This window comes from Puntigrus tetrazona, chromosome 21, assembly GCF_018831695.1.
Source record: "Puntigrus tetrazona isolate hp1 chromosome 21, ASM1883169v1, whole genome shotgun sequence".
NCBI lineage: Eukaryota > Metazoa > Chordata > Actinopteri > Cypriniformes > Cyprinidae > Puntigrus > Puntigrus tetrazona.
Window position 1 is genome coordinate 13,803,173 of NC_056719.1, and position 283,500 is coordinate 14,086,672.

The 283,500-nt window shown below is 36.9% G+C and overlaps 25 protein-coding genes and 1 non-coding gene across 43 annotated transcripts in view; 13 read left to right on the forward strand and 13 right to left on the reverse strand.

Annotated features, from left to right (window-relative positions):
- Positions 1-8,324: 8,324 nt before the first annotated feature.
- ripply1 (ripply transcriptional repressor 1) lies at positions 8,325-10,637 on the forward strand. The gene is made up of 4 exons (XM_043221799.1): positions 8,325-8,911; positions 9,031-9,109; positions 9,766-9,839; positions 10,004-10,637. The coding sequence occupies exons 1-4, from the start codon at positions 8,844-8,846 to the stop codon at positions 10,203-10,205; spliced, it is 423 nt and encodes a 140-aa protein (XP_043077734.1). The 5' UTR covers positions 8,325-8,843; the 3' UTR covers positions 10,206-10,637.
- Positions 10,638-12,614: 1,977 nt separating this feature from the next.
- On the forward strand, positions 12,615-18,284 carry LOC122326322 (transmembrane gamma-carboxyglutamic acid protein 3). Its single transcript, XM_043221125.1, has 4 exons — positions 12,615-12,685; positions 13,522-13,567; positions 14,076-14,236; positions 15,923-18,284. The coding sequence occupies exons 2-4, from the start codon at positions 13,558-13,560 to the stop codon at positions 16,472-16,474; spliced, it is 723 nt and encodes a 240-aa protein (XP_043077060.1). The 5' UTR covers positions 12,615-12,685; positions 13,522-13,557; the 3' UTR covers positions 16,475-18,284.
- A 1,997-nt stretch (positions 18,285-20,281) lies between these two features.
- Positions 20,282-25,828, forward strand: LOC122326321 (mitochondrial fission factor homolog B). 5 transcript variants are annotated; one of them, XM_043221121.1, is made up of 8 exons: positions 20,282-20,327; positions 20,867-21,078; positions 21,562-21,671; positions 21,779-21,873; positions 23,198-23,377; positions 23,732-23,803; positions 24,036-24,111; positions 25,198-25,826. In XM_043221121.1, the coding sequence occupies exons 2-8, from the start codon at positions 20,874-20,876 to the stop codon at positions 25,327-25,329; spliced, it is 870 nt and encodes a 289-aa protein (XP_043077056.1). In that variant the 5' UTR covers positions 20,282-20,327; positions 20,867-20,873; the 3' UTR covers positions 25,330-25,826. The 5 variants fall into 5 exon arrangements, with proteins under 5 accessions (XP_043077056.1, XP_043077057.1, XP_043077058.1 ...); XM_043221122.1 differs by lacking the exon at positions 20,282-20,327 and adding an exon at positions 20,334-20,488; XM_043221120.1 differs by lacking the exon at positions 20,282-20,327 and having other exon boundaries at positions 20,497-21,078.
- Positions 25,829-26,036: 208 nt separating this feature from the next.
- On the reverse strand, positions 26,037-53,633 carry amot (angiomotin). Of its 4 annotated transcripts, XM_043221115.1 has the most exons (14): positions 53,534-53,633; positions 53,087-53,212; positions 52,742-52,792; positions 41,477-41,620; positions 38,897-39,890; positions 37,819-38,326; positions 37,247-37,391; positions 34,026-34,118; positions 33,750-33,895; positions 32,277-32,426; positions 30,694-30,884; positions 29,865-30,244; positions 29,410-29,661; positions 26,037-28,842 (listed from the first exon to the last, which is right to left on the reverse strand). In XM_043221115.1, exons 2-14 carry the CDS (start codon positions 53,172-53,174, stop codon positions 28,712-28,714), a joined length of 3,273 nt encoding a protein of 1,090 aa, XP_043077050.1. In that variant the 5' UTR covers positions 53,175-53,212; positions 53,534-53,633; the 3' UTR covers positions 26,037-28,711. The 4 variants fall into 4 exon arrangements, with proteins under 4 accessions (XP_043077050.1, XP_043077051.1, XP_043077053.1 ...); XM_043221116.1 differs by lacking the exons at positions 52,742-52,792; positions 53,087-53,212; positions 53,534-53,633 and adding exons at positions 40,690-40,750; positions 51,308-51,649; XM_043221118.1 differs by lacking the exons at positions 52,742-52,792; positions 53,087-53,212; positions 53,534-53,633 and adding exons at positions 40,690-40,750; positions 42,992-43,247.
- A 691-nt stretch (positions 53,634-54,324) lies between these two features.
- pgk1 (phosphoglycerate kinase 1) lies at positions 54,325-61,751 on the reverse strand. Its single transcript, XM_043221887.1, has 10 exons — positions 61,595-61,751; positions 60,157-60,207; positions 59,634-59,789; positions 59,260-59,404; positions 57,624-57,727; positions 57,414-57,533; positions 56,426-56,540; positions 55,799-55,978; positions 55,539-55,716; positions 54,325-55,064 (listed from the first exon to the last, which is right to left on the reverse strand). The coding sequence occupies exons 1-10, from the start codon at positions 61,657-61,659 to the stop codon at positions 54,925-54,927; spliced, it is 1,254 nt and encodes a 417-aa protein (XP_043077822.1). The 5' UTR covers positions 61,660-61,751; the 3' UTR covers positions 54,325-54,924.
- A 1,626-nt stretch (positions 61,752-63,377) lies between these two features.
- Positions 63,378-64,471, reverse strand: LOC122326201 (cytochrome c oxidase subunit 7B, mitochondrial). Its single transcript, XM_043220924.1, has 3 exons — positions 64,323-64,471; positions 63,688-63,809; positions 63,378-63,604 (listed from the first exon to the last, which is right to left on the reverse strand). Exons 1-3 carry the CDS (start codon positions 64,357-64,359, stop codon positions 63,527-63,529), a joined length of 237 nt encoding a protein of 78 aa, XP_043076859.1. The 5' UTR covers positions 64,360-64,471; the 3' UTR covers positions 63,378-63,526.
- Positions 64,472-64,785: 314 nt separating this feature from the next.
- On the forward strand, positions 64,786-64,896 carry trnal-caa. The gene is made up of 2 exons: positions 64,786-64,823; positions 64,851-64,896. It is a non-coding gene; the product is annotated as a tRNA-Leu (tRNA).
- A 971-nt stretch (positions 64,897-65,867) lies between these two features.
- On the reverse strand, positions 65,868-67,799 carry pgrmc1 (progesterone receptor membrane component 1). The gene is made up of 3 exons (XM_043222087.1): positions 67,478-67,799; positions 66,752-66,907; positions 65,868-66,635 (listed from the first exon to the last, which is right to left on the reverse strand). Exons 1-3 carry the CDS (start codon positions 67,764-67,766, stop codon positions 66,541-66,543), a joined length of 540 nt encoding a protein of 179 aa, XP_043078022.1. The 5' UTR covers positions 67,767-67,799; the 3' UTR covers positions 65,868-66,540.
- A 688-nt stretch (positions 67,800-68,487) lies between these two features.
- On the forward strand, positions 68,488-73,023 carry fam114a2 (family with sequence similarity 114 member A2). 2 transcript variants are annotated; one of them, XM_043222045.1, is made up of 14 exons: positions 68,488-68,607; positions 69,048-69,294; positions 69,798-69,897; positions 69,987-70,085; positions 70,163-70,293; positions 70,652-70,786; positions 70,903-71,061; positions 71,150-71,273; positions 71,382-71,467; positions 71,551-71,679; positions 71,779-71,918; positions 71,998-72,070; positions 72,174-72,227; positions 72,343-73,023. In XM_043222045.1, the coding sequence occupies exons 2-14, from the start codon at positions 69,067-69,069 to the stop codon at positions 72,439-72,441; spliced, it is 1,557 nt and encodes a 518-aa protein (XP_043077980.1). In that variant the 5' UTR covers positions 68,488-68,607; positions 69,048-69,066; the 3' UTR covers positions 72,442-73,023. The 2 variants fall into 2 exon arrangements, with proteins under 2 accessions (XP_043077980.1, XP_043077981.1); XM_043222046.1 differs by having other exon boundaries at positions 70,166-70,293.
- A 236-nt stretch (positions 73,024-73,259) lies between these two features.
- mrps17 (mitochondrial ribosomal protein S17) lies at positions 73,260-74,237 on the reverse strand. Its single transcript, XM_043222047.1, has 3 exons — positions 74,135-74,237; positions 73,817-73,961; positions 73,260-73,622 (listed from the first exon to the last, which is right to left on the reverse strand). Exons 2-3 carry the CDS (start codon positions 73,937-73,939, stop codon positions 73,329-73,331), a joined length of 417 nt encoding a protein of 138 aa, XP_043077982.1. The 5' UTR covers positions 73,940-73,961; positions 74,135-74,237; the 3' UTR covers positions 73,260-73,328.
- Positions 74,238-96,548: 22,311 nt separating this feature from the next.
- On the forward strand, positions 96,549-119,845 carry elnb (elastin b). Its single transcript, XM_043220696.1, has 58 exons — positions 96,549-96,734; positions 97,892-98,083; positions 98,285-98,326; positions 98,403-98,600; positions 98,752-98,778; positions 98,879-99,139; positions 99,320-99,350; positions 99,760-99,896; positions 99,978-100,040; positions 100,151-100,177; positions 100,272-100,610; positions 100,884-100,910; positions 101,084-101,197; positions 101,361-101,423; positions 101,533-101,739; positions 101,827-101,913; positions 102,016-102,063; positions 102,852-102,902; positions 102,995-103,027; positions 103,116-103,190; positions 103,389-103,430; positions 103,526-103,777; positions 103,873-103,899; positions 104,142-104,462; positions 104,547-104,576; positions 105,174-105,413; positions 105,518-105,547; positions 105,640-105,846; positions 106,868-106,897; positions 107,003-107,251; positions 107,338-107,370; positions 107,456-107,650; positions 107,761-107,793; positions 108,098-108,175; positions 108,329-108,367; positions 108,478-108,510; positions 108,595-108,684; positions 108,770-108,826; positions 109,388-109,474; positions 109,579-109,626; positions 109,720-109,743; positions 109,927-109,953; positions 110,038-110,121; positions 110,627-110,647; positions 112,535-112,585; positions 112,675-113,145; positions 113,230-113,361; positions 113,448-113,498; positions 113,599-113,646; positions 114,890-115,030; positions 115,169-115,207; positions 115,307-115,645; positions 115,878-115,940; positions 116,702-116,773; positions 116,868-116,909; positions 117,860-117,916; positions 118,028-118,084; positions 118,796-119,845. Exons 1-58 carry the CDS (start codon positions 96,659-96,661, stop codon positions 118,840-118,842), a joined length of 5,985 nt encoding a protein of 1,994 aa, XP_043076631.1. The 5' UTR covers positions 96,549-96,658; the 3' UTR covers positions 118,843-119,845.
- Positions 119,846-121,303: 1,458 nt separating this feature from the next.
- limk1b (LIM domain kinase 1b) lies at positions 121,304-127,750 on the forward strand. 2 transcript variants are annotated; one of them, XM_043221322.1, is made up of 15 exons: positions 121,304-121,559; positions 122,907-123,045; positions 124,029-124,138; positions 124,231-124,398; positions 124,507-124,612; positions 124,695-124,879; positions 125,291-125,480; positions 125,560-125,646; positions 125,725-125,856; positions 125,966-126,019; positions 126,140-126,205; positions 126,290-126,449; positions 126,540-126,595; positions 126,675-126,832; positions 126,917-127,750. In XM_043221322.1, exons 1-15 carry the CDS (start codon positions 121,510-121,512, stop codon positions 127,098-127,100), a joined length of 1,845 nt encoding a protein of 614 aa, XP_043077257.1. In that variant the 5' UTR covers positions 121,304-121,509; the 3' UTR covers positions 127,101-127,750. The 2 variants fall into 2 exon arrangements, with proteins under 2 accessions (XP_043077257.1, XP_043077256.1); XM_043221321.1 differs by having other exon boundaries at positions 121,308-121,559; positions 124,683-124,879.
- A 241-nt stretch (positions 127,751-127,991) lies between these two features.
- On the forward strand, positions 127,992-134,264 carry zgc:162239 (uncharacterized protein LOC558037 homolog). Its single transcript, XM_043220697.1, has 12 exons — positions 127,992-128,004; positions 128,576-128,583; positions 128,682-128,909; positions 129,094-129,178; positions 129,399-129,485; positions 129,587-129,710; positions 130,569-130,703; positions 130,995-131,112; positions 131,253-131,354; positions 132,067-132,163; positions 133,764-133,903; positions 133,981-134,264. Exons 1-12 carry the CDS (start codon positions 127,992-127,994, stop codon positions 133,990-133,992), a joined length of 1,149 nt encoding a protein of 382 aa, XP_043076632.1. The 3' UTR covers positions 133,993-134,264.
- Positions 134,265-135,349: 1,085 nt separating this feature from the next.
- sept4a (septin 4a) lies at positions 135,350-141,494 on the forward strand. Of its 2 annotated transcripts, XM_043221324.1 has the most exons (13): positions 135,350-135,638; positions 135,790-135,797; positions 137,038-137,352; positions 137,469-137,565; positions 137,648-137,734; positions 138,492-138,615; positions 138,698-138,832; positions 139,083-139,200; positions 139,292-139,393; positions 139,470-139,566; positions 140,554-140,716; positions 140,839-140,938; positions 141,191-141,494. In XM_043221324.1, exons 1-13 carry the CDS (start codon positions 135,581-135,583, stop codon positions 141,248-141,250), a joined length of 1,464 nt encoding a protein of 487 aa, XP_043077259.1. In that variant the 5' UTR covers positions 135,350-135,580; the 3' UTR covers positions 141,251-141,494. The 2 variants fall into 2 exon arrangements, with proteins under 2 accessions (XP_043077259.1, XP_043077260.1); XM_043221325.1 differs by lacking the exon at positions 135,790-135,797.
- Positions 141,491-158,500, reverse strand: mntb (MAX network transcriptional repressor b). The gene is made up of 6 exons (XM_043221323.1): positions 158,237-158,500; positions 153,498-154,176; positions 151,422-151,463; positions 150,588-150,699; positions 145,209-145,401; positions 141,491-144,205 (listed from the first exon to the last, which is right to left on the reverse strand). Exons 1-6 carry the CDS (start codon positions 158,307-158,309, stop codon positions 143,529-143,531), a joined length of 1,776 nt encoding a protein of 591 aa, XP_043077258.1. The 5' UTR covers positions 158,310-158,500; the 3' UTR covers positions 141,491-143,528.
- Positions 158,501-164,623: 6,123 nt separating this feature from the next.
- pafah1b1b (platelet-activating factor acetylhydrolase 1b, regulatory subunit 1b) lies at positions 164,624-178,625 on the reverse strand. 2 transcript variants are annotated; one of them, XM_043221477.1, is made up of 11 exons: positions 178,465-178,625; positions 174,144-174,389; positions 171,634-171,718; positions 171,480-171,554; positions 171,170-171,376; positions 169,630-169,798; positions 169,082-169,184; positions 168,632-168,860; positions 168,425-168,526; positions 166,684-166,840; positions 164,624-166,594 (listed from the first exon to the last, which is right to left on the reverse strand). In XM_043221477.1, the coding sequence occupies exons 2-11, from the start codon at positions 174,173-174,175 to the stop codon at positions 166,521-166,523; spliced, it is 1,233 nt and encodes a 410-aa protein (XP_043077412.1). In that variant the 5' UTR covers positions 174,176-174,389; positions 178,465-178,625; the 3' UTR covers positions 164,624-166,520. The 2 variants fall into 2 exon arrangements, with proteins under 2 accessions (XP_043077412.1, XP_043077413.1); XM_043221478.1 differs by lacking the exons at positions 174,144-174,389; positions 178,465-178,625 and having other exon boundaries at positions 171,170-171,378; positions 171,481-171,554; positions 171,634-171,668.
- Positions 178,626-179,267: 642 nt separating this feature from the next.
- Positions 179,268-193,532, reverse strand: LOC122326272 (clustered mitochondria protein homolog). 3 transcript variants are annotated; one of them, XM_043221015.1, is made up of 26 exons: positions 193,394-193,532; positions 190,356-190,540; positions 190,077-190,248; positions 188,784-188,927; positions 188,508-188,635; positions 188,251-188,405; positions 188,042-188,167; positions 187,409-187,556; positions 187,236-187,328; positions 186,060-186,454; positions 185,672-185,971; positions 184,613-184,884; positions 184,419-184,519; positions 184,161-184,313; positions 183,276-183,338; positions 182,928-183,172; positions 182,764-182,848; positions 182,529-182,682; positions 182,092-182,231; positions 181,933-182,013; positions 181,685-181,810; positions 180,544-180,665; positions 180,363-180,456; positions 180,152-180,286; positions 179,980-180,053; positions 179,268-179,866 (listed from the first exon to the last, which is right to left on the reverse strand). In XM_043221015.1, the coding sequence occupies exons 1-26, from the start codon at positions 193,407-193,409 to the stop codon at positions 179,728-179,730; spliced, it is 3,846 nt and encodes a 1,281-aa protein (XP_043076950.1). In that variant the 5' UTR covers positions 193,410-193,532; the 3' UTR covers positions 179,268-179,727. The 3 variants fall into 3 exon arrangements, with proteins under 3 accessions (XP_043076950.1, XP_043076948.1, XP_043076951.1); XM_043221013.1 differs by lacking the exon at positions 193,394-193,532 and adding an exon at positions 191,626-192,920; XM_043221016.1 differs by lacking the exon at positions 193,394-193,532 and adding an exon at positions 191,708-191,838.
- A 375-nt stretch (positions 193,533-193,907) lies between these two features.
- aifm5 (apoptosis inducing factor mitochondria associated 5) lies at positions 193,908-215,195 on the forward strand. Of its 3 annotated transcripts, XM_043221018.1 has the most exons (21): positions 193,915-193,958; positions 197,389-197,479; positions 197,805-197,971; positions 204,553-204,628; positions 205,622-205,731; positions 205,855-205,964; positions 206,784-206,828; positions 206,938-207,019; positions 207,106-207,218; positions 208,519-208,605; positions 208,692-208,783; positions 208,903-209,033; positions 209,649-209,764; positions 209,860-209,931; positions 210,591-210,654; positions 210,743-210,819; positions 210,894-211,011; positions 211,740-211,838; positions 211,934-212,009; positions 212,098-212,202; positions 213,631-215,195. In XM_043221018.1, the coding sequence occupies exons 5-21, from the start codon at positions 205,623-205,625 to the stop codon at positions 213,668-213,670; spliced, it is 1,536 nt and encodes a 511-aa protein (XP_043076953.1). In that variant the 5' UTR covers positions 193,915-193,958; positions 197,389-197,479; positions 197,805-197,971; positions 204,553-204,628; position 205,622; the 3' UTR covers positions 213,671-215,195. The 3 variants fall into 3 exon arrangements, with proteins under 3 accessions (XP_043076954.1, XP_043076953.1, XP_043076952.1); XM_043221019.1 differs by lacking the exon at positions 197,805-197,971 and having other exon boundaries at positions 193,908-193,958; XM_043221017.1 differs by lacking the exons at positions 193,915-193,958; positions 197,389-197,479; positions 197,805-197,971 and adding an exon at positions 202,914-203,767.
- Positions 194,743-202,466, reverse strand: ccdc92bb (coiled-coil domain containing 92Bb). 2 transcript variants are annotated; one of them, XM_043221021.1, is made up of 5 exons: positions 199,275-202,465; positions 197,370-197,531; positions 196,653-196,700; positions 196,240-196,586; positions 194,743-196,172 (listed from the first exon to the last, which is right to left on the reverse strand). In XM_043221021.1, the coding sequence occupies exons 1-5, from the start codon at positions 199,321-199,323 to the stop codon at positions 195,843-195,845; spliced, it is 936 nt and encodes a 311-aa protein (XP_043076956.1). In that variant the 5' UTR covers positions 199,324-202,465; the 3' UTR covers positions 194,743-195,842. The 2 variants fall into 2 exon arrangements, with proteins under 2 accessions (XP_043076956.1, XP_043076955.1); XM_043221020.1 differs by having other exon boundaries at positions 196,240-196,700; positions 199,275-202,466.
- Positions 215,196-215,340: 145 nt separating the features above from the next.
- c21h17orf97 (chromosome 21 C17orf97 homolog) lies at positions 215,341-221,418 on the reverse strand. 2 transcript variants are annotated; one of them, XM_043221023.1, is made up of 3 exons: positions 221,030-221,418; positions 220,764-220,868; positions 215,341-216,170 (listed from the first exon to the last, which is right to left on the reverse strand). In XM_043221023.1, the coding sequence occupies exons 1-3, from the start codon at positions 221,067-221,069 to the stop codon at positions 215,809-215,811; spliced, it is 507 nt and encodes a 168-aa protein (XP_043076958.1). In that variant the 5' UTR covers positions 221,070-221,418; the 3' UTR covers positions 215,341-215,808. The 2 variants fall into 2 exon arrangements, with proteins under 2 accessions (XP_043076958.1, XP_043076957.1); XM_043221022.1 differs by lacking the exons at positions 220,764-220,868; positions 221,030-221,418 and adding an exon at positions 216,772-220,755.
- A 2,993-nt stretch (positions 221,419-224,411) lies between these two features.
- Positions 224,412-226,779, forward strand: trarg1b (trafficking regulator of GLUT4 (SLC2A4) 1b). The gene is made up of 3 exons (XM_043221798.1): positions 224,412-225,188; positions 225,376-225,499; positions 225,781-226,779. The coding sequence occupies exons 1-3, from the start codon at positions 224,823-224,825 to the stop codon at positions 225,786-225,788; spliced, it is 498 nt and encodes a 165-aa protein (XP_043077733.1). The 5' UTR covers positions 224,412-224,822; the 3' UTR covers positions 225,789-226,779.
- An 8,461-nt stretch (positions 226,780-235,240) lies between these two features.
- Positions 235,241-243,624, reverse strand: cpdb (carboxypeptidase D, b). The gene is made up of 21 exons (XM_043220716.1): positions 242,862-243,624; positions 241,992-242,194; positions 241,757-241,899; positions 241,524-241,690; positions 241,096-241,439; positions 240,817-241,008; positions 240,564-240,746; positions 240,403-240,485; positions 240,143-240,233; positions 239,522-239,667; positions 239,258-239,427; positions 238,905-239,180; positions 238,571-238,766; positions 238,050-238,188; positions 237,825-237,956; positions 237,340-237,435; positions 237,168-237,229; positions 236,888-237,019; positions 236,461-236,646; positions 235,581-235,677; positions 235,241-235,495 (listed from the first exon to the last, which is right to left on the reverse strand). The coding sequence occupies exons 1-21, from the start codon at positions 243,452-243,454 to the stop codon at positions 235,284-235,286; spliced, it is 3,843 nt and encodes a 1,280-aa protein (XP_043076651.1). The 5' UTR covers positions 243,455-243,624; the 3' UTR covers positions 235,241-235,283.
- A 1,255-nt stretch (positions 243,625-244,879) lies between these two features.
- Positions 244,880-248,286, reverse strand: cryba1b (crystallin, beta A1b). Its single transcript, XM_043220699.1, has 6 exons — positions 248,222-248,286; positions 247,559-247,631; positions 246,911-247,029; positions 246,677-246,818; positions 245,628-245,770; positions 244,880-245,500 (listed from the first exon to the last, which is right to left on the reverse strand). Exons 1-6 carry the CDS (start codon positions 248,284-248,286, stop codon positions 245,353-245,355), a joined length of 690 nt encoding a protein of 229 aa, XP_043076634.1. The 3' UTR covers positions 244,880-245,352.
- Positions 248,287-250,520: 2,234 nt separating this feature from the next.
- On the forward strand, positions 250,521-269,125 carry unc119b (unc-119 homolog b (C. elegans)). The gene is made up of 5 exons (XM_043221635.1): positions 250,521-250,949; positions 263,567-263,680; positions 264,968-265,067; positions 266,078-266,250; positions 267,628-269,125. Exons 1-5 carry the CDS (start codon positions 250,652-250,654, stop codon positions 267,738-267,740), a joined length of 798 nt encoding a protein of 265 aa, XP_043077570.1. The 5' UTR covers positions 250,521-250,651; the 3' UTR covers positions 267,741-269,125.
- A 334-nt stretch (positions 269,126-269,459) lies between these two features.
- On the reverse strand, positions 269,460-276,227 carry slc13a2 (solute carrier family 13 member 2). The gene is made up of 12 exons (XM_043221634.1): positions 276,053-276,227; positions 274,591-274,719; positions 273,537-273,673; positions 273,212-273,444; positions 272,527-272,710; positions 272,297-272,419; positions 272,001-272,210; positions 271,775-271,905; positions 271,544-271,683; positions 270,559-270,720; positions 270,300-270,437; positions 269,460-270,156 (listed from the first exon to the last, which is right to left on the reverse strand). The coding sequence occupies exons 1-12, from the start codon at positions 276,152-276,154 to the stop codon at positions 270,019-270,021; spliced, it is 1,827 nt and encodes a 608-aa protein (XP_043077569.1). The 5' UTR covers positions 276,155-276,227; the 3' UTR covers positions 269,460-270,018.
- Positions 276,228-281,080: 4,853 nt separating this feature from the next.
- The window catches only part of vtnb (vitronectin b), a 6,277-nt gene continuing 3,857 nt past the window's right edge, over positions 281,081-283,500 (forward strand). The window contains exons 1-3 of the mRNA XM_043221355.1: positions 281,081-281,241; positions 281,334-281,453; positions 283,315-283,500. The exon at positions 283,315-283,500 is cut by the window's right edge and continues 39 nt beyond it. Coding sequence (XP_043077290.1) covers positions 281,103-281,241; positions 281,334-281,453; positions 283,315-283,500 — 445 coding nt within the window. The 5' untranslated portion in view covers positions 281,081-281,102. The remainder of the gene's footprint in view (positions 281,242-281,333; positions 281,454-283,314) is intronic.

The window sequence follows — 283,500 nt, forward strand, 5'->3', positions numbered from 1 at the left end:
TATTTTTTCATCAAAATATGTTCTAAAATAAGCCTATGCTAGAATAAGCCTATGCACTGTCGCTTAATCAAACAAATTCGGAAGGATTCGACTGGATCGTAATACACGAAAACAAAATAAATTACTTATCGACTTGCCACATTCTGGCGCCCAGAGCCGTTATAAAGACCTGTTTTTCAACGGCTCTGCTGATGACTAATCAAATCCAGTGACCGGCTAGCCTGCATAAAATACATAACATTTAACTGAAGGAAAAAAATACACAAACATACTTTATAAGCAAAACAGTTCACAGTAAAAAAATAAAAAACTATCATGTGGGTATATATATATATATATATATATATATATATATATATATATATATATATATATATATATATATATATATAGAGAGAGAGAGAGAGAGAGAGAGAGAGAGAGAGAGAGAGAAAAAGTGTATTAATATTAAAAGAAAAATTATTCTTTCATAGACCAATTATGGCAGGACGCTGCTATAAACCAGGGTTTGATTCATTTTTCAGGTTAATTTGCTCTAAAAAATATTAGCATTTAATAGACAACAAACAATGACATAATTACACATAAATATGCAAAAACTGCATTGTAACATACCTACTTACCCGGGTAGCTTTTTGGATATATTAAGTCAACAGAAAGTGTGTCCTTTTGAAGAAATATCTCATCACAGAATTGTATGTGTTGGTGTGTGTAGATACAGTTTGAGCCGGTTTCAGCCGAACCTTTGACTCAACCTCAGTTAAATCACCTCACTGTAATGAGATTATACCAATAATCCAGCCACTTACTGGAAGGGTCAACCATGAACCAGCTAAAACAATAGATTCATGTGACAAAGACACGTTTGTCCTCTTATGCCACCAAAAATATTTTGCACATTATGACTTTGTAGCTTTAAATTATATTTTTTGGTTGTGGGTACAATGCACTTCAAGTAAAATAAATGTATAGATATACTAATTTTATAGTTATTCTAAATATATATATATATATATATATATATATATATATATATATATATATATATATATATATATATATATATATATATATATATACAATGCAATATTATAATTATTATTCAAATTTGCTAAATGTTATTAAAATGATTAATGATCAGTGAAGATATTTACAAAGGCATCTACGCTGGGTCAGTGTGAGGTCTCTCAGGTCATGGGTGAGATGTGTAGGTGCTGTAGTGGGAACGGTGATACTGTGTTTGGACTCGGAGGTTGAGGTGCCAGTCCAGAGGGACAGCAGAGGAACAGAGGGGGTGAGAGGAGTGTGTCTACTGAGGTGCCATCCACACACGCCTCCACAAATGAGCTCAGAGGTGTGGAGATACACACAATGGATAGCCTGAATGTTTATTCCCAAATCAACACCTATGAACTTTGACTCATACGACCTGTAGCTAGAGATAAATGCACTGAAAAATGAGTTACAGTATGCAATTTTATAAAATTCAATAGTAGGAGAAAACTAGATATATTGGGGGGAATCTATCAAAAATTACCTACGACTTAATATGACTTTTTTTCAAAAATTGCACAGGAAATGGAAATATTTACAAGATATTAAATTACGTCATACAACATATTAGCATATGTCTCATACCAGCACCTTGTTCCCACCACGTCACTGATGAGCTCATTTGTGGACGCGTGTGTGGATGACACCAGTCCTCACACCTTTATAGACACACTTCTCTCAACCTCGCTTCTCTTCTGTTTTTTCTGTTCTGACATTAACTGACATGTACCAGGTTCCCACAACAGCACCTGAACTAGACACACATTGATATCTGATTACCACAAAACTATCACTCACACTGCGCAAACCATCAAATGAGTAATTCAACTCTTTCGGTTTGTGATATTGACACTGAATCATTTTTTAGAAATATCACCAAACACCAAATTTATAGATAGATAGATTGTTTTGTTTTTTTCATCTGACCTTTGACCTTTTTTTACTAATTGACGCTGTCCCATTGGGGTAAATTATTTTTGGCAAATTGTCTGAAACACACAATCAAACACACTATCTGAATGAAGTGCAAAGATCTTACTCTTTCAATAATCTTTATGAGCATTACTTTTTTTTTCCTTGTGCTGCTATATTTAATTTGGGACTCGGGACGATGTCTAAAAGTTGACCAAATTTGGATGCAGTTTCACTGCCTGAAAACCGTGTCTTTAAAACAACTTTGTGTTCCATCTTGGAATTTCACATCAATTATCGTAGCACGTGTGAAAGTCATCAAGACTCAAACAGAAGTAGATGTTGGAACATCGCTGCCTATCTGTATCTTAATGTCAATAGTCAATGGCATCTTTCCTGATCTCCGGTAGTTGCATGAATCACATCTTTCAAACTTCTACAAGAACCTATTTTTCATCACTACCCTGACAGTAATTGCTTCTATCCTCCTTGGTCCTCAACAACTTGTTTTATTACTGTACAACCTGATTTTATGATACTCTTATATCTCTATCAACAGTACTTTCTGAAATAAGTACAGAGTTGTCTCTCTTTTTTCCAAATATCTTAAAAAAATGAACCTAAAACATATGCATAAAGGCTATGCCACTGCTGCCAGATACACAAAATATGCATCACATAATAAGATATGATAGAATTTTCCCATGACGCTCAGATTTATTGGTCTCTGAGTTGTTGTTTTCGTGCATTAAAAATGACAAAAACATTAGAAAACACATTTAGATGTACAATCATATCTTTTTTACTGGTTTAAAATGGCAAATAATGCATTAATAGCATAATTTATAAATGATGGATAAGCACAATGTATTGCACCTGTATATATTTTAAATGTATTTAAAACATACAATTTTTCTCCTTAGAATAGACCTGTAACCTTCAATTTGAGAACCACAAATTGCCCATTGTATCAATTAATTGCACTCTAAACACTAATTAATCAACATTTTGTTCCTTATCTAGGCATTTGCCAGGTCTTAGCACCCTATTACTCAAGAACACTGAAAACTCAGTTGATTGTGTTCTTTATCTAAACTCTATCTCTTTGACCTCAAATAATGACCACGAAAAACTTTCCTGGCTATGTGTATAACAGAAAGAACTGTTGAAACAAAGGCTGCTGGAATGCGTACATCTGAGGTCAGCGTCCAGGTCAAGAGTATGTAGGTGCTGATGTGGGAATGGCCGCCCCGGCTCCGTGTCTTGACCTGGGCACGTGTGTTGGAGCAGAAAGTGAGCAGAATGACCGTGATCTGTAGTGTGAAGGCTGGTGTCACCTCAACACCTCTTTAGATAAGATGAGAGGTGTGAGAAGCGCATGAGTCAGCAGGGTCACTAGATGGTCGTTGCTTAAAGCAAACGGTTTGCACAGTGATAGAAATCATAAATATTAATACAATCGTGATAGCACACTTAAGCTACAAAGATCAGTAAGTTTAACTTACTCTACACCATATACCGCATATTTTGTTTTGCAGAATTTGTGTTTTTTGTGTAAAAATACAATGGAAATATATCCTATGTGGCAAACCATGTGCTTATTATAATTTTAAAACAAGTAGTTTCAACCTTCATACTTATTATTATTTCTTAGTTGTGACAGAAGCATCAATTGATTCAAATTACCATTTTTTTTAACACCACGTTTCTACTGGAAAGCAATGTATTAATAATATTACACTCAACAATAAAGGGTCCAAAAGAAGCCCCCAAAGAACCTTCATGTAAATAGTACTAGAATACTAGTAATAGAACCATTTTATTTCCTAGTATGAAGAAAATGTACTTTTTTTGTGAAGAACCTTTTCCATAATAAAGACCAGTTCTGAACTATTAGCTTGAACATTCAGACTATTTATTAGTATTTCTAAAGCACATGCACAACCATATTTTACATCCCTCTTACCCCATAATTAACAACTACCTTACTATAAATAAGCAGCACTTTAAGATATTATTGGTCCCCAATTATACTTGCTTTATGCTTTATATTCTATACAATAAATTCAGTCTGAGATAGTCTGCCATGCTTCTACAGTGCTCTGGGTTAAAGCAGGGTCAGCGTTTGTTTTTGTGTAGGTGCGGATATGGGAACAGTGATGCAGGTTCTGGTTAGCAGCAAAGAGGGTGAGAGAAGTGTGCTCATGAGGTGTCATCCACACACACCGCCTCAGATGAGAGCAGAGGTGTGATGCTTGCGTAGACGTGAGAACGACTGGGTCACAGGAACGAACATCGCTGGACACTCTGACCCTGATCAAAGGTCAGCCTTATAGTGGAAGTTAACATAACAAAAACATTTTTCATTTTTCAATGACTACCTGTCATGATAGTAATGTGATTAACTGTTGTTAACGAGTGAAAAAAAGTATAGTGTATTCAGTGGATTTGTAGTGTAGTTCATCAACATGCCAATTGTTTAGCTGAGCAGCAGACAAACATTGATAAATGAAACAGTTGTGAACATGATGTGATGTAACTTTACACAGTATGTACCTTTGTGAAGACTTTAGTCTATCCCTCAAAGCCTGAGTTTCATCTGCCCTGGCTAAAGTCGTCCATGTTCTGAAATATTTCAATTTCTCTGAGGTGTTTTATTTATAATATCTTTTTGCACACAAAAGAAGAAATGGCTCAAAATTTAAAGTTCATTCATTGTTTATTCATCAGTTGTATGTTTATGTTTATATATATATATGTTCAGTTAGTATGTAGCACCATGGTGCTGTAAGTAAGATTTCATTCCACCATATGTCCAGCCATGTAGCAAAAATGACAATAAGGCTTGACTTGACATAAAAATGAAGGTTTTATTAAAGTATTATTTCTACGTCTGTTACGACACACTTAAAAACATCTTTGATGTCATTGACGGCACCATGTATGAATATCTCTAGTCCAATTTTATGAGTGAACCATTCCTTTCCTTGCCTCAGCGCCGATGGCTAAAAACATAAACAAAAACTATAAAACATACAAATGTTATCTGACAAAAAACAAAATAATAAAACAGGATCCGGAAAAACACAAAGGATTACAACAGTCTCAGTCAATCATTTTGAGCAAACGGACTGCCCCCTATTGGAGGTTTTTCTAATTAATTTACCTTTATTCACTACATTGGCTTTCTTTTAGCTTCAGGGCTCTGTCATTCCGTTACTAAATCAATGATGAATGTCCATCAGCGAGGATCAGAGCGCTGGTGCTGATGTGGGAACACTGATGCCGGGCCTGGAACATGGACGGACAGAAGAGAGGGTGAGAGAAGTGTGCCCTAGAGGTGTGAGCGCTGGTGTCAATCACACACCGCCTCAGATGAGAGCGGAGGTGTGATGCTTGTGTAGACGTTAGAATGACTGGGTCACTGGAATGAACATCCCCAGACGCACTGACCCTGAGAAAAGGTCAGCTCTACCATGAGATATTTAATTGCATTGGTTTGAAATGCTATAGTTTTACTGTGCATTTTCTGAATTAGTGGTGCAGTTTTTAAAATAGATACATGTTTGCATCTATGTTGATTCAATTGAACAGAACCATTTAAATGTTTAAGAGTGAAAAGGTAATTCACATAATTTGATTCACAGGATGTTGGTAACATTAAACATTCTAAATTGCACTTTCTCACTTAACTAGTCAGACAGGAGATATGCATCTGTAGTTAAGGAAACAGCTCTGGTTTATTTGGTAGGTTCAAGAGCCTATAGGGCTACTCATAGGGCAAATTATTATATGCTTGTAGCACTAAAATGTAGCTTTACTGTAGCTTGACAATGCCTCTTAAGTATATTCTGTAATAATAATGCTATTATCTCTGGACTGGTGATATATGTTGGCCCGTTAGAGGTCTGTAGCTTTAAGAAAAGCAATCAGCACTAATTGCTTAAACACTGTATTTAATGGAATAGTTTAAGGTTTGTTTGAAATGAACAATGTTGTGAGTAATAGGCCCACTGCTTCAGTCTAGTAACTAATTAAATATAGAAGGCAAGTGGAATATTTGTAAAAGAAGGCATTATTTGATTTCTAAAATTTTGTACATAAAATTAATTTTTTGTTCTTTTAAGTCAAAATAGTAAAAGGAACCCTAACGTATACATAAGCAAACAAACATATTATTTCCTCATAGTTTAAATTCACACAATGGTCTATTCACATAGTCACCGGTATTCAATTCAAATAATGGATAAAGGCAAATGAAACGTTTCAAAAGGAGGCATTCCAACAGCAATGTGTTTTTAGTAAATCTGAGATGTGAGAAATCGGTTAACATTCAAATAAGCCATGGAATTTCCTCTGAAATAATCCATTACGTGTATTTTGGTATTTACCAGTGCTGTGATCTAAATGATTAAGTCAATCTTGGCTTGAGGGAAAGGTTATGTGCCGGCCACTGCATTATTAAAATATTTTTAAAACATATAACTTCATCAGACCGATCAATCAATCAGAACATTAAAAGAAATACTTTTTAAATCCAGTTAAAAACCCACTTTAAAATAAACAGTTTAAACTGACTAGTGTCGTGTTGGCTATTAATCCCATATCAGTTCATATCTTTCATAAAAAAAGAAAGACCAAAGAAATGTACTTGACTCTGCAGTACTTAATTATAAGTACAAGACAAAACAACAAATCACATATCTTCACTTTTGTTGAATTCTTGGGGAGAACTGATATATACTGCGTGCTCTAACTAATCCATTTCTTGTTATTTTAAATTAAAGATTCGTGTTGACTTGCTTAAAAAAAACACACTGGTCAGGCTTGGGGAGCAGCGGGCTGGTGATTACTGACATTCCTGACCATGGGGGAGAAGATTTTTTAAGAGCTGTTAGTGGCAGGGGGTTTCCAAGACTCTGAGATCAGCAAATGTTAAAACAGACTGGGACTAGACAGACACCCATAAGCCAGAACACTCCCAAATGAACAGAATAAACAACATACCTATCTCTTATTGCCACCCTCACTGTCTGCTGCTGTGTTTCTATCTATCTATCTATCTATCTATCTATCTATCTATCTATGCTTTGATCCTTCAAATTACTTTAATTGGTGTAATCTGCGGACTATAGATTGGACTCGTTTATTTTACAGGCCTATCTCATGACCTTGAGGGGTTACACTTTAATTTTTTTTGTATTCCACTTTAGACATTCTACTAACTATAAGTAACTACGTGTCTAAAAACTCTGAGAGCAGACTTAAATTAGGTTTAGGGTTATTTGAATAAGCTGAAGTAAACTCAGTATGATGTAGCCTATGTTGTGGACCCATCAAAATAAAGCGTTAGATATAAAGCAATGAGGCTGCTAATACTCTAATGACTGCTAGTAAACGTAGTTGCAAAGTTACTATATGTGGACTATAGAAATAAAGTGTTACGCTTATGTGACAATTAACTTTTTACCATCCTACGTTTGTTCGTCACAATTTTCTAATTAGATTAAAGTGAACGAAAACACAAACGTTAATTGATTCATTGCATTATCTGTTATCTCAACTGTATGTTTAAGCAATTGCTCGCCGCTATCTTGAGTCGTCCATTTGTGCCTTTTGCCTGACGCGGGTCAGTTTGCTGGCCCTACGGGAGGTCGGAGTGACGCAGTCTAGCAAATTTGCTCCTCCAAATGGAGCGTCGAAGTCCATCAAGCCCCTATTAGGACCTCATTAAATTCCCTTAGTGATATATTTTGCACCCTTCTTAACGGGCTGAAGTGTGAACGCGTGCTTTTAGACAAACAGCGAGAGACGCGCTCGAACTGACCGCGGATCGGCTTTAGTTCTTAAGATTTTGGTGAGTCCTGCCTGTGTTTAAGTGTTTACAGCTGCTTTCAGATCAGTTTTTAAAGACAGGCGCTACAGACGGCGGAGACGGGTCCTCACAAAAATCTAAATAAAAGCACGGGTATAGCCAACGTCATTCAAAGAAAATTCAGTTTTTTATAAAAAAAGTAGTTTTATAATCTTAAGCTAAATAAAAAAAAAATACTATAGGTCTGTGGGAAGTGACAAGTTAACTTTTCAAGTTATGAAAAGGGTTTACAGTTAGCCCGTACTACATGAGTTTAGCCTAATAAAAAAGCGGTTTTTGTTTAATAAAAAAAAAATTTTGCTGTATAAAAACGGGTAAAAGTGATATAATTTAATACGACGATGTCAGTGGTGTTTTTATTGATTCATTTTATTCAGCTACATAATTTAATTTGAACAAGAACCCAGAGGACAGAATTTTAAATCCAGAAAAATAATAATATATAAGCCTACAGAGATTAAACAATAACGTTGTATTTCCCTTTAACAGCCTATCAATAGGGCACAGTTTTGTGGGTTTGTATTCGGTTTGATTACGCCTACGTATTCATAATTAATGATGTAGCCTCGAAATATAACTAACTATATTATATATGGCTCCACTCCTGTGTCGCCCCCCCCGTCGACTTTCTCGCAGATGGTGTGTAAGTTTGCCCCTCTGTGTTGTTGCAATAACCTCACGGTACCAGATTTCTCACCCTCACGCTGGGGCGTACTGTTTATACAACTGGAGAAGTCTTCACACCAAAATGTCCATAGCAGTCTTTATCCCAATCATTTGGTAAACAGCACCAAACCCCCTCTTAAAACAACCTCGGATCATTTGGCATCGGCACCGTCGTCCAGCCCCGCCCCTGCCGCTCCAGCTCCATAAAAACCCCGAGAGCGACTCTCCTTCATTCATTCGCTTTCCTCGGGAGGACAACGGCTCATCCAAGGCGTCCATCTCTCTGAGATCTTCCAAAATAGGACTATTTGGGACTATCGCCCAACAAAAAGGAGAAATGAATTCTGTGTTCGTTGCAGCTCCTCTTTCCAATACAATGAATACTGATACCCAGCAGTCTATCAGGTGAGCATTCTATTCTATTCTATTCTATTCTATTCTATTCTATTCTATTCTATTCTATTCTATTCTATTCTATACCTGTTTGATGCAATTCTAAAATATTATTCTCTTTCAATCCACAGTCCAGCTTCCCTGTGGAGACCATGGCTCATGACAAGAAAAGATGCCAAAACTGAATGCCGAAGAACCAAGTTGGCTTGTGTAAGTTTTTACCTCCAATGCAATTCTAATATTTCAATAGAACTTCCATCATTTATAGGCTATAGGAATGTTATTAAGCTCAGAATACACATAGCACCGTAATGAAGTCCTGTGCGATTTATTAGAGTGCACGTTAATTCAACCTAACAACACAGAAAATGTCAATCTGTTGTGCGGCATGTAGTTTTTTTAGAGCAGCAGGTAGCTTTAAGGTGACAGACAGGCATGTGGTGAGCATTAGGCAGCAGATTGTGTGTCTGTGGAGGTGTTTCATTGACACCAAGCCATTCAGTGACGCAAAGGCTAACTGAGCAGCTCTAGCACTGAGACACTTAGCCATATGGCACCACTGTCTGAGTGTGAACACTGAGTCTGTGCCCAGAGACGAGGTGTAGGGGAAAACAGCTCCCAGAGAACAAGCGATCACTTGCCAAGATTTAAGCAGACACCTCTAGGTTTGGGAAAGGGAGTTGGAGCCAGGTTCCCACAAACACTTTAGCCTGACACCCTCCATGTCACAGCTTTTGCATCCTGCCCAGGGTGTTTTACACCCACGAAGCTGGCAGTGATATCACCTCATAAACACTGGACAGGAAGCATTGTTTGAGTTGTGTTTCGTGCATGTGGTCTTACACGTCTTTTCTCACTCTTTCCAGCCTTACTCCAGGCCAGAAGTGCCCGGTAACACTACAACAGATGGCAAAATGCAGTCTTTCCAGCACCCTGTCAGGTCAGTGAGCATTTAATTTTGCTCGAGCGATGGTTTTGTTTTATAACACGCTTTTATTTGGGCTCTAAAACCCCAATCCATTCCAAATAAGGTTTATTTTACCTTGCTAAAAATGCACTTCCATGCTCTGTTTGTATTTACCTATTTATTTCTTCATACTTCAGGCTGTATTGGCCCAGATCGAAATCCTACGACTACCTCTTCAGTGATGGTGAGGCCCTGCTCAGAAATTTCCCAGTGCAGGCCACCATAAACTTCTATGATGAGTCAGACAGCGAGGAAGAGGAGGACAGCTGTGATGAAGACGAAGACAGCGACGCTGAGGAGTGTCTCAAACGTAACAGTCACTTCACCAGTTACAACTGAAGGTTCAACCTCACCCGTCTTTGCAACAGTGACTTTACGCTGAAGGAGAGATCATAAATTTAACATCAACACTGGATAATGCCACATCGTGCTCTATTAGAGAAGTCATGCCATCAATAATTCAGTGCATGGACATGGTGTTTCTTATGAGCATCTAGAGCACAACCAAAGTGATTTTACTGATTGTTTTTTTATGCAGGAAACACCATTTAGATGAGTGCAGATTCAAGTTTGCCTGGCTAAAAAGTAATTCCTGTTAAAAACAGTGAAAATGCAATCCCACATTGGGAAATGTTGTTTCAGAGCGATCTCAGGGTTCTTACCTATTTGTATATAAAATTCTATTCGTATTCTATTACCCATCTGTAATTTAATAATATGATTTATGTACATTTTATGTGTATATATATATATATATGTATTTATGGCATATTTTTTTACTTTTGTACTTTTGATTTAAAATAAAAATCTATATTTAAATAAGTTCAAACTGTCTGTTTGGGATTTGTGCTTCTGATAAGTTTCTTTTTTGAACTCACTTCAGTCCTTTGATGTTCTCCGAGCCTATCTGTTGACTAGAGGGGGCTCTGCTGTTTGTCCAGGTTTCAAACAAAAGAGCTTTGATAAAGGACACTGTCTACTATGACAATGTCCCCTTAAGAATGCTGGGTTTTTAAGATTGGACTTGATATCTTTGCTACTTCTGTATAGGAGAAAAGCCAGTTTCTTGTTGGAGGACACTAAAGCAGTTGTACCTACCAAAACAAATTTAAAATCAGAACATTTTGACTATGGAAAGCCTCTAACACTTGTAATATGCTTATTCAGTATATAAAATCCATAAAAGTGTATAGTACACCGTGAGAAAAATTACATGGTGAATTTGTATGTCATGTATTTAAATATATTTGTTTACACATTTAACTTCATTACACATTTAATGATTTTAGTAATTTAGTTCTTCTAAAATGTATTCACTTTTAGTTAACTTTTTTTTTACTGTAAGTATTTTAGTTTGTAAGTGCTTTAGTTTTTTAGTTAACGTAAAAATAAAAACCTGAAAAAAGTTAAAAGAAAAAAAAAGGGCATGACAAAAGATTATTAAAAGTTTATTAAATAATTCTCACTTTCTAAGTGTACAAGATTATATTTTAAGTTGTCCCTGTTACAGTGTAATTATACATTTAAGTACTGAGCAATATTAATGAACTGCATGTACTTATAGGATTATGGTTACTTGCATGTAATTATGTATCATTTATTCTTATTATAATAGTACATACATGTGTAACAAGGATACCTTAAAATCATTTGTTACCAAATTACTAATGAGAGTTTCCTCTCTCTAGATGCATATCAAGGTTGTATAGTTTTCATATAGTTTTACTATATTTTATGTACACAAGTGAACATTCAATACACTTATGTGCACTTATTTTTCACAAGGGAAAGGGTGGCTTTAAAACAGAAATATTACAGCGTAACAGGAGTCACATGAGGGTTTTCAGCAGGGGGTCTGTGACCCCTAGAGGGCTAATAGCGGTACTGCATAGTGTTATTTTTTTGACCCCAAACTGATTTTGTCAATTTTTTTTAAGTATTAATTAAAACCTATGCAAGAAAATAAATAAAGAAATACATTTTTTTTAGCTAAATAAGCTAAATTCAGCTATATATGACTCTTGATATTGATATTGTGCAAGATATGGTTCCAATGGAATCCTTAATTTCTATAATATGCAGCAGGGGTTACCTCTGCTCTGAAAGCCTATTTATTAGCCCATTCCTCCATTACAGTAATACATTAATAATAATAATAATAATAATAATAAATGTGTTAATGTCTAATATGTTAGTAGAATTTAATCTAACATGTTTTATTTACTAGAAATTTCTGTTAATGTGAGCCAATATTAAGACAGGAAGGCTACAGATTAATTTGGTTGTTACATTTAAATGTGAGTTTAAAGGCCGTTTTGCAACCTTGTGGCTTATATTACAAAAACCACACAGCTCCATAACAAGCGGCAAGACGGCGTTAAAAAGGAGAGGTTCAGCATTGTGGGTAATGCTGTCTTTTACCTCAAGGCGTGGCATCGAGAGAGACCCCTGACTCTGCTCAGTCTATTATCCTCTTTCTCAAATAAAAATGACATTTGATGGCACTCCGCGTCCATAACGATAGGAATAAAACAATAATGTCTGGGCATAAACATGCGAGAGTTTCTAGAAACTGTTCCGGAGAAGTGTATACGTGTGCACAGACAGACTACACTACCCAGTATATTTTTCCCCATTCCCCAAGAAGTATGACTTTGCGTGTACGAAATCAACAGTAAAATTTAATTGGACAATCATGGGGAATCCGTAACTCCTATTGGTCCATCCGCATGTCAATCAAACGGCATCCGTGACTCATGTGGGTGCTCCCTAGATGGAAACAGGGATGGAATGGACTAGCAATTTCAACAGCCTGGAAGGTAGGCTTTATTATTATTTCGCATCTTTCTCCAGTTCCAGTTGTGCACGTTATTATGTTTTGTTTCATGGCGACTAAGAATTTCGCTGCGCTTGTAAACATACATCTTTAATCACACTGAGAGTCCCTCTAAGGAGTCTTGTCAGCTGCTATAGTCAGACTGAATATGTGTCTCTTATTAATATTTTATTCGCTTTTAAGAAAGCTAGCTGTTATTTGCTTCTAACAATGGCCGTGAGAAATGTAACTACATGAAATTGTTTTGTCAATATTTTCTAAAAATACTTGCTCGTAGAAAAAAAAATCTGTTTTGAATCTATCATTACAAGTATGCATTGTATGTCTTATTTTTCTTATTCGTGTTATCTCAGTTATTTTTAATTCGTTGCTGTTTCTAGACATTATTAACGTGAAACTGCGTTGGGATGATATTTTTCGTGTGCGATAAAGCAATAGTAACTCGCGAAATAAATTAATTCGTTAAAGAGTGAGCTCCAGCTAGAGTGATATAAATTTAGCTCGCGCATCTCTCTATCTACCCTCTCCGTTACTATGGGAACCTCCTCCCCCGCCCCTCCTCCTTCTTCCATCAGCATATCTTAGAAGGGCAAGACGTTATATAGATTTATAATAGAGATATCAGCTTCGTGATTGCACTCTTTTTAGAATATTTAAAGAAGGCCAATGGCCTGGAGTCCATATTTGAATCTAACAGTTAATTGGTTGTTTGTTTGTCATTTGTTAATAACAAATGACCGTAATTATGATAAATAACAACAAGTGTGCACGTAAGAAAACTTTTTCCAACCCGTTAAATGTATCTTTTCTTATCACCAGGTCAAGATACTTCAGATTGAGTTCTCTTGAGGTAGTATGGCAGCAGGTAAGGACCAGTTTTAACAACTTTATCTTAAAATGTTAAAGTTGAAAGAGGGTCCATTCATATTTCTGTCTAAATCTAAAAATAGTGCAGGAGTTCAGTAGTAACACGCTTTGTTAAATGACATAAAACCTTAGATGATCTGTCAAAGCTGGGGTTCCTCGAGCCCTTCTTGAGATGTGCTGCACTCACTTCAGCATTTATATTGGTCCCTATTACGAAATAGACTTTATAGTCTGTATTAAATGAACATTGGCTTTAATGAAATGAACATTGGTAATGTGATAAATGGATGGAAAATGATTATCAAATTATTATAAAAAATGTTATTTGTAATTTTGTGGGAATAACAACAAAAAAACATATTGAGTATATGACAGGCCTAATGCATTGGAAAACTGAACTGCATGAACTGGCAAACGCAAGCATACTAAGTATACTACTCACAGGAACAAAGAGACCTTTGCCCCCAGTAAAATATAAAACATACAGATATCTTCCGATCTCTCAGCGTTCCTAGATGGCAAGGATGCAAACTCTCTCCTCAAACGTTTTCCACGGGCTAATGGCTTCCTGGAGGAGTTCCGGCCGGGCAACATTGAGAGGGAGTGTGCAGAGGAGAGCTGCAGCTTTGAGGAGGCCAATGAAGTGTTTGAAAATAAGGAGCGAACGGTAAATCCTGTCTTCATCAGCCAAAGATGTAAACAAATTCTATTTCCTGTGTTTGTTTGTTTGTTTTTTTGTTCTTTGGATTTGCAATTTAATATTAAAGGGGTCAAGATGTGGGGTATTTTATTATATTAATATGCTCCTTGATCTTTACTTACAATGTTAATGAAGGTTTTTTGCACAAAAAAATTATTATTTTCAACCCTCATTCTGAACCAACCTGTTTTTAAGGGGCATGTCCTTTAAGGCATCTCAGTAATCTGCCACTGGTACGATTAGCCATGGCATTTTCAGATGAAGTATTATGGAATAATTTACTTATAGTTTGAGAAGCAGCTGCAGTCAGATCTAGTACCGCTTCATCTTTTAACAGATATTTCATTGTGAACTATCCACTTGTTTCTTACTCTGAGATACTTCTGATATCTGTACAAAGATACAACATGCTATTGAACCTGAAAGTAAGTGTCAAGTGTCAACAAGCGACTGAACTCCAGTGGGCTTATGGTGAGAAGATGACTATTCATCAATGCCTTGCTCTGAAGGCTGTATTTATGCGAACGACTGTGCCCAGCTGACTTCACTATGCCCCTTCGATCCAAAACAGGCAGTTTTTGGAGCTTAATTAAATAAATGCTTTGTTTATAGCGCAGAGGACATTTTAAGCGATGGAGCTTGGAGGATGTTTTAATGGTTCAAATACTTCTTATATTCTAAATGATGAAGGCAAATTAGATTTTCATGTCACGACCCCTTTAATGCAAGTCTACTGATTTGGACATAAAGATTGTTCCGTTTAGAGAAGCAGTCAGCGTGCCAGCAAATCAGTTTCAGCAATTTGCTGAAACAGTGCGGTATTAGGCCGAGCAATATGCGTGAACAAGGGCTTGCTGATGCATTTTGGATGCATTTACGTAAGAAATCTGCTGTCACAGAATTTAAGCCAGTCACAAAGTTCTTATGAACTAAAGCAGTTACTCCAGGCACTTTACCTAAAGGCAAACACGACATACAGATCTACAATCCATAAGTGGGTGTTTCTATTAGGTGTTACTTTTGGCCCTGTAAACTGTTAGAAAATTAAGTCTATTAAATTTTTATCTCAGTTCCATTTCCATCACATCATAAATGACATATGTTTAATGGCATTCTGTGATGGAAATAAAAAAAGTAACATATATCACATTTTACACTTTTTTGGAATAAAATGAGCTAGCATTTGTGTATCCTGAATAAACTCAATGAAAGCATATTTTCACTTTTTGTTTGTTATTTTACTAAATTGCAGATTTAGTGATATCTTTGTTTTTATCATACATCACATTTTTATTGACTATTTTACTGTTAAACAAGTATAGCCTACTAACTTAAAATGCTTAAGGCCAAAATATAGTGAAGTTTGGTTCTAATTTCTTCTATTTACCTTAAAAACCTTTAAAGAGAGACAGATTGTGATTTTCAAGATTGTTAATTGATGGTATATGCTTTTGATGAAGCCGTCAGCCAGTATTATTTTAACCCTATTTTAATAAGATTTAACAACTTTTTTTTAATAAGATTTAAAAAAATGGCAAAACTGTGGAATGTAGTTCTGGTGGTGGTGTGAGAATGCTAATATGAAACCCAGAAGGCCACTGCGACAGTTTCATGTGTGCAAGTGGCTTATATCATTTATCACTTCATTCATAGATGGAGTTCTGGAAAAATCGCAGCATCTACACAGTGAACAGTAATGCCGATTCCCGCTCGGAGCGCCCGGACACTGTGTACATGGTGGTGCCCCTGCTGGGCGTGGCTCTTCTCATCATCATTGCGCTCTTCCTCATCTGGCGCTGTCAGCTGCAGAAGGCCACTCGCCGGCGTCCGGCCTACACCCAGAACCGATATCTGGCAAACCGGAACGCCCGCAGCCTCCCGCGCATCCTGGTGCACCGCGACCCTCCCTCGCATTCAGAGAACTCTCACGCCAATGACAGGCCCAGTGTGGTGGTCAGCAGCGGAGAGAGGGGCGGGGCTTCGGTCACACCTCAAGACGCCCATCATCACACCAGCCACTCTCAGAACAATCGCTCCTTGTACGTACAAGATTCATCTTTGTCTGTGGCTTCCCACCTGTCCGGGGCGACGCCACCGCCATCCTACGAGGAAGTTACCGGCCACTTAGAGAGCAGCAGCGACGAGACGACAGCACCCTACAGTGATCCTCCGCCAAAATATGAGGAGATAGTGGTAGAAAAGTGAGCGCTTTCAGAAAAGAAGACATGTATAGTGGTAACCAAATGTTAGGGATGCACTGGTTCCCAAGCACTTATCCTAATGTGGCTCTCACTCCGAACAGAGTGTGCAGGCTATGTGTGTGTAGTTGATCGGTTCGTGGATTGCACTGGTGTTTTTCAAGTCGCAAAGGGTCCTCCTGCCTTCACACTCCATGCAGCCTTCTCACCATTTCAGTGTACCTTTTCACTCCTCCTTCGACCTCTCTCACCACTACCCACGGCTGCAGTGGCTGCCCTTCAGAAAGAAAAATGTATAGAAGTCAGCGAAGAAGAGATATATCCCTTACCGAGAGTTGAGCCGAGTTGTGCGCTGCATGGTAATGGCATCAGGCATCAAGCTTTAGAGCCTGCTAGGAATCGAAAGGAGTGTTCAAGCGGGAAAACAAGATGATGTGCCAAATCTAATTGGTGTATCGTAGAAACGTTCAGACGCACTGAATATTTATAGTGTGTGTGCGTGCTGTCCTTGTGTTCATAAAGTCATGATTTGACAATTCCCTTACACCACGTATACTAATTCCTGTGAAATCTTATACCAGCAGTATCTGATCCATGCCAACGTCCTTAGAATTAGTAATACACTCTTACTTGTAACACTGATGGGAACAAATCAGTGCAAAACACAACATCCAAATCGCACATCTGTAAAACTAAAGACCGCCGTGTGGAAAATGCACTCATAGGTATGCACACAATTCGATTGTTTACATACACATACACTGAAATTTACATAGAATGTAATGCGTTCGTTTTGTGTGGAGCTAGGCCTTAGAAACGTGTAAGAATAGTCAATCAAATCGTCTGCTCGGTTTCGCTGTTGATTTTATGGTTATTGAGAGATTTTACCTCAAACGCTGTGCTCACACAATCACTCTCTCCCATGACACAAATGCACAAAATCTCTCTCACACACACAGGCACACACAAAACTGTGTTTGGGGCCCAATCATTGGATAACACAACATTCCAGGCCCTGGATTTTCTTGTTTTGTTGTTCTCCCCGTTGTTCTCAGACTGTTTACAATGTGTTTTATTACCCTTTTTTTATAACAGCGTAAAAACTGTGTGAATTTGTACAAAGCTTTCTGTGGCTTTTGACATCACCAGGTGCTATACTGTACTATAATGCTGCTTGTTCTCACCTTGTTTCCCTCCTCATCACTATCTCTCTGTGTGTACTCTTGTGCTCTAACTAGTCAACCAAACTGCCCATCTATTACATGCAGCTGAGTCATGTTTTCCAGCTCAGGTTTAAGCCAATGAACTGCTGCCATTGTAGTAAATGTGTAAATAATCTCTCACACTGCCAAATTTTGAGTGACTGGGATATTCGTCACATTTACGGAAGTTTTGCATGCAAAAAATGCATAAGGGCGTTAGATTGGCCTAGGCAGATTCACTCAAACTAGCCGCTCTGACCACAAAATTTAGCGAATGTGACCAGATGTTAGCATTGTGATGAAACATCACTGTATCAATCCAACATAAAGGTAAAAGTGAGATTGCAAGGCATCAGTGGGTTGTTGGGCAAAGCACTAAAACTAATGAAGCCTTAATATAATTGTGCTGAAATCACTGTATTATAAAATGCTAATGCAAAAAGGGTTAGAACTTTAACATGACCAAACGCTTTCATCCAAACAGTAGATCGAACAGATTTAATATGTATATACACACACACGCGCACATACAAGCACAGTATTTGAAAGATGCACTGGGGTTTGACCTTGCTTCTATTCATTGAAAATGGAGGAATTGCAAACTGCTTACTTGGCTTGGAGCTCTGCTCAAGTCTCTTGGGCCTCTTACTCAAGCCGCAACAATCAATCCCACAATGTCCTGACAGGCTGTCTTTTGCGCTGATGGAGCACCCAGCTCAGCATTGATAACAGCTGGCACGGACTGCAGATCAGTTTCAGGCTTGGTTGGCGGTGAAAGACTGATAAGAAGATAGCATTGACAACTCACTATAGCAGATGATGAGCGTTAAGAGATGAGCTGGAATGCTGGCAACTTCAGTGGGTTGTAGGATATGGCTGAACGTCACAATCTCATGTAAAGCAACAGGTTATTTTTTGTAACAACATTATGTCAGAGGTAGCAAGAACTGAAGATAATTTCAAGTGTGGTTTATCTTTGTGTTTATTTTAGACCAAGAGAGAACTGTATGCGTGAAGAAATGTGTCAGAGAATATGTGGAGTATATATGTGTTCGTATCTATGCCTGTAGCCAGCACTCATGTTCCTGTCTAGCATTTGCGCTAGTGAGAATGTGCCACAGAAGCCACAGGCTTTGGTTTATATGCGAAATATATGTGTTATATTCTAAACCAAAACATGATACATCATTGTTGTTCTTCAAGCCAAATTGCATGATTTTTTTCATCATTCATGATTTTTTTTTCATATATATATATATATATATATATATATATATATATATATATATATATATATATATATATATATATATATATATATATATATATATATATTCAGTGTGGTTCTAATTATCTTAGATCTGTTTGTGCTGGTTACAACAATTTTGCATTTAAATGTAAACACATTTTATGAACATAAGCACTGGTATTGAAATTCATAATTACAGAATTGTACATTCGTGTATGTCTTATATAAATTTTTCTTTATTTTAGGGATCATGACAATTTCTATACCAAATGGATATAATATACTCAAATATCCATTTAGTGTGAATATACCTTACATATAATCAGTCACACATGAAAGTCAGTTGCGTAAATATTAAACTGATGCATGAATCTAGTTTAATTTTTTTTTGTTGCTTCATATTTGCGTCATATTTAAACTTGAATAAAATTAGAAAAAAATGTATTAATACAGCTCTGTGAGCTGTTTTATTCATGTTGAGTGTTTTGTGTTTTGCCACACAGACTTAAAAGCATTTACTATCAGTGAAGTATCTCACCTGAAGAAAATTATTGTTATTTGCTCTTTAGTACTTTTAATTAGGCTTTAATTGTGTTTAATATACCAGAAGTCTTTAGGGTCTTCCATAACAAATCTATATAGCTTTCATTTAAAGATTTGTCTCACATGGATCTTAACAGAGCTTCCAATGAGATTGATATGTTCTGAAAAATTATGCTGTTCCTGTTCTGTCACAAATGTCTTATATGAATAATTTCATTAAACTTAAACTTACATTACATATCATATCTGCTAAATGGATGATTTGTGATCAGAGAACTTATTTTAGCATCGCTGAGGTACTACTATAATTTGTGTTGACATTTTAAATTAGTTTTCACATTTTTTGCATAGATTTATAGTACATTCTATATAGGTTTTAGTTTTGTTTATTTCAGTTTTTAGTGCATTAAGTTAACAATTTGAAAGGGTTTTTTGTTTAATAAATCTGTTAGAAGTTTACATTTTCCTCAGAAATGTGGATTTATGGACACAGTTGATAGCCAAAACATCTGTATTTGTTAAATAAAGGGAGATATGTATGTTATGTTACTTATGAGAAATGTTTTCCTTTCCCTGAGATCACACTGTTAATTGAATGTTCCAAGTGCCAATTTCCTTTTTTGTGAAAGCACTGATGTTCTTGGATATTAGTCTATTAAAGAACGAAAATGCTCTATACACGTCTTGTTTTGTTTTTTTTTTTTTTCAAAGAATATGTATTCCTGTATGTTTATGTATTATTTGGCCGCCCTCAAATTTACTTATAATATAGAAATGTATTTTCTTTCTTTTAAACGTAAGCGCCGCCTACTTTTGCTCTCAGTCATATGACGTCACGTACGTCAGTCGACGTGAGCTGCATGAAGGTGGGTTGAACAGCTTGTTGGAAGTTTAAACAAGTATTTTTATTAAGCCAAAACACTTAAACGGGTTGTTTACTGTTTGCTATTGTATCGCTAGTAGATATTCATAGGTCTGAGTGGAAAACGAAACCAAACCGCTTAGTCCAAGCCGTGGACATTATCTCGTGAGTTGACATATTTAGCCCCGCGAGCTGTAATCAACAGGTGTCCGTTCAAAAGTGTGTTGCTGTAGAAATGTTAAACTGCTTAACGTCTCTCTAGAATCGACGTCTATTCAGGAGACTGTTAAGTCATAAAGGAACAATTTTGATGGCTGACCTCTATCAGAACACACGGGTCACTTACGGCTCACTTTGAATATATTACAACCAGCAAGCAGCAGCAGCTACCTTGAGTATATGCTACGTCATTATGGTTTAAAAAATACTTACCATGACTTTTTGTAATCTGTTTCAGTCCGTGTGTTTGTTTAGCTCACGTAACGCAGCTTAACATTTGATGTTGTGCCATGCGGTCAGTCTAATTCCCTGTACTGGCATTAGGTTAGTTATGGCATCTCCAGGGTATTTTGGTGATGGTCCTCCGATGCGCGAGCGTGACCCGTACTTCACTGAGGTCATCAGCCAGAGGATGCGCGTGCCCGAGCGGCTGAGGGTCAGTCCATCGACTCACGCGCACGAGACTGCAGAGCAAAAACATGAAGAGCTGCCTGCTGCTTACAGCATGCACATCCCAGACAGACTGGCTTTAACAGGTAGACTGCATATTGCTCATAGTTTAGACTATCTGTATTTAGTAATGAGTTACAGGTCAGATACGTGACAAAACCAGTCATAAGTAGAACGGGGAACTTTTTTTTAATGCAAAAACTTATTAGGGTTTCAAGTAAGGATCTAGTTGCATGAAGATATTTTGTACATTTCCTACTATATATATATACACACACACACACACACACACACACACACATACATACATACATACATACATTTGATTAGTAATATATAGATATATATAATCTTATTTATTCAGTTTATTCAAAAGCTTATTTTTTTTATTTACTAAATTTAGTGAAGTGAAAGATATTTATAATGTTAAAAAAGATTTCTATAAGAAATAAATGTTGTTTGTTGAATTGTGTATTCTTTATAGTAATAAGAAGAACCATTATTAATAATTATAATAAAATATTTTTACAAAGTGTGTTCTCTTAAACCTTTTATATTTTTTTTAACAGATGCTCCTGATCTGAGTCCGCGACCTCTCTTCACTAAACAAACTTCATCAATGTGGGACCTGCAGCAAGGATCCTGGGACAGGGAGGCATTCTTGAGAGAGCCCGTCCAGGTAATCTCACATAGCAACACCTTTGACTAATTAGAAAAAAGGAACATAATTGGGGCGTGAAGTGTCCAATCCAAAATGTTTATGATATTGATTGTAATGTGCCACAGAGTCCACTACGAAGGTCTTACAGTGACCAGGCCTTTGGTCGAACCCCACCTGGAACCCCCACACACTCCAGACAAACACTTCATTCCCAGTCTCCGTAAGTCCACATAGTTATAATGGTCTGTCATATATAAATGTACATGTAAGCAAATATTATTTTTTTATATGTTATTATATGACAATTAAGGGTGTAACAATTTGCATATCTAGTATCATAGATTCATGGTCATTTTCCAAATCATCAAAGCTATCATCCTTATCCCCTTGTTAGTGGTGACTTTGGCGTGTCATTATTTAGTCGCTTGGAATGCACTTGGTAAAGGGAGCGATGTCATTTCCTCATTATCTTCAGCTGGGATGTTCCTGTGACAACGAACACAGCATGATGTGCGTCAGCAGATTTGTTAAGGGACAGATGAGTTGCATAAAATGAAATGTATATTCATATATAATATATAATTTAAAAACATAAAAATTTGTGTAAAATGTATATTTATTTGCAACAGTTGTGCAAACAAGAATAAAAATACAGTTATGACATTAAAACAGAGACACACCGTGCTGCGTTTGTTGTCACAGGAACATCCCGGCTGAAGATAATTGGGAAATGACATCGCTTCCTTTGGCAAGGAATTGTTTTTATATTTATTTACTGTAATGGCAAAGCTGAATTCTCAGCAGTAATTAGTGTAGAACCTATAGAAATCATTCTGAAAAGTGTTCTATTTTTATTTTTACATTTATTTTTAGTTAGTGCTGTGAAATGATTAATCACATCCAAAGTAAAGGTTTTATATTTATATATTTTATATACATATACTCTATATATAAAGTACATATACGTGTGTGTATAATGTATATGTATTATGTATATGTATTATGTGTATGTGTATATATATATATATATATATATATATATATATATATATATATATATATATATATGCGTGTGTGTACATGTATACATAAATTCAAAATATATACATAATACACAGCACACATACATAAATTACAGAAACAAAAATTCGTTCGACAGCACTATTTTTAGTTATTAATAATGGTTCAGTATTGCCAGTGTTGACAACAATTTTTTAAAATATTTTTTCCAGAATTCTTTTCTTTTAAAAGTGTAAAAGAACTGACAAATGTTGCTGTAAATTTATATGTAAATTTCTTATTCTCACAGAAATACAATCAGTATGTGTCCATTTCATGTACAGCCTCTAGAGGGCAGGATAGATCACCTGACATTCTGTGATAAACGAAAGACTCCTTTGTCTGATGAGACATTTACTTAAACAAACTCGTTCACGTGAAACATGTCAGGTTTGTGCGATAGAGCTAGTGTTAGTCTTAGTATCAGCCTTTAAATAACAGCGATGCTCCTCTATGTCCGTATTCTCCCGCCCTGTCCGCACTAGCCGCAGTATTGGACGTCCACCTGTCGTGCATACAGACCCATCCCCACCAAAGCCCCCAGGACTCCCCTCCATCCCACCTAACCTGCTGTCCCCGCAGAACATGCTGCAGGCCGCCAAGGAGCTGGGCCAGCAGGCGTCTCAGAAACTCCTCCAGACTGTCACCAAAAAATGCTCCTCCAGGTGACACGGATCCTCGTCCTTCACTCCCTGCCTGTCCCCTTCCTCTAACTAACCTGGGATATTCAGCTGTTTGCTCTGACCTTTTAAATCCCTGTTGTTTGGTTGTTTCTGATGGAACTGCCTCAGACTAGGCTTCCTGTCAAGCTTTTAGAGCTGGTGCACCTTTCATACCTGCACATTCACATCAGAGCTTTGGGCTTTGGTTGAATTCACTGCTATTGCTTTACCCGAGCAACTAACAAGCATTCTAAAACTTTGGAGTTTTGAGCTTTAAGCCCCCCCTTTTTCTCATTTTTTCATGAAATCGTGTTCATTGTGGACTGCTGTGGTTTGTGGTGTCTCTTGTGTTTTAAGGTTTGGTTACCCTGAAAACCATCCCTCTCCTTCTCAGGCTGTGGAGGTTCAACCTGATCAAAGCAGGACAAGGTGACAGTGGCTCATGCAATGTCCATGTATACAATAATGGGATGCTGCTGTATGTTGATCTGAGAGCAAGCACACTTCCTGTTTAGTTGTTAATGTAGGATTTTTATCATAACAGAATGTGTTGGAAGCTCGTTGAATGAAGTTAAGCAGTCAGTGATGTAAGGGAGGGCGTTATTTACGTTTCAGTGAAAAAGATATAGAAGTGTTTGTTAACATTCATTTTGTCCCACAGTGCCTCGCAGGAGTTCTGGCTCAGTCCTGAGGAGGACACGGGTACCGCTGTCGAGTTCATGGTGCTCCGCAGACAGGTGAGAGCTGGAGCTTCACAACGACAAGCTCAGATTTTACTGACAAACGTGCATGTCATGCAAATAGAAGTTTATATATACACAATATACACAGTGTTTTTACATGTAGTTTGTATGAATACAATGTGCATAATACAGTAGTCTACATATCTGTAGATTACATTATATGGACTAATTGTTATACAGTTGATACAGTATAATTAAAGTAAAAGGAAATGTATGTATGTGTGTGTGTGTGTACAGATAAATATGTATGTGTGTGTGTGTGTGTGTGTATATATATATATATATATATATATATATATATATATATATATATATATATATATATATATATATATATATATATATATATATATAATTTCTGTCTTTTAACTTTTGGTAAACTGATTTTTTTAATGGGGAGTTTTATAATAATATGGCAACATTATAGAATTATAATGTATTATGTATGTATGTATGTATGTATGTGTATATATTATATACTTAGGTGTGAAGTCTTCTAAATATTTAAAAAGATTTACAGCTGAATAAATAAGCTTTCCAGTGGTGCATGAATTGATAGGATATGACAACATTTGCCCAAGATACAACTACTTGAAAATCTGGTGTGCAAAAAATTATTAAATTGAAAAAATTAAAAATTAAAAAATTTGTCCAGCTAAAATCCCAAGTCCTAAAAATTCATACTTTTTATAGCAGGGACACATTCAATTGATCAAAAAGTGTAAAAAAAAAAAAGATTCTGTTGAATAACAAAGAATCCTAAAAAATGTATGACCATTGAACCATTGTTCATAATTGAGTAAAATATGTTGATTTGCTATAATATTGCTGATCTTACTATATGTTTGATCAACAAAAAGCATTAGTTTTCTTACAAACTCCAAACTTTTATACATGATACCATAAAAATGATACCAAATGATACAAAATGAATCAAAACTTCATCAATTTTAAACCATAAATATTTTTATGCTTTAGTATCACGATACTACCGCAATACCGGTATTCGGTGCAACCCTAGTAGACGGTATGCAGAGTGTGGATGACACCGATTGCGTTGCTTTGCTTTGACTGGTGCAGGTGGTGAAGATGAGCAGGAGAATAGCAGGGCTGGAGAGACAGAACGTCGAGCACAGACAGACTGAGCTGCTGCTCTTCTCTCTGTTACTGTCTGCCTGTCTCATCAACGGCTGGCTGTGGATGCGCAGATGACCCTACACCACACAGACGGCACTAGCAAGAGCGCCTGCGCTGTTTACTGGGAAGTACACGACTGCACATATTTCTAGAGATTTTCTAATTGTATTTTAAATATTTTCATCAAAATAATGGTAATTGGAAGGTCTAGAAACCACTCGTATAGAAGACTGTGAACACTCGGATGTGTCACGTGATCAGCGTAGTGGCATGGGCCACTTTGCATTACAAGTGATTTGAGGAACTCAACTCGTGAGAGTTTGATGTCGTCATTCAGTAATGCAGTGTCTTTTGATCAGGCTAGTAGCTAGTTTTTTTTGTATTTGATTTATTCTGCAAATTAATGAAATGCTGAGATTTTCTGCATGCTTTACAAGTATTTATGAAAGTATAAATATGAATGTTTGTATTTATATTAGCTTTTTTTTTTAGGCCTTTTAAATAGCCTTTATCCATTTTAACAATTTTTCCCAGTCTGGTTGGTGTGATGAATTTTTAAAATAATAAAAATTGTAATTAGTCCCAGATGTCTCTTTCTCTCAACGTCAACATTAAATTAGCATTTCATTCACATGATTCCTTACAAAGAACAACTAAACGCTGCAAATGGATCAGTTTATTAAAAAATTAAATTAACCAAGAAAAAAAAAAAAAGTTACCGGAAGGCTTTAGACTATAAACCAAACGAAAAATGCAAAGCCTGCATGAGATAAGATGGGAAATGATGAACAGGAATACAATTTAATTCAAATTAATCATCGTTGTACAGTAATAACATTGTCAAGCAGCAACTAGAGTGACATTTTGCAATGAAACAAATACTAGTGAAATGAACGTAATTAACATTCCTTGTGAGGGGAAAAAGTAAAATGCCCATTGATTGGGACACAAGGATACATACTATACAAAATAATACAAAAACACATTCTCATAATTGGTCCTGAGATGGACCAGAACATTCTTCTTTAGAAACTATGAAGTATCAAATGTAGCAAGACCGTGAAGATTAGTTTAGATAAGACTGAGGCGTCATGTGGAACAAACTGATAAACGTGGTAATGAAATCTTCACCAGATTAGCCTCACAATCACTTACCAGTATGGTTGAACTCTTGAAGGTTTTTTTTTCCCGTATGTAGACCATTTTAAAGCATAATAGGGACACGTTATCAGTTTGCATTCAGGGAACTGCATTTGAAATGCAATGAGCTTGTTTATCAGTATTTTGTTCCACCTTTGTCTCAGTCCACTCTTTGGTCCATTGTCTTAGATTGTGCCCAAATTAGATTAGTGCTGAAACTGTCCTAAGTACACAGCTGTTGAGCATTGACAATGGGTGATCTAACAATGCTGGAAATGGTTCTCTTTCAGAGTTTGTCTAAAAAAAGACACGAAAAGGAAAAAAAAATACTAGTTTCTATCTCAAGCGATGGAGGAAAGGCTGATTGTGTACGAAAAATGTCAAGTACCGATGCATACAATGTGCTGAACTGAGACTGGCTGTGCTCAAATACTTGATTACTTGTAAATGGATTTGGTCCATGTTTTCAAAAACAAAGGCAATAAAATGCTATAAAAATCAAATACTTAGGGAATAAAAAAAAAAAAAAAATTATATATATATATATATATATATATATATATATATATATATATATATATATATATATATATATATATATAATCAGGTTTGATTCAATTTGAATTGTATGTGGTTGCTAAGTTGGATATTTCTTTAGCCCTGCATTTTTGAAATCATCCTATAATGGCTCAACATTGGTCACGTGGGATTTAGGGGCTCAGATGATTGGCTCAAAACAAGACATTTCCTGCACCAGCTGACCCCTTAAGAGGAATGGGTTGACTGCAATGATTTGTGTGTCCCACAGGGGGCAAAACTTGCTCAGTAACAAGTTTAGCCATTCAAAAGTTTAGGGTTAGTAAGATTTTCATTTTTACTTTTATCTAGCAGAAAATGTAGGAATCACGGTAGTGAACTCTTTAAATGGTATTGTAAATATGAATACAACATACTAAAATTTGAGCTCTATGACATGACGACCTGCTTTAAAACTTGCATTTGAATGTTTATTTAATTCGGAAATGACAAAAACCCCAGTTAAGAGACTATTTATCATATTTGTGTATAAGCACCTGAGAAACACGAGCGAGTTCAACAAATAAATCAGCTAAATGTTGTTGTAACATCTGCCAGGGAAAGTTTTGTGGTTCAGATGCAAATACTCAAAATGTGACAAGTTCCAGATGAAAACGGACACATCGAACGGACGTCACATTTACGTGCATAAGAGTCAGGGACTGAGCATCAAGCAGAAAATCACTTACAATTTAGATTCAAAGGTCATTCTAAAGAAATTCTGAAACCTTTAAAGCACATGACAAAATAATAAAAGCACTGAAATCAGATGGTTTCATAGATATTTGCTGATTTCATGGAAGAATGTCATTTACACATCCATGTAATCTTAAATTACGTTAGACTCTCTAAATAATATGAGGATCGTTGCTTGGCACTGCTTTATTTGTGTAGAATTTGTCTTTTTTTTTTTTTTACGGATTCCTTTGGTCAAGAGCTAAATGTCTGTCTTGCAACCACGAGACTGGAAAAAAAGCTAATTTGTTATCTACAAAATAAAGAGAGGAATTAGGAGTAACCACATTGAAAAGACAGGTTTGGTGGTTTTCCAAATTGTGAAAGGACATACTGGGAAATCCGGGACCCATGGCTACCCCATGGACACCTCTCACTCAAGGCACGTTGTGGCTGCTGTAGCTCTACTGGAACGGTGGACCTCAGTTGATCGAAAAACTACAGATTCTCACACAGACGAACCCAAAACCAGTTGGGTCACACACTTTCACATACGAATACATGAGCTTGTGGACACCGGTAAACGCTTGTTGGTCCATTGCTCTTAAACAGTGCGCGGTGAACCGTACAGTACGTGCTGTACAGACAATGCGTCCAAGAATACAAAAGGCTCTACCACATTCAGTTTTACAGTATTGTGATTCATATTTACACGTAACAACTGTTCGGCTAGTCACCATATCGCTTGATACTCAAGTGCCACATTTGTATTATTAGTACATATACACAACGAAACAATTGCATACCCAAAAAACTGAATGTAAAAACAAACGCAAAGTAGTGCAATAAATGTAAAAAATATATTTGGTCCGAGGGTCTGGAGGGGACCGCCAGACAATACTGTACAAAAAAAGCGTTGATTGTAAATGGCCTTGTATTGTTGTTTGCAGATTTGAATGCATTCCTAAGCATCCTGGTAATGTTGATCTGAGAGTAACGGAGAGAAGAGAAGTGCACGTAGTCCTTCACCTGCTTTAGAGTTGTTTCTTTATTACTGTGTGTGTGATCAGATGAGTATCTCCACCATCTCGCTGTCCACGTCCTGTGCTGGGAGTGGAGGCGGCGGCAGGCTCTGCTGCGGGAGCGACTGCACTGGTGCTCTCCTCTCTAATGTACTGCTGTGAAACACTGGCACATCTGTACAAAGAAACATCCACATGTTCTAAGAAATGTACATTTGAATTCAAGTTGGTTCAATATGGTTTGAAAAAAAAAATAATGATTACAAAAAAGTCATACAATTTATTTTCCTCAAATACGTGTACACAAACACACACAAAAGATAATTTTTTATAATAAATAAAATAATACATAGAAAAATTACACACACAGGAATCAAATATATATAGATTTATAATTAAATATATTTTAAATATTAAATATATTAAATATATATTACAAACTAACCTGAAAAAAAAATTATATCTCCAGTATACATTTTAAAAATATTATGAAGTTGCACTTTTGCACTGACTTTTCCAACCAACCAGTCATGCCTTGTTCTAAAAAGTAAAGTTATCAACATTTTAAGATTTAATATTTGTATCATAATAGTATTTCCTGTTTTCCCTTGCATGTTGATGCAAAAAGTATTTAATTAAAATGGATCAAATAGTTTTTCTTCAAGTTGTTTTGTTACTAATGACTAGTCGATGATGCTAATTGGTTATCTGTAACACGTGATATTTAGTGTGTGTGCTGTACCGGCGATGCGGTCGGGTATGTAGACTGGGCTTGGGCTGCTGATCCGGTTGGGTCCGGATACGCTCTGAAGGGCAGGTGTGCTCGGCTTGCTGGCCTCCTGACCCTTTTCCGTCTGGGTACAGCTGTCTCTGCTGCCGGTCTTTGAGTGTGTGGCCGCTGGCATCGGGGTGGAAGGCAGGACTGGAGATGGAGAGGAGGAGATGGACTCTGTTCTCAGAGAGTCACCTCTGAACTCTGGGCCGAGCAGAACACCTGGAGCATGGAAAGAGTCAACAATTCAGATGTGAATTGTAACTTTTATCAACATTCAACTATATGAAATATAACTATATTATCATAACTAATTAGTTAGTAAGTTAATGACAGCCCTATTGATTTGATTACTTCTTTCAATAATTTACAACGGGGGCCCTTTCTGAGGGTTAAACAGTCCCACCAGTAACACATGCACCTACCCAGACTGCCCTTCCAGCTGCGGTCTTCCCTGCGCTCCTCCGTGATAGGGCTGCTTCCGCTTAGACCTAGAGAGTGTGACAGCAGCCCGGAGCCGCTGGAGTTGCCGGTGCCTGTAGCTATGGACATGAGGGACTTGGAAGGCCTCATGGCAGGGGCGTCTAATTTGCTGGCTGGTTCTTTCCTTGAGCGCTGATGCAGTACCTTTATCATGGCATCCTTCTCTATGATCTGAGCGTGCAGGTTCTTGATCCTGCTCTCCATGTCCAGACAACGGCGATTAGCCATGAGGATCTCCTCTTCTTCTTTCTGGATACGTGCCTCCACTGAAGTGTCGTAGCTGCTGCTGGGAGAATGGCTGATGATGGCAGAGGACGTGTCTCTGGATAGGTTAAAAAATAAACGAATAGTAAAATAATAAATAAAAATTAAGAACTGAGTACATTTTCACTAGTTACTTTTATTTTGTAGTTTGCTTTCAAATCAAGTTTCTATTAATGGTTACTTCGGTTTTTATCTAATATTAATTTTAAGTAATAATTTACAATATAATAAGTTTTGCAGTGCACTATAGTTTAAGTTTAGTGTTATTGTTATGCATACTAATAATTTTATATGTGAATTTATTTATTTATTTGGATTAAATAGGATTATCATCTCATTTTCAAGGCTTTCCCATATGTTCATTAGCGCATTTGGGTCAAATAATGTCCATTATATCCATTTTAGTTAAAAACATATTTTCATTGTTAGTTTTCAGCATGACAAATCTCCAATAACTTTCAATATTCCTACTTTGTAGGCCTAATGTATAGAAGTGAACATGTGTACCTCTGTGTGGCCACAGAAGCAGCAGCGTCCAGCGCAAACTGTCTCATGACGCTCTCCTCCAGGTATTTCTGCTCCCATTTGGTCATGTCGGCCTCCAGGGCCAAAATTCTCTCCTCTTTTTCTCTCAGATGCTCCATCAGAGCCGCTGTGCTGAACTCAGGACTAACTGGGTTCTGAGAACCACCCTGCCTCTGTGAGAATGGCAAAAACATTTAAACTAGTTAAAATAAGCCAACTGTCTTAAGGTCTTTGCACACAGTCTTTTTGTATTCATTTTGCTTGCTACAGATATGATAGCACAGATACTCTAACCTGGTCATATTTATTTTTTAACATGAAACCTTGGAAAACAATTTTAGATTCAGTGTGCAAAGACCTAATTTGGCCTAAATCAACTTTAGGTTTAAAAATAAATGCAAACAGATACTGAACTGAAGTACCTATTGAGCACCAAGCCATGCCACGCATAGCTTAGCAACATGCTAACATAAAACTTAATCAGAATCAATCTGATGTGTTGACACTCTAATATAGAATGTAATGTAAAAAAAAACAAAACAAAACAGACTATATGTAATTAAAATTAACAATTTAACAAAATACTTGCATATGCTGTCTACTTTTAGACTTTGACTTCCACAACAGTAGCTTAGCAGCAGGCTAACATTAAACTAAATGCAATATTTATTTTCCAAAACCAGCAAAGTACAACCCTGCCTACAGAGCCGCTTCTAAAGATAGCATTAGTCATGTCATTCACAGTGCTAATTGCCTGCACAACACAAATAATAAACCTTAACCTTAGGTTGGCAGCTCATTCTGATAGTGTTACCCGGCCACATAAACAATATTTCTAAGCTATAAATCCATGAAGTCTGAACTTTTCTTGACAGATGACTGAGTTGATTGAGTTTATAAAGCAGAATTTGCAAATTTGAGTTTTGAGTGAGGAAAAGTCTAATGTTTTGTTAGAGCTGCATCTTTTATGCTTATTAGAGTACTGTGCTGTTAGTTTAGCAACATGCTAACATTCAACTCTATTGTAATCTTTGTAGTGTATTCTCAGTGTGGAATGTAAGATTTTCATATTTAAATCAGTCTCGAAAGCTTTTCAGAGGGTATTTACACATGGTCTTTTCATGATCGGATAGCTATGCAATCAGAGAAAATGCCTGAGGTGACAAGCAGCAAACAGCCTCTGAGTACTGCTGATCTTAAGTATTTTAATCTCATCAAGGTTGTTTCAGGTGTCCTGGTTGAAGGAACACCACAGAGGAAGGACGTCCAGTATCTGGGCCCCTAATGAAGAATACAGCTGTCTGCTACTCCTCCTCTTTGCTAAAGACACACATTTACTTAGGAGGGTGAGCTGCAACCTTTCCTCCAGATTAGGAGTCAGTAAATGTACTTTTACTCATCCATGTAAATCTGTTGTGTATGTAGAAAGAGTAACTGGTTGCACTTTTTGCAGTTTAAAGGGTTTTCAAACTGGAGTCCAGGGATAACAAACAGTTCTGTGCCCTTTTTGCTGTCAAATTTCAATTAAAAGTCAAGTTTAAGTAAAAATAGAAGGCATCTCTTACCTGTTGCATTCGCAGGGATTCAAGCTCTCTCTCCAGACGAGTGCGTAGCCGATGCTCAAGCTGTTCTCGCTTCTCACAAGCTGCCTGAAGCTGTGCTAGAGCCTGCTGCATCCTCTCCACCTTCTCCACATATACCTGCTTTTTCTTCAGCTATACAAACACAGAGAATGCGGGTCAGACGCTGCTGCTCACGCTGCAATCAGAAGACCCCATCCACCTTACAATGCCTCCTTGTATACTTCAACCTCTCTTTCTCTTCTCTCAAATTCACCAGTGGTTGTAATTGCAGCCAAAATGAATGCCCCAATTTAACTCAGGGGGGGACAACATAGTGAGAGAGAGAGAGAGAGAGAGAGCACAGAAGTATTTGGCTCCCGTTTGGAAGCAGTGGGTGTAGAGGGCAAGAATTCAGCCATCTTCAAGTCCTTTCATGGCAGACAACTCAAGAGGCTTTGTTAGGGGAACAAGCGGGCGTTTGTGACAGGGCAGAACAAAAGTGGAACGGCCCGGTGCATTTTGGGACGCAAGGGTGCGTGCCCCGTTCAGTGATGGCCAAAAGGCCAACTGGGAGAACGCCAAAAGAGCTCAACCACAGACTCCAACTGTTACAAACACTCAAGAGCGGACTTCAGAAACGTCAATTCTACTTCGGTTAGAAGGCTTTTTTCTCACTTTCTCTCCCTATTGAAGCTTTTTTTGGCCTCAGTTAAGGTTGTGTGGTTTCAGAGAAAGTTGCAGCCAACGGTTCATTTGAGCTTGAAGATCTTAACTGCAGCAATGAGGAGCTGACGGGAACAACTTCAAAGAACTTAAGAAGGTTGAGCTTAAACATTGTGGTGGAGTACCACAGGGATGTGTTTGAGGGTAAGTGGGTTGTGACTCAATGAAATTTAATGCTGGTTTTGATAAAATACACCCACAATTTTGTTTATCAACAATAAGACACTCATAAGCAAAAATATTTGCAGATGTTCATTTACTTCACAAAAAAATCGATTTGTTCTGCTATATTGTTCAATGGTCAGAGTATTCTTAAAGCAATTTGTGAAGTATCTGGAGCAGATCAAGCACTTTCTAAAATCTGCCAAAATCAGGCAAACTGCCCCAGCCTTTCATTTAGATGGCAGTATGATTCAGCAACTCCCTTACCAAAACAAAAAAGAAAAGAAGTCATCCTTCTAGATTTCCTTAGCTCTGAAAGAGTAACATACAATGTGGCCAAAAGGGGGAAGGGAATACATATACATACATAAACATAAATATGGTCACAGAAAACGTAAATTAATTTTCTTGACATGCATATAATTAAATGAACCTGAATCTTGAATGTCTGTTTTGTTCTGTCCCAGTTTAAAATGTATACTTTATTTTTTTAAGTAGTTATTAAAAAGTTCATATATCTATGCAAATTGAAAAACACCAAGGAGTGAATAAAAGCATGTAAAACCAATTCCTAAAATGAATGAGTTTTACCTCTTCCTCCAGTTTGACCACTTTGGCTTGGGCGTTATTCAAGGCCTGGTCACGGATCTCTATGTGTCTGCGCTGGTCCTCGTTGGTTGAGCGAAGTGAATTCATTTCGATATCTTGCTTTTCTTTCTCTCTTTGAATCTCTTTAACTGATAAATGAGTAAAACGATATGAGTCAAGTGAAATGATATTTGAAAACAAATCTATAGTTAATTTAAGGGATTACACTGGCTTTAAGGAAGTTCCAGTCAGATTTTTCTAGATTAGAGATCCACTCACTCTGAGCCAGAAGCTGTGAGATGGTTTTACGATTGTCCTCGGTGCCTTCACACTCTTTTGCAGCAAGTTGCTTGTTGGCCGTTTCCATTCGCTCTATTGAAAAAGAGACAATGCAATCATAGTTTGCCCTAATTTTATGGTAAACAAATATCACAATGCTTCATAAAGTTTAGTCATGTGCAAGAGATTAAATCAGTGTCAGAAAACAGGATACCAAAACCAGACCATCTTTTATATGCGGATGTATTCATGTTTAAGATTATATGACCTCTCATTACTAAATTTGGTTTTGTAACATCAAAGCCTTTTTGAAATGCTAATACCAAAATAAAAATATAGAATTTTCTTCATGCATTCAATAAATGCAACAAACAGCTGTAACTGTTTTAACAGAGGCTTTGTGCTACATTCTCCATCCTACAAAAACACCCTAGAATATGAAGCTCATATTCCAGGCCTCTTCTCACAAATGATATACCACTGGGACTGGTTGCTCAGCAAATTGGAAAACAAGAATCTAACAAACATTTTATATGTGCCCAGTTCCCAAAGAGTGGTCTTGACATAAGCATGATGTGCTGTTAAAACTGGCCCAAATAAAAAGGCCATTATATAGTAGGGGTTGCTAGTTTTTTGCAATGGCAAACCATTCATCAGGGAAGCAGGCCAAACGTTAAAACAATATTTCCCCCTGTGTTAAGTCAACCAGACTGTGAGATGAGCATTCCAGAATAAAATGCCTTTCCCCCACTGTGCCTTGGTGCCTTTCAAAAGAATTAAGATTCTAATATAGATTTAAAATATAGTTGAGAAATAACATTTCGTTAGAAAATGTATGCTACAAATTGACGCCAAGTAGTTGAAAAAAAATTTAATTTTCATTTTGTTCACACCACAAACATGTTATGAAAAAGTATAAACCGAAGTTTAACAGTTAGGATCGAAGGTTTGTTGAAATCCCTAACCCTCAAAATGAGCAAGAGTAATAATGATGGAAGCTTTACAATCAATAATTAGTGTTGTTTGCTAAGAAATCTACTTTGATAAAATCTAGACCTGAACAATAGCAAAAGTAGTACATCAAGCTACAGAAAATATGAGAAACATGGAGTGAAAGAGAGAGAAGAAAAATTTGCTGTAAAACTCTGGGAGCTCCCTGTGGACTTAAAGTCTGGGCATGCTGCCATAAATCAGGGTTTCTCTGTTCTCTGCTGGACTAAAGAACACAGTGAGGCATGATCGTAGAGGTGGTCACACTCAGGCAGAGTGGGCCTGCTGACAGCAGCAGAGGAATGAGAGCGAGAAACTGTTGCTTTGGTTTGGATCCCAAAAAATACTATACAGAGCCATGAGATATCGCAAACTAAGAAGAAAACAAACTAAATGAGAATTAAAATGCTTTGAACTTGGATAAGAATAAGGACCATCTTTGAATGAAAGGACAGAATATTGCAGCCAGGTGGGACCACAACAACATTCTCGCATACAGACAAACATAATATTTGTATTCACATCCAAAACTTTGTCTAACACTGATTGTAACTGAATCTGACTTAATGACATCATTATTCACATGGCGCAACATTCTGTCCTTTCATTAAAAGATGGTCCTTATTCTTTTCCAAGTTCAAAGCATTTTAATTCTCATTTAGTTTGTTTTCTTCTGTGCAATATTTCATGGCTCTGTATAGTATCTTTTGGAATCCAAACCAAAGCAACAGTTTCTCGCTCTCATTCCTCTGCTGCTGTCAGCAGGCCCACTCTGCCTGAGTGTGACCACCTCTATGATCATGCCTCACTGTGTTCTTTATTGGTTTCTTTTTTCCATATCAGCAGCCAATGAGTTAACTTTATTCAACATTCAAATATTTAGCTATTGCTTGCTGTAGTAGTTGCAGTGACCTTTAGAAACCCTTTAACTTCCCCTATCCTACAGTGTGAAAGAATGTATGTTATATATGTAGGGTTAACAAAACCCCAATCCATTACACCTTCTCCAAGCAATATCTCCTACACACTTACCAGCACTCACACACATCCTCAACACATCTCTCCTCACAGGCACTTTCCCCACTGCATTCAAACAGCCTCAGTAACCCCACTGCTCAACCAACCGACATTAGACACTTCTCTTATAGAAAACTACAGACCTATCTCTCTCTTTCCATTCATAGTGAAAATACTTCAATGATTGGTGTTCAACCAGGCATCATTGTTTCTTTCACAGAACAACAAACCTCATGGTAACCAGTCAGCTTTCAGGAGTGGCTACTCGACAGAGACTACTCTAGCCTTGCAGATTGCTAAAGCTGACTCCAAATCATCAGTTCTCATTCTACTGTATCTATTTGCTGCCTTTGACACTGTCAATCATCAAATCCTCCTGTCTACCCTCTCATCGATCAGCATCATGGGTATTCCACTCCGGTTTGAATCCTATCTCACTGATAGATCTTTCATGGTGGCCTGGGGAGGAAAGATATCCAAAACACATCAACTGGTCACTGGGGTTCCTCAGGAATCAGTTCTTGGTCCCCTCCTCTTGTCCATATACACTACATCACTGGGTCACATCATACAGGCACACGGTTTCTCCTACCACTGCAATGACACACATCTCTACCTTTCTTTTCAACCAGATGATCCAATGGTAGCTACCCAGATCTTCGGCTGCCTATCAGACATCTCTGCCTGAATGAAAAATCATCACCTGCAGCTCAATCTGGCCAGCTGACCTTCCTGTTTGCAGCTTGCATCAAATTCAAGGCACTGATGCTTGCTTATAGAACAGCCACAGTCTCAACATCTACCTACTTCTATTCACTATTACATAGCTCCAGCCGCTCCAGAAGTCTGAGATCTGTGAGTGATCTAGCTGGTGGAATGATCTGATTAAGACTTGAATCTCTACTCTGCTCTGCTTTACTGCAACCTGGCTATCTGATCTGATTATAATCCAGTAACCAATTTCACTCTACCAGCCATAAACAGATCGCCTCTTATATCTCCCAAGTATATAAAACTGTCGTAGGCCAGCGAGTGCTGTTGCATGTAAACCTCACTTCCCTGATCTCAAGAGGCCCACTAGCAATTGATGCCAGAGGACTAGTTACACATATTACAAAAGTCATTGCTTATTCATAAGATCGTGATACAATGGCAAGGTATAATTCATTCTCTCTTAAACCCTTTTTTATTGAATTTTCCTGCTTTATTCTTACCTCTTAGATCCCTGTTGAAGTCGTGCATCCTGCGCACTTCCATCTCCAGCTTATTTCTCATGGTCTTCTCGAGAGCTTCCCTCTTTGTGGATGATTTGGCCAGGTTTTCATAGGCTTCAGACACCATCTGGATCTCAGTCTCCAGCTGCAGAGTTAAGAGAGCTTTAACACTACTGAGGTCTTACAGAAAAAATATAATGTATATGTGTTTGGAATTCTAAAGGATATAGTATGAAAAGTTGCCTTGCATGAAAAAACTTGAATCTTCTACACTTTTATACCAAAGTAGGGTTGGTTCTTATGCCCGAGTTGGTGCTGGGCCATCTGGGAACCTATTACAGTGTTTCCTAACCCTGTTCCTGAAGGCACACCAATATTACACACTTTCAAACTCTTCCTAATTAAACACACCTGATTCAACTCATCAGCTTATTAGTACAGACTCTAAGCCCAGAAATAGATAGGTCAGATAAGTGAGACATTCAAAATGTTTACTGTTGTTATGCTTCCAGGAACAAGATTGGGAAACACTGGCGAATTGAAGTTTCCACTGACTTGAACAACAAAATTACCTTTTGTAGTTTGGACACCTTCTCCCCACACACTTCCAACTCTTGCTTAAGCAAGCGGTTTTCTTCAGACAGCATATCCACCATCTGCTGGGCACGGGCTAGCATGGCATAGGGATCTCCCTGCATGGAGTGTGGATGTGGGTAGTGTTGTCCTTGACTCTGTTGCTGCTGCTGGGGGCCCTGTTGGTGGTACTGGTGCTGATGCATATGGAGGCCCCTAGGAGCTGACCCATAAGGATCATGAGGAAACACGTGGCTCCGCTGATGGGGAGGGTGACCTGGACCGTACAGATCCCCCTGGTGGGAACCAGGCCCCTGTGGGCTACGAGCGCCAGTGGGGAAGGGCTCTCCCTGGTGACCCATAGGTAGAGGAGGGTGGGAAGAAGCCAAAATGCTGCTGAGAGTGGAGGACTGAGCACGGGAGAGTGAGCCCCCTGACGTAACAGAAGATGAAGGGCTGTGGTGATGGACAGACCTTTGAGAGTGACTTGAACTTTCCTTATTTGACCTAATGAGAGGAGAGCAATAAATAATAATCATATTTTGATTGATTACAAAAGACTAAACATATAAAATAACACTAAAGAGAACTTCGGTTGACCTACAAATAAATTAAGCTGATTTACACTTGCATAATCAACGGTTTCTTGTAAGAGATTAAATTACAGTTGGAAAACAATGACTTGTCCAAAGTGGAAACTATGCAACGCATTCCAACGGTTCATAAAATAATTTTTTCACAGGTCAACATTCCTGGTTCTCTGAAACATAATGGAGAAACTGTCATGTTGTGACATGTTGTAGATGATTATTTGAATTTGATATGCATTCTTTTGCTATATGCCACACACTGGCTCTGAGGTAAATGAATTAAGGGAAACAGGCAAAACTGGCTTTTCCCATAACTGGTTTCCTGACAACATGTCCCAGCATCTAAGGGAAGGGCTGTTTTTTAATCATTTGGAATTTTTTTAACCGAAGAGTCAAGGAATTCAATTTGCGTTTCACGGTTTATCGCTCTATTTCCTACAAAAAATCTCAAACTTAGCCCAGACTGGAGCTTTTGAGGTACACTCACCGGAAAGAGCCATATTCAGGTGGTGGCTGGTATCGGACATGAGGAATGTCTGCCCTGGTTGGCTGGCTTGTGCCACGATGATCAGGGTAGAAGTGTCCAGGCTCCTGGTGCTGAGGCTGATGGTGCTGCTGCTGTTTGGGTGGAGAGTGCATTCCTTTAAAAGGATAGTCTGGAGGTGGGCCTCTGTGTGGTGGCCCAGTGGGTTTATAGTAGTCTCCAGGAAGTCCAGGTGGAGGCAGCTGGGGAGAAAGTGGTGAACTGGTAACAGGAGCATGGGCCTTGACCCCACTGGTAGCCAGTGAGAGCTGCATTAGTCTTTCGCTGAGCGAACGTACATGGCCTTGTTTAAGATCCTTGAGCCCGTCGTCTTGGTGCACTTTGCCTCCATTCACTCTTTGCACCGTGGGCCTACCCTCTGGGGGTCGCACCTTAGGATTACTGACACCAGTCACATAAAATGCAGCACCTACTGATGGGGGTATCTGTGGTTGAGGCTGCTGGGGCTGATGGCCACGAAAATACTGCGACTGCACCTTGGCTTGATCATAGGTGGGCAAGTCTTCGGGATTCTGCCCTTGTCCACTCACACAGCTTCCACCACCTGATCCCGTGCCTCCACTGCCACCACCTCCTCCTCCAGTGCGTGTGCTAAGCTTCTCCATGCCGCTGTCGACCTGCAGCTCCTGGCCCTGAGGCTCCTGCCTTGCAATGTGAGGGACCATCGAGTGCTCATCCCCTGGGCTGCCAGGGCCCTGGTATGCACTTACTGGACCTTGTTGCTGCTGCTGCTGTTGTTGTTGCTGCAAGGCAAGATAATTTCGGCCCTCGCCATAGCGCATTTGCTCCTGTAAGAGCCGTTGCAGAACCGTATGGCCACTACCGCTACTGCTGCTAGCCGATGTGTCCTCGGAAACTGAGGCTGCCGCCCTCATTTCCAGCTCCCGTGACCTGCCTACCTCATGGAAGGAGGAGCTTCGGGCACGGTCCACACTCCCTGCACAAAACACCAATGAATGATAAGTGACAAGTTCAGCCCCTACTTTTTTAATCACAGTCTGAACCACAAGCATATCAAGCTGAAAATAAATGAAAACAGACTGAAAGGGCCTGATGAATCTCCTGCATGTTTTTAGAGAAATGTCTGAAATCTCTGAACCCAACTGTCCCAGACTCTTCACACATTGACATCTGGGCACCGCAGTCATTAAGGCATTAAGTCATTAAGTAATTAAAATTTAAGACACCAGTTCCTAGTTTAAATGGGACAAAGATAGAATTTTTATTATTTTTAATGTCTCCTAATTACCATTAAAGTGAGGGATTTCTGCATTGTAAAGAACAGGAGCCCAGGGTCAAGGTGTTGAAAGTCCACCAATGATGCAAATCATGTTTCCAGTACCATATATACACCACAACTTTGTATAACAGCTCCATTTCTTACATGCATTGCAGTTGAGTCATCTGATTATCCAAAGCTTATGTCTTAGTTCAAAGCTTAAACCCCAATATCCCTACAGTAGGCTTGAGCTGTAGACACTTAAATCACACAGAGCAATTTAAAACAAAAGTGAGCTGTTAAAGCATACAAAGCCATTAGGTGAAAACCATTCCATAACATTAGCACCAAAGTAATGTGTAGTACCTCTATATTGCTATTGCAAGGTTACTGTCATATACATTCTGTTTCTCTAAATGGTGTTAATCTGGAATGGTTGCCACTACTGGCCTTGAACAGAGTTTGTAGTTTAGTGGTTATTATACCATCTAAAAAGTAATGAAGGGGAACTTATTACGTCTATTGTTTTCTGATATTCCTCGCATTCTCAAGGAGGATGAGGCTTTTTTCCGAAACATCTGTGGTGAATAAATAAATAAACGTAAAGTGAGTCAGAAACAGAGCCATCTGTGTACAACTGCTTTCCAACCTGGAAAGCCAGAGAAAGTGGAGACAGAGAGAGTGAAAGAAAAAAATACAGTTCATAGTGGCCCACCCCCAACCCCCCATACTTTTAACTTCCACTTCCTGTCATTCTCCAATCTTTTGCTTGCTGAGACCTCCTCAGAGCCAATGACAGGGATGGTCACAAACAAAAGCAGGATGAGAATGTGAAATGCCGAGGTCACAAAAAACTCATGGTTAAATCCAAATGAAATAATGACTGATTGTAACTTTAGGTGGAGAACTAAAACTGTCCCTAAAAGATACTCGCCTGCGGATTTATTTTACATGTGTTTAAACATATCAGTTTTTACTGAGATCTTTATCCAGAATAATTAAATAAAAATTGCTGTACAAATCTTAAGCTCTTGAATTCCTTCAAAAACCTTTACTTGAAAAAAAGTCTTTGCTTTTATTAAAATGTATAAATCACAGGACAAGTGATAAACTTATATCCAAAAAGTTTCTACATTTTGGTAAGCTGGAATCACAAAGTATGATAGAGCCAAGCCAAACTGGAACCTAAAACATTTAGAATATAATTTTGTCCCATCGATGTCCACTCCACATATCTAGGCTCTGATGTTCTCTAATCACTTTGTAATGCATTACTCCACTGTGTATTCAACAAGGTCACCTACCTGTGTGGCTGCTGTAGACACTGTCGTGTGTCACTACTGGCTGCTCATGGTGCTGACAATCGCTAGGGTCACTGGACTGAAGAAGCTCCTCAAGTTGCTCCAAAACACACAGCCGGTCCGCAAGGTCCCAAACACCAAGCCACTCTAGAACAGGAAGGCACTCTGGCGAGTTAGAACAATAGGGGTGGGGTCCAAAGGCAACCAGGGGCGCTTTTTTTGGATTGTAGAAAGAAATATATTTCATGTGAAAGATAGGGGATGTGAGGTATGTTTGTTTCCTGATTGAGACAAAAAAAGAAATCCCCTTGTTTTTTTACCCCCATTTTCACAGCCATTAGGGACCATACCACAGCTGTGTAGCTAGGTGATATAAAAATACAATGTTCAGCTACTGGACTGAGACTAACAAGAAATTCTGACACACAGATGAAATTGTTTAAGGGAAAGAAGCTGGTTCCAGCTCAGCTGGAATTGATGGCAGTGGTTCAAATCAGACTGTATGTAAGTATATGCTTAGTTTTAGGGTACTTGCATTATCTACATAATACCAAAAAAACTTACAGTAACAGTAAACAATAATGTCTCAAATTTAAGTAAATGTTTTAGGGCCTTATTTAAGATAATTTCTTCCCAAAAAGGATATACTGAAAACAGTTCAGCGATAATTTGCACACATTTTTCTTGTAACATAGAATGTTTTACTTTTAGTTACTGTCTGTATTACATTAAGGTTATGGCTGTCAAATTTTGTCTCATGTGTGTCTCATTTTCTTTAAGCAAAATATAATTATCTAGAACATTTCCAGGTCAGAGTGAATATATTATTGACGAGTTTTGTGTTTCACTTATATTTGTCTGTTGAAACTCCCTCTTTCAGACAACACATTTTTGAAAGAAAACTCACTACAAAACCTCTTGAATCACTTGCATTCAAAACTTCACATTGCTATGAAACAGTCTGAATCATGCAATAAACCAGACCCCTCTCTAATACGCCCCAACCTCTGCAAAAACAGAAATAGACTACAGATACCTCCTCCCCCTCACACCCCTGCTGACGCTTGAACTTCAAGTTCCTTGACTGTTTCAGATAAACTGTTTATTGCCAGAGTGCCCAGAAGTGACTTTGGGGAATCTGACATGCCTAAAAGTCCACTGAGAGGTCTTCTAATGAAAGTTTTCTCTGACCTCAAAGTGCCACCATGATTGTGTCAGTGACACTATCTGTACAGTTTAAGTCCTGACCAAGGTATGAAGCACGTCAAGTATGATTCACAGAGCTGCAAAACTGGGGAAATGTTTATCTATCTCTCAACTTTATGAACAAACTCCCATTAAATTTACTGCATACAACATCCATAGAGCAAATGCCTCTTTTGTCTACACTTTGAATAAAGTTGAAACATTATCATACTATGCGACTTTGAAGACTTTGGCAACATTGGCATCCCTTTTATCAAGACAAAAAAAGGCTAAAATATCCATCCAACACAAATTCAACTCACGGATTTCTACCTCCTTTCCACCAAAGATGTCTCAGTTGAAAAAACTCCACTGAAATCTTCTAACCGTTGACCATTTATCTTGAATGGTACTCCTTTGTTCGCACGCTTAACGATACTGCTGCAGTAAGCTCGTACACTGAACTAACTAATGCATTCCATCAGGTGTGGCTGTAAGGATAGGTGAGCTGGATCACTGCCAGTTATCAACACACCTTCAAACCTGCCTGCTGCTGTTAACACTCCAACTTGCATCAAAATGAGTATAGCTAATTATCAAGAGACTTGGGTGTGCGATACATATCTAAAATCTGACTAATATAACAGTTGAAAAACGTAATTGTGGTTTATACTGAATATGTCTCTATGATGCTTTCCCAAAACCTCAAAAGTGTCCAGTTTTATTTAACCCAGATTGTCTGAGTTTACTGGAATGTCAAAATAGTTTATTAACCATTTAGAATTTTCACTTTCACAAGCGGCTTCTGATTTTGTTTAGAGTGCTAAGAAATTGTACCCATTACTCTTCAATTTATGTATGCTACAATAATCCAAATATGAATTATTGGTTAAGATGTGAAAAAAAGAAAATTAAAAAGACATGGGATGAATGTACATGGTACTTACTGCATGCAAAACGTGCTGGACAGAGCGTTAGTGACTACATAACATTTACATAACTACATTTGATTACATTTATGCATTTGATCACTTTTTCACAATGGGGGGAGAGCTCAAAAAGATTTTCATATTAGGGGGTATTTGTGCAACTGGACTAGTCAGTTGTTGGAGGACTAGTTGAATAGTTGACCATCGTCAGCCATCAATAACCCTAACAGACAATTCCAGTTCAAACTGAGCAAACGATCCACCTGCTAAGAAAAGTTAAGTAATGTAGAAGCAGGTGGCAAACCGCAAGTCCTCTGATAAGAAACTAAAACACCTGGCTTGCCCCAACACAGACAGCAATTACTCCTTCCTCATATTTCTAACCGCTGCCATCCATGTCTCTTTCAAAAGCAAATAAACAGAGCCAAGAGCAACATAGGGACTGGGCCATAGCTGCAGATGAAGTTGAGCAAACATTCTTAATTACAATCTCATTTCTTTAACGATACATTTTTTTGGTTAAATACAGAGAACAATCCTCAAAAATGTTTGATTTTAAATTGCAGTGATAGCTGTACTGAGAAAAATCTGATTATTCAAAATATTCCACTAACTGTAACCTGGTTTCTGATTGTCCAGAACATTCTAAATGGACGCCGACATTGTCTAAATATTTACGTTTCATGCGCAAGTTTCCCAGGGCCCCCATGCAGACAGTGTTTACTCGGGTAATACATCAGGAATGTGGTCCAGGGTAGGTTTGAGTAAAGGCCCGATGCTGGCAGTCTATCAAACAGCCTCTGACAGTATAGTCCATTCCTGCCCTCATTATACTGAGACACTCCAGGTTCTCAGTACAGCACTGACAGATGTTCAGGTTAATATCTGATCCAGGACTGATGTTAATGCTTAACTTGTTAAAACATTTTGAAATTGAAAACAAAAGCGTTTTCCTAACTATTACTTTAGGACATGCTTGCTAAACTTCAAAACTATTTCCAAAAATACCCTGAAGTTTGGTTTACAGGGTGACTAATTCCATCACATCTAGTCTTTCAACATATGTCTCATTTTACATTTAAAGTCTTTTTAGTCATATGACCAAAAGCTGACACTAGAATTAATCATCAAATGGATTTGATGTGAACAGATTTGAGCTTCTGGAAGTCTAAAGAGAACAATATCTACTGGTGTTGTTGTTAGCTAATTAGTCAAAAAATGTCCATAAAAAAATAAAAATCTAGTTTAAAGCACTCTTAGAAACCTATTAGAGTTCTTAGAAACATATTATTTGTGTGTTTAAAATGAATGACAGAAATTGTGTGACCACCAAGCAAAACAAACATATCGGCCTATATAGTTTGATTGTGTTTATTAGAATTCTAGTAAAAAATGTTTTTCATAAATATAAGAAACTTTTTCTTGTCATAAAAGTTCCCTTTTTAAGACAATTTCCTTGTAAAATTTTGTTTTTAGATTGTTTTGAATGGTGGTTGCACAACTTGACTTATTCAAATATTTATATATTACTAATGATTACAAATTGCTTGATTATTAATCTTTTACTTTTTTTCCCTTAATGATAATATCAGAAGGACAGCTGTACCACCTTGATATTAGTGAACTTACGCAGACCAAAGAAACATGGAAATATAAAATATGCTCATCATCCAAGTCACTGTATGAATTGCATTTTTAACATTTTTTAAATATAATGACAAATGTGATGAGCGTTGTGTCACTGAACCATATGCATGTTAGGAAAGAACTTTACCACTTTTCAGAGAACTGTGACAGGAGAAAAGCAGAAGAAAGAAAGATTTTCCATTGCATTTTCTTACTTCCCGACCTCTGATGAATATTGCCGCCGGCAACAACGGTAAACCGTCTAACGCTGACAAGTGGAAGGGCAGCATTCCAGAAGGGCTAGAGTTTCACCAGGACAACCTTCTGACATCAAAACTTAAAAGCGGGAAATATCAGGAAGGTGACCTTAGAAAATGTCTGTTAAGGAAGAGTGAGCAACCCTCTAATAGTTAAAAAAAATGCCACCCCCTACTTTCACAGGCACTGTTTACATAACAGGAGAGCATTAGTGGAACGTTTCCAGGGGTTTAATGAACTCCAGAGGGCTCGTCCATGTTAAAAGTTCTTTTATGCTTTATGTAGGACATGATAACACTGACAACACTGTTTTGCGTGAAGGAGGAGCTAATACAGAATAAAGTTTGTGTGTGTTTGAAGAGATACTAAAGAGAACAAGATGCCACAAGAATGGCATAAAGGCAGAAGATGACAAGTTTATGAGGAATTAAGATGACTGAAAAATCTCTGAGAATCTAAGAAAGATTGTGTATTTTTATTAACAGTTAACGAACTAGGGCTATTAGTTGGTGGGCTGCCTGAACGAAGAGTCAAATAATTTATCATCAGTCAAATAAAGTATCAAACGTGATACCTGAGAGCAGTTTTCTTTTCAGGTTTTAAAGCCATTAGGTATTTGATATAAGCAGTTATGACCCACAAATTTGCTAAATGCTATTGCTAGTCAGCTGCAGGTGCTATATAGGGGGAGGGACAATCTTATTCTAGAGATTTGATATAACTGGATAACAATAATGTAATTTCATAGATATGTCAAAAGTAAAAGACCTTTCATTTTTGATTTCATTTTTCGTTTCAAAAAACCGATTAATCGTTTAGCTTGCATCCAGTGGGTGGCTCAGACAGTGACAAAGGAACAGTACGAGAACAAAGACAGACAGAGAGATTAAGGCAGAAGGGGGAATTGAGAAACACATGGCAGGAACTGAGCAGGAAACGCAACATTCCATTCTGGAAAGGTCTGGCGCTGCAACCGTGAAGAAAGCGCGAAGCTCAGCCTCCCCCTGTGTCCATTACTCCCAGCTCGAAGAGATTCTCACACTGCAGGACTGGAAAAGAAGTAGGCCAAGAAACTCTGACACATCTGGTCCTTCTCTCTACCTCTGTTTCCATGTTCGTCGCAATATGTCTTCGCCGCATTAATTCACCTCCTCCCTCAATTGTGCTGCTTTCTTGGAACACAACCGTGATTCATTTCAAGGGATTACGTTCTTTTAAACATGTGAGGGGCCTGATGGGAAGTCAGCGCTGAGAGAAACCAGAGGACAGCACTTGGGGCTACACTTCAGTGCACTGTGGACTGTTTTAGGGCAGAATATACTTCCAAAATACCACGGTTTATTGGATACAGTCGTACGGCAATACCATGTTGAATTGGTGACTACCATTATACCATGGTACTCTATGAAGTATAACTGAATACCATGTGAAACCATACATGTATGCAATACACTTCCATAGGCGAATCTGTGCATCTAATAAAAAAAATGTCTAGGCAAAATAGAAAAGAAAATTAATCTAGGGCTGCGATAATCGATAAGTTGAGATAAAGATACACCTTTAGGGGGTTATCTGAAGCAGATTTTATATTGCAAATTTTTAAATTATAACATACATAACTGACTGACTGAGTGGTGCTGGCTTCTTTTTCTGACTCAACGTATGACGTAAGTTGCGTCATGTGTTGAGTCATAGATCAGCCAAAAAGCCGGAAATCAGCATTCTCGCTGAAAATAACATGGGTCAATTATTTATGTTAAAATTTTAAAACTAGAAATATTTTTGTTACGAAAAACCCATTGATCTGCTTCAGAGGTGATAACGTATAGGTTAATTTTACATTGCAGCTTTAAAATAATGGCCACTTTATACAAGCATTACCAAGCATGGAAGAACCAGGATAAAGTTTTTTTAAAACTCCAACCGTGTTCATCTGAAAAAAGTAGTTACACCTAAGATGGCTTTAGGGTGAGTAAAATATGGAGTATTTTTTAATTTTACATGAATGTGTAAAAATAATGCCATATATATATATATATATATATATATATATATATATATATATATATATATATATATATATATATATATATATATATATTCCATTTATATATATGAATTGCTACCAAGTTATATTGCTGGTATGTTTGGTAAGATTTATCTATATATCAAATTAGTATCAGCATAGAACTCTTCTCCAAAACCATCACTGTAACATGGTACCACCATAGCACATTTTGTAGAATTAAAAGTAATTATACTATATTGATTCATCAGAGATAAGCCACACAAATAAGCTTGAGGAAATATTCTTATCCTAAAGGTCACTTTTTATCTTTATTCGTCTATAAAAGTAAAGGAAAGAGTTGCAAAGCGGCTCTGCAAACCTGTGTGCCATTATGGCAGAAAAAAAATCCAACATGAGTCACAGAATAACTCCCTCTATTTCTTCTCTTCCTCCATACTCCAACTGCAACAAGGTCTCTATAATGTGGTTTTTTTCCCCCCACAAGTTCCTGATGAAGGCCCAAGTATTTGGAAACACAGCGCAGCTCCCCTCGACTCCAGATCAACCCCCACCCACTCTTCCATCCAAAGCCTTAATCAAAAGCATGTGCTAGAGATGCTTCATCTTTGCCACTGAAGCTCTGCACCAGTTTCATTCCCTCAGTAGGGGGAAAAAAAAGACATATTGAACCGCCCCCATTCCCATTTTGTGACAGAAAAAAATTAAATCTATAAAATATGAAATTTATGACCAAAGTGACAATTAACAGAGTTTCGGTCATGTACGACAGATGTGGGGGATGCAAGCAGCAAGATATTGGTCAAACACATCCAGTGTCTATACAATTTTAATATCTTTGTAGTGTCTTTGCTAATAAACTGAAAGGTTCAAAAAGTATTTAAGACAACATATCACTTTCAGTTTGATTTTTACATTTAATTGTACCATTCCATTTTTTAATGTTTAAAATGTATATAATAAGGTTGTCATTTGGATTGCTCATCACAGTATGATATCAATTGTCATACCCAGAGATACAATACTTGCCAATACCTAAACAATTATTCTATGATACAATTCACTACATTGATGGATTTGTCACCATTATTTGTCACCCATATTTCTTAAGTTTGGTCAACACAATATAATTCCTATATCGATATGAACTGTATTTTAACATTATAAATGCCATTTCACTTTCAATCAATTTTAATAATAATAGTGAATGTTAAAAAATTTATAATTTCTTATCTTTGAATCTTTCTATTCATAAAAGAATCCTAAAAAAGGTAAATCAATTAAATAATGATAATCAGTATATTCAGTAGATTTCTGAAGGATCATCACACTGAAGTCTGCAGTAATGATGCTAAAAAAATTAATCTTTGATCACAGAAATAAATTCAGATTAAAATCTATTCAAATAGAAAGCAATTTTAAATACTTTTAAATATTTAAAATTCTTATTGTTTTTACTGTACTTTGGATCAAATAAATGCAGCCTTGGTGAGCAGAAGAGAATAAAAAAGGTGCTGCAGAAAGCAAAATTTTGACAACAAAAGCTGAAAAATGTTGCCGGAGACGGGCTTATCATTCTGAGCCAGCAGGAGGCTGAGTGTTAAAACTAGCAGTTTCTCAAACAATGGCTGTAATCAAATCAGCTCCGCTTCAAAACTTTTCTGAACGCAGTCGGTTCCCTTTAGAGGTACATTCACAAATATATATATATATATATATATATATATATATAGATAGATAGATAGATAGATAGATATCGCACACCCACCCATATAATCCAATATTTCTGCAACCAACACCACTGACCACTAATGAATCGGTTTCTTCAGTCAGATATACAAAAAATCTATTGGGGTTTGACAGAGGTCGAAACGGAAAGCAATATATACTCAATTTGACCATCTGGAGTCGAATCACCGTCTGACTTGTGGTTGCTTCCCCCGGTTTCTGACATTTTATGACACATCCGGCTTAAGCAATTAACAGATATGAATGAATGGCGAGACAATGTACCTCACCCATGTGACTACGTCTGAAATTTAGTGACACATTCCACCACAGGGGTGTCTGACTTTACTGCCCTGAGGTAAGCAGGTACACATCATGCTGGGGTGATTTGGTTAAACAAGACACTGTCAATGATAAAACCAAGTTAGCACTAAAAAAGATCCAACTCAGTTTGAAAAGTGTTGCTTATGAATATTACTTAACATCCACCAACCGGAGGACCTTGATCATCAATCACTGTTTTACACATTCAGTTATTTTTACTTTTGCTCTGCATCCAGCCAAACAAAATTAGCATCTTAAAAGTTCAGCACGGACCCAACTAACAAACAACGGAATTTGTTGTCAAATTCTCAATATCAGTTTCATCAGCATTCTTTAGTTAGCATCATGTCCTTTTACCCATGTCTTTTCATCGGTTGTTTTTGTATTATATGGACAAAGCAGATTCCCTCTAGGGGGACGGGGGGGGATGCAGGGTTCTCAGTTGGACACAACATAATTGTAAAACTTTAGGACTTCAGGCTTTTTGGACTTCCAAAAAGCTCAGTGGAAAAGGCAATTGGGTGATTTGGAGGCTGAGTCAGCAAGCAGAACTTTGGCCTCTATGTAAAAAAAAAAAAAAAAAAAAAGAGGAGGGAGGCAGGGGGCAAAGGAAGTGAGGGATGGAAAGAGATGGAGAGAGGAGGGAAAAGCGAAAGAGAGTTGACATTCCTGCACTGTGAGTCAACGCCGCTAGGCACTTTTCTGGCAATAGTTCACTACCTTTACTACAAAAAGCACTGGCTTTCCATGGCACTGTTCGGATAACAGGAAGAGAGAGGAGGCCATCTGAATGCTGACCATCCAGCTAATAAAGCTGTGGGTTCGTTCTGGAAGTGCAACGGACATTTCTTGGAATGCCGTCCATGGCTACCCCAGTAACCCTTTTGGGAAATCTGAGTAAACAAGACCTCCCTACATTCAGAGGGAGCACTTAAATGCAAAGCACTCAATGAAAGCATTATGAGGCAGAGCCTGTACAACTGCTAGCAATGGTTAAGTAGTAAAGGGCAATTAGTTTCACCTAATAAAGTCTGAGCGTTCCTCATAACTCGGCCTCTTGCTTTGATTTCCAATAACATGACTGCATTCCTGCCCTATGTAGTGTGCATATCTGTGTCCTGCTCCCCCTCTGCCCTGGGCGGCATTCCTCTGAGGAGTGGGGTGACATCCGTCAGCAGGGCCTCTAATGATCCCGTGCAGCCTAATTCATTACTTAACATAAATTACAATAGAAAACTAAGTACAATTGAAAAGTAAATAGGGTTGACAGCTATAACTAAGAAAACGTGTTTGCGAAAAAAGTTGCCTTTTCAACAATCAGTTAGCATTTAGGCCTAGACTAAATAATGTTTTTTTCAGAACAAATATACATTTTAGCAGCTTATATTCATATATTATAAACGCATGCCTTAAGCCAAGGCCATATGGAGCAGGTTGACTTGTAGCAAATATGCCAGCACTGCGCATGTCATTACAGTCCCATCAAAAAAGTAACAGCAACGCAGATTTCTCATGAGCATTCTCATTCACTGCAAGAAGATGCAAACCACGGAAAGTCTGCATTTTCAAAAACTAAATAATATGCATATTTAAGTAAACGCCTCTAAGCAAGACAATAAATAATTTCACGCAAGAGTATTTAAAGTCGCATAAATGCGTGTTGGTAAACTTTTGCAGGCTAAATATAACTCGCTCTCTTCCACAACGACCCTCGTATTGGAATTACATGATGTTTGTTATCTGTTAAAAGTTATTTACCTTCATAAGTTTTCGCCAAGTCCCGCTTTATTTCTTTCCGCCGCCGGTTTCGTGCGTCCTACGTTTTAAGTCCGTTACAAGTTTTCTGTTGATCCCAAAGCTTCGCACGCGCTTCACAGATCGCCAATCCGAGAGCACTTTCCGACAACCTTAGCACTTTTCTTCACATAAAACGCGTTCCGCCTTCCCCGTGTCATTTTTTGAGCTGCTGAAAATGTGTTTTCCACTAGAAGTGTGCTGTGAGGGGAAGGACTAGGACTGCCCTCCTCTTCATACGGACTGCAGCGAAATTACTCGAGAGAGAGTTGTGAGGAGAAAAAAACAGTTCCCCTTTGCTAAGGGAATCAAAGGGACTTTTTTTTTTTTTAAAGCCAGGAGAGCCCTCCTTCGGAGAGTTTGTCGATTGTTCCTGTTCTTTAGTTGGCCTTAAGGAACGTCGCTCAAGCAAGAAAATGACAAAAAGCTTTTGTGTGTCTTTAAGATCAGGAGCCTGTCAAAGACTCTTGTGTGTAGCACGGCCCACAGCAGTGACTTCAGATGAAAATGATTAAAGAGATTTCAAATTCTTGCTTTAAATAATAACCAACTTTAACTTGGCACACGTGCGGCAAACAACCTTACCAACAAAAGGAGCTGCATTTAAAATTTTTGGAAAATTGCCAAATATATTTTAAAAGAAAATGACGTTTTGCAAACAAACAAACAAAAAAGTATAAATTCTGCATTAAGTCTACTGGAGCTGCTGGACAGTCAGATTTCGCCTGTTCATTGTACCACAATATTATTAATACATATTTAAAATAACAAACTGATTTGAATAGCTTAAATAGGTTCGTATATTAATGTTGCATGATTTAATTGCTAGTTAGGAGCTGTAAAATATAAAGACAAAGTATCATCTCTTACATCCACAACAGTGAATTAAACATGTGTATTATTATTAATATTTCTTTGTAGTAACAGAACAGCTGCCGAACAATATCCAGTGGCTGCATTTGCAAAAGCTTAATGATAATGGCATGACATCAGGCGGTGCTTAAAAGATGCCTTTCTACTAAATAAACATAGCACACCCTATAATGCCGCTATCCTTTCTTGCATTCTAGGATGAATAGCTCCACATTCGTTTGAAGTAATGGTAAATGTTCAATAGAAGTGTTTACTTTGGGGTTTTTGAATACAACAAAGGATTGTTACTAACAGGCTAAAACCTGTACAATAAATATATTACCGGTACCCACCTTATCGAGAAACAGACTACTGTGCAACAGAAACATTTAGTTATTTTTGCCTGTGGTTGCAGCAATTACTCATGTAAATTAATTTACGCACACGCAGCAACATTATGTCAAGGCAGGTATAAAAAAAAAAAAGTTTAAATTATAGCTGAAAGTGTTTTTTAGTTTTAAAATGTAGGGCAAAAAAAAGTCTTACCTAAAACTGAACCAGTGACTTCCAAAAGATCTAATCCAGAAACTCCATTTTCTGTAAAGACATAAATATGTAAAACTATGTTTATGTACTCTATAAATCTTTTGAGGAGTAACATGGGCCCAAAAAACATACTGATGAATGTAAAACAATTATTTTGAGGTACAAAATGTTATCACGACACAAGTTGAACAAGTTTGAAAACTATGATTCAGCGCCCTCTTGTGTTTGCGCCAAGTTTAACAATGAAAAAAAAAAAAAGATTAAGCTACTTATATTAGGCTAGAATACAACAAAATCGAATGCAACAACTTATAGTCTTTGATCGATGAAAACGAATCCCCTCACCCACAAAACTGTGCGCATATTGAGGGAATCCAATATGCGTTATCCATGTGGACACCTGGTCTGGACTCCAGTCCTCGACTGAAATCATGCTTGCGTTTACAGTCTCTCCTTTTGCATCGTTTTCTTCTTTAGAAAAATAAATACACGAATAATGGTTATAACATACAAACAATAAACGATTCACCAACATAAAGATTTCGGCTTCATGGTGTTTGCCAAAGTTACGAGTGTAATATAAAATCGTATTAAATCAATTTCGTTGAATTAATGCACATGTACAGTAAACTTCATCTGATCTCCATCTTCCACTGCTGCATGTCGCAAGAAAGAGACGCTCTCAGTCTTTACTGACTCGTTGTTCAATGAAGTCTTTACTAGTTCATAGTTGACGTGTGCGCTGTCCATATAAAACAGGTCACTGCGGTTAAAAAGAACAGAACATATTACCTTAATCCAAAAAAAGACCCTGCACTTTTCGCTCACAGCTGTTGTTCAATGACGCGTACACACCTCGGCAGGTAAGGGCGGAGCTAAGACAGTGCCGTGCATTATGGGAAATAGAGTCTACTAACTGCAACAATAGCTTAATCACACGACCGTAAAGTAATAGATTCATTTCAAAGGGTCAAAGAAAGTTTGGTAGAGTATTTATATGCAACTCAATGCTAACATCAAAAATAATCATTAATATTTAGGATAATGTTGGATATGGCTTATTTATATTGCATATAGAGTGATTTTAGGTTAGTTTAATTTAGATATCCATGTTTTTTGTTTTGATTTGTCTTTTATTTCTTTATTACCTTTCTTAAATTTAAAGGTCCAGCTGTAATAGCTCTTATAGAATTCAGGTAATAGTGCATTATTTGGAAGGAATATATCAATAAACAATTTCAAATTATACAGGTCTGGTAAAATCGACAACCTCAGACTTTGGTATATACACCATACACCAAATACACTATATATTTAAGTTCAACTTTTTGAAATAAGTTGGAAAAAAAAAAAAAATTCTAAAGCTTTTCCACAATATGAAGATTTTTTTTTTTTTTTTAATGTGCATGTGTGTTCATATTCATAATTCAACATGCACCAATGTCGCAGTTATTTGTTAATCTGCTCATGCATTTTTGCGAACCTTACTAGCTCTCATAATACTACACCATATTGGATGCAGACATAAAAGCAAAGACCCAAAGCAAAGCAAAAAAAAAAAAAAAAAAAAAAAAAGGTTTGGATTATTTTTCAGTTTTTATTATCATTTTCATTCTTACTCCACAACAGGTCACCTGGGTCTAATAGTAGCCCAACATCATAATTCCAGTGCGGAACATCTATCTCATAAGCTGCAGGTCTAGGATAAGTGCAATATGGGGAGGAAAGTGTCTACAGTATTACAGGTACTCAACATCTGTGGGGAGGCCACAAATATCAAATATAAACTCTAGAATTACAACACACAATTACACTATGCACACATTCAGACTACAATGGGACACATTAACATTTAAGCAGGTAAAACAAATGAACCATTCCTCGAATATAACAATAACAACAAGAACAGCCAATACTGCTCATGCCAACATTTTGCTCATAACGGATGAAAATATCTTTAATGAGAAATGCTTTAAGTTATTTGATAGAAGAAAAGCAAATGGATGATCTGAATGAGTCAACAGGTCAGAGAGTCTAATACAGCATACAGTTAGCCGTCCATAGAGTGGAGTAGTTGTTTGCATCCTGACAGGTGATAGAACGCTGAACAACGCTGAGTGAGTAAAGATGACAGCTTCTTGGGAGTTGAGCACCAAACCTCTGGCAGAAGAGGCTCAGAGCAATTAAACACTGCTGAGGGCATCAACACCAGGTAACACTTTACCCTCCAGCAGCTCCAGACTGGCTCCGCCTCCTGTGCTCACATGACTGACCTTATCTTCTGTGTCCCACTTTGCACAGCAGGTTGCGGTGTCTCCCCCTCCTGAATAAAATAAATAAATAAATAAATAAATAAATAAATAAATAAACAAACAACAATTAGTTTAGTTTAATTAAAGTGTTCAACTGACATGACCTTTTCGTAATGGCCGATACCGTTATCTTGACTGAAATATTTACCAAAATGGTTTAAAACTTAATTTGAAAATGGATCACATTTAAAATATGATCTGAATGTCTGAAGACCCAAAAGTTACATTTGCCAAGACTTGTCAATAAATATTTTTTAGCAATCCAAAAGACAAAAAGACCGTAAACTAATAAAGACAGAATGTGAGCTCTTGTGAGTCTGCTCTCACAAGCTGAATAAAAGTCCCATTCAAATGACAATTTTTGAAAAATGCTGATAAATAAAAACACTGGATCATAATATTGGTCCTGACGATTTATCGGTCAACCACTGGTCTATTAGATTTGTGTCATTACATCTATTTCAGGCAAGAACTTTAAACTTTACCAATAATGGTGATGCAGCCATTTTTGGTGGCTTCCACTACTTTGTCCATCATGTTCTTGGTTCCACGAGAGAAGTTGTCCCACTCGAACACACCAACAGGCCCATTCCACACGATCTGCTTGGCTCTGGCTATAGCCTCTGCATAGAGCTTTGAGCTCTCAGAACCACAGTCTAGACCCTGGACAGGAGAACCATTTTTAGTTCACTTCAGGAGGAAGAGATCACAGAGCTCTAAACAATAGAACATTTATCTGCCTTACCATCCAGCCAGCTGGAATACCATCGGCTACTGATGCAGACCCTGTCACAGCCTTCTCATCAAACTTGTCTGCAGTGATGAAGTCAACGGGAAGTGTGATCTTCACACCGTTCTTCTCTGCCTTATCCATGAGGTCTTTCACAATTTTGGCACCCTCTTCATCAAACAGGGAAGTGCCGATCTGAGAACAACAAGTGAACTCAATGGGGGTACTTAAGAAAACTCTTTATATACACTTGTGTAAGATTGGGTGTGTGTAAAATTTATATAAAAAAACAAAACTGATTTGTCATTGCATTATTTTACATTCTATAAAAGTTACATATTTTGTTAATTATAAAGCAATGTTATAACAATAATTAATTTATTTTATTATCTTTTTTGGTAATGGGACACTTCATAAATGTACCTTTCTATAATACACAGATTAATTAAAAAAACAATCAAACAAAAAAAAACTCATGGAGTATTTTTTTTATTAAATCAGTGAACTAACAAAATATGTCACTATATAGATTGTAATGTAATGAGAAATTTTATAAATACATAATCTTACCCAAGTATATAAAAAGTGTTCTGAAGTTGGAGACTTTATTTTGCAGTTTGACTGAACTTTCAAGTCACTCACCTCCATGTTCTTGAGAACTTTAAGGAAGGTAAAGGCCATTCCTCCACCAATGATCATCTCATTGACCTTGTCCAACATGTTGTTGATCAGCTGAATCTTATCTTTGACCTTGGCCCTGTATGATCAAAAGCAACAATCAAACAAAATATTTTTAATGAAATTCTCGTTTGAAAAACTAAATCTTTTTTGGATAAAACTGAGAAACGTCCGCCTGTGAGAAACTACAGGAGGTCCCCTAGAACTGTTTATTTATGAGACAAACGTTTAAGGACTGCCGTTACTGCAGTACAGCTTATCAGTGGGTCAGTTGCCACATTGAACTTTGTTACTGGGACAAACCTCAGACACAGACGGTTTCAGTCAGAACTGCAAATGAGGCCAATGAATATGTAGGGGTGGATGTTTCCAGGAGGGAAAAAAAAAAAAAAAAAAAAAAGATATAGTACGTGTGCAAGTTGTGCAATGGCCTGGACTCTGACTTCTGTATGCCAGTTACATCATTGTATCCTGCATAGTTACATTACAAAAAGGTTTTAACGTTTCACCAACAAGGACAGGAAACTATGAAAAGGAAGACATCTACAAATATTTAAAATGAATATAATTCATTTTAAGCCACATATGGGAGGTGAGGTTTGAAGAACAGTACAGCAAAAAGGATATTGTCACACATCCTACTGTTGCACAAGAGGATAAACCGATTGATCTATTCTTGCACTGTTGCTTTCTGAAGGTTTTCAATACTCATGCATTTTAGATAAGCATATCTCATTATCTGGTGAGCATTTTTTAGTTGTTTACAAGTTCACTAGCAGTATGTTCAGAATACAGAGATGAACTCTGTAAAGCCTTTTCTTTGATCATGGACAAGATCTTGCAAGACCATGCAAGTTTTGGGTGTTTTTAATAACTAAACCTGGTTAAAACTTATCCTTATGGCAGCAGAACTAAAATTAAACTGTCAAAGAACTCCATCATCAATACTCACCCTCCGAGAATGGCCAAGAAAGGCCTCTGTGGTTTTTCAAGGGCCATGGCAAAGTAGTCCAACTCCTTCTTCATCAGAAAGCCAGCTGCCTTCTGAGGGAGATTCACTCCAACCATGGAGCTAGAGTGAGAAACATTAGACATTTAAAAAAAAAATAAATAAATAAAAATATATAAAATTTTTCTATCTGCGTTTCATGTAATAGAACACCTGTGAGCTCTATGGGCTGTTCCAAAGGCATCGTTGATGTAGACGTCACCCAGCTTGGACAGGGAGGCCCGGAAAGCATCAATTTCCTCTTGACTTGCTTTGGTCTAAAACAAGGAATCAAAATCATTCATAGGTCACACACACCATTATTTTCGTAGGGTTGCATCATTCAAATCTGACTTGAGAATATGCAATCATGCGTTACAAAGTCAGAACTGGACTACAACTCACAATACTTCACACATAAGAAGAAAAAAAAAAAATTTTAAAAAAAAAAATAGCGTCAATAGTATGCAATTATGTCTGAAAAACCCATTAACAAATTCTCACTGTCTTGACGTGTACTGGACTCCCGCCCTAAACTCACACAATTGGTCGAACCAATGTTGCTATACACTGTGCACATAATGTATTAACTAACAAATGGCTTGCTTATGGCTGCGTTTGCATAGTAAACTGGAGAAAGTATTTTAAACAGTTACAGTAGAACCCCAGGATCAAGACCAACCTACATATAGGTACGATCAAATTACTGCAGTTCACATGCACTCAAAGTTCATGACTTCTGAACTACTGTGAATGAAAGGTTACACATGTGCCTAGGAAATGCCAAGCACAAGATCACTGCAGTCACCTGCCACAAAAGAACATAGCAGTTTCTCGTCTCTTTCTACGGTCCCTAACTCATCTCTCTCCTTCTCTTCTCTCCTTCCCAGTATGCATTCCAGCCAGGGCTCCGAGGACCAGAAAAGCCACATGATCACATATGACCTTCCTACAAATGTCAATAGGTCAGCTGTGTACAGTATCTCTGCATGCACGCAAATCCACCAGCTGCCTTTAACAGTAGCAGCTTGAGTTTTGTAGACAAGCTTTGACTCAATGATAAAAGCCAATGATCATCTTGTGCCAAAACAGAATGATTTAGGAAAATTTGTGAAACTAGACTAATTTTAGAAGGCTTCCTTTACTGATTAGTTGATTACATATCTTTAGTTGTAAAAATTCCTATAACAAACACTCAATAGATCATAAATCATAGACTCTACGGTGTACATCATGCTATCACAGGACAACAACAATAATAAAGTCATACAATTAACAAGAAGCTAAGTGTGATATTAAAGGTTAATACTAGGAAAAAAAAATGCATTCGGGTCATACTTTGAATTATTTTATGTGGTCTTACATTTGTAGAGGTTAAAACAGCACTGTAACACATTATACAGTCTAAGTTTAGTTTCTTTTGCAATGTTTATTTTATGGTGTTTAGATTTTATTGTGATGTAGTCATTTATCTGCCCCCTTTTTGAATAAGCAGATGAAAGTAGCAAAAAATAGACCCTTCAGAATAAGAGTCTTATAGTATTTTAGACTAGTTTATAATTAAGAGTTGCATTATGCATGAATTATTTTATTTCTGAATATCTGTGGTAATTTTTGCAGTATTCAACATGGCATATGACATGTAATAAACTACTATGATATGATATTTCTATGATAGATGGGCTACATGATAAATAAAATATACACGATTTATCCAGAGATTGTGGAATCTGTTCTGTATGGACCATATTGATTTTATTTGTGCAGGTCTTAAAAGACTTAAAGAGCCACTGTTGTACACCGCACTGACCTTGTTACCCGATGCGTCTTTGCCTTTGCCCTCTTCGGCCACATGAAACCGCAGGTTCTCCAGGAGAATGACAGAACCTGCAGGTGGGTCTGCACAGGCTTTCTCCACATCTGCACCCACACAGTCCTTCAGGAACTGAATGTCTCTACATAAGAAAAAAGCAGTAAGGTTGGTGACGAAGCAATAAGTTGAATTATGCATGCATTGCTATTAAGATGTCACCTGGAGAATGATTTTCTACCATACAGTTCTAGTGTTTATGCAGTAAAGCTATATAACATCACTGCTTTCAAACAGATGTAGCTTTAAGGTTTATATTATTTCTAATGAATGGTGTAATACGTGTGGGTTAAGTCTATATTGAACTCTCTTACTTTCCCAGCAGGTTCTTGAGTTCTGCAGCCACAGGCTCCAGAGAGTACTTGTCTGGCATTGGGACTCCATCAGGCCGGCCCAAATGGCTCATCAGGACTACAGCTTTGGCCCCATTATCTAAACAATGCTGAATTGATGGGACTGCAGCCTTGATTCTGATGAGAGCACATATAATATTAGCTACAAATTTTGTATCAAATGGCCAACTTGTCTTTTTTCCAGTCATATAGTCAGTCATATATAAAAAGGTTTACAAAAAAAAAAAATAATATATATATACTAATCAAATTAGTACTTTTGCTTCAAACTGAATTTCAAACCAAGTAAACTTAAAAAAGCTCAAACATCTAGAATGTACATTTTTAATATTTTGCAATAATACGAATAAATGAATGAATAAATAATGAGCAATTTATAAACAACAAAGCTCTGGATCTATTGCAATGATAAAAACATTGCAAGGATGTGAAAGAACCATTATTGGCAGGGGGAAAAAGGAAATATTAGCAATATCCTTCTCACCTCTGGTTATTTGTTATGGTCTTATCCTTCATAGGGACGTTGAAATCAACCCTATTGGAGAGAGAGAAAAGCAAATCAATCAAATCTACTACAGAATTTGCCACGATTTTGTATAATAAATCGTTATTTGGAAAATAAAACATTTTGGAAAATACATTTAGAATTCTAGGTTAAAATATCCCCAGCTCTACGCCAATTAAAAGTCTAAACAAAATCTTTAATATCGATTTATCAGTTTATTCTTAACATCTAAGAAAAATACCACTAAATTGATAAAAACATACTAATATACTAGCTTTTTAAATAAAATAAAAAAACACTGTAAAATGACATTAATAAATAACTAAATCTGTATGAACTACACTGCTAGCTACATGCATTTTATAAGAGTACACACTCTGCTGCACGTTCACAGTCTCCATGACTACAGTGACTTACGTAATACTGTAAAGCCCTCTAAAGCATTCAATTGTATTCAGGAAAGTCATTGCTACAGATGCTGTCGCATCGGCAACCGTATTATTATTAATAATACATTATTAATAATACATTATTAGACAATGTTATAGCAGTTCGGAACCTGACACTGGTTGTTGTAAGACCACGGGCCATTAAAACTGTAGGAATATAGACGGACTCATCGTGAAAGATACTAATTGCTCATTTAACATTACACATCGTTTAGGCATTTATATAAGGCTGCAAAAATGTTAAATAAAGCAACAGACTGTGGGCGAGGCAGGACGGTCTCTCAGTGTGAACTTGTAGCCAAAGGCCATTTGCTGGCAGGCCTTTTGAATGCGTTCAGAATACCAAAAATAATTCATTCCAATAGCTGCTGAGAAGATGTGGTTGCCGTTTAGCGGATTATATTATAAACAATTTTCATTTAGGTGCACGAAAAGAAATACCCGGCATGCTTGAGTGACATGAGTAAAACATGTAGAAACACGGCATTAAACAAACGTGCATACTGATATAAACCCGCCGGAACGCGTACAATTGACTGCATAAACAGTATGCGATGTAAAAACGTACTGGTTGTCAGTATAATACTAAAATAAAGTCTCCCTGACCATTTGACATTTGTAGCTGGGTGGTGTCATTTCACCGAGACGTTTTTTCAGCGCCTACAGAATGTAATTGTGTGACAAGTTTAAAGATCTGCTTTCATTTTAATACATGACAGAAACTAGACTAGTCGCACGTGCTTCTGGTGCATCTGCCACCCTGCACGTATCTGGAATCCCTAAAACGTGACGTGACAGATACACTTCCGGTTATCAATGATTGAACTCGCTCGGCGTTTTATCGCACAACCTTGAGAGATGCTCAAAAATTAAAGCTGAATTTAGATATTTCTACAATAAGCCAGGCAGCAAAAAAGTATGCTACTATATAGTCAGCGAGTACTACAACGGTGACAATTCAGACTCACCTCATGATCACGCGCTTCCCTTTTACATCCACCTTGTCCAAAGTGAGTTTGTTTGACAGAGACATTTTAGCTGTGGATTTGCAACAAATCTCTCCTTAGGTGGTGTAGCGTGGTGCAGTCCTGGGTAAGTTCCCGAATGAGAGTGACCTTAGCTTGATGCTGATGTACACAGTGTGGGCGGGTCTAATCGAGGTATGTGGTTCTAAATGTAGCGCTCATTGGATATACTTGCTGTCAATCAATAAACCTAACTGGGTGCAAAAGGATGTTGGACAACGTTGAGTAAATGTGTTGCAATGTTGCTGCCCCCTATCTAGAGATCCTATGATCCCAAATTAACATTCAATAACTTTTTTTCGGTATCATTTTTGCACTTATGGTTTAGTTTTAATAATTTAGTGTGTACGATGGGGTTTAGGATGTTGGTGTTTGGAGCGTATTTAACATTTAATAACCAGAATAACCCATCATAAAATTCACATTACATTTTAGTCCCATGAAATTATCGTTTTGTCTGTGTCAGAATTTACGATTTTTATTCAGACTTGTTCCGTTACATTTTTAAATACCCATACAAACAATATTAGGAATAAATTTTTTTCAGGCAAAATACTTGCCACATTCAACTTTGTTAGTCATACATTATTTTTCTATTTCATCATATTGAATTATCTTAGTTAATACTGGCATTTTGACACACAGAATAAAGAATTAACACACGTTAGTCTTTCATTTATGTACATAACATTGAAATTATTTATGAATAGTGCGGTGCCTGCTTCATCCGGCGGAACTTCTTCCACAGACTTTTGGCTGCTTTATTTTATTTTATTATTTTTTTTTACAAACCTCCAGGTGGCGCCAGTTTCGGTCTCAAACTCAATTCCTGGAGGGCAAAAGCAGTAGCTGCAGATGGAACCTCACTGGGGTTATATAGGTCCACAAAATCTTTGAAATTCCATCTTGCTTTGGAGTTATTCATGGAGCTGACCATCTCCAAGGCTTTCCCAAAATATATGTGGATATGCTTATTCTCATAAAGGCTGTTTGTATGTGTTGCACTCACACCAAGTTACTGCCTGAAAGAACTACACATGACCCATCCAAAAAAAAAAAAATCTCCAACCGCTGGTTCCAACTGCACCCAAACTGTTTTTATGGTCCCAAAAGGAACAAGAAATCAGAAATTATTATGAGCTGGATTAATGATTAAAAGCAGCACACAGTAACATCACACAGTTGTATCAGTGTTCTGCATGTAATTAAATAGTGAAGACTAAGGCTGGGTATACACAATGAATTTAAAATCTGATAAAATCTTTAAAATGTGCAAGACCACAAACGTGAGAAAAATATCCTACATTTAGCCATTATATGTGGGTTCCCCCTACACACATCGCGAGGTTGCAAATGTGCGACTCACAATGGAGGCACTCAACAGAAAAACTTGATAACATAATCTTTAGAACCACAAAGATAATTGTGACATTACCTAGGACTGTTACCCAAAATCAGCATGATTATTTTGGGGTGTATACCCAGCCTAAAAAGGAAACAACACCTGTGATGGAGCCTGATGCATGTATAAAACTACCCAAACCTCCTTCAAAGGAGGAAATGAACATTAACACACAGAGAAATATATATAGACCTTCAAAATGGACATGAGCATCAAAATAGACAATTAATTTGAATATATCAAGCTAAAGTGACATGTCAAATGTGCAACTGATATAGGATCAAATCAACACATTTCAGAGTAAAGTAAACAAGAGGACTAATGTTAAGGTTTATATTTAATTTATTACATTTTTACAGACATGCCAAGACAGCAACGCAATTGGATAAGGTGAAAAGTCTCCATTTGCAAAATGGAAAAGTTCAAAATCACTCAGAAACCTCCAACGTTCGGTGCACAATGAGGAAATGCATTCATTCCTCCTGCCATGGCTTGGGCTGCACCTTGCCTACAGGAGACAGGTTCCATGTAATGCCTGTTGACGTGATCACCTGCAAAGACAAAGCGCAAAATCTCCATATAGCACATTAAAATGAGATAAATAATTACTAGGTTGCTATTTGCAGTCACTTACATATGCCCAAACAGCTGTGCAAAATGTGGCCCCAGCAATCATCAGTGGAGGTCCATACTTTGCATGAAATTCACGGGACAGGTCACTCTTCTGTCGCACTGCCAGCTGACGGGTACTCTGACCTAAAAAAAAAAAAATTATATTCCAAGTTTACATATGCTTCAACACATTATTCTTTGCCTTGAAGAATTGTCAAAACCCACTAAATATCTGAAAGACATTCCTAAATGGAAACCACTGACCTTTTTAATAGTCATACACACGACATACATTTATGACATATACATACTATACTTTAAACATTTTAGAACATAAGACCTTTTTTAACTCAGCGGGAGTAACGTTAGGCTAATATTTACATTTTAAGAGCATTTATATGAGCAATGTGATGTCAGACAGGCTTTAAGCGCACGTATAGCAAATAAATAAAATATAAACATGTCTTTATAGCTTTACGTGCATTTATAGCTGCTGAATCGTAAATTACACACCAGCGAACTACGGTTGCATTATATTAAACTAGCGTTAGCATACAGGTAACTAACAGCCATATTCCTGGCCAATATCGGCAGATACGGTTAACAAAAAAAAAGTCAGATAAAATGGTCAGTCCTTGAATTGGATATTCAACTCACCGCTGAGGTTCAGGGCAGCCTTGGCGAAACGATACATAGTTATGTCTCTGTGTAGCTGAACGTTCGTGCTAATACCCTTGAACTGAATGGCAGAAACAAAATGGCAGCGCGGAAATAAGCGTGCGAGGCGTGCGCGCGTGCACGCGAGGGGAGCGTAGAAACCATCGGCGGTAGATTCAACATAACGCGAATTGAAAATGTTAAACTAAAACAAACTGATAGTTTAAGGGTATGTGGTCTATGATTAACATATACGGGAGAAACGTATACTAAGTCGTCTAAACGCTTTAAAATGTTTACATTTCTTTTGGCAAATATAAAGGAAGCATTTCTGCTGTTTTACGCGTGTTAAGTGTTAAAGTTTGTTTAGCTGGCTGTTAGATATAACGGTTTAGTCGAATATGTGCATGTATATATTGTTATATCTAATAAATTGGAATTTTCCCAAGCATGTTTTTGACGTGTCAGGATGGCCGAGTGGTCTAAGGCGCCAGACTCAAGGGCTGTTCCCTTCCGAAGATTCGGGTATTCTGGTCTCCGAATGGAGGCGTGGGTTCGAATCCCACTTCTGACACATACCTTTTTTTTTTATGAACTACAAAAAACGCGAGGGTTATCAGATGTTTTAAGAGCAAGCCAATCCTTTTCGTTAAACATATCCACAAAAAATAGAGGGTTATGTCTTCCCTTCTTTATAATTGTAAAGCCTGCGTATAAAATAGCCACGGAACTGTAAATAAACAGATAATTTACAAAAAAATGTTTTAAAATCTTTTTTCCCTATGGAAACCTACTAAGGTTTAGGCGTTTAGCTAAATATAGTGTAATGCAGAGCAATGAATCACACATAAACGCTTCTCATTAGCCTGTTGCATCACATTTGATACATTTTGACATAAAAAAGTAGCTTCTGTCTAGCATATTTATCTTGAAATGTTAATAATAATAATAATACATTTTTTTACATTAACATCAAAAATCATTAGATTTCAAAAACCCACAAGGACCTGACCTGAGGTAATTTCTAGAAATATACTTGCTAAAAAAAAGATGACAGAAATCTTGTTGTAGAATATGTAAAACATGTTTTTCAGCAAAGTTTTGATCATGCTCGAAATCTAGAGGCCTTCTGAAATGCGTGTACCAAATATCATACAGTAGACTTTATAGGCCCGGTTTCATAAATAGGACTTGGCTTTAACCAGGATTAGGCCATAGTTCAATTAAGTAATTTAAGTCACTTTTATAAACTTGCCTTAAAAAATCACTGATGTGCATCTTAAAACAAAACAAAGGCACTGGCATGTTTTAAGACCGGCAAGGTTTCTTTTAGTTGAAACAGCTCAAATTTACATTTTAGTCTATGGCTAGGCTTAAGCCTTGTATATGAAACCGGTGGATAGAGTTAACTTGCTACAGGAACAGTTCAGCTTTAACAAATGCTTTGTTAAAAGGATTCATGGTTAAATGGATACACCACCGGCAATCAGCAATATTTACTTTCAACCAACACAGGAGCTTTAAAACAAATTCAGTAACTCACAATGGTAATAAATCATATTCTTTAATAATGAACATTATGAACAGAAAAAGTGTTTTGCAAATACTTTTCTTGGTAACAAAAGCTGAAAACATACTCTCAACATAATGGAATGTAATGTGTATCTAATCTACGAATTTCCTGAGGAGATGTTAAGACTAGTATGTGATAAGTTTGCTCAAAACCGTCTTTAGTATGGGCCTTGTCTTACTCTGTATCAGGAAAACTGGTCTGACAAGCACCCCTGAATGAGAACTTTTACTATAACGCTCATTGAAAAGCATTCTAGTGTACTGTTTTGTATATATGTATTTGGTTTAAATGCTCTCTGGTTAGATAAAAATCAGGAGTCAGCCTTCAAAATAAAAAGAGTGAGAATTATGTCCCATATTTATAGCAAGCCATATATTCCTGAAGAACATTTTTACCCAAGGATTCTTCAAATGACATGATTATGAGTCACAGTTGCTGTAGATATAACATGCACTACATTAGGTTTATGAATACAGTCATATGAGATTCTGTTTCTGAACACATGATGTGCTAATTAAAATCACAGTGATGTGTATGAAGTGACTTGGAGGTTCAGACAAAACAGTCTAAATGAGCTATCAGCAAATGTGACTGCAACAAAACTAACATGAATGGAAGAGCTAGGTTTGTTGTGATCTCCATGTTCTAATCCTTCTTTTTGTCCTTGACTTCCTCATCATCGGTGTACTCGGTCGGTTCTTCTCCAGGTTTAAGAAGCTTCCCAACATAATCATATTTCTCTGTGGAGACAAATACAACCCATTACTCAACATTTAGCAATGCAACCCCATGCATCAATCCTGAAGGCCGAAACTGTAAGATTGGAGGCTGGAACAAAAAGTGTCCTTCAACTCACGGGTAAACTGGGTCTCCCACTCGCTCAGGCTCTCCTGCTGCATAGCGTTGAGATCTGAAAGATCATCATGAGTGTCTTTCAAGGCCTCCTTATCCAAACAAAACGTGGCCAGTCCTCTGGATGCATCTCTGCCTGCAAAGACCCCATAAGGGCCCTCTAAAAGTGAACAAAGTGGCTATTAGCAAAAATAACATATAATCTCAACGGGAATGCAAAACAAGTGTTATCCATTTCCTTGATTGAAGCACCATTCTGTGCTCAGTGGACATCTTCATAATCTAGTAATCAACCTTTATCCGAGTTTAGTTAATCATTCACTGATGACCAGCAGTTTTGTCATTGCAAAAGTGTGCACAAAAGTTATAAACGCACAAAATACTGCGATGACGTCTCAGTATCAGACGAAAAATAATGTAAATATAGATGCACTTTGACAGGGTTGCGTGGCATTTCCATTATTCTAAATGTTGGGTAGCTTAGGGGTTACGACTTGGCATTTGTACGTTGTTTAAAAGGTGCGACACGAAGGGGCGTGTCTGAATTGAAATAACGTTGAATGCATTTTCATGGTATTTTTTTTAATTAACAACTCGCACATATGATAACGTAGATCAAGAAATGACGCAATCCTTTGAAAAGATAAGTCAATAACCTTACATAAGAAAAATCGCCCGCGATAAGTTTGAAACAAGAACAGCGATTGAATCTGAGATATTTGCGTGTTACCTGGTCCGTAGAACTTCTTTCCTCTTGTAACATCAAACACTTTCCCATTTACAGCCATCAGGATTCTTGGGTTTTTTAGTCCATCGTACTCTTGCAGGTCTGCTAAAGTGAAATCTCTTTTCTTTAGTTTAGGCAGCGGCTCTTCTACTGGGCCAAAGTCTGCTGGCTTGTCTCCGCGGACGATTTTGTACAAGAGGAATAAACAGAGACATAGTAAGCTAATGTTCAGAGGCGAAGTGAAAATTTCCTGAAGAATTCCAGAACTTTGCTCGACCTCCTCTTCAGCCATTTCGCTTCTGATGTTGTGCGTGAGAACAGCGAGACTCATCGACGACCACAGCAGTGAACCAATCACAGAAGCCAAAAACACACAATAGTGTGACTCCAACCAATCAGTTTCGAGGTGTATTTCTGGGGCGTGTAGTTTTTGCGATGGCATAGGAAGTTAACTGTAATCTGGATACCTTGCGTGATTTTTTTGTTTTGTAACAGTGAAACAAATATTTATTTAACTGTGTTATAATAAAAAAAACTAGATTAGAAAGCATAATTAATGTGCCATGGATTTATATTTTGAAAATCTTTAAAAAGTATAAGTATCTGAACAGCTATTACATAACACAGGAAAGTGTTATATATGGATACACTTCGACATATTTTAACATATTTTATATAATGTTTTAAAGTTATGTACGAATGTAAATGTCATAAAAAACGTAAAACAGAAAAATGCCATATACAGCGGGGAAAAACACCAAAACAAGTCCGTTTTTATGAACTGTGTTTATAACTGTGGATATAATTAACATAACAGATTGTTACATGTGACAAACATAACTGTAAATTTAATATTATTTGTAACATCGTCATTTTTTACAGTTCTGGCTATAGCAGCTTCAACTTCCTTACAGTGAATTTAACCAACGTCGAAATGTAACAAAATGAACCCTAAATACATTTATACAGTGCACGTGCATTAAGTACTTCCTCCAAACAGTAGGTGGCGGAATAAAATGATAGAATCTGTGCTTCATTTCTAAAAGAACGAGTGTAACGGGAAAAACAAAACACAACAGGGCTAAGTCCAGTGACGTGGCCCCACGATAGAGAAGAGAAACAGGAGGCAATAGGTTGGATATGTTATTATGTTTATCGCTTATTTATTTGAATATTAACATCTTCCTTATAATTACATTTAAAGTGTTCAGCTTACTGGATAGTGTAGTGACTAACTATTGCTTATGAAAGTTAGCTTAGCTTTAAATACAGTACAGTACAGTATGCCAGACAGTATTACAGACAAATGTAATGTGACTTATTTTCATGTGCAGCATCTGCTATAACGGCTTTTCATTTCTATAGTCTGAATCTTTTGTTTGTTTGTTTGAGTAACGTATATGAATCTTTGGCATCAGCAATTTGTGATGTACTTTGAAAGATGTTAACTTTACACCCAGAGATGTAACAATTTTAAAATATATTGCTTTTCAGTTTGCTCATAACCTACACTGTTATGTACACAACTACAGATTATATAGCTAGTAATTACATATTTATATGTCCATTTCAGGAGACTGGTATGTGCTAAGATGTCTGACAACGAAAGCTCCACGAGTGACCAAACAGAGAAATCAATGGACCAAGAGCCCAAAAATCCTTCATCGCCCACCCGAGATGAGCCCTCCCCTGAAACTCAGAGTGACAGCTCTACTGATGTAGCACCAACCCGAAAGACCAGGAGAAGACCAGAACATAAACCTCCACCAGAAGAACAGAAGAACCCAGAGACACAAAAACTAGCAGAAAGAGCTTCAGATGTAAGCTTTTATTACTTCTACTGATGTGTATTAGGTTTTGCACATAAATATTTATTTCAAATAATGTATTTAAGTATTTTGCAGATTGCACCTAATATTTTTCATACTTTATTATTCATAATGGTCATTTTTTACTTAAGAACATGTGTATGATTTTTTTTTTAAAGTGCGCATATTATCATTATTTATTGTTGTCATTTTCAAATTAAATTTTTGGGGTCTGTTAGAATGCATTTAAGTGATTATTATTTTCTTTACACTGTACAATGTTTCAGTGCCTCTTTACATCCTAAATGCAATACAAAATTTTAGTTCCTGTCTCTTTAAAGCCCATCTTTTTGCTTTTTTTTTTCTCCGATTGGTTAGCTGGCCCAGTCTGGTGTGATTGGCCAAACACTTAGCCTTTTTGCACTCATGTCCAAAGTATAAATTCATAACATGAAAATGTTTTTGGTATAAAAATACCATCATGAGGTTAATAATATAACTTTTTTTTCCATCAGCCGTCCCCAGAGACGACTGTTTCCCAGGGAGGTTGGGGTTATTGGGGTAGCTGGGGTAAATCTATTCTCTCTACAGCTACTGCCACTGTAGCTACTGTGGGTAAGTGGCTCAATATTTTCACTTTTTTTTTTATTAAACAGCTCATTTCTTATAGCATTATAACTTATACTGTTTGTTCATTGTTTAAGGCCAAGGGTTGACGCAGGTCATTGAGAAAGCTGAGACATCTCTAGGAATCCCAAGTCCTGAGGAGCTTTCAGCTGAAACGGAAAAAGAAACAACTGATGGTAATAATGTGCTCTTTTTGATTGACATTGAATACATGAGACCAAGCACACCAGTTAACAAAGATGGATGCTTTCAGCAGATCCAGCCAGTAGCAAGGAAAATAAAGATGAAGAGGAGAAGACGTACAGAATGGGTGGTGCTATGGGAATGATCTCCTCCAGTAGCATGGGAATGCTGTCATCTTTAACCACTGTAGTTCAGAGTACGGTAAGGGCAAGCTAAATGTATGCTGATGGTAATAAAGCTAATTATTTTTATTCAAAATAGTAAAGATACTTGTTTTTATTACTTTTTTCTTTATTGTTTTTATTATATGTATGTTTTTGTATATTTGTGCTTATTTACTTCATTTGTTGATTGATTGATTGATTGATTGATTGATTGATTGAAGAACCAGAGTTCCCTTGGTCTTGGAAAACCTATTTTTAACATTTCTTACAGGCCATTAAAATATTAATAGGAATAAGGTGGACTGGAAAGTAAAGTAAAAGCATCATTAGTAAAACAATGTTCCATTTTTTTATTGTAAATTTATTTACTCTGTCTTTCTATGCTTATTGGCTAGAGTAAAACAGTAATAAGTGGTGGCCTGGACGCATTGGAGTTTATTGGGAAGAAGACCATGGATGTAATAGCTGAGGGAGACCCTGGCTTTAAGAAAACAAAGGGACTGATGAACAGAAACTCCACCCTGTCACAGGTGCACAATCTCTCATACAGGAATACCTAACCTTTACTTGAACACATCCTGACGGATTCATAATTTGATTCTGTTTATGAATTAAACTCACCTGTTTTTTTTTTTATCTCTCAAAGGTCTTGAGGGAAGCAAAAGAACGTGAGGAGCAGCAGAAAGCTGAAAGCGTCACTTCAGAAACAGACAAGAAGGCTCATTATGGGATGTTGTTCGATGAATTTCAAGGCCTGTCCCATCTGGAGGCTTTGGAGATCCTCTCTAGAGAGAGTGAAGCCAAGGTCAGTAGAATTTTTTTTACAATTATAAAACGATGCTAGAATTTAAAACGGTGAAGGATTTGAATGCCGGTGTTGTGTTTGTGTGCAGGTGAAATCTGTGCTGACCACTCTGTCCGGTGAGGAGTTAGCTAAACTAAAAGAAGAACTACAGGCCATTAAAGAACCTTTTTCACTTATGGAGTTTGATGACGAGGTGGATGATGATACAAAAGGTAAAAGCTTACAATGAACGCAAAGCTAAAGTCAAAGAAATATAATTGTTTGACCATTTTTGAAACCGGGCAACACATTAAGAACATAAACTAAATGTTTATTCTCAGGTGATGATGGCGAGGATTTTGTGAAGGAACTGACAGATGTACTTGAAAGATTACAAATCTCCACATCAGCAGACAAGCTTAGCAAGGTATCACATGAGCATCTCTTCATAACTGTAATCTTCAAGTGTTTTCTGAGTCCGATTGTTTACGCTTACTCCTATCCACTCAGGCAAGAAAAAATGCATTCAGCCGTATCACAAACATGAAGCAAGAAAGTGAAAACCCACAGCAAGAAGAAGAAGAAGACAAAGAAGAGGAGAAGGAACAGAAAATGGCAGTGTCTAAATGCAGTGTTGAGGTCTGCAATTCTTGCTATTTAGTTTGAAATGACTTTTAAGGTATGCAAACATGTATAATATTAGTGTTTGTTCTGACAATTGAGTTTTCGTTTTCATAGGAGGTCCATTTGTCTGCCATTACAAGCCTGGCCGAGTTCACAGCTAGGTCCATAGAGCAGTTCCACAAAACTGCTGAAATGCTGCTCCACTGTGGCCATGAGGGGGTGACTGCCACAGAACAAGCCAAAGTCCTATCACAGTGAGTTATTTTGTTGCGAAAAAATTATGCAAAATATAGATTTGGAGAAACTAAATCCATAATACTGTTTCAATTTCAGAGTTACTATTGTTATTTGCAAGGAGGTATCGCTACTATCTAAAAAGTTCACATCGTGTTTGACTACCATTGGGGTAAGATGCTTCACTTTTTATTGCATAGCTTAGACATATATATTAGGTATATATTATAAAATGAGTTTTGTATTACATCAGGTTACAATGTTTGTTATTTCAGGCAAATGAAAGGGGAGAAGTTCTCAATCCACTTATTACCAGCATTTTTCTGGAGGTTTGTCTTTAAGTCTCTTCTTTTACGTATTCAAACAAATGCAAATAAAAAAAGAGATCATTTAGAGATCTATAATTTCTATGTTGCTTAATGTTTTTCACTTTTCATTTTGAAGGCATCAAACAGTGCATCATATATCCAGGACGCGTTCCAGCTTCTCATGCCAGTGCTGGAAGTGTCTCATATTCAGAGGACGGTGGAGTCGGCACAGTGATAACCACATTTTCAGATTTAATAACATCATGCAACATCATAGGATGGAAATAAAATAATGTGTGATTTACATTCAAGTAGATACGGGAAGCACATGCCGTACTGTATGGTGTGCACAGCTCTTGCACATCCATTGTTGGCTTTTTTCCTATCTTGGTATATTTTTGAACAGACTCTGTGTCAGAACTCTTCCTATAACTGACTGTATCCGAATGAATACAGCAATTTAAATAATATATTTTATGTCTAAATGTATGATATGAATATAAATCATTTTAATATCTTTCTAAATAATTTCAAGTTACATCAGTATTAATGTTCAGTTATCTTTTAAATAAATGATTGTTATATGTCTTCTGGATTGTAACACTTTAACCTTTTTGAAATTGCAATACACTATAAAGAATGCTTGGTAACATGCTATGTATGCAAATGTGGTATAAAACAAACGAGTACTTGGGACTTTCGAGAATATTTAAGATATAATCTTTAATATTGTTAGCTATAGATGATGTTTTATTTATTTGGTTGAATACCTAACCTGGTCTGACTATTGACAATCGGTGACAAAAAAAAACCTGTTCAAAATAGATGGTTGATTACCTCCACTAGAGGGCACAGGCACATTAAACTTTTTAATGACAATATCTAAAAATGACTGGAAAGTTTATTTAGAAATGGCCATTTAAATCTATAGTAATAATAATAATGGTATAGGACAGACCTGCACTACAAAATTATATTTATTTTCTCGACTGTGAAAAAGGACAGACTGTAGAAGCATTTTTATGTAAGATTAATGACCACACAAACACTAGACACTGTGACTATATTTTATGTGAAAATCAGGACATGAGTTATGTACATTCATTAAGGACAAACACAATACTATGAGGTTGAAGGAGGTGTGGAGGCAGTAATGTTTAGTTGCTCCAGTTTTTCTGTTAAAGATACTTCTGTGTCTTCTGTGCTTTCTGTAAGAGGCTCCAGATACCGCGTTCCAGCAACCTTCTTCCCGGTGAGCGGGTCCACCACCTGCCCAACTTTATACACAATCTCTGCGAGTTCATGGTTGACATGTCTGGCTCTTTTTTCGGGCAAAGCCTTCAATAAAACAATATCCCCAACAGTGCACTGCTCCAAAGCATCATGGGCAAAGTAGGTCTTCCTCTTGTTGTAGTACTTGGAAAAAAAAAACAAATACGGGATAAGCAAAATTCTGTCTACAAACCAAATAATGTGGGACTATTTTATTTGTATTATTTTACTTTATACAAACAAAATCACCATAACGCTTACGGTCACAAATATTTAAATGCAATACGAGAAAAACAATAAAAAAAAAAGATCTAAGAAAACACTTCAGAATATCTTACCTTGAGCAGGTACGGATCAAGCACAAGTCTGGTAACTCGAACCTTGGCCGTCTTCTTCATCTTGGTTCCGATCACCTGCCCGATTATCCATTTCGCATGGACAGATAATAGACGTCCGGACATGCCCTTTATGTTTTGCAGCTCCCTAAAATGTAATAAATGCTAACGTTAGGTGAAGTCAAATAATCAGCTGCTAGCTAAGCTAACCGGTTTCTACAAGTCTGCTTTACTCACTGATGCCAAATTATATAATTGTCATAACCCACCAACGGGCTTTTCTGTGTGTATGTAAAGAAAAATTGTTAATAATGTACTTACCGGGTTCACTTTAAAGGTCAGAAACACACGAAAACATAGAGCACGCGTTTGAATGTCAAGACTCGTGGCTCGTGTTGATGACGTAATACGGATGGTGAAACAGTACAAAGGCAGCTTTAAAATATGTCAAATATTTAAGCATACAAATATTTGCGTATGATTTTTTTTTTGTTATTTTAAGAAACTGGGAAATTAGGTAATATTATTTAAATATATAGTAAAATATTTTTTTGTATTTACAATATTTTAAATAGAACTATGCATAGTGTATTATTATTATTATTATTATTATTATTATTATTATTATTATTATTTTTTTCACATTAAGTAGCATGTTTTTGAAAGTGTTTTCCCCAAATTCTGTTTTTCTAATGAATCATTTTCTGTTTGACAGGTGTTGTAAGAATTATTTTATATATTATTGTATGCGATAATATACAAAAAAACAATTAATAAAGAAAAAAAAAAAAAACCATATCCATTTTTTATGATTTTATTTGGACAGTTTCCCCCCAAATGCATTTTTTATAGTCTATTATAGAAAATGTATTTGTCAAGTGTTGTTATATTAATGTAAATTTATATAACAAACAAAAAATGGATCACATGAAATGTAATGGTTGTTGTTTTTAATAATAGTAGAATACAATAATGTGTAATTTATACAATGTGTGTGTGTGTTTGTGTGCACCTGGTATTTATCAATGTCCCCACAAGGATAGGAATACCAGTAAATTTTGACCTTGTGGGGACATTTTTATGTCCCCATGAGGAAACAAGCTTATAAAACACACACGATAACATTTAAAAAAAAATCTAAAAATAGCAGTAGTTTCCTGTAAAGGGTAGGTTGACCATTACACCTAATGGAATGTCCCCATAAAATTTGGAAACACAATATGTGTGTGTGTCTGTATCTTTTTGATAAACAATTATTATTTCTCAAATGAACATTTTTTATAGTTTATATTCTATTGCACAAAATGACTTTCTCAGACTTTAACTTTCAAGCTCACGCCTTCCACCAGTCTGATTTGTGTATGGTAGTATAACGTCACTTTTTACAAACTAAACAATGCATTTTGTGAACTTCCCCATAAAGTTTGCCTTGCACAGAGCAAAGTTTATAGCAGCAAAGCTCTTTGCATATAGTGGTCCAACTCCCATTTGAACTATTTGGCCTGTTGTTCCAACTGGCACAGAGTCAAGACTCAAAGGCAAAAGGCATTTATAAAAGAAGAAAGATGTGTCTAAAATAGGGGAACAGATCATGGCATACTCTAATGTGTGTTCAACAGAAAAAGAAATCGGCCTGTCCCTGGGTGGGAACTGGATGAGAGCCAGGGCAGTCCAATCTGGTATTAATCAGAACCACACAGAAAACATGGCTTGTTTCTATGTGATTCCCATTTAAGGCAGTGCAATGGGAGTTTTAGTGCAAGGCTTGCACACCATCCGTCTGCAATGTTCTTGTGCATTCAGAAACATGTAATATATCAGTCATTATTACCGACTTACCAGCCTGTTCCATTTCAGCCCTTATAGATTTAAATGAATGTACTCTGCAGACGCAACACTTTTATTTAATGTCTGGCAGATGAAAGCTTATGGTACATCTGTGAGTGGTAACAGTGCCAGCTCAGAACAGGGTTTCCCAAAAAGTCACATTCTGTAAATTCTGCAATCTTTATGATCTCTCCATCATCTCTGCTCCTGCTCAATGTTTTCTCTATCTGAGTCACTGCCCTTCGTTATAGTCTTTAGTTCAGTGTTGTTCTGACAGCATTATTAAGGCTGACTGGAGAGCAGATAAGAATGCAGCAACAGGACAGGAGGAAGGGAGAGGTCAGCTTTCAGGAAACAGCCCGTACCATTAACATACATGCTAGTGTGAAAGAGGCAATGACTCACGCGGCCCAGTTTATTTTCTCTGGAGATTCGAATGTGACTTATGAATATTTTCCCTGCAGAAATGAAAAGCAAATTTAAACACGCTTGAGTGATGAACGAGAATGCTGTCACCGTATTCCTGTTTTGAGCTCTGTTTGTTTAATGTTATTGTATGAGGCTGGCGTCAGAGAGCTTACATAGAACATGGCTGGGTGAAAAAGACAGCAGTTCATTATATTTGTGTTTATAAAGCTATAAAGACCACACAGCTGTGAATTACTGTGGCACTTTGTGCAAGTGTGAGTTTTTGATAATTGGGTCAAAGACATGATGCTCAGTTTCGATCAATTTATTTCTATTCTGTTGAATTCACCATGAAACCAAAGCTTTTTCAGAATATTGCAGTATTTTCTATGATGAATTCACAACAACAGAGAACAGAAACAACAATGATCCAAACATCCAATTAATTCCTGACGGACAGATTCAGCTCCCACCCTACATTTTTCTCTCATTTGAGAAGTTAAACAGGACATATGATCCAGAAAAGAAAGACAGTCATAAAATATTAGACCTTTTTTACTTATAGTTATTTTACATTGCAGAATGTCATGTGGTGTGGCCAAAGATGATTCACCAATACTATGAATAAGTGCAGTACACAATATGGTGTATTGAATCTCTAATTAAAAGAACCATTTACAATTTGTAAAATCGTCTTGTCAATGCAGCTACTGTTAGAATCTCTGGTTCTGACAAAAATGGAGACATGCACTTAGGAAGCCATTTGACTGAATCCATCTGAGGGGGAAAAAATGAATTAGTCACACTTTTTTTAAGATTGAGGTTTCACTATTAACTATTAAAATGATTCAAAGTGTCAATAAACTGCAAATTTGCTATTTGTTAATAGTTAGTAAGATAGTTGTTAAGTTTAGGAATGTGATAGGATAAATAGTTCTAAAATATTGTCAAGACATTAATATGTGATTTATAAGCATAGTGAGGAGTCACTATGCTAGTAATATTCATTAGTTAATAGTGATATTGTCCTTTGTCCTTCAAACAATGTATTACCAAAAATGGATGCTATCTGAGCATATGAAATAACATTTATGTGACTATTCACGTTAGATTTTATTTATTACTGGCAAATATGCATAGTAAACTCTAGTAGTTAGAGTAAATAAATTGAGTGCTGTCTTTAAAAAATTACATAGAAGTTTTTCAAAACCAATATGAATACAAAGAGTATGTGCTTAATGAGAAGTAAAATGCTAGTCAATGCTAGTGTAAAAAACACTTTACCCTGTCAAAATTAGCTCTGTTTTCATCAAGCCATTCAAGTCCATGTTGCTTTAAATGCTAATGAGCTATGCCTTGTCAATCAACTATTGTGGGAGGGGTCTGTACAGAACTACATCATTCTGACAGGAATTTCAGAACAGCCTGATTTCAGAAAAGGGATTTTAAAATAAAGGTTTACAAAAAAAACACTGGGTGGATTTTTATCATTAAAGGATAAATGTGTACACACACTTCCACCACAAATTTATGCTCAAACAACTTGTAAAATGAATGACCCTTTTAAAATAGATCATGAAATGATTTGTCATCTTCTTTATCGTGGGCACTATACATGCACTATACATTATTAAATTTGTCTGTAGGGATTTGAAGAGATCCCTTCTTTTGAGATGCTTGTATACTATCCGGAACACCCTAGCAACGGCTTGGCAACCAGCCATAACTCATCTAGAATTTTCTTCAAAATTCATAGTGATTTATAAAGCTACAGCTGAAAGACTATTCAAATAATTCATCTTCTTTAATTGTTCAGACTTCCTGTATTTACAACCATGTTGCTACAAAACTGTTCACACATTTGTATTTCTAACGGCGTTTCCTCATTGCTTCAATGATTCGGCTTTTCATTATGCTGATTAATGGCTTGTGTATTTTTATGGCAGATTCTCCAGCGTAATGTCTGTTGCAAGCTGATGTCAGTGTCCCTTGAAAACAAACATGAGATCACTATGGAAATACCAGCAGACTAGCAGAAGAAAGTCCTTTATTAATTACTGCAATAATATTTTTGCCCACTCGAATCACAGACGCAGGTCACGGCCCATAAAGTTGTATTCGTGTGCCACACCTGTGCCAAAAACACCTGCTATTTTCATGCCACATGCACAATGTGCAGAACACCTCATATACATTTCAAGAATGCACAGCACTTAAAAACATATAAATAATGCGCAGTTTGTTGTCGCATGAGGCCAAACTCTGCCAAGAATGAAGCCCAGTCTCAGTATCCTCGGAGGGAAGGGAAAAGCACTAGAGCAAAATACACACACTGACACACAAGACAAACAGTGTCAACTAGCTGGGCAGCAGTGAGGCGTATTGTGAGGACATATCCCAGAAAACCCGGCAACAGCAGACGTACAGTCCGGTCCAACTCTTGTCATGCTGTTTACGTAAACACAACGTTTCAATTCAGTCATTCACAGTGCTTTCTGCAAACAGAGCTTGTCAAGCTGTAAACATAGAACATGGTGTAAGCACTTCACGGAGAGAACAAAAGTGTAGTTGAAGATGGGGGTGTCCATTCTGACGCACACCAGTTCATGAGTCCCAGTATGCAACGTGGTATTCTTTTAGTTTATCCTATGTAAATTGAAAACATATTAGGCTTTTGTTTAACTGAAACTTCGCTTGGCAGTGGTTTTATTCTCCCGCACTGAATAACCAGATTTGACCTTGTCTTATTCTTTCTCTAAACATTAAGTCATGGCCTGCTTAGCTTGTGTACCTTGGCCATGTCATTATCATGCAAACTGATGTCATTGCTACTATAGATGACATCGATGAATTGTTTGAGCATCCAATCTAGCCTGACGCAGCAACTGACTCAACCAGTGGTTTGCGTCGGGGCCGGGACTATGCGTTTGATTGACCAATGAGACATGGAAATGTTCAGAAAAATGTCAGCTGTATGGCCTGTATTACTATTGCTATCCACTTTGTACACGAATGATACCTCAAACTGTGCAGCTTGTTTAGAAGAAATGTGTTATTGTAAGTGATGAGTCTTTTCCTGAAAGTTGTTTTTTTTTTCCACCTGGCAGAAAAAAAATCCCATTGACCTACATTGAATGAGTCGTATCAAGACCAGAATATCTTGGGGGTGAGTTCTTTTGACTGGGGGCCTGTATGCAACCACTCCGAACACCCTAGCAATGATTCTGTGTATTGGTAAAATACTGGTTCTTGGCTGATATTAGAGTTTTGGAATTGCTTTATTTCACAGTTTACATAAGTAATAATACTGAATGATGCATAATTACAATCAAGCAATCCTAGACTTGACTCTATAGTAAGTAGGATACATGTTGTTAAATAATATTCCTCAGTATCTGTTTGTGAAATTACACAGTAATGTCTTATTTTGGTCCCCAAGTATCTTTAAATGCTATGTACTAACATTAAAATTAATAGCATTTCACACAATATCTTATTCTATACATACATAACATTGGATCTATATGTAATATTCTAATTACGTCTAATCATTTCTTTGTATTTTACCATTTATTTCTGTCACCAGTGGAGTTTGGGTTATTTACCCCTGTCACATCTGGCTTGCTTAGTTGGAGGCTCTTAATATTCAGCGATATTATTGAAATGACTGTATTCTGACACTATTGGATGAGAAATGAACTGAGCTGGATGATGACATCACTGTATTCTGCAAGACTGCTTTACAAATCAGTTGAACTCAATTTATGATCTTTTATACTGTCACAGAATGGAGCTGAATCAACACTGACCCCAGCTGAACAATGACACAATTATTTTTAATTTTTTTTGCTTCCAAAAGAATTGATCTCTGTTTGCCTCATTGCCTCTCAGAAAAAAGCTACAAAACAAAAGCTGTTACTGTGGTGATGCTCTTTTAAAAGGTACTCATATTTTGATATTAATATATACCATTTAAAGGTTAATAATGTAATAAGGTAATAATTTGTGCAGTGACCGTGACCATTTTATGCCTGTAAAGCTGCTTTGAAACTTTATTAAGCATTTTACAAATAAATGTGACTGTAATTACATTGTTGACCCAACCCACCCTCAAACCTAACCATGCAACAATAACTTGCCCATAACTTTGTAATACATGTTACTAACTGTAGTAATAAAAGTAAATTATGCATAATTACAGTCAACTCATTCTAAACTAAATCATAACTCTATAGTAAGTATAAAGTAAATACATCATACCAAACTAATTTTTCTATTTTAAATTTACTGATTAATTTATTGATTTTCTTTGCTTCATTATATAGGAGGGGGCTTTGTCACCAAGCCAGCAGAGGAGCCCTGACCTCTGGGTGATCTGCATCCACTCCTCTGCGTTAACTTCCTGTTCCTGGACTATAAAGACTGCAGCAAGCCACTCACCTGCAGGTTGCATTGTTTCGCCTGTCTCATAGTTAGATCGTTCGTGGATTATAGTTTCTGGTTTTGACCCTGTCTGTTCTCTGATTCTCTGATCGTTTGCCGCCTGACCTGACCTTCTGCCTGTCTCTGGATTTCATTATTGCCTCGCCTCCTATATATCTGTTAGCCCTGTTTGACACCTGCCTGTTATGACCATGCCTTTGTTTAATAAAAGCCTGCACATGGATCCGCACGCGAATAAGCCATTTAATAATGATCTGCTTATTGGAATCAGCCAGAACTGTAATATCTGTGAGTAACTATAAGAAGCTAATAATCTAATACTGTGCAGAGGCAAAGAGCACTCACATTATCTAAACAAAAATAATTTGGTGCCTCTTTAGTTAAGTTAATTTAGCAGTTATAAAGCATATAATACTTTCATATTTCTAAATATGGTCTTGAAAATGTCAATAATTTCTGTTTTAAATTTTCCTCTTGTCATTTGTTATGATATATCTGAAGTAATTAAAAATGTGTTACTTCAGATTGTAAGTGCTGATTTCAAATTCCCTTCATATATATACCAGAGCTTCCCACGGGAACCTTGATTATCAGACATGCCTTAATAGTCATGCTTTTCTTCCTCTTATAGTTTTTAACATTCATTTTAAAATGCTCTGAGTTGCAGTAAGTGAAAGAGACAAGGTGTATAAGGTGATAAGGTGTATTGAATAAACCAACAAGGTGCCAGATTGCAGCTTAATTATTTGACATGGATGTGATTGCAGCCATCTATTAAGATACCCTTGAACATGGATGACTTCAACTTGCATTGCCATACTTAATAAAGCGTCATGCAGGCTTCAAGGAGGTTTTGTAAATTTTACTTTTTCTACAATTATAACTTTTGTATATACAAACTATCAATTTCTGACCTATAAAATTAAAACCTTATTAACTGCATAACTGTCAAATGTACTGATATGCATTTGTGGTAAAATAAAAAATACATTTTAATGTAATTTCTATTGAGACTTCACATATTTAAATATATTTAAAGTCAGTGTAAAGTCAATATTCAAGTCCAACTCATCTCTTATAGGATTGGCAATACTTTGCAGTGAGCAATAGAGACTCCATGGTTAAAATATATGACCAAGCAGGAAGTGACCAAAACAAAGAAACAACCAGCTAAGATTCAGGAAGGGATTTCCTCTGGTGGTTGAATGGCTAGATATCAGCCCCATTCATTACAGAATCCCCCCACCTCCAGGTGTTCTTGACCCCTGGGATGTGGTCAGGGTATTGCTAGTAAAACTCGGTCCAGTATATCCATTGATGCCATCCAAGATCTCTCCTTCCTATAAAAATACACCTGATTCAAATTTTTCATAACCATGGGCATACCTTTGAGTAGTATTAGCCTGTAAACAATCTATGATAACCAGGATAATAGTATAGCCATTAGAGTTGGATAGGTAAATGGTAAAGTCAATCGACCAATGTGACCAAGGACAATGAAGGAAGTAGACTGGCAAGTAGTTCACAAGGAGTTTTAGACTGTGCACAACAGAGCACGTTTTGACATAGTTAATGATATCCTGGTTTATGTTTTGCCACCAGAATGCATTGTGTACCAAAGTCAAAGTTTGGTGAACCCCAGGGTGTCCAGATCTTAGCAAAGTGTGGACTCACTGTAAAGTTTGACTGTGAAGGGCTTGAGGAACATATTGTTGATTAGGTGGACATTCTGGTGGAAGTCTGTCATCCTCAACCCGTGGTTTTATGGCTTTAGATTTACTGAATACGTCAAAGTAGGTGACATAAACAGCTGGTAGTGCAGCTTGGGTCTTAACCTCTGTATATTGCCAGCCAGTCTGGTTAGAGACAAGGTGTTAATAAATCATTGGGAATGACAATATGCTGACGATTGGGTGACTTCTCCCTGTTTCCAGGAGATAACAGAATCGTGGATGGCATGCCAAAGGTTACTAAGAATGAGATTGTATTTACGTGATAGAACCATCTAGAAGGTTATGCTATATTAATGAAAGAGTTCAAAATAAAGAGTAGTGGGTTGAGTTGTGGCTTTAATTCCAGAGCCAACAGGTCCGTTGTCAATGGTTGTTATGTTCATGGCAGGAACACAGGGTAACATTACAGACCTGATGTCAATTAACTTAATTAGTTGTTAAATGTTCTCTCAGCTGACTTTTAAAAAAGTCTTTCTTTTTCAGCCCTTTTTTTCCCTGTGCCACTATTTTAAGACATGTAGCAGGCATCAAAGATGAGATAATTGAATAGATAAAAGAGTAAAAGAAAAATTAAATATTGGCTAATCCCAGAAATCATTGGAGTACTTTCGCCGTCTTTGGGAGAGGACTTTTGAATCAATCTCCACTCCTTAATAGCTGAGGATATAACCCAGAAATTACATTTTGGAACTCATTTCTGATATGATATATTCAGATATGGAACTCACATTTCTCTAACTTGGCATAGGGTTGGTGTTGTAGCCATGACAGGACTGTCTTGACATCAACAATGGGAAGTTGATCCAGATAAGGATGTAGGCAATAACGCACTTGTTCAGTAGATCGCGGAAGATCTCATTGATAAAGGACTGAAAGACAACAGATACTGCTACTTGACCATTACATTATTCAGTTCCCGATATTATATGCAAAGAACCGGAAGGGCAAATGTAGCCGAGGCAGGAGCTGACTCTACATAAGTTTTCATGGCTATGAGTCTTTGGGCATGACATTGAATAAATGTTGCTATATATATATATATTGTGACAAGTGGAGATCTCACGCAAGTGGATCACCAATCTGCATGGCCCAGTGCTTCCACGATTGAAGTTGTCATCAGGCTGCAGTCCTACCAAATCTCTGAGGCTTGTCAGCAGGCAATTGAGACTGAGATCCAACAAATGCTGAAGTTAGGGGTACAGCCCCATTTTCCTGGTTCGTAAACCCGATGGCACCCTTCACTTTTGCAATGGCTTCAGACGCTTAAACAAAGTCTCATAGTTTGATGGCTACCCGATGTTCAGTGTTGACGAGCTCCTCAACTGCCTGGGAAGTGTCCGATACATTCCAACTCTCAACCTTACCAAAGGCTATTGGCAGGTGCCGTTGTCCAAAGAGGTCAAGCTGAAGACAGCATTCTCAAGTTGGCACTGGCAGTACAGGACCCTTCCCTTCGGCCTACACAGGGCTCCAGCTACTTTCTAGCACTTGATGAACATCCTGCTCTGGCCTCGCCGCTGCTTACCTGGATGATCTGGAGCCTAACAAGTGTCATCTTGTGCTCTTTTAGGCAAAGTACCTGGGTTTCCAGGTGGGTCTAACTAACTGCTCTCTCCCTCTTATTGCAGGCAGCAGCCTGTGACCGTTCAGCATGATTTTCCCATGAGCACTACATGGATGCAATACTACTTTGTAATAAATCCACCCTCCGGGGATTTATTTTGATTTTCAAGATCATTGAGTGTGTCTGGGATTACATGAAGAGGCAGAAGGATGTGAGAAAACCTATATCCACAGAAGATCTGCGGTTAGTTCTCCAAGATGTGTACCTAGAAGAATTGCTGATGTTTTGAAGGCAAAGGGTGGTCACACCAAATATTGATTTGATTTAGATGTCTCTTTTGTTAATTCACTGCATTTTATGAAAATGTTTAAAACTTTTGAAAGCATTCTTTGTTTACATAATTTTTTCACACCTGCTTAAAAAATGTGCATAGTGCTGTATATAATATTGCTTTTATGATTTTATATAGATCAATTGGTCAGTCTCAAGGTTGATGGGGGGTGGTTGTGTGGTTTATATTATATATATGTCAAAGTAGGTGACATAGATAGCTGGTAGTGCAGCTTGGGCCTTAACCTCAGGGCTGTGTATGCTGGTGGCCAGTGTGGGTAGAGACAAGGTTAATGAATCACTGGGAATGATAATATGCTGACCATTGGATGAGTGATCCCTGGTTCCAGGAGATAACAGGATTGTGGATAGCATGCCAAAGGTTACCCAGAATGACATTGTATTTACATGATGGGCCAGGTTATGTTCAATCTACAGAGTAAGAGGTGGAGTTGTGGCTGTAATACCAGAGCCAACAGGAGCATTGTCAATGGTTATGTTGGCAGGAACACAGGGTAACATGAGGATGTTAAGTTTGTGTATTAAGTCTTGTTTGATGATATTCACGGCGGACCCAAATCCAAGCAGAATTAAAACCAAGCTTACAACTCAGTATGAAACTACATCTGGAATGGTTAGAAATGGTACTCACACTGCGTGGGTTCATGGAAGGTTTCTTGGCCTTATGTAGGCAGGTTGCATTATGACAATTTTCTTCTCCGCAGTAATAGCACATCTCCCATTGATGGCACTCTCTTTTGATGGAGAAGAGGTGAGTTGAATGGCCTCAAGTGAAGGCCAGATATAGATCTATAAGAACATGGACTGTTGTGCATCAGCTTGACAATCTTGATAGCCAGACTGTTGAAATTATTTTCAGTAGTTGGTCAGAAATATCCTAACTCCGCAATATTTAAAATGTAAAAAATGTAAATTAAATGTAACTATTTAATTTTTTACTGTTACAAAGTGCACTTTTAAAAATTCATAAGTGTGTTAAGAAATATTGTGGTGGTACATGAGATGGTAGTGAATATCTCTAAAAAAGTCTCTTTTGGGTCTCTTTAGACTCTTTTACTATGTTTTCTATTAATGTTATACTGGTTGTTTTCCCTTGAAATATAGTGAGTTCAACCTCTTTTCCTTTTGAAGGCCCTGTTTCTTCTCTGTTTTTCCAATTCTGGTGACTCCTTCACAGATGTAGGTCATTACAAATTTAATGATAACTGAACAATCGAACAATAAATTCTTACATGTTTATTGCAGGGAGTCACCCTTGTTCTAGTGTTTTTACTCTACTGGGAGAATTAGATTGAATTATTATTATTGTGTTTTATTTCTCTTATTCTATCTACTGAGCAATACATCTGTTCTACAACAGAAAAGATAATTGTTGGGATGCTAAAAACTGCAATTTAGATTACAGATAAAAAATATGATATATTTCTTCTAGTCTTAGCAGAAAAAAACACAAATCTCAAACACACATACACATACAATCTGTTTCTCTTTCTCATACCCCCCACCCCCGAACCCCATTATTGTTGGACATATTCCAGACCCGACCACCAATGCTCCACCAACCATAATGCAAGTGCCTGAGTAAACCTTGTCCAGCACCTCCATTCTTATCTTCATCTTTCACATTATGTTGGGAAAATATTGCTCTGTCTTTCTAAAATCATGTTTTGTCAAAACAAATCAAACCTTGTGACTCTGATATTGCATGCAGTGGCCTCATACAGGGGAATGTCATTAGATAACAAAAGTAAAAAAAAATTTAAAGGGAGGTAGAACAAGCACACTTTTCAACATTGTTTATGAGGTTTATGTTAGGTTTTAAATGATAAAACAATACTGTTCAAATTTTACACTTACTTACTTTCTGCTGCCTATAGGCAGTTGCCTTCTATGGCAGCATCCCGAACCCCATTAGGGACCAGTTTGGAACACTCTACATGGGCAGCAACTCCTAAAATGAGCCAAAAGTGGCTTGATTTCAATATAGCTTGACAGTAGCAAAATGCTAAGCTAATGACGCAATACACTAATACTGGATCCAGCAGTTCATGTTTAATTAGACTGGGGTATTTTTAATCATTGCTATACATAATAATAAGTGCATTTCTCACTTCTTACTCCATTTTGAATTAATGTTTTGTTTTTGACAGTGCAATTTGGGATTGCTTTCTACTTCCCGTAAGAAAGCCAGTTTTTCATTAATTATCAAACAATTAATACAAGGTTTTTATGACTTCTTATCTCACAATCGTGAATTTTTATCAACACAAGTTGATTTTATTATTTACTCTTAATGAAAAGTCTATCACATACTTTGGTTAAAAAAATAGTAGTAGTGTAAAAAAAATTTTTTTACGAAATCATCAAGCCATCTGTGTAGCTTTAAAAAGCTAATGCTAACATATTAAAGTGCACTCTTTCAAAAGGGTAAATTTGGCCAAGGTGGGTATTTTGGTGTCTGACAGGCTCAGTATAGTGGTTAGGTTAGGTTTAGGGTCTGTCAGGGACAAAGTTGATGCCTTAAAGCGCTGTACAGGCAGCTCACTAAGTTTTGGACCAGAGCCATGGTCTCAGGATGGTGTATCACAGACTGCAGACACAATCAGCAGCACACTGAAATAAGCCCAGTGTGTGAAACATTATCACACTGGCAGCGATGACAGATTGACTGTGATGTCACAATTAAAACAATGTTCCCGTTCAAATACCATGAACATTTTCAAGTTCAGGCAGTGAAGTCATCCGAACGATTCAACCCAGACTGCAGATAACATAGTTGAGGTTCACTTCTATCTTGAATGAGCATGGGAAGGATGTTTAGACATTAGAGTGAATTACTATCACTGGGGCAAGCTGCATATTTCAGAGACATATGAGTAATTGGTTCTCTACTGACTTTTAGAATGACTATAATTCATAATTAAGTACAAAGCAGCTGCAGGGACTCAAATGCAATATGGCTATCTCAAAGTTATCACAATTAACCATTATTTGGCACAAACGCTTCACTGAAGACTTCAAATCTCATTACAGTTTACAGAACAAATACAATGCAAACTTTTATTGTATCTTAAACAAGGCTTTATCTTATTTTATGTCTAATACTGAGTGTATTTCCTGAGTTCTGGCTTTGCTTAGTATAAAAGAACTATTTAAAAAAAAACATTTCCTTTCAATGAAAGTTAGTGTCGATTTGGTTAACCCCACTTTTGATGTGTGAACAAAAACACTTAAAATATGTTTCAAAATGTCTTCTATTGTGTTTTGCTAAAGAAACAAGGCCATACAAGTCTTGAAAGACAACAATGTCAACATTTGTGGGTGAAGTATTCCTTTAAGCTCACACAATAGCACAATACAAGAACTTCTCCCATTACAGTTTAATTGGCATTTCTTAAATCCACATATAAAACGTCTCGCTTTTGTTCTTGAGACTGTCAAAAAAGTACAACCATCAAGCTCTGCCAGATGATTAATTGCATGTTTGCTTTATGCCTTTATGAATTAACGTATGCATCATATTTTAGATGTCAAAATCTGGTGTTTTTTCAACTATGGACACTTTTGGCAATGTGGACTTAAGAAAATAAACTCTCTTAAAAGTTAGTTTTCACCCTCCCGCTAGTTTATTTAATTTGTCTAACAATTTATATACATAAATTACAGAAGAATTCTGACATTTTTGCCATTTTTTTCTGAATGTCATGAACATTTAACCACAGCAATGTTTCCATTGCATCTCATGTATTACGTTTGATTACATAACCTTCTGTTTCATTTCACAGATTTCAATTGCAAAATGCACACACACACACGAATGAATGAATGAATGAATTAATACATAAAAAAAAACTACAAGTGGTATTTATCTCTCCTTTTCACATATTACGTATTTCATTGTTATTTTCTTGGTAATTAACCAGGTAAGTTCACATCTGAACTTTTTTTTTCTTTGTCATATTTTATTTGATCTATAACAGTTAACTTGACAAAAAGCCAAAATAAACACTGATGGCTTGGTAAAAATATAGACAGTTACCTAGATTAGACATAATGTAACCTTCATATAACAATGTCTACATCATTCATGCTTTTATCCAAAGTGACTTACATTACATTTAAGGTATATAATTCATTAGCTCATGCATTCCCTGTGAGTTGAAACAGTGACCTTGCTAGCACCGTGACCTACAGAAATCTGTTAAAATCTGTTTTAATAAAAATCATTCCCTGGTACATAAAAGTGACTACAATTAAAGAAACACCCATTTCCGTCTGTATTCTTGCAGCATTATTTGCCTGCTAATGAAATCTAAGGACAGTTTGGGTTTTGAAGTTGAGTCCAAACCTAGTTCCACATTCTTAGTCACATCTCTTAGTACAAAGTGAGCTTACAGTAAAAAGTCTGTTTTAATGGCTAGTAAACCACATTAACGATCAAAAGGACGACTCTCATCCTAACGACATGTTTTACAAACAAACTCCCTTTATCCTCTCATTTTACAGCACTGCGAACGAGAAGAACGTGTACAAGGACAGCTAATAAAGGGATTTCTATTCATAGTCGCAGCATTAACTTCTTGGCTTCCTTAAGAGCCAGACGCTCTAAATTCAATATTTATATCCCTCTTCTGTGATAAGTACTGATTCTATGTATGGTAACAGCTCACAGGTATGTGCCCAAAAGAAAGCCTTCGTCTTAGCCAGAACGTTGATGGACAGCTAACCCCCCCTGTTTCTTTGCTCCGTTTCGCTCTGATTAAATTCCCCAGCATTGTTTGTTCAGTGATTCACACTGTAAGCTCTAATGTTGTATATATAATGTGCTCACGACTATGGCATGTAACATATTTGGCACACTCTCGTTTTACAGCAATATGTGTGCGTGATTTATGTAATGACTTGCTGGGGGGGCTTAATTTTTTTTTCTTTTTTTCATTATCTGACAGGGTGTTTGCCAAAAAGGCGACGTAAGTCAGGTGTCTCGATTACCGCACGACTGCCTGAAGCCAAAAGTGTGTTGTGCATGTGCTGTTTTCATTTAGGCTAGAGATATACACCATTTTCTTTTTCACCAAAAATCATAATTTAGTAAAGCAAGAGCTAACAAATAATATGGAAATTTCAATGCTTTTGATACCTCTGAAATTAATATGTGCATGTACTCGTGCACGGGAGAAGCCGAGCAACCGCATGTTACATAATTATTTTAATTAAACTCAACTGCCTGCTTGTGTTTTATCAGGGAGCACTTGCAGACATAATTGAGCTTATCTGACTGGCAACAATCCGCGCCATGAATCATTCTGCAGAGCTTTGATGGGAAGCCAGAAACTGCTGTTATAAAAGGATGTTGTTAATTAATAATTATTATGTGATTAGCTTTTAAAACATACTTTGACTCTATAGATGTGGTTCATTGGGTCTGTATTTCCAGTGGATCGCTGAACATTGAGTGATTCACAACTGAAGCAAGTGACACCACGTTTAAATGTTGACCTATACATTATTTGGAGAAGTTTGGTGTCGCTGTAAAATCATAGTGATTGACATATTGTTACAGTATACAACTGCATCGTTATTGAAGGTTTAAAAGTTCAGTTTACCTAACATCTCTCTTATCTTCGATACTAGATAAAGCTAAGTAGTCTTTTGCTCTGTTGGAAATAGTTCAATGCTCAAAAATGCTAACAAATGTACAACAGTAAAAGATGTTTTGTTTTTTTTAATTGAAAATATGGATGGGAACATTACATTACAATGACGTCAGAAGGGAAACTTCCACAAATCTGATTTAAAGTGCTTCCAGCTGGATAATTTTGATTTGACGTTAATGATACGGATCGTGTCTATTTTTGTTGGGTCAACTACAATGATCGGAAGATGACTTCAGAATGGGATGGGGTAAATATGACATTTGAAACACTGAAACTCTACTACACTTGACATAGTGTGTGGTTATATATGCAAATATTAATGACAATGAGGGTGAAAAGTTCAGCACATTAATTAACATGACCTGAAGAAAGATCTGATCTACATTACCATATCAAATCTGTTTTTATAAACATTATGCAATCTGTTTCATATCCTCCAGAGAGGATAAACTACATGTTATAGGTTTTTTATGTTCCAGTGCAAACACTGAAAATATATAGTAAAGTGGTTTCTCTTGAGCTCTTCTATCAGTGTGGGAAAAATAGATTTTGTCAGGTATATTATTAATTTGTGATATCATTTGTCAATAATTATATTTCATTTTTAAACAGTTCAAACTGTTATGGACAGAAATGATACCTCAAATCATGTTTGCATGTTTTTTTTTTCTTTCTGAATGATTGTAGATGTTGTCTGTAGTCTCTCGGCAAATGTTGTTCCTATTTTTGGTTGCCACTTCAGATCCTGGTAGGATCACACTATGCTTAAGTCACCCTGCCATATTTCCTGTCTCTGGCTCAGTCACTTTCTGCTCAAAGTGGAGCTTCATTTGCAGCAGACCTGAAATCATTTTCTTACCTCAGCCTTCTTAAGGGATGTGGAATGTAAAGCATCTGCAATCCGATGAGGTGAAGAAATGTTCCTAAATTAAGCCAGAACGTTGGCACATTTCGTTACCTACTGTTACAGAGCCGATCCATTTGTTTATGTTGGGGGTCAGCGTTCCTGCTTAACCCTAAAATTAGTTCTGGATTTAATTACTTACAGAACTCAAACAATTCAGCAGTTATGTGTTTACATGAATCATTGTCCTTGTCAGGCTGTGAAAAGGAGCTGTTTGAGAGACACCGGATCACCCCCCTTGTTAAGCATCATGGTCAACCAAAACATTTAGGATCAGAATGGAATAAAATCCTCTTAAGATATTCAGGAAAATCAAACTGAAGAACACTTTTGTCGTAATTAAAACTAGGGTAACGTTATATTTTAAAGGAATCAGGCTCATTTGCCATTTTTGAATCCATTCAGCCAATTTCCAGGTCTGGTGATAGCACTTTTAGTTGTAGCTTAGCATAGATCATTGAATCTAATTAGACCATTAGCATCACACTCAAAAATGACCAAAGAGTTTGATATAGTTACATTGTGTACCAACACCGGTTTAAATTGAAATGTAGCAATTTTCAAGACTGATATAACTGCAGCAGGTGCAGCAGGTGCAGTTATATCACACAGTGCCTGAAAATAGTCCCCAGCACTTTCAGATGCTGAGCAATATCACTGTGCCTGCTGCACCCTAACCATAACCATATCGTAAGTACATGCAGTTAATTAATATCACTCAGTACTTAAATGTATAATTACACTATAACAAGGGCACCTAAATAAAGTGTAGCCCAAACCAGTTTCCTGAGAAAACCAATAGGAACATGAAGATTTCAGGGTAAGCCTTGCTTTCCCACAATCCTTTTTGGTCCGACTCCTTGACTTTTGATTAATGAAGCCCTTGCACTGCACTCTTTTAAATAGTTTTCTTAAGACACAGTTATTGTTGTTTTATTGTTTTCAACCTCCTGAATCACAGCCAGCCCAGTACATTGATTCATGGGAAGAGGACTTGACATGGCAGGCGACATCATGCGGCATAACTCATGTGACGTCAGACACTTCAACATTGTTTTTAAAGCTGTGTCACAGGAATTTTAGTGTTGTCATTTCAGAAAATTATGTTCTTAGCAATGACCCTTATTCAACAAGTGTCTGACCTCCATTTATAATGACGCCTCTCAAGATATCAGATCATATATGCCAGAAATACATTGTACATTATAGATTGCTTTTGTTTGCCTAACAATTTGGCCAGTTCTACGTTTTATTCCTTTACACACGCATTGCTGTGAAGTCAAAAGTGGAGTAGACTTTACCTCATAAAAATCACAGTGTGTGTGTTTGCTCAGTCTAAATCAATCAAACGATGTCCAGTCGAGTTCTCACACTATTCCTGTCACCAGGTTAAATCCTGGACAGTATACTGTTAGCTGGTGTTATTGCTGCCGTAACCAATAGCAAAATGATCACATCACTGGGAATCAGCCTTCAAAGAAATCCCAGCAGTCTCCCTGTAAAGTTCACAAACATGAAGTATTCATTTTGGGACTTAATTTTGTGATTTTTACGCTGATGTTAAACTGATTTAGTGTCTTCGTCTTTTAATGTAATATCAATTGAAGTGCCTTTATTATGGATTTTTGAACGTGACCTTTCATGCAGTGTAACACTGCTTTAAGTGAATGAAAACATACTGGAAAGTTTAAAATCTGAAAGTGCACCGTGTATAGAGTCAAATCTGAATCATAGAAATTAGTGAACAAATAATTGAACAAATCCCAAGCCTTTCATGTTGACGTCAACATGAAATATTAGCAATACTGCCCACCCACTTGTTCGTCTAGTCGCGTTGGTCTGAATGAAAATGCAAATCATTCTTTGCCACTAGGTTTCACTTTTGCTGTAAAATATTTGTTTCCCTGGTAACGCTGTACACAAAGCAGCACTGCGCTCACAAATGGCATTAAATTATCAACAATTATTGTAAACCATTTAATTTTTGTTAAGAACATTTAAAGTTCTGAAGTTCAAAATTAGTAGTGCACAAAATGCCAAACGCACATTGAAATTTTGAGATTTAAAATGTAAATTTTAATTTAAAAAAAAACAAATCATTTGTGACAAAATATTTAAGACATTTATGAAATTGATTTACATTTGTCAATTCAGCTTTTGACTCAAATTACTTATAAATTATACATTATTACAATACCTGAACTGTAGGTACATTATAGGTACCTTATACTTATAGCTTACTGGACTTGTTGAACCATGTTGTAGCATGTAAATCATATTAAATAGTGAGCAAAGACCTTCTTTAGCTTAGGTTTTTTTAAAAATCTTTTAACCAATAATATTCATATATACAGAAAATAATCCAATCCGTGGCATATCTTGTATTTAGTATTCATGACAATTAAAGCATAATTTTCCTATTCTTTCCATTACACTTACTGTACTCAATGCACCTGCTTGAACCCTCGTTTGTTTAAATATCCAGGCCCACCACATCTTTTGTATAGCCCAGACTGCAATAAAACAAGAGAAATGAGCTGAGAAATCTCAGCAGCAGTGCCAGCTTATCTGAAGGACCCTTGGAACCCTATTCTGATACCCCTCCTTGCTTCAAAAGCTGAGGCAGTCTCCCTCAGCATGCCACAGTGCCGGCCCTTATATAGACAGCAGACATTAGGTAAACGCAAGGTAGACGTTAGGTAAACTGAAAACAGGCACTTTTCAGTCAACAGCTGTATTCATAACTGCGATATGCCTCTCTGCACTGGCACTGGAAACACCGCTGCAGGATTGTGTGAATAACTGTTTTATGCAGACATGAGGGTGGTATTTACAATGCACAGTCAAAAGCAGCTGTTAGAAGAAGACAAAGAAACTGCAGGCAGTGTGGTATTGAAGATATTTGTATTTGTATTGAATTGTATTGAGTTTTTAGATCTGGGATGCACTGCAAGACAAAACACATGGCAAGTCTTCATGTGTTTATATTAGATCATGCCCTTATCAATGGACACCGTGTTCTCAAGCTTTTCTTCAGTTTGCTTTATCAGCTTAGGAGAGACATCTATTTTGTTTTTTACTCTCGTTCTTTTTATTCCATGCGTGTTTCACCACATAACTATGTTACTCCATCAAAGTATCCATGTAAAACCATCTCAACCATGCTTTGTGAAAGGCAGTAAAACACTTTCTGTCCAATTACGGAAAGAGAAAACACCCTATTCCACTATATGTCCACCAATTTGCTCTCTCTTTCTCTCTCTAAAAACAAAAAAACACTTTTGAAATTTGGCTAAATCAGCTGTCAACCCCTGAATGAGTGTAACTGGGTCAGATAGCTGGCTTATCACTTTTCGCTCATGCCAAACATAGCATTCAGCTTGTTTTAAAACCGTCTGCATATTGGATATCACGTTCACATTGTGTTAATATGGGAAACCTTTCATAAAAGACAGAGGGGATTGCCTCTCATACTGTTTAGTATTGCTTTGCGCAACCATCACTATCAGTATTATATTCAAAGAAATTCAATACTCTAATAATTAAATTATTTGTGCTATGGACATGAGTAACAGCTCAAAACTGTGAAGATTAAATGTGTGCTGGTACTTTTTTTAAGCAATCAGACGTACAATAATTTGTTCCAGGTGGACCATAAAACAAAAAAAGAGACCTACATTAGAGTAGAGATTGGGGGATCATAGTACAATATCATAGTAACTTAAGCAGTGTGAATTTCAACAAGAAAATTTACATTGTAAATACCCAAATGCTGCACGACAACAAATTAAGCTTATAAACGTAATGCACTACATGTAGAGGTCATAGTTTAAGTGCATAGTTTGTCATTATTTGGGACTAAACAATTTGTTTTTATTATTATTTGTCTTACTTTTGACCAGTAAACACTCTACCAACTACCTAACAACCACCCATAATACTCTTGAAGGTGTCTTTTAACACTCTATTAACCACTAGAGCACCCATAAGCTCAAAGAACAGCCTAGAAACTCCATCACCCTGAAACCAAACAGCAACAACCAAGAACACTCAAGTGCCCACACAGCACCATGTATGTCCTAAAAACTGAATAGCAACACCCAAACAAGCATCAGGCAATGCTTAAGCAAGCTTTCAGAACAACCTAGTAACTGAATTCCCTAGCAACCACATACCCTTTTCAGAATGCCTAGCTTTAAAAAAAAAAACACAGCAACAAAAGAAAAAATAATCAGGCTTTGCACACCACTTACTTGAGAAAGACAAAAAATCTGGTCCTACATATAATTATGCAAATGTATAGACAGAATCATATTATATCTTTTTACAACTAGCAGGTGCCTTTAAATTATCAGTTGTAGATGCTTTCTTCACATGATTTAACATAGTTATGGAAGTGGATGTTGTTTACTTTCGTGGTTTGGAAAGTAAAGACCATCCATTCAGTATTTATTCTTAATTACTGAGATATGCTTCTTGCCAGCACTTCCCCTCTCAACCTCCAAACACACACACACACAAACACAAAAAGGTATACACATGTACATGGTTTTACATTGAAACAAAAAAAAGTGCCTATCAGTAGAGGAATGACCTAATCTTATTCTTTGCCAATAGCCTGAAACACAACTAGAGCTTGAACACAGACTTTTTGGCAAAACTCCTCCAGACCAAACAAGGAGTGCTAGACAATCTGGGTTTAAAACTCAGCAAGGGGTGGGGAGGGGGATATGGTACCTTTCCAGAAAACCCCCTTGCTTTCTTTACAAAATTTTGACACAAACTGCCAGAATGTATGTATATGCAAGAATCCAACAATCGAACAGGCAGTTGAGTAGAGGCAGTATTACAGCACGCAGAAGTGACCATACCTTTGGAGAAGAAACAACTTCATAACACAGAAAAAATTGATATCAAACATAACAAATGACTGTCAAGATAGAGGAACATTTTAAGCTAGTGAATGATGCTTACAGCAGCTTTAGCGTAATGTGTGACTCATACTCCTATTGTCAGATTTTCTGGACGTCATTCAGCCTAAAAGACTGTTTGAAGTTTGAAGTACATCACGATTTATTGCCTATTAAGGAGAGAAAAAACTTAATTATGAAAAGGCCAAGGTCCCTATTGTAAGCCTCCATTCTCAGAGGTCACATTGAACTGTTAAGGATGCACCATTATATCAGAAGTCTTCATGATTTAGTCGTCTACATCCCAGTTGGATCTAAAGGCTTTGGGGCTACAGGGGTTATTAAAATCTGTGTTGTCAACCTTCAATAATGTGTTCCAATACACACCCATTCAGTGTTTTTCCATCACATACATGATTTCATGAGTTCCTCTGGGACTCATAAGTTAATAACAATAGAGTGATCCCTGGAGTCTGGCCAAATGACTTTAAACCTCAGAGGTGAGCAATCTTCCTTCTTGAATGATTGAATGATGTGTCCGGTCCTTAAATGTTACTTACACCCCCGTAGCTGGAAACAATATATCATGTAATAACCTTATCTGGAGTTATTTTTTTACTGCTTTTGATTGGATAACAAAGAAATACTCTCCATGAGAATATCTGGCAGATGTTTCTCTTGGTGAGGTTAAGAGAGAAAGAGCGAGATTTTCTCTCTCCCCCTATCCTCAAATATCTGTCTTTAGTTTTTGGCCAATGCTTTGACTCATGTTGGCAGAGGTGACCCAAATAAATGCACTAGCACCAGTCATTTAGGGGGGCTAGGGGTGGGGTTTGAAAAAACAGAAAAAAAACATAATGTACAAGACCCAAGTGTGCTAGTTTCCCTAATTACGTAGTGTTCCTCCATCCTTACTTTCTTTTTTTTCTCTCTTTCATACTGACCCCCAACCCCTTATCCTTCTTGTTTAAGACATGGGTGTGCAGTGATTTGCTTTTGGGGGATAAAACCCACAGTTTGGGAGTGGAGAGGGATATTACAGAGCAGGATGGCCTGGAGTAAGGTACCTCTGCTTTTGCATGGATTTTTCCTGCTGGTTCTGTGTAAACCCTCCCTTCAAGGAGGTAAGGTCTCTCCAAATTCATATGGCTTTTTCTATCTCATTGCATTACAGGTGTATTGCAGTTTTGGAAATAGAATCACACTGTTTTAACTGTAGTTGCACACTGCTAACAATGGATGCACTTAGGTTGTACTTTGTTGTCTGTGTTCTGAATGTTCTTAATGTTCTAGTTTCAGGTAAAGGGTGGCTTATAAAAAGAAAGTTTAATTAAAAGTGCTGTAGTGTTTTGCTATAGTGTACCATTGCAGGATGATTTATTGTGTCAGTGAAATTTGACTCTTGTTTCTACAAAATATTTACAAAATGTGTGACGCAAGGAAAAATTGCCAACTTGTAGTTTAGTAAAGTTACAAGCTGTCCATTTAAAATAAGCTGAGATAGCACTTTATATTACTTTGATTTTCTGTTTCTTTTTTATTAATGGATACAAGTAAATATTAGTGAAGTATGTAATATACCAGTGAAACATGATGCATTTTAATTTGATTGAAGTATCAATGTAATTTTAAGTTTAATTTGATGCAGTCATAATTAGTACTCCATAAAACTTGATGGATTTTGATTAAAATAAATTCAATTCTTGTAGGGATTTGAAGTCACTGTTTATGTTTATGGAAATGGTTTCCACTTGCCATCTTTTATTCATGTAGAAGGAATGATCTGAGAAATTCTAATCCAGGTCATTACATCATATACTAACAACCTACAAGCATTTCCCAGTGGGTTTGTAGAACAGAGGACTTCAGCTTTGTAGTTCTAAGCTTTTGGAAAAGGGTCATGTATAGGATGTTGTTCTTCATCTGAATTTTATCCATTCTTTGTTTCTCTATGCCTCCAGACCTTAAACAGCAAGGCAGGAGAACAGAGAAACTCATGTGGTAATACATTCTGTGCTGTTTGAGGCTGCACATGAAAGACTAGATACACAATTAGTTAGAACCCCCTGGATATGTGGCATCATCAATGAGTAAAAGACAAGAATGGTTCTCATAAACTGGTAATGTGTTGCAGGCGTTAGATCCTAATATGCATCATTGTCAAATAAAAAATATGGGTTTGCAATGCAAACAGTGATGATCTACTCTATATTCAAAAGTATCATGAATCATGAACATTAATATTAATAATAACTTATTAAATGTTCACATTCTCTCTCAGGAATCTACATACCAGCTGGTGCAGGGGGAGGAGCTGGAACTGGATTAGGGGGTGGACTTGGAACTGGAGCTGGACTTGGTGCTGGAACAGGTCCAGGAGGAGGATTTGGTGCTGGAATTGGAAGTGTTGGGCCAGGAGTTGGTCCTGGAGGTCTTGGAATAGGCCCAGGAACTGGAATCAGACCTGGAACTGGTGATAATTTACATTTATTCTTTAACATTTCATGTGCAATTAATATCCATAGCTTTCATGGCAGTGCTATAGTAAACTTTATTAAATGAGTAACTAACAAAGAATATTGTATTGTGCATTATGTATTGCATTGTATTATGTGTATAATACAATACATTTATTTACTTATTTACTTTATTTATTTATTTGCTTTTTTACCAGGAGTTGGAGGAATACCTAGTTTCAAACCAGGAAAGACAGGAGGTGAGTTGTTAAATTTCTTGTAATAAGTCATTTTAAGTTTGATTAAATTAATATATTTTTTTCTGAAATGTAATAGGCTTTGGAGGTAGTGGTCCTGGGGGGCAAGGTGCTGGACTGGGTGTTGGAGGCCTTGGGGGACTTGGGCCTGGTGCTGGAGGTTTAGGGGGACTTGGGCCTGGTGGTGCAGGGCTTGGGGGAGTTGGCCTTGGTGGAGCAGGGCTTGGTACAGGAGGACTTGGTACTGGTGGATTAGGCACCGGAGGTCTCGGAACAGGTTGATGAAATTTCCTTTACGTATTATGATACTGTAATGCACCATAAACTGAAATTGACATAATTACCATTTTGTAATTAACATATTTAACTATTTTAGGGGCATGCTATTGAGGTACATAATGATTTTACGAATTTTATATTTTCCACAGGTTCATTCGTCAAGCCACCTAAAACAGGTGCGATGTAATGCATGCTAAATGTTGGGATTAAGTTAAATAATAATGATTGGAGGAAATATTGCCTTTATGAGATGAGAAATTAATTGTGTCAACACAGGAGGATATGGAAGTCTACCAGGAATAGGACCAGGTGGTACAGGTGTTGGTCCTGGATCACTTGCACCTGGAGGAGTTGGTCCCTCTGGCATTGGTCCAGGAGGCATTGTACCAGGAGGAATAGGACCTGGTGGTATAGTACCTGGTGGCATTAGACCCGGTGGCATAGGACCCGGTGGCACTGGTGCCATAGGAACTGGACCAGGAAGTGTTGGACCTGGAGGAACTGGTGCTGGTGTTGGAACTGGAGGCCTTGGAGCAGGTAATATACCTCAGAATGTAATTTTATTAATATTTTATTCATAAGCAATCAAACTTAACTAAACAGCTTCCTAGTCTCTAAAAAGTTCTGCTAGTCTCTGCTAGGGATTGTAGAATATTTAAATAGCTAGACTGAGATCTCAAGCACTTTTCATTTCACCTTACTTTATTCTGTCTGTAGGTGCTGGTGGCAAACCCCCTAAACCAGGTGAGTGGGAGAAAACTGCAGTCAATAAAGTATTCACATACATTTGCAATTTAAACTACATGCATTAAAGAATTGGTTCACCCAAAAATGAAAATTATCCTATCAATTACTCACCTCCAAGCCATTTAGGTGTATGTAACTTTCTTCTTTCAGACGAACTATATATTATATAGACGAACTATATATTATATAAAAATATATATATTTTGGCCTTTCCAAGCTTGGTAATGCTGGTGGATGGTGATTGTGCCGACTATGTTCATTCGAAAGAATAAAGTTATATACAACGAGAATGTCTTGAGGTTCAGTAAATTATGGGGTCATTTTCATTTTTGGGTGAACTTTTTCTATACATTAAGCAAATAATGTATTGGTTTCATTAAGACTAGCATGAGTCTGTTACATACAAACAGGTTATGGGGGTTTTGGAACTGGAGGTCTTGCTGGCCTTGGACTCAGGCCAGGGGTGCAGGCCCTGGAGGTGTAGTACCGGGTGGTTTTGGTGTTGGTCTTGGAGCTGGTGGCACTGGCACAGGAATACCTGGACAAGGTAGAGAAATTGTTTGAAAGTTCAGTCTTTTTATTTAACTCTTTTATGTTTCATAAGACAATTGTATATTTTTTTGGTCAGGTGTGGGCACTGGTGTGGGAGGGTTTGGCCCTGGTGGAGCTGGTCAAGTAGGTGCTGGAAGAGGTTAGAAAATTTAAACAAATGCTAGTTACTATATATGGAAGTTTAAAAACTTAATTCTAAATATTTTAAGTTTTGTTTAGTACAACTTTTTCTCCCTTTCCTGCTTCTAGGTGTGGGAGGAAAACCACCCAAAACAGGTAGGCAATCTGTAAGATGCAGTGTTTCATATTCACTAAAGAATTCCTGGTAGCCTCACTGTAAATATTTCAATATTTCAATATTATTTTTTAGGTTATGGAGGTCTTGGTGGTTATGGAGGTATAGGACCTGGTGGCATTTTTCCTGGTGGCGTTGGACCTGGTGGCTTTGGACCAGGTGGCATTGTCCCTGGTGGTGTTGGACCAGGTGGCGTTGGACCAGGTGGCATTGTTCCTGGTGGTGTTGGACCAGGTGGCATTGTCCCTGGTGGTGTTGGACCAGGTGGCGTTGGACCAGGTGGCATTGTTCCTGGTGGTGTCGGACCAGGTGGCATTGTCCCTGGTGGTATTGGACCAGGTGGCGTCAGGCCAGGTGGCATTGGACCAGGTGGCATTGTTCCTGGTGGTGTTGGTCCAGGTGTCTTTAGTCCAGGTAAGACACAACAAGAGTTTTTTATTACTGCCTTTCTGATTTTGTAGCAATTATCTTCAATTTGTTTACAGACATCGTCTCTGCATTTAATAAAAAATTGTTCAATCTCGTCATTATACATCCCTTTTGTTGTATTCTCTTTAAAACTGTTTAGTGCTTTGATACAATCTATATTGTTAAAAGTGCTATATAAATAAAAGTGATTGACTGATTGATTCTGTTAATAGCACAATTTGATAAAAATCATAAAAAAACAATTTTGCCTTCTCACAGGAGCAGGCAGAAAACCTGGGAAACCAGGTATGGCCTGAATTTAAGCGTTCTACGATAAAAAAAAAAGCATGAATAATTAAAATCCATTGTTTTTGTTGTGAACTTCACTATTTCTTATTGATTATTATAGCTATTGTAGTCAGAAAGTATTATATTGTCAGAGGTTTAAAATGCATTTACCTCAGATGGTGTAAATTCAGGTTATGGCGGGCCTGGCGGTTTTGGTGGTGGTGGTGGATTGCTTGGAACAGGAAGTCTTGGAGCAGGTGCTATTCCACTTACACCTGGAGGTGCTGGAACAGGCTATCCATCAGGTGGTAAAAATATGCTTTCTTTCCTTCTTTATTGTAGCCATGAAATAACATAATAAACAATAAAAAGGAACACATTTAAAGATGACTAGTTAAAAGTGAATTTTTAGGAGGTTCAGTTACAAAGGAATATTATCTGCTGTTTTAAAATTTTATTTGTCTTTAGGTAGCTATAGTGGATATGGTACTTATCCTGGAGCTGGAACTGGTCAGAAACCACCAAAACCAGGTAAATCTATGGACTAGACTATTGGCTTAAATGAAGGTGTGAAACTTCATTACACTTTTTCAAAAACATATTTAAACTGTATTGACACATGCTGGATTTGATTAAATAGGAATTGGAACTGGAGGTGTAGGAATTGGACCAGGTGGCACAGGAATTGGAATAGGTGGTGCAGGAATTGGCCCAGGTGGCACAGGAATTGGTCCAGGTGGAGCTGGAGTTGGTCCAGGTGGAGTTGGAGTTGGACCTGGAGGTGTAGGAACTGGACCTGGTAGCACTGGAACTGGAATTGGAGGAGCAGGAGTTTCACCTGGTGGAGGTAAGTAGCATAACTGTTAATCTACTGCTGTTTGCAGTTGATGCAACATTTAACTTTTGCAAATTTTCAATCCATTATGGCTCTTAGCACCTTTTCTCCCTCAAACTGGCTTACCAGGAACTGGGACAGGTGCTGGGGGAAAAGTCGGAAAGATTGGGAAAGCACCAGTGCCAGGTAACTGTCTATTAATGGAGCTCCCCTTTTGTTGGAATATTCTTTAATCCAATCATTGACAATAAAGAATTGTTTTATTTTTTATTTTTCCAAACAAATAAGGGATTGGGATTCCTGGACTATACCAAGGGGGTTTAGTTCCTGGACATGGTAGGTAATTTAAATATTTGAAATAGTTTCCACTGTTCTTAACGGTATCTACAATATTCAGTTACATTTTATTTTAAGGTGTCCTTTTTACATATATTATATTTACTTAGTATTATGATAGCAATTAATTAAAGGAACACTCCACTTTTTTGGAAATTGTTCAGTTTTAGACCAGTAGCTTCTCTTTCAAAAATTACTTTTTTGTAGTTATATCCTGTACTAATAGGAAAAATATCAAAACTCTTTGGTCATTTTTGAATGTGATGCTACTGGTCTAATTGGATTCAATGATCTATGCTAAGCTATGCTAAAAGTGCTATTGCAAGACCAGGAGATCGGCTGAACGGATTCAAAAATAGTAAAACTCATCTTTGAATTGAGTTTTAATTGGAGAATGAGCCTACTTAAGTAACTCTAAGCCAAACCCTAATCTGAACCCTTACCATACAGTAAGTATGTGTAGTTAATTAATTTTACTCAGTACTTATATGATTAATTACACTGTAACAAGGAACCCTTAAAATAGGGGTGCCCAATCCTGCTGTTGTCGATCCACTGTCCTGTAAAGTTCAGCTCCAACTCCAAACAAACATACCTAAAGCAACTTGAGGTCTTCAGGATTGCTTAAATATTAAAATCAATAATTGTGTTTGTCACAGTTCAAAGTTAGAGCTGAACTTTGCAAAACAGTCGATTGCCGGGAGCAGAATTGGGCACCTTACCATAAAATAAAGTGTAGCAAAATATTAATGCAGATATGGCATTTACATTTTGGTTTTTATATGTAGGTTTTGGCGGTAGAGGCGTTCTGCCAGGTGTAGCCACTGGTTCTCAAACTGGTAAGACTGTGGTTTATAGTTTTATAATTTAAAGCTTTATCCAGCAATTAAAATATTTTATGGGACTCTTTCTTCTATTTTGTTGTTTATAGGGCAGCTTGGTCAAGGTGCACTTGGAGCCAATGGTAAAATAAGTTACTAAAAGAATAGTCCTTTCAATAAAAAGTATAAAAAACAACTTCTAATAGAACTCACTTATCTTTTGTCTTGCAGGAGGCCGAGGAGGATTTGGTCAACAAATACCAGGCGTGTTCCGTGGATATCCTCTTATATCACCAAAGTCTGGAGGTAAAAATGCATTTAAAAATCTGTCCCTCTATCCATTGTAGTCATTTACACTTAAGATCAACCAACATAAATTACATTTGTCAGCCAATTACATTAGCTTCTCATTTTTTTAAATCAAGTTATTTGCCATATGATTAAAGAGTTTTTATGAGTAATTGTGGAGTATTTATGGAAATTTACTTTGTTACTCCATTTAAGGTACAAACGCTGCAAAGTCTCAGGCTAAAGCTGCCAAGTATGGTAAGTCATGCAGGAAAAAAATGAAGTCTCTCTTAGGAACAAGAATTTCAACATGTCTAAATAACATTTCTGATATTGCTGATTCTCTGCTGCAGGGGCTGGTGGTGTTCCAGGACTCGGTGGTGGGCTTGGTGTAGGAGGTATACCTGGTTCAGGTGGTGTTCCAGGCATTGGTGGTATACCAGGTGCAGGTGGTGTGCCAGGCATAGGCGGCATACCTGGTGCAGGCGGTGTGCCAGGAATAGGTGGTGTTCCAGGTGCAGCTGGTGTTCCAGGTGTTGGAGTCATTCCTGGAGCTAGCGGTGGAACTCCTGGTGTTCTATATCCAGGAGGTTCCTATCCTGGGGGTACATTTATGATTTATTTCAAATAGATAAATGTTTTAAGATTATCTAAGACACTGAAGTCTGTCTTATAACATCCACAAATTGTCTCTCATTAGGAGCTGGGGCAAAAGCTAGAAAGTATGGTAAGAAAACTTACAGATTCATGTTATAAATAAATACCCTGGCTGAAAACTGTCTCTTGTGGGGAAAAAAAACAACAAAAAAATCAGGGGGAATCCAAATGTTAAATATTTAGTCTAAGTTATAAATAAATTAAAAGAAAAAGTAAAAAATTCTGGATTCTGGATTGACGTTTATCATGTAGCATACATAAAAACAGTGTTTCATCTTAATTTTCATCCATTTTGGGTTGTTTATTTTCTAGCTTCTGGGGTAGGAACTGGTGGACTTCCTGGTTCTGGCTTGGGAGTGGGTGGTCTTGGAACTGGAGGACTTCCGGGTTCTGGCTTGGGAGTGGGTGGTCTTGGAACTGGAGGACTTCCTGGTTCTGGTTTGGGCGTGGGTGGCCTTGGAGCTGGAGGACTTCCTGGTGCTGGTTTGGGAGTTGGTGGCCTTGGAGCTGGAGGACTTCCTGGTTCTGGTTTGGGCGTGGGTGGCCTTGGAGCTGGAGGACTTCCTGGTGCTGGTTTGGGAGTTGGTAGTCTTGGCACTGGTGTAATCCCTGGCATCGGAGTTGTTCCAGAAGGTATCCCAAAAATTACCTTGTTTTGTTTTTCAAAGTTATTATCATTAACAGCACAATGATGTCTACTATTCTGCCATATTTTAGGATATGCTGCAGCCAAAGCAAGAAAATATGGTACGACTTTACATTTTGCATTTTACAATGAAGTACTGATCTTGTTATTGGCAAATCAACATATATATATATATATATATATATATATATATATATATATATATATATATATATATATATATATATATATATATACAATTTTGCTCTAGCACAGGGATAGCAAACCATGCTACAGTACCTTAACTCCAACCCTAATAAAACACACCTAAACCAAGGTGCTCAGAATTATCTAAAAATTGCAGGTGAAGGTTTCTGAATAGGGTCTTTATTTATTTTACATCCTAAAGATAAGACTTTCATCAAAATTCTAAATTAAATTTTTGGCTCTTTTTATTGTTAAAAAGAAAATTATTTTTACATGCTTTTTATTGATTTAGTATATATTGTATTCCCAATATCAAGGCAACTAGTGTTCCACAGGTCATATGCAATCCTATTAATATAATATCATATATAAGAATGTAATATAATATAAGAATGCTGTGTAAGAATACTGTGCTTAGGTTTAATGATTTTTTTATATATAAATTGTGAAATTCTGCCAGTCAGACACCTAAAGAAATTTAAGATATTGATGTTCACCGATAAATCCTTTAGCTCAGCTTGGACGTCCTGGTGGGACTTTGCCAGGTGGGGCAGCCGGTGTGTCTGGTGTTGGACTTGGTGGACTACCTGGTGGAGGTCTTGGGATTGGTGGACAACCAGGAAGTGGAATTGGAGGGCTACCTGGAGGTGGACTTGGTGGATTACCTGGTGGAGGAGCTGGTGGACTGCCTGGTGGTGGAGTTGGTGGGCTTCCTAGCGGTGGTGCTGGAGGACTCCCTGGCTCTGGCACAGGTACGAAATTATAATATCATATTGTACAACATAGTTTACAATGAAGATTTGAGGTCATATTTAATACTAAATATCCTGATAATAAATATCATGATGCTTTGCAGGATATGCAGAGGCAAAAGCTCGTAAATATGGTAAAACATCTTTTAATTTAATGCTTCAATATAATGCACTGTTAAGGTTTTATTGATAGCTTTTGTTACACAAACTTTACTTATTTTTCTAGGTCTGCTTGGTGGAGGTGCTGGTTTAGGCCCAGGCACTGGATTAGCTGCAGGTATTCCAGGTGGTTTACCAGGCACTGGTGTCAGACCAGTTGTGGCAGGAACTGGGGCTGGACAAAGTGTCCCTGGTGTGGGTTTTGGTCCAGGAGGTGTACCCGGTGGTGGGCTTGGACCTGGCAGTGTTCCTGGAAGTGCATTTGGACCTGGAGGTAAGTCAGTGTTTAACATTTTAAACCCTGGGCTAAAAAATTATGATACTTTTGTCCTCCGCTAGATAGTTTAATTAGATTTGTTCAAAACTGATGAATATTTCAACACTGATACTGTTATTGAACCAAACTTTAAAAAAAACATTGGCTTAATTATGATACCACTGTCTTCAGTAGAGATGCTTATAGCTGAACTTAAATGAACTGAATATAAACAATACTACTACTGAATAACTGTCTTGCTACAGCTGCTTTACAGCAGAATTGGGATTTACCTAATTTTGAAGTTTGCTTCGAGTCTGTAAAGCTGTTGTGAAACTATTATATAAAGCACTATTATATATATATATATATATATATATATATATATATATATAGCTAAGATCTTCTCTGTGTAACTGCATACTGAATTTATGTACAAGACACTTAATTCGTTTTGCAAAAACCTGAGGACAGACAGGCACTAATAAGTTACCAACCATTGTAATGCAGTTTTATAAGAAAATGATAGCTTCAACCTTTTTTAGTTTAATTAAACCCTGGCCAATCTGGAAACCTAAGTAGCACATCTAGCCAAGAATATCCCAAGATGACCTTTCTTTTGACTAAATTTAGCCATAGCATTCTTTAGCACATTCTAATGTCTCACTGGTGTTCTCCAAGTGGATAACCATATCATTCAAGCACAAAGTAATGTAGGTTTAGTTTGGTTAGAGTACATGGTAGATGATTATCTGCCAGATGCTGATTTTAAGCATAAGTAGCTCACCATTGTGCACCTTTTGTCTCATAACACTGCATAGCCAAGGTTTTTTGAGGTGACATCTTGAAGTTGTTAGACTAGAGTATTTTTATCATCTGATGAAGAGAGGTAAATATCGGATTATTAGAGGTTCCCAGAGAAGATTAAGCTATAAAGATCTTGCTGTGTGTATTTAAACACTTTTAATAAAAATAACTTTAAATAGCTTTAACCACTGTTAAATCACATTTCTCTAATATTGACTTTTACTATTTTTAGGATACGCTGGGGCCAAAGCTCGCAAATATGGTATGGTGAAGTTAAATAATCTCCACATTTTAGTATCCATGTAGAAAAATAAAAATATAAATTACATAATATAAATTACATTTTACTTTTGCATTTCGCGAAAAGGCTTTACTGGTGGAGCTGGTGGAACAGGATTGCCTGGAGGATTAGGAGGATCAATTGGCAGTGGAACAGTGTCAGGTGTTGGAGGTGCTGGAGGAATACCAGGCGGCGGAATTGGACCTGGAGGGGCACCAATTGGTGGTTATGGACCAGGAGGAGCACCAGTCGGTGGCTACAGACCTGGAGGTGTACCAGTAGGTGGTTATGGGCCAGGAGGAGTACCTGCTGGAGGATATGGACCTGGCTCTGGAGGTATGCTGATAAACATTTTATTACATATGCACTTTATACTTTCTGTTTGCTTGCATGTCTACATTAATACTTTGTATTCAATGCAGCATATCCAGGTGGATCAAAGGCCCTAAAATATGGTAGGATATTGTGAATTCATTATGCCATCATTTTTTTGTGCAATATGGCATTAACACATGTTAAATTATTTTATTCCTTGTTTAGGTCTTGGTGGTAGTGGAGGAGCTGCAGGACTTGGTCTGCAGGGTCAGGTAGGAACCGGTCCATCAGGAGGATTTGGCACGGGGGCAGGGCCAGTTGGTGGTTATGGTCCAGGGACTGTAGGAGGTCCTGGGTCTGGATTTGCTGGAGCAGGAAGCAGAGGAGGGCTTGGGCCTGGGTATGGAACAGGTGCTGGAGGTAATTTAAACAAGTCAGAGTAAGTCATTTACACAGGAAATATAAGATCTGTATTATTAAAACTGTACCTGATCAACTTATCTTTTAACTAATTATGTGGCATTCTTTAGGATATGGACCTGGATCAAAGGCAGCTAAATATGGCAAGTTGAAACACACTGCATATACTTACATGTAGACTTCAAGTGGCTCTTGATCATTGAATAATATACAGTATATTCAAATGGTCAAAAATGTTACTATATATATTATAAATAAAATATAAATATTATAAATAAATATTATAAATAAGAATATGAAACAATTTAATATTCGTGTGTTTTTTCTAAAACATATATATGTTTAATGCACGTTACTAATATTTATTATGGGTAAATAAAGGCTTAACTTAGAATGATACAGCATTATACAGCATGAAACAGTCTAAACCCTTGCATATCCTGATAGGTTTACCTGGATCTGGAGGGGTTTTGGGAGCAGGAGGTGTCCTAGGAGCTGGAACAGGATTGGTGGGAGGTCCTGGAGGTATGTGTAGCAATTTGCATGCAAATTTTTTGGATTAATGGGACACTTTACTTATTTGAAAATGACATGACTTTGTTTCTTTGGTTTGAGAAATGTTTAGAATTTTGGATTTTTTTTTAATTCAACATATTTCAACATGTTTGTCTTTTTTAGTTCTACCTGGAGGTGTTGGGACCGGTGTTGGATATGGAGGTAAAGTTTTAGAAACTTTAATTAGATGTGAAAAACTAATGACTAAAATTTAAATATGTCATCTAAGCAATGGTGGGTAAACATGCTGTTTTGTTCATTTCATTCTTAAGGATATGGAGGAGCACAAAAACCACCAAAATATGGTAAAGCACTTCTTGTACTTAATTTTTGCAATTAAAATCTTGTGTGTATATAATCTAAGATTTGACCATATGCATTCCATCTAGGACAACCAGCTGGTGGGGCTGGAAGTGTGTTGGGTGGGTTGTTACCAGCAACTGGTGGAACTGGGGCCACAGGAACCGGAATTGGAACTGGTGATGATAACTGTTAAAAGTGGACTAAATAACAGCTATTAGATACAGATAGAACTTTGTTTACATGCTTAGCCTTACATCACAGGTGGTGTAGGTGGGGCTGGAGGTACACCAGTTTCAGGAACCAAGCCAGACAAATATGGTGAGTTGTCAGTCTATATCATCTAACATCAATAATGCCAGTAAAATATTGCTATTCTAATTTTGAATTGAAAGAATAGTTCACCCAAAAAAGAAAATTACCCCATAATTTATTTCTTCTTTCAGTTTAAAAAAAAAATTATCCTGGCTCTTCCAATGAATGCAGGTGGATAGTGGCCATTATTTCGAAGCTCCATAAATCATATATATTCAACATAAAACTATCCATAACACGTCCGGGGGGTTAATACATGTCATCTGAAGCAGATAGATAGCTTTTTGTAAAATGTCAATTTTTAAAATCATAACTTAAATCACTGACTTCCGGCAATGGCTGTATGCGTGTTCATGAGTCGAGAGCTGCATTCATTCTTTTTTTAACTGCTCAATTTGTTTAACTTGCTCTATCCTCGTTCATCTATTCTTTTCTGAGCTTATGCTACGAATGCAGTTTATGTCATACTTACATCATACAGAAACATGTGTTAATTTTCCAGAGGCGTATAGGTAAGTTTTACAATGGATATATACATAAACTATTCCATTATATCCGGGGTACCAGGCATCATAGGAGGAACGGCAATTCCAGGAAGCACAGCTGCTACCGGCACAGATCGTGGAGCAGAATCTAAACCTGGAGTTGATGGAGGTAATGCAGTTCATTTGGAATGTACAAGATACACATGCAACTTCAATAATAGTAAACCATAATAACTATCAGTCTTGACCTGTTCTTAACGTGTTTCATGCTAGCGATTGGCAGTCCTGATGGTGCAACCCGTGGTGCTGGAGAAGGTCAAGGTTATTACATTTGACATAATTGTATCTTTAATTAGTTATTTAGCTGTTAATTTGTTTGTTCCTGCATTCTAATTTTAACATTTTGTTGAACAGGTGGAACAAAAGCTCCCAAGACTGGTAAGAAAAGTATATATATACATATATATTTCTTTTTTTTTCATTTCTTTTTTTTTTTTTTTTTTTTACATCCCATCTGATCCCATCAACTAAGATAAAACAGCTGTCCTTTTGACAATGCAAGAAAAAATGAACAGGCGTTTTCACCTTTTAGCCACCAGTTTTATTTTGTGATTATTTCAGAATCTGGCGGACCAATAGAGGGATCAGGTGGGTCTATTAGAGGTGGTATTTTGAGTTGGATTTCCAACTTTTTAAAAGTATAGAAACTGAGCAGCATGTAATCTTTTTCAGGTGTTACTGGTGGGTCCACTGATTCTGACGGACTTGATGGGGTTGCTGGGACAGGAATACCCATCTTAGCTGGAGAAAGACCAGGTAGACCTTTCCCTTTTAGTGAGCCTGTTCACATCATCCTTTGCAGATTGCAGATTGCCATCTATTTTTGTTTTCTTTTTGTAGCTCACATTTAATTTACATACAAAGAAAAGCGTACATTGCATTTTCTGTGACTGCACAATTCGTTCAGTGCTTTTATACTATTCTTGGGTTATAGAGCTTAGTTTAAAGTTTGAAGAATGTCTTAACCATGCTTTTATTATCTTTAACACTGAACGGATAAGGGGAAAGAGGAGGTACTTGATGGTGCCAGGTCCTGCCTCTCATACCTTCTTTTCCACCCTTCACTTTTACAATAGGATACTTGTATACTTATGCCAGAATATTCTTCAGAATTAGCTTTTTGGTCACACAGATTTTGGAGTAAACTGTGTCAGAACTTGTTCTATTAATATTATTATGTAATTGCTTAAGATTAAAATGGCATTTGATGAGATATGTCAACACAAAATTACTAAATTAATTACCTTTTTTCATGTTTTAGGTGTCTCTGGAACTGTACCAGGTTTGTATTTAGCTTATATTTGTACTATAAATCAAATAATGAACAGTTTGACAATTAATTTTGACCATATTGACGTTCTCCCTTGTCAACATTATGTTCCCTGTTTCTTATTTTTAGTAGTCGGTAGTGGTAATAGTTCTTTCGATGTTTACTTTCTTATATTACGGCTCCCTCTAGTGGTGAAGAAGTCTTTTGATGCCCAGGTGAAAAAAACTGTTTTAAGTATTCTTTGTATTTAAAAATGTATTTAGTCACCACTTCTAGTACACTTAAGTATAATAGTGTATAAAATATGATTACTATAAGCATACTACAAGTGGTAACATTTTTTAAAATAAAGAGGTAGTATGTTAAAAGTGCATTTTAGTTACATTTATAGTTAATCATTTTGCAGATGCTTTCATACAAAACAACTTGGGGACACGGGATGTGCTCGTAATACCAAGTCTCATGCATTGTTTAAATAAGTACGAGTTAAAAAGGGAAGGAACACATAAAGTTGTTTGTTTGGTGTTTTTTTCAAGTAGTCTCATAAACAGAGGAGTTTTCAGCTGTCGGGATTCAGCATCTGTATAGGGATGGGAAGATCATTCCACCAGTCAGGATTGGAGAGCGAGAATGTTCTGGAAAGTGATTTTGAGACTGTCTGTGATAGTACCACGAAGTGTTGTTAATAGTAAGTGGGTACTGAGGCTTTGGCTGTTCTATATGCAAGCATCAATGTCTTGAATTTGACGCGAGTCACAACTGCTAACCAATGCAAGAAGATAAAGAGAGGTGTAACATGGGCTTGTTTGAAAACCATTAATGCCGTTGCATTCTGAACCATTTGTGGAGGTTTGATTGTGCTTGATGAAAGTTCAGCTAGAAGGGCGTTGCAGTAGTCTAGCCTAAAAATGACAAGGGCCTGAACAAGAAGTTGTGCAGCATGCTCTGTTAGAAAGGGTGTGATTTTTCTGATGTTGTGTAATGCAAACCTGCTAGTCTGAGCAATCTTTGCAATGTCAGCTGGTAATCGAACATTACACCAAGATTTCTGACTGAAGCTGATGGGGTAGCTGTAGAAAAACCTAGCTGGATGGTGAAATCATGCTGTAGAGTTTGGGTGGCAGGGAAGCCAAAAGAGTCTTTGCCAGGTTGAGCTGTATGTGATTTTTGTTCATCCATGCCCAGATGTCTGCCAGGCAGCCTGAGATCTGTGAAGTTATCGTTGGATCATCTGGTTAAAAAGAGTGATAGAGATGTATGTTATCTGCGTAACAATGGTAGGAGAAGCCATGTGCCTGTATGATGAGACCCAGAGATTTAGCGTATGTAGAAAAGAGGAGGGGTCCAAGAGTTAATCCCTGAGGAACCTCTAGTGACCTTTTCGTTACCTCCCCTCCCCAGGCCACCCTGAGATAAGATTCAAACCAGCAAAGTAGAATCCCTGTAATGCCCAGTGATGAGAGGGCAGACAGGAGGATCTGATGGCAGTTCACATTCATGTGGTCCCAATATAGCAGAGTTTAATACACTTAAGTTTATCATATGAAGCAGGCTTGCTAAAGAATAATTTTTACAATAACTACAAAATTAGTGCACAAAACTTGAGCAATTTAAGTACATTTTTTCAGTGAACTTTTTCACCTGGGTGTGGTTTAAATAAAATAAACTCCCTTGAAATTTATTGATATGTAACTCAAGATTAGTCAGTCCAATACAAAGAATGGCCATTTTTATTGGTTACCTTAAAAGGTCCCAATTTAGGCCTTTAGAGTGGTTTTTGATTGCTTTTTGGTGTATATGACAATACAGTTTGTGGTTGACATTGCTTGAAGATGCTTTAATGCTTGTATGTCCAAGTATGATGATTGAATCACATAAAATAATGGTGTTCTTCTTTAGGAGTTGGTGATAGTGGAACACTACCAGGAGCCAAACCACTAAAGCCCCCAGGTACTTCACGGTAGTCTTGCTGTCTGTACTTGGTCAAGAAAAAGAGGTGCTTTTTCATTTGCAAAGAGAATATTTTTTTCTTGCTGCAGGCATTGGAGGTGGAGCCATTGCTGGACGTGGAGATACCCCAGGAACTATTGAAGGAGGACCTGGAATTGGAGGCAGTGGTCCAGGTGGGGTTGGTGGAGTTCCAGGAGGAGCTGGTGGAGTTCCAGGAGGAGTTGGCGTAGTTCCAGGAGGAGCTGGTGGAGTTCCAGGGGGAGTTGGTGGAGTTCCAGGAGGAGCCGGTGGAGTTCCAGGTGGAGTTGGTGGAGTTCCAGGAGGGGTTGGTGGAGTTCCAGGGGGAGTTGGTGGAGTTCCAGGAGGGGTTGGTGGAGTTCCAGGAGGAGCCGGTGGAGTTCCAGGTGGAGTTGGTGGAGTTCCAGGAGGGGTTGGTGGAGTTCCAGGGGGAGTTGGTGGAGTTCCAGGAGGGGTTGGTGGAGTTCCAGGGGGAGTTGGTGGAGTTCCAGGAGGAGTTGGTGGAGTTCCAGGGGGAATTGGAGGAGTTAAACCACCTAAATGTGATTTAACAGGAAAATGTTGATTTGTAATATTTCTGTTAGCTGTGTCCTTGTGTCTATAACACAATCAATTTTTTCTTCTAGTTTACGGTGGTACAGGTGGAACTGGAGCTTTTGGAACTGGAGCTTTTGGAGTTGGAGGTGTAGGTGGGACTGGTCCAGCTGGAACAGGGGGAGCTGGACTTCTGCCTGGAGGTGGTGGTTTTCTACCAGGAGGTGGAGATGAATATTGTGTACTTAACATATATGTAAAAATGTAATTAGCTTGTATCTTAGCTTTTGGGTTTGTAAATCAATTGTAGGTTATGGAGGAGCTGGAGCTTTAGGAGCCGGTGGGATCCAGCCAGGGACTGGTAATTTTTTTTTCAAATTAAAATAAAACACCACATTCCTGATATTTTATTCCTAATATACAGTTATACTTTCTCGAATTGTATATTTAATTTTTTTCAGGCCTCAGGTTTCCCAGTGGGGCTGCAGTTGGCAGCAAACTAGGCAAAGGTAACAGAAAACATTTTTGCTAATCCACAATTCCTATAATTAAAATATACAAGGGTTGGACAATGAAACTAAAATACTGACCAGTTTATGTTGGAGATTTCATAGCTAAATTTCACTATCCTAGTGGCCGATCTTCATTGATTGTACATTCCACCTGTAAGAGCAGAGAGTGAAGGTTTAATTAGCAGAGTAATAGGATAGATTTGATTAAAATATTGCACTGCACACAACAGTATGGGTGACATATCAGAGTTCAAAAGAGGACAAATTGTTGGTGCACGTCTTGCTGTCACATCTGTGATCCAGACAGTCTTTGTGATGTATCAAGAGCCACGGTATCCAGGGTAACCAACAGGAGTAACTGGGAATGCAAGAGGAAGCTGTCTGAAAGGGATGTCCAGGTGCTAACCTGGATTGTATCCAAAAAACATAAAACCACAGCTGCCCAATTCACTGCAGAATTAAATGTGCACCTCAACTCTCCTGTTTGCACCAAAACTGTCCATTCGGAGCTCCACAAGGTCAATACATGGCCGTGCTGCTATAGCCAAACCTTTGGTCACTCATGCCGATTCCAAACATCAGTTTAAAAGGTGCTAGCAGTGCAAATCTTGGGCTGTGAACAATGTGAAACATGTATTGTTCTCTGATGAGTCCATCTTCAGTGTCTTTTTCCAAATCCGAGAGAGTTATGGTGTAGAGAATCCCCAAAGAAGCGTACCGACCAGACAGTTGCATGCCTAGACTGAAACATGGGGTGGATCGATGATGGTTTGAGCTACAACATCATGGCATTGGGGACATCACTGACAAGAACTGCCAAACTATTCTGGAGGACCATGTGCACTCAATGTTTCAAACATTTTATCCTAAAGGTGGTGCTGTGTATCAGCATGATAATGCACAGTGGTTTGATGAACATAAAAGTGAAGTTGAACATCTCCCATGGCCTGCACAGCCACCAGATCTAAATATTATTGAGCCACAGCCAGGGGTGTTTTGGTGGACACCACCATCACATAGTGACCTAACGACTATTCTGCAAGAAAGAATTCCTCTGGCCACTGTGAAGGAGTTGTATCTATTATTCCCAAGACGAAGTGACGCTGTATGGATTGCAAAAGGAGGCCCTACAAAAAACAGGTGTTTCAGTTTCATTGTTCAACCACTGTAGTTTAGTTGTATTTTACATGCTGAACTGGAAAAATTGCAAAATAATTAATTTATTATTTTGCAAAAAAAGTTTATGGGGCAGCAGGCGCACTTGGTGGGCTTGGAGGCCCAGGTGGATATGGAACAGGACCCGGTGGCTTTGGAGCTGGTCCAGGTGGCTATGGTGGTGGCCAAGGCAGTGCTGGTGGACTTGGAGGGCCTGGATTTGGTGGTAAGTTTCTGAAGTGCTATTTAAGTGTTATTAATATATAAAAAAAGGCTTAATTAGTGTAACCTAGGACATTGGGTAATGTAGCACACCCAGTGAGCTGACTATATATAATTTCTTTTTGCTTAAAATTTTGTACAGGACTTGGTTATGGTCCTGGCGCTGTGAAACCACCTAAAAGTATGTAAAATCTGTACCTTATTACTACCTGTCCTTTGTAGATTAGACAAAAAAAATAAACACAAATTTTTGTTTTTCTGTTTTTCATTGCCTTATCAGGCTATGGAGGAGCTGGAACATTGGGAGGGGCTGGAAGAGGAGGAATTGGGGGAGGTCTTGGTGGTGGTTTAGGAGTACGACCAGGAGGGGCTGGAGGTCTTGGTGGTGGTCTAGGAATAGGACCAGGAGGGGCTGGAGGTCTTGGTGGTGGTCTAGGAATAGGACCAGGAGGGGCTGGAGGTCTTGGTGGTGGTCTAGGAGTAGGACCAGGAGGGGCTGGAGGTCTTGGTGGTGGTTTAGGAGTAGGACCAGGAGGGGCTGGAGGTCTTGGTGGTGGTCTAGGAGTTGGACCAGGAGGTGTTGGTGGAGGTCCTGGAGGAGTTGGAGGGCTGGGTGGAGGTATCGTGTGACATTAAATATTAAACATGCGTGCAGTAAATTTGATGTTCACATGGTTAGAATAGATTATCTAAAATTAAAATCTGATAATTAGTATACGATAAGATTTATTGCAAATGCCACAATGAATTAAATACTAAAATACGCATGTGCATCTTAAATTACATAAACTATACATATGTGCCATAAATAATTGATATTGAAGGTTTGTTTGTTTGATTGTTTGTTTTAGGGTTAGGTGCCAGATATCCAGGTGGTGGCGTGGGACCTGGAGTTGCGAAACCTGGAAAATCAGGTTCTTGTGTTTTAAAATATGAATATAATTATGACTTACTATAATTACATTTACTTAGGTTCCTGAATGTAATGGTAAACTACTAGTCTGGCTTAGTCTTATTGAATATGCTCCTGCAGTGTTCTTCGCAACTTAAAACATATTGTATTAAAAAAACAGTTCTTGGATATGATGTTAATGAAATAAATGACCCCTTAGGTGTACTTAAAGATTGTATGCTTTCCTGACATTGTTTCTAAGCACACTTTTAATAAGTGAACTTTGCAATGCATGTATTTGTAATGTATTTTGAATTACATTTTAAATCATGTTTTTGTTTTTTTTAAATCTATTAATAATCTCAAAGAAGTACAATTATTTTGAGGCGTTAATTGACATCAAAACACTATAGGGACTTGACGTGCTATAGTACATGCAAAGTACTTGGTTATTCATTTTAACTATAGTGTTATATTGCATTAGTTTACAAGTTATTTATTTGTAAATAATTTATTTTAAATTAATTGTAAATTAAATGCATGAAAATATTACATTCAATTTGCATTTAACAGTATTCTTTTAAAGTGCGTTATTTCCTTAATAACCATTCTTTTCAAATGTAAAGTAACATGTTTTTCACAAGGGATTTGATACTAACTTTGTACAGAATTGCTCACCTCTAACAGATGCTCAGCAATCAGATGCGGCTGTCGCAAATTGAACCACTACTGATATCTTTGTCTTTACATGATTATAGTTTTGACATATCTTTTTCATTGCAGGGTATGGAGGTTTAGGTACAGGTGGAGGACTAGGAGGTCTAGGAGGAGGTGCTGGAAGCCCACTAGGAACTGGTAAAGTTATTTGATAAATAAAATTAGATTATTAGATTAAGATTATTTTATAATAAGGTAAATTCATTCAACTTAGTGCATACCTTTGTTTCAGGCTTTGGCACAGGTTTACTGGGTGGTCAAGGCTATCAACCAGGTGAGCTATTATATCCTTCCTCAATTCTCCTTGTATCTGTTGGGGAATGGGCTCTTCCACACAGAGATCAGCAGAGATCAGGATAACGAGTTACACTCGATTTTATTCTTTTCATCCATTCACATTTCCCCCTTTTCACAGACAAGGCGTAAGCCTGCACTGACTGATTTTAAAATATATCAGTGCATTTGTTTTGTCTCAAGATGCACCCCAGTAATGTTTTTTTGCTAAGTATGTTGACTATGTATGACTTAACCCTGTCTATGAATCTGAATGTGATCAAAAGTTACATGCGTTACATTATATAAGTCATATGATTATATAAGTTGCTTTTGATGAGAGATAATCATTTTATTTGATCAACAGACTTCATTTTAGGCTTTTATTCCCATATTAACATTGATCAATGCACATACATAGAGCGCATCAAAAACGTTGTGAGGCTTAGACCAAACCTCACTGGTTTTTGTGGAGGCTTGATTGTGCTCATTTGAGCATTCACTGGACATATCGGATGTGTTTCATTTGTATTTTCAATTTTGGGTATTGCTACTAGGTATTTAAAGGAGAATAAAGAAAGAGGGACAAATTTAAGAGCAAAGATATTCATTTATATGATTGTACATACATATAATACAAATGGACATATTGCAATGCACGTGTGTGAAAGAACGCGAACACAAGAGATACTATGCAATGGAAGTCAGTTTACTTTAAAAATGTGTATTTCTCACAAATAATCCAACCAAATCATGAAAAAAGTAACAGCTGACAGGGACATCCAAATTATCGTTACAAATCATTTTGGATCAAAACATTAGAACAGAGCAACATTTTGGTAGTATGTAAATAAAAACTGAATGTTGTTTTAGTGTGTGTGTTACAGTGATCAGTGTAATTGGCCAAGAGTGATTAATGAATAGTTGTGAATATATTATATTGTATTGTAGGTTATGGTGGCACTGGTGCAGGGGGACCTGGAAGTGCTCCACTTACACCTCAGCAATGTAAGACGTGCTGATATTTCAGCACACTCACTGTTAACTAAAATGCAGTCCATGATAAAATTTGTTTAGTCTAGACAGTTTATTGCATGTGTCCTGTATGATTCTTTATAGCAAAAGCAGCCAAATATGCAGCTCTTCAAGGCTTTCTAGGTGCTGGAGGCTACAGAGGTACGTAAGCAGATACAAATGCACTTCTCTCAGTTTCTTTCTATTGTCCACAAAACAGAAACTTTTAGTTGTACAAATTCATGTTTTTAAAAAAAAACAAACAAACCACAGAACAGAAAGAATCAACTTTATAATCAAAATACACATTCCTTGTCTCATAAACTACACTTTATTGTGTGTTGCTCCATCTAAATGTAAAACGGGTCTCACACAAATTTTATATTGACCATAAAACTAAAATGCTAAAATACCACAGTAGTTTATTATATATGTGTTTTGGTTATTGTAGCTAACTTAATCCATTGAAACAAAATGAACTTTAACTGAAATATTACAAAATCTGAAAATATAATAAAATAGTAAAATATATATATATAAAAAAACTTAAACATAATGCTTTTATTTAGTTTAACCTTATATACTAAATAACTAAAAATAATCTAGGTATATTAAAAAGGTAAGTATAGCTAAAATTAAAAAAAAAAAAAAAATATATATATATATATATATATATACATATATATATATATATATATATACATATATATATATACATATATATATATAAAGTAGAGAAATAAAACTAATCAAAAATATTGATAAAAATACAAGTACAGTGGTTTGTGAATGATTCTAAAATAACCCTGTTTGCATTTTGAATAAACATGACACACTGTTAATAGTAGCTAGTGACACTGTCTTGTCCTGTAGGGGGCACAGGATGCCAAGGCAAATACTGCGGAAGAAGGAGGAAGTGAGAAACCAGCTGATAAAAGAGACCTCATAAACAAGTGGTGCTACTGCCTGATCTCAAATGCACTTTTTTTACAGTTTAAAAGTGCCTCATGTAATATGTGAGAGATTTGGACTTACACTAAAGAATTTTTCAGCCGTATGATTAGATGTGATGTGAACCTCACAAAGGCACTCTTTGCACTGCCTAAACTCCCTTTACTTTACTTATGTCACTATACATTTTCTACAAGTTTAACATGATTGGTTGTTTTTGTTGTTGTTGTTTTTTAATGTTCCCTCTTAAAATCCTGCAGTTTCAGCTGTGCATCTCTTATGGTTTTGCAGCAGTTGCTCACTTACACTTAGCTGTGTATTTAGACACATGCAATCTAGGGACGTGTCGCTGCTATTTCAGGATGAAATGTGACGGTTGGGGGGAAGCAGCGTCATTAGGCTTTATGTTCCAATCACCTATCAAGTAAAAGGAGCCAGTTTTCTTTCCAGCTGTATGCATATGAGTTCATGAACCCTTCATGACATCTTCATTCAAAGCATAGTCACATGAAGGAACAGGATCTAGGCTTACCAATTTTAGTCTTATAAGAACAAAGTGCTTGTCGTAACTGCAGTAGACAGCATCTAAGTACTGAGGATTATAAGCTGTCTTCAACAATACCTCAGGAACTTGAAGCGGTTTCTTTTCTAGTATCCTGACCTTAGTAAAACCTTGTTTTTGTTTGTTTGTTTTAACGTAACTCTTAAATTAAAATGTTGGGGTTTTTAGGGTATCTATGCATCTAACCTAACTCGTCTGGGGATTTTAAGCATTGTGTGTTGTGAATGTTGTATCTGTGTTTGTATAAGTGCAACTATTCAAATGTGACATGAAGGTATGATAAAGGCAATTCATCTAGTGAATCCTCTCGCATTGTTTACCTTTGTTCTTCACGTTTATGCACTTGTTACTTTGTGGAACTCCAACACATTTTTGTATGACCTTTGGTGTTATTTGGGCCTTTTATCTACCATACAATTTTTAAAATAAATAGTAAAAAGTAATTGTATTTTTTTTTTAAAAAAATTTACACACGTGCACACACACACACACACACACACACACACACACACACACACACACACACACACACATATATATATATATATATATATATATATATATATATATATATATAGTACAATTTTATATTTTATATTTTAATTGGTTTAAAAACAAAATTATTATTTTGAAAAAATATATTATATTTAGGCCTACATTAGCTTAACATAAACAATTTTTGATGTTCATCACATTAGGGGATTCATGATTTTTTTAAATCATATTTTAGCCACATTTATCATTTTATGGTTATTTTCCTACACAATAAGCAGATTTATGCAGATTCTAAGAAATTTAAATGCATTTTGAAAAATTATTATTTATATAAAATTAAATAGATGCAAATAGTTAAACTAAATTATAATAAGTTGTATGTATGGCTGTCAAATACTTATAAGAAGTTTATTAGTTTATGTTAAATCTGTGTAATTCAACTGGACAGAAATGTTAATATGTAATCAGTTCATTATTAATTACATTTCAAATACATACATCTTAAATTTAGTCCTAAATATTAAGTATTTTTAAGTTTTAAGTATATCATCCAACCCAACATTTTGTAACACTTTAGAATAGGTAACACTTGTTAACTTTTCCCTCAATTTATTCTCGCTGCTTATTAATTAGCAAGGTATATTAATTGCTGCTTATTAATTAGCAAGGTGGTTAAGTTTAGGTATTGGATTAGGGATGTAAAATAAGGTCATGCAGGATTAGCATTAATATGTGCTTAATGAGCACTAATAAACGGCTAATATTCCAGTAATATGCATGCTAATAAGCAACTAATAGGTGTAACCATAAAATAAACTGTTACCTAAAATGGCAATATTCTAATATTGTTTTTTGTTTTGTTTTGGGTTTTACAGAAATATCAGGTCAGGCAAGTTGTCACACGCTGTATTATAATTTTAACAACTGATTAACAATTTCTTTTGGCCATTTTACCATGTATTATAAAACGTATTATATATTTTGTACCTTTTTCATATTTCATTAATTCTTTGGTTTTTATAATTGTTTTGCTTTTTTTTTTTAGTATGGGGCTAGCTTCCACACCAGACATGGCCTAATTGTGATAGCAAACCTTCTTTAAAATATAAAACTACTACTAATTCAAAGTTTAAAAATCGGATGTAAGTAACACACAAACAAACAGGCGTTGAGCAGTTCCAAAGCAAGACCCTTTCATAATTTCTCTTGCATGAATGCTTTTACACAAGCGCTCCGTTCACGAAGCAGTGGTATTTAAACGCACGTCTCTGCCCGGTCATGCAGTTCATGAGGGCCATCACCTGGTCGGGTAACACTATATCCTCTTACAGTATGCATTCTTTCTGCTGCACGCTGAAGCAGAAGACGGTGGGCTAAAGTTAGGAGGGGTGGGAGGGATTTGTTTCTTCAGACACTTTGCAGGAAGCAGCCCAGAGAAGCTCAGTTCGGCATATACTGATATGAAACAAAAACTGTTTAAGAGTGTTTGTAACAGTTTTGTCCTCTCCTCCCACTTCACTCCACCCCTGAAATGAGCGAGAGACAGTAAGAAAGCTAGCAGAGTTTTACTACTGCTACTATGCTGAAGACTTGCCAGGATCTGTATTGCAGGAGAGGAGGGAAGGCGAGGTAAGTCAAATTGTACTTTTTTTGTTTACGAGTTTACGTTTTCTCTCAAGTTTCAACGTCTTTTTTCCCTTTCATTTCCTTTATTTCATGGCAAAAGGCTCGCAGTTGTGGTTTCAGCAGTGCTCGTACATTTCTTGTGAAACAAAAACAGGAACTTGTTTGTCAACAGTCTGCTTACAGGTTGTCATGAGTTAACGTAATTCTGGAAGTTTGTTAAATTTAAACTCGCACTTGGTTATATATACTCTCGATATCTGGGTATTTGTAGCGTTGTGAGGTGGTTCGAGGCAGCACTGGCACCAGTCAGAATTTAAGCAGAATATTTGTATTCATGTAAACGCGGAAAGTGAATTCAGACTTTGTTGGTTTCACGCCACTTCTGTCCACTCCCATTCTCTACTGAGAATCTAGTTCACGATTACACTGGCGTGTGTTCATTACAATAACAAACTTGTGCAAATAGTGATATATATTAGTTTGTACTGAAGCCTGTCTGTTTTATTATCAGACTAGTGGATGAAATGTGCAAAAGCGTTTCAATCTGGCCTAGAGGCGTATAAAGTATACCGAAATTGTACTTATCTTAATGTATTAATACTAAATACTCAAGTATCTAGACAAAACACTCTTAAAATAAAGCAAAAGAGCTTCACATTCAGCTGAACATGACATAAGTATTATGTACTTATATAGACTGTTGAAGAAGCTTTTACATTATGCTGAAATTATGCTCCGATTTTACACTGAAATTGATTTGATAGAGAAAACAAAATTTGTGCAGATGGGTTGCGTCGTTAGATATTTATTTATTTGTATAAGTCAACAGGTTTTAGTAATGAAGTCCTGCAAAAGCTAGAAGTCTTTTCACCTCTATATGTTGTTGTTGTAATGACTAAAAAGTATTGTTTTAGGTAACGTAGTCTGTAAAGGTGCAAGTATTCACTTTCAGTAACACTCAAGTAAAACTACTTAATTATGGTAATAAAGTACTTTCTGCTTTTGTGTGTGTGTGCTTGCTTGTGTGTACATGAGTGTGTTTGTGTGTATAATGGGCATGCGTTTCCGTGAAACGGCTGTGTTTTATTGAATGAAAGGATAGGAATGAGGGGAAGAGAGCAGATAACCACCAGCTGTGGAACACATGACAGGCATCCTGCTCAGATGCAGCAAGAAAGAAAACACCCCTGGCTCTAGCATTTTATATTCACTTCAGCTGAATCTTACTCTAACACTAGTTAATAAACTGATCTGATTCGTGAGACAGTACATTTATTCAAGCAATGTAGCACCCCTATAAGTTTTATGAAATATGCAATTAATGTGCATAAATATCTCTCTCTCTGTTAGGTGTTGTGTATGTAATTCGGTTCTTTCTCACTGGTACTATGAAAGAGATGGACAATTCTTCTGTAAGAAAGATTACTGGTCACGATTTGGGGAGCAATGCCATGGCTGCTCAGAGTCTATCACCACCGGTCTCATTATGGTAAGAATACAACATTGATAAACTAGTTCATAACATTACAAATGTGTGCTTAGAGGTGAAGAGGAAATATTAGCCTATTAAAACACACTTGCTGCTCACTATTTTGGTACTATATATAAGATTTAATTTTAGCAAATTTCACATCTAATCTAAGTGGCACATTGAATTTAACATGAAATTTTAATGCTACCTCAGAGCCAATTTGTACGTGTTTTAGGAGGTGGTTAATTCGTATGACCTAACACTAGTATGATTCTGTACAATTATTCTAAACCTCTTTTATGGGTTTAGGGTTTAGAGGCAAGAGAGTTAGGCTGTATATGAATTCGTATGAATTAGCCACCTTATAAAATATATATGAACTGCTGTGAGATCATGCTGGAAACACTGAAATAGAAGTCTCCAGAAAAACATGCTCCAATAATGTGTTTTTTTGTTATATATATTGGATATTTATATTTGCATGCTAATTTCTTCTATCTTTACATTTCTGTTTACTTTTGTCGTCATTTACTGTTGATTTAAACATTAATAATTTAATAACACTGTTATAAACTGAATCTTGGCGTAATGCATAGAAAGCAGCACGGTCATCTTTGAGTGTCGCTAAGCGTTGTCCTGAGAGAAACAAGCAACATTTAATTTTATTGACTAAACGTATTGACTGAAACACTGGGCGAGAACCTAGAGGAATCACGAATACATGCATTTCTTCAGTAGACTGCACAAACGCTAAACGGTTAGAGTAATTTGATCCCTCTTATCTTGAAAAGGTTAACTCTGAGGTTTTTGTGTTTTGTCACAGTTTCCTGCTGTGACCTGAGGCCAGGCGACCCCTCCCACTCACAATCTCGCTTCCTTCCATTGTGCTGCCTCACTTCTGTAGAATGATGTCCCACCTCAGCTCCTCCCTTACTGTTTCAGCTGAATTAAAAAAAAACTTTACTAGAAAATAACTTTGCCTCTTCCTTCCGTCTCTACAGGTGGCTGGGAAGCATAAATACCATCCCGAGTGCTTTCTGTGTGAAAGCTGTGGCATGGTTATTGGACATGGGGATTCTTTCACTCTAATGGATTATGCACATTTATACTGGTTGGTTTTGTCAAAACATACACTACCTGCTAATTTCTAAGAATTTTGATGGGAATGCACCTCAGTTAATAAGTTTTCTTCTTTTCTCATAGTGGCCAATGTGGACACCAGAAAGTGTCGTTGCAGCACTCCGCAGCAAAATGTTCACAGCTTTCTCATACAGTGACATCGATGTCATTTCCTCCTTCTGCAGAAAACAGGCATGGTTTGTCCTTCACAGTGGAGCAGAAGGAAGCAGGGCCTTTGATCATCATTTCTCAGTAAGTTACTAGTTTAGACACAGTTGCACCTGAGCGATGTGGTTTTATAAAATAAATTGGTAAATTAATCATAGAATTCAATTAATGTTGCTTTAAAAAATGACACAGACTGGACATGCACAAGCTGAGCCCTGAAGTTAAGTCTTTGATCCATGTTGGAGACAGGATTCTTGAGATCAATGGAATTTCTGCCCAGAACATTCCACTCGATGAGGTCAGTGCTTTATCTCAGATAAGATAACAATAATAAACTGGACATCTTATTTCACCATTACATATTTCAGCTTTTTCAACAGATAGATCTGATGATTCATGATACAGAGCACTGGTTACAAATCACAATCGAACATGATCCTAAAGAACCCAAAAAACAGGAAGACTTATCTGGCCTACTAGGAGAAGAACTGGACCAACCTGGAAAACTGGGTTTCTTTGCCCTTGCCGACAGCAGTCGAATAAGCCCTAAATCCAGAAATATTCTGTAAGATGTTATTGCATGCTAAATATTTGTTCATTGTTAAACATTTCTAAACATTTAAGCAATGTGCTTTTTTGAGAGGCAAAAAATATACACCATGAAAACCACTCATAAGGGTACTTTTTTTAAATTGAGATTTATGCATCACATGAAAGCTGATGAATAAGCTTTCCTTTGATGTATGTTTAGTTTGAATAGGACAGTATCTGGAGTATTGAAATTAAGAAAATGTATAAAATGTAATTTGATATAAAGTCGGAATATCATTTTTGTTGTATGTGTCAAATGTTAAAACACTTTCCCTGTAAAGATTAAACTGGTTTAGGTTTATAAAAAAGTACCAAATAATAAAAATGGTCATTTTTATGTCATTCCCTTGCTAACATTTTTAATTTCTGTTTGTAATCTCTGCAGGCGCAGCAGCAGTATTGATAAAGCTCCATGCTCGCAACGGCACGCTGCACTTCTTTCCCATAGAAGAGACATTAATCGATCGGAGTCTCTACGTTTTGACCCTACTGACAAAGCACAGCGTATTTTCAGACCCTCCGACCTAATATACGGGGAAGTTTTGGGAAAAGGTTGTTTCGGACAAGCCATAAAGGTAAAGCAATATGTCTGAATGATTCCGCTGAGTATCACTGATTGAATAAAGGAATTAACTGCTTGCTTTGGGATGTCAGGTGACTCATTCGGAAACGGGTGAGGTCATGGTGATTAAGGAACTTCTTCAATTCGATGAAGAGACTCAGAAGACATTTCTGAAAGAGGTTTGTTGCAGTTTTTTCTTTCTTAGACCACTAAGGAGCAAATGGATTGTTTGCTAATCGAAACTTTTTTTGCTCCAGGTCAAAGTAATGAGATGCCTTGAACATCCTAATGTCTTAAAGTTTATCGGCATTCTCTACAAAGACAAACGACTGAACCTGATCTCTGAGTATGTTCAAGGAGGAACGCTGAGGGACACCATCCAGAAAATGGTTTGTTTTTCCTTACTGTATATAATTTAATCACATGAAGTCTGTAGATTCTTGCATGCTATTATGGTTGTAAGTGAATAAACGTGTTTTTGTCATAATTTTTGACAAGGATCACCCTTGGAAACTAAGAGTGAGCTATGCCAAGGACATTGCCGCTGGAATGGTATGTAATGAAGTGCAATACAACAGTTCAAAATAGAGGGAAATCTTGTTTTGACAGAGAATAATGAATCTGAAGCTATAGTTAGAATTCAAATACATTTATTTTCTATGTCCAACCCAGGCTTACCTACATTCAATGAATGTCATTCATCGGGATCTGAACTCACACAACTGCTTTGTCCGAGAGGTCAGAATACATTTTAATACTTAGAAACGTTGAGCATGTCTCCAGCTGAACTGAACTGCCTGACCATACTGGTTTTCCTCACAGAACCAAACAGTGGTAGTTGCAGACTTCGGTTTGGCCCAGCTCGTAAAGGAAGAAAAGAGCTTCTCTCCTGGACAAGTGTCCAAAATGAACAAGCTTGGTCGTAAAAAACGTTATACGGTGGTGGGCAACCCCTATTGGATGGCACCAGAAATGATCCAAGGTGAGCCATATGAATGAACAATCAAAGGATTGAACCTTTTTTCAGTTTTAGGATCTTTTGTGTTTTTTACATGTTATTTCTCACCTGCAGGAAAAATCTACGATGAACATGTTGACATTTTCTCATTCGGGATTGTTGTTTGTGAGGTGAATTCACATATTTTTCTACTTGTAAACCAAATTTGGATGTAAATAAAATGTAACATACAGTACATGTGTATTCCAGATTATCGGAAGAGTATATGCCGATCCGGATTACCTTCCACGCACACAGGAGTTTGGACTGAATGTGGATGAATATTTGGAGCGCTACTGGTCCAAAGATTGCCCTGCGAGTTTCTTTCCTATTGCGGTTCTTTGTTGTGCCTTGGAGGCTGAAAAACGGTGATTGTCGTTTACATTTGTCATTATCACAAACAAAATTTTATAGGCTGAAACATGGTCTTTTCTTCCTATTACTTTCTATAGTCCCAGCTTTGCTAAATTAGAGGAGTGGCTGGAGAACCTAAAGATGAACATGGAGATTGGACTTCCACTGATGTCCGAACTAGATAAAATCCGCCAAGCGTTTTGGGAGAACCACGGCCAGTCAAAACAAACTTATGGGATTCCTTCGAACCAGATGGAGAATTCAGCCCTAGGCAGAAGCTGAGACTTATTATGATCTGTGGGCGGTCGCAAAAAAGACTAGACTTAGACAAGTTAGTCTGACTGCTGATTTGTAAATGTCTGTTACATTTTGAAATAATAGTTGATCAGACTAGTTCTTAAAACAAAATCTTAACAGAGAGACTCAAGGTTATGCATCTGACCCAAGATCATCAAATTCTCAAACTATTACAGTGATCCCACTTAAAAATGCGTTAATATAGTTAAAACTTTTCTGAGCCATTTTTGCAGTGAACTTTACTTTTTTGTCTTAATTTGTATTGTAAATGATTTAATGTTTTGTTTTGTGATGCAAAGGTAAATGTACACTTTTAAGTGTCTAAATATATTGGGGTCACTGTATATTTTTTACAAGGTTTATGTCGCATTGTAGGCCTGTTTGGTCTCAGACACAAAGGTGCTAACAGACTGTTCAAAAGCATAGTATTATAAATGTAAGTTAAAAAAAAGTACTTATTAATTGTAATTGTGTCTCTATGTACGATTGTACACTTTTTTGTTATTATTAATATTATTACTTTACATTCATGTATGCCTGATTTTATGTTACTCGTGTCAGACACTGTGAAACTCAGGAGAAAGCTCCATCTGACGCAACGAATAAATGTCATGTTTTCATTTGAATTAATTTGAGCCAGTTTAACGGTTCAGTCGCCGAAACATATCTTCTTTAACAAGTAAGGAATAACACTGTTTTCATAGATTTACTATTACTTTACACATTTACCATTTTAACATTTAACACTGTCCGTTGGATATTTTTTGATAAACACGTGTGTGTTTTCAATCGTAATTGTAACGGTGCTAGTTGACGAGATATCATCGCTTTACTCATTTAGGCCATACTAGCATTTCTCAACAGTTGAGGAGTATAATGGATCAGCACAGTGAGTATTAATATCAATAAATTTACGCTATGTAATAACGGTTAGTTTCGCTCATTTAGCCGAAGCGATATCTAAATGAACAAACATTTGACAGTTAATGACCTAAGCTAATCTTACTATATAGTATTTACTATATTTAAATAACCGCGTTATGGTTCCTAGAAATGAATATACATTTTTGTGTTAGCCTGAATTCGTTCTCTGGTGTATACCAGACCTATGATGTATACACTGTATCTGTTGGATATTAAATGAAATTAACGTATTAAGCGAATGAAATAGTTAAACAAGGTTATTTGACTAATTTTTTTTCACAAACAAAAACACTAAAGCATCTATTAAATATCCACAATGTCTATTAAACATCCAATATATAGGTTTACAGATTGAGGACATTGACTTTCAAGGTAATCTGTCAGTTTGTGTTTGTGAACCTTTTTTCTTTAATCTTAGCAGTAAATTGCATTTGCTATAGAGAAATATTGAATATTTGTGCAATGTACAGTTGAAGTTGTTTAATTACCTTTTGTTTATTTGCCCTGCATCACATTTTCGTGAATATCTGGCATAGTAGAAGAGGTAGGTTTTATATTTCATTTAGGTTTCGAAAAGGTACAAATTTAGTTTACACGTGCTGCCAATCATCACATTCAGTCACATTTTGCCTTTTTTGCTAGCTTTCCATAGCACTGAATGACTCTGGAACAGAGAGTCTCCTCAAGGATCCTGACACTTCTCTTTGTGACTCCACTGAAGCAGAAGACAAAGATGAAAGTATCCGTTCGTCTCACATATTCGGCTCATCCTCTTCTCTGGCTGAAGATAAAACACTTCCCGCTGTTGACAAATCACCTCTTAATCCCAAGAGTCCAGGGGGCAGCTTTGACCCTCATGGCTTATCAGAGGTAGTGTAGCATGCTGCACACCTGACCTTCACCGACCAAAGTGTGATGAAGTCTCTCATGTTTACAAAGGCTGCATTTATTTGATCGACCGTAATATTACTACGCTTTAAAAAGATGTATGATGTGATATACTGTACGCAAACCGGATTATTTTTCACTTCTATTTCATTTTTGACCCTTCCAGAAATATGTTGGCATTGTGACATTGCCAAACCAAGTCCAACAGAAAGCAGTGAAAAAGGGATTTGTGTTCAATCTTATGGTTGTTGGTAAGAAACAACATAAACACACACACTATCACTATCACTATCACTATCAAGAAGTCTCCTTTAAAAAAAAAAAGAACATTTATTTAAAAACAACAAATAAAACGGTAACATTGTGAAATAATATTACAATTTAAAACAGTTTTCTGCTTTAATATATTTAAAAATGTATTTTTTTCTGGACTGTGTATAATCTTCAGATATATGATTTTTTTATGTTTAGGTGAGTCTGGTTTAGGCAAATCCACTCTTGTCAACAGCCTTTTCCTCACAAACCTCTATATGGACAGATATATGCCTGATGTTTCAGGTAAACTTAACATTATTGAACCACATTTCCCAACTAATAAAAGTAGTACTGAACTGCAGTGAAAAGAAGAGATTGTGAATGTATTAATTTCTCTTTCACAGAGAAGATAGCTCGGACAGTATCGATAACGAAAAGCACTTTAGACATCGTTGAAGAGGGAGTAAATCTAAGACTCACAGTTATCGACACCCCTGGTTTTGGAGATGCCCTTAATAATCACGAAAGGTACTTTGTACGTTTTTAAATGTGTGCTCAGTCATTTTATGTTCCACTCATTCATATGACAGTGGTCTTTAACGTATACTGGCATATATCATGCAACAGCAATAAGTTTTATTATTAATTTATTTCCATATAAAGCTGTCCAATAAAACATGGTTTTGTGATATTTTTGTAAAATAATCCCATGAGGGTGCTTGGAAAATGTGTTTATTACTCTAAAGGTTCCATTAATGTTAACTTTAATAAAAAATAAATATACCAAAATAAACGAGGAAGCAGTTACTACATTATAGACCATTTATGATTATAGAATACATAATGAAAACTATTCAGTAATATCATCATAAGCTAATTCTGACTTTTTAGATTACTTTTTTTATTCAAACTTGTTTTAAACTTAAGAGAAAGAATATTCAGAATCAAGTTACTGAAGGTCTCTGGATACGATAACAACATAATTAACCACTATACATCATCAGTTTAGTAACATACATAGCTATTTGTTTCTTACATTGTTTAGCTGCTTGAGAGGTGGTTTTCTTCCAAATTCAGATGCACGGTTTTCAAATTATTTACATGACATTTCTGTAAATTGAAAGAGAAAAAAATGTGAAAATGCTATCTGTAACTGTAATCTCACTAGTTTAAAATATAATACTGTAAATACAGGTACTTAATTTTGTAATCTGAGTATGCAGTTTAGATTTCATGTAAGTATTTACTACCCAGCACTGATTATTAAGCACTTCTTTACATATTTAAAAAAGCTGTTTTAGAATTATCAAATGTAATACAATATCTTGGGTGACTGCTTGTTAATGGGAAATGCAAAAAGGTATGTACACATGGTTTTTCTTGCAGCTGGAAGGCCGCAGTTCATTATGTAGATCAGGAGATGGAGAAGTACCGCAGAAATGAGATCGGGATGAACCGTAAAGACATAACAGACAACAGAGTGCACTGTTGTCTGTACTTCATTTCACCTCATGGCCATGGGTAAGACCTATTCTCATCACAGATGTTTTTGTGTTTATTTTTAAACCATTAATTGCAATTAATATATACATATGCATTTAAATCATTTTTTTAAAATATATTTACATGTATATATTATAGAACTTATATGAACATAAATATACACAGTACACACTGATATTATGTAAACAAAAACTTTTTATTTTGAATGCAATGATCGCAATTAATTATTTGAGAAGAGAGCACTATTTTAGTAAGCTTCAAAATACAGGCCATATATTCAATTAACAAATTTCCTTTGTGCTTCCTCAGTCTTAAACAAATCGACGTGAACTTTATGAAAGCCTTGGATCAGAAGGTCAACATCGTGCCTGTGCTGGCTAAAGCAGACAGCCTCACTCCAAAAGAGACCTGCAATATCAAGGCAAAGGTGAGAAGGCCCATGTAATGAAAGTCTGAGTAAGCTCACATACAGTGATAGATGTTTCTATCGTGTATCATGTAGACATTTTTGAGAACGTGGCACTGTCAACAAAAACCACTCTAAACAAATTGCATTTGTCTCCATAGCTTTTGACTGAAATTGACAAATTCAGAATCAGGGTCTTCCAGGTTCCAGAGTGTGACCCAGATAATGAAGATCTGTTCAAGCAGCAGACTCTAGAGATAAAGGTCAGGACTACAGGTCAATGCAAACAGGTAGATAGGGGAAAACCAGAGAGCAGTCCGGAAAAAAATACAGTTCCGCGCCAAACTATAGTGCAAGACAGAACGATAGTCCGGGGAAACAAGCGATAGTCTGTACAGAGTTCCAGGAGGGTCCAAGATGGCAGGCATGGAGTAGATCCAGATATACAAGCAATAATCCAAATACTACGCAGAAATCTGAAGCAAAGCAATACTAAACTAGGATTAGACTTAGAAACAGGGAAATTGTCTCTGTAGAGTAGAGAGATAAGTGCTAAACAACACTCAGCAGTTTGATCAGGAACTAAATTAGACAGGAAAACAAGGGGGAGGAGCTAATCGCTTACCAAGGAAACTAACAAGGTGGGCAAAAGGAACAAGGGAACACAGAAAACATGGGGAACAAGCACTTCAAAACAAAACTTCACAAAAACCAAGACAGGGGAACAAAGACTGAAATCATGGCAGATAGAGCTTTATGATTCTCTCCGATAACAGCTGAGCTCCTGGAAGCATGCCAAAGCAACAAGAGGCCTTGTCCCTCACCCATCCTTTTCATAAAATATCAAATTACACACTACAATTAAAATAATCAATACTTTACATGTGCTGGAGCATGTTAGTCTACATTAAAATTATTATTGTTGCCCAGTTGTTAATATTTATGAAACTTCTGTTTCCATGTTCTCTTATATAGAGAAGTATGCCATTTGCTGTTATTGGGAGTAATACAGTAGTAGAGAGAAATGGCAGGAGAGTTCGAGCCCGTGTCTATCCATGGGGTACTGTAGAAGGTATGTTTACTCACACCACGAGATGTTACATTTATACTTTACACTTAAAGGAATACTTTAAGCCAGTGGTTCTCAAACTGGTGTACCCCCTGGGGCATTTTAACATTTTTCTGAATACCCCCACTTAGTCCGCAGTCATGCCTTTGCCATTAAGGGACTATATTTTCCACCTTAAATTGATTTACAGGTGAATTTTTGACCTTATCCAAAGTTTTTCTAGCCTTGTTAATTGTATTTCATGTTTTATGTAATATTTTTACCATTCTTTTAAGCATATTATTAATATAATAAATAGATTTAAACCTAAAATCGCCAGTAGGTGGTGGTAACTCATCGTTTAAATGAACAAGGTGTCACGTCATTTATTCAATAAGGAGGCTGTAGTTTTGGATTATTAATCGCTGACTCTTTGAATTGTTCAAAGCTACAGATTCATGATAAATTTCATCGGTACTGTTATTACTTCATTGTAAAATACAGTAAGCAATATTGAAAATATTGTTTCTAAACTGAACGCTACATTTAAAATGTAAAACGTATGACTTAATCTTACCTTTTTTGTTGTTATTTAAAATTACTTATTTACAATCGCTTGGATATTCACGGAAAATTGAATTCTTGCTTGCATTTTGAACATGAAAAAGAATAAATCGCACAGGGGTACATTTCTGTTTTAGCAAAGGATTCTTAAATCCATCTCAATCTACAACCTGTCAATATTTAATCTTTATGCTGCTAAGTTATACAAATCAGCATATTTAGCTGCACCCCATCATATCAACGCTGCTTGTGCGGATGCAGTCAGTTTTGACTGCAAAAAATGAAGTAATTTGATATCATTTACCCATTTATGACACTCCAATTTTACTGTTTTTACAGTAGAAGCAGCATTTTGCTTGTAAGACATAAATGATTGGTTCTAAAGTTACTTTAAGTTGGGGGTAGAATTAAATGACTGCCAAAACTCAGCATTTTGTTCGCATACCCCCTCCGTGCACCTCATGTACCCCCATTTGAGAACCACTGCTTTATGATAGCGTTCAAGATGTTAATATATCTGCATTGTTAATCTACTTGATCTTTTATTTAAAGAATTCACAAAAACCTTTCATTGGAGAATAAGAATTTAAAATGACAGGGAAATATCATAATGAATTTTGAATGAATGTCCTCCTCCAGGTAGATTTGTAACATTTTCTGTTGATTGAAAATTCTTAATTATTGCCCTGATAGTGGAAACTGATTTCTTTGTTGCTCTAGCTCTTTCATTTTCTAATTTGTGAAGCTTAATTATCTTTTGCTGCACATCAAAAATATAGAGATATGGCTCTAAAAAAATATTTTTATGCTCATAATCACCCTGATGTGTTAAAAATTGTAAATATGAATATAGGAATATACTTCAGAGATATTTTAGACATTAAAAATTCTAGGGGTACTAGTAATTGTGTCCAACGTGTATTGGCGAAAACATTTATTTCATATTGAGATTTTCCCCCATTTTCAGTTGTTTTAGTTCAATGAAAGGTTAGATTTTTGTGATTTTATAAAAAAAAACTGTAAAGAAGTTTTTAAATGTCACCTTGTTTCCCTCCAACAGTTGAGAATCCATCTCACAGTGATTTTGTGCATCTGAGGAACATGTTGATCCGCACACACATGCAGGACCTGATACATACAACCCATCATGTGTTGTATGAGAACTATCGGATAAATTGCCTTTGCAGGAACCCAATCTTGGTATAAAAAGGCAACTTATTTATCCTTTAGCAATGAGAAAAGTTAATAATATTAATTCTTTTTTTTTTTACCAACAGGAGAATGTATAAGGAAACCTTGGCATGTCTCACTGAAACCTTGGCAGTGAAAGAGCTGACTGAAGAAAAAGAAAAATGAAAAAGTACAGTTTTAAAAAGATCACTTAAAGACAGTAACGAACCTATCTAATGTTTGAATTATTTAAATTGCTTTGAGGTGTCTAACAATATGCTTTATATTTAGGCCCATGCATTTATTTGGGGTAAGATGAAAAAATAACATAGAATATAGAAACAAATGTAAATATTCATATTTTTTAATTCCGAAGATAATAAATACTTTACTGTGAAATACACATGTATTTTCATTTATTGCATTGTCTTTCTAAAAGACACAAGTATATTTTGGTCTTTTGGTGTTTCTTAAAATAAGATATGATTATGCACTTTAAGGTCAAGTTGAGATTAGTTCTTGTTGTAAAATGTCATATTCGTCAAAAACTTCATATTTAGGAAAAAACAACTTGAAAATTCACTTCTAGATCTCACCGTGTGTCGAGCCATTTTTGAATTGCCTTGAAAGCAAACTTCAGTGCAAGGGTTTTGGAAAACCATCCCAGAAGACAAAATTAAAACCAGTTTGTCAGTTAAAAAAATAAAATTAAAAAAAAAAAAATATATATATATATATATATATATATATATATATATATATATATATATGATTATTGTCAACATGAGATGTTTGGAATTATATTTGATTTTACTGTTTACATAATCAGAACAAAGCAATTTTACTTGTCACATGTCATGGGCTGCTGCAGTAATTTGCTGGTCAGGATCTCTGTCAATCATCAAGCTGGATAATTTCAGGCCATCATTAATTTAAGAGCGACTGGTGGTTCCTCCAGTGGTCTTCTCAGTATTAAATAACAATATTAATGGATACTCACAATATTGAAAATAAGCTTGCTATGCTCTAAATACAAAACAAAAACAAAACAAAACACTGGGTTAAAAACCACCCATTTTGGGTCATTTTTAACCCAAGCGCTGGATGAATATAGGACAGAACACATGGGATTATATATGTATAAGTAAATTAATATAAAAAGTAAACAAAAATGTCTTGCAAAAAGCACTTATCTAGTCAGAGGTCGAAAGGACAGCTACTTAAGCAGCACTCCATCTGTACAAGTGCTTATTTTCTTGTTAAATATTAAATTTCACTTTTCATGATTATAGCGCTTAGTTCACAGTTAAATGTTTGTTTTTTTTTATTTCACTTAGTCTTTTAGATGTTTTTCATTTGTGTTCATATTTTAAACATAGTATTTTATCGACACCAAGACACTAACCAACGCATATTTAGGCTGGCGTTGGCACCCAGTCGACCAATCCGGAGCTTGTTTATAAGCGCGACGCAACTCAAACGCTCCCGGACACCGCGAGTGAACGCGACGCACAGCTCTCACTGATTGCGCTGAGCCGTCGTCAGGCTGGACACTAGCCGCGTTAGTTCTGCCTGCTTTCATCCGTTGTAAGGGTCAGGGAAGTTGCGTTCATTTTAGTGCGCAGAATAACTACACATATAAACACAGAGGAAGAGATATTTAGTGAAAAAAAACTAAATCATTGGATGTGAACTTCGTCTGGAGACATGGAGCACCTGTCGTCGACCACCAACCGCTTCGTGAATGCGATGTACAGGCAGCGCGGTAAGTTTTTTTTGTTTTTGTTTTTTCAGATAGACAATACATTTTTAAATGACGGATTTGCATATAGGCAGTTAACCCAGCTGACTAACTCTATATTAATTTTTGAAACTTTAATGTTTTTTCTCTGTTTAAACGTTTCCATTGGCACCAGATCCCGAGGTATGGATGCATAATATTTCTCATTTAAGATAGAAATGTAGTAAAAGTTGTTTCGGAACAATCAAACTGTGCCAGCAGTCACGACCCCCACTTCTCCAGCATCTTACTGGAGATCAGAGCATTAGTGTGAGGTATTAATGTGTCTGGACTAATGAGCAGTGACAGGCTGAATGCAGGTCACGTTGTTTGCATTAGACGCTGGGCGACTTCCTGTAGTGAATCTATTCGTGTCGTTCAAAACTGTTGAGTTCCTTCTTCTGTTCTGTTCTTTTTTTCTTTTTCTTTTTTGGCTATGCCCTGTTGTGTTTTTGTTTTGATAACGAATGTAATTCAGAAAAAAAATGTTTTGTTGAAGGGATAATTTGATCATAAACGAGATGAACAGCCTCAGTCCCCATTCACTTTAATAGACAATAAAAATGTGTTTGTGTTTTATAAAATGGCCTGGGGTAACGTGAAAGTGAATTGAGTTAAGTCATGATAAATTAAAACTGTATATGACTGAACACCATTTATGATTTTCTGGCTACTCTTAAAATAATTCCAAAACATTTCTATATAGCTAATAATAGTAAATGGAGATGAATGAAACAATTTCAATTACTAAGAGATTTCAGTTTCATGAACTTGAACTTGACATGAAAAAGAATATTCTGAATTCTCATAAAAGTCAATTAGTTTGAAATAATTTGCGTAACTTAATATTTCCCTCTAACCAGTTAATTATTTTGAGACTTAAGTTTTTCAGAATAAAAGTTTTTATAAAGGTTTTTTAAATATAATGTGTACATTTATTATGCATATAAATATACACACAAACAGTATATATTTGGAAAACATTTACATTCTTATATTTTATATTATATATAAATGTATTTAACATATAAGCATAACATATATTTTCATAAAAATATACATGCATGTGTTATATATATATATATAATAAATATAGGCTGCACAATACACATACATATGTTATGTAAACAAAAACTTTTAATATTGGATGTTTGACAGCATTAAAAAAGATTAAATTAAAAAGTAAAGATCTGTAGCTTAATTCTGTTACTTTGCAACTGTACATTTTTAGGTGATTATTTATATATATATATATATATATATATATATATATATATATATATATATATATATATGTATGTATGTATATGTGTGTGTGTGTGTGTGTGTATACATATAGTTTTGTTATTTTTATTTTTAACCAATTTGTGTCCCATATATGCAGTTGTCTAGTTTATCTATAGAAGACTGTGAGGATGCTGAATTAGCCTATACAATGAGAGACCTGCCCCCTAGAGCCGGTCACACCTTCCCTGGATGTGAGATGCCCGTGATGGACAGAGAGCCGGATGGCAGCACCTACCCTCATACACCAGGGACACCCACCTTCACCCGACCAATGAACAGAGGTTTCCTGGGCTCTGAGTCGGAGTTGCCCCGCCGCGGACCGCTCAGCTCCATGAGCTCTCTGGATTCTCCCCTGAGCCCCTCTCGCCCGAAAAGTCCCTGGGGCAGATTTGACCCCTATGACTCTGCTGAGGTAATGCCAGTCCTGTGTATGATGCATATTGTTGACTCAGCCTATTTGATTGGTTGCGCAGGACCTGATTTTGAAAATACTTATTTTGAAATCACATCACCATCTGAGACTTTTAGGATCAAGACAAGGAGTACGTTGGCTTTGCAACGCTGCCTAACCAAGTGCACAGAAAATCTGTGAAAAAGGGGTTCGCTTTTACTCTCATGGTGGCAGGTGAGTTCATCAGATGCTGTATGTCACAGATAGCACAATGTAAAAAATTATATTTGGTAAAAATTTCTTTTGATCTTTCCAGGGGAGTCGGGTTTAGGGAAATCTACGCTAGTCAACAGCCTCTTCCTTACAGACCTTTACAAAGACAGGAAGATGATGAATGCTGAAGGTAAAAAAATTTTTTCAGCTAGTTTTTAATGCGACAAATTTAAATACTAAAATAAACCTAAAATAAATAAACTACAAAATTGTGTAGAAATATTTAAAAAATACCTACAATTAAAATAAAAGTATACAAATAAAAACATACAAATAAAAATTGTATTCATAATATTACAAAAAACTGCAATAGCATTTTAATAATATTATTATTTAACATTGGTAAGAGCAATATTCATCTATAAAACAACCTTTGTATTGATACACATACGCATTATATAGTTTAGTCAGTGACATAACATTGACATAAATCTCGTGATATAAATACACCCTGAAGCATATTTTTAGTATCTGGATTAAAATGTATAACATAAAATTAGTTTTGATAAAATACAAAAAGTCTTTGTTGATTAAATAATGTCATGTGGTGAAACCAATATGGAGGAACTGAAAAGGTCTGTAAGTCTTTTTAAAAAGATAATTTGACTTAAAGATAAGGTTGTCTTAACTATAATAATATTTGGTAATTAATCAATTCATGATATTTGTTAAAACATTTGATTTATATATATATATATAAAGATATGAACCTATTCAAGGTGTAAGGAAAAACCGTTATTATTATTAATTGATGGTTACACCTCACAACTAACTTTTCATAAAAATGGTATACATTTTCAAAACCACATGAAACCAACATTATTCAAATATTACATTTCTAATAACCCGGTACACTTTTTTTTTTTACTTAATTTGACCTATTGCAGAGCGGATCTCACAGACAGTGGAAATCACGAAACACACTGTGGCTATAGAGGAGAAAGGAGTCAAACTAAAACTCACCATTGTGGATACACCAGGATTCGGGGACGCTGTCAACAACACAGAGAGGTGGAACTGTTGGAGCTTGCTAATACAAATACATCTACTCATTTTCAGTTCTGTAACCTCAATTTTACATTCATTTTAATAGCTGGAGGGCAGTCGTGGACTACATTGACCAGCAGTTTGAGCAATACTTTCGTGACGAAAGTGGCCTCAACCGTAAAAACATTCAGGACAACCGTGTGCACTGCTGCCTCTACTTCATCTCACCTTATGGTCACGGGTAACACTGATAACTAGCATTTTGAATTTTTAGGTTATCACCAACCACTGAAGAAATAGTTACTATTAAGTCAGTCCAAGAGTCATGTTCTATATTGAATTTCGGTTGCTTTATTTTGAAATATTGGCATCAGCTTGTTGTAAAACCCATATTAATCAAACGCTATTTAAGATTGAATCAGTTTAATGGTAATATAAATCTACCGGTTTAACGTTAATTATGGGAGTGACTCTCTTTATCCTCTTCTCAGTCTCAGACCGATGGATGTGGAGTTCATGAAGATGCTACATGAGAAGGTTAACATAGTGCCAGTGCTGGCTAAAGCAGATAGTCTCACTCCATTAGAAGTCAGAAAAATGAAAATGAAGGTGTGTATGCAATGTATAAAAGAGTAATATATATATGGAGGAAATTATATATATGTGATCAAAGTGATCATAGGTTTGTTTTTTTCTCTAGATTCGTGAGGAGATTGAGAGATTCAACATCAATATCTACCAGTTCCCTGAATGTGATTCAGATGAAGATGAGGAGTTCAAACTACAGCACCAGGAACTGAAGGTGTCCTGCCCTGCTTTATATTAACATAACCATAAACTTACCATAACACAGATTAAACTGACCTACTTTGTTACAGGACAGCATTCCCTTTGCAGTAATTGGCAGTAATGTCCAAGTCGAAAGCCAAGGCAGGCGCTTCAGAGGCCGTCAGTACCCCTGGGGCGTGGTGGAAGGTAATTTAAGACAATTATAGACTATTATGACTATTATGTGGTATTGTACATAATCTTTTATTTGTACACAGACATTAAGTGTAATGTACATGCAAAAACAGCAACAATCTGTACTGTATGCTGGATTTTCTGCATACATTACACTCATGTTTTTTTATTTGCAACAAATATTATTATTGGATATATAGAGAGAGAGTTTCATAATTGTTTTCAAAGCTTTGCAACAAGCAGTTACTTGGCAAATTAAAGCTTTCGAAAGCACACACTGGTGACGCCTGCTGGTTAAATCTGTCAACGTGCATAAAACTGCTTTTATAAACCCACTGAAAATGATTTATTGAAAGCAAAGCAAATGAACTTACCATCTATTAAATTACCGTTAAATATTAACTGACTTCATGTGCTATTTCATCCACTTTTGTATTAGCTTTTCAATAAATTACTTTGCTAAACAGTCCAATAAGTGATTATTGACTGTATTATTCCTTTTATTTATTCAAATGCCGCTTAAAAATGTCTACAAATTCATAAAAACTGATCTCAAATCAGGTCAAATTAGATGGTATATCACTATGAGGCAATCTTATTGATCTTGTACAATTCATGGTTTCACAGAGCTTACCTCTAACAGTGAATCCCCAAATGTCAAAAAATCTTAGTTGTAATCAAAATGTAACTATATTATTGCCCAGCCCATGTATTATGTATACTCATACAGAGTGATATATATACATAAATACTGTCAAATTATTCAATTCGATTAATCGTATACAACAAAAAAAGTATATTCGCGTAATTTATGTATACATAAATACACACATATACAGTATATATATTGAGAATAGCTGCATGTATTTACATAATTTATCATTTAAATATACTTTTTATATATGAAAACCTATTTTTCTGGAATATATACATGTGTTTTTATATATAAATAATATACACAGCACTATTTAAATAAATGAATCCACTCGACTCTTGCAGTGGAGAACCCTGCTCACTCAGACTTCCTGAAGCTGAGGAACATGCTGGTGCGCACGCACATGCAGGACCTGAAGGACGTGACACGAGAAACCCATTACGAGAACTACCGCGCTCAGTGCATCCAGAACATGACCCGCATGGTGGTCAGGGAAAGGAAACGCAGGTCAGAGGATAACCCACGCCATCAGACGATCACATCAGACTATATTCCGCAGTGCAAATTAATAGCGTCATTGTTTTATCACTGAGCTTCCTGTGTGGTTTGTTACCGTTTATTTCATCCAGTCTGTGTAACCGGCTAAGAGACAGCGCCTCAGACCTTCCTGTGCCTCTGATGCCTGTGGACAGCGAGACTGAGCGCCTTATTTGGGAGAAAGATGAAGAGGTAATAGCCTGCGGTTTTGCTTTTTTATCTAGATTCATTTTAATTAGGTCCATAGTGTCTTCATTCTCTTCAGAATGGATTCAGTGCATGTTTGGAATGAATACTAACTTTCACTTAATGTTTTTAAACGGTAGTATGGCGTGAATGGTCTGACTAATTTTATTGCGATAATGTGGTATGCGATATATTAAGATTAGCATATTTCAACAAAGCCAATGTTTAAGTTGTTTTTTTGTTTTTTTTTTTCTTCAGTTGCGCCACATGCAGGAAGTTCTGGAAAGGATCCAGGAACAGATGCATCACGGACATTAAGATATTAAGACAAATCAATTAATTAAAATGTGTTTATGGCTTGAGATGTTAAAGGTGTAAGCTGCAGGACTGAATATTAACTGTAAAATGTGTGCATCTTGTGAATGTAGGTGTTTGAAGGAATGTGTCCTGAATTAGCTGCCTGAAAAGGTATGAATACATCTACATAAATACTTGAAATATTTTAGATGGAATGTAAATACGACTGCTGTGATGCACGAGAAATAAGAACAATACAACTTGACTTGTAAATGTCATAAGATTTATTATGAATCATCAATATGTTTTTTGTAGTAATCTAGCATATTTTAATAAGTTTTATTACTATTTTAGTTAAACATGGTGGACAATTCGATCTTAATGCAGCCCAAAATGTACAGGCGATATATAACTTAAACTTTCTCCATAGGGAAAATGCACAGTTTTTCATATATTCATATATAATATCAATGTAGAATGAGGTCTAACGGTCCCGCCCACATCATACAGTATGATACATGGTCCCAAAAAAAAAAATGAAATAAGGGGAGGGATTAACATTTAAACAAACAAACAAAAACTGCAATCTACATGCAAAACCAGGCATCAGTATAGTCCTAAAATACATACACATATATGTGAATGCGTGCATATACCTCACATATATACATACATCCATACACATATATTTAAAAAAAAAAAGAAAAGAAATAAAACAGAAAAAACAAAACACACTAAAAAAAAAAAAAAAAAGGTTCACAAAGGTTAGGCTATTTTTTGTTTGTATTTTTAACTGAGTGTGAAGCACAGAGTGTATTATTTCATCTTCACATCCCCAAAAAAAGAAAAAGAAGTCAAAGAAAATCCAAACCTTAATTTTTGGGGGGGTTGCAGCAGGAAGAGGATGTTAAGAGCAGGAATCACAGTGTTCCGTTTGAAAGTGACAGTATAAAGCAACAACGTGGTGTACCTAACCATCGACAGCAAACCATTAAGTTTACATAGGGAAACAGTCAGATGGCTAACTTTGTGCAGGTTCAACCAAGCGAGTGCATCGAGAATGGCAGGCCGACTTTAAGAGAAGCACTGCTATTGGCAAAGGGGCTTTTCGTCCTGATGTCAATGAAACAGAAAACAGCATGTTTTAACCTCCTAAAATGCTTATTAACAAGCGCCTACTTCACGACAATTTACACAATCACGCGTAGTAATGAAAAAATGGCTGTGCGCCGATGAAAGTTGAATGGACACACAACAGCACCGATTTACACTGGACAAGCGCGCGCCTTTTAGACGCCACCTATGAACGTGCGCGCGACGTGACGCAGGAGATCTGTTTACGTTAACGTATTTTCTAAGACTTCATTTTTCATCGTGTTGCTACAAGCAAAAACAACATTGGTAACTGCTGATTTGAAGATACGGGAATGCCCGACTATCACACGCCGTAAGTAACGTTTTAATCATTTCAAACGTTAATCAAGTATTACTGTATTATTAAGTTAAATATCTGAGCACTTGCCGTAAGCTATAAATGCTTTAATGTACTTTCAAAAACACGTCTTTTTCAATTGTCGAATCGTATACTAGTTTAGTTTTCTTGCAACCCGTTCGGAACTTTAAGACTTTGATAGCCAACAGATGTCTGTGATTAGGTCAGGTCACGGCAGTCAAATGCGCTTGCGCTTCGTATTCAGCAACGTTGTTGTTTCATTGCGTAGGCAGCAGGTGGCGCCACTGGGCTTGAATTGGGGCTTAGGCACTTACATTTGCTCGCAAGTACAAAGACACTTTGAGAAACCTGATCTGAGTCTGAATGTACCTGTTTTTTTTTAGTCAAAAGCCCCGTTTGAAGAGTTTCGAAAGCCCCTAAAATATAGTTACACGGTAAACGTTTTTCTGCATGCTTTTAGTACTGCACTTGATATTGATTAAAGTGGAGTTTTTTTTGGTGAACGAATGTAAAGCGTGAGATAATTTGCATACAGAAAAAGGACAAGAGGGAAAGAGAAGAAAGAACTGATTTGTTTTAGCACTCTCACATTACTAAAGACTGACCAATGTCTTCGAATTGAAAGCAAGTGCATTACATGAATTTCATTCCAACGCTGCATGGCAAAAGACACGCAAGCCCCTTCTAAAAGCAAGAGGACACACTCTGATCCTGACAAGGTCCCGGCGTGTTGGAGCGACAGTAGTGATTTTCTGAACGTGATCGAGTCGTCCTTTTAGCGATTAGCTCCTCGCCTTTAGTCTCTCGTTTTCACTTTCTGTCTTTCTGTGCAGACTCTCTTTTCTCTCAGGCCAGCTTTAGCGTGCTGACAGGAAAAGGAGGAACAGTTACCATAGTCACCGGATTGAGCACCGTTTGGCCCACTAGCCCGGTGTGATGGTGAGCGACCACGGCCGTTGGTTTTCCCACCACGGTGGCCTGCTGGCCTGTGACAGGTGTGCCGTTAACTTGGGCGTGGGTGTGCGGGTGGTGTGCCAACGTGTGCGTGATGTGCCCCACCATCGCCGACTGCGAGACGGCCACCGACTGTGGGTAAATGGCGGGGAGGTGGGCCACGGGATGCACGGTGATGTGTCCGATAGGCTGGCCGCCACTAGAGGGCGCAATGTGCGCCAGATGTTTGGGCCCAGCTGGGATGACGTGGTTGACAGCTTGGATGACGGAGGCATGGGATACGGAGGCATGGGTGATGACTGTTGGCTGAGGAGGGGAAACCACGTGGGAAGGGGGCGCGGGGGCGATGGCTTGAGGGGTGACCACTGTGGGCTGGGGTTGATTGGGTGGAGCCGAGGGCGGTGTGGAGGGTTTGTGTTGTATGGAGATATGCGTAGGGAGAATGGCGGGCGGAGGCATGGCAGCGCGAGGCTCTGACGGCGCCGGTGCAGACGGTTTGGCCGCCGAAGACGATGGCGGGGAGGAGAGGATGTCATCGTCTACGTCTTGGTCGAAGTTGTCTTCACCCTCTGTTAAAAGCAGAAATGATTTGTGGTAATTAGAATTAGCCCCGATACACATAACACTTAATCATATCACGGGGGAACAATTATGCAATATTGGGAAAAAAAGGGAAGAGATCGGGAAGGAAAATGGCCTAAAGAAAAAAATGTAGTGTAAGAAACCTCAATATAGGGGGAACCATAAATAATATTAATTTTAATATCTGACCTAAGGTTTAAAAAAGCTACTAACTATTAAATCAGTTAAAAAAGTGTATTGAAACTTTAACAAAAATTTAATTTTACAATTTAAAATTCTGTCTTTTTTTAGTAAATTTTTAAAGCTTATTTGCTGCTTAAAAACATTTCTTAATATGAATAGACGCTGCATAATATTTTTTTGCAAAGAGGTTTCACGTATATAAGTGTGTTTTGTGAGTGTGTGTGTGTGTGTTGTTTTTTTTTTTGGTTGACGGACAAAAATAGTTGTATAATGACGTGGGTATGACAGATATTACAATTTGAAAGTGATTTATGAGGACACTGCCTATTTAGACGTAATTCAAAAAGCTTGAATAAAGCAAACAATACTAAATGGTGTTTTCTGAAAATCTAGAAAATGCAGAAAGTTTCCTGTAAGGAGTAGATTTAGGTGTAGGGCAATAGAAAATATGATTTGTACAGTATAAAAACCATTATGCCTATGGAGAGTCCCCTATAAACCACAAAAACCAACTAGTGTGTGTGTGTGTGTGTGTTGGTAATTGTGGTTTATGGGTACACAAATTAGTTTAATGACATGGCCGACAGAGGTATTACAATTTGAAGGTGGATTATGAGGACACTGCCAATGTCTTCACAATTCAAAAGGCTTAAAAAAAAAACTAAATGGTGTTTTTTTGAAAATCTAAAAATACGAAGTGTCCTGTAAGGGTTAGGTTTAGTTGTAGGCTATGTGTGTAGGACAACAGCATATACAGTATAAAAACCTTTACGCCTATGCCAACGTTTGTGTGTGTGTGTGTTGTACCTGATGCTGTTGATGTGGAGGCCTGATCATCTTCCGGCTGGACAGTTTGTCGAAGTATCCTGTCGATCTCCATGATGTCTAAACACTGGCTCAATTCATTCTTCAGCTCTGCGAGTCTTTGCTGAGTGGCGATCTTCTCCCGCGCCAAGCGCTCCATCTCGTGCTCGTACTCCTTTTCTTTCCTCTTCAAAGTCTGTGAGAAACACGATACGTTGGTCTTTGATTCATCTGCACTTTAACGCGCGCATGAAGCATTCACTGCGCGAACACACTTTCAATCACGCATGTTCTGGTTTCGCTGTGACACGTTTCTCAATCTGCAAACGAATGTGTTTTATCTCAGTATTTCAACTATCACTATCAGCTGGACAGATGTGCAGTGACCGGTGGGTGCATTTTCCTCTCCACTTCTTGTGAAGTGATGAATCAACGTTCCCTCATTCCTTTATTCCCCATTTGCACTTCCCTTTGAAATGAACATTTTCACCGTCTTCACCCTGTCAAGTCTACTTTGCAGCAGAATGGAACACACCTCAGGAGTCAAAATAACCCCAAAGCGAGCATACAGAGATTACTGAGTGCACCTTTTAAAAAAAGCAACAGTTTGAAGTCATAAGGGAAGAGAAGAAAGATGTGGCGGTAACACTGGCGAATGGTCTGACCCACTTTTTGTGTTAGTCAGCGAGCCACGAGACGTCGAACCAGGCTAATGGGACCAAACTGTTTAGACATTTAAACCCTTGAAAAGGAACAGGTATGCCTGTTCGCATTCAAAAAAATCGGGAGTAAGAGAGAGGCTGGCTGTTTGAGAGCGGAACAGCTCTGTGACAGAATGGTTAACATATGTGCTCATACGGTTTTAGGAAACAAACCGTCCATGGAGCAAAGCAGTTTACACACCCCACCCGTCTGTCAAAGCCTCGCGCACGTGACGGCTCTGACACACTCGCATCAGTCGGTTTCCTTCTCGGTCCCTCCCTCACCTATGCTCTTGCCAAAGAAACTGTGTGACAACACGGCTGTTTTGGCTCCTAATTAGCGGGAGTCCTGTAGAGTCAGAGGACCGCGGTATACGCGATAACAGCATGTTTCTGAGTGCTGAGGAATTGAAAGCAGCGAGCGTACGCAAAGATAGAGTGATGTGCAGAGATGGAGGGTGCCTTTTGTGATGTCTGGGATTATATAACACACTGATACAGTATTAAGGGAATATAAATGCGACTGGTGCAGTAGGTTGAGAGCACAGGCTGAGAGAGAGAGAGTCTGTCCTAGTGAAGCCTGATCCAGGATTAGTCAGATTGGACTGTCTGGCCCTAAACCCCCTTCACACAGCAGGTCAACACACACCGAGCAATACAACCAACACCTTCTGTTTTCTACAGACAGCATATAACCAGCGCTATTAAAATGTATCATATTAAGTCGTTAAACATTTAGCAAAAAAAAAGATTGTATTAGGATGCAGCTGAAAAGTTATTTTGCCACTGAAATAAAATTACACAAATTATTGCATTGCACTAAATATAGGGATGCAGAGATACTAAAATTCCATCTGATATTGATAAGCCATATAAACATATATGCAGTTTTCACCCAAGGTATAAGATGCAATAGACAAAATCAAAATCAAACAGATTTTTTTTTACAGTACAGTAATGGTGCAAAGACGGCAAGAAACAGCAGCTGATTAGCATTTAAACAGACAAGAACAAAAATAAGCCTGTCCACTTAAAATAGACATTTTAAAAATATATATACTAAATTTTGAACTGAAACTGCACAAACATGCATATGCCTTTATTATATATAATGTATTTTTTTTGCTCGATTTAATGCAACCTTGCTGAACAAGTATTAATTTCTTTAAATATCCAACACCCACTGATAACGATTAATAAAAAAGTACAATTGGTAATGTTGGCCGATATACTGCAAAACATACTAACAGTCTCAAAAACTGCATTTTGGACTGTTGTAATTGTTAAAAGTTGTAATTGTTAACTGTAACACCATGTCAAAGATTCATTAGGAGGACAAACAATTCAACTTAATACTGCTAGAAGAGATGCTTTAAAAGCTAAATGCACTTGATATAATTTTAAAACAAGTCAAGATGATACATCAGAATGACAACAAGACTGTGCCATAGTTCTTAGGAATGCAGCCAGTGATAAAGCAGTCAACTATAATAGTGAAACATCAACCCCACCTGTTGGCTCAAATCCTAACGCGTGTATAAACCCTGTGCTGACTGACCTCAGGACAGTTTTGTAACCGCTCCATCTTTTGTGTTTAAAGAAACTGACTAGACATCCCTACAGACTAGATATCAGGTCCCACTGGATATCACCACGGCAACAGCTGGAACCCGCCACGGTCTCCTTGGCAACAGAGCAGGGAAGGAGCAACGTGGTGATGAGGAGAAGGTGTAAGAGAGAGGCAAGGGCTAATGTGATTGGCTCACATCGACCTCTAGTGTTTTCCAGTCCGATGGCTCTCGCACTCCCTCCCCCGTTTCATGTCTTCATGCCCCTCTACCTTTGTGATTAAAACACTCCTCACCTGCTCCCAGCATCCCTGTGCTTTCACATTGACTTTTATGAAAAAGTAACACTGCATTCGAACATCCAAACAATGAAATAATGCTGCAATAATATTTATTTATAATATATTCGTCTTTTAAACATCCAACATTTTTTTATTACCTAATTTACTGTGCATCAGTGGCGACTTTTTTTGACTGTCTTGTCAATAGATAATGCACATATTTTTGTTTTTGAAAAGTTTGTAGTCATGTCAAAATTATTTTTTTTTATAATCTTTTGTTGTGCTTTAAAGGTGACATAAATTTCTCCATGTTTAAGTGCTATAACTGGGTATCTGTAAATTACACTGCTGCCACACAGATCTGATTTAAAAAAGCAATTTCCTTCCCTGCTGTTTACCTTTACAGACAAAAGCAACTGTTTTTGTAACTCAAGTTTTAACAAACTTCTGTGCATTTGACCGTTTAAGCACAATAAGGCAAAAGAAGTTAAGTTTAGTAATCACGTACCTCAGAGAACCATGTATCAGAAGGTTAAAACTGATATGGTTTGAAACAGATGATTTCAGTGCGACAGACATAAATCCAAACAGATAACTATGAGGGAGAGCAGCTCATTTGCATTTAAAGAGTCATGCGTGAAAACAGTGCTTGCTCAAAATAGACGTTTTCAAAATGACAAATGATCTGTAGGGTATTTTGAGCTGACATCTGGGATAGATCTTGCAAAAACAAATAGGTCTACTTTAAAGGAGTACACTTATTTTGAGATGTTGACAAGCATATTAAAGCACATACGAAATACTTAATTTGATTTAATTTGATGATAAAATTATAACTATATGTAGATATGACTGTTGAAATGGCATTAAAGTACACTGTAGTTTACCTCAAATGCTGACTTTAACTTTATCCATATTTCACTTATGAAATTCAGTATGCATGTAGTATAACTTTAACTATGATATATTTTCTTACCATAATATACACTTAAATACATTCTTATAAAGTATATTACTTTTATAATAAGTACTCTTAGTATAGTATGCAACATGTTATATTTTGTTAGTCTGTTTATATGTATAAAAGCAGTATATTAGCCACCAAAAGAAAAAATATATATTATTAGATCACTAGAGTAAACACTAAAATAAGCAATAAAATATCAGCATTGGACCATTATAATCCAACAGATGATGCTGGTACATCACAGCAGCTGAGAACTGATCATGTAACTCATATTATCCTGTATGAAAATTCATCACTGCTGTCCTTGTTATATTGCTCCACAACCAGTGGGCGTAAAACAAGCCCACCATGCCTGGAAAAACCACAGACAGCATTCGACTGCATCTAGAACGAATCTATAAAGACACTCAATCTCCAGACAGAGGGACCCCCGCTGCTCACTGACCACCACCTCTCTGCTTGCCGCGGTCTCCCTGGTTACGGCGATTCGCGGCACTACGGCCCAGAAAAGAAAGCAGAAACGCGACTCGAACAATGTAGCGTAACCTACTTTCACACAAGCATGCCATACAGCACGCATCGTGTACTGCAACAGTGCATTGTTTGATTTAAACAGCTTCGGTCGGCGTGTGTGTCTGGCGCGCGCACGCCGAGAGAGGGAGAGGGAGAGACAGAGAGAGAGAGAGAGGGAGGGGAGGACTAGCACAGAACAGCGGTTGACGTCACCGGGCTCGCGCTCGCCATGTGCTCATGCCTCACGTGGACGAGGGAAGCAGACTCAAAGCCGACGCGGGAGGGGGAACGAGAAAGAGAGAGAGAGAGCGAGAGAGAGAGCGCGAGCTCCAGAAGCGCGCTCTCAGAAGAGAGTAGCGTGCGAGCGGGCGGCCCACATTCCCTCGCTTCTGTTTATCGTGTCTTTATAACAATCGCCGGCTTCAGTTTTATAGCTTTTGAGATCATAACTCAAAGATATGTCTTTCATAAACAGGTCACCTTTCCGCCCACACTATTATACTAATTGTTGCGGCTGCAGTCTGCAAATTAAACGATCGACCGTGACCTTGGCGCTTTTATGCCAGGCGACGTCAGCGATAATGTTCCGGTCCGGGTATACTCATATGCACTTCAACAGCTTAAACTTGCCACTGACCACCAAATACATCCTAAATGTGCTTAATGTGTTCGTATGCGTAAATGAACATTTTCAGCTGGCAAAGAAAAAAAAGTGATGGAAAAAAAGAAGTATGCTTCTTATTGGTAAGAATAGAACGGGTGATGAGGGTAAGGAAAAGATATAATGAGAGCATACGGAGAAGAATTCGACCCAGGATGTTTTGGCAGATGCGTATGACACAATTCTGCCAGTAGAGTATGTGTGGAGAAGTGTATGATGTGGGTGGGAGGGTGAGAACGAGAGAATAAGGAAAAAGCGGACTGCAAATCCCCATCTTGTGACCTATTCCCAAAACATGTCTGTTTTTATTACCTTATTCCTATAAAATATGCTTTAGGAATCAACTATATTAGATTTTATTTTAGGAATTGGCATCCAACTATTAGAGGTCAGAGGAAAACCTTCCCAATCTAAACTCCATCCTTACATTCAAACATTAACTTTTACAGGCAGACGTAACAGTACACATCAGTTATCCTACAAATGGAACAAAGACGGATGTGTGTTTCCAGGTGATCACATAAAAACATGTCTAGGTCAAACATTTACCCTCAAACATTTAAGTTAACATTTAGTGTTCTTTATGGCCCTGCTAAATATATTGATTCTATTATTAAAATATCATTTATTTTCAATTGGACGCATGCAAAGCCTTTTATAAAACTCCTATCCAATCCCATCGTTGATTTACCTGGATGTAGCGGAGCGCACTCCTCAGGACACTCAAATTGGAAGTCTTCTTTTCATCCACATTAGGAACGTTCCTCTTAAGGGTCTCGAAGCATTCTTTCAGATGTGCTCGCCTGTGACAGAAAAAAAAAGCACTGATCATTCCGTTTCTTTTTGTTTTGTGCAAAGGAAGTGAGAGTTTTAACAGATGTTTAGGCAAAGTGTTTTGGTGATGGAAGTAACAGCGATGAAGGCAATTGCTGCGTGATATAATATTTGTTACTTTGGTTACTTGTAGGGCAAAGGTCTTCAAGCCAGTAAAAACAAATAGTGCGCTAATTGCAAAGCGACAAGGGTTAATGTGTCTGTGATCAGTCCAGTTACCACACAACTTACATTAAGGCCACTCAATAGCCATGTTCCCATCCAAAGATTTGAATTATACTTATTGAGCAAAACTGAAATACTGCAAAAACATCCATCCAACTAGTCAAAGAGAACAAAAACATCACTTCCTGGTAAACACGAAAACACAATTGATGCATGACCATAACAACATATAGTTGCTGTGTGAAAAAGATCGTTTAACTTATTCCGTCTCATAGAGCATATTAGTTTTTTTCATGAGCATGGAGGAGTTTGCTCATTTTTTTAAATCTGATAAAAAAAAGTTTACCCTACACAAACGTTTTTGATGCACATTTTTAGAATTTATTCGGAACTTGGCGTTTCTATTCAATGTTTTTTTTATGTGATGTTCCAAAATGTGCATAAAAATTGGTGGATGGAAACACAGCTAATGACTTTTGTACGTCACAGTGAATAACAACACAAATGTAAACAGAACTTAACCCACCTGTTCTTTTCTAGCTTGTTGTGAACTTCTCGCGTTCCAGCCCTGCAGGAAAAATATTGAATGTGTTTTTTAGGTCACATGTAAACTTTAACAATACAAACAATTACGTTTGATTTCATGTTCATGTACGTCTGTTGCATGTGTGAAATAAATTCTGTCATCACTCATGTTATTTCAAACATTTATGGTAACTTTTAGGGAACGCAAAAGGACAGATTTTCATACTACTCCTACACAAAGAATGACATCAAGCACTGAAAAAAACAAGATATTAAGTACTGTAATAAGTGGTCCGTATGAGTCTTCTGAAGCCAAATGCTAGCTTCATGAGAACAGCAGACCAAAACTTGGCATGATTTGGGGGAAAAAATGTTATGCAAAAAAAAAAAAAAAAAAAAATCTAATTTTTCCTGTGCTTGTGCTGAACAAATCATCCAAAAATGTTAACATTACTTTTATTATTATTATTATTATTATTATATATTATTATTAGTACTATCACTACTACAAACTAAAATATTAAATATCAGTATTTGAAATTAAAAGTCTTTTTTTAGAAATCCTTTTTTCAAAATTTATTTTTTAATGCAAATTTCAAGCAATATTATTCAAACTGCATTTGCATTGTTTTGATTGAGTAATAATAAGTTTAATTTTGTTCAAGTTCATTGAAAGTATATTATGTTGCACGTTACATATTAAAAGTTTGCTTTATAGCAAAAACAGATCCTCAACTCCACTTTCCATGTTTTTTCATGCTGCATTTGCATGGTTCTGTGAAAACATTTCAGCGCTTTTTGTTTCTTTTACGCCCTCAAAAAGATATCGCAGGTTCAATTTAGTTAAAATAATCAGTACTCTATCACTTTTAGTCAGCTTTGATAAAACTCTCATCTAGCTATTTTTAAAAATGAAAGTAGCCTTGTTGTCACCTGACTTCAAGAGCATACTGATTTGTCAGCATCTGCAGTAAAACGTGAACTCATGATGACTTTAAAGTGGACAAAACATGTTTATGGTTTAGACTGCACTGTGTTGAATATTTCACGTCAATCAGCTTTTTTTTTTTAAAAAGAGTTGTTTATTTTGCAAATGAACTCTTCATATATTTTTAATTAAATCACACCTAACCATATTGTGATTTAATTTTTTTTCCAGTTACATGTACAGTTCATTCTCAATGCCTTTACCTACAATGAAAGAGTAAAAAAAAATGAACTGAAATGTTCCCAGAATCAGAAACATAGTAGGACATTGTTAAAATATTCCATGTGACGTCAGTACTTTAACCGTAATCTTACAAAGCTGCAAGAATACTTTTTTGTGCACAAAGAAAACAAAAATAATGTCTTTATTCAACAATTCTTCTCCTTCAGATCATACCTTTTGCCGTTATCGAGAGTACCTCTGCATGTAAATATTAATGTGAGTGATGATGCTGAAACAGAACACGCACTGAGCCTTGTTTATGTTGCGGTATGGATGATGGCAAAGGATGGGACAAAGTGGATGAGAATTGTTGAATAAAGTAATTCTTTGTGCACAAAAAGTATTCGAGCAGCTTTACAAAATTACGGTTAAGTCGCATAATTTAGCTGAAGTCTACGTTTCTGAGCACGGGCGCATTTCAGTTCCATTGCTGCCTATTCAGGGTCAGAGAGCTCTTCTGTTTCATCAAAAATGTCTTCATCTGTGTTTTGAAGATGAGAGAAGGCCTTACATGCATAGGACAACACAAAAGTAATTAAAGACAAAATTTTTATTTTTTAAGGTCCTCAAACCTCATTTGCATTGATGGAAACGAGCAGCGTGAATGTTCTCCACATAAAATATAGTATAACAGAAACCACCAATTTAGTTTGCAAGCTACGAACAAACAGCATAACATGAGTGCCAGCGTTATTTCTCCTCATGGGTCAGGCACAGGACAGCAGCCCACTTTTTAAAAATTGCAAAATCTCATAACAAAATAGCCAACCCAGATCTGTTCAGTTACGATTACAGATGTGTGTCACGCAGTTTAACCTCCTATGCTTAAAAAAATGTTTTCTTGTATGAAAAAAAAACACAGCTCACCCTCCGGGTCTCCTTTTCCCATCCAGGCCGCGTGGCTCTTCCACAGCGGCTCCGTTAGGCCTGGGTGCTTGTCCCGGTTGACCCTGGGCCGGAGTGGGCTGAGGCTGGGGCAGTGCTGGCTGGGGCAAGAGGGTGTGTTGCTGTGGTGAAGGCTGGGCTGTGATGATAGGGGCTGGATACGTTTGCAAAATGGTCTGCGTCTGTTGCGGCTGCTGCTGCTGCGGTTGCTGCTTGGGACTGTTATTCGACAGAGGCAAGCTGTTCGCTTCTGCTTTTACGTGTGCGATCAAGTGACGGTGCTGTTGCTGCTGCTGCTGCGGAGGGGAGTGGGCGTCTTGGCCATTGGGGCTGAAGAGGGGTGCTGCTGGTGGGGACAGGGCTGTGGTCAAGGGTGTGACCACTGGCATAGGGGAGGCTGTGTGAAGGGACGGAGCAGTCTGAATGGGAGGGACAGCAGGGTTGGCAGGGACCACCGGGATAGGAATGACAGCTATGGGAACAGGTGGTGGGAGGGGAGGGGGCGGGACCGGAGGGTGGTGCTGGTGGTGGCGGTGTGGCTCGAGCCGCATGTCGTCGGCCCAGGTCACATGGTTAACTTGGACAGACTGTATAACGGGGGCGGAGAGCTTCTGTTCAGCCTCACGGGACAGCAAGGCCTTCTCTCGCCGCTCCTCCTCCTCTGTAGAAAGAAAAAAAAACATTAAAAAATTAGAGTTATGCACAAAGACAGACGGAATGAAGGCTACAACTTGGAAATGCTACTTGAGAATAATACACTATGAATATATCAGTTTGGGATGCTGTGTGAAAACGTTGGACGAAAACATGTGTAAGAAAAACTACTGGATACACATTTACAGAATGCACACCCAGATGCACATTAATTAAGGACTGATTAAGTCACTCCTTATTGGTTGCTATAACCCTTAGTACTGTCTGAAGAATGTGCAAACACAAATACTCTGACGTTCTACACAGCAATTTTTTTTGTGACATAAAAAAAAAACCTAGCATCAGTTTTCATTTGTATTTTGCAATTTCCTTAGAAGTGACCATTTTGTTCTCTCGAACACGCTGCTTGATGTGCAGATAGTTTTGAAGTATTTGTTACATGAATTAAATTCGCAGCTTGAATGGAAACTTACTACTCTCACTGGAGATAATCAGAAAGAAACGCTGCTTGAACCGCAGTTTTCGTGGCTTTCTGATTTCTTGCATAAATTAATGGAAACACGGTAATGTTCTTCTCATCTCTAACTGAAGGCCATAGTTAAAGAAATATGGAAATGCTACTCTATTCACTTTTTTTTTTTTCTAATCTCTCACATAAATTCACAGCAGAATCAAAAGCAAAATCCAAGATATGGTGTAACTTTTTTTTGAACAAAATCATGCCAAAAGTAAATTTGTCTGTAGTCATCAGGAGTTTGAAACAGCTTGAGGCTATAAATTCACTTTATATAGTTATAGTGATCATTGGCCAACTTTAATGTCTTCAAAATATCAAAAAGTCCAAGAATCTCCAACACCCATCCAAATAAATAAAAAACTTTTTCTAATTTTAGCGATTTAGGTAAATATCTGAAATACTTCTTCACAAAATTTCTGAGATTAATTCTGCAACAAAACTTTATCATGTCAAAATTCAACACTCAATTGAACACACAAGTTCAGGCCATTAAAAAAATAATAATAATAAAAAAAAACATTACTTTTGTTCTTAAGATTGTAATAGATTGGTTATCTTTCGTCAGCATTGCCTGTCAAAATATAATACAACCGAATAATGTATTTCAACAAGTGATTCATTTTTCCTTCTTAGACTAAAATATATGAAACTTACATTCATATAGTTGCCTGATACATTAATTATCTAACTATAATGGCATTGCTCTCTGCTTGTACAAGAACATAAAAACATTGTGAAAGAAGTAACTATAACCATAGCTAACGAATACCTGCGACAATACTACAGATCAATACCAATTTACAGATCAGTCATGGAACTAATTAGTGCTTTTCTAGGCTCTGACTAAGAAGTGCTCTTGGCTGTGAAATGTAAATTAATAATGAGAAGCTCCAAACTAACGGAGTAATTTAATACATCAAGACAGTGTATGAAATTCAGAAAAACAGAGCTCAAAGCTCTAGTTTTAATTTTAAAGAAGAAAAGCCAGCGCAGGGAGCAGTAAATCATGACTGGTTATCTACATTAGGGTGTGAGCTAACCGTCCTGCGTGGTCTGTCTCTTTAAGAGAGAAGCCCCAGTAAGAGTCTTGCCTTGTCTCCAGCTCTACGCTGACGTCACGCAGCAGTCTGCACGAAAAGCCAAGAGCTGGCGTGGGGAATCTGAGGCCGGGCCGTACCATCTGCAGGATAAACTGCCCCCGCCATCCGACCATTTCCATGACTGATGGACGGATCTATTGTTTAGACCGTCGATCCTTATTCAGTTGCTTCTGAGTTGTGACTTCAGATCGATGTTTGAATTTTAATACAAAAGGGGGTGGGGGGTTCTGGCTGCTGTCCAAAGCGTCTTTGAGCCAAAACTGTCATTTGCGCCGCAAGACATTCCTGTGCAGGAGAAACTGCATCTTTCGAATGCGAGCATGCCGCAGACAAAGAGGTGACCTGAAGCAAAGCGTTTCTATACGGTTCGAAACCACGACATGCGGGAATCCTCCTGCATCAGCGGGAAGAATAATATTGACCGTGAAACATTCTCAGAAGCACAGAACGCTGGGATCAATTTTTTGATCAGCGTATTACTCCATTATATATATAACAGGAGACGACAAGTACGTAACAAAATGCCATTTCTCTTGACATTTACATGCAAATGGAATCACAAACACTATTGTGCCATTGTTCAAATATTATACAGCCAGGCTAATAAGCTCTAAACAACTCATGAGAGTGTGCGCTTCATAAACTAGCATGTAAAGCCCTCGAGATGTCACTCGTATACTACGGTGGTCCGTAGGCTATAAGCAATTATGGCACTGCGTAAATGGGACAAAGGAACCTTCTAATGAAGTTTCCTCATGTCTAGCATACAGCAAAAATTCCATTCCATTTTCACGGGCTAATGTGGAAATCACGACTCACTAGAGAAGAACAGCACGAACGATTTTAAAAGGCTTTGTTTGTATAAAACGCGCTCGCGTAAAAAGCAATGGCAATAATTCATTTTGAGCAATAAAATCAAATGCAAACATGACATTTCATTTAACAACCAGCTTATCGAACTAACCTATTTATGGCTTAAGATAAACAAGTGTGCCGGCTGGTATAAGGCTCTTGTATAATTCCCGCTCGGGAAACATAACAGAACAAATAATTAGGTCTGAACAATTAGTTAAGAACCTTTCGCATCTTCATTAACGCTCAATACATTTATTGTCTCTCACGGACGCAAAGCACAAACAACGAACGAAAGCTTAACCAGGTTTGACAGTATAAAAAGCAAAAGGAAATTCTCCCTGCTTATGCAAATAAATGCATTTTAAAATAAAGGTGGGGTGTAGTTCTCGCTTTTTACGTAAAACGTCTCTTTCAATACAGCACATTTGAGCTTACGTGCGATTTTATAGATCTAGTACAAGGTCAAATTGTGTACATGTATGCAAAGTTTGCACGTTTGAATAGAGCTTATAAAAAGAAACTCCTTTGCAAAATTGCTAAAAAAAATTCACTTATTGTTGCACAGCCGTTTTATCTGTATTCCCCAAATTTAAACAGCCTGCAAGAGAGTAAATCAGCCTGTCAAGCTTTTACTTGGAGATGCATGAAAAATGCACATTATATAACTTCTGCATTGAGGGAGGGTGGCGTTGCCCTATTTTTTCCCCAGTTGTGACCTGGGAGAGAAGGAGGGGGCCGGGGGGTTGGTGTCTGGCGCGCACGTGGCTGAAGAGGGCGGACTTTCAGCACGCGGTATTTGCTGTGGGTGTGGCTTTACTGACACGTCACCTCGAGAATGAAACAAAAGGCCCCCCGCTCTGTTTAAAGCGAAAAAATAAATCGCCTGTAAAATCTCACAGCGTATGCTTTATGGACTTTCGGCGTATCGAAGGTGCGAAAACTACCTAAAAAGTTGTGATGGGAAAAGCACACAGTGTCTTGGAAGTCCTGAGTGAGATAACCACTCAGCAATGTCATTATGTAGGAAAAAAAAACCCTTTGGTCTATTGCCACCGCCCAACGGATAAGAAACACGACGTTCGCTACTTTCACCTAACCCGTTAATAAATAAACGGTGGGTAAAAAGAGTTGTTATAATTTTTAGTATTCTACCCAGCCAATATAAGTGCATAAACGTGTAACTTTATGTGTCTGACTAAAATACGACGCGCCATGTACTAGGATCTGTCGGGGTAAATGTATCCACCCACCGCAGCGCTATTGAGCGAGTATAGTAGCACACTAAATATAGCATGGATTTAACCCGGAAACCGAGTAAGCGAAATATGCCCTAGTCACGAAGACTGCACCCTAAAAACAGTGCAAACCATTGAACATTGCTACTGAGACAAAGAGCTCTTTTTACCGCAATGCTTGAAAGAAAAAGCTGATTCACAGTTGTTGTTTTTCGTTTTTAAATAAAATAAAGCTCTAGCTATTTATCTTGAAGTGTGCCGGCATGAAAATGCAATTTTCCGGGTAAAACCCCTGTTAGTTCATACACATCTAATTTATCCCGTAGATCTATGCAATCACCCAGTTCCCCCCCGCCTTACCACGTGTAATCTGTTGTTGCTGGGCTTGCCACTCCAAATACCTGGCCGCTTCCAATAGAGTATCGATACTCATTTTGAACACCGATACAATACGTTCCCGTTAAAATGTATGCAAACCCCGGTACAGATATATGTGGTGGGTTAAATCACAGTATAATCCACTGGCTTCCAAAGACAGTCCTAAGACATCCAGGGCGCTCCCGAAATTCATCAGAAACACATTACTTCACTGGCAACAAGATGGCGATTGGAGTAACAGAAAACACAACAAGTCGAAAGGCATACCGTGCAAGGTCCGCCCTCGTCAGTGCTACTCCTCCCTCATACTACCAGTGATTAAAAAGTAGGGCAGAACACGCTGTCACGCCAAGCGACGGGATCGGGAATCCGACCGAGCGTAATCTCATAAACGAGATCGAAATGTTTATATAAACCACCCAGACTCGACGGTGACGGTTGTACGACACGATAGAAGCTGGTCAAAATGGTTTCAGGTAGCTTACTGGGAAATAAAAAGAGAAACTAGCGCGAAACGTCTGCTGAATCCACGTTCCGGGTTTTCGCGGTAGCCCTACCCCGCAGTACATTAGCACATGATTAAAACATGTCGATGAGAGGGAACCAATGGGCGTGGAGAACAACAAGGCATGGTGTCTGTCCACATGGGCAGCCGCTAAAGGCTGAGCGCGGCTCATTTGCATGGCGAGACCGTGTATGGCAAGCCGATTTACATGTATTCAATTTACCTATGTTTGTTGCGAGGACCGGTTTAATTGCTATGAAGTAAAACTAGCATTTAAAATTTCACCATTAACTATACTCCTTCACTAGCGGTCACTTTATCATTGTTGGCTATGCCCACTATACTCTCATTCACTATTTCCTACATTAGTTCACTAATTCAGTTCACTTGAAGGAGTGAATGCAAACGAGTGAATTCAGACACTGAGTTCACCGGAAGGACTGCTGCTTTGGCATAGATTGCTTGCCGCTTCATGGAAATGATGTATGAACTGTAATTAATTAATGATTAACAAATTAATAATCAATGTTCAATGAATTTGTACCTGTGTTATATTGTATTAAGCCATCTTCTGGCAAAACGCGGAAATTCATTCAGCGTGCATGCATACACTGCATTATGGGAATTCTCTACCCTTTTGTGGGATTAAATGAGTGCACTCGAGAACTTCCACTATGGTTTCGGACACCACTTAAAATGGCTGTTTGTATAGGGGGTGATTTCGGATACAGCCAGTGACTTTTTTGGGGGTGAGAGCACGAGGGGGTGGAGCTATCAAGTGATAATTTTTTAACCTAATTAATTGCATAAAGTTGGTAATCAAATTAACCTAATTAATAACGTCATCATTAGTTGATCGACACATGATGTTACAGGTAATTTAAAATGATCATTGTTTTAAATTAGAATATCATTGAATAACTAAAAGTGCCTCTAGGTGGCAAATCACCATCTCAAGAAATCCATTCAGTCTTTTATTCAAGTGATTTATCCAAATGGCTGATTTAGTCTGAAACGAAGCAAGTGACTACCTTTATAAACGGTTCACTGAATCATTGACTCATTCAATTAGTTTAAATATGTGGATTCATTCAGTAATGAAACACAGCTGTGTGTTGATCACAACAGTTCTCCAATATAATTATCTTTAAAAGTAAACATTTTTATGTAAACCTATTATTTCTTATTACCAGCCATTCTGATTCGGAAAGAAAACATGCATGTTGCATGCGAAACTGAATACTACTTGAGTAGGTACCCCATCTGAATTTGAACATACTTCCCAACCGTTAAAACAGTATATTCCATATAGCATGAATGAAGGTAGTATGAATGGAATTCGGTCATATGTATGTTGATGTTGTCACGTGTCATGCTAAAATTTAAAGAAAAAAAAACATTAACATCTGATTCACGAAATGAAGTGTTCATCATATGCATACTTGCAGAATTCAGGCGGATGCAGTAGGTCATCTGGGTACTTCTCCTCTACTGTTTTTCAAATACTATGAATTTGGACATATTTGCCTACTATATAGTGGGGAAGTATGTGATTTCGGACACAGCGACAGCGTTTCTTATAGTAACACACGCACCTTTCATGCACATATTTAGTACTTTTTGTCTGACACCCTCTACATCTATTTTTTAGATCTTATAATTTTATGCACAAAATGAGCTCCGTTCAGATTTGATGACTGTTGTTTGCATCTTCCATCTTTCAGTGGTTGAAAGAAGACACCTTCTGTTGTTTATTCATATTTATTTTGTGCTATAACTAATGAAGTGGAGGAGATGATTGGTTCACGTGCTGAATGAACTGAGGCTCTACAGTGATGGTATTTGCCACAAAATGGTATTTCTTGTTTGAATTTCTTACAAAATGACAAAATCTCAAAGCTGGGTCTTTGTTTCCACTAGTATCTAAACCCAGTTTTTGTAATCAAATCAACAATAATAATAACAATAATAATAATTTATTACCTCACTATTTAGTATAGTCATATAGTTAAATTATAAAGTTTACTGGTAATTAAAATGTTACACATTTTCTAATAGATATTTTTATGTAATACTGCGAAAAACTAGCTGTTATTGCAACCTACTTTTATGTTAGTAACAAAATATACACGGGATGAAGTTTTAATTTTACATGTTGAGAGGCTTGCCATAGAGCATGAGCCTGCCTCGCTGTCTTGGTACCTGCCAATCATCCTGAACGAGTGTCGAAATGGCCACGCCCAGATCGTGGTTTAGCTTTCGGGTAGTCAATGTTCTCTGTACCGACGAAAACAACGCAAGAATCTTGCGGGAAAAAAAGCATACGAATTTATTTTTCCTTTGTGTTTTAGGCGGTATGTTTGTCTAGTGTGTGTTTAATATTGACTGCAAATAATAAAAGTTCTTAAGCAACCGAGGGCTCGGTAAACCGACGCAGTTATGAGTAACGTTACTGTCATGTTCAGGTCAACTTGTTTTACAGGCAGGCGGTCCGGCTCTGTTACGGAATGAACACATTATTGTGATTTATTCAATATATCTGAAAATATAATAAGTAAAAAAGTAATACCTATAAAATGAAAAACGTTTCTGTTTCTGTATGCAAGTCAAACGCTTTTGAAGCCGAAACTTCATTTATATCTGGAAAGCTGTTCAGTATTTAAACATTACCATACTTATTCATTTATTTTTTAATATAAATAATACAACATCTCATATATCAAACACTTAGTAGGCCTATTAATGTTTTAACTATTAATATACTTTGGACTATTTTAAAAACTACGTAATAATGCACGATGAAAGGACCTTATTACCTTTATTACCAAAAATGGCCTGAATCCAAAATTTGGTCAAGTGCAATGATAATCCACAACGTTTATTATTAGTATTATTATTAATAATAATAATAAAAAGCACAATATAAAGACTTTTTAATGGACCTTGTACTATTTTAAAATTCACAATTGTGTAGCAGCATTGTGGCTCGTGCATGCTGACTTCTCTATGAATGAGAGCTTGCATGGCAACAGACTGTGATTGGCTGATTTGTAGGGATACCCTAGATGACTAGAACACAGTCAGAGTCTCTCCTCCAATCAGCACGGAGCTCAAAACTGCGTAAAACATGGTAATACACATACATACAAATACACACAGACAGTCAACATTAAGTGCATGCCCGGGTATGCGCAGCTGTTTCACAAAGGCACGGGTAGCAGATGCAGCTCATGTAATAGACAGCACAATCTTTACTAACTACACGAAACACTAATAGTCTGCAGTCTGAGTGTCATTCACAGCTCCTCCCAGTGACTTCTCACTGGTTCACAGAAAGCTGGGATGATAAAGTGAGATGTCTTTCGAGTCAACCGCTGAAACATTGTAACAGCATCTCCATATTTTCATACAACATCTAAATGATTTATCATTTATAATTCAGTGAATTGAAAGAAACAAAAACTGGAGATTAGAGGAAGTGTGTATGACAGATTAAATAAAGCAACTGGATCTGTTTTGACAGAGAAGAGACATAAACAATAAAAAAAAATACATAATGATTAGCACTTTGTGAATGAGACACAGCTATAAAAATACATACCGGGGTTTTTTATAGGCCTTTTGGGGCCTATTATGACTTGGGTTTCAGATGTTTTACACATAATGCAATGCAAAAGAAAAAGTACCATTTGGGTATGTACTTTTAAGTTAATATGCACAATTCCGCTCTATGACAGATTTTGTACTTTTTTAAAAGAGCATATAGTATATATTTGAATTTACTTGTTTAAACATTAATATAAAATCATAGGAGTATAATTAAATCCTCTAATAGTGGAAATTCTTATGTTTTTATAATCTTCGCAATGATGTTTTCAAATAGAATGTTTTAAGTATTTAATATTAAAAAAAATTCTAATTTTTTAATTGAAAAGGGTTGGAAAATGTAGTAATAAAATCGTAATAACAGTAAAATGCTAAAAATCTTTGTACATACATCAGAAAGAATATACTGACTAGATGTTTTAACTGACTTATTTCTAAATTATGTTTTATGAGCCCGTTATATCATGTTTCCTTATGCAAGTGCTCCCTCTAGTGGTATTCTAGGAGCAGCGAGATTAAAACGAGAAAAACTATTGCTTTTTACATTACAATGATGTTAAACATGCCAATAACTTGACACTTTTTTTTTTAAACCAACGATGCCATAGCACCAGATTTTTAATAGCTTATTGTTTTCTCAGTTTATACTATAACACAGACTTCTATATAAAGCAGAACATGGAGACATTGGCTAAAATGTCACATTGCTGGACATTGAATCTTTTACAAACAATGGCCATCTCATTGGTCGACTCCATAGAAAGAATTTAGCCTTCTGTCACAGAGAGAGAGAGAAAGAGAGAGAGAGAGAGAGAGAGAGAGAGAGAGAGAGAGAGAGAGAGAGAGAGAGAGAGAGAGAGTGAGAGAGTGAGACTGTTGCCAGGATACAGTATCTGGTGTTTAAATTTCTGATGTAGTACGCTTAAATATATTATTTTTCCTAATACTCTCAACATTTGGAATGTAATGTGGCCTTAAACAAAAACATATCATTTGCTTTTACATAAACGGTGTTATTTTTACTATACCTCTCTTAGGAGCATTATAAGTTTGTATAAAGTAGTTTCTGGTTTGTCAAACGCCATCTACAAATGCACACGTGGCAGAGAAACACAATGAAAACGCTGTAATAGTTTAGTCTTCAGTTGTTGGCTTGTATTATCTCCAGGAACAAAGCAAATAAAGATAAACAAAAGCTAGAGTGGAAAAAAAAGAATTATTGACGTCTTCAGTGCCGTGTCCAGCTGCATCACCCACCGTTTCCATGGAAACTGCTGTTTTGGCGCCAGACTGTTGAAGTTTCTCAGGCATGGAATCATTAGACGTGCAAGGTCAGAACAAAGTCACTGTTGCAGACACAAGATCAGTGTACAGAACAAGCCGACAAATGTGTGTGTGTGTGTGTGTGTATGTATATGTATATGTGTATCTCACAAAGTTATGGTTAATATTACATACTACTTTATGTGTGTCGGGCAATATGCTTCGCCTTTATTTACTACAGTTTATTCAACAAATCAGTTTAGTAAAAACATTGTAATTTACTAGGTATAATGCTTACATTTACAACTATTCAAAGTTTATTTTATTTGATCAAACAACATAATCGCGAGTTAATGCGCTTAAAAATACTCCCCTCTATTTTCTGCACTCGTTTTTGTTGTTTAGAGAATTCACGAGACGGCAGACTTCAGTCAGCCGCGCGCACTCAACAAAAAAAAACGCGCTTTTTCAGCGATGACGCATCTGAACGACTCTGACCACAGCGTTCATAAACTCAACTGAATCGTGCGTGCTTGCTTGTAACGTATAAATGAACAAATAAACTCCGATATTAATTAGTAATATTAGCCTAATAACAATCTTGATATGAATGAAATAAAACACAAGCGTCATCTCTTACTATCATCTACCAGCACAAGCCTTTTATTTTATATTCTAAAACGCAACAAAGGGCACAAATATTCAGGGCTTCTTTATGGTTAATATTATGCATATGCCTATTTTGATTTGGCCCAAATTAATTCAGATAGACACAAAGTTTTAATTTAAAACCTTTACAAAATGGATCTTATTTTAAAAATGACAGTAACAATTTTTACCTAAAAAAGCACACATTGAATTTTACTTGATTCAGTTAACTTTTTGAATTAATAAACTCTTTTCCACAAATGTATCGCCTGTTTTTGGACAAAAGAGAAAGGCAATATTTTTGCCACCGCTGTTGATGGAAAAAAACAACAATAGATGGGCTGATGTATATTTACAGATATTTTATTATTTTAATTATGTTGCAAACAATGACATCAAGATATACTGATGGACATTTATTTATTTATGTGAGTGCACGAGTGTGTGTCAACAGTGAGACCACAAAAAGCAGAATGAAGTCCTCGATATTGGGGATTCTCAGTACATTAACAAGGCAGAGAAAGCGAATAGCTGGAGTCAGAGTCCGCTGTGTGCTCACAGACAGGAAGTGACGTCCACGCACACATCCATAGATTCTACATACACAGCTTTGGGATGGCAGTGGTTGGGCATACATGACTCTACTGTCGGAAAACAGTACGCTGCGGACCAGCAAGCACAGCAAACTACTCACCACTGATGTAGCCTTATACGCTGCTAACTGTTGCCTTGTATGGCAGCCAGTGGAGGACCTTTCAAACTCGCTCCTGTCGCAACTTTCGTCTGTCTGTCCTGTTAATCTGATCAGGAGGCCATCTTCCTAGAACTGTGTTCATGGAAAACACACACACACCTTAATAGTTAACACAGAGCAGCCTATAGATATTGCACGTTGATCTACGGTGGAGGTGTCGTCCTCAAAAAGAGCATCTTCCTCTGCAATGCCAAAAACCTCCCTGAATCAAGAGAGACCGACTAGATAGCTCGTTGGCACACGGTCGCTGAGCGGTACCACGGAGCACATCAAAAAAAAGCCCGTACGAGCAATGTCTCCTGAAGTCTTCACAAGCGGACGGGCAGCAGATGGTGCAAGCAAGCAGCAGAATGATAGAGCAATGAAAGCGCTATATCAATGACGCAGAGCATTTCGCCAGGAAGGGTTAATGAAACCTATGACCGAATTCAAAGTCATTTTCGAGAATAGGGAGGCAGAATGTGGGCGGTCAGAGCGATATCTGGGAGGAGATGTAGCTGCATTTGTGTGGAGCGCCTTGTCCTGAAACTTGAACGCAGTCCTGGAAATGGTGAATGTGCGCAATTAAGAATGAGTAAAATGGCACTTCACTTGCCCTCTATCAGTAAATAAAGTATGTCAAAGTCCTCCATATCCAAGACGTGGTGACGGAGGGTGTCAGAATTATATCTTCTGTACAAAAAAAGAAAAGAAAAAAAAAAAAAAAAAAAAAAAAAAAATGTAAACCCTATTTTCTCCAGGGACAAGTGCACTTTACTGATCCATGTCCTTTTAAAAGCGGTTCCTTTTCTTATAGTGTGTTTCCTGCACTCTTTTCTAATGGAATTGCATGTAGTTTTGCCCGTTTTTTTTAAATGGAAAAGGACTTCGTGGATGAGAACGGTTCAATAAAGTTGTTACCGCTTCTTAAGTGACGAATCTTTTGAGCGTCCAGGCGTTCAACGCAGTTAAATTACATTACAGAGCCCCGGAACAGACACGTCAAGCTGTTCATCTTCAGTCAGTTTAAATGTTTAAAAGTCTCTCTGTTCTGTAAAGCAGAATGTGACAAACGTCAAAAAAAACCCCAAAAAAACGTAAACGTCCAACAGAACGGTTTTGAGTGCCCTGTATCCTGAATTCCCCAAACAGCATCATTCTGCCTTCTGTTCATAAACGCTTGAGGCGAGAGCAACACCTGTGCTCCGCATCCCTACGGTACTTTAGATGAGGAGAAGCAAAAAATTTACAGTATACAAGGTCTGGATTCACCATGCAAGAATACTTGTTTTACTTTTTACTTATTTCTTTTTTTTTACCTTGTGAGTGTCTTGTGTAACATTTAATAAGCTCAAACTACATCCAGAGTATTTTACATAAAAGGACAATAGTTATTAGAAGAGAGCTGGATGAGGTGGTAACCATAGTAATGAGTGCATCCTGAAGAGCAGGTGTGGGAGTGGCCAAAGTGGTGGCATTCGGGGAAAGGGAAGGGGCGGATCCTATGGCAATCAGCGACATTCCCACACTTTGACCGTTTGATCTACACTTCCTGTCACCACGTAAGGAGAAGTCTTGTGGAAATCTGTGGAAGAAAGGATGAACATTGCATTGACCGACTAGTCTAATGGGACCAAATTTCACCATTTCCAGGCAGACATCTGCTTGGCTTACCCAGAGAGGTAACAAAGTGTTCATGGGCACTCAGGGTCTTCATGCAGCGCTTGTTCTTATAGTCCCAGATACGCAGGGTCTTGTCATCAGCACAGCTCACTACAAATCTCCCACCAGGATGGAAGAGCACACCACGCACCCAGTTATCATGACCGACCTGAGAAGAGAGAGAAGTACAAGATGAAATAATGGAAAAAATGCCCAGAATTTGAAATACGATTCAGTAGATCTAGTACATTAGAAAATAAATTCAGTGTGCATTTAAAATAAGCAGTTTACAAATACTTCACCAATCAATCAAATAAAACACAGTAATAAAGTCTGATATATACAAACAGTATACCATTCCAGAGCACAATTTCTATATGCATGAAAAACCATGAATACATTTCCCCAAAATGTGAATTATAACTCATTATGTAACCGGACTGTGAATGACTCTTTACATAAAATTGGATAAAAACAAAAAAAACAACAAAAACACTTTTCAGAAATTGTAAACTCAGCATTCAGCATAATGACCGTGTCAAAATATAACATACTAATGTTTAAAAATGTTGACCATTATATAAATAAACGGTTGCCTATTTCCCCCACAAATAAGAAAAGGCAAGTCTTAAAAAAGTTTCAATTATTTTAATAAAAAAGTATCCAAATTATGACAAACTGAATGAGTTTAGCTGAAAATAGCAGCCAATTAGTACAAAGTCAAAATTATGAGAAAAAAGTCATTCCAACTTCCTAGATGTTACTTAATGTCTCAACGTCTCATATTTCCCATGCAGACTTTGCAGCGGGTTCAAGCTGAAAGTTGCTTGGTTTGAAAGGGACTATTTTGTGCTTTATACATGGTCTATTATCAAAAGTGTAACAATGCATATATTTGCCTGCGAAATCTCACAAATGTCATAATCTCTATTTCATATATTTACTGATAACTAACATTAAATATTGATCTGTCACAATATCACTGAATTACAACTTCTTATCTCAATCTCAGTTAAAAAATGTTTTCCATTATGTGGATGACATGGGCTTCTGTAGTGCATAAATATTAAAGGTGACATATTATGACCCTTTTTACATTGTAATATAAGTCTAGGGGTCCCCAGAGCTTTAAAGATTCAGCTCAAAATACCCCACAGATCATTTTGAAAATGCCTTATTTAGTAGTGATGGGTTTTCTGAGTGCACTCATCCAAAGCACACAGACAGCGGCTTTGAAAGCATGCGAGTACTGTTCTCATTCACACACACAAGTTATAGAGGACATAAAAATCAGCTGGGAAATAAATTGCATGTTTATATTACATCTGTGTAGCTGCAATATATATGTTACAGTAAATAAATCGATAAATGCACTTTATTTTGTATCTGGGGCTGTGATCGTCTGTGCAGCTAAAGACAAAACAGTTAGCAACTTTCACCATGGCATTAGAACTGCTACACCGTTATGGCTTGTGAAATCAAAAATGTACAGAGTAAATGTACAGATTAAGGGGCGTTAAAGTTATAATGAGATCCCTTTGCAACGTCACTAGAGGAGCAAGATCAGACATGCTCATTTTTAAAAGGCTCGCAGAAAAAGCCTTACTAAAACTAAAGTTACTGGGTTAATCTTTTTTTTCACGCTTTCTTTGCTGGTACATGCAATATTAATTTTCATGATACGTCACACAGGCAGTATAGCTATAGATATAGATATATTTAATCAAGCTGCCTGAACGATAGCTTAACTCACCAGTGTCATAAGGCACATGCCAGTACTTATGTCCCACATTTTAATGGTCTTGTCTCTGGATCCGGAGAGCAGGAACGGCCCAGGCTTTCCACTTTTCTTGTTCTGGAAGAAGAGTAAACATGATAAATTATTGATGAAAGACATTATGACAAGGTGATGCAGAAAAAGGCAAATGAGGTAAAGTGCGCATTAACCAACACAATGTACCTCAGAACCTGTAGCCTCCGATATGGTGGGGTGTGCGCTCTCAGGGGCCCAGGAAATGCACTCCACCACATGCTCGTGCTCCCGCAGCTCCGCCTTGCACTCCTTGGTGGCCACCACCCACACGCGCACCGTCTGGTCATTAGAGCAGCTGGCCAATAGCGTGCCGTCCTGATTGGGCCGGACCATACGCACCCACTCCCTGTGACCCGTGAATGTCTTCACGCAGTATCTGTGACAAGACAATAGAGAAGCATGATACATTGACATGCATATCCTTCTAAAATGCTTTGAATTGTTTTGCAAAAAAATAAATAGAAAAATTATGTAATTATGTTGAGGCAATAACATTGCAAAAACTGCAAGACATTCAAACGCGTGTAACTCACTGAAATCCTTCAATACAATATTTAGATCACAATTTCCCACACAATGCACTTCAGTATTACTCACCCAGTGGCCACCTCCCACATTTTCATGGTCTTATCCCTGGAAGCAGACACTATGTGATCACCGTTGGGCATGATGGCAACTGACGACACATTGTGATCATGTCCTGAGGATGTGAGAAATATGAATAAGATAAAATGTGCATAGAGAAGCTTAGTTACAGTTAGACTCAAGCTACTGGACTTTCGATTAGAAGCATAACCATCCATTAAACCCCACAAATCTTCATTTAAAATATCTATTGATTGATGTAAAAGGACAGGACTTGTGGCATATGATTAAAAGAGGCACGTTTGTTATTTGAGAGAGAGATTAAAGCTGTCAGCCTGGTTAATCCTGCCCCCAAACAAACCTTTACCCCTCCCCCTGGACCAACAGGTCCTGACTGAGTCTCAGCATCCAGAGAGAGGATTCTCCAGCACACTAATGAGGATCCCAGTAAGCTTTAAGCCTATATTGGAGGTGGCTGTCAAAGGCCATTTAAGGAAGTTCTTCCAGCTGTAGATTTGAATAATGGTAATCATGTGGTAGTAAACACAGGAAATATGTACCGTGCATGGTCCTGATGCACTCAAAGCCCTGGAAGTCCCAGAGTTTGATGGTCATGTCTGCGGAGCAAGAAGCCAGCAGCTTTCCAGTCTGATCAAAGGAGATGTCCTGCACTGAGTCAGTGTGACCCTTCAGGGTACGCTCAAAATCCCCAGCCTCGTAGTCCCAAACCTGCAAAACAATGCAACAGAACATACTTACACCCTTGTTTCTAAATAATAATAATAATAATAATAATAATAATAATAATAATGTTTCACACTTTCAAAAACATCTGAGTGCTCTGGGTACTTCTAAAACATAGGGGCTTTCACGCAGTGTAGTTCTAAGAACTAGCCATCTGGGTCATTCGTAGAGAACCAATTTTTTTTTAACTTGGGTCATTTTCCTGGTTGTATTCACACTGGCAGCAGGAACTCTTTTTTTGTGGTATTTACAAATGTCAATAACTAGAATGGAATTTAAACACACAGTATACACGACTGAAAAGACAACTTCAGTGTTATCATCGTGGATAAAAAAAAAAAAAAAAAAAAAAAAGAAAACAAAGCTGCAGACAACAGGTAAATGCCATTGCCAATGTTTGGAGAAAATCATTTTACTTTGCTTTTTGGGTAGATGGAGCACGCTTGCCCTGTGTTTGGCCGCACACGCACTAACCATAATGATAATATAATTCATATCATATTATACAGAATAAATTCTAAACTATATAGTAGTATAAAAATTGTTCAATAACTGATACGATCTAATAACATATACATGATTGTAATCTTATATATATATATATATATATATATAAACATATATAATAAACACGATGCTCATTATTATTGTGCCATAGTTAGAACATCTTAAAATATATATTAAAATATTTTTCATTTACCCAAGCCAAAATTTCCCCAATACACCAAAGACTTCTAGAGTTGCACAGCATCATTTACATTAGGCAAATATTAACGCTCTGAGTCGTCAGCTACTTTTCTGGACAACTAGTATAATTTTATTTCTGCAAGCTCTAATTTACACTAAAGCTTCAATGTAGAATGTTAAATGAGCAATAGCAAAGCAGGTTTTATATGTGGCATACAAGAGTATACCGTTTCAAATGGCAACAGGTTAAACAACAGAGAACATAGGGGAGATCTATAAAACCTGTATAAAAGGTAAGATGCAAAATGTCTTGAGCAGTCTAGCTGTGATATTTATTTGGGATCTATCCATGTCTTGACATGTGGAAGGAACAATGAAATGCGCAAAGAAAGATCTGACAGAAATGCAGGCTGAGAATGCTTATAACTGCACTGTCTGGTGTCCAGAGAACTGCTCACTGCGCCGTTGCCCTGGGAAACCAGAGCATCACGATTTCTCCATGGAGACACTCAGTGACTCAGCAGAAAAGAATGAGAGCAGATGGATATGAAAACTGAAGCATGGCACAACACACCATCCATACAACATATGCATTCATACTTCTGCAGCCTATCAAAGTCAAAACATCTAACACAAATACACAGAATCCCCTCCCCCCCAAAAAAACACCTTTATAGTGGCATCCTCTGAGGCAGAGACCATGAGGCTGAACACAGGGTGGAAGATGACGCGTGTGACAGGGCTTCTGTGGCCGCTGAGGGCGTACTTCTCAGGCGGACGTGGGATCCACTCTTTGGGGTCTCGTTTCTGTCCCACCGGGACTCCTAAAGTGATTTCTTCCTTAGCTTCATTTAGTTTGGACTCCAATTCCATTACCTACCAAAAATAAGGAAAAACTGTGATTGATCATCTTAAAAAATTGATACCTGTGCAATTATGTAAGAGTTAAAAGAATGCACTAAAATATTTTTTTACTGACCTTTTTTTGTAATCTGATGACTGAAGTCCATTTCTTTTCCAAAAGGCCTGCATACTTCTTGTCCAACTCTTCATTCTGAAGAAATTACAAATAAGAATGAGTCCTAGTAGTGTATCTTTTTCATTTTGAAGCTTAGTGTAAAACATGCTATTACCATATCCAATTCTGCCTCCTTCTTAAAAACAGAATATGCTTCCTCATAGCCGTTAGAGCGCAAATAATCTGCTATTGCTCGATTTCTGAAAGAGAGAGAGAGGTGATTTTATTAGACAAAGAGATGTTGAATCATGCTCCTAAGCCTGTCCTCTACGGGAAAATAATCAGTTTGTGATCGTCACCGAATCCATTAAGATTTAATGCATGTACAGTAAATGTTCAATGTCGAGACCGCACTTTATCCCATTAGTAGTGACGGCGATGAAGTCAATATTCAGCAGGTCACAATTACAAATCCGTGTGAATTTTGTTAGAGACATCAACACTTGGACTGAAGTTTTGTGAGTGACAATGGCATTCAAATACAGGACTGAATCAGCTATATTATTTTTACAGAATCCAAGAATCAGTCATGAAATAACATAATTTAGATAACTTGTGTGCAGAAAAAGATCTAATAGAAGTGACAAATGTCTTTAGCTGCAGTGTGAACAAGGCCATGGTAGATAGTAGCAGACTATGAAAGCTATGTAATTAAAGAACTAGCAAATTCCAAAATTATCTCTCTCAACTCTAAAAACAAATTGTCATTTTCGCTTTCCCTCTCAGTTCAGAAACATGAGTTCTCTCCGAAAGGCACAAAAATATCTTTCTGCCACCACAATGCGCACACAGCTGCAACTGATGTAACTGTGATGTCTACATGGCAATAAGGAGTGCAGTTAGGGCAGTACAACTCTGTAAGAATGTTCATTTCTTATTAATCTTATTATAATGATGGTAGAGACTGAGGGGGGGAAAAAAAAAAAAAGACTGGGAAGTAACCAAAACACACTGCCCTGGTTGTCATGGACACTCACCACTGAGGATGGAAAAACTCTCAAATGACACAGCAGGAATAGCAAAATGGAGGACTGAGCACTTTCACTCCCGTCTCTCAAAACACAGCCTCTTCTTTTCCCTTCCTGTGCTTCATTATGTAAATGAGACTTTCACCTCTTTTGATGATGGTGAATATTTCATGAGCTGGCCAATGGGCTAAATTTAGACAGTGATGTCAGCACAATTGAGTTTAAGTAACAGTGACTTTTCAGAAGGAAAATGAGGAACTCAAAGTCGTCCACTCATCATAGGCAAAAACTGGAACCAAAGAGCAGCCACCTCATTAAATGTGAATTTCTTATGGTTGTGTGCATTTTTTCCCATTAAAATACTAATCCCAATTTTATCTACACACAACTGTAAGTCAACCGCCCATAAGCTGGCTTTCCGAAGAGTGCAAACACTGCAAAAGGTTATTGTAATGCCATCAGGCTTCAAAGAACAGTCAGTCTCAAGCCCTTCACTAGTATCTACTCTAAGCTGTGAAAAGGCAGAAGACGGGGAAAATATCCATTACCTATACAATTCACCCTTTTAAATGCCCCATCCAAAACTGGTCCACTATCTTCTACTATTTACTTTGCATCTGCTACAATGCAAAACCTCAACATAAATTTGAGTTGACATCGGAAACATAAGCAGTTTTGAATGTATACACTCTCATTTACACTGTTAACACATTTGCTGTTCCTACTGCTTACATTTTACTGCTGTTGCACTTGTGTGTGATCTCTAAAATTTCCAGATGCTGCACTGCTCTCACAACCGACTTGAGCCTTTGTTGTAACAACATCACGTCATTACCTTTGATTTTTGTGAGGTCACCTTGTGTAGAGCTGAAATTACACTGTAAAGCATGGTTTAATTTCATTGAAGTTATAATTATGTGAGCTGCTGAATTACAATCAACTGGTTAAAGCTTTTTGTGCACAAGCTTCCAGCAATAACTTTCATTCCAAACAAGGCGGTCAGCAAACAAAGACGCATAAAAGTGCTCATCAAGTGTCAAACAGAACTGCCCTTTCACCTACATCATAACAGTTTCTTCATCATTGTCATTCTTTAAATAAGTAAATGGAGAAATTCAGATTTCCAGTGCACCCAGGACTACCCAGAGACCCCTTGTGCTACGTGATGCGTAAAGAATGCACAAGGATAGTCACGCAATTATGAACCCCTCCTCCACTTCTCGTTTGTGAGGCTTTATGAAATATTAAAGCTAACTAGCTGTCGCAGGATGCTCCCTGAGGCGCAGCCAGTCATGCTCTTTACTAGTGCACTGAACTGCACTTAATGTTGGGTTTCACAGGGTGAAATCATTTCATTTGATCACATATCGGTATGTACCCATTTCACAGTACACACTATATTTTCAGGAATACAAGTCGGTATAAGTCAGGATACTGTTAAATTGTAAACATTGTTGAGGAGTGAGGGTAACTAAAACGTTTATGTTGTTTAGCTTTATTTAAACATTTACTTTTAATTATTGGGATTTTACATAACTTCTGATGCGACTTCTCTCTAAAAAGTGCAATTACGACCCTGTGGTGTTTTTTTGGACAATATTAAGTGACAGAATTTCAAATATGGTAGTACGTTATGGTTATGTGAGAATATACTCACAGTTCGTCTCGTTGCCTCTGTGACAGCACCATTTTGGCAGGTGAGTGGGGGCGCTGTCTCTGCCCCAAGTAGGGAGCTGGTAAACAGTCCCGAGCAGCTCCTCAGCAGGACGAATAGTAGGATGATAATCTCACACTCTGATGCAAACCCACGTCACTTATGTAGCTTGGAGAATTTGTCCACAGTGACACACAAGACAAAATTGATGACCCACTGGAACTAACACCAATTTGATCCACTTGCCATCTGGGGAAAATGAGAGGGGGGGAAAAAAGAGAATAATTAGAAAAAGTAACATACAAGATAAAAAATTCTGACTGTAAATGCCCCTCAATTTTTTTTTTAAATAAATATTAAAAAAACCTTTGCGAACACAATAAAAAGGAGCCTTTATTAATCTATTAGCTTTCATATTCATACTCCAACTTACATCAAATTATTAAATCAAACATGACATTCTGACCATGTGCGCTCAACAGAACCCATCACAACCAGCCCTAACATCTACAGTAACATTTAGCCCCTCAATGACATCCAGACTAGAAGTGCTGGAGGTGGGTGGTGCAAAATCTCCTTCGCTAATCCTGAGGGGATGGTGGTCGAATAAAGCAGTTGTCCAGACGAGTAGTGGGGTGTTGGGGACTGAGACAAGACTTTGTAATCCTTTCAGTCGGTTTTGACAGCCTGCAAATATCCACTCTAATCTGTACGATGCAAACTAAAATAGCTTGACAGGTGAAAAATGCCTAATCTGGCCTTTAGAGGGCAAATGAGATGTCCTGACATGTGCCTATGTTTTGGATTTGGAAAACAACACCAACAAATATTAATGTTTATTGCAGTTCATTCCAAAAACACAATAATACAATTTTCACTTCAATAGCCCTTCATCCTTTAAGTTATTTTGTGGTCATTATCAAAACTGTTTAGGAATACCTTATGTCTCTAAATACATATGCATAGTCAATGCATATTCATTTGCCAATCAAAGTGAAAAAATCCTTTAGAAATCACAACAAAATGGCAAACTGTCTCCATTTACTCATGCTCATGTCATTTCAAACCAGTTTGAGCCTCCATTTGTCTATTGGATGCATTCTGATCAATGCTTTTGTACACAAAGCCTAAATGAAATCTGTTCAACAAAGCGACTATGTTTCTTTACATGACCTGGATTAAACTACTTTATTGAGATGAATTACGTAGTCACATTGATGTCTTGTGTGTTAGCTATGAACAAGTCTCATGAATCTGAAATGATGAGTGGACACATTTTCAGAATTATTATTATTTTTTGGTGAACCATCTTTTGTGCAATTCAAAATATTTTCAAATGAACTTTGAAATAACATGAGTTTAAAAAGCTTTGGATTATATAAAGGACAGATCAGAGTACCGCTCTGTCACTTAGAAGCATGCCACACATTCGCGCAGAATTTTTATTTTAATGTGAATTTAAATGTGCAGCTAATCAGTAATACTGGATTAATATACTGGATTAATTTCTGTACATGTATTTCTTGCCTTATAAACAACTAATTACTATACAGTTAAAAGTACAATTCATGTCCCAAGCAGGGGAAATAAGTCAGCTTAACTTCCCTGTATTATACAAAAGTCAAAGGTCAGTAGTATACATGGTTATCAAAATACACACAAGCTGTTCTTACAATCCATTTATAAAACTTACCAAACTCGTCAATAGCTACTTTCTAAAATACGAATCCCTTCTATAGACAGCCAATATCAACAAATCTTTTAATTCAATTTGAATTTCAACCTAACAAACCTATAAGACATATCTGTACACATGATGTTGGCCATATTTCAGATTACACAACCCAAAATATATGGCTTTAAATTGGGTTCCAAGAACCACTGCTCAGTTCACACAGAAGGTCGATTTGGCGAGACACTGTCTAGACCAACACTGAGACCGTTATATGCTTTCAGCCTTATAATATAATGATTTATTCAGAAACATGCTTTGGCACATCTCTGCTATGTTATAGCACAAAGAAAAATGTGAATCATGAAATCAAAAAAAGAAAAAATTCTGATTCTGAAAATTTACAAAAAACAGAAAACAGCAAAGATTCTGAAATTTCTGGTTCTCAATTTTGGATAAAAAATAAATTAAGTAGACATATACAAGTACAAATCAATTCAGACAGAGTTACAAAGTCAAACAGAAATTGTTATTGTTTAATTTTCCTTTAAAACAAATACTTTCATTACAACAGAATAAGCCACTAGTGCTGAATGGATTCTGTCTGTTAGCTGCCTGAATTCAGTCAAACATGAAGGTGTGAATTTTTCATTGAATGAGGCGTTCTGTCACAGAGCAACAAAATGCATCAAATGGATAAGTATGAATAAAGCTGACTCTTAATTTAAAAAATAAATAAAAATGACAAAAACGTACTTAATTTTGTAATGTCAATACTTGCAGCTATATAAAGCACTCCTAAGGTAAAAAAATAACCATGTTGTCCATGTATACCTAGCTATACTAAAGAGATTTAATGGACTGGATCCATTTTTTGCTGTTGAATTTAGATTTTGTTTATTTGTTACCTGACGAAATTGCGTGGGTGTGCCTTTTATAAAGGCCTGTCACACTGTCAGAAACACCTGCTCCCACTAAATTATCGCAATACACTGAAAACAGTGAAGATTGGATGTATACACGTCCTCATGACTAGTAAAGTATAAAAGTATGCTAAATATTAAAGTTGCTAGAAGAATATTGCAAAGCTGCAAAAAAAAAAAAAAAAAAAAAAAAAAAAAAAAAAAAAGATTAATATTATGCATTATTTATTTAACTACCAAGTAAATATTACTATACAATCTCATAGGCAGTCTATGCTTTACATCAATACATTATTATAGCATTAACTTCGACAGCCCTAGAAACTACAGCGGACGCATTCCCACCCCCTTTTGATCGACAGGATATAATTGGCCCTGATCATCGGCTATTTTTAAACAATTCAGATAACTGACTTTATCAACCACTAGTGATTATTGGCCAAAGCATCTGTGCATCCATCATTTTATTTAATTCATTCACGTTTTTAGCATTGGTTTGAGGAAACAAATCACATCTAAAAATAAAATCTCATTACATGCCAAGCATTTGCGCGGGTGTGAACAAACACTAATTTATAATAATTCTAAACATATGAAAGTACACTGGAAGAATTCACGGAAAAAGGCCTATAATGTGGGTTAGTTTGTCATTTTCATCTGGGAGGGGTGTTCTTTTATATCGGGTCGAAAAAAAAATCTGAATTAGATTGCAATAAAGACGTCACAGTGGATGACGTCAGACATAAGGCAAGTTCAGGCAAAGTAGCCTAAAATTAATTAGGCCGGATGAATAATAATCATTAGCCACAGTAAGGCAACGCCCACGTGGCAGGAGAGAGTGATGACAGCTAAATAATCTAAGGCGTGCATGTATATACATATATCAAATGTAACCAAGTTCACACCCCTACATGATTATTGAGCTGGTGAACCAGAATTAAGCACAGCCATTAAGTATTAATATCTGCTCACCATTAAGTTTCCGGTGGCTCGCAAAATCGTTTAAAAACAATGTTTATCTTTTTCAAAAACATTCCGTCTTGAACACAGAATCAAAACATGACGGCAGCCAGACAGTCAACGTCGACAATTTGTTTGCCAACTATAATCATGAACGGCTCAGCAAACACAGCGCAACACATTACGCTCGCCCCTGTTTACAGATTAAACAGCACATTATCATAACAGTAACGAAGCACACAGTTATACACCGGCATCGACGTGATGAATCCGGCCTTCAACCATCACAGGCACACCCAGTCCCAAATATCACACACCGGCCACTGAAATACAACTTAAACGGCTATATGAGGCCACGTTGGTGCCAAAGAGGTTTTTAAACACGTAAATAAAAATGACACCAGTTATTATTACTTATACATTGAGTTTACTGCGGAGAAGGATGCTAACACGAACTAGCTAACATTACTATGGGTCAAATCACTTAAGACCGGCTGTCACAAATTTCAGGTCAAGAAAGAGGTTTAAATTAACGAAATGAGAATTGAAGAAACGTATTGTTACCGTATCTACGAGTGTACGCAAGTTATGCAATTACCGGCGTTAGTTTACATCGCTCTCTGATATTCCCACCCTTATTTTGCTCTAACGGCCTGTCCGCCATTTTGAGTCAGGCAGGCAGGCGGCGCAAATTTCGCAGCCACATACACACTTTACCTGACTCACTTTCACTATAGCGCAGCTAGCAGCGAACAGAAACGACCCTTACCTTCTTATACGAGGGGTGTCTCATCTGCCAAATCACGCAGCCAGATAAAAAAGTAAAAATGAGATGCGTCTCTGCTGGAAGTCACTTCCGATTTTGCGGCTCAGTCAGCGCTGTTTCTGCTCCTGATTTCTGCGCCGCATAACCGTCTACTGATCATGGGCACGCGCACGGCGCGGCCGGGGGCGCGCACGCCATGAGGATCACAGCGGTCACTTTTACATCATAACCTTCATCTGACACTGAGTATGAGTCGCGTTTTACAGCTTTATGGTGGGACTTTTCACTAAATACCGGTATTCCTGAATTTTAAACATGCGTCTTACCAAGTTTTAAACATTTAAACATTGTTTTAGAAATTTTGTAAATTCTGCATTTTTTTTTTGCAAATTATGCGATCCTAATACATATTATTAATAAATACATTAGTAAGATTTTAGGTAAATTAGCAAATAAATACTAATTTACTCATTTATAGATAAATTAGTAAGATTTTAATTAATGTAATCATGGGTACATTGTATTGCAAATATTAGTTAAAATGAAAACTATATTCAAAATGTTTTTAACGGAAATAAAATAAAACATGAACATGAGATGAAAATCTAAACAAAAAGAAATGTGGTTTTTGGTAGCTGCATGAAATAAATGTAATTTGAAACAATAAAATAAGCAGTTAAACTGAAAAAAGTAATATAAAATTTAATATAAAATTTATAAATAAAAATGAAAAATATAGCAATAAAAGCAAATATTGCTTAAAAACTAATAATATATAATAATTATAAATAATACTAAAACAACAATGAATTCAAATTGCTTTATTTGTAGCGTTTTTCACTAGGCATTTTATCACAATGCAATAGCAATATTTCTTGTCGTACATTCTCTGAAATCAAGCCAAAGTCAAAGTATGATGTGCATGCATTAGCACTCTTTACTAGTCACTGCTCTGTGGCTCTTACACATATACAGTGCAATCATCACACTTTAAAGTACAAAGAAAGACATAAATGACCTGTTCACAAATGTGCAAATTTGCCTAGACACACTCAACAGTCAGATACACTCATGCTTTTAAAGGGAGTGTTATAGTGTTTTTTTGGCAAGATCTTTCACCACACCATTTGTTCAAGAGCTCATTTATAATTTTTCATTTCAATCTTCATGTTAATACTTTTCAACCCCAACTAGAACCAATTTTTTTATTTAGGGGCTCATCTGTTTGTTCACTTTATTTTAAGCGCAGTCTTAAATTGCAAGGCGCTAGTCCTGCTGAGCAATAGCTTGTGATGTGTCGCGGTCCTCAAATGGCCCTTGCGGATCCTCCACGGGCTGAACATTATTTCGTGCGAGCTGAGACGTTTTCTGAGCATCAGTCCTGAGTTTCTCAAGGTCTCTGTTACTTCAGGGTATAAAACAGTGGATGCATGAGAAAGACTATAACACAGGAGCTTTTGAATTTTAATGCAATCAAAGTTCATGCAACAAAAAGTTAATGAATAAGAACTGTTTTACCTAAGAGGAATAAGGACAATTCCAGTGACAAGATTTAGCTGCTCCATTATCCAAGCACGACTTGGAGAGTTCAGCTAAATGAGGATGAAACAAGCCAAAGACAGCATTATTAATACATTTAATCTATGCATAAACTAAGACATGTATTCTCTATGCTTTGTACAGTACTAACATTGAAAGGGGGAATACTGGTGTCTGAGCCAGTTTTGTAGATCCAGTTCATAGTTTTCTGTAGGATCACCGCTTGATGTGTCAGATGCTTTAAGTACTCTGAACTTTCTTGGGTCTTCTCATGCGCATCTCCGACCTATTAAAACAGCATTTCTGAACATCTAGACTAGAACAAACCTGCTCGTTATTTTTTTGGGACTGTAATCATTCACCTGCTTCCTGTATATGCCATAACGCTCCTTTTCGTGCGTCAGTGCAGCCCGGAAATCTCCTTTACTTTCATGCACCTTTGCCAACAAGTGATGACTGTGAGAGGGACAGATTTTCGTTGGTTTCGTCAGGGTTCGGAATTCATGAGCACTGTATGTGTTTGTGTTTCTGTTCATTTTTCACCTTTGTGCCAGTTTGAGAGATGAGGGTCCCTGGTATTTGGAGGTCAGGGCAAGGGCGTTTTCAAGGAACTTCAGGGAAAGGTCACAGGCCATCATACTATGAAGCACAAGACCTATTTTACTCTGTACAAGAGATGAATACAAAATATGTTTCAGTTAAAAGTGTTTTAATTCATTATTGCGTATTTAGTACTTAAATATCAAACACTTGCAAATATATATGAGTATTACTTATCAATATTGCAGCAGACGCAAATAAAATGGACATTTGAAATTGAAATTTATGTGAATGCATGAACGAAAAGTATTCAATCATTTGGGGGGAGTAAGATTTAAAAAAAATGTTCTTGAAGAATGCCTTTTATGATCATCAAGCCGGGTGATAAAATACAACACACACAAAAAAATTATTTAAAAATATTATTAAAATTTCAAATAACTGTTTACTATTTGAATATGCTCAAAATGTAAGTATAAAATAAGTATGACACACATTATACCATTTTCATCACTAGAGCTCATGACGTCTTTTATAATGTTGACTAGTCCAGTCACATGTTGGTGGGCAGAGTTAGTGTAAATAGCCTCTGCCAACAAGGCGGGCTATTTGCACATGGTGCAAACACACACTCTGTAAATTTAAAAAGCTACATGAATTAAAACATGGTGAACATAAAACATAAAAAAAATACTTACTGACAAACTTTTCAGCGGTAGTGTAAATGCTAGTGAACTTCTGACAGGTGAAAAAATGCTGATGTAAACGCTTTAAATTAATATTATACGTACAAAATATATATTTCTTGATATGTAAATATAACATAGAACAAAAAATAAAATAAAATAAAGAATAGAGTTTTGTTCACCCAGGAACATCATTTTAATTCAAAAGGAGCAATCCCTAAAATCAGAGGAAATGATGATGATGCTGATGTAAAAGCACCATACACTCATTCTAAGCGTAAATTGCACAAAAACTATAAACTGGTTATTCAAATCTGACTGGTTAATTACAATGTTGTTCCTGGGTCAACAGAGATGTTGATCCAGGTACACGTCACACTCTTCTGCCATTGCGGGCCTATTTGAAGTTCAATGTCCGCATTATTTATTATTATTACATTGCTATCATTAGCACTCACATCCAGTAAAGCCATCTCAGGGTGGTCCTCTCCACACACCAGGAGCATCAGGTAGCGAGCGCGATATAGTAATCTCAGAGCGGTCACCGACTGGCCCCCAGCAAAGCAATAAAGACCAAGGTGCTTCTACACGAAAAGGGAAACTACTTTAATTAATCCCTTTTGTGTATTGGCACCAACATAACTGCATGATACAACAGTTTATCAGAGTTCTAATGATCTGAATAAACAAAGAGGGGTTTACTTACGTATTCCTGTATAGTGTTGGGATGATCAATTCCCAGAACTCTCTCACTGATCAGCACAGCCCTCTGCTGGTGACTGAGGGCCTGACAGCATAAAATTCAAAGTGTGTCATTTTCACATGATTTATTTTGGCTCGTTTGTGATTTTGGAACATGCGATACCTCAGCGTAGTCTCCGAGGATGTAGTGTATGCGTCCCAGCAACCGCAGACATACGCAGACATCCCGATGCAGAGCTCCGTAGACGTTTGTGAAGAGACCAAGAGCTTGGCTTATTAACTCGCAGCCCTCTTTCAGACAACCTAGTCACGCGCACAAAAAAATAGGAATAAACAAGATTGTTTTGATATGCACCGTTCAAAGGTTTGGGGTTTTCACAGAAATATTAAGCAGCACAACTGATTTCAACATTGCTAATAATAAATGTTTCTTGAAATTAGCATTTTATGTAAAATGTAATGTAATATATAATAAATAATTTAATATTACAGATGCATTCGAATAATTGTTGCCATAATCAAAATAATAAAAAACAAAAAATAAAATGATTAAAATAAAATAAAAACAAAATAATAATAAGAGTTGCTCTTAGTGCTCACCTTGCTGTACTCTAGACTGACCACAACGCAGGAGATAAAGAGCATCACTGGACCTAGGGCTGATGTGCTTCACTACGGGGAAAATATTAAGGATGTCCTCTTCAGTGAATACAGTTTTGTGCTCAGAATCAAAGTGATATTCTCTTAAGAGAATCTAAAGGAGAGATGGAGATGAGTTAGATATCACAGTTAAAGACACTGCCAAAACAATTTTATCTGTTACAAACTCATATACCTGAATGCCAGTTTTGGTGGCCATCTCTCTGAGCAGGGTGATCCTCTGCAGCCTGCATTTGTCCACGGCCTCCTCCACACTTCCACTGCCAGAAAGAGATGAGATCCCACTCGTATCAAATCACAGCACAGCCTCTATTTGTGTTCAGAGAACAGGATGCTCACCAGGGCAGGCTGTAATGGTAGTACTCCTGAGCCTCGGCTTTAATGGCCCCCCAAAGGTCAGTGGGAGTGAGGTTGGACCAAGCGGTCACGGTGCCGCCCACGGACGCACGGCTCCGCCTCCTCCGACTCCTGCGTCTAGAAGCTAACTTGTCATTCTGCTGAATGACTCCGGCATCTGCAAAGGAGCTCAGGAAGCAGTTGAGGAAATGGCTGACGGAGGCAGACAAGGCAGATGGTTCTACAGCCTGAGGCAGAGACAAAGGGTTTTTTTGGCATAATGTACTACATTATATTTGCGATATTCCCACCAAGCATTATAAAAACCAGAAGTGATTTCTAGATGCTCACCAAAAGATATGTCTTAAACAGATGTTTTGCACATCTGGTGATCAGCTCACAGAAAGCAATTCTCTGAAAGAGGGTAAAAATGTCATGAGGTTATAAAATGTTCTGCTTTAATATACTTTAAAATACCAGTTATTTTTGTGAAGCAAAGCTGAATTTTTAGCATCTGTATACTGTATTCATTCTAATTTGCTGATTTATAATAAGTGTCGGAAACAGTTGTGCTGCTTAATGTTTTTAACCTTTTAATTTTTAATTCACCAAAGACAAAAATATCACGGCTTCCAAATATATTGAACACATAAGAAAGCCTTCAGCCATTACACTGAAGAAAGTAATGGCTGTTGAAAATTCGGTGCTGCGAAATTAATTATAAAGTATATTAAAATAGAAAAGCAATATTAGAAATTGCAATAATGTTTAATAAAATATTTAATTATATAACAACAACAACAATAATAAATACATTATTATTAATAAATAACAATAAATACACCCTTGATGGGCACAAGAGACTCCATTAATATATATAAATATATTAGTTATAAAGTTAAATATTTTTACCTGTTTGATGAATTGCTTTTTTCTGCTAAATGCATAAATGTATGTGTAATTTACTATAATTATCTCTACGCACTGCAGCTGTTTTCAACATTGTTTCTTGAGCAACTAATCACAACGATTTAAAAAAAAAAAAATAACTGTAAAATATATTAAAATATATTAAAATAGAAAAAAATAAGTAACACAATATTACTCTTTTTACTAATTATTACATTATTACTAATTTTTTTTAATGGTAGGGTACATACAGTATATGTATAGATTGTATAGTATATATTGCATTGCATTCAGACTGATCGACTGCAAACTCAAACACACACTCACATAGACATGATCCAGCCTTTCCTTCTGGGGTATCTTCTCAATATACTCCAGGACAGTTCCCAGATACCGGATGTTGATGCCGTGCTGATGGAGAGCCTCTGTTAGTGTGACTCCATCTAAAGGCATTGATGTGTGGTCAAGGCAACTCTTCATCTACAGAGACACATAGTTAAAGATGTGATTCCTCTCATCCCCCTCCAGGGTCACACAAGGACAGACATCAAATAATCTGTTCAATCATTATAAAAAGCAACTTACAAACATAGGGATTTGGTTGGAAATTAGAAAGACCGCCGCATCCTTTAACTGCTGTTTCTGTTTCTGGATATCTTCAGTACTTTCCTTGGGAAAACGCACACCTGTTTAATAAATGAAAATATTAGCAATGTTTCACATTCAGCCACGCACATATTTTTAATATTGTCTGCTGGTCCAAAAAGCTAAGAGCGCACCTGCACAGAAGACATTAGGGTTGAAATATATGTCAAAAGTATCCCTGAGGGAGGAGAAGACGTGCTTTATTGAAGACCCCTGCTGGATGTTATTTACTGGCACACTTTTTAGGGAATGGTGCTCTGTGTCCTGCTCTTGGAGTGTGACGGTAGTTGAGGGAAGCTGAGGCGTAGTAATTGGATCAGACTTTTTCGCAGATGTGCCAACAGCTTTGGCGATTTCTGTGTCATGCTCAGTACTTTTGGAGACCGTCTCCATGAATATTTGGTATCTGATGACATAAACATGTAAAAAGACTGTTTAGCTCCATCAGGTTATATCATATCAGGTTAATATCTGCACCATGATATGGATTGTTTTTTTTACCTTTATGATTTGTGTGCTAATTACAATGAATTATAATACAAGCACTGAAGTAATTCTATTAAAGTACTACTAAAGTACAATTGTGAATCTCAAAAAAATCATCGAATCATATTTTATTATAAAATGAAAGAATATTTTGCAATCATTTATAATCATTAATAATATTTACAGACAATTTTACTGATTAACATAAATACGATTAAACATATTTTTTTACTTTATTACAGCTAAAACAATACATAATATAATTTCTTTTGAATTCAGTATTATATATTTATTAATTACATATTTTATTTATTTTATTATATTTATTTTTATCAGCATCTGTTAAATGCATTGCAACAAACAACATTAATACTGTACAATTATGAATATTATGCATAAATAATTAACATTTAAATGTTATATTTAACTGAAATATAGTTGTGAAACAGTTGTGTTGTACAGTTGTACAGTGATTATTAAATTAAAATATATTAATAAAAAAATTCATTTCTACATATAATGTGTGTGTGTGTGTGTGTGTGTAGAGAGAAAGAGAGATAGAAAAGTGGAGAAAAATCTTAAAATAAGCTTCATTTTCCTGTAAGTGTTTTAGTTTGTTTTGTTTTTATTTGGATTTTAAGGCAAAATATGAGTTTCATGAGACTGACCAACATATTTATCATAAGACAGGTGAATATAATGAATACCTGTGCTCCACAAAGGCGTCAGTGAGTTCCTGTCTCAAGCAGACCAGGCGATGAGGATGTAACTTTGGAAAGCCTAGTTGTTGACAGACAGGATTTAAATCCTCTTCTTCAACAGGAAGAAAGTTGAGGTCGGGCGGGAAGGTAAAAAGTAGATCCAGGATGTAGCGCCGTCCATCATTACCCACAATGCCCTTGTGTTCCACTGAAGAACACAACTCTACTGCTGTATCATCTTTATTTAGCACTAGGTGGCGCTGCACTCTCAGCTTCTTACTGGGTTTGTCAAGCAGCTCTAGATACCTTCACAGAGTATGAGATATTGTGGTTACATCTACATATTAATTATGTAATTTCTAACACACCATTAAAATAAAAATTATGATTCTACCTGTAATCGGACACAACAGTCTTGCCAAAGTCAGTGGAGCCATAGACGACACTCTGTTCTTGGTCACGCTCAAGAATTCCCGGCACAATAGTCTGGGCAGTTACGCGGTAACCACGGTAATCGATCACTACAGTGCCAATCAGACAGAGGCCTTCCTGATCCACTGCCCAATAAGCTCTCACTCCATTCAGGTCGAGAACAGGGGCGGCATGGGCTGCGGCCTCTCCTCCCAGGTCTCTGTACTGGTCCCGCACATCGAAGCCTAAACTGAAGAAAATGTTGCTCCAGATGAACATCTGTTGTCGTGGTTCTTCACTAGGGTTGATAGGCATCACGTTACCATCTACCACTGCCATGGCTCCTCGAGTGGCAGTGCTCACAAAATCGCTGTTAGCCTAAAAAGTCAGTAAAATGTGGGCTTTATTGGTCTAGTTATTACATACAGGTTATTAGATACTAGTTATTAGATATAGGTTTTTCCGAAGTCAGATTTGGTTTTTAGGTTCTGCTGGATTGGTTTAATTTTCTAAGGGCCTGTTTACACCTAGTTTTCAATGATTTGATCAAAAGTGAACACTAAATACAGGTGTAAACAGGTTTAAAATGTTTTAAAGCATGTTCACTTTGAATCAGGGAGTAGAAAATGTATTTGTGGGGATTGCTTTATACGCCACAATCACTTCTATAGTGATGCTGATAGAGAGTCTGATTGGAGAGGCTCTATATCAAAATCAAATTGTCACATGAGATACATTTATGATGCTTGTTAAAGGCTTAGTTCACCCCAAAATTAAAATTATGAAATTAAAGCGTATACATACGTTGTAATACTCTGTGGTGAAAGATGAAAGGTGAAAATGGTGAAAGATGTAACTCGGTGGAGAATAATAGTTGAGTAATTTATGTTGTTTTTGTATTCTTTGAGCCACTAATGTCACATGGACTGTTTTACTCATGTATTTGCTAAGGATCATTTCAGTTGTATTGCTGTTTATGGAGGGTCAAATAGTTCCCAGAGTTCAGCAAAAATATAACTTATTTTCCCGAAGATGAACTTATAGGTTTTATAGGTCTTATAGGTTTGGAATAACATGAGGGTGAATAATTAATGACATAATTTTACGTTTGTCACTGCAACTTGTCAGTTGAATACGACATGATAAGTGGTTAAAATACCTTAAAAATAGCTCGGTCCCTCATAAGACGATCAGTCACAGTTTTCCTAGGAAGCTCTCTTGTGGTCTGAAGTTCTTCATTCCAGTCCCGGGCCTTTGTTCAACACAGAGGAATTAATTAAAATCCGTTTGTGTAACTGGCCTGTGTGCTGACTGGCTTGTGTGCATGTTTACCTGAGCAGGCACATGTTCTTCGCAACCAAGGCGGAAGGAGCTGACATCCTCTGCTCGAACACAATCCATAGTGTGGTCAAGTGCTGGAGCAGTCCAGCTGAACACTTGGAAAGGTGTAGCAATCCTTTCAAAGGGGTGTGTGCACCCTCTAAAATTAGAGATACGTTAAGAGTTCAATCATTTTGAAAGTAAATTTTGTACGACTATAATTTTATTCAGACCAGTACATATTTTGCAGGTCAACAAGACTTAAACATTTCCTATATTAATAAATGCATTTCCTCAATAAATAAACTGTTGTAATTTTTAGATCCATTACGATTTTTTGCATCTTTGCACTTTCTTCTCTAAAGTCTCAGTACTTTTATTAAAAAATGTATTTGTTTATTCTAATTTACTATGATTATCATTAGATTTTATTGGTTTGATTAAGTTATAATGTATTAAATATTACAATAATTGTTTTGTATTACATAATATATTTCTGATATTTTAACTTGCGTATTTAAACAAATATCATAAATGTTTTATCTAGACTGTGTGGATTTTACCTGAGTAAAATATAAGTGCAGTACCCATGCTTTGGCTTAGTTTTTTTTTGTACTCTTTTATTCTTTTTGAAAATTGGCGTACCTCCTTTTCAGCAAAGCACTGAAGTTCTTCTTAAAAACTGGACTGATATGACCCAGGAGATCCAGCAGAGCGTGACTGAGGACACTAGGATTGGCTGGTTTGGGGTTAAAGCTGTAAGCTGTAGACCTGAGTAACCCAGATTTTAAAAATAAATTTCTATTTATCTTTGAGGGAAAGAATCATTTGGAAGACTGCACTCAGTAACTCACTGATTTACGTAGAACCCTCGCGTTGATGCTGTTACACTGAAGTGTCTGTCTTCCATGGTGACCACGTTGAGGTACATGAGGTCTCCATGCATCTTTCTGTTTCCAGGAGGGGGATTCCAGCTACTCATGGTCAGAACCTTCAAGCACTCTGAGGACTGTTTCAGAGATGAACAAATGCATATTATCATCTTTAACCCAAAAATTATTACCATATAGCACGTTAATGCAATTGCTGTCACAGAACATTTAATTATTACCTTTCCCAAATTTGTATGAGGTAGCAGGGGTACCAGCAAATGCTCCTTAGAGCCAGGAATGATGTGATTTGGAGGGCTGCAGCTGATCTGCTTCAACCCATCACTTCTTCGCTTAGGTTTGCTATTCTCTGGGAATTAAATTAAATTAAACTATTATGAAGCCACAACACTAGTATTGCAATCTGACTTATATTGTTGATGTGTCTCCGTTATATGAATGTGACTTTAAGACTGGTATCTTACCTACTGTATTTCATCCTAAGACTCGTATCTTACCTTCCAGACATTCTTCAGTGACACAACTGAGAAAGGATGGTGAGCTGCCCTCAACTCCATTATAGCCATCAGTAAGGTCAAGGCTCTTTAAAAGGTCTCTGATGTGGTGTAAATGGATACGTACTTCTCGAACAGTGTAAGGCTCTTAGTCATATTTAAAGGGGGAGAAAGAGCAAAAATTTAGGCAGTTAATGGTGCTAATGGTATATAATATGTATGCCTAAAATTTAAGATTTCAACCATTCTTTTTTTAGGTGAAGTTTCCAGTGTAGCTTACTTGGCCAACTACGATGATCTGATTTAAGGCCAAACTAATGCAAACTCTCTTTTGGCATTAAACAACTACTGCCAGAATTTAGTGATGAAAAGGTTTGGACAGTTGTTTTTGAGGCTGACCTTGTATGTATGCATTTGTAGGAATTTCCTTCTCACACACAAAATTTGTGTGAGGATAAGGATAGTTCACCCCAAAATGAAAATTCATAATTTATTCACTCTCCACTTGTTCCAAACCTGTATGAGTCGCTTTCTTCTGTCGAACACAAAAGAGGGTAACCAAACAGTTGATGTAGCCATTAACTTTTATTTTTCCATAATACAGAAAACTATGGCTACGTCAACTGTTTACTACAATTTCACCAAAAATGAAAATTCTGTCATTAAATACTCCGTAATGTCGTTTCAAACCCGTAACACCTTTGTTCATCTTTGTAAAGAAAATTAGATATTTTTGATCAAATCCGAGCGTGGCCGTAATTTTATGAAGCTACAGAATACTTTTCTGTGCGAAGAAAACAAAATGTCAGAGAACATTTCATTTCATTAAAAACACCTTAAATTGTGTTCCAAAGATTAGTGAAAGACTTATAGGTTTGGAACAATGTGAGGGTGAGTAATTAATGACAGTTGCTAATTTGCGCTGCTCTTACTAAATTGCATTGGTCTTTATGAAAAGTTGGCTGCATCTCGTGCTAATTTACACTGTTCAGTAAATTTAGTCCTTAAAAGGAATATCTTCTTGGCTAATGTAAGACTTGACGTACGATGCAAGAAGCCGGAACTCGGCTCTCTTAGGGAAAAGACGGAAGTTGGCTATTTATGTTATCATTTGAAAACAAAATTATGGCTGCTATCCACGAGCATTACCAAGCTTGGAAGAGCCAGGATGAATGTGTAAAAAACTGTGTTCGTCTGAAAGAAGACCACCTAAGATGGCTTGGAGGTGAGTAAAAAAATGCTGTAATTTTCATTTTTGGGTGAACTATTCCTATCGGGTACATTTTATGGCCTCACCCTCCACAACTCTCAGAATGGAGCCCTCCTGAAGACCTGGTATAGATCTAAGGTGGGTAAAATTATCAAGAGTTACTCCATTGAGCTGCAGGGAGAAACAGGTACGACGACACGTCTCCTCTCGGTCCATCAAAACTTGCTTAATTTCCTGCACCATTGCTAAAGGTGACACCTTGAGCCCAGCATAAACAGACAGATAGACAAACAGATAAATATCAGCTATATCTACGCATACAGAAAGCAGATTTGTTTGAAGTACTGTAAGTGACAAGCCTTCACCTGGAAGTCAGTGGGTTCTGTTCCAGGAGCCTGGATCTTCACCGTGAACCCTGCATCCTCAGATGGGTCCATGTCCGGAACAACAGGAAACTCTTGTTTTTTGCTGTCACACTGAACTTGTTCAGTCAGGTTGTCTGCTTTGGTGTCTAGCACATGGCCTCTGAACATGGTGTCAGGGCTGGATGCTTGTATTTTAGAAAAGAGAAGAATATAAATCACATGTAGATTACTAAAGAGTTATGAAAGGTTTGGTATGAACTAAAGCCTACCTTGAAACAAGTTTTATCTGCACTACGATACAAACATCTAAAAGACCTCTTATAACTGTGCATTAAAGGGTTAGTTCAGCCCAAAATGAAAATTCTGTCATTAATTACTCATGCCCATGTCGTTCCAAACCCATAAGACCTTTGTTGACCTTCGGAACACAAATGAAGATAGTTTTGATGAAATTGGAGAGCTGTCTGACCCTCCTTAGACAGGAACACAACTGAAATGTTCATGTGACATCAGTGACTCAACAAAAATAATTATTATAATTATTCATAATTCGCTCAACCATTTTTCTCCTCCTAGTTACGTCTTCTGACATTTTAGAGAGTATCAAAACACATGTGCACACTTTACCCTAAACAACGCTTATTACGTTTATTGTACAAGCTTTCTCCCCAAACATACCAAATGCTAATTATGTCACATACATAGTAATCTCAAAAATGGCAGAAGACATAACTCATGGGAGAAGAATGGTTGAGTAAATTATGTTATTTTTGTTTTCTTTGAACAAAAAGAAGTATTCTCATAGACGTGCAAAAATGAAGTTGAGCCACTAATATCACATGGACTATTTTACCAGTGTTTCTGGACCTGGATCTTTTCAGTTGTATTGCTGTTTATGGAGGATCAGATAGCTCTCGGATTTCATCCAAAATATACTAATTTATGTTAAGAAGATAAAAAAATGTCTTACAGGTTTGGAACAACATGAGGGTGAGTAATTAATGACATAATTTTCATTGAAGACCAGATATAAATTGAGATGTGTCTCAGCTATCCTTAACACACACACACACACACACACAAAAGTAATCATTGACAGGATTTTCATTTTGGAGTGAACTAACCTTTTAAGTGAGAATTAAAGAAATCCTAATATAAAAAAAACAGGAAGATTAGCATGCACAACTAAATACCCAGTATTTGCAATACTAATAATGAAAAAACCCTGTTATATTACTGTATACCCTGTACCCCTAGACAGAATACAAACCTGTAATATTGGGAGTACCCAGGAACAGTTTATCAACCACAAAAAGTGTGAAGCGTTCTGTCTGATCCTCTCTTTGTTCTACCTGTGTCACAGCGAGGGTTGTCTGGTCAGAATCCCGCAGTGATAACCCTGTGCTCTGCTTTAGAGCTTCCAGGTCCCACTGCATCTGTTCTACTTCCATCTTTTTCCACATCAAATCCTGGTCCATCTGTGATAGGCTTTGCTCCATCTCCCCTAACTCATGCTCCATCAGCCCAGAGCTTATGTCTGTAATGTCTTGTTGTTTTACATGAGATATTTTCTTCTCCATACAAAGAAGAAGCTCAGCAGTTGTAGTAGCATTCTCATTAGCATGCTCTGGCTTTATAATATCCATCTCTAGTGTCTCATAATTCTGTGCATTTTGCTCTGTGTCTGGTCTTTGGGAGTCATCCGGTTGTGCTAAGAGTTCCAAGATTTGTGCTTCACTTTGTGTCTTTTGAAGCAAAGGACGTTCACTTGTAATGCCGTACGCAGGGTGCATCTTTATCGCATCAAGAGGTGTTTGTGCTGCATTGTTTTGTTCATTCAGTAGTTTCTTGTCCTGTTCTTTTTCAGTGTGTATTATATTTACTCTCAATTGCTCCTTAGGTTCTTCACGTTCAGTGAACTGCTCTGTTTGAGTCCAACCGTCTTCTCTCTGACTCTCTTCACTTTGTGAGGCATCCAGTGAAGATGCAGCAAGCACAGGAATGCTAACAGGACCAGAAAGTGAATCACTTACCATAATATCTGCAAATAGTCCCATGCCATGAGATTTACAAGTATCTGCTTCTAGCCCATGAGTGCATATTCGATTTTGAGCAGCAGGTATCTGGTACAGGGACGACAGAAGGGGCCATTCATCCCCTGTGGAACATAATTGATTTAGACCGGTAATGTTTGTGCTTGGCGGCCCCACCAGCTCTTTATTTCTCTCTCTTCCATTTCGTAGATTGCTTTCATAAACTCCTTCATCCGTTTGAACATCTTGTGCTTCCCCCCTCGTCACCAACAAGAGTTCCAAAGGCTGAATCGAGTCCCCTCTGACCTGAAGATTGCTGCTAAGTACAATGTCTGGGAACAGGAGATGATCTTGGTCCAGAACAGGAGAGGCCAGTAGGTCAGCTGAGGTTCTTGAAGGAGAAAGACTTTCTATATCACTATTCTCCCGCGATAGCAGCAGGGACTGTTCCTCGATCTGGTTCCCAACTCCTTTTGCAGTAACAAACTCGGATACTTTACGACAACAGTACAATATGTTCCCCATTTTGTCTGTTTGTTTGCAAAAGAGCAAAATAACTGTAATTTTGCACCCCAAGAAATAAAGCTTACTGCGATTCACCTAATAAGAGCTCATTTAGCTTTAAAATGACCTTGGCTGCTACAAAAACCTTGCTTTGTTGGTAAATCTTTAAGACAAGCCTGACAGACAGTTGACATACCCAATTACCAAGTCTGGCAACTCTGCAATAGCTTAAACATGTTCTACACAGTGAATACAGTAAAGACATTCAATTTTTGTGCATGCCAAAAATTACTAAAAGGATGATTTATGCATAGATGAACTGACGGATTAGGTGATAGTAGTAGCCTATCTCCTATTAATTGAGGTAAAAGTTAACAGCAGAAGAAATATTGCATAGATTAAAATCAAATAGCTGATTAAAAAACACAAACACACATTTTTACAATGCAATTCAAACTAATCGATTAATACATAATATTAAACATGCAAGCATTTTCTCACTGTTATATTCCTTCATAAATGTGCACGCTGTCCATCTGCCCCATAAATCTCTATAAAATCACAGGTAAGCAGAATAGCTTGTCCCAAGCTGAGGTGTCCCTCTCTCCACAAAACGCAACACAATTCAATAGTGCCTTCTCCTCTGCCCTTCATCCTGTGTCTCATGAACCCCTCCATCTCCCCCCACACATCCTCTATTCCCGGAGGGAGGCGTCGCGGCGGAGTTCACCGCATCCCATTCCTCTTCCAGAGAAATCGCAACTCATTTCTTCAGTTTCACCGAACGAAAAAGCACATGACATGCCTCCTTGAATCCACGCCAGATCGCACATTCGCTCGGGAGCCTTCTATTTGATCCGCGCTCCGGTGGAGTGCGTTGCTCGGCGATGCACCTCTCTGCTGTCCGCTCCGAATCAGCTGCTGGCTGGAGCGTCGCTATGACATAGCGCTGCAGCACCGGAGGAATGTGCAGGACCTGTTTGGAAAAGCTACAACACTCGAAGTGGAAGAAACGAAGCACCTTAAGAATACTAAACGAGCAGAAGTAGTGCGCATCGATTTTGTTGTAAGCTTATCGATCTTCTCTTTGTCTGTTTCTGTTTGTTTTCCCCCACTCAACCTTATTTGCGGTTTTGAAGCTCACCTTTACTCGCTGCGCATGCGCGCATGCTACTAACTTTCGCTAAACTGCCCTTTTCGATTCATGTCGATACAATCCACGTTTATTGTAGATTGAATTAATAATATTTATATTACTTTGTTAGGAACCAGAATACCTCTTTAATTTCTGTAATACAGCCCCATAAAAAGCATGCATGAATGTAATACAAATTTACTTAAGTTTTTTATGGTTCATCTGTAATTCTTTGGTGCTTATTATTAGTGTACTATTTATTTTCCATGTAGCATCAATAATTGGCAAATTATTTGGTCAGGTAAATACATCTGGTAGATACATTTTTGTTGTTGTTGTTTACTAATCCTATTTTATAGGATTTTATTTAGCTTCTGCCACAATCAGAACATTTGCAGAGAAAAAATAATTAGATATTTTATATTTGTAGTGTTTTCTGCAACATTCCAGAACATTTTGGGAAAATCATCCAACGTACACTTCTGAAGTTTTGGACAAAAAGTAACAAAAGTGAAACAAAACTTAGAAATCTGTTTCACAGTGTAATGTAGCTATTTATTCATTTATGTTATTTTCATTTATGTTTATTTATACAGTGGGTTTTTATTTTTATTTTTTATTTTTCTAGCTTTTCTTGTCCCAGCACTCAAAAATCTGTGAACATACTGGGAGGAACTTCCTAAATATGTAAATAAACAGAACAAAGAACAACAAATACGAACAGTTTTTGTAGTATTTAATAAATAAACCATGTTTCACTTTATACATATATTCAATACATCATAAAGCTCTTTTCAAATAGAGACGGAGAGACCAAAAACACAAAAGCAATATTATATACCTGTTTACCTGCATCTGCCCTCCCTGTTTTTCTAAAGTGTGTCTAATGTGATCAGAATAATTCATTTCATTGACACAAATGATGACTGCATGAAAACTCGTTTATAGAGTGTTCTGGATTCAACAAAGAAGACACATTTCAAAAAGGGACATCACAATGTATGTTTCAGGTGCTCTGTAACTTTCCTTACAACTTGGAGTCATTTAAGTCGGGAAGTTTCTAGAATGCAGCAGGTTCTGGAAGTCCCATTCACTTTCTCCATAGGGGAATGGATTTTTAACAATAACATATAAAAGACAGAGCTATGAGATTGCAAATCAGTGGTATATGTTTTTGTATTTCTCTTACTTTTGTATCATCATCAATTTTCTTTGCTTAAAATCAAACTTTAATGTTTGTGATTCACCTCTGGTTTGGCTCATAGCTTATATCTCTTAAAGAAAGACTTTTTAAAGGTGCAGTATGTGATATCGACAGCTAGCAGTTGACACGGGTAAGGCGGACCAAATTCAAAATACTGCAGGTTGCCAGATTGACGACACAAAACACGAATGAGCACAATGATAACGGAGGCCAACGAGCCTTACACTCTAAACTGATGAGTTGACTTAGCTATGTTTTAATAAGCCTCTGTTCATATTGGATGCCAAGGCTTTTTAGGCAGGGTAGAATCTGTGAACTCTGACCCATTTTGTTTGCTCACTGCAATACTTCGAGGGTTTCCAGTAACTGGCAACCAGGTGTATCAAAGTACTATCAGCAGTGGCCAGTATCACACAGACCAAAACAAAACACGCATTTCAAAGCAGAACAACTGGCTGTAAGTTTTTTCCTACATACCTGCGAACATATTATGGTCATTTTATGCTTTAGCACAGTGAAAATTGCATACAGCACCTTTAAAAAAAACGCTATGAACTCCAGGACAAAATGAATTGGAAAAATCCCTCCAGAACCGAGGCCACTGTTGCCCTTTATAACTCGGTTGTCTCTGGTCCAATGTCCTCCCTCAATGGTCGGTCTCTGAATCTACCTATTCGGGCTTCTGGCATCCTTGAAAGACCACCTTCTCTCCAGTGACCTCCAAGTGACCTGTGCAAGGGGAGAAGCCTATGTCTGAAAGGATAAAGGAAAAGGGCGGGATCGGGCATTGGGCGTGCCTCTTCAGGCCCAAGCACTCTTTCCCGGGGCACGCACTCCCTCGCTCTTTCTGATCTTCGCACCCTTCCTGAAGCTCGACTTTGACGTGGACTTTCCGCTGTTACTGGAGATGTCCACGGAGAATTTGCAGTCCATTCTGATTCCTGTGTGACGGTAAAAGAATAAGACACATGCCTCCGATTATGAGCAAATCCAGCAGTAGCTTCCTACCTGCATGGTGCCTCCTTCATCCTCTTCTTCTTCATCCTCTTCTTCGTAGTCTTCTGTCTGGTGATAGAGTCGAAAGTGCGCTGAATGCAGTTGGAAGGAGAGCTGAGCGGCCAGGTCAGTCTGCTTGCGGAGGTCACGACTCAGCGTTGTAATCTTATGACTGCGTCGTTTCAGCTCCTCCAGGAATCGCCGCTCTTCATCTCGAAGTCGAACCTGCAGCGCGCTCGCGAGTGCCCCTTTTTTCCGTAGCTCCGTCCGCAGCTCCACCAACGTGCTTTCCTGCTCAGCCAAATGCTGCTCTGTCTCCAGTAATCGTGCCTGCAGAAGCTCTTCCTCCAGTTCGATATCTGTAATAACATGTAGTTGAGGGAACATGTGGGAATGACTGGAGTCTTGCGATATCTGATACTCACCTTCTTGGCTTCTTACTGGTGGTCTTTCACTTAGATCACAACTGAGCTCTGTAATCATATACACAGAGAGGGAAGTTAACAGACATGGGAGTGCCGAGAAAGTATATTTAAGGTTTCTGATGCTAAGGACATCCAAATGTGACCATACTGTTGTGAGGGACCCCTTGCTATAACATATAAATGCAGCTATATATTTTCTATGTAATAAAAACGAAACAAAAAACTTTTCCCAAAATTAAATAATTGGCTTTTATATTGTCATTGCAATAAAATGTTCACTATAACATATTTTATTAATATTTATTAGCTTTGGCTGCCCTGAAAAATATGTTTTTTAATATTTGACCTCTGTGTAGTCATTTAAAATACCTGAGTTGGTCATACATTACATTTTCCCTTTACATTACATGTTTTTCGGAGTGACTGAAAATGTAAAGAAATATAAAACAACATTTTTTTAAAATGTACTGTAGAAAGTCATAAAGGTTTGGAACAAATGAGGATCTAAGTAAAAATAATTATTAATTAAGATGCTTTAAAATAATGTGAATTGCTAAACAAATAAAATCTACTTTACTTGTTTTGACTTAAAGTCGACCGTTTCATTGACAAAACTTTGCTTTCTTACGAAATCATAGTAAATTAAGTGCAAAGTCGTGTATTAGGTTTCATGATCTCTATATTTGAGAATCTGTGGAATGAAAATAAGTAACAAACCATTGCATCTTTTCTTCAGGTTGCGAATCTCTAGCCGTAGACCACTCAGGAGGATCCGGTGCTCCTGCTGCAAAAATGCTACATTACGCTCAACGCTCTCCACCTGCTGGGTAAGTGTGGATCTATCCATGGAAGTCTCCTGGTATTGGTGGGTTATAGCACCTATTTACAATAAAGATAATTTTTTTTGTCAGTACAAAGTAAACACGTTCTTTATTTAGGCTGAAGCGCATTGATTTCCATTAACCATTCCCCTTTAACCGCCATTCTGAAGTGAGCTAGAGATAGTGAGGCGATGCTTAAAAAAAGCCCCAGTCTATATTTTTTCTTGTTTAATATATATAGAGTGTTTGCCCACTTTTCAGTGTATTTTTCACATTCGTATTTCCCACATTCGTATTTCCCAAAGGGTTTTTTTATATTTATTTTTCCCAGTTAAAAAAAAGAGACACAAGACATGAAACAGATGTAAGGTGAATCACAACATTGATTTGAAGCAGAAAAAAAAATAATTGGAAACTGGACAAAACTGTACTGAAAATTAAAGTGGGATTGAGACAAAAATGCCATCAACATGGACCAAAACTTCACTCAAATGTAAGGTAAAGGGGCAAAAATTTTTCCACTAAATCTATTATGACTGACAACATTAACATGAAATGTGAAAATAAAATTAAAAATGTATTTCTGTTTACATTGCATCAGTTTTTTTTTTTTGCAGCATTAAGCAGTGCCTGCACTGACTGAATTCTGCACTATTCTGCGTATTTTGTCATTGTAAACAGCACAGTGCATAAATAAGATTCATTCTGCAGTGTAGACAGCTTCTGGGTAAATTCCAAATGGCTGTTTTTCACTTCAGGAAGGGAAAGCTATTTAGGTACGTTCCAAATGAAAGTGGACAGCTGAATCCCTTTACAAAGGGCCTTTCTAGAAGTCCGCTGGCAAAGGCAACATGCAGTGTCACTACATGGAAGTGATTTCCGTTTGTGTTCACTAGATCTTGAATACAGCCACATTTTTCGACTGAACTTTGCCTAATCATGAGTAATGCAGTTTTTCACCAGGGACTTGCTGAACATGTTTATTTAAATAGAAAATAAATAGATATAATCCAGATATCTTCAGATTAACAAGTTTGTAGCTCACATTGGTCTTCAATATCAGTTCCCTCACTATGGAGAAAAATAATGGAAATTTTACTCCCAGAATCTGACTATTGCAGTGCCACTTGGTTTGAATGGCAATTTTGTTTTAATACAAAAGTATACATTTTTACACATTCCAAGATTTTCTTTCTGGCCACTTTATGCACCAATAACACTATTTCAAACGGCTCACCGTGGGTCTTAATATGCCTCTTTTGTTACAACTTCAGCAGATTCAGGTTATAATCAGCATTATGTCATTGGTACATCCGGGACATTCAGACCCAGGAAATGCGTAACGGCGACAGGAGCATGTAAACATCGCAATCTATCGTCTTTAAGGCGAATATATATTGGCAAACCAAGGTGTTTTCTTCGCGAAAAAGCACACAATCCTCATGTCGATGTCTTAATTAATCCTTTACTATGTTCATTCCGTTTTCACAGCGATTTCAACAATAACTACCCACCCATCAACCTTCACGCACTGATCCATGGAATATGTCAACAAATGATGGATTAATTAAGTGTTTACGACACACTTGATTACCGACAGCCGATTCTGCGGAAACGTACGCAAATAATATCGTAATGGTTATTTTTTTTCATCCTTACAGAGCTGACAATCTTGACCATTTGCTTTAAACTAACTTGCTCCTGCGTTATCACGACGTCTTGAAATCACCGCACCGCGTCTCAAGGTCAGCAATCTCGATAAACACGCTGGTGATTCGTGACGCTTTGTAATGCTACTTACGATTTGACCGAACAGATGAATGATGCGGGACACCTCCAGTGCAAAGCATCGCCACCAAAGGAGTGCGTCAGGGACACGAAAGGGTTAGTTAGCCATCTGCCATATCCATCCCAACATCTCGTTTATTTAGCCAATGAAGTTGGCCGAAGTGGGAAGAAGTCCTTAAGTTTTGCGTGATTTACAGCGCGGTGACTGCGAGCGCGTGCTCAAGGACGACGAGACATGTGATCCGGCTTTGTGTGGAATCTTGAGAAAAAAACACTGCCACTATAGGCAATTCAATTATTAATGCTAAACAATCTACTACGTGTTTTTATATATGAATATACCGGGCATGAGTTGGAAATACAATATCAAATGCGCATAGATCCATATTTATATAAAAAGTGATTATATGTTTTTACTGCCCATGCTGAAAGTTGGCATTTGGCAAAACATTTTCAGTGATCCGTTTATGATTAGCTTCTGTTAAGTTATTTCATCATGTTCCTCACATAAGTTTTACTTTTGCAGTCCTGCAGAGACTTGAGCTTTATATGTTTTGTGCAGCTGATATTACAACGAACGAATGCAGTCACATTCATAGAGACGGCAGCACGCTATAATTAGGATCAAAAGATATATTTTCAAACGCATTATTTATAACTCTCTATGACTTTACTAGCAGAAATCCTATATATAGCCCCAGAATTATCATATGTGCAGGACTGAACGAAAAGAGTGAGGACATTCACACTCCTGGGAGTGTTTTCTCTTCACTTAATCAAATGTACCTGAATTGTTTATAGCGCCTCATTCAGTCCTGGCCCCATTTACGTTTATTAATTGTTGATCATTCTATACATGCACACACACAAGATAATGAAATTCAGATTTAATAAGGAACATAAAACATTGCATTAGCTTATAAAGGACATATTCAATGACACACACACACACCGACCACTTTATTAGGCATACCTTGCTAGTACCTTTTGCCGTCAGAACTGCCTTAATCCTTCGTGGCATAGATTCGTCAAGGTACTGGAAACATTCCTCAGAGATTTTGGTCCGTATTGATATGATAGCATCACGCAATTGCTGCAGATTTGTCAGCTGCACATCCATGATGCGAATCTCCCGTTCCGCACATCCCAAAGGTGCTCTACTGGATTGAGATCTGGTGACTGCGGAGGCCATTTGAGCACAGTGAACTCATCGTCACGTTCAAGAAACCAGTCTGAGATGATTAACGCTTTACGACGTGGCGCGTTATCCTGCTGGAAGCAGCCATCAGAAGATGGGTACACTGTGGTCATAAAGGGATGGACATGGTCAGCAACAATACTCGGGTAGGCTGTGGCGTTGACGCAATGCTCAATTGTTACTTTTGGGCCCAAAGTGTGTCAAGAAAATATCCCTCTCACCATTATACCACCACCACCAACCCAAAGGCAGGATGGATCCATGTTTTCATGTTGTTGACGCCAAATTCTGACCCTACCATCCGAATGTCGCAGCAGAAATCGAGACTCATCAGACCAGGCAACGTTTTTCCAATCTTTTATTGTCCATTTTTGGTGAGCCTGTGCGAATTTTAGCCTCAGTTTCCTGTTCTTAGCTGACAGGAGTGGGGCCGGTGTGGTCTTCTGCTGCTGTAGCCCATCCGCCTCAAGGTTCGACGTGTTGTGCGTTCAGAGATGCTCTTCTCCATACCTCGGTTGTAAAGAGTGTTTATTTGAGTTACTGTTGCCTTTCTCTTAGCTTGAACCAGTCTGGACATTCTCCTCTGACCTCTGGCATCAACAAGGCATTTGCGCCCACACAACTGGATATTTTCTCTTTTTCTGACCATTCTCTGTAAACCGTGGAGATGGTTGTGTATGACAATCTCAGTAGATCAGCAGTTTCTGAAATACTCAGACCAGTCCGTCTGGCACCATCAACCAAATACGTAGATACGTTTCTTTTTTTTTTGGATGGAAGAATAATTAGCCTTTTAATCTGATCCAGGATGTCTGATATTTAAGAAATTTTATGGTGCATCAAAATAGGCAATAACTCGATCATTTTTAGCTGCAGCTTGATGTTTACAAGTTTAAGAATTTTTCATTTACTTATTTTTCATTTTCAGCCATCCAGCAGCTCTAAGTAAGGTCAATTCTGCCCTCTAGTGGGAAATTGCTAAAGCTCACCAGTAAATGATTTTTCATGGCGGGAAAATATTTGTGTAAGTTTACATTTTTGAAGAATTAAACTTGTGCGTGTTCCATTTAGACAAATGCTTTTATAACTGAAGACAAAATCAGGAGAAAAGTTACAATGATGTGCGGCATAAACAGATAAAGAGCAAACTTCCTGAAATACATCGGCTTCCTACAATCATCAGAACTCACTACAGAAAGGTTAAAGCCAGGGTTTGTTTCAGTGTGGCATCATGAATCTAAAGAGTTGTCCCTGATTTGTGTGACAAATGAAATCATGCTTGTTTTTATGTAATGTTTTACTGATTTTTTTTTTCATCATCTATAGACCACTGTATTTACCTTTATGTAACTAAAATGATTTTTTTGTCTAATATAGTGGGCGACAATAAATTTAAACAAAACAACTAAAACTACAAAACAAATGAAATACTGTGTCAACAGGAGAAGGTTGCTTATGAAGAAAGTTCATGGCAGGGTCTCTAAAATCCTTTCTAGGTTTTTTATAAGTGTCATAAGTGTCAATTTTCAAAATTGAGATGTAAACATCATCTGAAAGCTGAGATACAACTATTTGAAAATCTGGAATCTTAGTGTGCAAAAAAATAAATAAATAAAAAAAATTAAATACTAAAGAAATTGCCTTTAAAGTTGCCCGAAATAAAATGGCAATGCATATTACTAATCAAAAACTTAAGTTATAATATATTTATCATTATAAAGATTATTACTTTTTTTATTTTAATATACTTTATAAAAGAATGACATATAAGTCAGGAAAAGAACATGATTTATTCAAAATAGAAAGTATAAGAAGTATAAAGAAAGATTGTTGTTGTGGAACTAACTTTGAAATAAAATATAAAAGTGTCCCACACTCTCAGAAATAAAGGTACAAAAGCTGTTCACCTTTTGGTACCTTAAAGGTACATATTAGTACTTATTTGAACCTAACAGGTACAACATTTTGAAAAGGCACTGCCCCAGTGACAGCTTTTGTACCTTTATTTCTGAACCAGTTAAACAGGTGTTTATAGAAGCATTTTTTGAAAAATATATTATTTTTTGAAAATATTATTAGAGTTGAGCAGTTTAAAACTTATTCTGTGATGATTTATGTCACTTTTATTTCACCAGCGGCAAATCAAAAAGTATCCCAACTCATCCAGCAATAATATATTATAGTAGTATAGTCAAAAAATAATTTTAGCGTGTTTATAATACATTTTCTCTCCTGTCATTTGCCTATAAATTATTTTGGGGGAAGTAAGAATTACATTCTATACTTGTATACATTGGAAATAACTTAATGTCAGAAATAATGTTTTGCTGAGCAGTTGTAAAAATATTATAAATCAAAATTTTGATGACATTAGTTTTTCTATTTTAATCATTTAAAACACATTTGCATACAGTTCGATGTCACTAATGGTCAAAACAATTAAACAAAAAATATTTCTATTTTGTTCAACTATTACCAATAATTTAAATGAGTAATTATATCAACAAATATGCTGCAGTTCTTAGCCCAGTTTGATATAACCCAGTAATATTTAATGCATTTTATGATGTTGATATCAAAACATGGATAATATAGTCTTCCTCTTAGCTAAATGACACATTTAATTGTGACTTCAAAACGACTCAGACAAAAAATGATCTAAAAAATAGTCGGAATAACCTATAGATCACGCTACCAACTACAGTTTTCGTTACGTAATCTGTAACCAGCAATGGACTACAATTTGTATGAGCATAGGATAGTCTATACTAAGTTCTTTTTTGTCAGTTTAAACTCTTTAAGGTCAGTTTAGATGAATTGTATCTTGAAGGGAGCGTATGAACAGGAGTGTCAGTGTTTTAGAGAGAGGTGCAGAGTCACGCACTTTGCCCTGTGCTCACATCTATTGTTGCGTGCTGCTTGCTCAGCCGTTCTCTCTCTGTTGTTTTACCACAACAAATGGCTTTCCTCTTCAACTAAATGCTCTCTTTTCACTTTACGCAATCTCACCGGCTTTTGGAAACTCAATTTCATTTTTCCCCCCCACCCCAAAACGCTAAATTCGGCCCCACTTTTTTCGGACTTACCAAATTCATGATTGAGTCTGAGCATCCGAATGATGAAATGCCTAAAGGTCAGGTCTGGGCTCCTGGGTTAGGGACTTGTGAACCGCTCATTATGGTCATGACAGCCGTCCAGAGAGTTTGAGTGTATTGACAGCGGTCCAGAAAAAGGATAGCTTTTTAAAAACATTTACTGGAGAAAATCCTCCCTTACTGATCAGTTTGTGATGTCTGAGGTGCAATCAGGTAAGCATCCAATCATTTGTTATATTATTATTTTCTCTTGTTGCTTTCTGCAATATATTATATATATATATATATATATATATATATATATATATATATATATATATATATATATATATATATATATTATCTAGTTTTTGTTCATACGTGTGAGTGTTGTGTATATTTGTGCTGTCAAACGATTAATTACTATTAATCGTCTGAATTGCCATTTAATCACATCCAGAATAAACGTTTTTGTCTGCATAGTATTTATTTATTATGCATATGTAAATGAACAAACACGCTTTCATGTATATATTTCAGAGATATGTTACGTTTATATATTAAATATATTTATGCATAATATAAAGTTTATGAATATACATATATACATGTAAAAACATGAACATATTTTTAAAGTGTGTATTTATATATACATAATAAATATACATAGTACACACAAACATATGTAAATGCAAACCTTTATTTTATCACAATAGATTTTTTGACAGCATTAGAATATATAAAAACATATGTTTTAAAAATATTTGCATGTATATGTTTATAGTGATATGACTGATGTTATATATTTAATATCTAAACAACATTTTACAAATATATACATGTGACTGTATTTGTAAATACATAATAAATGCACACAGTACACAGACATATATTATGTAAGCAAAAACCTTTATTTTGGATGGATATAACCGCGATTAATCATTGCCTGGCATTGAAGAGAATACCATGTAAATACATTAATTTCATTTAATATTTGGTCTGGGCTGTTATGGTTATAGGTTTAGTGGCTGGTTTGGAGCCAGAGGAAGAGGTGACAGATGTCGTATGTGACGAGGCAGAACTCAAAGATGGAGAGTAGGTTCCACATAAATGCTTGTCATTTTCATTTTTAATATTAATAAGATTTAATAAGACACTAATTTAAATTCAATCATATTATAGACTTGATATAATATTTTATTTATATTATTAAATGCAGTTTTCATTTTTAATATTACATATTTTCAATATACATAGTTTTTTAAAATATTTTATTACCTTCATTCATTCATTCATGAATATATGTTAAATACATTAATCTAACCCACATCTAAAACTACCTTACAAACTATTAATAAACAACAAATTGAGCGTTTACTGAAGCAAATGCATAGTTAATAGTTAATAGTTAGTTAATGTTGAGAATTTAAAATAATGAAATAATATTGTTTAATTTAATTGCTATTTTTTTTCTGTGCAAAAAATACTTTTATACATTTTTAAAGAAAAGACCCACTAAAACGTCATTCAGCATATTTACAATAAAAATCCATTTATGGCCTATTAAAAGACATTATTTTTACCTCAAATACTAATTTTTTGTATTTTTTATTTATTTTTTTTATACAACACTATGTTACATTTTTCAGTAATATTTTTTATTATTATTTTAAAACAAAATTGCATTTAATATGCTAATATATTTTAATATATACAAGTCAGAATACGCATTTTGTTTGAATTTTTACATGAATATTGTATAACGCTGAATGGCAACGTAACATTATTTTAACCAAATTTTGACATTTTGTTCTTCAAAAACATTATTTGAAACCTTAAAAATAGACACTTGACCTAAATCTAATGTGCTTTCTATGAACATAAAATCACTTTTGTTCTTTTTATTTTAATGCGGACATCTTAAAGTCTTTGACCCACATATAAAGCTGTTGAAGGACACTCGAGTCAAATCAAGGCAACATTATTTATATAGTGCTTTTAACAATACAGGTCGTGTCGAAGACAAAAAAATAAAAAAATGACTGTAAAACTCAAGATGTCTGCATGCGTGTGGTTCTTGTGATCTAGAATGATGGAGGTGGAGGTTGGTGAGCACAATGTTCTTCTGGTACGCTGTGATGGGGTATACAGTGCCATCAGTAACCAGTGCACACATTATGGTGCTCCCCTGAGCAAAGGTAGCTGATTACAACTCTCTTTTATCAATAGAAATCGAGCTTGGTGCTGCTGGCTTCCAGCTTCTAACATGGGAGAAGTCTTGAGAGCTTGTAGTATCGCAGTGTGTTTGCGTTTCTGTGCAGGGGTGCTGTCAGGTCACAGGGTCCGCTGTCCCTGGCATGGCTCCTGCTTCAATGTGAAGACCGGTGACTTGGAGGAGTATCCTGGAATTGACTGTTTGCCCTGCCACAAGGCACGTGTTACCATATGTGACCACAAAACCAGGCATAAGTGTCAATTGTGGAGATTTATACATCATCTGAAAGCGGAATAAATGATGTTTGTTAGCATAGGACTGTATTTGGACGAGATACTCTATGAATATCTATTTGAAAATCACCTTTAAAGTCCAAATGAAGTTCTTAGCAATGCATATTACTAATCAAAAATGATCATTACTTAATATCATATTGATTGTTTTCATAAAAGAAAATTATGTAATTAATTTTCAATTTTGGGTGGACTGTTCCTTTAAGACTGGATTTGTGGTCCAGGGTCACATATATTTCTTGACTGCTTAACTTTAAGAACTAACTTTAACTTTAAGACTTTAAGAATCAAATTTACATCGCACGATGTTATAGATTTGATATAATATTTTATTTATATAAATATATTATATAAATGCCCAGTTTCAGAGACGGGGCTTAGACTAAGTCAGGATTAGGCCATACTTCACTTAAGTAATTTTTTATAAACATGCTTAGAAAAAAATCATCCTTAAACAAAACGTAGGCACTGAAATATTTTAAGATCAGTCAAAGATTCAGTTTAAACAGCTCAGAGTTACATTTTAGGCCTTAGCCTTGTTTGTGAAACTGAGGGAAAGTATACTGTTTTTTAAATTAATAGACAATTTATTAAAGTATATAGACAATTAGCTTGGTAAGAAGTTAGTGCTTTCATACACTATTGACCAAAACCTTGGAATAATTAATTTAGATCATTTAAATAGTTTAGTAGTTTGCATTCTAACATATATAACTGATTCAATCTGTTGTTTTCTTGACAGGTGAAAGTTGAAAACAACAAAGTTTATGTGTCTGTAAAAAAAAGGGTAAAGTATGGGCATTTTATCTTCTACGTTAAATGTATAAAACCAACATTAATACGAGGAAAATTCTAGATGTTAGATGTTAAGAATCTTTTTGTGTGTGTGTGTGCAGATCCAGGGACAGCCTAAAAGAATCAAATGGATGGGAGCCAGAGATCAAGCTGTTTTACACACTGTCATGCTCCTTGGAGGAGGTGAGGGAAAAATGTCTGATGTTCCCTGTATTTGCTGTGTTTTATGAGGGCTTTTTTTTAATGCTGCTGTGTATTCTTGAACGCAGGTGCAGCCTCTTTAATGTGTGCTGAGACGCTACGGCAAGAAAACTACGGCGGAAGGATTATTATGGTATCTAGAGACCACCTCCTTCCGTACGACAAAACCAGACTCAGCAAGGTGAGGCACGAGACCTGTGAAAAATATGTTAAAGTTGCAACTGAGGCTGCATTTGAATAATTCATTAACACGAGTAATTGATTCTGTTTCACTTCACTGCCGTAACTGACCTTTAATGTCTACAATGTACTGTAGGTTACTCCACGCCACATAATGCAGATAAACACTTTAACTCGTGAAATACTGCTTGAACATATGCAATTGCAATGCATTATTCAATAAATTAAAGAAATTAAAATTAAAATGAATTTTGTGCGGAAACTACTGGTTGCGTGTTGGTTGGTGAATATTCAGTATTTTTTATAGTTCTATAGTTCTTAGTCTGGAAAAGATTTTTTTTCGATTTCCGCTGACCTTAGTACATGATGCAATTGCAGAAGAGCTTTCAATAGGAAAAATATTGAAACTCTTTTGTCATTTTTTAAACAAGATGCTTCTGGTCTAATCAGATTCAATGATCTATGCTAAGCTATGCTAAAAGTGCTATCGCCAGACCCGGAGAACGGCTGAATGGATTCAAAAACGGTAAAACTCAACTTTTTAACTCTGAGAGAGTAGTTTTTCAAAAAAAAGTGGAGTTTCCCTTTAGCTATTTCATTTCAGAACAACCCAAACTTGTTTACAATATATATTTGTAAGATATATATACAATGTGCTTATGGTTTAGCCCTAATGAAACATCACGGAAAAGTCGAGCAACACTGACTTAAGCATTACATTACTGACCTTTCTTGTAAAAATAACTCCAATTATCCTTATTTTATTTACAGCATTTCTGAACCAGAATACGCTATATTTGTTTTTGAAACGTGTCAGGGTTTCCAAAATTATACAAAGCATCCCAATTATTTTCAACATTGCTAATAACATGAAATGTTTCTTGAGCACCAGATCAGCTTTAGATTTCTGAGGGATCATGTGACACTGATGTATGGCCACCACAGCATATCTGTTTCACATTTTAAGAAAGTGACTTGAAGGCCACGTATGGTAACCCATATTCAGAATTTGTCCTCTGCATTTATTCCATCTATGTTGCACACACTTTAAGAACACACACACACACACCGTGGACACACACCCAGAGGCAGTGGGTAGCCATTTTTGCTCTGGCATCATCCAGGGAAAAAATGGTGGTTCGGTGCCTCGCTCAAGAGAACCACATTTGAACCATGAGGCTTCAACTATCCGAAAAGCAGGTTTCCGCTGGGGTTCGTACCAGAACCATCTGTGCATAAAAAAGATGTGATAAATGCACCGCAACCTGTTACTATTAACATTAAACCCAGTCTTGTTTTAGATCATGAATGCTGAGAGCGAAAGTCTCCTGATGAGAAGAATGGAATTTTTCCACAAGTATGATATTGAAGTCTGGCTGAAAAAAGAGGTGATAGTTAATCTTGTATTTCTCTCATTTATACCAATGATCATACCAAGCATCTCATTACAATATCCAAGTTGTACTTTGTGCAGGCTTTATCGATAGATACAAACAAGAAAACAGTGACATTTGATGATGGCTTAATCCAGTGCTATGACCAAATCCTTATTGCAACAGGATGCAGGTAAGTGGTGTCTGGTGATGATTACTGATGTAAACTACTATTTAACGGTACGTTTCGCACATTATGTGTCTAGATTGGTCCATGCAGAACTTACACACTACTTGATATTTGTTCTTCAGGGCAAAAAGCCTAGATTGCCCTGGTGTGGACCTGGAAAATGTGCTAATGCTCGAAACGCCAGAGGATGCCCAGTGCATCCACTATGCCTGCATGGGCTGCAGGACAGTCGTTGTGGGCACTTCCTTTGTTGGTACACACACACACACACATTCACCACCCTATGTCTCCTGTACATATGCAAAGCTAACATTATCAGTTGATCTATGGATGTATCCCAAAGAAGTATCATGATAGGCAGATAGATAATAGCGAGATAGATATTTAAAACATGTTGTATGTCTTTAAATGTAAATTTTTGTATGTTTTTGTAAGGTGTTTTTTAATTAGTATTTTTATAAAAAATACATGTAATATTCATATATTATCTACTGTTAACAAGCTTGGTATCACTAAGATTCTTTTTAAAAAAGAATAATCTTTTTTTCACATTTTCTACAAAAATATTAAGCTGTTTAATATTAAAATGTTAAAGTAAATGTTTAATTAATAAACTGTTTTCAACATTAATGGTAATAAAGAATATTTTTGAGCAGCAGATAAGAGTAGAGTACAGTGGAATGATTTCTGAAATATTATATGACACTGAAGACTGGAGTAATGATGCAATTTTAAAATTACAATAGAAAACAGTTCATTTGGGTTGCTGTATGCTTTCTGTGTGTGGATTTAGCATGATGAAAAAATATTTCTTCAACAGAATAATTATCCTTCCATAATAACTAATCTATTGTATTTGGCATTGAAGGCATGGAAGTGGCCGCCTATATGATAGATATGGCCAGTAGCATCACAATCATTGGAAGCAGTGAACTCCCCTATCAGAAGACTCTCGGCCCAGAGATAGGAAAGGTCACCATGATGGTATGTTATAAAGGCCAATACAGCATTTCAGTCATACTGATATCAAATATGTGCTTAATGTTCATCTTCTTACTTTCTTTGGTTTGTTCTTTAAGATGCTAGAAGAGAGAGGGGTGACGTTCCACATGAATGATGCCGTTGCAGAGGTCCAAGGCGAAAATAGGAGGGTAATCTGTTCTAAAAATAAATGTATTTAATTTTTTTCCAAAAACAACACATCAGTACTGTCTTTTGGAGGTTAACTCACTGAAATAGATTATCAAGAACACTTAAAGGGAGATAATTTTTTAGGACTTTATCTATTATAGGACTTTATCTATTTGTGTATATATATATATATATATATATATATATATATATATATATATATATATATATATATATATATATATATATATGTATGTTTATATCCTGAAGGTTTTTACAGAGGATTTGTTCATATATAATTACTTAATAATATACAGCATTTTATTCCCCCAGAAAACTGTCAAAATGTAATGTTTTCTGTATGTTTTAAGAATTTTCTGAATTATGGAACAACTAAACAAGATACCCAAAAATACCTCTGTAAAAACTTATCAAAAAAGTAAGTATTTTAAAACTGACTTTCATTAAATATTATTTGCATAAAAAATATATATTTTAGAATACTTGTAATACAAAAAATGTTTGCAATGGTCAATGTATTCAATCAACTAAGTAAGCAAGGTGATAACTATTAGATTTTTTTTTTTTACCTTTTCACCTGCAGTGTCTTTCCTTAACTGGATGATGGCCTATTTTTCAGATGGTTTATTATGACTAGAATAACTTGTTTTATTTCCAGGTTAAGGCTGTGAAATTGAAGAGTGGCATCACTATCGAAGCCGATTTGTTAATCGTTGGAATTGGTGCGTACAGTCGTCAAAGTGCTTCTTAAATTGAAATAATCTAAACAACAATTTTGTGTTCTCGTCTCACTAATTATCTCTATATAAGGTGTCAACCCCAATTCAGAATTTTTGAAAGGAAGTCCAATAAGGATGGACTCTAAGAACTATGTAGTTGTGGATAAGGTAAGTGTTATGACCAATTTCCTTGAGCTCAAACCCCGCTTCCAAAATCTTCAATCTTGTCCCTGTCTGTTTAGTACATGAGGACCAACATAACAGACGTCTACTGTGCAGGAGATCTGACCTCCTTTCCTCTCAAAATGGCAAAAGGCCAGATTGTGAACATCGGCCACTGGCAGACAGCACAGGCACATGGTAATCAAAGATACATATATTTTGCCAACTTTTAAAAGTTTATTAAAGGGTTAGTTCTGCCTAAAAGGAAAATTAGCATGTGTTTACTCATCCTCAAGTCATACTGTGTGTATATGCCTTTCTTCTTTCAGATGAATCCAATTGGAGCTATATTGAAAATTGTCTTGGCACTTCTAAGCTCTAAATACAGTCCCTCACACAACTCTGGGGGGTTAATAAAGGCCTCCTGCCGTGTAAAAAAAAAAGTTTGTCGTATGCAGAAGCAATTCTGGCGGATTACGTAAAACGTTGGAGATGCGTGATTAGTGACGAATGTGAAGAGAGAGCAAAACAAAACTCTGGTCATGAATTAGAAGCACAAAATGAGGATTTGTGAAGGAAAATGTTGATATAAGCCAAGAGGACACTGGTTTTCCTTTGCTAAATTAGCGAAACTTAGCTGCTTAGCGGAGAAGTGCCAGGACAATAGAACTCTGACTGGATTTGTCTGAAAGAAGACATAAAAGAAGGGATATACACCTAGCATGGCTCGAGAGTGAGTAAAACATATGCTAATTTTCATTTTGGAAAACTATTATAACATAAAGCTAATAGACATGAACATGAACTGAAGTGTTGAGAGCAATCTCTTTGCTGAAGAAGTTCACTGGTGCAAAAACAGTCTGGTCCAAATACATAATTGTGCAGTTCAAAAGTCTTTCATTTCAATATAACTTCTGCTTTATTAGGAAGGATTGTGGCCTTAAACATGTTGCGCAGGGAAGTGGAGCTAAACACAGTGCCATTCTATTGGACCGTCCTGCTGGGGAGAACTATTCGATATGCTGGTGCGTCCCTTTTACATATATGCTCATCATGCTTTACAGATTGTAAAATACGTGTATTTGTATGTTATTATGTTTTTATTCTACATTCTTCACAGGGTTCGGGGAGGGATACACTGAGATGGTGCTGAAAGGGAGATTCGAGAACATGAAGTTTTTGGCACTTTACCTCAAGTAAGAAGCTGTAGGTTTATGGCGTGCATTCTTTAAACCTGTTTTCTATTTAAAGCTTGAAAGACTGGCTATGTACTTTTAACTGCAGGGACGATGAGGTGGTGGCTGCGGCAGGATTGAATGTTGAACCGGCTGTCTCTGTGGTGGCAGAAAGGTTGGCGGAAGGAAGAGTGATTACAAAGGCAGAAGCAGAGTGAGTGAAAACTCAACATCAGTTACAATGTATATGAAAATCTAGATATTCCTGACGTTATATTCCTGAAGTTTATACAAAAATCTGCATACTGTATTTTGCTCAGTATATTTACTACGTATTGCATTAATATTTATAGTAGTATGACACACTTTCAGAAAAAAAGCTGTCACTAGGGTGGTTCCCTTTCAAAAGCTACATCTTTGTACATTTTCACCTTTGTATTCTAAAATTTCATACATACGGATATTTGGTTACACTTTATTTTAAGTGCTTGTTACAGTAATATCAATTAACTACATGTACTTGGTTGAGGTTAGGATTAGGGTTTGGGTTAGGGTTACTTGCATGGAAGTAATTGCATTCGTAACAAGGAAACCTTAAAATGAAGTGTTACCGGATATTGTATGCACACAGGATCACGTGTCAAAACAAACTTCAGTGATTCACCTGTAGGGGACCCTCTCATACCGTATATGACGTTGGACTTTCTCAGCACCTCCAACAATGAATGCAACCCAAAAAATATCTGCATGGATTGTTCCAGCAATTGACTATCAGTGCCGATTAATCGGATGAATTTTAGTACTTGTTGAAAAGATACCACTCTAGTGACAGCTTGTATAACAATTTCATACTTTTTTATCTGAGAGTGTCATAAGCTATTCAGAAAAGATGGATGCATCTGAAATTACATACTTCCATGCATACTATATAGTAGATGTAAATAGTATGAATTACTTACTACTTCTGTAATTAATGGACATTTACTTTACTATGCCATTCTGTATAAAGGGGTTACAAACCACTGGACTGCGATTCTTTCCCAGTGGTTTGTAACCCCTTTATACAGAATGCGTTTTACATTTTTCTCGGGTAAAATGCTTTTATGGCACTCCTGCATTCAGATTTCATTCATACTACTACACACATTCATTGCATTAAAATTCATACTTCATACTGTCACGAATACAGTCTATGAAATTCAGTTTGTTCACCAACTGAGGTTAATATCCACCTCATAGACTCTCACACTATTCATACACTATACCCTGGACTACAATTCCCATTATCTGTTGCACTAATTACACACACTGCTTCAACCAATCAGACACACTTTATAAGCCATGGACTGGCCTGTTTGCCCACCTTTTTTTATCATGTCTTTGAATAAAGCTATGCCAATAGATGCCTCCATGTGTTACGTTCACTCCATAACACATACACTCATTCAATTTATGCCTATTAAAAAAACAAGTACCTGCACAGTGAGATTGTGATTTCAGATAAAGCCAATGAAAAGGAAAAAGACAGTCGTTTGATTTCAAAATGGCTGTCACCATGAAACTGATATGGATTCTTCTTCTGGTGTGAGCGTCCATCATTTTAAACAATCATTGAAACACTGAGGTTTTCTTTCTTTTATAGGTCAGATGACCTTAGCTGGCTGAAGATGCAGCCCATGTGACCAATAACAACAGTTTGAACTCCGAGTCATCAGAATTCAGCCATTTTGTCCACAGTCCATCCCATCCAAATATGCCCTTACTCAGAAGATGTTTTTTTGTAACATTTATAAAGGCCAGTGCATTACAGTATGTCTCTTTCAAGTGCCGTTTTAACACTGATATTCAGAGAGGAGGACCACTACCTACATACTATTATGAAAAAATGAGAAGCTTTTATACTATTCTTGCTGCAGATCTTTGAGCTTCCAAAGAAAATTTGACATTTTGCCGGTAAGCTGGGTTCAGATCCACTTTTCTGAATATAAACACAATCCTATAGTTATTTTAATCTGTAATTATTTATTAAGATGACATATTAAATATTTTGTAAAAACAATCTAGGTAGCTCATTTACTCAATGTTTAGAAGTAGATGTAATAGAGTTGATCAATTATTAAGTACAGTCACTCTAGCATTCTATGCTTGATAAATCTAGGTGGCGATGTTGGTCATCAAGCTATGAAATGGAGCATGGGTAGTGGAAAAATAGACAATCACTGAGCGCACATCCAATCATAGTGCTTAGGAGGATTAGATGAACACTGAGCAAAGGACGCTGAATGTGACGATGGTCACAAAAGAGGGAGCATATATAATAGAGTTGGACAAACATGCTACAAAAGACCATATTACAAAAGAAATGCTGAGCTGCTCTCTTATATCGCCTCTTATTCTCTCTCTTCTACCACGTAACCCAGTTTTCAATCCCAAATCCTCATAACTCACTTCTGTTCTTATCAGCAAGAATTTGTGCTATATAGGTCATATACGACAGTCCAAATCTGGAGGTGATATGTGGGCCATGAAATAGAGCTTAGACCTATGTAAGAAGCTATGTAACAGAGAATTGAAAAGATTCCTTTATTAAGTACACTAGATTGTTAAAGTCTCTCTAGCAGTTTCCACAGTCACTTAATTAGTTAGGTTGACTGACAGATTTTATTAAAAAACTACAACATGTTTTAATGCTATTATCAAGGGGGAGCAGTGATCCACAAAATGCACACTAAGTAGAAAAGGTATACATGCTTGACTTTTTGACCTTCTGTACAGACTAATATTGCTGATAAGCAAATTCAGTATGATGACTTCTATGTCGGTCCACTTTTTTTTAATCAGGAAGCATGTTGCAGTATTCATGCATTATTAATAACGTGCAAGTAGAAGAGCGCTTTAATATGTCCGGTTTACTCAGACACTACAAAAAGTCAGGTTGGCTACCATATTTTACAGTTTCACTTTATAATGTTATACATTACAGCTTTAGATACAGTATAGTTAGGAATGCACACAGTCACTCACCAGACTGTTTTTACATACAACGTGCTGCAAAGCAAGTGTATCATTTGCACTAGTTGGGCAGTTTTAGTCACTGTTACTCATTCATGGTTCATGTCTTGTTTTTTACTCAGTTTAAAAATTTAGCACATGTTTGTTATACTCTTATCTGTAACCTTTAAGAGCAATAAATCGTGTTTTACTGGTGTTGACTTTTTACATGAATTTAAATCAACTTTAGTCATTTAAATTTGTTCAAACATGAATATACGTTTGGGTTCAGTAAGATTTAAAAAAAATGTTTTTAAAAGAAGTCTCTTAAGCTGTAACATATTTGAAATATTATTACTATTTAAAGCTGCAGGTATTGGTATTGCAGATCTTTGCGGAATTATATCCCATTTTTGATGTGCACTTGATGTGACTTTTTGATGTAGCACTTTTTGATGTGCTTTTTTAGATTTATTTTGAGGTCATAAACCAATTACAGTCAACTATACCAGTCAAAAATGGTATAGGTCAGACTTTTTTATCAATGTCCTTGATAAAAAACAAACATGATTATTGTAGTAATAGATGACAACAATGCTAAACAGATTCAGTAGAGGCTCAAATAGATGAACTGAACATAGGATGCATCCAGAGATCAGTATGAGCACAAAATGTTGCAGTGCTCTCCACGTTAAAGTATCCACATACAAGAAAAATTGTATTGCGCATTCAGGTCTAAAGAACACTCCCAGTATAATTATGTTAAAATGCCAAAAACACTCTTGAACACAACCCATTTATACAGATAGACTTTCATGATATAAATTCTTCATATTAATACTCCCGGCTTGTTTCGTGTGTTTAGTTTTGAAGTGTTTGAATCTAAGTTTAAACCAGTCTGAATATTTTGTAGAAAAGCCTGTCTTGATGCCATATAACGTTTACGACGGTTGGCTCTGTAGACCTCCAATCGTTGGGCCTCTGCAGTGGGGTCTTCAAGGGCTCCTTCCCACCTCAAGCTGTCCTGTTCAACATTAGTCAATTCAGATTTGTCCTCCTCTGTTGGAATCCCTTCTGAAACGCTCTTGGGATTTTTGGATTTGCTGCTCTTACGTTCTTTGGCTTTGGCCTGAGCTTTCCTCTGAGCATCACTCATCTCTTCGTTGGTCCACTGTTCTGTCTGGAGTTTCTCTGGAAGAAGGTCAGGCGTGTACATGTATTATGAGCTAATCACACAAAACGGTGAAACTATAACACTGCTTCTGAAACATTTCCAGCAACCTGGTAAAATGCACTAAGGTACTGATGGAAGCAGTTATTAATCAAAACAAGTAAAATACTGTTAAAGACAGCCTTTGGAAATAAAAGCACTGGGGCGCTAACTGTGCCTTGTTTTAAAATATTTAAACATTTAAACTACAAACAATATTTAAACTTTTCAGATACTGCATCTTAAATGATAATGTATTTTGCTCTTTTTTTTTTTACCATTGGCAGATTTAAAGAAAGTTTTTTAAGCATAACCCTATAAATACTCTCATTTAAATAAAAAGTTTAAACACAAATTCTCTCTTCATATACTTATCCTGATGTTGGTCATGTGAGGGTAACAGCCTCAATGAGGACAGATTTTACATTTTTTGACGAACTATCTCTTTAATTATTTTTGTTCTCCAACAGCTACATTTTTATATAGTATATTAAAATATTTGCTTATTAATTCATGCATATATTTTACTACCAGTAACCACGTAAAGCGTTCAAGATCTTTCGTTTTTAAAAACCAACTCACCTGAATTCCTGAAATGATTAATGCCATTCCTCGATTTCTTTTTCTCTTTTGTTGTGTCTTTCCTTTTCTTTTTGCTGTCTTTCATTGTGGCAGTCAAAGGTGGGACGTGAAACTCTTTTTTAACTGAAATCTCCTCTCGCATGTTTATTGCTTGAGAATCGCCTTTAATCCGCCTGACTGTAAACGATGCCATGCTTCAACACATTGCTTGCCGACGCACTATATTCGTTTCAAATTAACGTTACCTCAAAGTACTTTCATCGTATCGAAAGAGACATTCTTACATTATTAATTGGTAACGTTTACAGCATAAACTAGTAACGCAAAACTCAGCGTTGTATCAGCCTGAAGGTCGTTTGAGCGTGAGGACGCATCTCCATGGAAACAAAGCTCCTCCTGTCTGGCGTTCGCGCATGCATGCATGAAAAAAGTAGATATTTACTACTTGCAATGCGATATAGAGTACGTATAACATCTAGATAATTTGATCACGCATTTTATTAACCTGTATATAAAAAGCATTACATTACATTTGTACAAAACCTAGCAGCGTTAGAAGTGCAAAGTGCGAATACTATATTCCACTCAAAAGTGATCATACGACCTGTTTTTGGCTCCGACGCTGACCCTATACTTAGAACAAGGCCATCAGTTAGAGAGAATAACATGGTGCTGTGCAGCCAGACTTGGCAACAGCAATAAAGGAATCATAAGTAGAAACACTTTTCTGACATTTTGTTTTACAGATTCAGACCTTTTTGTTATTGTAAAGCAATATATTTTTATAACAGCACTTGTGCTTTTCTCATACCTTTATAATAAATGTTTTATTGTGTGCACACCTTACATGTTGAAATTATTATTTTATTAAAATTAACATTAGGGGAAAATAACTTTGGGCGACGTGAAGTAAACTTTCACACGTACAGATGATTGGCTGGAAACGGCTCGTCCCTGAGCAGGGCACATTTTAATTGGTCGGGACCCGTTGAGTCCCGCCCCTTTTCTTGGGAGTCGAGGCTTAACGTTGGCTGAACTGGACGTCACTCATAATCTACGGAAGACAGTCGTCATAGCGAACCCTTGACGTCGCAGATCCAGCAGCCAGCTGTTACTAATCGCGTCACTCCCTTTGCCAGCTGATCGCAGACACCGGTAAACGTGAGAGGCGAGAACGGAGGAATCACTTCACCAGCGAGGTGAGCGTTTATGTTAAACAACTTTTCAGATATTAACCAGCTTCGTAGTCAATCTAATCCGCAGCCTGCTTCTGTCGGGTTTTAGATGGAGCAGCTTTATTAGCTCCGGGGAAAGGCGAGGCAGTTCACTTAGGTGGGGCGGAAAAAAAAATCAGATTCTTCGGAGGTACGAATTGCGCGTTATATCAGCGATAAAACGAACGATTACACCATTAGAACAGGCCACCATCGAATATGTTAGGTACCGGGCGGAGGTCATTACATAAGTTTCATTCCATTATATCGGCCAAACTTCCAGCCTACTAAAGCCTTTACTCGAGGGCGCAAATCGGCGCGAGTGTAATCTCTGTATTTAAAGTTCTCTGAAGAAAAATCTAATCCGACGAGGCAGAGACATGTTGAATGAATAAAAAAAAAAATAGTTATTGAAGTACAATCACGTCAGTCCTTTTTATTGCTGCATAGATGCCAACGTGTCTGCTAAAGTGTGTTTCCTGATTTGGTTGGGTAAGGACATCCTTATGTAATTCGTTCACCTCTGGTGAGGAAATCTCCGTAGCTTTTGCTCGGTGTGTGACGTTACAATCGGTTTTGCTGGTCATTGAACGTTTCAGTGGAATGTTACAGATTTAGGAAGTGACGTAGCGAACGTTATATACGCTCTGATAGTTCAGCTCTTTCACGTATACGCCGTTTTAAGCAGTTTTATATGTAAAAATCAATTTCAGTTGAATATAATTTACTTTAATAACTACATATTGTTTTTTATGCCATGTTGTAAGTTACTATAATAACATTTAAACGCCAATACTGTTATTTATTTAAAAAAAAAAAAAAAAGCTAAATGTTGTATGTGGATCGTCTGTGAAGAGCAGGCCTCAAATGAGTATTTTCTAAAGACGCCACTTAGTGACACCAAGACGATGCCTATCAGCAAGAATCCTTGAAAAGACACTCCTTGTGACATTTTGTATCTGTATCGTTGTTTTAATATCTTCATTTTCAAATCATAGCAAGTCAACACTTTTACCAGGCACCTAAAAATAGATCGTTCTTCTGAATTGGTGTTCAAATCGAAGTACTGTTATGCAGTTACAGCATACAAAAGCTAACATGGCCACCTTTTTCCCCTCATGCTTGAGGAGTCCATTTATAAAGCGTTGCCTAAAATGATCCAGTTGTAATAAAAAGCAACCGTTTTACAACATTTTTTATAGATGATTATGTCTGCACCATATTTCCTTCAGTAATAATAGTCATGATGCTGCCAAGGGGAAAAAAAAAAATCAAACTAATGTTTTTAAATACAAAATGGCATATTTCTTTATTGATGCCAGTGCATTAAAATGGCCACCATTTGCCCTGCCTGCAGAATCCATGGCAAGTCAGTACTCGGTCACATCTGATTCAGCCTCAGGCTTTGCAGTGCGATCATTTTTATTATTTTTTTTTTTCTCTCCGCCCTTAAACGGCAAAGAGCGATGGAGACATCTTCCCACCCTGTCCTCCAGTACTCGCACACTAAGTGATTCAGTCTTTTGTTTGCTCATAGATATCATTTTGTCAGCCCTGAGAAAAGACATCAGCATTAGCACAAAGTCAGAGTTTAACTGTATGGTTTATGCTTATTGAGGCCAGCTGATCACGCTGGCTGAAGTTGAGCAGTTTAATTGTTTGTTCTTATGCAAACACTTTAGAAACCAAGGGTCAAACGAAGTGTATCGCGTCTTTGTACCATAAGACACTTTTTTTTTTTTTTTTTTTTTTTTTTTTTTTTTTTTTTTTGTGCTAACAATGTAGGCTAGTGTGTTAGCCATTAGCAATAGCGAGCTGACCTTAATGTTTCCCTTTTCCATTCACGCATTGCAGCTCGTGTACACCCAGACCGGATCAATAGATCGACTGGTGATGGGGGAACGAGACGAGCGTGTTCAGATATGCAAACATTGTCCATTCAGGCTAATATGCTTGCACTGCTGCGACACCCCAGAAAAATTTATTGCATTTAAATGAATATCCATTTATATGGCATGTGATGGAGTGAGTCCGTAGATTTGAGGTAGAATAAATGCGATATAATGACTGATAAGCACTAATTACCACACAAATAATAATTTACTGGTAAGATTATCAAGAATAGACAAAAGTCCACAAATTTAGCTTTTTTTTTTTTTTTTTTTTTTTTTTTTTTTTTTTATATAAATTTTGTAATGCTCATTGGAAAAACAGCCCAATATATATTTAGCTATACATATAATTAAGTGCATTTTCTAGCTTCTGTTCGCACACATTATTACAGTGGAAAATGGCCAGTTCATATTTATTATTACACACCTTTTAAGAACTCAAAAGACTTATCATAGTGTATGGTTTGTAAACGAATGCATTTTGATGTCCTCATAACATAACCTGTTTGATATGTATAATTTTTTTCTGAAGTTTCTCTGTAGGTCTCCTGATAGTAAACCTGCTAGGTAGCTCACCCGGTACAACGTTGCATTAGCAACGTCTGGTATGAGAAACCCGGGCCAATGAAAGATGGCCTGGTCGCTTTAGCAAGCGAATGTTTATCTCGCGCTTATTTTATTTCAATGCTACTTGTTACATTTATTGTAGCTAATTTTAAAACGCGATTAGCTGTTTACCACCAAGCAAGAAGCAACAAAATATTATTTTGCAGAACTGTCACCCCAGGCGGACATCATTTAGCGAGTTTGGGACGTTTTTTTAAATGTTACCACTTATAATATTTAAAAAAAAAAAAAGGTTATTTATTTACCCAATATGACCCACCTGCTTCTGTGAAACTCAAAAGGATACATTTAGAAAGTTGTTCAGGCTGCTCCCATCGTAACGAAGTAGTGGAGAGGCACAAGAGGCAGAAAAGCTTCAAAGTACCTGACAGAACGTTTTTTTTTTTTTTTTGTTGTTTTCTTAAGCTTTCCATGTGAGAATGAAACATTTGAGTCACACATAATTTTCGAACCGTTTATCATTTTTGTGATTGTTCCATGCATCATAGATGACATTCTGTCTGAATCGTGCTCTCAAGGCCTTACCTTGTCCTCTGGCCTCCACCCCCGATGCCTGCTGATTCATGTCTGCGTGTCTGCGCCGGCTCGCTGGATGGGGGAGGGTGGAATGAACGAGGGACACCGAGTACTGAGAAAGAATGGTAGATGATTACCAAACGCAGCACGGGGAGGGAAACAAGACGGAAAGTACAGGCAACCTGAGTCTGTGTCATAGCGTTAGCATGACTCAGTGTATGTGAGGTTTCTGTGAAATGGAAAATATAGACCCTTTCGAGACAAAACATGTTTGTAAGCAAGGAGGTTTTATGGCCTCTCAAACCGTGTAAAAGATGTATAGAAAAACAATCTTATTTATCTAAAAATGTAGTGAGAACAAAGTAATGATTTTTTTCTTTAAAGCTATACATTTTTTACTGTTCCTGTTACTTAAATTGTGGTCAATTTTAAGCTTTACAATCAGTCCATAACTGTAATAATAAAAATTATTTTACGTATCAATTTAAAATGGTTAAATGTGTAATAAAAAAAATGACTTCTTACATGAGCTTGCGAACGAAGAGCAGAGTTTTCCACAGTGTCTCGGAACATCACATTTAAATTTTTTTAAAAAGAATCAAAGTTATGTGCTTTTAAACTATATAAGATATTTGCACTGACCCAGAGGGCAAATGGCAGGGAACCAGTCTGAAACACTCTACGCTGACTATTTGTTGTTCGCCGCTGTGCATTTTAGTTTAAATTGAGTGTCATGTTTGTCATTTTGATGGTACTCTGTGGAAATGTCAGAATCGGTGAAGGTTTGTAATAACGTGGAGAACAAACGCGCGGTTGTGGAACATATTTAGCGTTATGAAAAGTAATCTTCTTTCTGTTGTTTTTATCTTCTAGGTTTTTTAGAGGGTGCTGATGAGTGAATATTGGCTGACCTACCACAGTTCTTCTCTGGCAAACTTTATGACCCTGTCTTGACACTAAAGCTGCCAGCTGAAGAACTGTTGTGGTCAGCTCTACCCAGCATGCACCATTTTCTTCTGAGAGGACTGTGGATCTTATTGATTCTGAATCATCTCTGTTGGATATCTTGGATAATTTAAAATGTCCTTTTTTTTTTTTTTTTTTTTTTTTTTTATTGTTAACTATTGTTAATCTCTTGTTGAAGAAGAATCTCTCTCTCTCTCTCTCTCTCTCTCTCTCTCTCTCTCTCTCTCTCTCTCTCTCTCTCTCTCTCTCTCTCTCTCAGAAATTTTCTTAATGTATATAAAATATTTTTGTAATGTTACCTCTTTTAAACTTTGATTTATTTTTCTTTTCGTGATGTTTGTTTTTTGTGTTTTGGAAATGGATTTATGACCATGAAAAAATATAGATTGAAATCCATAGCCTTTTTTATTGTTTTAGAATGTCAAAATTAATAAGAAATCAGTGTTTTATGATATTTATTGTATGTAGTATATTTTGTATGGCCAAGGTCACTGAAAAGAATGTTCTGTACATTTTATTCTTTGCAACGTTGCCGACATGAAACTCGCATGTGTCCAGTAATGGATAAATCTGTAGTTACCGTGGTACATGTCGTCCGCGACTTATCTGAAAAAGCTTCAAAATGGTGAGGTTCTGTGGATGACAAGTGTACAGCGCTTACACAACATTTAAATGATTAGTGGTTTAGGCAACAGCATAAGTAATGCATTATGACCACTAAATTATAGGAAGTTATTCTTTCCTGACTGGGTTTGAACGTAGTTGAAACGGGGTGACTCAAAGCCATTATTTATTAGGAATATTATGAGAGAGTTTTATAGTGTGGCTTTGGTAACAACTGCTAAGCCATAATTTAAATTTAAGTAATTTAAAGTATGTTTTTTTTTTTTTTTTATGTAGATTTTTTGCCATATCTGTTGAATAAACGGCTAAACAAAAAAAACACAATTTCATGAGTCGTGTATAAATGATTTAAGATTTTAACTGAAAGGGTAACCTTTGTACTTGTTTGTAAAAGTATAGAAATTAAGTACACCAAGTAAACTATTATGAACTCATTTAAGTGTTATTTAAGATATGACCGATAGAGGGCGTCAAAGGTCAGTTGCACTAAGGCTCATCAAAGACGCTAGAGTTAGATTTACTGGCTGTTTATCAAGATAAATTTACACGTTCTTCGCTCTTTAGCATATTCCACTCTTTTTATATTTTCACTATGTGACAAAAAGGCTACAAGTGCAGATTTTTATAGAGATTTGATATGACACTGAGCAAAGGTCTCATAAGGTTACTCCAATTATGGCTAATTTTAGAGGAACCAAAAACATCCTAGGTATGTTCTGGGTAGTAACTGATTACATGTATAGTCATCTGGATTATGTAAATGCTTTAGGTTAAAATGAAAGGTAAATTGCTCACCCCTTCTTATGATAGCTAAAAATGGCTGGATCCATAATTTACAAATGCCTGCACCCATTTGTACGTTAAGAAAAAGGTGGATAAGTGGGATGTTGAGTACTACTATCTCTGTAAGGTCAGTTTTTTTGTTTGAATAAAACTTTTAAGAAGTCATGCAACCATCCATTCTTTTCTCCAAATCTACATGTCCTCTTTCGGGTCATCTTGAGACACTAGATGGAGGGCCGGTCGAATCCCAAGGCTCACGCAATGATTTCTCATCCTTCGATATAGCGGTTTAGTTTCATTTCAGCTTAATCTATGGCACAGTTTAACTCCACATGGCTCCACTCACCTTCCCCATAGGCTAAATTTAACCTCACTGTGTAAACTTTAAAAGCAGTTTATTTTGGGCCCAAAGTGATTGTTCCCAAGAATGCACCAAATCCCGAAATGTATGAACATATTTAAGTTTTAAGTAAACGCGCCATAAGTAAATACTGGCTCAACTCACACAGCTCTGCCCTACTTGTAAAGAGTCTGATTTCTTTTTTATTATCGATCACATTATATAATATTACATATTATTTGCACTATCGATAAATGATATAGAATTCATTGATTGTGTGTCATTTTCAGTTTCATCTTTTATATGTTTTTTGTTAGTTTTAAATAGAAATTCACACAGGTCAGGCTAGTTACACTGAAAACATACTGTACACAACTGCAACTGTATTTACAAAACTCATTTAAATGTGTGTTTTCTCAACTTATTTGTTTTTTTTTATTTTAATTCACAAACCCCACTTCTCTTTCTTTTTTATTTCAATTTGGGGCAAGATATTTAAATCGCTATTTGATAAACCGTCAGTTAAAAAAAAAAAAAAAAAAAAAAATAGCCGTCTTATTATTATTTTGTCATGTAATTTGTAATCAGTAACAGACTAATTTTTTTTAAGTAACCTAATCTGCCCAGCGAGTGCTTTTGGGGGTTATGGGTAATTTTTTTGGGCTTTATTTTTCATAATAACTACATTTTGGACATTACAGCATGCGAGGAAAAAAAAATATTCGCCAGGTCAGTAAAAACATCATATAATCTCATCTGGAGTCATTCTGAATGAACGCACGATAAAAGACGCGCGCGCCTGCGTCAATTAACGCGTGTGAGTTCACCAATCAGACGCCGCCGTTGGGGCGCCCTTAAGTCGTGCCCAGTGCAAACTGATTGATTTACACAAAGTACCCAGATTCGTATCTCCGATGTAAGACGAGGGTGGTAAATATTGATGAAGTAGATGGACGTCCAATAGGTGCACGAATATCTCGCTCGAGCCGGGCAACGGGATTAAATCCAAGATCTTACGCCGAGCGAGATAACTTCGTAAGAGTGTATATTTGATGTTGTTCTTACACAAAAGGACCTGTTCCGAAAGAGATGGCTATTAACACGGACGCCCCTCTATTAACGACGGATGCCCTGCGCGAGAGAGCCGCGCTGCAGTCCACCGATTTTGGAGACACTCAGAAACTTCTCGACATCTCGGACAAGGAGCTGAAGAGAGAATTAAAGCGCTCGCCTTCTGACGCGCAGCTCGCGAAGTGTCTCGAAGCAGAACGGAACGAACAGACCGCGGTTAACGTGGACGCGGAGCCCCGCTCTCCGTCGCGGGTCAGCTTCAGCCGCGCGTCGTCGCCCACGCCCGCGGAAGGCGAGCCCTCCAGCTTCATGTGGGTGGCCGTGATCTCCTGCTTCTGCCCCGCCGTTCCGATAAACCTGTTTGCGCTTTATTTCGCGCATATGGTGAGTGGTGTCACTGGAGTTAAACTTATTAATTTTTAGAATTCAGCCTAATTACTTACAGCGGATAAAGTAAAAACGCTTCGTGTTTCTGTGTAGGGTGGCTCATGGGGCCCTGTTTTATAACAGGGGCCACCGTGTTTATTTATAAGGCTTGCTTATACATGATTTTCTTTCTGTTCTACTTCAGTCTCGGTCCATGATACACGCAAAAGATTATGATGGGGCCAGAAGACTCGGGCGTCTAGCTTTGCTGCTTAGTATCGTTTCCATTGTTGTGGGTCTGGCCATAGTCCTTTATCTGTTGATGACAGGTAAACTAAATCTCTCTTTCTGCACACACACACACACACACACACACACAACAGGGGAATAGATATCGGCCTACATGTTGCATCCAACTCAACTATGAAAACCGTTTTAATATTATAAATATACAACTAATGTTTCTGATTGCATTTTCTGTTTTATATTACAATCAGTATTATTATTGTTACTATTTTTTTAAAAGCGCGGTTTGTTGTCTTGTATATAACTGAGTTGAAATAAGATCATGCACTTAAATATCTCTCTCGTTTCCTTCTCTCTCTCGCAGAGACATAATTGTGAGCATTGGTGTAAACGAGTATTGGAGCTATGACCAAAGAAGATGGATGATAAATGCCACGTGAAATCCTTCAGAAAAAAATATCTATTTATATTATATAGGCTACAGTGTTAAGCTAAAGTATTTACTTTCGTGACAAGGAATTATGTTTACTGACAAAAACCTTTCTATACTATCTTGATGGCTTCTGGCCATTTCTTTTGCTGTCTTGGAGATTTCGCTTTATGCAACAATGCATTAGCGCCAAACTAATTTTGCACTAAATCTTATATGACTTTTAGTCTTTTTAATAGTGAAATGTACAATCAGCTCCTCAAAAATCTTAATGCTTGAACAATTTCTCAACTATTCCTAAATTATATCTATACATATTTATTTTCTTTTTTTAATCTACAGTGCGAGTGCATTTTTTTATGCTAATGTATTGCATGTTGCAATAAGAAGAACGGGACTTTTGTTCTGAGAATGAGAAACTGTTGTGATTTTCTCTTTTTGTTTATGACTTTACTTTCATAACTTTTCGTTACGCTGTTTGCTGGCAGAGCGGAGCTGGAGTGCAACAATCGTACAGATGGTTTCCTTGAAATATATGTTTCGTGTAACCTGTCATAGCTCATCTGCTTAATTTACTGAAAAATAAAAATTCTGTCATTATTTACTCACCATCATTTTATTCCAAACCATTTGTGTACAGTATACGTGTCAAATGGGTTCAGATATGTTTTTCGTGTCCCACGGAAGAAAACAAATCACAGGTTTATAGTAAATGATGACAAAATTTATATTTGGAGGAAGTAAGTACGAGATAGGCCACATTCCTGGGCGCAGCATATATGAATCTGAATATATGTATTGAACTCGCAAGAGATGACCAAGGGCTATATTCAACCGAAAGCACACGCATGTCTGAAATGACAACTACAGTATTTGAATTGTGTGAATCTGTCTAATACGGTGCCATATTTTTGCATGTTAAAATTAAACCGAACCTACCTAAGCTACGTTTAAGTGTGTTTTTTGCAGATTGTTTGGAAGCGCATGAATTACTTGTGAATCTTAGGCTGAAAAAAAAACAGCTACAGCACATCTTGCTCTGCTGTCAGCCATCCAGCCTCCTGAGCAACGGAGATCAGAGGAAGCACGTCTGGTAATTGATATCCTGTTCGCATAAGTGCATTCCTTTCATCTTTACATTTAGTCATTATCTGCCTCAAATGGAGGTTGTTCTTAAGCGATTCCTGCATCAAAGTGTAAGCTGGTGTCTGTAATGTAAGATGCGTGACGAAGAAACCGCTGCTTGTGAAAAATGTTAACTTTTAATGTTATTTTTAGTAGTTCTTCAGACGTGATCGATGAGCGTTTTGCAGTTATTCGTGTGTTTGATATGGAGACCCACAGAGACGTCTGTAGCAAGCATGTATTTTCCAAACCCACAGAACTTTTGTGTGCTTCCTTTTCATAAATGATCCAAACCTCTACTAATGGCTGCGTGGTCAGATGGGGCTAGTTAGGATGATAAAAGCTTTGACCATGTTGTAAATGGGTTTTATGCAGAACCCAATACCACAGAGCATGTATATATATATATATATATATATATATATATATATATATATATATATATATATATATATATATATATATATATAATTACAACATTTTGCTATATTTCATAATGTATTGCTTTTGTTTCTCCAGTTTAAACAGAATGGATGTTTTAGAATTATCATAATAGAATTAACTTACAATCATTTTTTCAAATGTTTTTTAACACTTACGAAATTGTCTCTGTAATATAATATGTGATGTGCAATGTATTTCGTTGCCATCTTATAATAATCATTAATAAAAATTCAAGACAATGTAGTTATACATAATTATATAGCCTATAATAGTTATAATTGAAAAAAAAAATTGTATACTTTATATACATTCATATCTTATTTAGTTAAAATATAGTCATTACATCTTATTATCTCAAAACACTTGATGGCTACATATTTATATTGAGTCTGATTTGGGAAATATTGTATTTGTATGAATGCGTACAATTACTGACTGAGGGTGGGGTTTAGGGTTTATGTTGTATCTACTGATTTATTTCCCAATTCTTAAAATAAATTAGGTTATCTCGTGAGATAAGTTATCTTTTTGTCACAAATAGCAACAAAATCAAACTCATTCACAGTCTAGAGAGCATTCAAACAGTCATCAATATTAATGCTTTCCTCTTCGAACGTCTTTATTATCTTCTTATCTCATACTTGTACAAGACACCCACGGCATTGAGCTTTTGACCTATGGAGAATGTGTTTAAGCATATCGTGGGATGCTCAAATGAAGTTTAGAAAATCAATAGCACTTATTCTCTTGCAGACAGAAAGGCCCAGTTAGCCCAGCAGGAGGAGTAATGCACGGTTGTGAGCTTCACTTACGTATCAACGGAAAGCGGATTCTTCAGCTCACATATCCTGTGAGCGCGGCATGAAAGCTTGCAGGATTTAATAAGAAGAGAAATGTGTTTTATGGAGCCAATGAAAGCCGAAGAGCCAATAACGACATGAAAAAAAAAAGTCATGCGATGTTAAGCGAGCTGAAACAAGGTTTAGCGTCAGTGCTGTAGTGGAGAGCTGTTGTCTCTGATGGTTTTCCCGCGACTGCTAAATAGAGAGACGGGCTTGTGGAAGCTGTTGAGGTAAACCACAGCTGTTAGGCCAATTCCAGGAAACTTCTAATGGACTTTCCCATTTAGAAGCCCTGTGTGAGAAAGCTGGCATCATGGCAGTACACCAGAATGTAACAAGCACGACATGACTCTGCCTGAAAGGCCATCAATAAAAAAATGGACTCTGGTGTATTGGTATAAAGGAGTAAGGGATGTTTGACAAATTACATACATGATTAAATAATAAATCATGTAAAACAGTTGGAAGCTTCAAGTTTATTTGTTTAACGTTAATGGACAAATGTCCTTTGTATAAAATAGTGTGAAATCTGATTTTTAAAAAAATCTTGGACAGTCAAATTATTATGGCCATGGGATTTATTCATTTACTCTAATGATATTCTAACCCTCGTTGTTTATTTTCCATGAAAACGTGATAGTTAGCAGGGTGTCACGGCTGCTTCTTTGTTAATAGAGTTAGGCGAATGGTGACCACGACCATGGTCCTCATGCTATGGTGGCAAAAAGACTCAACGGGCTGCAAATAGAAAAAAGAGAAAAGAGAAAACGCCAGACTGGAGAAACAATAACGTACAGTATGTGGGGAATAATGTGTTTTTGAAACTTAAACCACATAAGCGCATTGCATTACACCAAATAGACAAAATAATGTTATTTTTAGCAATGTCAGAATACCCCTTTAAGAAAAAAAAACATTATTACTATAGTCAAACCATGGTAACCACATATTAACCATGTTTACACTACACTAACTACCATAGTATTTGAACAACTGTTATACAAATCAATATGCCAAAAGTCTTGGTTAGTAAACTTTAACTATAATAAAACCATGGTATACTGTAATGCGTGACAAACACACACAACCCAACCAAATACAGAAATGTTCAGCAAATGCTCACAACAAAACAAAATACTGTAAATACTCAAGTTGCAACAGGTTGAGCTTTTAACATTCAATTCTAAAGGGACAGTTCACCCAAAACTGAACATTTGCTGTTAATTTACTCACCCTTGGACCATCTAACATGTAGATTTTTTAGGATCTATTTACATTCAAAGCATTGAAATGCTAGTTAACGGCTACTGTCATTTGAGAGTCAAAAAAGCATAGGCTGTTTACAGGCAATGTGAAATAACTGTGGCTTCTAATGATATACTGAGATATTAAGAAGTGAAAGGAAATTAACAGTAACTATTCCATAAAGGCCCATGCACCCAGGTGATCAAACTTAACAGAGTTACAATTAAGAGTCTTTGAAAAATGTTATTGAATAATCTATATCGCAATCATGATAATTGGGGTGCGATTTATTTGGTATCGGTTTCAGAAAAATTCTTTTCAAGCTGCTAAATGATAAAAATATCACCAGGCAATCATTTTTTCCATCAAGTTTGAGCATTAAGTGGCAGATGATATAACTGCAGTGTATGCAGTTGAGGGTTTACTCTACTATTTACTCTAATATTATAATCATTATAGTGAGCAATTTAATCATTTTCCTTGATGTGAACATTATTAAATATCTAATTTTGTCTTCTAAGCAAGAGTGTCAGTCATACAGCTTGGAAATGTCATAAAGGGTGCATGAGTAAATCAAAGAAATTCAATTTTTGGGAGAAAGGTCCCTTTAAGATTTTGGTCACACTTAAACACCCATGCCAGCAGCACATGAACTGGCTCTGCCTCATTACAGGAAATGAGCGTGATGGGACTCCCTGCATTACTTAGCTTCTCCATCAGCTCATTCCCATCTGAATTCTCAGACTGACGCAGCACTCAATATCCACACATTTTATGTACAATGCCAGATTTAAACTCTTTCTAAAGAAATTGAATGATGCTTGCTGTGAAAAATTCTCAATAATACCAGGGTTTTCTGTACTGATAAGAAACATACATTCACACAGCAACAAAATACAGTTGACAGCCCTGTATTTAAATCCTTAAAGGGATCATAAAGGTGCATCTCAATAAATTAGAATGGCATGGAAAAGTTAATTTCAGTAATTAAACTCAAATAGTGAAACTCAGACTGAAGTACTTTTAGTCTGGTTCTTTTAATTGTAATGATTTAGGCTCACATTCATGATCTCAAAAAAAATGTATATGGTCACATGCCAATGAGCTAATCAACTCAAAACACCTGCAACGGTTGCCTAAGCTTTCAAAATGGTCATTCAGTTTGATTCACTAGGCAACACAATCATGGGGAAGACACAATCTGATCTGACAGTTGTCCAGAGAACAATCATTGACACCCTTCACAAGGAGAGTAAGCCAACATTCATTGCCAAAGAAGCTGACTGTTCATGTGTCCAAGCATGTTAAGCTGGGTGGAAGAAAAAATTGTGGAAGAAAAAGATGCGCAAACAACCGAGAGAACCGCAGCCTTTTGAGGATTGGCAAGAATTCCTGAAAACGATTCAAGAATTTGAGTAAACTTTACAAGGATTGGACTTAGGCTGGGGTAAAGGCAGCAAGAGCCACCACACACAGACGTGTCAAGGAATTTGGCTAGAGTTGTCATATTCCTCTTGTTAAGCCACTCCTGAACCACAGACAATGTCAGTGGCATCTTACCTGGGCTAAGGAGAAGAAGAAGGTGTCCAAAGTCCTCTTTTCAGTTGAGAGCAAGTTCTGCATTTCATTTGGAAACCAAGGACCAAGTCTGGAGGAAGGGTGAAGAGGCCAATTTGCATGAATTCCAGTGTTAAGTTTTCATAGTCTGTCATGATTTGGGGTTCAATGTCATCTGCTGGTGTTGGACAACTGTGTTTTTTGAAAACCAACGTCACTGCATCTGTTTACCAAGATATTTTGGAGCACTCAAGCTTCCTTCTGCTGACCAGCTTTTTAAAGATGCTGATTTCATTTTCCAGCAGGATTTGGCACCTGACCACGCTTACAAAAGCACCAAAAGTTGGTTAAATGACCATGGTGTTGGTGTGCTTGGCTGGCCAGTAAATTCACCAGAACCCCATAGAGAATCTATGAGAGACAAGAGACCAAAATGCATATGAAGTGAAGGCCACTGTCAAACAAACCAGGGCTTTCATACCACCTCAGTATTGCCACAAACTGATCACCTCCATGCCACGCTAAACTGAGGCAGTAAAGCAAAAGGAGCCCTACCAAGTATTGAGTACATGTAGAGTAAATAAACATACTTTTCAGAAGGCCAACAATTCACTAAATTCACTTTTTTATTGGTCTTATGAAGTATTCAAGTTTTTGTTAAATGTGGGCATAAAACATAACAATTAATAGAACCAAAGACTTAAACTACTATCTGTATGCAATGAATTTATTTAATACACGAGTTTCACAATTTGAGTTGAATTACTGAAAAACTTTTACATGACATTCTAATTTATTGAGATGCACCTGCACCTTCTTTTCCAGAAATGGGAATAAATAATATTTTTGTTATACTATGCTTTGTCTACAACAATAAAAGAACCAAAACCCCAGAAGACACTGAGCAACTAAATATATCAATATTGTAAAAAATTACAAGCAATATCCATGTTTTCAATTTTTTTTTTAATGTATCATCAGCTCTTTATTATATAAGTTTCCGCCCTCAGCGGCCGTCACTTTCCTCTATTTTCTCAGCGCTTGAGCATCTATAATATCCTAGTGCTCTGTTTGCATGTAATAATAATCATAAAAGTCTTCATTTTCTCCCAACATTTGAGATGGTTTTCATTTTTCAAGGTAATCCACCTCAAAATGTGCCTGAAATTCTGAAAATGGTTCGGGAATATGCAGCTAATTTTCATTTAAAGCAATACACTCTACAACAGCACTTTTTATACACACCCCTAAAATGACATGTTCCAGCATTTATAATAAATGATATGCTGGGTATTTGGGCTGAAACTCCACAGACACAAGAAGAAGAAGAAGAAGAAGAAGAAGAAGAAGAAGAAGAAGATTACATCACAAGGAGCTTCCATTATTGCAACCCAAAATGAGTTGAAGTCTTTGTCTGAGGGAGTTAAACAGATAAAGGGAATGTTGTTGGATATAGGAAAAATGATGAAGGATATGTAAAGAAAAAGTGTTCCATGAGTTTGCTATGTTGAATACGGCTTTGTTGCCCGTAGAAGAAACTGAGCAATATAAGTAAAGTATTCTTCTGGATCATTCGAAGTTTGATGCAGCCCCACATTTACCCTTGGCTTATCCCCATTACTCCCAGGCTTATGGTACCGCTTTGAAGGCTATTCAGAAAAGGTACGGTCAACCCCATGAGCTGGTGCTTTGGGTGATTGCTGCTGTTAAGAATTTGCCAGCTCTCCAATCAGGAGATTCTGCTGGGTTTGGTCAATTTGCTGTACAAGCTTTTGCTGGCATGCTTTAGTTCTGGGATCATGAAGGATCAAAAGACTTATTCTGTGTATCATGTCCATGCTCGGTAAGCTACCAGCACAGCAGGTTGTCAGTTTTGCAAGAAATTCCAAAACTACTCAACCAGATGAGCTATGACTGATTTCTGTTGGGTTGAAAGAGGAATCAGAACGTCAGAATCTAGCTATCCAAGTGTTTGAACAATCTAAAAGTACAATCTTTTGAATTTGAACAATCTAAATTTTTCCCATTTATCCAGCTTTCCATAAGCAGAGTAAGTATCAAATACGAGAAGCCTTTACTGCTTAAATTCTTGATTTAATTGAACAAACATATCCAGTGCAGATCCTCCAGCAATGCTATCGACATCTAAGAGGAAGTGTTACAGAAGGTTATACCAATGTTACTAGTCGGAGCTGATCAGCCTTTACTTTCTTTGCTCCAAAGAGCGAGTACTTCCTCCTGTAAATCCAGCTGCTTTGCATACTTCTTTGGGGGACAAGACTAATTCCATGACACAATTTCTTTCCAGGTTCCCACTCCATGGATCAGCTGCACAAGGCTGTGTAGAAGTTATGACAAGTTATTGTATGCCTTTTCTCTCAGACTCAGAAGACTGCTCAGCATTTGCATATTGCCTCTATTCCTGTTGGTGCAGAAAATCCATTCCTTTTTGCATTAGGCAAATTGTATTAGAGAATTAATTCCTTGTGTGCATCCTCAGTGTCTTTCAAAAGAGAGAAATTAATCTAGGTACTGTCCTTTCTTTCTGCTGCTTTGGCCCTCTGAACTCTCTCAATTTGCAATTCTGCTAGTTGTGCTGTTGGAGCCTTGTTTACAGGGATAGAATCCCAGAAGTAAAACATGTCCTCACAGGGTCCATGCGTGCACAGTGGGCTAGGGCCAGCCTACACCAAACCCAATGTGGGCTTGCCCAGGCAAGGCCCACAGCTCACTATGAGGAGCCCACACTATTTGATAGCCCACATTAATCTAATGATGACCTTTGCTAATAAGAATTTTGTTGGCAGTTTTCTTCCTTACTACTAGGGGGTGCTAGGGTGTTTTAGATGTACTTAAAACTATAGACCATAACTTTTTTTTGGTTAAAAATTATCCAAAAATCAATATTTGAGCAAGTAACCAGCCAATGTTCAAAACTATCGCCATCTTTTAGTCAGATTGAGAACAGTTAGCTTGTAATAATGTTTTCTAATTTGAGTGGTACGGGTAGGTTGTCACAGGTAATTTGAGCATAGCACTGCTCATTACGCCACATCTGTAAACATAAAGAAGCTGACCGGTTAAGTACAGGCTATGGCCTCATTCAGCTGAGGATTCTGCGGGAGGCGCATCTTTAATTATAGCCTACTCTCAAAGCAGTGGGAATAATTAAATGTCCATTTTGATGGGAGCATAGTTTGCTTTTTGGGTTAAAAATTTCTTAATATGAAATGACAATTAGAGATTAGACTGTACAGAAATGTAAATCTTCACCCTAATACTAATACACACTATACTCAGTCACGCAATACTGATGCTGTTAACAATAATTTGCAGAGTTTAGTGTAACTGATTGTTCGATTTAATCACCATCGGTAGTGTGATTTATTGTAATGCTTTTTCCCTCCATTGGTCAGAAGCGTGACATTCACTTGTTTAGATGACTATATAAAATTTAAAAAATAAAATATTTAGGTCCTGTATTCCAAGACGTAGTTTAGAATCTGTGATTACTAAGTACAGGACTCCAACTGGTGCAGTGACTGACAGCTACACATTCACCTCAAAACATTAGATTCAACCCAAGCAATGAATAAATTCCACAAAGAACTGCAATATCAAGTTTGGGAAAGAGGCAAAACTTACGGAATGCAGTTTTAAGTAAAGCCATGTGGTAGAGAAAGTTAGCAATAGTAAGCATCAGTACCCAGCATGGCTCAACCAACTGAACAAATTGTGCCGTGTCCTGGTTAGGAAATACATCTATACCTAGAAGTTTATTCATTTATTCCAAACTGGATATATTGCCTTCCAAAGGGCACTTCAAAATGTAAACAATCATGGCTGCCATAAATGAAGGATCTTTTCAATTCAAAGTGCTCAAAATTGGCCACTTTAAATAGCCCTTTGGAATAAAGGATTTTAAAGGATACAACTGATGGATACCCACACCTCCCCCACGATTCCCCACAATTTCACAAACTTCCAATTTACTTTCTTTTGTCAAATGTGTAGGTGCTTTAGTGCAACCTGCTGTTCATCAAATGCACTACAAGCCTGTACACCCAAGTAGTTGTGCATCCACCACTAGCAACAATTTTGCATATATAAATTTTAGGAGAACAAAGGTTGCAAAATACACCGTTTACTAAATGTTAACAGATGTTTTGACATACTGAGTATAAAGAGAATGACATTTTATTGTTGAACACTGTGACAGCACATTCAGTGATCCTCCACTTGGAAAGGGTCATCCTCACTCTCGCTCTCATCCAGAAACTCCTGTCGCAGGGGTGACTTTTCTGAAGCCATTGCTTCCATTTGGAGGACATCCCTCTTACGACGGAACCAACGAACCCAGTCTCGTATGTGGCTGAACTTGGCAGAGCGAAGGTGCCAGATGAGAAGAGCACAGATCAGAACACTCACCAAAGAAACTAGAGGAGAATGAAGAATTTCAGGATAGATTAGTTCAGTTCACTTGACCGCCTGAGATTAAGGGTTTAAATGAATGTTAAATACCTGTGGCAATTACAAAGACTGCCTGACTTTGGGAAGCCGTGTCTGCCGTAAAGTCGATCACTATGGGACTGGTCACCTTGCCAGAGGATATATTAACCTAAAACAACAGGAAGGAGAATGCAAATAGTACATGTGTAATTTCACAGTATTCTCAGCTCAGCCCAGTATTATACACAATATAATAAAATTATGAATTACCATTCAAAGGTTTGGGATAAGATTTTTTTTAAAGTGCTTACCCAGGCTGCATTTAATGAAAATACAACAAACAGCAATACTGCTGCTTAATTGAAATGTTTTTTGTTTTTTTTTTATATTTAATACATTTTCTCTTTGATATTTACTCATGAACTCAACAGTTTCTATTTTGCAGTGTTTATTAGCATTAATAAAACAGTTATTTTTGAAAAGTTATTTTTCTTAAAAGTGAGTCGACTTAATAATTGAAGCATGCCATTTTTCAAACTAATCCCAAGTCGTTTCATGCTGATGTCAGCATGAAATATTAGCATATTGTCTGTCCACTTAAATGAAAATGCCAATTAATTCTAAAAATAGTAGTTTCGGTAACACTGAAAACAAATCAGCACTGCGCTCATTACAGGCAAGAAAATGAAAATGAGATCACCACAGATTAAGATCATGCAAAAAAGGAAGGAAAATTAATCATTTAGGAGTCATTGAGCATTAACCTCGCCTTTTGTTGGGGGCATCCAAAACACGAACCTTTCATGACCCATAATAACTAAGACACTTGAACTTATGGGTTTTATTATGCCAAACCATCTACTTTAATGAAAATAGAAAAGCAAATATACACATTTATTTTAACAATTTAAAATAAACACCACTTTAAAACTGTTAGTAAACTAGAACCTGCCTGCTGGAGCTTTTGCTGATACCCATGGGCCTGAACCAGCAGCTGATGTGTGCCTGGAGCCACAAGAGTGGTGAAGTGACCCTGACTGTCTGCATGAACATTCATAGAGCCATTAAGCACAACAACAGCATCCGGCATTGGACGGCCTTTGCTGTCCCTCACGACACCACTGAGCCTTCTGTGAACCTTCAAAGATTAAACAGTAGGAAAACAAATTAAAATGAAATTCTAGTTAGAAATAAAAGGTAGTTTGTCTCATTCACTTCACATAGTGCTCTTAAAAATACAGTTTGTATCAAAGCCCTGAACGGTATCAAATAGGAGAACAGAATGACAGGGATGTGCAATGACATTTGTTATTAAATGCAGAGACGTCCTCTGTAATCAAATCGCCGATAATCGCTAGAAATTTAGTGTCCCCAACTACCTCCAGCAGCATGCGGAAAAGAGGCAGTCTGTTCTCCATCCACCTCGAGAAGAGCTGACGTTCGGCTGGGAACAAACAACAGCCAGTGTATATTGTGATCTCAGGGCAAACGCCCACATCCAAACTGAAGTCCTGAAAGAGCAACATTTGTATTTTTCTAAAAAAAGACAAAACTTGGAATATGCAGAAAATAAAATTTGTAAGTTACATTGGAGAATACTTAGGATATACAAAAGATACAGTATCTGCAATTCAAATGATCTTAAAATGACTCCAATACCTTCATACTGCCAGTGTGAGCGCTGAAATCTGCACCCCTAAGGATCCCTCCTGGGAATTTCTCTGTTGGGTTGTATCCAAATCACAAAGCATGGTATGAAGAGGATTCCATAATTATGTAAATGATAGCAGAATTTTTTTAAACTTAGAAATTGAAAGTCTTTCAAATATACCTGACTTGTCTGGACATTGCAGGGTACCCAAGTGCATTAAAGGATGACTACTGGCATACAAGGAGGCCAAGTATCTCAATGTCTCCTCATTTTGTGCTGTGGAGTCATGATTGATCAAATTCTTTATGACCTGCATAAAGTTCCACTAAAGCTGCCATAACACGACTTTGTAAAAACATTTACTGTCAGAAAAGTTGTGCGTTCAAAGATTGTATCAGAAACAAATGCAATCAAACATACAGGCCTGGTTTCATAGACATGGCTTAGTGTAAGCCAGCATTAGGTCATAGTTCAATTAGGACTATTTTTATAAAAACACCTTAAAAAGCATAACAGGTGTGCATCCTAAGATAAAACAAAAGGCACTGAAATGTTTTAAGGTCAGTCAGTTCTAAGCTATGTCTCTGAAACCGGGGGACAGTCCATTCCACTTAAAAGAATAAATTACTAAAAATGTAAAAGATATATATTGTGCCGTTGGTTACCATGCTGATTAGGTCTGTCATAGGGGTATGTAGCCAGCAGAGAGCCTCCTTCCAACACTACTGAGAGAGAAAACCCCCCTCCATAAATCATATTCATCACTGCACGCGTCTCTGGCTGTGCGGATGCATTGCCTAAGTATAAAGACAAACCTTATATTTACTCTAACCACAGCTTTGAAGTGCTAAATTAATTTTTTTTTTTTCAATTGCCGAGTGTTGACTGACCATAGAAGAAATCAGTGTCCAGGTCTGTGCCATGAGCGTTGGTGTAACCCTTACTGGACGAGCAAAAGCCCTCTTGTGCCTGCTCTCTACCATCAGGGTTCACGCATGGGAGAATCAGTATCCTGCTCCTGTCTATCAGCTAAGAATGAAGAAAATCAAAACTGTATTAAATAACAGATTGTGTATCTGTCATCTAAATCTAGTGAGCTGCCTAAATAGTATGATAAACAAACCCCAGACCCACTAGATGTTCCAAAAGGTAGGATGAATAATTATGCTTGGTTCCTTTGGCCTTATTATAAAAGGCAGCACATCAGAAAAGCATTATCAGAATGCATTTCATGCCAGTTTTTAAATTTTTTTACTGTTTATAAACTAATTTAAAATTAAACCCTATATGGTTTCCAATTTAAAAATATATTGAATGTCCTTTCCATTTTTTGTTAGCTTAAAAAGGTATACTGCACCACAAAATTATATCATTAATACCCAATAATATATCATTAATAATATAAGCTTACCTTGGTGATGGCGGGATTCCTGCCGTAGTTGAGGCAAAGAACAGAAGCAAATTCAAGCAGCAACTCTGGACCTACTGCTGCATTACCATGAACTCCAGCCACAAAACGGATCTTGGGTTTAGCAGCTTGAGAGATCTCCAAATTGCCAGCGATCTCAAGAGCCCAGATAGTTCTGATCTCAGTGCTTTGACCCAAACTGACCAGGAGTGACGAAAAAAAAAAAAGATTAACAAATTGAAGATATCCAAAATTCAATAAACAACAATGTTGTTTGCCGTTGATGTTTAGCTTACGCCATTCTAGATCGTTAATTACCGGTCCAGTTATTGCATACCTGTACAGTCGTGTGATGCGAGGGAAGTTTAAGGTCAATCCACGCAGAAACTCGGAGCGTTCCCTGTAGGTTCGATACCGCAATGTCTGAGCAGGGAGAAGACTGCGGACCAACTGATCCAAATACCTAGGGAATAAAAGCCGTTCCACCAGTTTCTCAAAGTCCTTTTGTTCTCCTTCCTCAGCAGATGGCTGCAGCATATCTCTCGTCAGCTTGAAGTCCACCTGCTCCACCCGAGTATCCAACACCCGGACAGATGTCGATATTGGAGTATAACTGTGGATAGGTCAAAAGGAAACATAATGGCGGACCCAGTTTATAACTGGCATTGTGCTCATTTGCCCATTTCTCACCCTGGAGCAGAAGCGGTGATATGGTAAGAACCAGGAGCCAGAGGTCTCCAGTATTGGCCTGTGCTGCTGGTGTGGACAAGATGGCTTGAACCTTCCACCATGACTGTGGCATTAGCAATTCCTTTTCCAGAATGACCATCAATCACTATGCCCCTCACAAACAAATGAACCTGACATATGGGACATCACATAAACCATACACATCAAATGGAATAGCTCACCCAAGAAAATTATTATTATTGTCACAATCATGAAATGAATCACCTGTTGTATAAAGTTCAAGAGTGCTTTGTGATTCTTCTCCCAGTACTCTGAGAGCAAATTCTCTGGTGGAAGCAGTTCACAGCTCAGTCCAATGTTAACAGCTAAAGTGTCCGCGCTTTGATATGCCCAAGTCAGCAAATCAATGCCTACCGTTATGCAAAAAACAGTGTTGATTTCCAAGTGAAACAGGACACTCTAGGAATACAGTAGTCAACCATCATGCCCTCTTGTCTTAGGACAATTTTGATTAACTATTGATCCACTGCAAATGTTGACCACTGTAAGTACTAACAATACACAAGACAAACCTAATAAAATGATAAATGTACAATATCCTTCAAAAATGTAGGGCCAGTAAGATAATTTCTGAAGAACTATGTGACTGAAGACTGGCCTAATGGCTCTTTTTTCCCCCTCGCCCCATCACAAGTATAAATGACACTTAAAAATCAAATAAAAAAAAAAAAAGAGTTCAATAATTGTAATACTTCACACCATTATAGATTTACTGTGTTTTAGAAAATAAGATTTCATTCAATAACATACCACCACCACAAATTTGAAAATGGTAAATAAGAGTAAGTTCTGATACAATATTTTGTGATTATGCTTTAGTCTGACCTGTGACTACTGGTCGATGGTGCTTAATGGCTTTTTTCCCTCTGGCTCTTGGCACATCACAGGTCTGAGGCCCTATAAAAGCTTGAGATTGCTGGAATAAAATTAAATGGTATTGGACAATTTAAAGGAAGGCTTGTAACATAAATATTAATAATTAAAAAAAACACAGACACCCAGACATTCAAAACTGCTAATGATTTAAAAGGTCACAAATGCTACATTAACATTATATAATTCAATAGCATAAACAATATGCATACCGCATAATAAGACTTCGCAACAGATTTAAACAAGTCCTCATCAACAGAGTCAAGGGAACTGGGGTAGACTACTCCCCTAAACCCTACAGAAAACAACAGCAGCACAGTTTTATTATTAAAAACAAACATCATTATATTAAAAACCAAGCAACTTTCTGTACCTCCACGTATACTTGCAGACAGTACAAAGAAGTGATCCTTGATCCATTTTATCACTGCTTGGGTTTCAGCTTCAACAGTATTTTTCAATCCTGACCGTTTAGGAAAATTTGCATTCAGGTCAACACGGCGACCATTACTGTGTCCAATAATACTTAGGTCTCCTGGGACACGTTTGTTGTGAGCTATGAGAAGAAAATTACGGTAAATTAAGAGGATAACGATGAAACAAGGTGCTAATATGTTTGCTCTTACCTTTTAGTGCTAATTCATATCCGTCTGGGTTCATGGAAGGCATGATGTGAATTCTTGTGCTATTGACCAGACGTGTGACCAATGGATCTTGGCCATAATTACGGCACAAGTACTCTACCAGGTTTAGGAGAATCTCACGTCCGATAAACTCATTTCCATGCAGGTTACCCAAAAACATGACCTCTGGTTTGCCTGGATGAAGTAAACAGGTGATCGCATAGATGATCAGCTGAGAAATACTTTTATATTATTTATGTGCATGATCGTATGCAGCTTCACCTTTCTGATCAATACCAGGATTGGTGGATATCTCCATTACATAAAGATTTCTGCCCTGCACCGATCGTCCAGCAGAGTTCAGGTAAGTGATGGAAGGATGGATAGCACTAAGCAGTTGCAAGAACATCTCCATTTCACCATAGCTATGATATCGGAAATCCAAAGTATGGATTGGAGACCTTGAGGTGGGAGGCCCACGTGTGTTCCGTCCGTCACTGGTTACCACAGGTTTTTCAATGGAATCTAGCATTAACATCTCCTCTACAGGTTTATCAAGTGTGAAGTTTAACACAGTGGCTCTGCCTTCAATCACAGGCACATTCTTGAGTGTATTTGAAAGATATCTGAAGGAAACATTAAAATTCCTTTAAACTGGACAAATTCCATTTCATTGCCGTTCTTTTACGAATCTATACATGTATAATCACCCAGGTGAGCTTGCAGTAACGTCGTATCTTCCAGGCAGAAGCAGACGATAATAATCACCAAACATCCAAGTTGTGATGTTGTGATCAGTTCCAGAAATGGAGATTGTTGCATCTGGGAGACCAAAGCCTAATCTGGTCATTACAAAACCTCTCACTCCAATATGAACCTAAAAAGAAGCAAAAAGTTTGTCATACAACACATTGGACTACACAAATCATTCACATCCACTCACTTGGTGTATGTAGGCAAGAAGGGACTCTTTGTTTTTGCCCCATTCTGTGAAAAGCTGAGAAGCTGGTGGATACTTGCAGCAGCTCAACTCAAAAGTGACTTCAAAGCAGTTCCCTTTAAAGAAGTTGTAATCCTGCATTCTCCCTGTGCACAGACAGAACAGCAAGTCATCGAATCAATGTTCAATGGAGGTCCACCTGGGTACAAGGACTGATTTTAATGTCAAACAGTGATACCATCTTGCGAGCCTTTCTCTGGATCCTCAGGACAGCCAGGATTGTCCATCCTCATAACAGGATGGTTCTCAGTGTAGGTTTGTGCTAAATGGCTAAACAGAGCACGATCTGCGGTCAGCCTTGAGGTTGCATAAGAACTGGCGTCATCAAAGGGGTAGGTGGCCATCACTGAGCCCCCATGGAGACTACCAGATAAGACAAACCTTGAAAAGACAAGCAGCAAGCATGGTAGGAAACACTTTGTGAGAAAAGATCCGACTTGTGAAAATCTCAGTTCACAGGCAAAAGAACATTGCACCACTGAGTAATCACTGAATAATCAGAGATTCATGTTTTCATCTCAATTAAAAAAAAAAAAAAAAACACATTCACATTAATTTTGTAGTGAACACAATATTTGAAGTTTCTATAGTATTGTTTAGTACCATTTAGTATTAGGGTGACCATAAATGCCATTTTTTCCAGACGTGTCCTGGCCAGGAATTTTATATTACCTAAAATATCTAGGTTTTGGCTTTGTTTGCGTCTGCAGACCAATCAGTGTATGACATTTATTGCTTATGTTTTCAAAATGTGCTCAAGGTACATTGAATCAAAACAAATACAGAAATCTTGGCCAGGTCAGGTCGAAGGGAAAAAAAAAAAAAAAAAAAAAGACCCCTGCTGACCCAAATAACAACTACAAAATTATTTTAAAAGACATGAATTTAAACCGCAAGCTTAATTGAGGTTGTCTGTGCAAAATTGTTTATTTTAAACATTTTACACATATATAATGACTTTAAAACCTTGTATGAATTTAATAACGGTGTAGAGAAATAATTAAAACTACACGACAAACTAAATACACACACAAACAAGACAACATACTTTTTCTCGAGAATCCATTTCATGACAGCGGTGACCTCCGGTAGGTCTTGTGAGGGCTTGCTGACGGACTCATGCCGGTCTGGGAAACTCTTATCGAGGTCATAATGTTTAGTATTCTCGCGGCCTTCGCTGCTTCCAGTGCAGTCCCCTTCCACCGCGCGCTCAAAGCCGTCGGGATTCATGCTGGCCATTATATAGATATCAGTCCGGTTAACCAGCTCTGTGACTCTCGTATCGCGGCCATATTGAGTTAACAGGTACTCAATCAGATACACCAACAGCTGCCTAGATAAAGCCTCGTCTCCGTGGATATTGCCCACATACTTGAACCTCGGTTTCCCCGGCACGTCCATACTCGGATTCGTTGTTATTCTCATTACCCAAAGCTGCCTTCCCTCGACAGACTGTCCGATGCTGAAAAAGCTGCAAATATGCGCGTAGTCTTTAGAAAAACCCTGAAGGCGATCGGTCATGTCAGCGTAGTTATAATATACTTTGTATGTTTCATCGTGAACGTTGCTGGTGCGTCTCAAACCAAGCATGCGGTGCGGAAATATTAAAATATGCGGCAAAATAAACCACAACGTATGCATTATGTGATTGTAGTAGCTTAGTAGTGATTTTTTTTTTCTAAAAATCTTTTGTTAGTTGCCTTTTTGTTGAGCCATCACAAATTGTTGATCACTGGCCTGTCTGTGTGCAGGTTAAACGCATTGAATCAAAATCAAAGACTCTTAATAGATTACACTTGGCATAATCAGTATAAAATTGGTTCGCACAGGGTCAAACCAAAATCGGGATTCAACCACTGCTATTTGTTAAGGGGTGGTTGTCGATTTTCCCAGTTTTTTTTTAGTTTTTTTTTTATTACATTTTTTTTATTCAGCCTATTTATTTTTTAACCATCGAAATTAAGTTAAATGTGAAAGCTTTATGTATAATTTAAAATGTATTTATGTCATCATTTTTATACCTTTTTATATGCACATTTTTTTACAACTTTTTAAGTTCTTTTTTTAGTACCCATGATAGACCATAAAATTTGCATGTTGTACACAAGGGTAGTTAAAGGACATATATATATATATATATATATATATATATATATATATATATATATATATATATATATATATATATATGTGTGTGTCTGTGTGTGTATATATATCTTTTACTGGCAAAAGTATACTGACAGCCATCAGTGTACAAATGTTTGTTATAAATGATTACAATCTGTACATAAAGTCATATCAAAGTACAGTATTTTTTTTTTCCGTGAAATGTCACTATAAAGCCTTTCTGGTTCTCACCCCTTAACACAGTGGTTCCCAACCTTTTCTTGTTTGAGGCACCCTTGGAAAGCCTTTCAAAAGTTCCCGGCACCCTTATAAGGAAATAGATATTTAAAATCTCCGTAGCTTTTTTATTATTATTTATTTATTTGTTTCATTTCGAGAGTTTGCATGCAACAACACCTTATACCTAGTCCTAGATGATATGAGAATACTGTTTACACTGATTCTGCCTTAATAAAAAAATTTTGTTGAAATTTTGGCGGCACCCTCAAAAGATCTCACGGCACCCCTTAGTGCCGCGGCACACCGGTTGGGAACCACTGCCTTAACATGTCCATTTAATTTTCAGTCATTTTATATGGTGATAAAGTAGCATCTGAAAGGTGATTTAATGGATTGCATTTGGATGACATCACTAAAATGATAAACTGACTGTAACACTAAAATTGAGTGTACTACTGTCCTCTTGCATTATCAAGTCTGTAAAGCTGCTTTGACACAGTCTGTATTGTAACTACTATATAAAAAAGTTATTGACTTGACTTACGTTTGACATATAATTAAATTAGAGCCCCATCTGTTGCCATGTGAGTACAAAAGGCTAGCTTTGTTATGTTTTAATGTAAATTCTGAGACATTATACCTTTTGATTTCAAATTTTAATGTTAGACAATTCATCACACCTTTTCTGAAAATGACTGATGTTGAGGGTTCGGTGTTTGTTTTAATGTTCATTTAAGGTCATAAAGATCCACACGCCACAGTCAGCTGATATCAATTATTCTGTTTTTTTTGTTTCTTTAGCTTTTATGCTCATGTTCTTTATTCATGAAATATCATACAGAAGTTGACCATGGAAACTGCAACGGCTATGATCATGATGATCGAGTCATGACGAAAGAAGAGCAACGCTCCCGGCTTCTCACCGCACCACGTCCGTTCTGCTGTCATCATACAGGACTTTATCTTCTCATCGTTCCTGCCGTCAATAGTTTGTCTTTCTTTCCTCATGCAGTGGGTAAAAAACGTGCTGTGGACTTGTTACATTATAGTGTAGCACCAGTATACCAGCCTGCCGCCCGGGTCGACAAACCATCTTGCAAGGCTGGGAACAGAGGGATGGAGGAAGTGGAAGTTTGAAGGGCTCAGAAGGAGGAAGAAGGGAGGGAAGGGAGGAAGGACACGGCTGGCTCCTCTCAGTGCTGGATCCTACGGATAGACTGGATCTGAGGGGTCTGAGCGTGGCAGCCGTACTCCCTGTAGTGCCTGTACTCGCCTCCGTGGCAGTCGCACTCCATAATGTACTGGTAACCACGGTAACCAGGATACTGGTAGCATACCCAGCTGGAGAAATAGGGACAGAGAGGTGGCATGTTACCATGGATGCCAAGTGAAGCGCTTGATACCAGGCTTTTTTAGATACAGATAAAAGCAGCATAAGAGAAAAATCCATTTGACCAATCGTACTTACGCGCCACTCATGACTTGGATGGAGCCGACCTCGTTGTTGCACCATCCCATAGCCTGCAGGGAGGGGTAGTCATTGCACACCTCCCACTGCCTTCCAGTCATGTTCTCACACTCGAAAAGCATCATACGGCAATCACTGTGCATCTGATTCACAATAGAGAGAGAAAGATATACAACTTGTTAAATGCCCTGTTGAGTGAAAACTGGTTCCCTTTAAGTTCATGGCTTGCAATTTGAATTAAACTGGCCCCATCTCACAGGATTGGTACAAATGAAACTGCAAATGGAAATTGAATTAACTGCAGCGTAACACAACTTACTTTTTAATTAGTCTAGCACAACAAAACGGACAAGATATTGGATTCTAGGATACGTTCTTCCACCATGACCTATAAAATGATGTGAAAGTAAAATCTAAAATAATCTATAATTAAATCATTTAAATAATAATTAAATCTAAATTACCAAATATAATTAATATTTATATAAAAAACATATATCATACAAAAGTACAATAAAATACATTTTAAATACATTTTTAAGATTAATATTTCTAATGTTTTGATATGATTACTTGTAAATGTAAATGGACTATAAATAATAAATTAGATTTAGTATTACTCAAATTTATATTTGATATGTATTGCTTTGAAACAAATATATATAATGTAATATATAATATAATTATATGTTTTTTATTTCCCTTTGTGTACAATAGCAAAAATATATAAATTATTTAAATAAATAAATAAAGGTCGCTTTCAGACACTGATTATTAATATTTGACATAAATTTGATCTATATTGTATTATTTATTGTAATATTTCTTATTAAACCCCTGGTGTATATAACAAGAAAAAGGGAAGTAAATAAACATAGCTTTTCAAACTTTGACATTTCTATAAATTCTATTTGAATTATGCTATATGCGATTTTTTGCTAGTTCAATTCAAATGAAACGTATTCTAAATTCAGTTCAATTCCATGTATATATCAAAAAATGTATGTATCTGTGTATTGTGTGTCTCTGCTGCAGATGGTGTCACTCACAGCAGAATAGATGGGGCGGAAGGACATCATCCTCTCAATGCGATAGGCATTGTTGCCACTCCAGGCCTCCCAGCAAGGGTAATCTCCCTTCTCCAGGATGAACTGCTGGCCATTGAAGGTAGAGTGCTCAAAACCTACCCAGCTAGAGTCAGAAGAAACGATTAGGAGACAGGGCCGGGAAGAGGAAGAGATTTACACAGGTTAAGGTGCTTGAAGTTGCTTGCTTTTACTCACACTCCACACTCCACCTTCAGGGAACGGACAGTCTCCATCCCGTACTCCATGATGTTCTGGCAGCAGGAGGTGAATTCACAACGCCTGCCCTGGAAATGCTCCTGATCGTAAACGGTAATCTGAAAAAGAAAGACACAAATATCTTTAGTTATGTTGTTCGCGATTATTTAATTAGATAGTTTGTTCCAAATTACATTAAAACGTAAATTATTAAATCATAAAATATTATGTAAATATTTAAAGTTAACTAATGTTGAAAAGCTCATAAATTCATGTCAACAGTCAAAAAGTTAGGAATAATTAAGTTTTTTTTTAATGCTCACCAAGGCTACATTTATTTGATCAAAAATGATTACCATTTAAAAAAACTTTTCTATCTGAATATATTTCAATTTATCATTCATCCATGTGATCTAGTGTCACATGGTCCTTCAGAAATCATTCTAATACACTGATTTTAGTATTAATAATAACAACTGAAATACATTATTTGAGGAATAGTAAAACAGCAACTAAACATATTATTTTATCTTTTTTCAAACAAATGCAGCCTTGGTCGGCATAAGTGACAACATGAATACACAAACGACCTATTCAAAATAATAAAACACTTCTCTTAAAAAAATAAAATAAATAAAATCGCTTCACCTTCCATGGTCCCATGGGCATTGACATAGGGTTTGTCAGAGCCATTGTTTCAAATATCTCAGCGCTGACTGACCTGCGTGCAAGAAATCACGTCAGAAGAGTTCGCGCACAAACGCTGTTCAACAAAATTCTAGAAACAATAATCAGTTTTCATACATTTCTACTTCCACTAACTTGTCCTACTGTGGAGCTGTGAAAAAAACCCCAGTACGTGTTGTCAAGTATATGTGCATGTAGCAATCTTTGTGCGACAAGCCTGAACACTGTTGAATCAATTAAACCGGCTGATTGTTCAAATACTTGTTGAATCACAAGTATCTCCTCTACCTCTATCAGTTATAATTAGCGTTTCAGATTGTATCGGTGGCTCATTGACTTATCATTCTGTATATTTCATGCTCACTATGCTTTTAATCACTATCTGGTTTAAAGTTGGCAGAGGTACAGGGTTCACCAGACTTACCCAATAGAATGAGCTGTATGCGTTGAGGGGGAATCCACCACGCGGTCTCCTGCTCAGGCATCTGTGGGGCTATTTATACAGACGCCGTTTCAATGGGGCTTCCTGACTCACAGACCCTGGCTGCTGTCAGCATTTTGCATTGGATGCCTTTTGTTTCTGACCTGAGCTGTAGGCCTTTCTTTCCTCCGCATACTCTTTACAATGAAGTGATCTCCACCAATGAGCGGCCATGGAGCTGCATGGCAGCCGTACGACCATCTCTCATGTTCCCTGATGATCACTTCACTTTTACGCTATAAAGGTAGCAATGCACACCGATATCGATATTAGGTGACATTTATATGAATTACATAGAAGGTCATTTACTATAACGCACGATTTTCCTTTCAGGCCCTTCGGATTTGAATCGAAGACATCGCTACGATACTATTTTGATTTTCACAGACTTTTTAGGGAGCTTTGAAATATATTTGCTTTGCATATGTGCTTTTTTATATATGCACAACATACAAGGTTTGAATTTGTTGATGCCTGCTACGATGAAATAGCAATAATTTAAACAATAACGAATATTTCTAGTTTTTTAGCCTCCAATTCATCTGAATGCAAACTTCAAACCACTGCTTACATGTTTTCTGGGGTTAGGTCAGATATCTGTAGGCGATATCTGATTAATGCAATGAATAAGACTGGCCCATCTTCTGGCCCATAAATGAAAAAACGTGGCAATGCTAATGTGCTAAAGATGCTAATATGAATCAGTGTGTTTCCAAAGCAATAATGCGGATACTGCTTTAAATACAGACAAATATATAGTTCCATTGCAGCTTATATTCAATTCAGGAACAATCCAGGAATGGGGGAAAGTTTGTAAATGTAGGATTGACATTGAAACTATTTTTGCTCAGTTGAGCAAATAATTGTGGAAATGGCACAGAATAATGAACAATTCTGAAGCTGAAAGACTCTTGTAAAACGTATCTTATTTCAAAATGATTTTTAACAGTGTATAGACCTGAACCTTTCAGTCCGTGTAATTTGAAATGAGCTAAACAGTTTTAGCATTCATTGTGGAATGACTTCTGATGCTCAGCTCATAACCTCGACCCAGGTCTCTTTGCAAAACAAAGGCAGTACACAGACTGCAGTCAGCACATTGTTGTCCTGGGTGGAGGTGTGTGTGTCGAATGTGTATGACGTGTGTATCTGTTAAGCTCTGTTTGAGTGTGTGTGTGTGTGTGTCAAATGTAGTTCTGGTTGTGTGTAAAAATGTCTGTATGTGCATGTGTGTGTGTGTGTGTGTGTGTGTGTGTGTGTGTGTGTGCGTGGATTTCTGCTGATGAGAGCAGCCACACCGTGATGACAAAGAGACAAGCCAGCTCAGCAGGCCCGTGAGATGAAATGAGTGTCCTCTTCTACAAACATACACACTCTCAGTCATGTTATTAATAAACTCAACACTGTATGAACATCACTGTAAGCTTTTTAAGCTATAAAAGTTTGGGTTGGTATCATAATCTAATATAATAGGCTATTAAACACGACTATATTGATAAAACGGGAGTTCTTTAGATTATTCAAGGATTGCAGAAACAAAATTAATTAGAAAGCATTACTATATAATTTGGTGAATATTTTGAAATCTAGCCAAAACCATGAAAATACAAGCTCTTAATAACAAGCTCGTATTATTTCCTGAATCAGCTACTTTTTTTTTCTTCATAGTGTTCGGAAATAAGTATCTCATTCTCCGTTATAAGTGAATGAAAAACGATTTTTTTTGTACTGTCGTGTGGCGTCCTCTTGTGGATTGTCATAACTTCAACGCCTCCACTAAATTCAGTAAAGGTTGGTTTCATCAAGAATATTTTATTGCACAAAACGTACTTTATGGGGGCTAAAGATTATTTAAATTATTAACAAGTTTTTTTTTATTTTTCATAAAAGAAAAAATGGCTACTTTAAGAACAGTTTACTGAATGTTTTTTGCGAAACATTTATGGAAACTTTATTTCTTAGATAGAGTGTGGACACATGAATTGTAAAGGTGTCAAAAAAGACTTTTAGAAATTTTTATTAGATTTAAATTAAAAAAGAAAACTTTTTATAAAGGTTGTATGCGTTTAGTTTCTATTAAATGATAAACCATAAAAACCAAAAAAAAAATGCTGTTTTTTTATTTATTTGTTTTGAGTTTGAATTAATGGACGTTCACACAATTCACGCGTCAATTTGGATCATACCACACGACAAACGGGGGTGAATTCGAAACAGATACCGGCGCACACTACATTCTAGAATGACCAATTCAATCCAGCCTCAGCGAATAATTTTATCTAAAGCTATTTCCTTATAAATTTAGCCCGCTGTACTCAAATCTCCCTTTTACTATAAATCAAACCCTGTTATCTGCTGTCGCCGTGCATCACTGAACGGCAGGCGACCCCCTCCGGCGTGCAGTGGTACGTCCCTCAGTTGGAGCGCCTGAGAGATTCAGATCGAGCGGAGAACAGGAGGATTTAAATACCTCTAAGCGGGCGACCTGCTCAGCCCTTCGGGTGTGGGAGGGTGACTGTTTTGTGTCTTTGCTAGACCGGGGGAGCAGGGGGGTGGAGGAGGAGGAACGGATAATGAGCTATTCTTGTACCAGCACAGGCAACAGCCAGGACCCATCGAGCTCTAAGAAGTCCGGCGGCGTTAATCCCAGTAGTTGCAGCAGTAGCAGCGGAGACACCGGCAACGGCAAGAACCGCCACAGCATCCGCGGGAGCAAAGCGAACTCGAACCCTGATTTATCCGAGGCCATGAAAGTCAAGAAGGGCTGCAACACGACAGACGTCGGGGTCCCCGTCACCACAGAGGAGGAATTGCTTGCGAACAAAACGATCACCCCGGAGGATGTGCTGGGATTGCAGAAGATCACTGAAAGTAAGTGACCGAGTGGATCGGAACACGCTCGGAACATTTCGCCAAACATCGTACGTTGTCGCAAAGCTATTGAATAGGTTGCGCTTTGTATCAAACGAAGGCTTCAGTAGACGGGAGTAATCACAGATCCTCGTGTTTGCGAACACTTCTCTATGCTATATACGCCATATTGTAGCAATTCTGGAACACCGGGTTTCTTTAATAAGAAATACTGAAAAAATAACTTGCTTGAGACTGAGCCAAACATTAGGTTTTATTTTACGGTTTCATCAACGCACATTGGCGTGCGAATATAACATTACAGTGCATCAATGTAGCTCACTCATCAGAGATCTTTATTAGGGTTATATGACCGGTTATGTGACCTCTTGCTGGTCACACTATTACAATTGAACTACTGAAAATTACTTTGGAAATGGGGAGAAATAAATGGCATGGGCAGTGCCATTTCTCAAGGATCAACTATAATTAACCTTCTTCAGCCTTGCAGTCCTAAGTATGGTTAGGTAACAGGTGGCCAATAAGCCCTCCATTACTGTTTTTAAAGGTCCGTGCAATGGCTTATACAACATCCACATCCCATGAACCTTATGTAGAGGCTGCATGTGATGCTAAGCTATTAGAAATACCTCCTAAAAAAGTTTTCATTCTTATTAATTATTTATTAAATATTAATCAGTTTCAACCAGTTCGCGAATTACGTTGGGACTCGTGCGAGGCCCTTCTTCCTCATCTAGCATTTTAAACACCCATCATAACGCTTTGTGGTTATAGTTATGATATCTAAATTGACAGTACTATTATCAGTACAGTTTTGTCATTTACCCGCCAATGGTGAGCAGAAATCCTATGGGTTCTCATGGTTAACTTGTACATTTGTGACTTTTGAGCCACTCGGCACGCACTGAATAACTTGTGATCTGAACTCGGTGGTTACTGAAACCTAATTTGAAAACACCCTAGAAATGTATGCGCGTGTGTATATATAAATTATGTAAAGTATATGTAAAATATTTTCACTCCCTAGGATTATGTCCTTCTCTTGGCAGCCATCTTTCTTTCTGCAGTCAGCATGAAAGACCATCATTTTTGGATCACGCATTAAAAGACCCGACTTCTTCTTTTTAATAATTTAGGAAAAGAGTTGAAAGTTTAAAAATTAAAATTTTACGAAAAAGTGCATATCGAGTCTTTTAATCAAAAATTAAATTGAAATGAACACCAGACGGGATAAATTATATATTTGCTTACGCATTTTTATGGGTGAAAGAAATTAATAAAAGCTTATTATTAGCTTAGTCACCCCATATTAGCTATTTATAAACATTTTTATCACTTATTACGACAATAATGCAGATTCGTGAACAAAAAACATTTATGAACTCTTGCTTCTGATTTGTTCAAGACTGCTTTCAAGATTAGTTCAGTGTCAGCCACCCTGGGTAAATATCTGGGTAAAGAGCCATATGTAAATGAACAGGGTAGTGAGTCTTGCTTCTGTCAGGTTTTTAATGTTTTTAATGGGCCCCACAAACATGCAGATCGTGTTTATTTCCAGCCCACTCAACCACCATGTTTATTTGCTCAAAGCAGTTACATAATTTCACCTGTTTGCTGTGTTTGACTTCATAAGCTGTCCTGTTGGGCCTCTCTGAACATCTGAAAAATGCTGCCCACTCAAAGCAAGCAACCAACCTGTGCTTCGCTCACAAGACACATATTTTTCTTTCTATGTTTTGCTCTGACTCATCAAGCGATTCTAACCTCAGACCTGATTACTGGAATTTTAGTGCACCGTAACCATGTCCTGCTCTCTTTATGGCCTGTCAACGTGCGAAAAGGTTCCGCTGTTCTATTTTCATTGGCATGCGCTCCGTTTAAATACTAAAAATAAACGATTTATCTTTGCTATTTTAATTTGGTCAGTCCGTTTATATCTGTTTATTAATCTCATTTATTTCCCTGCCGTTAACGTCGCATATTCTTGAGAGCAATCGACAGAGGCTTGAAAGAAAGGCATGTTGGCACCTGATTATTCTGAGTGACCAATATTAGCACCTTTAGATAATACATTGCGTGCTCGGTAATAGTTTAGGCATATGTTGAGATTTTTACCATGGCAACAGTTTCTGCTGGTTGAAGGTGGGGCAGGAGTCCCTCATTATCGACTTATTAAGAGCAAGTTTCCTGGAGACCTGAAGCTTTAGAGAAGCAGTTACATACATGCAGTGCTATGGGCGTAGTTTTCTTTGCTTGTATGACGTTGCAATGTTTATAATATAGGCTTGAACACAAAACATCATGCCTAACCATTTCCTCCCCACTGCAGAGGATTTGCGACATGTATTTAGCTATTATACAGTCCACTCCAGAAAGGGAAGTACGCTGCGGTCACAGGATAATAGTTGAGCTCATTGTTTTTCTTAATCATTGTAAATGTCTTCCTTGAGTATCTTACAAGCAACAAGCATTGCTGATACTGATTTACTATTAACAGTCTTTTCAAATCGTTAGCTTTGGTTCTCTAGTTAACCCTCTAGTTAATCTTCACCAATACTAGGTGAAAGGTGCGTGAAATAGTAGCCCACCAAAAGATGGTGTCTGTTTCACTTCCTTTTGTGTCTTGATGGCAGGCCCCGATTTCAACCTGTTGACATCGAGTTCTCATGGTAATTATTCCCAAATGAATCCTGGAATGTAAGACAAGACTGGTGTTTTAAAATTCCTTATTAAAAATGGAGTAACGTAAATCTCATTTTGACTAATTAAGGCACCGTTTCAGAAGACTGTCCTTTAACTAAACAAATCAGTCATGGTTCCTTGACCTATTTGTCTCCGGGACAAATTGATACAGACTGTATAAATTTAACTTAGAACATTGAAGAATCTCATATTCATATATTCAGTCTGAATGACAATGATTCATATGCTTTAGTCGCTCAATGCTAAAGACATATGAGAGTTTTTCTCCACTGATTAAATACTTCAAATCTGTTTTAATCCATGCGCTTCATTTTTCATGTTTTTTTTTTTTTTTATCATCCTGGCTAGTGTGCTAGTATATATTTAATGTAATATTTATTTTATTATATTACGTTATTATATTTATACCAACCTAACATAAATGTTGTATTATTAGCCTTTATTTTAATAATCCACACTGGCCTGGAGAAACCATATTTCCATCTGTACATTTATAGCGTTTGTTATTTTTAAAGTTTATTTGAACTATTTTTTTAACGTAACCATTATTGACCATAACTTGCATCCATAGTCTTTTCCTTTATACAGTCAATACTATATCTTCATCATCATCATTTAACATTTTTCTCTTGTTGTTTGTTTTAAACATCACCTATTTCTATATTATCATCTATTTGTTTCAGTCTGTCAATTTCGGATATCAATCCTCATTTAGAAAGTTCCCTAGAGCCTCAGAATAGAAGTACACAGATTTATAATCCACATTAGATTATTGTGCATGCAGTGGACTAGACATTTAAAGCATGTCAAAAAAATCCTTGTCCTCTCTAGTATTCATTTCTTATTCAAATGTAATATCCTGTTTCAGTTCCAACTCTGCACACACAATTATCAGAAAGTAATTCATACAAGGCTGTACTGTAGACAAGCAAATCAGGAAAAAGCTCATTACTCTTCATAAATGAATCAACTAGGTTTTTCCTTAAGGCTGCATGCAGTGTGAAAATCTTACCCGGGCTTGTTTTATCTCACTGTTAGTACAGATTTTGCGTTGTTTACTTCTTACTTAACTCTGGGTTGAACAGGTCAACACGTGACCCCGCTTCAGTGTTGATCTAATGAAACTGTATTATCATTTATGTGAGACACTGCATAACTGTAAGTTTTCTACATTTGTATTCATATGCATAACTTAATTGAAAAGATTTGACAGCATCGCTTGCTTTTAGCACTCTCCAGTGTCTGCTCTTCCGGTCATTTCCTGTGTCTTATTCTAGTTTCTATATCTGAACCTCTAAACTCCAGATGGCTAATCTGCCAAGCTTAATGTGCTAAAAATGTAGACCACTCCTTTGCAACCTAGTGTCCTTAACGCAGCCCGGTGTCATGAAAGATGCAGAATCCAATCCCCCTTGGACCCCAAGGGATAGCCCTTTTTAATGCCTGCTCACAGATGACGATGATAATAATAATAGATGATTATTATTTAAAGATTAAAGAAGATTTTTTTGTATAGTACCATGTCCAATGTTTCGATGTAGTTAAAACAGTGTAATGTTAGCTTGGCATGCTAATTGGTCCGTATGCTAACTGAAAACCAGACTTTATTTGTCCATATGTGTTGTACATATGATATTTTCATGTGAAATTACTAAAAACTAAAGACACTTAAAAAACACACACACACACACTGGGTTGCCTTGTTGTGTTAATATTGTTTTTATACAGCTACGGTTAATTTCCATATGTGAAAGAGCTGTGTAAAAAGGTTTCTTTGTATTAGCCATGCAGTGTAGCTGGCTAAAGAGAGCACTGTAATCTGGGTCTGCATAAAAGATCTCTTGTTTGAACTGGTTTTGATGATTACACAACAGTAAAGGCCAGGTTGTCAGGACCAGTACCTGATTGTACCTAGGCTGCAGCTAGAGGCACAAAATAATGATACGCTGACTTTAGATCATTTAAATGAGTTGATCCAGTCTACAAAAAACACCCTGTAGTTCAAACAGTGAGGTTGGCCCTGCAACGCCAAGGTTATATATTTGATTCCCAGGGAAAGCAAGAAACTGAACCTTAAAGGCAGCGTAAGTGGATTTTGATAAAAGCACACGATCAATGTAAAACTTGATCGGATAATTTCTTTACAAATCAGGAAAAATAATTAGTTTCTTAATCTGAACGTGGCTCAGTGAATGTTCACAGTAGTTAATGACTTTGGAGGGTTATCAGTTTTTGCTACCGCTTGAACAAGACTCGGATTATGGTTGCACGAGTCGTTTTGGTTATTGTTATGAGACATGTATTGCAGTTATTTTGAGGCTTGAAAACTTCGGTGACATTGAGCCATAATTACAGTCCTTAAAAAAAACGAAAAAAATAGCTTGAAGTGACATGTTCGTGAACAGTTCCTTTTAATAATTAGTCCAGTTTGGTTAATTTAACGTTGTATAAGATAGACACTTTTTTTTTTTCTGCTTCTGCTTGGTTCTTGTGTGCATTGACAGTGTGGCTGTCTAATAATGCTAATATATTGAAATGAAAGGTTTTGATATGACTAGCTGGTATTTTCTGTAAATTTTGTAAAGTTCAGATTGACGAATGACTAAAACGAGCTGACATGCGAAAGCTAATTCAATTTTTGTAGCTCAACATGGCTGATCAGTAACAAACTGGAGAAACAAGTCCAACTTGTCATATGAGTCATTTACATAGATTTACATATTTGTATAAAGCCAGACTCTGTGATCAGAGAACAGTTATTTAAAGAGACGCATTTGTTCAGTTTTGAGCGATGATGCCAAAGGACATGTGCACAGAGAAAGAGTTCACATAACACGCACATCCAGACATACATTCAGTGACTTCTTGATGGCCTTTTATTACTTGACTCATGTCTTCTATTCTTGTTCAGCACTTCAAACGCTTCTATATCATGCTAGTAGGTTGTTGGTCTTGTTTCTACAACGGCCCGTCCTCTCACCCCTTGCTTGATGCTAATGCAGAATGATACAGGGTCACGTTAAAACTGCCAAAGGCACAGCGGTCATGCCTGTGCTGGCCATAAAATGAATTTCTAAGGCTGGGCATTTACAAAGCTGAGCCTAAATCTAGTGGACATGTGTAGTTTTGTGACCTCTATCAGGTTCTGTTGCCCTACAATGTGCATGTGCGTTGTCTGATAAGAACATCAAGTACCTATTGAGGTTTTTACTTCCTGTTCATGAGCGTAAGCAGGTTTTGCAAGGCTGTGCAAAACCGTTGAAATTCTCTTATGCTTTCTGAATGACGAATGTACTGGTCCTGTTCAGAGTGATTACTGAAGGTGTAATCTAGATCAGTGGTTCTCAGCTGACCCTGTCAGAACGGACCTGTGAGGTACTTTAGGTCAGTTCAGAATCACTAATCTAGATCTGTTCATTTGAAATGTCAGTATTTAAGGATAGCTTTGTACTTGGAATTCCGTGTCTGCATTAGTGATATACTGTAGATCAGGAAATAGGCTTGTCTGACCTTTTTGGTTATTCATTTTGCTGATGATACAGTTAGCAAGCTGCTTTTCAGTTTGTGACTGCCTAAACGTAGCAGCCGTCTAGCGGTCATTTTTGTGGTTGAGCGAGTATGGTAATGAATATACCATGGCATGTTTTAAATGTCAAAAAAGTACTGATGTTCTCATTTTAATGAGTCATGTTTCATACACATCTATATTGTGCTGTATCTATGTATGTGTGTGTGTGTGTGTGTGTGTGTGTATATATATATATATATATATATATATATATATATATATATATATATATATATATATATATATATATAGCAGATTAAAACTTTACAATCCATACCAGCAAAATTATTTAAGCAAGAAGCCTCTTTTTTTATGTAGGTTTGCCTTTGTTCTTTTCCTTTTGTCTGTTTCATATACATTTTTCTTTTTTTTTTTTTTTTTTTTGCATTTTACAAATCATTATGTCGAGAAAACAACATAAATCTATAAGAGAGATAGTAAAAACATCAGGTTTGGTCAGATCAGTGGTTGACTACATTCTTAAGAAGAAGAAAGGAAGGACTCAACAACATCAAAAGGCCCTCGAAAACCACAGAATACAAGCGGATGATTGCAGAATCTTTTCTTTGGTGAGGAAAAACCCTTTCATAACATGAACAGAAATCAGGAATACTCTGGAGGAGGCAGGCACATCATTGTCAAAATCTACGATCAAGAGACGTCTCGAATGTTAACACAGACGGTTTACAACAAGGTTCAAACCACTGGTAATATTCAAGCAAGATTGGACTTCTTCAAGATTAATCAGAAAATATCCGGAATGAGATACTTGAGACTGACGATACCAAGCGATGGGAAGAGAAAAGTATGCAGAAAAAAGGAACATATCACGAAGTGTCAAACATGGTTGCATGGGCATTTATGGCTGCCAATGGAAAAAACTCACTGGTGTTTATTAATAATTTAACTTCTGACAGAAGTAGTAAGACTAATCTCTGCTCTCATTCAGCCAAATGCTATACAGCTGATAGCAACATACTCTCTTCAGGCTTTTTGAAGGCAAATAAATGCAGTATTCTTCAATGGCCAAGTCAGTTGCCTGATCTCAATCCAATAGAGCATGCTTTTACTGAAGCGTTACTGAAGACAAGACCGAAAGACATACAAACAAGTTGTAACTTGACGTGGCTTCAGTGAGAAAACTCAGAATTTGGTGATTTCCATTGACAAGCGTGTTCACTCGAGTACAATCTGAATTGCAGAAATGTTTTTATATGCGAATAAAACTAAAACCACATTCGCCAATATTTTATTTACAATGCGACATGGATAACAACAAATATTATTGAGCACCTGAAAACGGAGGTACTTTGCTCAAAATGGCTGTAACTCCCAAATGGTAAATGTCATATTTTTGTGGAACCTCTTAGAAAGAAGCTAAAAGTCTTCACTTCTTTAATCACGTCTTGATTTGCGTTATTTCAAATCCATCATGGTGGTGTAAAAAAGGCAAAAGCACACACACACACACACACACACACACACAAAAAATAAACTTTGTCAGTGTCACAATATTACCAGATTTGACTACAAGTATATAGTGTGCTTGTGTATAGTTTATATAGTCTAATTTTTTTTACATGGCTCTTGTTACACTTTAAATGTACTTACTATAGTAATAACGGTATATTGTACATGAATACATGCAACTAACACTAAACTGAAGCTTAACCTTAACCCCGAGTACATGTTGTTAATTAATACTCGGGGTTTAAATGATAATTAGACCCGTTAAAATGAAATGTAGCCAAAATGGAATGAGCATTCTTAACATTCCCAGTTGCACGCTGGATTCAGTGTCGCGTCATTGCTTGCACGAGCACCACAGCTCAATGTTGGAACTCCTAAACCACGGCTCTGACAAAATGTTGGCCATATTCCTAAAGAGAAAATCTGTAGCGTAGCTTCCAGGAGCCGTTCAGCAGAACGCTTCCGGCACACTCTGTCTCTGCTGCCCACCGTGAGAGATGTTAGTGTGACACCGGCTCATTCCCGACTCATAGACACACACCTGCTACTCTGTGCATTACCTCACTGTTCTGGGCCACATGCCCGAGAGCGGATTACAGGCCACCTCTTATTAATGTACCACTACACGCATTCCTATACATGCTGGTGCAGACTCCTTCACTCTCTGCATGCATCTCTCTCGGACAAAAATCTGGCATAGATGAATAGCCAGATGGCGTGATGGGGTGGAGAGGTGAATTTGTACAAAGCTTCATTTGTGGTGAGCAGTTGACGTTAAATTAATTTGTTGCTCTGAAGGTGTTAGCTATGTAGCAGAATTACTGAGGAATTACATCGCAGCAATAATCCTCATTACTATCGCTGTCATTCACTTGACAGATTACTTAATGGGTTTAATTGTGAGTCAGTTTATTGTAAACATCTCTCGGTGAATGAATATACCTCACCTGTTTTTGTGCGTGCTTGACCTCTGACCTCTATAGAAATAACGGTCCTCTTAAGGTTTAAGGAAATGCACCGCTATGAGCATTAACATTTCCTATGACAGATATCATGTGTGTTTACATAAAGAAATGTAAGAGTTATTTTTATTTTCATTCTCGTACCGTAGAGCATAATTTTCTTTTTGATGCTCTCATCATGTTCTTCCTTCAGTTCCTGTAGAAAATGTTTCACATCAGTAATTGCCATTTGTGCATTTATATCATAACCGATCATGTGCAAAATATTACAGCAGACCATTGATTTGTCATACTATGGTATGTTTACTTTCTATTCATTTTTCATATAATTTGTCTATTTTTAAGAGAAACATTTAAAAAAATCAGAATTTATATTGAGAAATTCAGTGGGGTTTTTTTTAGTACTAGTATTTTTTAGATCATGGATCATATATATATGTGTGTGTGTGTGTGTATGTATGTATGTATGTATGTATGTATGTATATGTTATTATTATATCGCAGCAGAAAAACAAACTTATTCTGGAGAGCTCACTTATGTCTGCATTATGGGTCAGCTGGCATACCGTTCAGTCGTTTCCAGGTCAGAGTCTGTTTTTATGTGCCGTGTGTAAAATGCCATTACAAAACCGGGTTTGGATGGGAAAATGTATGATCGGGGACTGTGTTTGGTCAGTTTCAGTTACATCACATTGAAGCACTGCACACAGAACCTGCCTTCCCTTTAAATCTCCTGATCGCGTCCCAATCCGCCCCTGCCTTGCTGAGACGCCTTAAGCTGCTTAGGGCATAATCTGGGCCCTGGGCTCCTAGGGGAGCACATGTACACTGTCCAGAGAGGAGGAGCTAAGCTGCTGCGTGTGACCATGGGAAAGCTCCTTCTCTCAGGATACTGCATGGTGATAAACGCTGCGGCTGGATCTGTGTAACTGCAGAACGGAGAGGGGTTTTATCATGTTATTGCACAAGATTATGCGAATTTATTAGACTTATTTGGATGTGAATATTCATTTTAAATCGTATAGAAGAATTTGTCACATTTCGCAGTGTTCGCAAATATCAGGATGGCAAATATGAAGACCACAGGTAGTACTATTTGGTGACACTAGACTAGACTAGACTAAACTAGACTAGTCTACTACACTCGACTAGTACTAGACAGGTTCCTGAACTAGTTACTCTGCAACTTCAAGCTTTTAGTTGTGGAAAACTATTGTCAGATACACCAAAACTCATAAATCTTAATGACAAACTGACAAGTTCACCTAGAAATGGACAAATTATTTTTTTTTTCCCTCTGAGTAATAATAATAATATCATTACTTCAGGATTATCATACAAGATGATTTTTATACATGTTTTAATTTATACAGTTCTGTTTTGCAGCAACTTATTTGGCAAAAATAAAAATGCTTCTAAATTAGTTATATTTTCATTTTATTGCATTTTAAAATATTAATTAAGCTGTCACCTTTGTTTGTTTCAGTATTTATTAATTGGTATTATTAAATCATAAAATGCTGAATCCAGAAAAATTAAATGGGGGGAAAAAAAAAAACTAGAATTATTTTCATGAGGTTCTAAGTAACTACTCCGTAGAGTTTGTGAACAATCAAGATATGTTTGTTTATATATCATTTTCAAGGTCTGACAAACGTGGACAAAATTTTCTTCCCTATTAATGGTAAATGAAAATTGTGATGAATAGGGGTATTGTATGATATGAAAGAAATGCAGTAATATTTTGGCCGTATTTCTCAGCGCTACATCACACACGTCTGATGAAGCCATTAAAATACTTTATATTGCATAAATACATTAAAATGCCAATGTACATTTTTTTTTACACTTTCACAATTTAACACTTTGCATACAACAAGGTTAGTAAGGCTTAATAAATAACACCATAATTAATTTTCAACATGGCAATAACAATATGAACAAATTAAATACATTTTTGTTTTACAAATATAATTTTATAGCATAGCATGACTGTAAAAGTGTTTTAAAATTTCTATTACATTAGCTCATTTTCACAAAATATAGTTTTTTTAATTTTTTATATTACATTTATTTGAGATTTTCTAAGAATGTTTCTCTGTAACAAATTACATGTCTACATCATCCTGAATTTTCAGTTAACACGTTACTATCAGTTGTTACTAAACGGCCAATATTTCTACAAAATATACAATGTGTGACACAATTACAGTCGTGTCTAAAAGGGGTTGCATTTTGAAACTAAAATCACATTATCTGGCTCTAATTTCACAAATCAGTCCACAGAATGTCTGCTCAGGAAATCAGACACACAAAAATCTGAATATTAAGTGCCAACAACTGTGCATTTTAATAGAGAGCTCATTTGCAATTTAAATGCTGCTGTTGTGTAAGCCCTGATGAATTGCATGTGATGTTTTACTCGTATTATTGTTTGTCCCCGCTTGGCTAAACGGCGGATTCGTTCCCTTTCAGACATTTATATCAGTCCAGACTTGTTCAGTTGGTGCTTTTTTTTGACAGTTTATTCAAGATGCTTCTTAATACGTATAATATACCCCGTAGTTCGTTTTAACACTCTGAACAGGAAATCATGAATCACTGCTCTTAGCCTAAAATACTAATTGATTACTGAGTAAAACATACGGGTGATGACCGAATCATTGACTTGTAATGGCTTATTTTTAATGTGGCCTCTGTTTGTCTAAGCAGGGTCTAATTTATTTGTCAAATAACATCCCACGGGAACAGTCATTCTGGCATCTCTAATGAACTGCCTAAGAATGAGTCAGAATTCCGATCTGCGCAATTCATGGGTACGTCTCGCAAAACATACCCACAATGCACTACCTACGGAGCAGCAAACACTAATTGGCACTGTCACTTCTCATGGTTGTGGGGATTACTGAAGCAAAAATAGCGCGGCCTGTGAGTGCACGTGTGTTTACATTTACATGTGTGTGCAGGTTAAGTGTTGACAGTGAAAATCCCTGCTTAAACACACCGATCTTGACCGTTTTTGTTTTTTTTTTTTAACTTAAGCATCTGGGCCATATGCAGCAATGTGGGTAACAGAACACTCCAGTTTAGGTACAAATGAAAGATTGTAGATATAACATCTGCTGTGCCGTGTATATTTTTCTTTAAAAAACCTGTCGATCTGCTTCAGAAGATGCGTGATAACCCCTCGAAGGCGTATAGGTTAGTTTTTTACAACAGATTTATTGAGCTTTAAAATAATGGCCACTACCCACCAGCATTACCGAACCTTTTAAAAAGCCAGAAAGTCGTATGCACCTATATACATATACACAAGATCGTTTGGGGGTGAGTAAATTATGGGGTGATTTTTTTTTTTTTTTTTTTTTTTTTTTTTTTTTTTTTTTGGGTGAACTTTTTTTATACATATATGTATGATGCATGTACGGATGTACATTATTATTTACTACTATTGTGTTTTAGTTTAAAATGTAATAAAATAAAAGTATAATAATTATTCATATTTACAATAATCCCCCATACACCTTTATTACTAGTTGTTAAATGCTTTAATGCTTTTAAAATATCAAAATGTGTCTAATTGTGATTTTTGAATAATTCTTGCAGTTAACCTTTTTTCTTTCTTTGTATTTAGTTTTTTTGGGTTGGGTTGGTTTGTTTAATATTATTATTATTATTATTTATTTATTTATTTTTTGTACATTTTATTTCATGCAATAGAGACTTATGGGAGAATAACCAGAAACGCTGTCACTCAATAAGTTACTTAAACTGATATCTCTGTTATACAAATAGTTAAGATACTAACCGCTGATGTGACATTTTGACTTTTAGCGAACTAGATCATTTAATTTTTAAGAGTTAAATTTGTAAAACCTAAATTTTGATATATATTTTTTTTATTATTCTTACAGACTATCTGTGTAGTCCAGAAGACAACGTATACAATATTGACTTCACACGGTTCAAGATCAGGGATATGGAGACAGGAACAGTACTGTTTGAGATCACCAAACCACCAGCAACAGGTGAGTGTGAGCCTTTAAGGTCCAGTCTATTGGACTCGCCACTAATATAAATGTTACATTCATAAATACAGTTACTGACACAGTTATGTAGTTAATTTATGCTCTGTGTATGCATGTGTGTGATACCCAAACTTTTGTTACATTTTGTCACATCTACTATTGTTTTGGGTCATGTTGAACAAGTTAGAGTCAAACCAAAATGTATTAGTTTATTCAACATTTCTTACATTATCAGTTTATTCGATAGTTCAAAGCTGTCAGCTGTTAAATGTAGGTCAACCAAATATCTAACAATGCTTAATTTTTTTCAGTCACATTAGCAATTAAAGAAAAAACACTTTAAAGTGTTTAAATATTTTTCGGTCAACATTTTTATCAGTTGAACTGGTAGTGCACTGTAGAGTATAAAGAATTATTGGGTCTAATGTCACGTTTTATTTTGCTATCCTCACTTAAATGAACTATATTGTCCCGCACCTACTAATAAAAGTATATTATATCTGCTGTCTGAATAATTCTTGGTTTGACTGTATGTTTAATAGGTTACTGCGTAACACTCCTTTTATACAAAAAATGTACAGGTTTCACATTTGACAAAGAAAAGTTTGAATGTGGTTACAAATAAAATCCATGAATAATCAGGCGCAGCGTTGATAAGTGATATGCTGGCGTATCGGATATCTTTTCGGCCCTAAAAAGGTGTTTATTAGCATGAGGTTACGGTTTATGTAATTACTAGCGTTTTGACCTTTTGGCTATGTTATAAATAATTTTCCAGGACGGTTTTCTGTTTCATTATTCACTTTCTTTATTCATGGCTCTTTTTTTTTTTTTTTTTTTTTTAAATACAGCTGCAAGCTGCAATTACAGGCAAGCAAATCAACTGCAGTCTGAAGAGACAAATGAGCGTGTCTGAAGAATCTGATGATTACATGCTATTAGGCAGCGCAGTTCAAGGGTTTTGAGAAAATTTTAACTATTTTAACCACCCACAAGGAGTTATAGAGAGGTAATGATAATTTTCTGACCACTAGGTGGAACTGTCCTAAAACTGCTCAGTTATTGTCACGGCTGTGCTTAAATATGAACAGAAACACTTTGTGAATATAGACTATTGTAATAGACCAAAACTTCGGACTGAATGCGTGTTTGCTGGGTGTATCTTGCTCTGCTTTGTTGTTTTAGTCCTTTTAATAAGTTTAAGTGAAGCCAAGGAAGATATTTGACTCATTTAGTTGTCATCATTCGTAATGATGAATTATTTTCTTCTTCTTTTTTTTTTTTTAGATAAAGGAGGGGATAAAAGAGATGTCGATCCAAATGCTGGCCGGTTTGTACGCTATCAATTTACACCAGCTTTCTTACGGCTACGTCAAGTAGGAGCCACGTGAGTACAGTTCATGAAACTAGTCACTACAGAATCCTAAAAATAATAATAAAAAAGGTTTTCACAAACATATGAAGCGTATCGAAACAAAAACAAAAAAAAACGGTGGTAACACTTTATAATAACTACACACTATGAATCATTAGTTAAGCTTTAGTAAATACTAAAAAATTAAAAACCATTTTTCCAACATTATGCATTAGTAAGCACTTTACAAGTGTGTTTATAAACTCCTTGCTCCTGAGCATATATATAATGTTTAATAATTGTATTTAGGAACAGACTATGAACATGAGCAGGAAATGCACGATTTGCAAAGATTAATAAAAAAATGTAATATGTAGCTGTATCACAAAAGATTGTCTTCGAAAGCAAAAGGAACAGTAATCCTCTGCGTCTTCGGCGACTCGGATGTCTGGAGTAAATGACGACTAGGATGGATGTGTACACACGCTTCCAACACACATTTATGTTCAAACAACTTGTGGAGTGAATTTTACATCCGATGACCTCTTTAACGTTAAAAATCGTATCCGTCCCATGCTTTTGAATGGTAATACGCTGGCTTTAATGCACAGTTTTCCTAGAAACCTCCGGTCTTAGCGCATTATCCTCTTTTGCAAAGAGATTACATATTTAGAAAATGAACACAGCAGCACAGGAAAAGACAGACAGCTGATATTCATTTGTGGAACTGTCTCATATTCCACAACAACAGTTGCATGCTTATTGAGGTCAGATATAATAAAGAAAACAAAGCAAGCATAAATCATTTCTCTAAATTGAACCCGTCGAATGAATCTCGTCATCATGCTAAAGAGCAAAATATAGGAGCGGATGCATTAAGCTGCTCATTATAAATAACGAATCCGGTTCACACGATACACGGAGGAACTGAAGAGTTGTTGGAAATTAATAGGATGTAGCTAACAGCAAACACAAGTGAAGACCTAGACTGAAGAAATGAAACCGTCAGCTGAATATCCCCCGCCTTGTTTCTGTGTTTTTAGTGTTGAATTCACAGTAGGAGACATCCCCATCAATAACTTCCGGATGATCGAGAGACACTATTTCCGTGAACAGCTGCTGAAGAGCTTCGACTTTGAGTTCGGCTTCTGCATCCCGAGCAGCAAGAACACCTGTGAGCACATCTATGAGTTCCCTCCGCTCTCAGAGGATCTCAGTAAGTGCCGCGAAGATCCCAAACTGCAGATACACTAATGAGAAATTATTGTCTGTCTGTCTCTGTCATATGTGACATTGGGCCACAAAACCAGTCATAAGGGTCCATTTTTATCATATTAAGATTTATGCATTTTCTGAAAGCTGAATAAATAAGCTTTCCGTTGATGAATGGTTTTGTTAAGGAATCTGAGGGAGCAATAATTTACTTTATATTAGGTTTGCTTAACGACTATGTACTTGCATATACTTGTCATTAATCATTAAATACAATGCGCTTATTGTGTTCAGGCATGTTTTTACATTGTACATAATAATAAATAGATCAGTAAAAACATATATACTTTTATAAGATATACCGCTCAAGATATACTGGTTGGACTTTTTTGTCTTTGAAAGAAGCCTTTTTTATTACCCAGTCTGCATTTGTTTGATCAGAAATGGAGCAAAAACCCTAATAATTTACAGTATAAAAATTGTTCCTCTGATGGAAAGCTTAATTTTCAGCATCATTTCTCCAGCCTTCACTGTGTGATGTGATCATTCAGAAATCATTCTAACATTTTCATTTCCTGTTCAAGTAACATTTCTTATTATCACTGTTGAATGATATATATATATATATATATATATATATATATATATATATATATATATATATATATATATATATATATATATATATATAATATTATTATTTTTGTTTATTTATTTTTTCTTTCCATTATTTTTAGGTTTTAAACAGAAATTTAATAAGAACAGCATTTATTTGAAATAGAAATCTTTTGTAAAATTTATAAATGTTTGTACTGTCACTTTTGACCAATTTAATAATTTCAGATTTTTCAGTTTTGTTTAGTTTTTTATTTTTTATCTGTCCCCATGTGATAAAAGTGCAAAAATGTTTATTGGAATGCTCTTCCTATCTTTTATAAACAACATCCAAAAAAGATACTGTACTGTACTGTACCTGGATATTGGTTGCGCAACATTAATTTGATGGACAATTTAAAATATATAGATGAATATTTTAGCAAATCCTAAATTAAATCCAAATAGGGTAATTATGAATTGCATATGTTTTTGCATATTTTTTTAGTTCAGTCTTTATTTCATTTTTTTTTTTTTTTTTTTTTTTTTTTTTACTTTTATAAGACCCTGTTTGGTTTAGTTATATTTTTTTGTAAATGCAAGATATTCAAAGCAACTTCATCATAGAAGCTTCAATAAATATATACAAAAATACATTTAGAGAGATAATTTGAAGTCACTGAATCGATACATTCGTCATTGACCTACCAGCATTTATGAAAAGAAAACACTGTAGCTTTAAAAAAAATGTAATTGTTGATTGTGGTTTTTTTTTTCTTTGTTTCAGTACGTGAGATGATCCTCCATCCTTACGAGACGCAGTCTGACAGCTTCTACTTTGTGGACAACAAGCTGGTCATGCACAACAAAGCAGATTATTCGTACAGCGGAGGCCCTTAGGACAGCCGTGGGAGGGGACTGAGGCAGAGAGTTTGACTGACAGACCTAAGAACCAATCACATGTCTTTGTCCATCAGTCACACCCTCCTTGAATCCATGTCATAGACGACCGCCTGCAGTGCGCCATGCCTGTGTTTGAGATCTAGAGAGTCGTATCGTAAGGTCTCATCCAATGCATACATATCCTATTCTGATTTCACACTGCCATCGTTCACATCAACAAATGTAGATATCAAAGTGTTTATTTTGTAACATTCCCCAATGATGAACAAATTCTCTCCAGTCCCATGTTTTGTATGGGCAAGGCACTGTAACGTGAATGGTACTTAGGTTTTACTATTCATTGTGTGTGTGTGTGTGTGTGTGGGTTTTGATTAAATGATTGTGTGTGCGTGTGCGTGTGTGTGTGGGGGGTGTTCAACACTGATAAGACCATTATATATTGTTGATGTTGACGAGTATTTCTTTCCCTGTGAGAATAAGCTACATCATATTTCATGATATTTGTGGACTTTTCATCCTAAATAGAATATGATATGATTTTACGGTGAGACCTTGACATAATTGATAGATTTGTGTTGCATTAGATATATTTTGATACGTGAACAAGCTTTCAATTTTGAGATGTTGATTATTTGTGTGGATAAAAACAAAAAAACGAGCAAAAAATGACGTCAAATCAGTTCGAAACATTCACGGTGCACGACTTAAAACGAATAACTTTTGCATTCGAAGGTCTGCGTAAAGTTTCTGATTATACATAATTCACAGGTTGTGTAGAAAAAACGACATTGTGGAAAAAAAAAAAAAAAAAAGCCTACTAAGAAAGGGAACACAGCACACGTTATAAGCCTTGACATTTCAAACGTCTGGTTCGTGTGGTTTCTTTTTGTCTCCGTGCAAAACAAAAGGAAAGAAATAGCCGTTCTGAGCTGTCTAAAGAACAGTAGTTCAGAGAGATCAAGAGATGGCTTCTCTTCTCATCTCTCCATCTAGCATTCCCTTTCTCGCACATTCCAGTAAGCCAAGCCATTGACGGCTGTTTAGTGCACATAGCAGAGGTTAGATTTAACATCTTATTCAAGATGTGTTGTATCTATGATCCTTGTATTCATAGTGCGAAAAGTGCATTTAGGAGAATGATTTACCTGTTTTTGGTTTCTCAATAAAAAGGAAGCTTTCAAAGACTTCTACAAGCGCATAAAATGGAGGAATAACTTGAAAAATGTTTCTAGTCGGATGTAATATGTGCTTTATTTATGATTGTGATTTATTGTAAATGATTTTTTTGGGGGGAGGGAGAAAACGAAACGTATGTTTCAGACCGTTCAAACGCCAGTCTGGAATAAAAGAGAAATAAATGTATATGTTGAATTTTTTTGAAATGATTGAAGTTGTCTTTTTTTCCATAGCAGTTTTGTTATGATATATTAAGCATCAAATTGGTATCTTAATCATGTGGTAATTTAACACTGAAGAGTGGATTAATGACTGCCATTTTTTATTAAAATAAATGCAGCCTTGGTTAATAATCATCTTTCAAAAATCCTTTTGATCAATAATGTAAGAGAGAATTTATTTTTCAAAATCTGCAAAACATGCAGGTCCTGATATTTACGTTGTAATATTTTCTTCAGTAACCTCAATGACGTTTTATGAAATTATTACCTGAAATCAATTCCCAACTATGCTCCTGTAAAATGAAATGTCTCACAAAACTTCACAAAATTAATTTTATTTGAGAAAAGGCACATATTTAAAAAAAAAAAATGCTGTGACTTTCACCTACAAGTTCAACACAACAGATTCAGATTTTATGATTCAGCAGTGTATTAAAATTTATTAAATAGACTGCGATCCAAAAAGGGATCTAAAATATAAAAGGTCTTGTACAAACCCTATAAATTAATTTAATTTCGTGAACCAACACAAACGGAAGACCACAAAACCTTTTACCCACGCTGGGGTATGAAAAGTGCTACATGGAAGCCAACGCACGTTTACAAAGTCCTCAAACTAGAATTTCAACACTAAATGAAGGCTATGAATCCTTACCAGCCCTGTGCATAGTTCTTGAAAAGACGCTGTCTAAAGGTTTGAGGAAAAACTGATTTTGCTTCAAAGGGCATCGATGAAGGGATGGACGCTACATGCTCTGCATACCGTGACCCTTTTGTCCATTTAAAGAGGTGGTTATTTTTTTTCGGATTAGCTTCTTTTTTCCCCCCTCTCTCCCTTTAGCGTTCTCGTGGAACCAAAGAACTAGACGTGAAGCCGTTCATGGTGTAATTGTGGCATTTGTGGCGTTGGCCCACGAGGGAAAGGTTCCTAGATTGAACATGGCCGATCCCCATGTGTTGATGCCGAGGTTGATTGACAGAATGCCGATGATGTTGAGAATAAAGCCTGCCTTCGCCTGCGAACAAAAAGAAAATGCAATTATCCACGATTCTCTTTTTCTACAAACGGTGGCTCAGAAATGTATTTCGACGTTTAACTCCCAGTTATTCAACTTCCGCCGGAACATCAAAGGCTCGTGTAAAATGTGTTCAGCCATACCATATCCAAGACTTTGAGGTTGCCGTAGGAGAAAGCGATGGCGTTGGGTGGAGTGGCCACGGGAAGCATGAAAGCCAGCGACGCGCTGATGGTGCAGGGCAGCATCACATAGAGGGGATGGAGCTCGATGGTTGTGGCCTGCACATAGAAGCGACATATTATTAGCCATTTCACGCTTAGCGAGCTGCATTTGTGAAAAACGCAGCGACATAGAATGTGTGTGTTGGGCTGCTTCAGGCTCTGTATGCTGTGTACTCGCCATAGAGGCCAGGATGGGCAGGAACAGTGTGGTGGTGGCTGTGTTGCTGGAGCACTCTGTGAATGTTCCCACCAGGAAACACAGTATCAGAGAGATGGCGAAAGGTGGGATGCTTTTCAGCGGGGCCAGACTTTGGCCCAGCCATTTTGACAGTCCGGATGCCTGCGCAAAACAAACATCATGATTATATTATATTATGTTATATTTAGTGCTGTCGAATGATTAATCGTAAAATTAAGAGTGTTTGTTTACATGATATATGTGTGTGCTGTGTATATTTATTATGTATATAGAAGTACACACGCGTGCATGAATATATTTTTATATAAGAAAAACGTTACGCTTATATACTATATTTCAAATGCAATATAAGTCATATTGATATCAAAGATTTAAACTATATACTGTACGTGTGTCTTTATGAATACATAATAAATACGAACTGTTCACTAATATGTAAAAAAACCTTTTTTACTTATGATGCGATTAATCACAATCGTTTGACAGCACTAATTATAGCGTTTTTAAGCATCTAAAGTACATCAGATTATATTAATATAACTTAAAGGAGATCTATTATGCCCCTTTTTCCTAAGACCATTTATTATAGATCGTTTTAATATGCCTATTTTTTGCGCATGTCTCTTTAAATGCAAATGAGTTGCTGCTCCCTGCCACTTTTTTCCAGAACAGATTCCTTTCCTCGGATAACCTGCTAAAAACAGCTGTTTGTTCTCAATTACCGTGTCTATCGGCTCAAATCAAGCATTATAAGAGTTTTCTGAGCGCACGCATCAGAAGCACAGACGGCATCTGAGTACTAAACTCTTTTTTCTCTTTCATGTCTTATTGCATTTAAACTGTCAAATACACACATTTATGTTAAAAAGTTGATTATGTCTGTAAAGGTAAGTTATAGCACTTGAAAGTGGGATTTCATGTGGGATTTCATGTGGGATTTCATGTCCGCTTTAAGTTATCTTACCTCACTTCCTTTTGCCAAGGCAAAACCTCCGCCCAAGAGCAGAACGATGTTCCAGGGCATACGCTCATGTACCACCTTCCAGTTTAGAAGAGTAGGAGTGCCCTTCAGCTTCTTCTTTTTCTCATTCTTCTGTTTTTCTCCTTTATAAAACAGATAGATCTGGTTTAAGACCTAGTTTGAAATTACTGCACAGTGTTCTGTTCAAATACTCTGACTGCGGCGTCGTCGTACCTTCCTCCACCTCCTCAGCTTCTTCGTCGTGGTTATCATTAGATCTGCCTAAACATGAAAAGTCTAGCTGAGATGGAATGACGAAGAACAGGGTCGACATGAAAATGGCCACAGTTCCATCGGTGACAAATCTTTGCAGAGAAAAGCAGAAATGAATACGCAAAGAAAATAACTTTTTTTTTTTTTTTTTTTATGAGAACTAAGTTTTTACTTAGTGTTTACTCACTGTCCATTTTGGTTAAAGAGCTCAGTAGCCCAGCCTGGCATGAACCCTGGTTCTCGTGTGAACCACAGGATCACCAGGATCACAAAGATGACAAGCACAGCACCCTCAGCAAAAGACATCTTTCCCAGCTTCTTGTATTCGTTCTTCATCACTCTGTAAGCGTCTCTGTCTCCCTCGTTTTTCGAACCGCAGCCAAAGGTTTTTTTAAAGCTGAGAAACAAAATCAACTCAAATTGAACTAATCGGATTAATAACGCCGACGCACTAATTTAACGTAAAGCATGCAAGTTACTTACTTGAATCCCAAGTACATGAACTGCAGCCAAAGCCAGGAGAGAGCAAGCATCAGCACCATGTTAGGAAAGGCAAAACCGAACCAACTGGCAAAGTTGATCACATCATTGTTATCCGGAAAAATGCTGCAAAATGTGCAAAAATATGTGTGAGAGACCTGGCCAGAACACACACACATCAAAAGGTATTAGTGTTATTATTTCATCTAGGCTTAATTGATTGACAGACATACTCATCCATCTGGCCCTTGAGAATAAGGTTTGGTGTGGTGCCCGTTAGGGTGGCTGTTCCTCCGATGCTGGCGGAGTAACACACGGATAGACTCATTCCTTTAAAGAGACGAAGGTACTTTGCTTCCCGTTCTCTCCTCTTGCGTTCAGAGAGTGCATTGATTCCCGCCTCCATGTCTGGGTTGCCTGGGTTGTCAATATATAAAGCAGGATGTATGTTTATAAGATTATGCTTTAGGCCATTACCACTGATTCTGATTGGTCAACATTCAATCCACTCTCTCATTTAAGCTTTGCGCCGTTTTGCATATTATTTATCCATTACAGCCAACGTAATTTTTTTCAGACTCCAAATCATTGGAACCAATTGCTTCATTCTTTGAATGAATCAACAAAATGTTCAATTCTATGGGAATTTTTAAAACATGTTCAAAGCTTTATAAGACAAGAAAGCATAGACCTAAATTATTTTAAATGCCATATGCCCTTGTAAAAATGAACCATGGTTTTACTACAAATCTAAAATACATTGGCTACTAAAGTTAAACCATGGTAACCACAAATTAACCACAGTTTTGCTACATTAACCATATATTAATTAACCATATAATATTCAGCGTCCACAAATTAACGTATTTGCTGCAAAATAATGAAAAGGTTTTACAAGTGTCAACATATCAGGCTTACAGTTGGGTTTGTCTCCAGTGACACTGTCTAAAGCCTGTTTGATGTTGACCTCGGCCAGCTCAAACGCATGGTTATCTTGGCCTTGCCTAATCTCTTTCTCATCAGAGTCTGCCTCTGTGGCGCTGAGCTGTTCAAGAACAGCTTGAGAGATGGGCAGCATCATGGCTGTGGTGGCCGTGTTGCTGATCCACATGGAGAGGAACGCGGTCACGATCATGAACCCCATCATCAGCCTGCAGAAGTTACCATCCATAAAACACAACAGGTGAGTGTGAAACAGAAATAAAGTAAGCTATACTGTTTCAGTGTGCGTGTGTGATCTTACAAAGCGGGCCGAACTCCAACTATTAGGAGGACACTCAGAGCGATGCGCTTATGGAGATTCCAGTGTTCAACAGCTATAGCCACCAGCAAACCCCCAATAAACAGCATGTTGGTGTCCTTTAGATACTCGACACACACCTGAAAGACAAAGTAACATTTACACATTTAGCTCTGCTCAATATGGCTTCGGTTTAAAATACAATACTAGCTTACCTTTCACAGCACGTAGTAAAAAGCTGCTATCATGTTAATGGGGACATTTTTTTTTTCTCTCTCAAAAATTAGCAACATATTTAATTCAGCCGCAAAGCATTTGTACTTCAAATAATAAGACAACTATTTTAACAGTTTTATTTCTATTTTTTTTTTTATTTCTCATATTTTTTTAGTATCACATGTCCATAGCTGTCATATATGCCATACTAGCTGCTGTTTTTTTCCAAATTGCATATGAAAATGCATTATGCAACGGTAAACATTTCGGTAATAAAAAGTTATTCCACTCTATTACTAAAAATAACGTTGTTTCATCGAGCATTTTTTAAATTGCTAACACGTTTTCAAAAATTAAAAAAAACACATTTTCAAAAATGTAAAAATTAGAACAATTAAAAAACAACAACAACAACAAAAAACAGTCAAGCTGAGAGCGTTGCACTATGGGATATGGTAAACGGTGCAGTTATGGACCGGCTCATTAGCCTGAATGTCTAAATCAATCAGTTCTTCTTAAAGATAAGGAGTATAAAAGACAGATTGCTGTCTGTTTAAAGACATGTTCCAAGGTATTCATAAAAACTTAAATGGCCCATAAAGTTCTTGAATCATTACAGATAACAAAGAGATTTCATGATGATGAAGGAAAATCTCTCCAGAAATGCAATCAGTTGTAATTTGCTGTGTCCTTAGTGCTTGAAACAATGATAATATTTGATCTTCTTTTATGATAACAATTATATTCATATTTATGCTATGTAAGTAGTTATTTTGTACATTATGTTTGGGTTTATTATGATGCAAAAATGCTAATTATGGATTTTTTTTTGGTAAGATACCTTTCCAGACTCCATGATGCCCATCATTGGGAAGAGGATGACAGGCAGCAGGGCAGTGACGGCGAGCGGCATGCACTCTGTACACCAGTACAGCGCCATCAGGATGATAGCAAAACCACATCTTGCCTCCTGTAGAGCAATAATGTCACAAGGTAACAATGCATAGGTGACAATACATCACCTATTTGAGTTGGAATAGGAGACGTTTATATAGAAGAGAATTATTGGATGTGAATGAGATGCGTAACACATCAATGGCGCAATCTCGGATCTATGGCAGTCCTTTCATCTTTGAGGAGGAAAATAAGGGTTTCGATTCTATCTATTACATCTGGTGAAGGTACCAGGGGTCACTACTGTATCTCTTGAACATTTATTTAGACTCATCTATCGCTCTCAGAATGCTGATAAAAGTAACCCTTGACCATAAATGACTGTAAACAATTTTTAATGCATTTTCTTTTATGGTTGAGGAATTTTATCAGTAGAGAAAAAACAGTATAATGTCTTTAACCCCGTTAAGTCAGGAAAAAGAGAAAAATAATCTACTTTACGCAGTTGTATTTCAGACAAATATCGCCCTATCCCAACAAACCATATCATTCTAAAGATTATTTATTCAAGTGTAGCTTTATGTAGCTTTATAATGTTTTGTGATACATAGTCACATACGTGTATCATATTTGATTAAAAAATCGATGAAGATTTCATAGCATAGACACACATGCACCTGAAGGTGAACATTTTTAAAAGTCATTTACTTGCTATACAGTACAAGACTGCGTAGAACAGGGTTTTCACCCGTATTTTAATAATGTAACTTCACATATGACAAATCACATATGACACAGGCGTTATAGACTTAAACTTTACAATTCCTGAAAAATGCATAAAAATACATGGAGCGGTATTCTATTGCGTATAAGGGCTTTTAATTAAAGTGCATTCAATAGTTCAACCACTTCTGGTTCTTAAATGTCTGATTGTTAATTTTTATTTTTGAGTCAGTTGCGTTCAATGTTTTTTCAGCTGAAGCTCTTTAACCTGGTCTCCAGGTCTGGAGTAACTTTCTTTTTATTTTTTTGCGACTTGAGGATGACCTCTGCAAGCTGTGTAAATAAAGTACCAGCTGCTTAGTAAACCGTCTGCTTCGTAGCTGCCAACTATTTATTATGGTCTCACAGAAGACATTTGCGAGATCATGTCAGCTTATTCTAACCAAATCCTACTAATACTAACACTCTAATGAGATTTAGTAGATATGAAGGCGCAACATTACTTGGAGTCAACAGAAAGTGTTAAAGGGACCATCACGATCAAATACAATCTGCGTTATTAAAAGCACTATAGAAACAAAAAACGATTGAAATACATTCCTATTTCATTTCTTCGGCTAATATAACATCCCAAACGCACAAAAAGTGTTTTTCACGAAATACTTCTCCAGCAGAAAAGCACTTACCGGAGATGGGACGACCAGCGGCAGAGGCAGTATAAGAAAAGGGGTGATGAAGATGATGAAGTAGTTTCTGTTAACCCACAGCCAGCGTAGACCCGATGCCATGTCTGCAGATGTCAGGTGTGTGCCGGATGGAGAGGACAGCAAAGTGCTGATGGTTTGAGTGCATGCGAAGGAGGTCGTGCCTGATCAATGTGTTTATAGGTATTGTCTCATAAGGAAAATTAAACATTAACTGTGTGAACAAGGGGAGGGTAAATAGGGGGTTTGAAGGAAGGGGAGGGTAAAAGAGATGGCAAACAAAAAAGATTAACCCTTTTGTTATTTTTGTTCTGAGGCCGCAATTCATTGCATTGTTGGAGCACTGACTAATGGATTTATTAAAAGCATATATGAACTTTTCACACTGCCATTGTCTGTTGTCGCCCACGCCAGAAATATGTAAAGAACGTTTCTTTTTTTTGGAAAAAGTGCTGGAATGTATGAATTTTAATTGTTATTGAGCTGGTCACTGCTGTAGTAACGCTTCATAGATTAATTTCGTTACCAATATTTTTTATGCATGCTAGGTTACTGTATATTTATAAGTAAGCTAGTTACTATTGTTAAGTCACATGTTCATGAATTATTTTGTGTTCATTTATACAGTTGTTCAAAGAATGTATCGGTTGCCTATATTTAGAAATGAAAATTAATCAAGACTAATAATTCCATAAAAATGAATGCTCGCATTGAGTCTTACTTGAAAGTGTTGCTGTTTATAACAGATGTTACGTATTGAATTTAATTTCTACGGAATCCAAAGATTTAGATTTTTTCTCCTGCAATTTCTGCTGGATTCCCAAAAATAGCTGTTGTTTTTTTGCCGTCAAAAGCAGGATGTAGGTTGATGGTCAAAAAGCTAATTGTTAAGCGATGCTTATAATTAGTTATTGGGGAAAAAAAAAAATTTATTCAGAAGAAAATGTAAGCAATTTGGTGTTATTTCATTTAACGCATGCTACCATTCATTAAATCAATTGAAAGTAAAGAATATTTAAAATAATATTGTATTTAAAATAAATGCTTCATATTCTTCAAAGAATTCCGGAGGAGAAATACAAAATGTTTCAACAGAACATTAAGCAGCAAAAATGTTTTTATATGTGTATAATAATAAGACGAAATGTTTCTCGAGCGCCAAATCAGCATGTTAGACTGGAGGATCGTGCGGAGGATGTATTTTTGATTACAATAAGAGCCTTCTTTTTAAAACATTAAAAATCTTGCTTACGACAAACCTTTGAACAGAAGTTTACGTATTTCTGTTAATAAATGACAAAGAGGTAATGTATGGAACATTTCTAAAAGAGGAACGTTTTATCAAAAAAAAAATCCAAAAATGTTTAATGTTAATATTATCCAACATTTTCTTTCTTTTCTTTTGTCCCTTTTCTTTTCTTTTTATTGCATAGAAAATGTGTTGTGCCTTTAGGGTTTGACTTTTACAGTTCTATAACTTCACTTTAAAAATGTCATAGTCTTATATGGCCTTGTGCAAGAGCGATATGGCTTTTATTTTACTTTTGACAAAAAACCATAAGGGTTAATGAATGTTTCATACAAAATTCAGTCTTAAAACCCTAATTCATCCACAGGAGTGATGTGCTGAACATCAGGAACAGCCACGCATGTGATACACCTGATAATCTTCAGTTCGGTACAGACTTATGCCTTTATCGCCATTAATTAGTAACCTTTACAGACTTTGAACTCTCCGCTTGTAATTATTAAGGACATACTTTGTAAATTAAATCAAGTACTACCAATTGTTCATCTTTAAAGCCCATTGACGAGCGCTGTGAAGAGTCTGTTTCATCTATTATGCCTGTAAATATGTGCTAAAGGTCCAACATGTATATTTCTCCAAAGCTTTGTTCTTTTTTTTACCGTCTATAGAGCCTGTTTCTCAGAGATAAAGCCCCTTGCCTGTTACATAATCTCACTTACACAACCTTTGGAGTGTATGTGCTGCGATTTATAAGGACGGCTTTCAATGAAACCCTTTCACATTTCCTAAATATTTAATAATAATACTTCAAAGCTCAAGTATGACATTTCATGTAATTCGTGCAAATGCTACCGTCAAAATTACTGTACATTTCTTCTTCCTTGTCTATAGGTTTTCTTGTCTGGGCACCGAGAATATATAGATACTGCTCTCACTTTACAAGGCCATAATAACAGTAGCTTTATGGAGCTGTTCTGCATGATTATAGATGATCTTCTTTAGTACATTGAGCTTTGGTGCTGGATCTTGGCTGCGGCAGGACTCTGTAGTCATCTTTATGGCCGTAACAGACACCAAGTCTTCCTGACACAGTCGATTGGGAAATAATCTCAAGGTCATGAACTATTGTGCTCGCACCTGCCTTACCTGAAAGCTTACCATTTGTTTTTTTTTTGTTTTTTTTACTTATTTGTACACATGCTTTGGGTAGTAATTCATACCAGAGACATCTGGTCTGTTGCAATTTGCTCAAGTGTCAGGGCTCTCCCGAGGTATTTCCGATTTTCCCATATTCTGTGATATATCAATTATTCAATTGGACTTTAATTTGACAGTGACTATATGGAGTAAGTCAAGATAGACGAGGAACTTCCTTGTCGCTGATTTTGGACTTTTATTTCTTTTTTCAGTGACCCACTTCTGGATTTTGACCTCAACAAAGGACAAAGTCCTTTTATTTTACATCATCATCAGATTTACACAAAGCAATTTGTGCTATTTCTGAATTATAACTTTTGGCAGGACATCAAGTTACGGCCTTAAAGGAAATATCACGGAACAAGAGAGATACGAGTTATCTGAGATTCCGGTTTACTCCAGTTCAATTAGTAATTATTTACTTAAATTCCAGACAAGAACATTTTGATTTAAGCTTCTTTAAGATAAGTTTAAAGTCACATTATTACAGACAAGGTAACATTTCAGTTTAAAGCTAATACAATGACATTATAATGACTTGTTAATAGGATTATTGTGGATTTTATCCTAGATTATTTAAAAGCCACTCATTTTCTAGAACCTGGGCTGCATTTCCCAAAAGCAAAAAAAGTTGCTCCATTGGTTTCAATTGGTCTACGATGCATTTAAGCTATATCATCACTCTGAATTATATTTTTCAACTATTTATCTGTTAACGCAATACATCGCAGGTGAATTGGGTAAATATTTGAACTAATAGATATCACCATGCTTTCTCTACCTGCTTTTAAAAGTATGTGTTTAACTGAAATCTACAGACAAAAATAGATCATGTTTAATAAAAAAAAAATAGATCATGTTTTTAATTATTTTCTTTCCACTTATCTAAAAAATATCCTAAAATCTCTTGCTTAAAAGTAAATTAACTGGAGATTTTAAAACCTCAATCTTGTTATATACAATTTAAAATGTAAAGTGAAAGAAAATTATTCAAAAACATCTGACATCCACAAAAGAAAGTTCTGTACATAGTGACACTAAATGTATGCAGCTAAATGTATGCTTTCACTGTTAAATTAAAAAGTAAAAGTTTTAGAACAAACATAAACAAAATCGTTATAATATTGGTACTAAATATCTGTGTAGTAATGCAACATAAGCACAGTAAAATAAAATAAATGGTAACACTTTAATTTAATATTCACACCTATTAGTTGCTTATTAGCATGCATATTACTATAATATTAGCCATTTATTAGTGCTAATTAAGCACGTATTGATGCCTTATTTTACATTACCTTATTATACATCTGTAATCATAAGTCAACAATACCAACACTTAACAACTACCTTACTATTAAGAAGCGGCAAATTAAGAATTTATTGAGGGAAAAGTCATAGTTACCTGTTCCAGAGTGTTACCAAAAAAATGATTTAAAAAGAAAAAAACTCAACAAAGGAAAAGATTTATAGTGTAGCAGCTAATGGAGTTCTATTACCTCTAAATGATTTCAGCACCTTGGTCAGCACACCTGTCATATTACTCTATTTCACATCTTTTGATGCAAATGCCTCTGTAGTGGAACTTAAAGTTCAAGGCTTTTATATAAAGTATATAAATGTTTTAAATATGTCTTAATTGTCTCATTACTGTAACAGGGATCCAATTGCAAGACTTTATTAAGAGACAGGAGGAGAAAACCACGGCAAATATAATCCAATAGGGCAAGGCAGAGCGATAATACAGGGAGGCCACCATGGCTGGTTCAGAAAAAGATGAGAATTCATTGATGGTCTCTTTGGCTAGTTCAGAGCTGGACAAAAGTTTATAAATAACCTCTGTGGCTGATTCGAAATGAGGCAAGAGTTCAGAGAGAGCCTCTATAGCCAAGACAGGGCAGGACGAGAGCTGCTGAGAGTGACTACTACTGACACCCCTGGAGGTGCCAAACTAGGACTAAACCTAAGAAATAGGGAGTGGCTCTGTAGAGTAGTAGCTAACACTAAGAGAGTGCTTAACGCTAGACAATACCTGGTGTGGAATATAGGGAAAAACTGTTATTTAAGGTTTGTGAATGATGAGCGTGTGATGAGTGCAGTCAGGTGTGTATGTGCGTCATCAGTGCAATGGATGATTCGACTTGAAGTCCGGAGTGAAATACAACAGTTGTGTGGTGCATGAGTCGATGTGGTGTGGGAGTGACATCTTGTGGTCAGTGAACGGAGGATTGTGAACCAGATTCGTGACATTTACAACGGTAAAGACTAAACAGCAGCCATTTCTATGCAAACAGTGAGTTGTGCTGTTCAGACAGTGAAATCAATAGTAGCTCAATAGTGTATATAGGCCACTGACACAGTCCCACTTATTACAGTTATATATACAAATACTCATATATATTTTTAGACCTATTTGCTTACATCCTTTTTTTAAACGTTTTTAACTTTAAATAAACTGGAAGGTATTAATCTTAACATGGAAGATCAATGGTAACAGAGCAACTTTGTAGTAATAATTGATTTTTTTTTTTTTTTGACTAAACAAACAGGGGGTCGGTTGACTTTTGGAGCCATCGATCGGCACAGATGTCTGAGCTGTCCTGTTGTTATTTCTCACTGGTTATTCTAGAGCTTTTTAGGCACTCACTGTTGACAGATGTGCCATCAAAAATGAAATTGGTTATTTTACTGTGCCTTATTTTGGCGACTTGTTTCGCAGCAGAGGGTAAGTGTCCCAGAAACTGCTTTATTATAATTATATGGCTGGCTTGTTTTTATTGAGGGTTTTAAAAAATTATTTTTTTGCGATTTCCACAGAATCATGCACGGGACGCTGTCAGAGAGGCTTTGATCCAACAAAGAAATGCCAGTGCGATAGAATGTGCAAGTACTATGGGAGCTGCTGTCTGGATTTCGACAGTGCTTGTCGAGCAAAAAGTAAGAACTTGTAAGAACGTATATTCAAATAGTCAAACTTTTATCGATGGATTTTAATATACACTTTTATGACATTAATATTAGTCCTGTCAAATGATTAATCACAATTAATTGCATCCAAAATATAATTACTTTTTGACTAATAGATGTGGGGTCTGTGTATATTTATTACTTATATATAAATCTAATATCCTAGTATCCGAGTGTGACACTCATGGGATGATTTCCAAGTGTAAACACTGTGGTGCTCTCAAAACATCGCTGTGTTTGTTTGAGCAGCTGGAACAGTCTTACATAGCAACGCTAGCTCATCCAATGGTGTAAGTTTGGGGAGGGACTTTCTGTTTTGTCTGACCAATGGCGGTCAAGGACAGGGTTTGGGACACCTGTTTACAGGTTTTGCATCAACTTTGGGCACTTTAGGCGCTGCGGACTTTACCCTGATTTTACTTCTGTGAAGTGAACTTTAAAAACACAATTAAACATACACACATTCCTGAGTAAAGAATAGAAAGAAAAGAATGAAATAAACCCTGAATAACAACAAAAGACATTAGCACAAAAAGCTATCCAGATGGTTTCTGATGGTTTAAAAGTATTGACCTAAAGAGTCTTGACGTTCCAGCTGCATTTCTTCAAGTAAAGCACCCCCACCCCTAAATTTATAACTTGGCTAGGAATGATTCATAACAAATATATCCTGTTCACTGGTATTTATTTACATTGATTTTTCATTGTTCAGACATCACATGTCTCTTATCTAATGCTTGTACTTCAGTGACACTAATTACCCTCTTGGTAAATAAGTACACTAACCTTTGGTAAAACTTTATTACCCACAAAATTGTTTGTTGTGAGGAAAATTACAAGTGTGGAACACTAAAATATCAGTGACGATGGTAAAATAAAACAAGGGCAAACCAATAATATCTATACAAATGTTTTAAGTAACAACAATAAATGAACTGAGGTAAATTGTCTGAAATTCAGTTTGGTGGCAAAAAGTACATAAACAGTACAAGGAATAGTTCACCCAAAAATGAAAATTAGCTAAAATTTTACTTTCAAAATTGGACAAATTTAGAATTACATCACTTGCCCAGTAGATCCTGCATTAAATGAGTGCCACCAGTGTACAAACAGATAATAAAAACACCTCAATAATCCACAAGTAATTAACATAGTCCAGTCCATCAATTAACAGCTTGTAAAGTAAAAATATGTATGTCTATAATAAACAAATCTATCATTACAATGGTTTTAACTTCAAACCGTTGCTTCAAGCAAAAAAAATTCTCTGTCTTATATATTGCTTTCTCTAAGAAAAAAAATGTCTCGCATAAATCAGGAGAGAAATGTACACAGAACAGGAACTGTTTTTAAGGCAAAACAAATTTGAAGTTTCCAAACAAATACGTCAGTAATTTTTTATTTTTTTTTGATATGAGAGGACAACACGGCATGGAGTGTTTCACTGGAGGAAGTGCTTTTAATATGCATTTTGGCCAAAGTTAAAATGCCTTAAATATTTGTTAACCTACTGCTTTTCACTTCACAAGACTGAAGGATTCAAATATTGAAGGGTCACTTCGTGTGAATTATTGTTTTTATGTGTTGTTTGGTCTGTCATTCTTATGGCACACTTTAACTAGAGAGCATTTATTGGTGAGTAAGTGTAATGTTAAATAACTCCAAATCTTTTTGATGAAGAAACAAACTCACCTACATCTTGAATACACTGAGGATGAGTAAGCAAAAGGTGAGTTTCAGCAAACCTTCTTTTTTGAGTGAACTAATGTCTTATTAATGGAAAGAGAACCAGACATTGTGAAAATGCTGTACTAATTAACTTCTTCCTTAGTTGCCCGTGGTGATATGTTTGACGTGCCTGAAGAAGATCTGACCTCTCCGGTGTCACCGACGGTTCAATCAAATGTAACAGCCACCACCACTCCGCTCCGACCCACCACAAGTTCCCCTCCTGTATCTCCTACAGTTCCGCCTGATCCAGAAGCCGTCACCTGTAGCGGTCGCACCTTTGACGCTT

What these genes read in the sequence shown, in the direction of transcription:
- ripply1 (XM_043221799.1), top strand. Translation starts at nt 8,844, where the DNA reads ATGAATTCTGTGTTCGTTGCAGCTCCTCTTTCCAATACAATGAATACT. An exon ending in GATACCCAGCAGTCTATCAG is followed by an intron (nt 8,912 to 9,030) that starts GTGAGCATTCTA and finishes TTCAATCCACAG; the next exon opens with TCCAGCTTCCCTGTGGAGAC. An exon ending in TCTTTCCAGCACCCTGTCAG is followed by an intron (nt 9,840 to 10,003) that starts GTCAGTGAGCAT and finishes TTCATACTTCAG; the next exon opens with GCTGTATTGGCCCAGATCGA.
- LOC122326322 (XM_043221125.1), top strand. An exon ending in TTGAAAATAAGGAGCGAACG is followed by an intron (nt 14,237 to 15,922) that starts GTAAATCCTGTC and finishes CTTCATTCATAG; the next exon opens with ATGGAGTTCTGGAAAAATCG.
- LOC122326321 (XM_043221120.1), top strand. Translation starts at nt 20,823, where the DNA reads ATGTTGTGCCATGCGGTCAGTCTAATTCCCTGTACTGGCATTAGGTTA. An exon ending in TCTTGAGAGAGCCCGTCCAG is followed by an intron (nt 21,672 to 21,778) that starts GTAATCTCACAT and finishes AATGTGCCACAG; the next exon opens with AGTCCACTACGAAGGTCTTA. An exon ending in ACACTTCATTCCCAGTCTCC is followed by an intron (nt 21,874 to 23,197) that starts GTAAGTCCACAT and finishes TGTCCGCACTAG; the next exon opens with CCGCAGTATTGGACGTCCAC.
- amot (XM_043221115.1), bottom strand. Translation starts at nt 53,174, where the DNA reads ATGATTTCAGTCGAGGACTGGAGTCCAGACCAGGTGTCCACATGGATA. An exon ending in GCTTCTGTGGCCACACAGAG is followed by an intron (nt 30,245 to 30,693) that starts GTACACATGTTC and finishes TAACCTATCCAG; the next exon opens with AGACACGTCCTCTGCCATCA. An exon ending in CATACCCGACCGCATCGCCG is followed by an intron (nt 28,843 to 29,409) that starts GTACAGCACACA and finishes TTCTTTGTACAG; the next exon opens with ATGTGCCAGTGTTTCACAGC.
- pgk1 (XM_043221887.1), bottom strand. Translation starts at nt 61,659, where the DNA reads ATGTCTCTGTCAAACAAACTCACTTTGGACAAGGTGGATGTAAAAGGG. An exon ending in GGGAAGCGCGTGATCATGAG is followed by an intron (nt 60,208 to 61,594) that starts GTGAGTCTGAAT and finishes TCTCTCCAATAG; the next exon opens with GGTTGATTTCAACGTCCCTA. An exon ending in GTATTCCAGCTGGCTGGATG is followed by an intron (nt 55,717 to 55,798) that starts GTAAGGCAGATA and finishes TCTCCTGTCCAG; the next exon opens with GGTCTAGACTGTGGTTCTGA.
- LOC122326201 (XM_043220924.1), bottom strand. Translation starts at nt 64,359, where the DNA reads ATGTATCGTTTCGCCAAGGCTGCCCTGAACCTCAGCG. An exon ending in GGCTGCCCTGAACCTCAGCG is followed by an intron (nt 63,810 to 64,322) that starts GTGAGTTGAATA and finishes TTTTTTTTTTAG; the next exon opens with GTCAGAGTACCCGTCAGCTG. An exon ending in GCACAGCTGTTTGGGCATAT is followed by an intron (nt 63,605 to 63,687) that starts GTAAGTGACTGC and finishes TTGTCTTTGCAG; the next exon opens with GTGATCACGTCAACAGGCAT.
- pgrmc1 (XM_043222087.1), bottom strand. Translation starts at nt 67,766, where the DNA reads ATGGCTGAAGAGGAGGTCGAGCAAAGTTCTGGAATTCTTCAGGAAATT. An exon ending in AAAGAAGTTCTACGGACCAG is followed by an intron (nt 66,908 to 67,477) that starts GTAACACGCAAA and finishes GTTCACTTTTAG; the next exon opens with AGGGCCCTTATGGGGTCTTT. An exon ending in GTGGGAGACCCAGTTTACCC is followed by an intron (nt 66,636 to 66,751) that starts GTGAGTTGAAGG and finishes TTGTCTCCACAG; the next exon opens with AGAAATATGATTATGTTGGG.
- fam114a2 (XM_043222045.1), top strand. Translation starts at nt 69,067, where the DNA reads ATGTCTGACAACGAAAGCTCCACGAGTGACCAAACAGAGAAATCAATG. An exon ending in CTAGAGAGAGTGAAGCCAAG is followed by an intron (nt 71,062 to 71,149) that starts GTCAGTAGAATT and finishes GTTTGTGTGCAG; the next exon opens with GTGAAATCTGTGCTGACCAC. An exon ending in GGTGGATGATGATACAAAAG is followed by an intron (nt 71,274 to 71,381) that starts GTAAAAGCTTAC and finishes GTTTATTCTCAG; the next exon opens with GTGATGATGGCGAGGATTTT.
- mrps17 (XM_043222047.1), bottom strand. Translation starts at nt 73,939, where the DNA reads ATGTCCGGACGTCTATTATCTGTCCATGCGAAATGGATAATCGGGCAG. An exon ending in TTGATCCGTACCTGCTCAAG is followed by an intron (nt 73,623 to 73,816) that starts GTAAGATATTCT and finishes TTTTTTTCCAAG; the next exon opens with TACTACAACAAGAGGAAGAC.
- elnb (XM_043220696.1), top strand. Translation starts at nt 96,659, where the DNA reads ATGGCCTGGAGTAAGGTACCTCTGCTTTTGCATGGATTTTTCCTGCTG. An exon ending in AACAAAAGCTCCCAAGACTG is followed by an intron (nt 109,744 to 109,926) that starts GTAAGAAAAGTA and finishes TGATTATTTCAG; the next exon opens with AATCTGGCGGACCAATAGAG. An exon ending in CGGACCAATAGAGGGATCAG is followed by an intron (nt 109,954 to 110,037) that starts GTGGGTCTATTA and finishes AATCTTTTTCAG; the next exon opens with GTGTTACTGGTGGGTCCACT.
- limk1b (XM_043221321.1), top strand. Translation starts at nt 121,510, where the DNA reads ATGCTGAAGACTTGCCAGGATCTGTATTGCAGGAGAGGAGGGAAGGCG. An exon ending in GTTTCGGACAAGCCATAAAG is followed by an intron (nt 125,481 to 125,559) that starts GTAAAGCAATAT and finishes TTGGGATGTCAG; the next exon opens with GTGACTCATTCGGAAACGGG. An exon ending in AGGACATTGCCGCTGGAATG is followed by an intron (nt 126,020 to 126,139) that starts GTATGTAATGAA and finishes TGTCCAACCCAG; the next exon opens with GCTTACCTACATTCAATGAA.
- zgc:162239 (XM_043220697.1), top strand. An exon ending in ATATATGCCTGATGTTTCAG is followed by an intron (nt 129,486 to 129,586) that starts GTAAACTTAACA and finishes TCTCTTTCACAG; the next exon opens with AGAAGATAGCTCGGACAGTA. An exon ending in ATTTCACCTCATGGCCATGG is followed by an intron (nt 130,704 to 130,994) that starts GTAAGACCTATT and finishes GTGCTTCCTCAG; the next exon opens with TCTTAAACAAATCGACGTGA.
- sept4a (XM_043221324.1), top strand. Translation starts at nt 135,581, where the DNA reads ATGGAGCACCTGTCGTCGACCACCAACCGCTTCGTGAATGCGATGTAC. An exon ending in ATCTCACCTTATGGTCACGG is followed by an intron (nt 138,833 to 139,082) that starts GTAACACTGATA and finishes TCCTCTTCTCAG; the next exon opens with TCTCAGACCGATGGATGTGG. An exon ending in TACAGCACCAGGAACTGAAG is followed by an intron (nt 139,394 to 139,469) that starts GTGTCCTGCCCT and finishes ACTTTGTTACAG; the next exon opens with GACAGCATTCCCTTTGCAGT.
- mntb (XM_043221323.1), bottom strand. Translation starts at nt 158,309, where the DNA reads ATGAGTATCGATACTCTATTGGAAGCGGCCAGGTATTTGGAGTGGCAA. An exon ending in GCAACAACAGATTACACGTG is followed by an intron (nt 154,177 to 158,236) that starts GTAAGGCGGGGG and finishes TTCTTTCTACAG; the next exon opens with AGGAGGAGGAGCGGCGAGAG. An exon ending in GGGAAAAGGAGACCCGGAGG is followed by an intron (nt 151,464 to 153,497) that starts GTGAGCTGTGTT and finishes TTTTTCCTGCAG; the next exon opens with GGCTGGAACGCGAGAAGTTC.
- pafah1b1b (XM_043221477.1), bottom strand. Translation starts at nt 174,175, where the DNA reads ATGGTGCTGTCACAGAGGCAACGAGACGAACT. An exon ending in GTGCATCAGGACCATGCACG is followed by an intron (nt 169,185 to 169,629) that starts GTACATATTTCC and finishes TCACATCCTCAG; the next exon opens with GACATGATCACAATGTGTCG. An exon ending in CGGAGGCTACAGGTTCTGAG is followed by an intron (nt 168,527 to 168,631) that starts GTACATTGTGTT and finishes CTCTTCTTCCAG; the next exon opens with AACAAGAAAAGTGGAAAGCC.
- LOC122326272 (XM_043221013.1), bottom strand. Translation starts at nt 192,913, where the DNA reads ATGGGGAACATATTGTACTGTTGTCGTAAAGTATCCGAGTTTGTTACT. An exon ending in AGTGCTTTGCTGAAAAGGAG is followed by an intron (nt 187,557 to 188,041) that starts GTACGCCAATTT and finishes CTCTAATTTTAG; the next exon opens with AGGGTGCACACACCCCTTTG. An exon ending in ACTGTTGTGTCCGATTACAG is followed by an intron (nt 185,972 to 186,059) that starts GTAGAATCATAA and finishes TACTCTGTGAAG; the next exon opens with GTATCTAGAGCTGCTTGACA.
- ccdc92bb (XM_043221020.1), bottom strand. Translation starts at nt 199,323, where the DNA reads ATGCTTTGCACTGGAGGTGTCCCGCATCATTCATCTGTTCGGTCAAAT. An exon ending in CCTGAAGAAAAGATGCAATG is followed by an intron (nt 196,701 to 197,369) that starts GTTTGTTACTTA and finishes ATATGATTACAG; the next exon opens with AGCTCAGTTGTGATCTAAGT. An exon ending in ATGAAGGAGGCACCATGCAG is followed by an intron (nt 196,173 to 196,239) that starts GTAGGAAGCTAC and finishes ACCGTCACACAG; the next exon opens with GAATCAGAATGGACTGCAAA.
- aifm5 (XM_043221017.1), top strand. An exon ending in TGTCATGCTCCTTGGAGGAG is followed by an intron (nt 207,020 to 207,105) that starts GTGAGGGAAAAA and finishes TCTTGAACGCAG; the next exon opens with GTGCAGCCTCTTTAATGTGT. An exon ending in GAGAACTATTCGATATGCTG is followed by an intron (nt 211,839 to 211,933) that starts GTGCGTCCCTTT and finishes CATTCTTCACAG; the next exon opens with GGTTCGGGGAGGGATACACT.
- c21h17orf97 (XM_043221022.1), bottom strand. Translation starts at nt 216,964, where the DNA reads ATGGCATCGTTTACAGTCAGGCGGATTAAAGGCGATTCTCAAGCAATA. An exon ending in TAATCATTTCAGGAATTCAG is followed by an intron (nt 216,171 to 216,771) that starts GTGAGTTGGTTT and finishes ACCTTCTTCCAG; the next exon opens with AGAAACTCCAGACAGAACAG.
- trarg1b (XM_043221798.1), top strand. Translation starts at nt 224,823, where the DNA reads ATGGCTATTAACACGGACGCCCCTCTATTAACGACGGATGCCCTGCGC. An exon ending in CGCTTTATTTCGCGCATATG is followed by an intron (nt 225,189 to 225,375) that starts GTGAGTGGTGTC and finishes GTTCTACTTCAG; the next exon opens with TCTCGGTCCATGATACACGC.
- cpdb (XM_043220716.1), bottom strand. Translation starts at nt 243,454, where the DNA reads ATGCATACGTTGTGGTTTATTTTGCCGCATATTTTAATATTTCCGCAC. An exon ending in CCATCGACCAGTAGTCACAG is followed by an intron (nt 239,668 to 240,142) that starts GTCAGACTAAAG and finishes GCATAACGGTAG; the next exon opens with GCATTGATTTGCTGACTTGG. An exon ending in AGTCTTTGTAATTGCCACAG is followed by an intron (nt 235,496 to 235,580) that starts GTATTTAACATT and finishes ATTCTCCTCTAG; the next exon opens with TTTCTTTGGTGAGTGTTCTG.
- cryba1b (XM_043220699.1), bottom strand. Translation starts at nt 248,286, where the DNA reads ATGAGAGATGGTCGTACGGCTGCCATGCAGCTCCATGGCCGCTCATTG. An exon ending in TTGGTGGAGATCACTTCATT is followed by an intron (nt 247,632 to 248,221) that starts GTAAAGAGTATG and finishes TCTTGCACGCAG; the next exon opens with GTCAGTCAGCGCTGAGATAT. An exon ending in CTGAAGGTGGAGTGTGGAGT is followed by an intron (nt 246,819 to 246,910) that starts GTGAGTAAAAGC and finishes TTCTGACTCTAG; the next exon opens with CTGGGTAGGTTTTGAGCACT.
- unc119b (XM_043221635.1), top strand. Translation starts at nt 250,652, where the DNA reads ATGAGCTATTCTTGTACCAGCACAGGCAACAGCCAGGACCCATCGAGC. An exon ending in CACCAAACCACCAGCAACAG is followed by an intron (nt 263,681 to 264,967) that starts GTGAGTGTGAGC and finishes TTTTTTTTTTAG; the next exon opens with ATAAAGGAGGGGATAAAAGA. An exon ending in TCCGCTCTCAGAGGATCTCA is followed by an intron (nt 266,251 to 267,627) that starts GTAAGTGCCGCG and finishes TCTTTGTTTCAG; the next exon opens with TACGTGAGATGATCCTCCAT.
- slc13a2 (XM_043221634.1), bottom strand. Translation starts at nt 276,154, where the DNA reads ATGGCATCGGGTCTACGCTGGCTGTGGGTTAACAGAAACTACTTCATC. An exon ending in GCATCATGGAGTCTGGAAAG is followed by an intron (nt 273,674 to 274,590) that starts GTATCTTACCAA and finishes TTTGTCTTTCAG; the next exon opens with GTGTGTGTCGAGTATCTAAA. An exon ending in GTTGGAGTTCGGCCCGCTTT is followed by an intron (nt 273,445 to 273,536) that starts GTAAGATCACAC and finishes TAACTTCTGCAG; the next exon opens with GCTGATGATGGGGTTCATGA.